The 288358-nt window shown below is 45.2% G+C and overlaps 1 protein-coding gene across 1 annotated transcript; it reads right to left on the bottom strand.

Annotated features, from left to right (window-relative positions):
- Positions 1–70437: 70437 nt before the first annotated feature.
- On the bottom strand, positions 70438–279014 carry PSME3IP1 (proteasome activator subunit 3 interacting protein 1). The gene is made up of 7 exons (XM_086947739.1): positions 278885–279014; positions 251889–252022; positions 197641–197739; positions 158105–158226; positions 116021–116154; positions 114947–115011; positions 70438–70740 (listed from the first exon to the last, which is right to left on the bottom strand). The coding sequence occupies exons 2-7, from the start codon at positions 252010–252012 to the stop codon at positions 70523–70525; spliced, it is 762 nt and encodes a 253-aa protein (XP_086803865.1). The 5' UTR covers positions 252013–252022; positions 278885–279014; the 3' UTR covers positions 70438–70522.
- Positions 279015–288358: the final 9344 nt, after the last annotated feature.

Genomic DNA, 288358 nt, shown 5'->3' with positions numbered 1-288358 from the left:
GATTTAATCTGAATCCTTGATTTATATGCACCACCACCTATATTTTGTTCACCTTTTGATTTTGGGTGATGAATCCATATCAAGGCTAAGTCCTGATTTCAATTCATCTTATTGATTTCAAATCATTTCTTGCAATCAAGGATTCTTCGCCTGATTTCACTCGAATCCTTGATTTATAAATACAACCATTTATAATTTGTTCATCTCTTCATGTTAGATGATGAATCCATATCATGGATGAAGAGTGCTGATTTCTTGATTTCAATTCATCTTACTGATTTCAAATCAATTCTTACAATCAAGGATTCATTGCCTGATTTAATCTGAATCCTTGATTTATATGCACCACCACCTATATTTTGTTCACCTTTTGATTTTGGGTGATGAATCCATATCATGGCTGAGTCCTGATTTCAATTCATCTTATTGATTTCAAATCAGTTCTTGCAATCAAGGATTCTTCGCCTGATTTCACTCGAATCCTTGATTTATAATTACAACCACTTATATTTTGTTCACCTCTTCATGTTAGATGATGAATCCATATCATGGATGAAGAGTGCTGATTTCTTGATTTCAATTCATTTTACTGATTTCAAAACAATTCTTACAATCAAGGATTCAATGCCTGATTTAATCTGAATCCTTGACTTATATTCACCACCACCTATATTTTGTTCACCTTTTGATTTTGGGTGATGAATCCATATCATGGCTGAGTCCTGATTTCAATTCATCTTATTGATTTCAAATCAGTTCTTGCAATCAAGGATTCTTCGCCTGATTTCACTTGAATCCTTGATTTATAAATACAACCATTTATATTTTGTTCAGCTCTTCATGTTAGATGATGAATCCATATCATGGATGAAGAGTGCTGATTTCTTGATTTCAATTCATCTTACTGATTTCAAATCAATTCTTACAATCAAGGATTCATTGCCTGATTTAATCTGAATCCTTGATTTATATGCACCACCACCTATATTTTGTTCACCTTTTGATTTTGGGTGATGAATCCATATCATGGCTGAGTCCTGATTTCAATTCATCTTATTGATTTCAAATCAGTTCTTGCAATCAAGGATTCTTCGCCCGATTTCACTTGAATCCTTGATTTATAAATACAACCATTTATATTTTGTTCACCTCTTCATGTTAGATGATGAATCCATATCATGGATGAAGAGTGCTGATTTCTTGATTTCAATTCATCTTACTGATTTTTAATCAATTCTTACAATCAAGGATTCATTGCCTGATTTAATCTGAATCCTTGATTTATATGCACCACCACCTATATTTTGTTCACCTTTTGATTTTGGGTGATGAATCCATATCATGGCTAAGTCCTGATTTCAATTCATCTTATTGATTTCAAATCATTTCTTGCAATCAAGGATTCTTCGCCTGATTTCACTCGAATCCTTGATTTATAAATACAACCATTTATAATTTGTTCATCTCTTCATGTTAGATGATGAATCCATATCATGGATGAAGAGTGCTGATTTCTTGATTTCAATTCATCTTACTGATTTCAAATCAATTCTTACAATCAAGGATTCATTGCCTGATTTAATCTGAATCCTTGATTTATATGCACCACCACCTATATTTTGTTCACCTTTTGATTTTGGGTGATGAATCCATATCATGGCTGAGTCCTGATTTCAATTCATCTTATTGATTTCAAATCAGTTCTTGCAATCAAGGATTCTTCGCCTGATTTCACTTGAATCCTTGATTTATAAATACAACCCTTTATATTTTGTTCATCTCTTAATGTTAGATGATTAATCCATATCATGGGATGGTGAGTCCTGATTTCAATTCATCTTACTGATTTCAAATCAATTCTTACAATCAAGGATTCATTGCCTGATTTAATCTGAATCCTTGATTTATATACACCACCACCTATATTTTGTTCACCTTTTGATTTTGGGTGATGAATCCATATCATGGCTAAGTCCTGATTTCAATTCATCTTATTGATTTCAAATCAGTTCTTGCAATCAAGGATTCTTCGCCTGATTTCACTCGAATCCTTGATTTATAAATACAACCATTTATAATTTGTTCAGCTCTTCATGTTAGATGATGAATCCATATCATGGATGAAGAGTGCTGATTTCTTGATTTCAATTCATCTTACTGATTTCAAATCAATTCTTACAATCAAGGATTCATTGCCTGATTTAATCTGAATCCTTGATTTATATGCACCACCACCTATATTTTGTTCACCTTTTGATTTTGGGTGATGAATCCATATCATGGCTGAGTCCTGATTTCAATTCATCTTATTGATTTCAAATCAGTTCTTGCAATCAAGGATTCTTCGCCTGATTTCACTTGAATCCTTGATTTATAAATACAACCATTTATATTTTGTTCACCTCTTCATGTTAGATGATGAATCCATATCATGGATGAAGAGTGCTGATTTCTTGATTTCAATTCATCTTACTGATTTCAAATCAATTCTTACAATCAAGGATTCATTGCCTGATTTAATCTGAATCCTTGATTTATATGCACCACCACCTATATTTTGTTCACCTTTTGATTTTGGGTGATGAATCCATATCATGGCTAAGTCCTGATTTCAATTCATCTTATTGATTTCAAATCATTTCTTGCAATCAAGGATTCTTCGCCTGATTTCACTCGAATCCTTGATTTATAAATACAACCATTTATAATTTGTTCATCTCTTCATGTTAGATGATGAATCCATATCATGGATGAAGAGTGCTGATTTCTTGATTTCAATTCATCTTACTGATTTCAAATCAATTCTTACAATCAAGGATTCATTGCCTGATTTAATCTGAATCCTTGATTTATATGCACCACCACCTATATTTTGTTCACCTTTTGATTTTGGGTGATGAATCCATATCATGGCTGAGTCCTGATTTCAATTCATCTTATTGATTTCAAATCAGTTCTTGCAATCAAGGATTCTTCGCCTGATTTCACTTGAATCCTTGATTTATAAATACAACCCTTTATATTTTGTTCATCTCTTAATGTTAGATGATTAATCCATATCATGGGATGGTGAGTCCTGATTTCAATTCATCTTACTGATTTCAAATCAATTCTTACAATCAAGGATTCATTGCCTGATTTAATCTGAATCCTTGATTTATATGCACCACCACCTATATTTTGTTCACCTTTTGATTTTGGGTGATGAATCCATATCATGGCTAAGTCCTGATTTCAATTCATCTTATTGATTTCAAATCAGTTCTTGCAATCAAGGATTCTTCGCCTGATTTCACTCGAATCCTTGATTTATAAATACAACCATTTATAATTTGTTCAGCTCTTCATGTTAGATGATGAATCCATATCATGGATGAAGAGTGCTGATTTCTTGATTTCAATTCATCTTACTGATTTCAAATCAATTCTTACAATCAAGGATTCATTGCCTGATTTAATCTGAATCCTTGATTTATATGCACCACCACCTATATTTTGTTCACCTTTTGATTTTGGGTGATGAATCCATATCATGGCTGAGTCCTGATTTCAATTCATCTTATTGATTTCAAATCAGTTCTTGCAATCAAGGATTCTTCGCCTGATTTCACTTGAATCCTTGATTTATAAATACAACCATTTATATTTTGTTCACCTCTTCATGTTAGATGATGAATCCATATCATGGATGAAGAGTGCTGATTTCTTGATTTCAATTCATCTTACTGATTTCAAATCAATTCTTACAATCAAGGATTCATTGCCTGATTTAATCTGAATCCTTGATTTATATGCACCACCACCTATATTTTGTTCACCTTTTGATTTTGGGTGATGAATCCATATCATGGCTAAGTCCTGATTTCAATTCATCTTATTGATTTCAAATCATTTCTTGCAATCAAGGATTCTTCGCCTGATTTCACTCGAATCCTTGATTTATAAATACAACCATTTATAATTTGTTCATCTCTTCATGTTAGATGATGAATCCATATCATGGATGAAGAGTGCTGATTTCTTGATTTCAATTCATCTTACTGATTTCAAATCAATTCTTACAATCAAGGATTCATTGCCTGATTTAATCTGAATCCTTGATTTATATGCACCACCACCTATATTTTGTTCACCTTTTGATTTTGGGTGATGAATCCATATCATGGCTGAGTCCTGATTTCAATTCATCTTATTGATTTCAAATCAGTTCTTGCAATCAAGGATTCTTCGCCTGATTTCACTTGAATCCTTGATTTATAAATACAACCCTTTATATTTTGTTCATCTCTTAATGTTAGATGATTAATCCATATCATGGGATGGTGAGTCCTGATTTCAATTCATCTTACTGATTTCAAATCAATTCTTACAATCAAGGATTCATTGCCTGATTTAATCTGAATCCTTGATTTATATGCACCACCACCTATATTTTGTTCACCTTTTGATTTTGGGTGATGAATCCATATCATGGCTAAGTCCTGATTTCAATTCATCTTATTGATTTCAAATCAGTTCTTGCAATCAAGGATTCTTCGCCTGATTTCACTCGAATCCTTGATTTATAAATACAACCATTTATAATTTGTTCATCTCTTCATGTTAGATGATGAATCCATATCATGGATGAAGAGTGCTGATTTCTTGATTTCAATTCATCTTACTGATTTCAAATCAATTCTTACAATCAAGGATTCATTGCCTGATTTAATCTGAATCCTTGATTTATATGCACCACCACCTATATTTTGTTCACCTTTTGATTTTGGGTGATGAATCCATATCATGGCTGAGTCCTGATTTCAATTCATCTTATTGATTTCAAATCAGTTCTTGCAATCAAGGATTCTTCGCCTGATTTCACTTGAATCCTTGATTTATAAATACAACCCTTTATATTTTGTTCATCTCTTAATGTTAGATGATTAATCCATATCATGGGATGGTGAGTCCTGATTTCAATTCATCTTACTGATTTCAAATCAATTCTTACAATCAAGGATTCATTGCCTGATTTAATCTGAATCCTTGATTTATATGCACCACCACCTATATTTTGTTCACCTTTTGATTTTGGGTGATGAATCCATATCATGGCTAAGTCCTGATTTCAATTCATCTTATTGATTTCAAATCAGTTCTTGCAATCAAGGATTCTTCGCCTGATTTCACTCGAATCCTTGATTTATAAATACAACCATTTATAATTTGTTCAGCTCTTCATGTTAGATGATGAATCCATATCATGGATGAAGAGTGCTGATTTCTTGATTTCAATTCATCTTACTGATTTCAAATCAATTCTTACAATCAAGGATTCATTGCCTGATTTAATCTGAATCCTTGATTTATATGCACCACCACCTATATTTTGTTCACCTTTTGATTTTGGGTGATGAATCCATATCATGGCTGAGTCCTGATTTCAATTCATCTTATTGATTTCAAATCAGTTCTTGCAATCAAGGATTCTTCGCCTGATTTCACTTGAATCCTTGATTTATAAATACAACCATTTATATTTTGTTCACCTCTTCATGTTAGATGATGAATCCATATCATGGATGAAGAGTGCTGATTTCTTGATTTCAATTCATCTTACTGATTTCAAATCAATTCTTACAATCAAGGATTCATTGCCTGATTTAATCTGAATCCTTGATTTATATGCACCACCACCTATATTTTGTTCACCTTTTGATTTTGGGTGATGAATCCATATCATGGCTAAGTCCTGATTTCAATTCATCTTATTGATTTCAAATCATTTCTTGCAATCAAGGATTCTTCGCCTGATTTCACTCGAATCCTTGATTTATAAATACAACCATTTATAATTTGTTCATCTCTTCATGTTAGATGATGAATCCATATCATGGATGAAGAGTGCTGATTTCTTGATTTCAATTCATCTTACTGATTTCAAATCAATTCTTACAATCAAGGATTCATTGCCTGATTTAATCTGAATCCTTGATTTATATGCACCACCACCTATATTTTGTTCACCTTTTGATTTTGGGTGATGAATCCATATCATGGCTGAGTCCTGATTTCAATTCATCTTATTGATTTCAAATCAGTTCTTGCAATCAAGGATTCTTCGCCTGATTTCACTTGAATCCTTGATTTATAAATACAACCCTTTATATTTTGTTCATCTCTTAATGTTAGATGATTAATCCATATCATGGGATGGTGAGTCCTGATTTCAATTCATCTTACTGATTTCAAATCAATTCTTACAATCAAGGATTCATTGCCTGATTTAATCTGAATCCTTGATTTATATGCACCACCACCTATATTTTGTTCACCTTTTGATTTTGGGTGATGAATCCATATCATGGCTAAGTCCTGATTTCAATTCATCTTATTGATTTCAAATCAGTTCTTGCAATCAAGGATTCTTCGCCTGATTTCACTCGAATCCTTGATTTATAAATACAACCATTTATAATTTGTTCAGCTCTTCATGTTAGATGATGAATCCATATCATGGATGAAGAGTGCTGATTTCTTGATTTCAATTCATCTTACTGATTTCAAATCAATTCTTACAATCAAGGATTCATTGCCTGATTTAATCTGAATCCTTGATTTATATGCACCACCACCTATATTTTGTTCACCTTTTGATTTTGGGTGATGAATCCATATCATGGCTGAGTCCTGATTTCAATTCATCTTATTGATTTCAAATCAGTTCTTGCAATCAAGGATTCTTCGCCTGATTTCACTTGAATCCTTGATTTATAAATACAACCATTTATATTTTGTTCACCTCTTCATGTTAGATGATGAATCCATATCATGGATGAAGAGTGCTGATTTCTTGATTTCAATTCATCTTACTGATTTCAAATCAATTCTTACAATCAAGGATTCATTGCCTGATTTAATCTGAATCCTTGATTTATATGCACCACCACCTATATTTTGTTCACCTTTTGATTTTGGGTGATGAATCCATATCATGGCTAAGTCCTGATTTCAATTCATCTTATTGATTTCAAATCATTTCTTGCAATCAAGGATTCTTCGCCTGATTTCACTCGAATCCTTGATTTATAAATACAACCATTTATAATTTGTTCATCTCTTCATGTTAGATGATGAATCCATATCATGGATGAAGAGTGCTGATTTCTTGATTTCAATTCATCTTACTGATTTCAAATCAATTCTTACAATCAAGGATTCATTGCCTGATTTAATCTGAATCCTTGATTTATATGCACCACCACCTATATTTTGTTCACCTTTTGATTTTGGGTGATGAATCCATATCATGGCTGAGTCCTGATTTCAATTCATCTTATTGATTTCAAATCAGTTCTTGCAATCAAGGATTCTTCGCCTGATTTCACTCGAATCCTTGATTTATAATTACAACCATTTATATTTTGTTCACCTCTTCATGTTAGATGATGAATCCATATCATGGATGAAGAGTGCTGATTTCTTGATTTCAATTCATTTTACTGATTTCAAAACAATTCTTACAATCAAGGATTCAATGCCTGATTTAATCTGAATCCTTGACTTATATTCACCACCACCTATATTTTGTTCACCTTTTGATTTTGGGTGATGAATCCATATCATGGCTGAGTCCTGATTTCAATTCATCTTATTGATTTCAAATCAGTTCTTGCAATCAAGGATTCTTCGCCTGATTTCACTTGAATCCTTGATTTATAAATACAACCATTTATATTTTGTTCACCTCTTCATGTTAGATGATGAATCCATATCATGGATGAAGAGTGCTGATTTCTTGATTTCAATTCATCTTACTGATTTCAAATCAATTCTTACAATCAAGGATTCTTTGCCTGATCTTTCCCGAAGCCTTGATTTATAATCACCACCCTTTATATTTTGTTCATCTCTTAATGTTAGATGATGAAACCATATCATGGATGAAGAGTGCTGATTTCAATTCATCTTACTGATTTCAAATCAATTCTTACAATCAAGGATTCATTGCCTGATTTAATCTGAATCCTTGATTTATATGCACCACCACCTATATTTTGTTCACCTTTTGATTTTGGGTGATGAATCCATATCATGGCTGAGTCCTGATTTCAATTCATCTTATTGATTTCAAATCAGTTCTTGCAATCAAGGATTCTTTGCCTGATTTCACTTGAATCCTTGATTTATAAATACAACCATTTATATTTTGTTCACCTCTTCATGTTAGATGATGAATCCATATCATGGATGAAGAGTGCTGATTTCAATTCATCTTACTGATTTCAAATCAATTCTTACAATCAAGGATTCATTGCCTGATTTAATCTGAATCCTTGATTTATATGCACCACCACCTATATTTTGTTCACCTTTTGATTTTGGGTGATAAATCCATATCATGGCTGAGTCCTGATTTCAATTCATCTTATTGATTTCAAATCAATTCTTACAATCAAGGATTCTTTGCCTGATCTTTCCTGAAGCCTTGATTTATAATCACCACCCTTTATATTTTGTTCATCTCTTAATGTTAGATGATGAATCCATATCATGGGATGGTGAGTCCTGATTTCAATTCATCTTACTGATTTCAAATCAATTCTTACAATCAAGGATTCATTGCCTGATTTAATCTGAATCCTTGATTTATATGCACCACCACCTATATTTTGTTCACCTTTTGATTTTGGGTGATGAATCCATATCATGGCTAAGTCCTGATTTCAATTCATCTTATTGATTTCAAATCAGTTCTTGCAATCAAGGATTCTTCGCCTGATTTCACTCGAATCCTTGATTTATAAATACAACCATTTATAATTTGTTCACCTCTTCATGTTAGATGATGAATCCATATCATGGATGAAGAGTGCTGATTTCTTGATTTCAATTCATCTTACTGATTTCAAATCAATTCTTACAATCAAGGATTCATTGCCTGATTTAATCTGAATCCTTGATTTATATGCACCACCACCTATATTTTGTTCACCTTTTGATTTTGGGTGATGAATCCATATCATGGCTGAGTCCTGATTTCAATTCATCTTATTGATTTCAAATCAGTTCTTGCAATCAAGGATTCTTCGCCTGATTTCACTTGAATCCTTGATTTATAAATACAACCATTTATATTTTGTTCACCTCTTCATGTTGGATGATGAATCCATATCATGGATGAAGAGTGCTGATTTCTTGATTTCAATTCATCTTATTGATTTCAAATCAGTTCTTGCAATCAAGGATTCTTCGCCTGATTTCACTCGAATCAATGTGGAAAGAAATAACCACCTTGGGAAGAAAGAAAGGTCTATTAGGATGACCTTGTATGGATGGACAGCCAGAAAGGGAGGCTTAGAAGACAGAGCTTGCAGCTCACTCACTTTGCTTGCAGAGGTGATGGCCACCAGAAAGGCAGTTTTCAAAGTGAGAAGTCTGAGATGACAGTTATGTAGTCGCTCAAAGGGAGCGCACATAAGGTATGTCAGAACCAAATTCAAGTTCCACTGGGGCATTATGAAGGCAACAGGAGGAAAAAGATTAGTAATGCCCTTCAGAAATCTCTTTACAACAGGGGACTTGAAAAGAGAAGGCTGATCAGGTAGCCTGAGAAGGGCCGAAATGACCGAGAGGTAGCCCTTAAGAGTGCCCAGAGCAGAGCCCTGCTGGGCCAAAGAAAGGAGGAACAGGAACAACTCAGAAAGAGGGGCAGAGAGGGGTTCCACAGCCTTTGCTGTGCACCATGCCACAAATGTATTCCATCAGCAGGGGCATACAGTCTTATTGGACGGACTCCTGGTTGCTAAGATTACATCGCAGACTTCGGGAGGCAGGTCAAACAATGTCAACTGCCGCCGCTCAATCTCCACGCAAGGAGGTGGAGGCTGAACAGGTTCGGGTGGAGGACCGTCCCCTGCTGCTGTGACAGAAGATCCTCCCGAAGAGGCAGTCAGATGGGAGGATCAATGGCTATGTTAATCAGCTCGGGATACCAGGCTCTTAGTGCCCAATCCGGAGCCACATGAATGACTTGGGTCCGGTCATGCTTGATCTTCTTCTGCACTCTGGGCAGAAGTGGTTTAGGCGGAAAGGAGTATAGAAGAGCGTAACTCCACTTGCGACGAAAACCGTCGCCTAGCCAGTGCCGCCTTGGAAATTCCAAAGCGCAGGATTGCTGACATTACGTGTTCTCGTTGGTGGAGAATAGATCTAACCAAGGATCTCCCCACTGCTGACAGAGACCTTGCACCACCTCTGAGTGAAGATGCCATTCATGATCCACCATGCACCTGCGGCTGAGTGAATCTGCCAGGTGTTGATCCACCAGAGATATACCCTGATGTTCCAGCCATGTCCAGAGGTGCAGGGCCTCTTGACATGGGGTTCATGACCCCACCCCGCCCTGTTTTTTGCAGTACCACATGGCGGTGGTGTTGTCCATGAACACCTGCACTACTCTGCCCCGGACAGAGGGAAGGAATGCTTTGAGTGTAGGATGGATCGCTTGAAGCTCCAGAAGGTTGATGTGGAGCTCGGACTCTGCCGGAGACCAGAGGCCTCTGATCGCCGCCTCTCCCATGTGGCAGCCCCATCCCAGAGGGATGCATCTCTCACCAGTGTGTGTTCTGGTTGGGGAAGGGAGAGGGATCTGCCTTTGACCCAAACCTGGTACATGAGCCACCACTGCAATTGCAGTGCAGTGGCCTCCGAGATCTGGATGCAATCGGACAGATTCTCCTGCAGAGCCCGCTTATGTCACCTGGCATGATCGACCAACAGGATGCAGGAGGCTATGAGCCCCAGCAGCCTCAGGGTCATCCTGACCGAAACCCAGGATAGGGGCTGAAAGATCGGAATCATAGCCCGAACATCCCCGAATCACCATTCGGGAGGAGAAACCAAAACTGTGTCGAGTCCATAACCGCTCTGATGAAGAGGAGCTTCTGAGAGGAGGTCAGGTGAGACTTTGGCACATTGATGGAGAACCCCAGCGCATGCAGGAGGTTGGCCGTAGTCTGGAGGTGGAAGATGACAGCCTTGGACGAGCCCACCTTCAACAGCCAGTCATTGAGATAGGGGAAGACTTTAACCCCTGATCTGCACAGATGAGCTGCGGCCACCGCTATCACATTCGTGAAAACCAGAGCGGTGCTGGTATGAACCGCAGGTAACACCAGTGGACCGGCAGGATGGGAATGTGAAGGTTAGGGTCCTGCAAGTCCAACGCTACCATCCAGTTTCCATGGTCGAGGGCAGACAAGACCTGAACGAGCGTCAACATTTTTAACTTCTCCTTTCAGAGGTCGCGGTTGATGTTCCTGAGATCCAAGAAAGGATGCAGGCCTTTGTCCTTCTAGGGTACCAGGAAGTAGAGGGAATAGCTACCACGTCCCACTTCTGGGGCAGAAACGCGCTCAATGGCATTCTTGGCAAAGAGTGACGAAACTTCCTGTTGGAGACGGGCCAGGTGATCCTCTGACATACAATGGTACTGAGGTGGCAGGGAGGGAGGGGTAGTCTCGAAGGGTAGGGAGTAGCCCCTACGGACTATTTGCAAAACCCACCTGTCCGACGTGATGGTGCGTCAGTGGGAGAGGTGATGGCGGATCCTGCCACCCACTGGCATTTGCTGGCCCTGAAGGTTCGGGCTAGGATCTACACGACCGTATTATACAGCAACCCAAGTTCACTCGCAATAAACAGGTATACAGTTCTTTCCCACACTCCAAGAACTCTAGTCGCACCCAACATCTACTTGCAAGCTCCCAGGCTCAGGGGGTCTCCACGTTGGAGCACAGTTCCACACCCTAATGCCATATCCCGCCCTATCAGGATGATAAACCCTCTATCTGCTATAGAATTAGGGGCCCTCCTTCGCTCTTACGAGCTTTCTCACCCTCCACATAACGCTGGGCTTCCAGTTATCTCACATACAGACTCCTGAATACAATCTATCCCGATCAACACATACAGAGCCACCAGACACAACTCCAGAGGTATAGTTGAAAATAACTTCACTATAATCCCCCTCACAATCGAACCCACCACAGTATCCAACAAGACGCTGCTAAATTGTATTCTCCTAAACTGCAGATCTGCATCTAGACATGTAGCCGATATAGCTGACCTACTACTCACTAACGAACCAGACATTCTGATCCTGACTGAAACTTGGTTAAAGGAAGCATCTACTCCCATCATGGACATCTTGCTACCCCCTAACTATGATATCGCCAGACTAGATAGAATGGACAGGTCAGGCAGTGGGATAGCCTGCATACACCAGACCAGCCTAACAGTGACCAACTCCAATGCCGCGCTTTATCCTCATGTGAATACCTCTGCGTAAACATCGCCAATAATAACAAACAAATATGCTCTTTACACACTTTCTACCACTCTCCTGGAGATAACCTCACATTCATAGAACACTTCATGAATATTCTAGCATCAAATGACAGCCAACAAAATAAGCAAATATTCCTGGGGGACTTCAACCTTTACTGGGACGACCAGAACAACCCAGGGGTAAACAGCCTCAAAGCTTTCCTCGCTGACCTGAATCTTAACCAAATATGCAGCAACCCTACACACGACAAAGGCGCAATTTGCGACCAAGTAATCTCCAAAGTGGACTCCACACAGCTCGACTCAATCCTCCACTGCGACTGGTCTGACCATCATGTCATTACATTCCAAGTCTTGGAAACTGTTAAACGACTCCAAACACAACCCCTGAGAACTAAGATCTGGAAGAGAAACCTGAAAAACGTCGGCTCTGACCTTATAGCATCAGCTAATTCAAACCTTCTATGTCCCCGGGAAGACCTAGCCGATGTCCAGGGGCTGACCAATCACTACTTTCACTCCATGAACAACTTACTAGACAAAATAGCCCGCTTAAACTGAAAAGAACTTCCACAAAAGACTCAAAACATTGGTATGATGGGAGGCTAAATAAAGACAGACGCTCTCTTAGAGTAATTGTAGGATGTTGGAGAGCTGCCCCCTCAGCTGACCACCTCAAGCTTCTAAGAATCTCTAGGAACGCTTATTTTAGAAAGACCAGAAAATCTAAAACCGACTTCTTCAGGACTCAACTAGACCTAGCCAAGAACCACCCCAAAAAGCTATTCGATCTTATCAAAGCCCAAACCAAGAGCGTACCCAGTCTATCTAACGCTTTCCCACTTACTCTACCCAATTGTGTTGAATTTGCCTCCTTCTTCGCTTCTAAAACAGAATCCATAAAATCAGATCTACTCAAGGACCTCTTATCCTTCTCAGACATGAAAAAGAATTCATCACTGTTCCCGGTTGGTGTCCAAGCTAACGACCTCCCAAAAATTCAAACTCAAAAACAACGCAACTTGGTCCCACTTCAACACCTACAGGGAAGATACCATATTAAAGACGCTAACCGCTCTGAAACCCTCCAATCATTTCACAGACCCGCTCCCAGCTATTTACTTAAAAGTCTTCATTGCTCTGTTACTACCCCTCTGCTCCAAGATCAGAAATACGTCCCTCCTTCAAGGATCCCCTCCAGATATCCTGAAAACAGGTCAGGTTTCGCCTATCCTAAAGAAACCAACAGCTGACCCCTCGGCCCGAAAGAACTATAATCCGATTTCTAACATACCTATGCTAGCCAAACTCCTGGAAAAATGCGTTAACATGCAGCTGAACAGTCACATTGATCAATTCAACCTGCTTAACCAATTTCAAATCAGGCTTCCAAGCAGGTCACAGTACCGAATCAGCCATGACACATGTAATAGACAACGCTTTAAAAATCCTGGACAAAACCGAAGTCTGTTTACAAATCCTACTCGACCTATCATCAGCATTTTCACCGTCAAACACAGCAACCTGCTAGAACACCTGAAACACAGAATGGGAATGTCTGGAACTGTATTTAACTATTTTGCCTCTTTCCTCCCAGAGATTCAAGGTCAACCAACCCCTGTCCAACCCCATGCCAGTCACATTTGGAGTTCCGCAAGGCTCCTCCCTCTCACCCACCCTTTTCAACCTTTTTATGGAACCTCTTACCGATCTTCTCAGCCTCACCAAGATTCACTTCCACATGTATGCAGACGACACCCAAATCTACATCAAGATCCACTCACTTGATGACATCAAATCGCTCAACACCACACTACAAAAAACCCAAACATGGCTGGCCGAAAACCATTTGAAACTAAACTCCCTCAAAACGGAATTCCTCTTAATCGCTCCCCCTAAAAAAACTCCCACTATCCTGGATTGGCTGAAGCACTTAACAGCTCTCAAAGGATACCCTCTCATTGTTGACTCATCGAAATCGCTAGCTGTAACGCTTGACAGTAACTTAAAGATGCAGAAGCATATCAGCGCCTCCACAAAGGAGCTAACTTCCACTTGAAGACCCTGCGAAAACTGAAACCCTTTCTGCCTGCCTACGATTTCAAACAAGCAGTTCAAGCCCTAGTAATCCCTCGAGCAGAATATGCACTGGTAACCTTATGCGGCCTCCCAATGTCATCGACAGCCTCGCTAAGAGCCACTATCAACTCAGCTGCGAGACTAATCATGGGTTCAAAGAGAAACTCTCACATATCCTCAGACCTGAGAGCCCTCAACTGGCTACCGTTTGAAGCTAGAAGTCATCTGAAAATCGCTTGTATGACGCAGAAGGCCCCACACCATAACTCCCCGCACTACCTAGCTCAGAAACTGGTGCTCTCTGCGGGCATCAGAGCCTCCAGGAGTGCCAAGACTCTTCTTCTAAAACCACAATGATCTGCCAAGAGAAAAATCTATAACCAATCCTTCTCTGGTATGGCTCCTAGGATCTGGAACGCTTTGCCCATTGAAATAAGAATGAACCCTTCCACTGCCTCCTTCAAAAAAGAAGTGAAAGCAATCTTCATGGCTAAATTCACATGAACTCTCGGACTGTTTACTGTATTTGATTACTAGTTCTGTTTTTGTGCTCCATAGTCATCCTTTTGTTTTTGTGCTAGCTTAGTTTTACAATTATGAGCTTTGCATACCTGTTTCACCTATATCTTTGTATGCTATATCTTGCTTTCTACATATGACTTGTAAAGCGCTCTGATACTCGCAAGGGTCTTTTTCGCGCTATACAAAACCTTCAAATTAAAAAAATAAATAGGAGGGTTTAGAGGCTGCTGCAAAGGGGGCTGTGGTGGACTGACCCACTTGCGGGCCCCCAGAACCTCGGTGGTGGTTCCCACATCCCCGGCCGCGCTGTGGCTGAACCGCCTGTGCCGGCCGGTGGCTCTGGGCGGGACGTAGTGGGGGCACCCATTCTGTAGCTATGAAAGGGGCGAGAAGCAGACTGCACAGGGAGGGTGGAGGATAGGCCCAAGGACCTGGCCATAGCCGGAGAGTCCTTAAAGCGCTCCTGCACATTGTCTGCCTTGTCACCGAAAAGGCTACGACCATCAAAGAGCAATTACCACCCCCTGAGCACACAAAAACAGTAACCAATATTAATCTCAACTGAATTATAGTTGCACAAAAATTATAATTAGCTGGCAGTCCACTTTGTATCGTAATTAATTCAAGTCCATTCTTCAAACGTTGTAGTCACTATAAATCTTCAAAAGTTTATTCCAATGGGATTTGACTGTAAATTGTGTACATCAGTCTCTGTGTATAGATGGTACATCAGCCAACACGTGTCTCGTCGTGTATTTATACAACACATAGATTTCCTCAGGGCTGCAACCAAATAAACATTGCCCATGATTAAAATAATTCTTCTGTATATCAAAGAAGGAAGAGAAGTAATAGTACCCTTCACCCAAAGAGGATATCATACAAGGACTTATTATCGTGTAGGCACTTGCCATGAGAAAGAAAAGAGAATTAATAACCCAAACAGAGTAAAATGTTCACACTCAAAGTATCTGTGAATACCTTATGTCCCAGTAACATTCAGCTTAGAGTTAAACAAGGTATATTCACTTCGAAATAATTAGTGTTTCCTGGATGTTTAACTTCCTCGTCTTGATACCAGGTAAAGCGTCTAAATAACAACAAGCATTGGAAATGCAATAGGTCTCGCACCATTAGAGTTAGTGCTTTTAGAATTGTTTATGGGTTTTTTTTGTAAATGTTTAGCATTTTTGTTTCCTGTAGCCAATGCTAAAGAATTACAAATAAAAAAAGCCATAAACATTTCTAAAATCTCTAACTGAAATGGTCTGAGACCTATTGCACTGTGTGAGGGTGAGGGGTTGAGGGTGAGTGAGGGTGAGGGTGGGTGAGGGTGAGTGAGGGTGAGGGGTTGAGGGTGAGTGAGGGTGAGTGAGGGTGAGGGGTTGAGGGTGAGTGAGAGTGAGGGTGAGTGAGGGTGGGTGAGGGTGAGTGAGGGTGAGGGGTTGAGGTTGAGGTGTTGAGGGTGAGTGAGGGTGAGGGCGAGTGAGGTGTTGAGGGTGAGTGAGGGTGAGGGTGAGGGTAGGTGAGGGGTTGAGGGTGAGTGAGGGTGAGTGAGGGTGATGCTGAGGGGTTGAGGGTGAGTGAGGGTGAGTGAGAGTGAGGGTGAGGGTGAGTGAGGGGTTGAGGGTGAAGGGTTGAGGGTAAGTGAGGGTGAGGGTGAGTGAGGGTGAGTGAGGGTGAGGGGTTGAGGGTGAGTGAGGGTGAGGGGTTGAGGGTGAGTGAGGGTGAGGCGTTGAGGGTGAGTGAGGGTGAGTGTGGGTGAGGGTGAGTGAGGGTGAGGGGTTGAGGGTGAGTGAGGGTGAGTGAGGGTGAGTGTGGGTGAGGGTGAGGGTGAGTGAGGGTGAGGGGTTGAGGGTGAGTGAGGGTGAGGGTGAGTGAGGGTGTGTGAGGATGAGGGGGTGAGGATGTGAAGGCGCGTTTGGCAGTGTATGTTTTAACGCTCGGAATATCATAATGAACCCAGACATGACAGTCTCCAGCCAACAGCTGTAAATAGTTAGTCAAGTAAGCTAATGTTTGAGAGAGGCAGGCCCAAACCAAACTCCATGTATATTGCTAGAGCAATGCTTGACAGTTCTGCTGTTTAAAACCCAGCACAGTTCTAAAACAGTTCTGAAAAAGCTAAGAAGTCTGGCCTTTTTGCTTTGCCAATGCTGGTTTACATTGCTTTGGTAAAACGCCATTGTTGAAAGATGTGCCCAGCCACTCGTCATTATGTAAAAATTAAATTACCTTAATGCAAAAATATATTTTCTGGGCACAAAAAAAAAACAAACTCCGCCATTGAAGCCTCAAGCCTAAAACGGAACTACTTTGTGTGCGCATGCGCTCCTTGTGAGAGGGTGGACTGCTGAAACTCCGTGAACATATCCAGTCTCGATCTGCTCGATCCACCGCCCCCTGCTGTAGTGAGCAGTGAATGACAACAGCAGACCAATGGAGAGGGGTGGCTGACTGAAGACCCTTGTAAGTATGTTATATACAATTTTACTAAAAATGAAATAAGTCTTGGCTAATGCCACACCTAAAATCACCCATTCATTTGGGGGGAAAGTCTCAGATCATGTAAAGACAGCTTGTCAGGCAGAAGGATTAAAACAACTGCAAGTTATTGATGCATCTTTAAAACTGCATAGGAATAATTCAGCTAAACAGACATTAAGATGACAACAAAAAGCAAAATGTGTGCATCAGACACATGGGCGCAAAAGAGAGGAAGAAAAGACAATCTGTGCAGAGGCAAGTGGGAAACAGACTGGGTGGGCGTCAGCTTCCGAGACAGAAAGGGGGAGACACAGGGGCGGAGACGGCATCCGAAAGAGGACTAACACAAAAGAATTGGGCATGCACACATCACAGGAGGCAGGAGGAGAAAGGAGACACGGGGCTAGTTCATCAGAGACCAGAGGAGAAACAGAGCTGCGCGTCACAAAGGCGAAGAGAGAGGCCTTTGCCTGCAAAAAAACATTAATTGGAGAACAAAACAAACGCACACGGCAGGTTAACGAGGCAGAGAAGAAAAAAAATAAACAAACAAGACGGAGGGAAGAGAGGGGAGGGGGGAGGAGAAATGCGACACGGCGGGAAGGGGAGGGGGCGGAGCGGGTTAAATTAAACAAACGAGACGGAGGGAAGAGAGGGGAGGGGGGAGGAGAAATGCGACACGGCGGGAAGGGGAGGGAGCGGAGCGGGTTAAATTAAACAAACAAGACGGACGGAGGGAGGAGAGGGGAGGGGGGAGGAGAAATGCGACACGACTGGAAGGGGAGGGGGCGGAGCGGGTAAAACAAGACGGACGTGCACGCGCTTTTAAGCTCAATGCGCATGCGCATTGAGCCTAAAAGTCACGGGCACTGCAAGGAATCGCCACGATTCCTTGCAGTGGATAAAGAGTGGATAAGCCCCCATAGTCTCACTTGCTCGATGCGCATGCGCATCGACAGGCGAGACCTAAAAATGAGCGAAAACAATAATCACCAAACAAAGCTTCTATGTGTCCAACATCTCCCTATCACAATAGTCACCAGAGTTCTAATCAGAAGTCTTACAACTGTAGTAACACCCATTCGATCATTATATTTTCATAAAAAACATATCCTGTGCCTATTATCGGCTCATGTCGACAATATCTAAATTCTCATTATATAAATAGAAACCCTCGTTTCAGCCCAACCAAGTTGGTACGCACACTAATATCCATATTATAGTGTATGAAGTGACACTCACCAAAGTTATCAAAGCGCGAATTCAATATTTTCACAAATAATCCAATCACTTGATGGTATCTCCTAAAAAGACAAAGCACCTCATATATCCTAATCTATTCTATACGCTATATTCCTTATAACCACTGATTATAGTACTATCTCACCTCGTTCAAATGATCTCATGAAGTAAAGTTTTATTCAGTGTAATAGGTGCTTTATTCCTGTAATTTCTAAAGCGTAGTATATATGTTAACATCTTATCTCATATATACAGATGTATTGTAAAAACGATGCGTGCCATAACTCACCACAATAACTGTCTTTGAGTACAATTTGAGGACATGCGCTGTAAAATAAGAAATTATCTGAGTCATCATCTAAACGTTAAATTATATATTCGACTATTTGTTAAATCGTCCTATGTCTTACCCAGTCTGTATATTATTCCCCTTCGTCCTCAATCAACACGTCCGCTCTCAATAAATTATAATGCGTCCATATGTATTCGCAATAGATCCGGAGGACTAGATCACCAAAAAGTCACTGTAACACTAGAGCATACCTCGATAATGGCAGCAACTATCCTCGCTGCTCGTCGGCGTTCCGCGTAAGCGCCATATTGTAATGTCTTTTTATCCCAATCCGAAGCAGGCGCCATATTGTAATGGTTAATTCCTCCAAAATATTATTAAAGGAATTCAAAAAAGTAGACCAGTTATTATTGACTTCAGTGTGATCGTCGCTTGAGGGAATGGACCGAATAGAATATAATATACTAAGGTTAATAATATGCAAAAGTTAGTTAGAATAACTGGTCTACTTTTTTGAGCGAGGATAGTTGCTGCCATTATCGAGGTATGCTGTAGTGGATATCATTTCATCCCCAACCGTATTTATTGTTATTTTTATAGAATACACAGGACCTTACAGCGTCTCCTCTCTTTAACAGGAGGAGGTCGGAGGACTCAACTTTTTGATACGGACATTGGGTAAGTCGATGTAGAAATTTAGTTTTTAGGATCTCGGATATAGAGACATGACAGTGATTTAATGTTTTGTGTTACAGTGACTTTTTGGTGATCTAGTCCTCCGGATCTATTGCGAATACATATGGACGCATTATAACTTATTGAGAGCGGACGTGTTGATTGAGGACGAAGGGGAATAATATACAGACTGGGTAAGACATAGGACGATTTAACAAATAGTCGAATATATAATTTAACGTTTAGATGATGGCTCAGATAATTTCTTATTTTACAGCGCATGTCCTCAAATTGTACTCAAAGACAGTTATTGTGGTGAGTTATGGCACGCATCGTTTTTACAATACATCTGTATATATGAGATAAGATGTTAACATATATACTACGCTTTAGAAATTACAGGAATAAAGCACCTATTACACTGAATGAAACTTTACTTCATGAGATCATTTGAACGAGGTGAGATAGTACTATAATCAGTGGTTATAAGGAATATAGCGTATAGAATAGGATATATGAGGTGCTTTGTCTTTTTAGGAGATACCATCAAGTGATTGGATTATTTGTGCAGAATATTAAATTTGCGCTTTGATAACTTTGGTGAGTGTCACTTCATACACTACAATATGGATATTAGCGTGCGTACCAACTTGGTTGGGCTGAAACGAGGGTTTCTATTTATATAATGAGAATTTAGATATTGTCCACATGAGCCGATAATAGGCACAGGATATTTTTTTATGAAAATATAATGATCGAATGGGTGTTACTACAGTTGTAAGACTTCTGAGTAGAACTCTGGTGACTATTGTGATAGGGAGATGTTGGACACATAGAAGCTTTGTTTGGTGATTATTGTTTTCGCTCATTTTTGTTATTTAGACGCTTTACCTGGTAACAAGACGAGGAAGTTAAACATCCAGGAAACACTAATTATTTCGAGGTGAATATACCTTGTTTAACTCTAAGCTGAATGTTACTGGGATATAAGGTATTCACAGATACTTTGAGTGTGAACCTTTTACCCTGTTTGGGTTATTAATTCTCTTTTCTTTCTCATGGCAAGTGCCTACACGATAATAAGTCCTTGTATGATATCCTCTTCGGGTGAAGGGTACTATTACTTCTCTTCCTTCCTTGATATACAGAAGAATTATTTTAATCATGGGCAATGTTTATTTGGTTGCAGCCCTGAGGAAGTCTATGTGTTGTATAAATACACGACGAAACACGTGTTGGCTGATGTACCATCTATACACAGAGACTGATGTACAGAATTTATAGTCAAATCCCATTGGAATAAACGTTTGAAGATTTTTAGTGACTACAACGTTTGAAGAATGGACTTGAATTAATTACGATACAAAGTGGACTGCCAGCTAATTATAATTTTTGTGCAACTATAATTCAGTTGAAAGTAATATTGGTTACTGTTTTTGTGTGCTCAGGGGGTGGTAATTTATCTTGGTTTCTGTAATCACAGGAGTTCTGGGTGTTGGATGCGCGTCCTCCCTCTAGATGCACCATTTTTTGACTGTTACTGTAAACATACTTTTCCCTGATAATTAATGTGGAGCGCCCATTAGGCTGTTAGTATCCAATTTTCTGTTGCCATCAAAGAGCATGTCCATAAGTGTGGATTGGACATCCCCTGAGAAACTAGTCAAATGTAACCAGGCGTAGAACCAAAGGGCTACTGTTGTGGCAATCGTTCTGCCAAGTGTGTCGGCAGCATCCAGCCCACAGTAGATGATAAACTTCTCTGCATCTCTCCCTTCAGCAACCGCTCAAGAGAGCACGGCCTTGGCACTGAGGCAGCACTTGCGCAACCGCGTCCCACACAGAGTGGGTATAATGGCCCAATTGACATGCAGTGTTTACCGACCGCAGTCCCAAGCTGGAGGAAGAAAACATCTTCTTCCCAAGATGATCCAGCTTTTTGGATTCCCTTTTCCAGGGGTGCGGTAGGGAATGCACCCCTGAGAGCTTGGAATATCAAGCTCTCAGGGGTGGGTGTTGGGAAAGAAAAGTGGTGTTGCCCGGGGCCGGGCGGTGGCATTGGGCAATCATCCTATCCACAGGAGCCCCTGTGTTGGGCCTGGACCAAGTCCACGAAAGGATGTGCGTCAGGGCTTCATTAAACGGCAGCAGGGGTTCGAAGAGATCGCTGCCGGTTGAAGCACCTCTGTCAGGAGGATAGTCCTGACTGCCACCATAGGTAGCTCAAAGTGAAGAGCCTCGGCTGCCCTACACAACACCACTGCGATTGACGCTCCCTCCTCCATAGCCACGGTAGGAGGAGAAAACATGCCAAAGTCTGGTGAGATATCCAAATCACTGGCATCCCCCAGCTCCTCTCTCCAGACTTGCTCATACTCCATCTGGTCTGTCAAAGGGTCTCCAGACCCCTTCCAGTCCTCCTCACCCTCTTCTGGATGCCAATATTGTCCCAAAGAGCCAGGGTATAACAGGGGCAAAAAAGTACCCGTCGGCGCCGGATCTGGCTTCGGTCGATGCCGGTCCGGCTCTGTGTCTACCTCGAGGTGGAGGCCGGGGTCGACGTGGGCTGGGGACACAGAAAACGCCAGTGGCGGATGTGGTGCCAGTAGAATCGGTGTCGGGGAGGCGTAACGAGGTCGACTGGCGCCGATGCGGATCCAGGCCTGGATCCAAGGGGACCCTGTGCCGAAGACGCCGACACCGAAGACCCACGGTCCCCAGCCGAGTCTGCGAGGCCCGAAGGCACGCCGGTGGAGTCGGGCTGCCCAAAGATGGCATGCATTGCTTTGTAGAAACTCCAGAGCTGGGCAGGGGTCACACCGGGTCCCAGGAAGGGAGGGAAACATGGAGTCGACCCAGCGGGAGGGCACCCGCTGCATCCCTCGTGGCATCGGCCAACGGACAGGGAGAAGTCGAAGAGCGACGATGCTTCTTCGACTTCTTTTTGTGCTTTGACTTACCTGACCCAGAGTGCGAAGACTTCGACAAAGAGTGGTCCTTCGACCTCCTCCGCGACTGGGAACTCGAGCGGCGCGGAGCCCACTGCCGGGCCTCGAGTAGCTTTTAAGACCGCTCCTGCAAAGACTTTGGGGCCATGGTCTGGCAGTCGGAGCACGACTTGGGGTCGTGTTCACGCTCCAGGCAGTAAAGGCACACGCAGTGCGGATCCGTCACCGACATGAGTCGGTTACAGGAACCACAAATCTTAAAGCTGGGCACCCCTCATGCACCAGGAATCGAAGGACTCTAAAATGAAGTCGACAAAAGTCGAGAAAAAAGTTCAGTCAAAAATTGACTGGGGAGCAAAAACACTGTATGAGGCACATGGTTGTCCCAAGAAATATCGTAGGGTATGTGGAAGTGGTTGGGGGGATTGGTTTAGATTTACAGGAAATGTCTACTTATATTATTTTTTGTACCCTACCAGATCCACATTTTGGGAAAGTCTAGCCTTTGAAAATATTCATGCCTTTTCAATGTATTGCGATGAGTGGCTGAAATTATGTTTGAAAACAATAACAAAAGATTGACTGGGGTACTGCTCTCTCCGGATCTGCGCTTGTTGGCGCGAAAAAAGAAAGAACTGACATCAGTGCGCGAGGGCGGCATCTCTGTAGCTACTGCAAGGTCATCCCAGGGACCACGACGCCGACGAACGCGGAGTCGACCAACACCACCTTCCGACGCACAAGGGTACTACTGACGAAAAACTTCCGGATCCAGTCTGACACCTGGGGGTAATTCTAAGGTAAAGAATCTATAAGTAACTGTTTCTTTCAGATCAAAAATACTAAAACCTGCACCCAAATGAATTTCCCCAAACTAAATTACTTTCCAACTCAGGCCCCTGCCCCCTTGGTTTCCACCCCCTAAAACCGAAAAACTAAATAAATTAATAACCCCTGTGCCCCTAAATTCAGTTACCCAAAGTATTAATAATTAAGGACTGCCAAAATTAATATCCCTAAAATAAAGTACTCCCAATCCCATTAATCCATATTCCTAATGTACAACTCTTAATACCTTAGAGTGCAGAAAATCCTCACCAAATCTTTTCCTTACTTTCTTGTAAGGGATAAACTTCCCTTACTACCCCTTTAATCCTACCCATCCCTAAACCCTAAACACATTTTCCATTGTAAGTAAACTCCCACATCCCTTACTATCTCTGTCACTCTACCCCTCTCTAAATGCTAAAAACCATATTGCCTTTTTGGGGGGGAAGCCCGCCCCTTTACTGCCCTTTTAACCTAAACATCCCTATACCAAATATATCCATTTTGGGGTTAACCCTCTTACTACCCCTTTAAGCCCGACATCAGTAAACCAATACATGCTTTTTGAGGGTTACTATCCCTTTATTCCGATCCACCACATACCAAATGGATTATTTTTAAATACATTTGTTATGTTATATACTCTTTTATAGCGCTTGAATCACCCTGGGGCATCTCGGAGCTGCCTGGAGAAACATCACTGGTAGCGGGGGTTGAGCTATAGTAATCTAATACAGGAAAGCTTTTAGATGTTTCCTGAAGGTTCCATATGACGGGATATCCCTCAGGGCCTTAGGCAGGCTGTTCCAGTACTTGGGCGCCAGATAGGAAAAGGCCTTGTCTCCTGTACGTTTAAGACGGATGCGAGGGATATGGAGAAACTGCAGGAAGCCCGATCTTAGATAACGGCCTTGAATGTATTTTTTCAATTTGTTTTGTAAAATAAAGCTGGCCTCGGCCATTTAAAGCGTTGAATGACAGACAGCAAATTTTGAAAATGGGTCTTTTGATTACCGGTAACCAATGCAGGTCTTTTATCAGCGGTAGAGAAGGGGAGCCAGCAGGCATATTTAGGATCATTCTTGCAGCGGTATTTTGGATGACCTGTTACTTATTTAGTAAAGTCACACCCACCTCAGCCAATAAGGTATTTCCGTAGTCCAAACGGCTGATCACCATCGCTTGGACGAGCGTTCTACGATGGACAGTCGGTATATAGGGGAGGATTTTGCGAAGTAATCGAAGACTATGATAGCAAGAGCTTGTGATGTCTGCTACATGGTCCTGCATTGACAGTGATTGATCCAGCTTTACGCCCAGGTTTTTAACACTCTGCTTGGGGACAGGGGCGACACCCAGCTGTGGAGGCCACCACTCATCAGACCAGACTGCCGAGGCATTTCCCAGTAACATGACTTCCGTTTTACCAGGGTTCAATTGGAGGCAGTTGTTAGTCATCCAGTTGGATATCGCCAATATACCCTTGGAAAAACTGAGCTTGTCAGATTCTGGATTAGGGCCGATGGTGAACAACAGCTGGGTGTCATCTGCATATGAGATTGTTTCAAAACCCAAGGCTTCTACTGCCCTAGCCAGAAGAGCCATATAAATGTTAAAAAGGGTTGGGCTAAGTCAGGAGTCCTGAGAAACACCCTTGTCCAGTAATATTTTATCAGAATGAAAAGGGCCCAAGATGACTGTTTGAGATCTATCCGCCAGAAAGTTCTGAAGCCATTTAAGGGCTACTCCCTGGATGCCGAGAGGTCAAGAAGAATCAGTATAGCTGATCCCCCTGCATCAATAGTCATCCTCAGGGAGTCCGTCACGGCAAATAAGGCAGCCTCCGTACTGAAACCTGGGTGGAACCCTGATTGCGAGGGGTCCAAGATGGTATTGGTTTCAAGATAGCTACTCAATTGCCTATTTATAATACTTTCTAGCGGTTTGTCCAGTAATGGAAGCAGGGAAATAGGGCGATAATTGCCAAGGTCTTGTGGGTTTGCCACAGATTTTTTTAGAATAGGACTACGAACGCTTCCTTCCAGGCTGTGGGTATAATACCAGATTGAATAGATTGATTGAACATTTTTTTGAATGGCCGGGGCACAACTGTGTGTCAGGAGAGCCATAATTTTGGGAGAGCAAGGATCCATGGGAGAACCCGATTTAGCCGAACATAATGCTTTAATTATCTCTTCAAGTGAGGCGGGTGAAAAACAATCAAGAGAGCAGTCTGCCATGTTTATGGGTCTTTCAGGGCAGGCCAGGGGTCGCAGATGTATCATGGCTGATGATGGAAAATTAGAATAGATGGGTGTAATTTTCTCCTGAAAGTAGACAGCTAGGGAGTTACAGAATTCTTGGGATTCCACGGGACTTTGCTTACAAACTTGGGGTGATACCAAGTCTCTGACAATGTCAAAGAGGGCTTTAGAGGAATTACTAGAACGCTCAATTTGACTTAGAATATACAAGCGTCTCGCTGACTTTAGGTTACGATGGAAGCCAGTCAGGGCTTGCTTGTATACCAATCTGTTGTGGGAGGTCTTGCTCACTCGCCAGCGTCTCTCTAGTTGTTTGCAGGAAGATTTTTCCTGCCTTAGTTCTGTGGAGTACCATTGTGCTGAGATTCGGTTTGGGGCAGAGCCACAATTGTTTTTTATTGGGATTGTCAAGTCTAAGGCTTTCACAAATGCCTTGTTAAAAGAGGCCAGCATTTTTTAAACATCTTGTTCATTTGTTTGTGGTTCCACAAGGAACACTTTATCAAAGGCCTCGGACGAGAGATTACGCCAGGGTCTACGGGCTAATTGTTTCCTGCCCCCAGTCTGATATATGGATTTTGAGCAAAGGCTAGGGATAGAAAACTTTATCATAGAGTAGTCGGTCCGAGTAAGGGGCCACAGAAAATCACAGGTCAGATGGTCAACATTGGAGAAGATTAGGTCTAAAGTGTGGCCCGCCAAATGTGTTGGGCCGTTAACTCTTTGGGTAAGGCCAATCTGCTCCAGACCAGAGAGGAGTTTGTTTATCTCCTGTGTTGTGTGTGATTCGCAGTAAAAATTAAAATCGCCCAGCATCAAAAATGTTGCCGCAAGGACGTGAATGGCTATGTAGTCTACAAGTTTTTTCGTAAAATCGGCTCTAGGGCCAGGGGGCCGGTAAACTAGGGCGCCATTCCAACTTTCCGTGGGTGATAGAATAACTTTAAAAATGCCTATTTCTAGGCTCTCATCTATTTGCGTGGATAGCCAAGATATACTAAGATGGTGTTTAAAGGCGATAGCTATTCCACCTCCTGTTTTCCCCACACGATCTAGATGAAGGAACTTATAGTTCTCTGGGATGGCTATGTTAATAATGGGATGGTTAGAGGGGTTCAGCCAAGTTTCTGTAAGGAAACAGATCTCAGGGGAATGTGAGGTAATCATATCCCAGATTTCGAAAGGGTGTTTTGCTAGAGAGCGCACATTGCATAGAATGTAGGGTAGGCCCTCTGTTGGGTAAATTGTTCGAGGCCGAGCTGGCAGCGTGTAAGATATATGCAGGTCGCTCTGAAAAGCGCAATGTCTGCATGCTACCGGGCCTTTGAGTGTACTAGGGAACTTCTTTGAGCAGCTTATGATTGAGCGTTGTTTGGCTAGTTCTGCAGCTCTAATGTTGTATAATGTATAAAAAGAATATGATAAATGAGTAGGGTGAGTAGGTTCTACCTGTTCGAGCAGGGTCCGTGGCCTCTGGGCTCGTGTGGTCTCGAGTTGCATTTGGCGCGCCTTCGGCGTGCCATGGTTGCGCCCGCTGCGCAGAAGCATACCCGTCTTCTTTTATCAGAGCGCGGCAAAAGACTAGCCCGCCACCCTGCGTGACTACCATGATGGCCGCTCGATTTTCCCGGCAGCCTCCGTGGTCATGCAGCAACTCAGCGCCTAATCGGCTGAGTGGTAGAGGGTGATTGCGGCCAAGATAGACGGCAGTATTTTAAAAGGTGAGCAAATTGCAAAAACAATATTGAGTTAAAAATACAAGGTACAGAGTACAACAGCTCCCAGCTTCCGCCTCAGGAGTATTTCCTTTAATCTTATTCATAACCAATAAGCTTAATACATTGTATTGACTAGTGTTTCAACTGTATTCACGCTGTGGTAAAGATAGCATGATGTAATGACCGTGTTTAATGGCAATATACCCTTTCAGCTCATTGATGGTCCAGAGTAATGCTGTTTTAATGTTGATCAAGGACATACGTCATTCACAGGCAATTGTTAGCTTGTGGTGATTTCTGATGAGCTGTTGCTCTGTGTGTTTCTGTAAGATTCCCTTAAAGAAGAGATGACTCTGTGAGGTTGAATCTTCATAAGTTTATTCCTTAAAAATCCCATCCAAGATCAGTCAGCATACATCAACAGCTTATCTTTATACTGTCCTTGTTTTCTTATGAATCTCCCACTTAGAATCTCTTGACATCACACATTACATATCCAGTGCTCTGTCCATGACACTAATACATTCTACAAGTACCTAGGCCATTAAAGAAGTAGAAGGAATATACTACACACCTCCCTTCCTTAACTAAAATAAAATAATCATATAAGATAAACATAAACAAAAGCACAATATAAAGAGCGCAAGGGCACCTCACTTCACATAATCAGTCAGATACGATGGACGTTTACAAACTCTTGATGACAACCTTTTCTTGTTCTCCCCATTACCACTTACATCTTGCAAAGGGGAAGTACCATGCAATGTTTCCTCTGAAATCCTTCCTTTCACCACTACAACTCTATTCATGTTCCATATACGATGGTCATGCATCTTCACAGCGTTTTTAAACACCTTGATTACCTTAGTAGGTTTCATACATTTAGACATAGAACTTCCCATCAAACCAGGATGTTTAATCCTCACTACATCTCCCACCTTTACAACTGTTTTTTTACCTTTCTCTCTGCATCAAAATATTGTTTTCTTCGTTTAGCCATTTTATTCTCTCTTTCTAGTATATGTTCACTCATACATTTTCTTTCCTTTCCTTTGCCCAATTCATATTTATTGACCCATGTTGGCTCAACCATCGTATTAAGAATTCTACCCCTGAATAATAAGAAAGGAGTTTTCCCTGTTGTACAATGTGGAGTTAACCTGTACTCCACTATTTTCTTCAAAACTACACCTTTCCAATTCAAGGACTGACCTTTGGCCACAGAGATGGTATCCTTGATCACCCTGTTAAACCTCTCTATCATTCCATTGGCCTTGGGATGATAGAGAGCACATGTCTTGTGTACAATCCCTTTTGAAGAAAGAAATTTTTCCATTTCAGCAGAAACAAGTTGCACACCATTATCTGTCAATATCAATCAATCAATCAATCAATCATGGAATTTGTAGAGCGCGCTACTCACCCGCTAGGGTCTCAAGGCGCTGGGGGGAGGGGGAGTCGCTACTGCTCGAACAGCCAGGTCTTGAGTTGTTTCCTGAAGGAGAGAGGGTCCTGGGTCAGTCGTAGGTGGGTGGGGAGGGAGTTCCATGTCTTGGCCGCCAGGTAGGAGAAGGATCTTCCTCCGGCGGTGGATCTGCGAATACGTGGGACGGTGGCGAGGGCGAGGCTGGCGGATCGGAGCTGGCGAGTGGGTGTGTAGAAAGCGAGGCGGCTGTTGAGATACTTGGGGCCCATGTCGTGGAAAGCCTTGTGTGTGTTGGTGAGGAGTCTGAACGTGATCCTCTTGCTGACGGGGAGCCAGTGCAGGTCTTTCAGATGGGCAGAGATGTGGCTGTGATGGGGGATGTCCAAGATGAGTCGTGCAGAAGCGTTCTGCATGCGCTGGAGTCTTTTCTGGAGTTTGGCTGTGGTTCTGGCGTAGAGGGTGTTCCCGTAGTTCAGCCGGCTGGTGACGAGGGCCTGGGTGACCGTCTTCCTGGTTTCGGTGGGGATCCACCGGAAGATCTTTCGGAGCATGCGCAGGGTGTTAAAGCAGGACAAAGAGACGGAGTTGACTTGCTTGGACATCTTGAGGGAGGAGTCCAGGATGAAGCCCAGGTTGCGAGCATGGTCCGTTGGCTTGGGGGCGGTGCCCAGGGCAGGGGGCCACCAGGAGTCGTCCCAGGCAGAGGGAGAAGGACCCAGGATGAGGACTTTCATTTTGTCTGAGTTCAGTTTCAGACGGCTGAGCTTCATCCATTCCGCGACGTCTTTCATTCCTTCCTGGAGGCTGGCTCTGGCGGTGATGGGGTCTTGGTAAGGGAGAGGATCAGCTGGGTATCGTCAGCGTAGGAGATGATGTTTAGGTTGTGTTGGCGTGCAATATCTGCGAGGGGGCTCATGTAGACGTTGAAGAGGGTGGGGCTGAGCGAGGATCCTTGCGGAACACCGCAGATCAATCAATCAATCAATCAATCAAGCATTTGTATAGCGCACTACTCACCTGGAGGGTTTCAAGGCGATTGGGGGGGAGGGGGGGGGGGGGGGGGGCGCTACTGCTCGAACAGCCAGGTCTTGAGTTGCTTCCTGAAGGAGAGGTGGTCTTGGCTCAGGCGGAGGTGGATGGGGAGGGAGTTCCACGTTTTGGCAGCCAGGTAGGAGAAGGATCTTCCTCCCGCGGTGGCTCTTCGGATGCGTGGAACGGCGGCGAGGGCGTGGCTGGTCGATCGCAGCTGGCGAGTGGGAATGTAGAAGGTAAGTCGGTCGTTGAGGTATCCGGGGCCTTGTTTGTGGAGAGCTTTGTGTGCGTGGGTGAGGAGTCGGAACATGATTCTCTTGCTGACGGGGAGCCAGTGCAGGTCTCTCAGGTGTCCGGAGATGTGGCTGTTTCGGGAGATGTCCAGGATGAGTCGTGCTGAATGGTTCTGAATGCGCTGGAGGCTTTTCTGAAGTTTGGCTGTGGTTCCGGCGTAGAGGGCGTTACCATAGTCCAGTCGGCTGGTGACGAGCGCCTGGGTGACCGTCTTCCTGGTTCCGGTGGGGATCCACCAGAAGATCTTCCGTAGCATGCGTAGGATGTTGAAGCATGACGAGGAGACGGCGTTGACTTGTTTGGTCATCGAGAGGGAGGAGTCCAGGATGAAGCCCAGGTTGCGTGCGTGGTCCGTCGGTTTGGGTGCGCTGCCCAGGGCAGGTGGCCGCCAGGAGTCATCCCAGGCGGAGGGTGATGATCCCAGGAAGAGGACTTCCGTCTTATCTGAGTTCAGTTTCAGGCGGCTGTTCTTCATCCACTCAGCTACGTCTTTCATCCCTTCGTGTAGGTTGGTTCTGGCGGTGACGGGGTCGTTGGTGAGGGAGAGGATCAGCTGGGTGTCGTTGGCGTAGGAGATGATGTTGAGGTTGTGTTGGCGTGCGATGGCCGTGAGGGGGCTCATGTAGATGTTGAACAGCGTGGGGCTGAGCGATGATCCTTGTGGTACGCCGCAGATGACTTCGGTGGCCTCTGAACTTAACGGGGGAGGCGGACTCTCTGTGTTCTTCCCGCGGGGAAGGAGATGGTCCACTCCAGAGCCTTCTCTTGGATTCCGACGTTGCTGAGGCGCTGCACTAGGGTGCGTTGGCAGACGCTGCGGAGAGGTCCAGGAGGATGAGGGCCGCTGTTTCCCCGTTGTCGAGCAGGGCTCGGATGTCGTCGGTGGCTGCGATGAGGGCGGTCTCGGTGCTGTGGTTGGCTCTGAAACCGGACTGCGAGTGGTCGAGGGATCCGTTAGTTTCGAGGAAGGCGGACAGCTGTCTGTTGACGGTCTTCTCGATGACTTTGGCAGGAAAAGGAAGAAGCGAGATGAAGCGGTAGTTTTTGAGTTCGGTGGGATCCGCTGAAGGTTTCTTCAGTAGGGCGCTGAGTTCGGCGTGCTTCCAGCTCTCTGGGAAGGTGGCGGTGTCGAAGGAGGCATTGATGATGTCCCGGAGATGGGGTGCGATGATGGAGTCGGCCTTGTTGAAGACGTGGTGCGGGCAGGGGTCGGTTGGTGATCCGGAGTTGATGGAGTTCATCATGCGGATGGTGTCTTCGGTGTTGATCGGGCTCCAGGCGCGGAGGGTGGCTTGTGGGGGGCGTTGGTGCGGTCGTGGGGTGTGTTGGCTGTGTGCTGAAACTGTTGTGTATATCTGCGATCTTGTTGTGGAAGAACGAGGCGAGCGAGTTGCAGAGGTCTTGTGACGGGGTGATGTCGTTGTTTCCGGCGCTAGGGTTCAAGAGCTCTTTGATGATGTTGAAGAGTTCCTTGGTGTTGTGGGCGTTGTTGTCTAGTCGTTCCTTAAATGCGGTTTTCTTGGTGGTGTGGATCAGCTGGTGGTGTTTTCGGGTGGCGTGTTTGAGGGCGGTCATGTTGTCTGTTGTCGGGTCTCTGCGCCAGGCAGATGACTTCGGTGGCCGCGGAACGGAATGGGGGGAGGCGGACTCTCTGGGTTCTTCCGGTGAGGAACGAGATGATCCACTCCAAGGCCGTTCCTTGGATTCTGGTGTTGCTGAGGCGTTGTATCAGGGTGCGGTGACATACGGTGTCGAAGGCGGCTGAGAGGTCCAGGAGGATGAGTGCCGCTGTTTCCCCGTTGTCGAGCAGGGACCTGATGTCGTCAGTAGCTGCGATGAGGGCAGTCTCGGTGCTGTGGTTGGTCGGAAACCGGACTGCGAGGGGTTGAGGGATCCGTTTGTCTAGAGGAAGGCGGAGAGTTGTTTGTTGACGGTCTTCCTATTGACTTTGGCAGGAAAAGGGAGGAGTGAGATGGGGCAGAAGTTCTTGAGGTCCGTGGGGTCCGCAGTGGGTTTCTTCAAGAGGGCGCTGAGCTCGGTATGTTTCCAGCTCTCCGGGAAGGTGGGGGATGCGAAGGAGCTGGTAATGATGTCCCGGAGTTGGGGTGTGATGATGGAGTCTGCTTTGTTGAAGATGTGGTGTGGACAGGGGTCAGTGGGGGATCCGGAGTGGACGGTGTTCATCGTGCCCGTGGTGTCTTCGGTGCTGACCGGGGTCCAGTTGCAGAGGGTGGTGGTGGGGGGCGCTAGTTCGGTGGTTGGGAGCGTGGTCTGTGCGCTGAAGCTGTTGTGTAAGTCGTCGATCTTGCGGTGAAAGAACAAGACGAGTGAGTCGCAGAGGTCTTGCGAGGGTGTGATGTCGTTGTTGCAGGCGCTGGGGTTGGAGAGCTCTTTGACGATGCTGAAGAGTTCTTTGCTGTTGTGGGTGTTGTTGTCCAGACGTTCTTTGAATGTTGTCCTTTTGGTGGTGCGGATCAGTTGGTGGTGTTTGTGGGTGGCGTTCTTGAGGGCTGTCATGTTCTCCATTGTCTGGTCGTGGCTCCAGGCTTTCTCGAGGGTGCGGCAGGTTTTCTTGGAGTTTTTGAGGTTGTTGGTGAACCTTGAGGTTTTCTTGCTGCCGGGTCTGCTGGGGGGGTTCTTCAGAGGCGCGAGGTTGAAGAACCGGGTTTTAGAACCAGCGGCGCCAGGGGCACGCACAAAGTCTTCGGGTTCACCTGTCTTAGAATACAGAGACATGGGATACTTCTCGGTGGCGTCAAAGATCAAATTTATTGGCTGCAACCAGGAACAGAAGTCTACGAAGCACGACATGGGTGGTTCGCTAGAGACTGCACAATTTTTGTATTGCGAGACATCATCTTTTATGCTAAAAATCACATTCCTGACTAGCACCAATTATTTATAAACTATCCAATCACAGATGAAATTGAAAAAAGGTATCACATAACGACAAGCCCACTTTTCAGTCGTCCAGCCTACCATCAATTACACGGGAAGGCCCAACATTCTTGCTCGGACAGGCCGGACGAACCCATAATAAAAGGACCACAACCCAAACCATAAATAGGCCATAAAACAAGGAACAGAAACAGATGAGAAGCAAGATAGAAGGGTGTGTGCGTGTACCATAAACTCAGCAATGTCCTGCTCTTTGATCTCTATCTTGACCAGCTTCCGGACCAGGAACTGGCTCAGCAAGTTAGCTTCGGGCAACGGAGTCAGCTCACTCAGGTCACACAGAAGTCAGCTAAAGGTGTACGTGTCCCAAGAACTCGTTCGGCCGTAGTCATCAGCCTATGTGAGGGCAACCACAAAATGGCTGCCGTACACAAAATGGAACCCGAAGGTTTAGAACGAAATCCCTAATTTCATAGTGAATCCATCACTCGAACATGACGAAAACACTCGTACATGCCGCACTCGTCATTGGCGGTTCGCTATTACCAAAATCGTCACGATACGACGATCTTTATGAAACGGATTCAGAATCACAGAACCTCAAGGTCATCGGCGCAGTTGGTGAGCCACTGTGTGAGGTTGCGGGCTGCTTCATTGGGGTCCCTCGTGTTGGTGGGAGGGTTCTGGCTGAGGGAGGTGGTGAGTTGGTCGGCTGAGATCTTGTTCCAGCTTCTGCAGGGAACTTGTTGCGGGTGGTGGTGGGTCGTGGTTCTCCTGAAGTTGAAGTGGACACAGCTGTGGTCTGTCCAGTGTAGTCCGGTGGAGTGGCTGAAGGAGATGTACTTGCTGAAGGAGAAGATGGGGTCTAGCGTGTGACCGGCATAGTGGGGGGGGCGGGGGTGTTCACCAGTTGCTTGAGTCAGAGGTTGGCGAGGTTGTCCAGGAGGGCGACGGTGTTGCTGTCATTGTTGTTCTCCAGGTGGAAGTTGAGGTCTCCTAGGAGGATGTAGTCAGAGGAGGTAAGGGCATGCTGGCTGATTAAGTCTGCGATAGCTTCGCTGAATTGTGTGCGTGGTCCCGGGGGTCTGTAGACGAGAGTGCCTCTGAGGGTGGTCTTGGGGTCGGTGTGTATCTGAAAGTGGAGGTGCTCGGCAGCGGTGAGGGTGTCATCGGAGTTGGTCGTGCTTCAGATGGTGTTTTTGTGGACGATGGCGATGCTTCCTCTGGTTTGATTGACGCGGTCCCTCCGGGTGATCTTGTAGCCCTCCGGATGGCTATGGCCATGTCGGGGGCTGAGGAGGCGTTTATCCAGGTTTCTGTGAGGAATGCGACGTCTGGTGATGTTGTGTCGAGGAGGTTCCAGAGTTCGACGCAACATGTCTGTGGATGGATCGGGTGTTGAGGTTCCGTGAGAATCGTAATGACGTTTTTGACTTGTTCGAATATGGACGAGTTTGGTATCTATGAACCGCAAATGACGAGTTCGATGGGTGTACGCGTTTTCGCTATGCTGCCTTGAACCATTCGTCTTATTCGTGGGTTTCTTCATCTGAACCCACGGGTTCCATTTTAGATACGGCATCCATTTTGTTTCTTGCCCTCAAGTAGCCTGCGAACGGACACTGTCCGCTTCGCGACCCTGGGATTCCTAAGCTCTTGCGGAAGACACATGTTCCTTTGAGGGTGTCTTTATGACAAGGGGTATGACACTGCAAGGGCAGATGGCCCCGCTCGAGGCTCATCTTGCCGTGCCGGTCTATTGTTTCAGCCGTGCATGCATTAGGCACGACTCCTTTGATCCTGCAATCACGCTTCCTATATTACCCCCTCACTCTTTTCAAACTGTTGTTTCTGCCTTCCCAGCACCTGTTTCTGTCCCTTCCTTTAACTCGTTTACAGTCAGAATGGAATTCGCCTAATGGTGAGATAATGTGCTTATACAGTTGGGAACCGGCGATGTTACTGTAATTATGTTCCGGGTTTCTGAAACATGAAAGCGACCCTTTTTAAGTTTACTGTGGGAACTGAGTTGTAACCTTTTGTTTGACATACCGTGCAATGACGAAAATGTGTATAAAAGGAGCGATCCACATTTGCAATTTGAAGCAGTCTCTCAGAACCTACACGTTATGTACTTCTCGAGACCTCTGTATCCCTGCAGTAAATAAACGCTGATCTTTGACGCCGAAGGAAGTGTCCCGTGTCTCTGTGATTTGTACGCCGGAACAGGTAACCCACGAAGGTTTCAGGTGTTGTCCCTGGCACCGCTGGGCCTTAGAATAGCCCAGTCCTTCAGTTGGCGCCCAAGGTGGGGCGACATCAGCGGTACCGGTCCAAAGCCCGACGATCGTGAGGAACTTCGTGTGAAATCTCCAAGGGAAGGTGCACCCCGCTTCATCGATCCTGTTGTCGAAATAAGTGGTCCGAAGACTTTTCCCGCGAAGATTCCCGCCTCCTGACGGCTGCGACGGACTGATGCCCTGACTGTCGACCTGTTTTGGACCCTGGCGTAGTCTTTTGTATGGCGAGACGATAGACGGGCCTTCCTGGTGACGCCATTGTTCTTTCAGTTAAGTATTCGTGGGTCGCTCCCAGTCCTTAGTATAAATCCTTTGGTCACTTTTTGTGCCATTTGTTGAAACTTGGTTGTTTGCATGGTTCCATTGCATTTGTGGTTCTTAGTTGTTGGTTCTTAGTTGTTGGGTTTTATTTGACGATTGCAATTGCCAAAAACCGAGGGTCTTGCATTTTTGCGAGGACATCGTAATCTGATAACCCTTGAAGTTTGTAAACTCGGTTAGTGTGCACGATGCCTGGCCGTAGTACTTTGTTTGGTTTTCTGAAATGTTGCGGTGCGGATTCCCGATTGGAGGACTCATGTCCGATACCTCCAGTTGGAACTCCGATCTATGAGCTCTATAGTCGCCATGGAGTGGGTCCTATCGTCTACAATGATTATTGGATCCGCTACACTAAAGATGATGGTGTCCTTAGTTAGCCACCCCATGGTAGTTTCGAAACTACAATATTAGATAATCTTGAAGCAAAATTGTTTAAAAAGAAAGCTAGGCCGGCCATGTTTGATTCCTTTCGGTTATGGCGTAAAGAAGCCAAACAGAAAGAAATCAAACTGAATAAGAAAAATAAGAGAGAAGGTATCATTACGGTGATGCAAAATGCAGAACAATATCAGCGAGATAAAGACGAGAAGGAAAAGGAAGTTTTTGCTAGACTACATCATATGGCGGTGGATAAATGTTATCCGGTTTTACCGTCCAGTTCTGATAAAAGGGAGAGGAACCGGTAGAGGATCCTTTGTTATCCTATCTACTGAAATCACCCCCTCCTTATGCGCAGGATACTATTGTTCCTGTGGTTCCTCCTGTCCCTCAACCTGTTGTTTCGGCAGCTGCTGGTCAGCCTGTCGTTGGTCCTGTTCCTCCGAATCCTCTTGCTCCTCAAGTTGTTCCTGTTCCTTTACCTACCATTCTTCCTACTGCTCTATTGCCTATACTTTCTCAATCTATTGTTCCCGCTACTTCTTCTGTCTCGACTAATCCTACTGCTCCTACGTTCAGTCCTCATGTTGTTGCCCCTGTACTACTCTCCTCTTCTCCTTCTGTCCGTAGTCGCATACCTAATGCTGTGGCTACTCTTTACTCTCCGTTTGGACCGATCCTTGGGTCCGATGTTTCTGACGTCTCTCAGAGACGAAGTCAAATTCCTGGTGGTAGGGAGAGTGAGACGTTAGTGAAGATGACACGTAAATGGATTAGGCATCCTGCTAAGTATACCCCGCGTATAGTTTTCGACACGTTTTCTCAGTTTAATGAGCCCACACAAAGATTCGTGTTTGAGGAAATGTGTAAATCCTTAAGAGAGGAGTGGGATGATGGTGAGGTAGACAATGTACCGCCCGAAATGACTGAACTTCAGAATCAGTTTTCGAACGGTATGATTGTGGGTAGTAATGTCCGACGTGCTCTAGAGCACCTCCTATCTTTTCGATCTACTGCACTACCTCGAGCATTGTTTAAGGACGAAACTGAGGAGTGGATGACAACACCTGGTCAGTATCCCATGCGAGAAGCCCCCCCAGTGTGGATGCCAGGTAATCCCGGTGCTAATCCCCCTATTTTGCCACATTTCCAGAGAGTTTGGATACACCTCCCATGGAAGCGGTCGGAAGTGTTGCAAGTGAAGCAAACTTTGCCTGACCCCCGCAAAAATCCGGCAGGTTACTATAAGGAATTGTCCCAATTAGTGGATGCTACTGTCATGAACCTTGCCGATATCGATATGTTGTTCGGTAATGTAGTACCTCAACCAATTTGGGCAAAAATCCGTCAGGAGAATCACGCAACTGAGTTAGGTGGTGATTGGGCTGCTCTTGTGGCGGCTGATGGACGACAAGTTGGCGGGGCTAAGCCTGAACAGCTCATTACGGATCTGCCCCAGAGGGTCATTACGCTTATGAAGACATTTATGCCAGCAATGAGAGTTAATTGGGATAAATTGTCTGCGTGCAAGCAAAAGAAAGACGAAAGTGTCTCCGATTTCTTTACCAGATTTGAGGAGGCATTTATCGATCATAGTGGTCAGGATATGAGTACTGAGGGAGGTCAGCGATTGTTTGTCGATAAATTTGTGTCAAATTTGTTGCCTGAATTAAGCAACAAATTGAAGAATTCCGAAAGTTCATGGGCTGTTTCTACCACTGCTCAAATTTTAGCTACGGCTCAATATTATGAAAATAGGGAAAAAGAAGAAAGTGATCGTGTAGATAAGAAAACGAAGGAGCTTAAAACTAAGGTTTTGTTGCAACAAGCGTATCCTCCGCGTTCGAATCAAAATGATTCACAACAGCCAAATCGATCGCAATCACAGTCTTCTAGGATGCAGTCACGTACTGACTCCTCTACACCAAGATCCATGTTGGGGTATAATCAATGTGCGTATTGTAGGGGTGAGGGCCATTTAAAGTTTAATTGTCCGGTTTTACGTGACCGAAATAATGGTGTTTCGGCCCGAGGCGGTCGTAGTGGTCCTCAACAGGCATCTCGTGGTAGAGGTCGCGGTACCTCTCAAAATCAGAATGAGCGTCCTACTACTTCATCAGACTCGAACAATTGCTTTGATCAGCGTGGTTCATCGTCTGGTAGATCTGCGCAGTATCATGTGGACGACTATTACGTCGAGCATGACATTGATGTTGATGGTAACTACTAGGACAGCCACAGACAAAGAGAGGGAGTAGTATCAGTTCCGGTTGATCAGAGTGGGCCTTACATCGCAGTTGCCACATCGGGTGTAGTTGAGCCTTTTCTGTTGGACACTGGTGCAGCGAAAAGTTCCATCATGCATTCAAAACTCCCTGGCGCACCTTTGTCTGGCTTAACGAATGTTTCCGTTGGATTCTCTGGCGCCCCCGTTAGCAATCCGGTTTCTAGCCCATTGCCCCTTACAATTGGGCCTCGTGAGCTAGAGGCTCCTTTGATTTTAACTACTGGTTGTGGTGAGAATCTTTTGGGCCTGGATTTGTTGAAACGGTTATATGCGACCCTGTATTGTTCTCCTGCGGGAGTGGAGCTTACATTGGGTCAGAGAGTGATCTCTCCTATGTACTTGTCAACTGATAAGCTCCCACCGGAATTGAGTTCTCTTCCTGAGTCTTTGTGGGCAACGGGTCCAAATGATGTGGGTCTGCTGGACATATCACCTTATGTAGTACAATTGAAATCGAATGTGCGATTACCACGTATTCCCCAGTATCGTATCTCTCTTGATGGTGAACGAGCGCTATTAGCGATCATTTATGATTTGATCAACAAGGATGTTATTGAGGAAACACGGGGAAATGTGTGCAATAGTCCTGTGCTACCTATTCTGAAACGAACTGATCCATCCAAGCCTCCTGTGTACCGTTTCGTTATTGATTTACAAGAAGTGAATAAAATTGTGATTCCACAATTTCCTGTGGTGCCTGACATTACGGCTTTACTGACTCGGATTCCAGCCTCTGCCTCTTGGTTCTCGGTAATCAATCTGAAGAATGCCTTCTTTAGCATTCCGATTGCTGAGGAAAGCAGACATCTATTCGGTTTCTCATTAGGTGGTCGCAGCTTCAGGTTTAAACGCGCACCTCAGGGCTACTGTGAGAGTCCATCGATCTACAGTCAAGCCCTTAAGAGCCAACTTGATGCGTTTGTGTTACCGGCTGGTGCGGCTTTGATCCAGTACGTTGATGATTTACTGGTGGCTGCTGACACTGAGCAGATTTGCAAAACTGCTACAGTATCGTTGTTACAGCATTTATGTGACTTACATCACAAGGTGTCACCTTCTAAGCTTCAATATTGTTGTCAAGAAGTAACCTATCTAGGTCACTTATTGTCAAAGGAGGGAAGAAGGTTGACCCCAGAGAGAATTGCAGCGATTGCTCGAATGACTGTGCCAACAACTCAGAGAGATGTGCGTGCCTTTCTAGGTATCACGTCATACTGCAGGCAATGGATTCCAAATTTTTCATTGCTAGCGAAGCCATTGGTAGCCCTCACGTGCAAGGATGTTCCGACTCCTTTGCCATGGACTGAAGAGTGTCAGAAAAGTTTTTCTGAATTACGTGATGCGTTGTGTTTCTGCTCCTGTGTTAGGTACTCCTGACTACAGCAAACCGTTTACATTATACGTTCACGAGAGAGAAGGTTGTGCGTTAAGTGTCTTGACGTAACAATTTGGCGACAAGCAGCGTCCATGTGCATATTTTTCCTCGACCTTAGACCCAGTAGCTAGAGCATTGCCGAGTTGTCTGAGAGCGACAGCGGCAGCTGCGGTCTCCATTTGACAGTCTGCAGGTCTGGTCATGGATAATATGTTTACGGTGATGGTTCCGCATGCAGTTGACACTCTCTTGAATCGTACAAAAACACAACATTTGACGAGCGCAAGGTTGTCCGGTTATGAGTTGACGCTTTTGGCAAGTCATATACAAATAAAGCGCTGTAATGTACTAAACCCAGCGACATTGTTGCCAACTAATATGGAATCAGATTATGTACCACCACATGATTGCTATTTACGAACGGAGGAAGAAACGAAGGGTCGTGTTGATCTAAAAAACACTCCATTGGCAGAACCCGATGGTACTTTGTATGTTGACGGTTCGTGTTTTAAGTTGCCGAATGGTGATGTGATGACTGCGCATGCTGTAGTGGCGTTGAGTACGGTTGTGGAAACTGCGAGATTGAGCCAGAATTACGCACAGGCGGCAGAGTTGATTGCGTTGATGAGAGCGTGTGTTTTGTCTAAAGGAAAGCGAGTGAATGTGTTTACTGATAGCCAATATGCGTTTGGCGTTGCACATAGTTTTGGTCGTTTGTGGAGAGAAAGAGGATTTATGACATCGCATGGTACGAAAATCCAACACGGACAGCTCGTGAACGATCTTTGGGATGCACTTACATTGCCTAAGCAGGTGGCAATCATTAAATGCAGTGCGCATCGAAAGGTTACGGATGATGTTGGTCGTGGTAATGCGTTTGCGGATGAGATTGCTAAGGAAACAGCTAAGAATCTTGCAACTCGAATGTACGTTACGAGTTCAGTGAGGTGGCCGGTGGAGACTGGTATGTGTGAGGACACCGTTGAGAGTGTGAAAGTGATTCAGAATGAGGCCACCGAAACTGAAAAGACTAAGTGGAAAGAAAGCACGGGAAAGTTAGACGTGAATGGATGTTGGATTGATTTGTCGGAATGTCAGAGGTGGATGTTACCAGATGCATATGTGCTAGCCGTTGTGACTATGGCAAACGGTTTGTCACATATTAGTGCGAAAGGTATATGTAAGTTGTTGTCCCCTGTATGGAAGAATGATGGTATTGCTAAGTGTGCTGAGAGAGTGGTTAAGAATTGTATGGTATGTTTGATGTATAATCCTGGCAAGGGCACCCCCACTCCACCTGGCTATTTAGCTCCTCCTACATGTCCCTTTGAGGTTATCCAATTGGACTTCATCCATATGGAGAGATGCAATAATCTGAAGTACGTTTTAGTTGTGGTTTGCACGTTCTCTAGATGGATTGAGGCCTATCCTCTTAAAGATAATACTGCCTTGTCCACAGCGAAAGTCCTACTGAAGGAATACTTTCCTCGGTATGGAATGCCACGGATCGTATGGTCGGATAACGGAAGTGAGTTTGTGGGGAGTGTGATGAAGAGTGTGTGTAAGGGCCTTGGAATTAGACAAAAATTCCATAGTGCCAATCATCCCCAGTCAGCAGGTTTAGTTGAAGGGTACAATGGTACTCTGAAACTGAAACTTGCTAAGATTCAAGCTACGACTGGTCTGTCATGGCCTGATGCCTTGCCTCTAGCTCTCTTGTCGACCAGGGCGACTGTGCACTCTCGAGTAGGGCTTAGCCCATATGAGATTGTGTTCGGCCGTCCTGCGAACATTTGGGGAGTCCCGAGGCCTAGGGCCCTTGATAGTCTTGAGTACCCAATGTTAATTGATTATCTTCATGATCTGACTGCTAAACTGAGGTTAATTCATCAACAGGTTTTTGAAGCTCTACAGGCACAGACTGAGGGTCCTGGACATCGGCTCCAACCGGGTGACTGGGTTGTCACCCGCAATTTTGGCAGACAGCGCAATTTGGAGCTGAGATTTGTGGGTCCGTTCCAGGTCCTTTTAGCCACAAGGACTGCAGTTCGTTTGTAAGGCAGGAAAAATTGGGTGCATGCCACCCACACCAAGAAAGTGCCTATCCCTTTGCCAGCAGATTCTTGGGTAAGGACTGGAATTGCCGAAACGGAAACGGGGACCCCAACAAGATTTGTGCCGTTTAGTGATGCTCAACCAGTAGAAGACACTTCATCGCAGCCAGATACATTTGTCGAATCATCAGCGTTGGAGAATTCGAGACCTGAACTGACATCTGATCAATTGAGCACTGGTTCGTAACCTGACCAATTATTTGAAGAGCAGACTCGACCTGGAAGAAGTCGATATTTTCTTCGTTCACATGACAAAGACTAATAAAAGAGATTTTTATTATTTTCTTTTGAATCCATTTTACCCCCTTATGGTTGTCACGAACATTATGAACAATTGCATCCTCTATTAACTTTTGAGTTCTTTTTACGTGTGTTCCTTTTTTCCACAACTAGGAGATTTGTATTAAAATCTGAATGTTTATTTGATCAAAACCTATCATCCGGGTTGACCGTAGGGCCGTGCGGGTACTTCCTTCTGTTTAGCAGGTTCCTGACATTAGGTCGGTTACTTTTGTCGATTCCTGGGAATTCCTGGGGATTGATAATCGCTACTCAGAACGAAGTGCGTCAAGAACGTTACGGACGGTTTTTAGAGGATGGATTTTTCTAAGTTGTTGGAAATAGAGAGGATGTTGGCTCAAAGGTTGAATTTGCATAGGGTTGTACGAACAAAATGCTTTCTGTTTCAGGTATTCCTGTTGTTCCTGACTGTTTCTATGTTATTGGTGGGTGGAGTGTATTTTGGAATACAGTCGTTATTGCCTTCCGTTTCACCTACCTCTCCTTCTGACTTGAATTCTATTCCCACTGTTTCTCCACATTCCTTCCATCCTTTGCCCCAACATGAACAGGTTAGACGCGCGGAATTCATGAACAACTCCTTTGTCCAGCTCCTACATCAGCATCAGTTGGTGATGAATACTACTAACTGTTGGGTGTGTGGTTTGATGCCACATACCATGGATAGGGGTATTCCGTATTTGGTTCTTCCGTATAGCTCCCAAGGGTCAGCTCGAGCATTCCAAACTATGTTCCGTAGTGCACTAGATTCTTACCCCCATCGAGAGCCACGCTCTGCAGACCTTGGTCCCAGCCCGTACCACAAGCCTTTGGCAAGAGCGATTGCTGACTTAGATAGAGATATTTTTGACGCATCTCTTATCCCAGAAGAAGAGGTGTGAGCATACAAGGACTTGGGTGAGGCGGAGTATAGCATGTCAGTGGGTGATAGACAGCTTAAGAGCTCGTCACCGATTTGGATCGTACCCCACCTCGGTAATTTCTGCTTGCAAGGCCTTAGCCGAAATCCGCGAGCCCAGCTTGGAAAGAGCGCTTGTACTGAAACGTATGTTTTGCCGACGCTCTCTTCCCCTGTCTTCCTGACTGCCAAGGGTACCTATTTTGTATGCTACGACCGCGCATATAAATGGTTGCCTCGTGACTTCTCGGGCACATGTTATATTGCGAATCTTTTGCCACCGACTTTTACAGTTGCCTCGGACTATCACAAGACTAGAGTTGTGAGAGGTGTTATTAGCAAAGAGGACACTGCCGGTCAAGAAGCAGGAGACTTCTTTAAGGGCTTCCTGCCGTTTTGGGGACCTATGGTAAATAGTAGGAACCTGAGACAATTGACTTGTGTGGTAGAATCGACTGCTAATATAACTGCAAGTGCTCTTGGTAATTAACAGCAGAGCTTCAGGCAGATAGGCTTATGACGTTGCAGAACCGTATGGTTCTAGACGTTGTTCTTGCAGATAGAGGTGGTGTGTGCAAGGTCATCCATTCGAGTTGTTGTATTTTCATCCCTGATAACGCTCCAACTGTATATCAAGCCATCTCGAAGTTGCATAAGATCTCCGAGTCCATACACGTGGACGTAGGTGATTGGAAGCTACTAGGATGGTTTTGGGGCCTGATGTCGACGTGGGGTTGGAAGATTCTGATGATCATTGGGGTTGTTGTAGCGTTTCTGTTCACGTGTTGTCTTTGTGTGCAGTGTGGTCCTGCCTTATGTGGCCTCTGTGCTACAACGTGTATAAGACGGCCATCTGTTACTAAAGAAGCCTTGATGGATAGAATAATGTTGCAGCAACATCTGAATGATCTGATGAATATCGAGATTGATTCTGATTTCGACTAGTGCTTGCCTACATGAGGGCAAAAGGAGCGTCTGAGGTTCCGTGAGAATCGTAATGACGTTTTTGACTTGTTCGAATATGGACGAGTTTGGTATCTATGAACCGCAAATGACGAGTTCGATGGGTGTACGCGTTTTCGCTATGCTGCCTTGAACCATTCGTCTTATTCGTGGGTTTCTTCATCTGAACCCACGGGTTCCATTTTAGATACGGCATCCATTTTGTTTCTTGCCCTCAAGTAGCCTGCGAACGGACACTGTCCGCTTCGCGACCCTGGGATTTCTAAGCTCTTGCGGAAGACACATGTTCCTTTGAGGGTGTCTTTATGACGAGGGGTATGACACTGCAAGGGCAGATGGCCCCGCTCGAGGCTCATCTTGCTGTGCCGGTCTATTGTTTTAGACGTGCATGCATTAGGCACGACTCCTTTGATCCTGCAATCACGCTTCCTATATTACCCTCTCACTCTTTTCAAACTGTTGTTTCTGCCTTCCCAGCACCTGTTTCTGTCCCTTCCTTTAGCTCGTTTACAGTCAGAATGGAATTCGCCTAATGGTGAGATAATGTGCTTATACAGTTGGGAACCGGCGATGTTACTGTAATTATGTTCCGGGTTTCTGAAACATGAAAGCGACCCTTTTTAAGTTTACTGTGGGAACTGAGTTGTAACCTTTTGTTTGACATACCGTGCAATGACGAAAATGTGTGTAAAAGGAGCGATCCACATTTGCAATTTGAAGCAGTCTCTCAGAACCTACACGTTATGTACTTCTCGAGACCTCTGTATCCCTGCAGTAAATAAACGCTGATCTTTGACGCCGAAGGAAGTGTCCCGTGTCTCTGTGATTTGTACGCCGGAACAGGTAACCCACGAAGGTTTCAGGTGCTGTCCCTGGCACCGCTGGGCCTTAGAATAGCCCAGTCCTTCAGTGTTGAGCAGGATGCACTTGAGGTGAATGTTGCTCATGCCTGGCCTTGCGGGCATGGTACAGGTCTGGAGGCAGGTGAATTCGCAGGCTTGGCAGGTGAAAGGTCAGTGGGTGCGTTTCGGGTTGGCACGGTAGCAGGCAGGGTTCCGGCCGGCGTTGAGTGCGTTGAGGGTGGCGGCGTCGTAAGTTCGTCTCATGGGCTGGCATAGTCGGGGGCCAGGGGTCCTGGCGCTGGGCTCGGTCCAGGCGCGGATGGGCGCAGACGGCTTGCCTTAGGCGCACCAGCGGCGCACCAGCGGCGCGCCCGCTGCGTGCGTCCGCTGCGCGGTCGCTGCGTGGTCTACATAAGAGTGCTGACGGGAGGAAGGAGCAGCTGGGTGGCGGGAGCAGGGCGGCGAATGGGGATGCAGGGGGGTCCGGGGGGCAGGGCCGCAGGGAGCAGCGGCAGGAAAAGAACGAGCGGCAGGAGGCAGCGTAGATCAGGGAGAGCAGGCGGCAGCGACGTGGGGGCGACCTAACCTGAAGACAGGGTCAGAGGTTGCTCCCTGCGCTGCTGCGAGGCCTCCTTAAGAGCGCTGACGAGAGGGAGGAGCAGCTGGGTGGCGGGAGCGGGGACGAATGGGGATGCAGGGGGGTCCGGGGGGCGGGGCCGCAGGGAGCATCAGCGGGAAAAGAACGAGCGGCAGGAGGCAGCGGAGACCAGGGAGAGCAGGCAGCAGCGGCGTGGGGGCGACCTAACCTGAAGACAGGGTCAGAGGTTACTCCCTGTGCTGCTGCGAGGCCTCCTTAAGAGCGCTGACGGGAGGGAGGAGCAGCTGGGTGGCGGGAGTGGGGCGGCGAATGGGGATGCAGGGAGGTCCGGGGGCGGGGCCGCAGGGAGCAGCGGCGGGAAAAGAGCGAGCGGCAGGAGGCAGCGGAGACTAGGGAGGGCAGCGGCGTGGGGGCGACCTAATCTGAAGACAGAGTCAGAGGTCTGGAATGCCTTCTCTAGAGAATAACTCCTCCAAACAAGCTATGATATTCTTTGAGCCAATGCCCGTACGAAAGAATATCTCCGGCCACCTTGAGAACATATCAATCACCACCAATACAAAAATTTGTGATCTATCATGATGCACAGGACCAAGAATATCCAATGCTATTTGTTGCCAAGGACCTGAAGTGCGTTTCCTCAGCACCATGGGTTGAGTGCGTGCACATTTTGGCTTATCACTCAAATTGCAAGGGATGCAGTCACGTATAGACCTCTCAACCTCTTTGTCCATTCTTGGCCACCAATATGAAGATCGAAGTCTTTCTTTACATTTGGAAATTCCAGAATGGCCGGAATGAACCAGGTCTATTAACACCTTCGTTAGTTTGGTGGGAGGAACCAATCTAGTTCCACGGAACAACAACCCATTAACAGATGAAAATTAATTTCTTATAGCCCAATACTTCTTCGAATCATCAGACCCCATTTCATTGCTATTCCAGCCTTTCTTGATCAAATCAATGACCTCCATCAATCCAGAATCATTAATCATTTCATCATTCCACTGTTTTTCAGATATCATTACCTCATCAATCACACATACCCATTCCTCAGAGTCATCTTCATCGTTATCAATCATAGAAGATTTAGGAGTGAATCTAGACAATGCATCAGCCACTGTATTTTCAATGCCTGGAATATACCTAACCGAAAAATTATATTCCTGCAACCCTATTACCCATTTAGTAATTCTGCTGGAAATCGAATCTAAGCCTTTCTTTGTGAAAATCTCAACCGAAGGCTTATGATCAGTTCTTATTTCAAAATCAACTCCCCAAAGGAATGTCTTCAACTTCTTCACTGCCCAAAACACAGCTAAGGACTCTCTTTCTACCACGGAGTACCTGGTCTCGGGTTCCTTGAGACTCAGGGACAGAAACATTATAGTTTGCAAACCCTCTCGCCCTTGTTTTGCAACACCGCTCCCAACCCTTTTTCACTTGAATCAGTGATTAAAATGGGTTTTAACTTCGGATTAAAACTCTTCAAGGACGGAGCAGACTTCAATTTTTCTTTGATCTCTGCAAATTCTCTCTCGCAAACATCAGACCAGACAAAATCTGCACCCTTCTTTAGTAGATACCTCATATTCACTGCACCTTCCACAAAATTCTTTACAAACTTTGCATAGTATTCTACTACCCCCAAAAACTTCATCACCTCTGATTTATTTGAAGGAGAGCTCATCTCTTGGATGGTATTAATTAATTCAGCCTTAGGTTTTACACCATTACACGTGATATTATGACCTAAATAATCTATTGAATTAGTCTTGAACTTGCATTTTTCTGCTTTGATTGTCAGATTACGACCTGACAATCTTTTAAGTCCTAGATTCAAACGTGCATCATGCTGACTATTATTTTCACCAAAAATCAGTATTTCGTCCTGATACACATACGTTCCCACCAAACCTTCCAGAACGTCCTCCATGACCTTTTGAAATACAGAGGATGCCGAAACTAAGCCAAAAGGCATGCGTACAAACCTATACCTTCCAAACAGGATAATAAAAGATGTCAAGTCTCTGCAAGAATCTTCCAACTCAATTTGATGATACACAGAGGTAAGGTCAACTGTACTAAAGACCTTAGCCCCATTGAGCAGCACTAGAAGTTCATTAATGTTCGGCAACGGATATTTATCTATGACCACACACTTGTTAAGTTGCCTTAAATCTATGTAGAGCCTCAGGTCACCATTCGGCTTGCGTGCTGCCACTACTGGCGCCAGCCACTCAGTGCCTTCAACTTTTTCAGTTTCTCAATTTCCTTCTTCATATCCTCGCTCACTGACAACGGAACGTTCCTCACTTTTGAACACACAGGAATTGAATCTTCTTTCAAAACAATTTTATGCTTGTAACCCTTTAAACAACCTAGTTGTTCCTTAAAAACATTAGGATGATTATTCATGAGATCCAAGATACATTCACTCGTGTTAGACTCAACCATATTCACTATGCTTCTTAACTGAATTGGTGGATCTGCATTGGGATCTAAGAAAATTCCCAATTCCCCTTGATGGATCCAACTAATAATGCGGTCTCCCTTTTTAGAGACATAAATTTTACCTGACATGAATCTGCCTTTATACTCCACCAATCCCAAGAAATATCCATGAAGATTTATGGGTTCCCCCCCCCATAAGCTAAAGGTCTGATATTAGGCTTCAATAGCTTCACCTTACCTTTCAAATTATTCATGTAAAACTCACTCAATACGATAGAAATCTTTGCGCCAGAATCAAATAGAAATTTCGTATTTGCACCTTCAACAAGAATGCAGTCCCAAGGGCAATTTTTCTTTTTAATTCCATCTACAGCTTGCACCACTATCTGACCACACTCACAGTCATCATCACCCGACTCACCATCATCACCATCAAACACTTCCACCTCTTTTACTTTGGACATCGGCTTACTCTTACACAAACTAGTCAAATGTCCTTTCTTTTTGCACTTGGTGCAGGTTTGATTAAGAGCTGGGCAATTTTTTTGAGTTAGCCAAATGTCCAGTTTTACCGCACCTGAAACACTTGACCTCTTCCCTCCTTCCACTGGTTTTTTCCTGGTTATATGTTTGATTCTTACCATTCTTATCTCTTAAGTTCAGTATATTTTTACTTTTAACCTCTTGTATTTTACTCTCCTTAGAGGAGTCTTTCTTTAAAACAGCGACGCATTTTACAGAATGCTCAATTCTTTTCGCCACATGAAGAACCTCCTCTAAAGTTGGATCATCAAGTCACCATAACTCATCTCTCACCTTCTCAATGCCACAGCCAAACATGAACTAATCTCTAATGCGTTCATCTGTCAATGTGCCGAATTTGCATGATGATGCTAACTTCCTCAAACAAGTTACATAACTCTCCACTGTTTCAGCATCACCCTGCATCCTTTTTGCAAAATAATACCTTTTCAGTATAGTGCTAACCTTGGGAAGATAATGATTATCAAGTTTCTTAATGCAAATCTCATAATCATTGATGATAGCATCCGCCCCAGATAACTCAGGTAAATTGTCGAAAACATCCTGTCCCTCAGACCCAAGACAATGTAATAATAACGAAGATTTTCTTTCGGCACTTAAAGATGGTCCGCACACCCTTGCATATCTTTCAAAAACCACCTTCCATTTTTTCCATTGGATTGGAGGATCCCCAGGACATGAAAGGAAAAACGGGGCAGCTGTGACATTCTGCATTGTAAATGAAGAAATATTGAATGAAAGAAATATATAGTATAAGATTGCCCACTGAAGCACAAACAAAAACAAACCGATTAAGTGTATGTACAGCTTGAAAGCACATACACTTAACCACAGAATACATACAAAACGTTCATATAATATAAAACGTTCAGTAAAGCTGTGCAGCGTTTATAAGAAGAACAACAACGGTGTGCACTAATACAAATGCAAATAATGCCTCGCACACTAAAGTGACAAACAAAGCTCACCAACTGATGTACCCCAAAAGTTCCTTGCTGCTTGTATCAAAGTTCATATTCCAATCATCGCTGTGCGCATCAGCGTGCGCATGTTAATTAAAGTTTAAATCACAATCATTGCTGTGCGCATCAGAGTGAAATTTGTAATCAATGCTGTGCGCTTCAGCATAACTGACGATGCTCACTTCCGTAAGTAACACAAAATGGCCGCTACGTAATGCGACGTCAAACTCAAGGTCACGCTGCGTGACCTTACGCAGTGACGACTTCAAAGACGCTGGAAGGAATGAAGAATGGCAGCGCTGAAGAGATCCGTCAGCGATGACGCTGGAAGAAGCAGAACGAAGAGGGCGTTACAGGAATCGAAGACCACAAGCTACAAGACTCGTTAAGGCAAGTCCAAAGATGCCTTTTTCAAAAGACGCCTTCGATATTTTCTGTTAAGTTGCTTTACATTTCTTTAACATCATCAATCACATTATTGCCTTCACAATTCGACAAGTTCCTTATGCTCCTTTGTAACAATAGATCTGTAAAGCCTCTACAATGGAGGGATGTTGCCAAATATTCTTCCAAAATAGCGTGGAGTTTAGGACTAAAGAACAGTCAATCTCAATAAAATTAACATCAGTCAATTAGCGCTATGATCCGGGTTTAAATATCAGACAGTTACCGCAATGATCAACTTTTTAAGGTAAATTATATACGCAGATATCAATTCTCTTTTTCTTTTCCTTCTTTAAATAACATTTCTCTCTCTCTTCTTTTTTAAAAGAAAATATATCAGAAGTGCAGGATGCCAACTGTTTTCCTTTGCTGCCAGGTAGACAACTGTTTTAAGCTCCAATAAGTTATCACCATGTCAAAGTCATGCAGCATCAAGGTCATATAGCAAACTTAACTCAGCATAAATTAAAAGGATGAGCCCGCATCGAGAAATATTACCATAAATATGTCCATTGTGCGGCGACGCTCCCAATCCCAATATGTTTGCTTGATAGATGAATAAATCCCAATTTGATTCAAATTAAATTTCTCACCAATTCCAAGTTGTTAGGATTCTTAAGGACTGACGACTACGCCAATGTAAGATTCCCTTAAAGAAGAGATGACTCTGAGGTTGAATCTTCATAAGTTTATTCCTTAAAAATCCCATCCAAGATCAGTCAGCATACATCAACAGCTTATCTTCATACTGTCCTTGTTTTCCTATGAATCTCCCACTTAGAATCTCTTGACTTCACACGTTACATATACAGTATTCTGTCCATGACACTAATACATTCTACAAGTACCTAAGCCATTAAAGAAGTAGAAGGAATATACTACACACTCAATTTCCCCAATGCTCTTATTCTCTGCATGTATCTTCCCAAAGGTGTGCGCTAAGTGTCAGTTCAGGGTGGTAATATCTGGGATGGGTGCCTTAAGTATACGCATTCCATCAAGTCAGACACGGAGTTAAATGTTGATATTAACCCTTGAAGCTCTGGCACGTTTACTGCAGGGCTGTCTCACCCAGAGAATAGGTGCATGCAGGATACCATCAAACTCAGCAGCATCTTGGAGACCCTCGCAGTCAGAGGCGTAAATATCTTGAACCGAGGGATCACTTTCACTATGCCGACTGAGGCCAACTTTAGGAATGTGATAATCCATTTTTAAAATTAACACAAAGCATGTTCACAGAAATTATGTGTTTTAGTGCTCTTGCCTACAATCACATTTCTCTTTCATGCTGTCTTGCAAACCAAGACATTCAGCTAAGTACACCTTTCCCCATACATACAGAATAGGAAAAATCCTATGACACATCAGGCCCCATGTCTCCCGCTTGTATCAACAATACGCATCTGCTGACATTTGCGACTACCAAATGGTAGGTAGTGTTTTGGTCTTGCCTTCTCCCTGTTGTGGGAATTGTGTCATTCATCACCCACTCACCTTTTAGCGTCAGGAAATAGAGTACACCAGCCTGCTCATTGCAGAACTCCCCTTACAGGAGTTATACATATTCTGATGTATACTTCTCTTAAGTGAAATGGGTTAATCACCACCATCTAAATATCAAGGACTGTTTGGTCTGCATTGATTGCATTCCATAACTGCAGAAACCAATATTATTCTGCACACATTGGATACAATGGTTGGGGTACTTCTCGTACTGTAGCTAGACTTACCTCTGTGACTTCTGGTTGGTAAGAAGTCTAAAAAGGGACATCAAGTGAAGAGAAAACAACACTCTCTTTACCCAGTCCTTCACCTCTAGCAATCACCAACAATAGGGAATCCAGAATGTTCCTTTGTTTGATGATATCTGTTTGGAGTTTGAGACATATTGTAACATCATTGACTGGAAGGTCCACCCCTTTTCGGAAAAAGTGATATCATTTGCAGAGCTCCCCTATCCAGAGTTATCTTAGTATCCATATAGATCTTCTGTAAATCACCATCAATTTATATATTGAATAAGCTGCTTCCATTGAACACTCCAGGTCAAAAACATTAATAGTCAGAGCCTAGCATGTTACCCAAGTCCGAGGCTTGCAATGATTTATCACATAGAGCAATTGTCTTCCAGGTACACAGAAATGTCAAGAGAGTTACGTTTGTCTAATTGGACCCTGTAGTACTAAGAGATATAGCATATTCCATTGGTCGCCTATAGAAATCTATAGCCTAGGATGCAAACCTTTCTCACCAAGACTTTTACCTTGTTACTTTCTGTACCTGGAGCCATTTGTGCCAGTACCCTATTATGAATGGCCTCGCGTGAGCTGTGTGCATAAATGAACCAAAAGTAAGTGGGGCTCTGCCAATTTATTTTTACATTCTGGTTTGAATGCCACCAGCTTCTATACTGCTTGCATATCGAACAGCCTTTTTAGATGTTCAGTGAAAACGTTCCAAATTGGCAGAAGGGAGGACTTCTGCACACCAGGCTGGCAATATTGTGTCATATTAGTGACTCTTATACTCCTGGATGGCCCTTCCTACAGAGCTGTGGCTATGGCTATGGGATGCCCTGCTGCAGGTCAGGGAACTTTGACAGCACAGCTCCATCTCTCCACCATCTATAGAAGTTTGCTAAGTCCCCATAACTCAGTTGGTGGTCTCCGTCTATTCTTAAGTATTGCAGAGTATTACAGGGAGAAAGGATTTTGGGCATGTTATTTGGAGCAAGGATGACTAAGAACTGGATGTGCAAGTCTCACTAAAATGAGTAAGTTAATTTCCGCTTACCTCCAGACCACCTTCTCCACACTTCTGATTATGTTTTAAAATGCTGAATGGGGGAAGCAGATACTAGGTATCCAGATTTATCAAGGTTTGGTGTCACCCTTGCACCATCTCCTAGAATGAGATTTGCCATGCTATGCAGAGGCACCCTTGCTCAGATTGGTAAATCTAGTGCATTGCCAGGCAGGGCAAGTCGCAGCATTGCCTTACCCTGGAGGGCGTTACATGGGTGGCATGTGGGTGTTTGTAGTATCAGCAGGTTTTGACATTATGTTTCTTTTCACCTTGTACCTAGATGTTCAGCCAGTGTGAGTGTTCTGTGTCAAATGTTGGGGTGCTTGTCATGAGTGGAATGCTTGGGTGCCTGGTGTGAGTGTTGTCAGTTGCAAGATGGACTGAGCAGCTAGGAGGCTGCTCCTGGTGGGGCTCGCTGTAAGGCTAAGTAACTACTCTTCTTATGGACTTAATAAACTACTTGAAACACAGCTCGGCTACATTCACTATGTCATCTCAACACGTGGTACCAGTCCACTACATTTTGGCAACGATCTGGAACTTATCTCACCCACTACCAGTGGTTTTATGGCAGCTAAGGATCAAGATTACGCCAGGACCGTGTTGGAAAGGAACTGCTACAATTACAAGCGGAGACAGCAGACAAGAAAATCACAGCAGTACTTGGTCAAAAAGGTCAAACAGACACCACCAGTAGACTTCCACGTGGAAGTGTGGAGAGTAAGGAATTTAAAAAAGAAACTAGAGAAGCACGTCTCGCAGCCCCACCAGTGTCCACCACACCGGACAGGCCCTGCACCGGCATGCTGTTCATAAAGTCACCACATTTTATCAACTGAAAAGAAACAAGGATTCCAGGTACATCTTGCTTATGAAAAACACAGTAACATTTACAGTTTACGAAGTCTTTTCAAGGACACTGGATTTGGATAGGTGATGCTTTGCTCATCAAGTTTGTCAGAGTACACTTGCAAGTGTTACAAAGATAAGTCTTTAGGTACAAACTCTACGTGTCAGCGTAAGAAACCCTACTTGTGTCACTCGTCTGGGACATTGGCACATCATCATCGGATGTACTCTATTTACGGTGAGAGTCCACGATTTTGAAGAAAATTTTGTTAGGCCTCACATGTTTGTTGTAGGTTTAACCGTCTTGTTGCAAGTTTGAAAAGCAAGCATGTGTCACTTTCTGTACGAGCAGTCCTACCTGCAAGGACTGGAGTTCGTCTCGTCATTTTCTGCCTTGTCTGCCTTGTCTACGTCATTCTGCTGCTGATGGAAGTTAGACATCACCAACGCACCATGAGCCACCCGGCACGGCGTGTTCAGCGTGCCACCATCTTAGGGTTGGATGCTGCATGCTTACAATGTTGGATCTTACAGACCGTGATGTGTTATACCTCCAGTTCTCTGCCAACCACGTTCTTTTCTAAACAAAAAAGTTTATCTAATGTTGAAGCTGACCATCAACGCCGAAGGGCGAAGAATGGCTTAACTTCATGGCTTCTTGCTTGTTCCATTAATGTTTTGAAGATCTTGTACCACAGGTACTCTGTTCCTTCTGTGTAAGCACAGTGTTTTTTTAAGAATGTCAGTCTTCTTGCAATGTAGTTGCCTTCGGCAAAATTTGTGCAGCTCTAGGAGTGGAGGATGAATTCCATATAGAAAAAAATACAAAAATAAAAAGAACTTGTTTGCAGCAGCTTATGGCAGTTAAACGTTTTTTTTTTTAAAGCAGGAGTATATTTTTCTTCTCAAAACTATGACTGGACTTTCGTTGTGATACTGCCTACCTGTCATGAGTTCTGCCAGAGTAAGATGGGCTGAGCAGCTAGGAGGCTGCTCCTGGTGGGGCTCGCTGTAAGGCTCAGTAACTACTCTTCTTATGGACTTAATAAACTACTTGAAACACAGCTCGGCTATGTTCACGATGTCATCTCAACACGTGGTACCAGCCCACAACAGTGTTCCTATGCATCCACCCATGTATTCTAACGCATTCCCAGATTCACCAATACTGGTAAACTTCGTAATGCACATGAATTGTACATCTTCCTCATACAGGCGCAACAAGGAGAAATATCTGTCTCTCTCCTAGTGGTTTCCTCTTTCTATGTGTGCTGCCTTCTGCAGTACACTTAGAAAGAGGAAAACGCCTTTAAGGATTCTTTCCGAGCATACAAACGATCCAGCCTGTAACGCAGGCTCCCTTGCACCACAATGCAAGGGTGCCTGCGTTGGCGCTAGGCTACACTGAGTGCACCAACGCAAGGACAGGAAAGCACCATATCTTGATAGATGTGGCACATTCCTGCCCTCTCCCTGCCACATAATACAGCACAGCAAGTTGTCTTGATGTGTTGTGTTGTGTTAAATAATGATTACTCTTGGTCCTAATTTGTTTGAAGATGATCTTTAAAAGAGCAGAGTCAACATAATTCTCTCTCCTAAAGTGGACATCCAAAACTTAGCAGGATTATATCCACAGCTACTTTGAAACAATTTTAAAGTTACATGACTCTGAAATGCTTCTTCGCTGGTGGCTGGAGATTCATACTGATCATATAGAAATGAACGCAATCCCTGCGGGCTAATTTAAAGAATCATTACCTCTCTGCTACATCAGACAAGACTTCGCTACAGGAACGTTAAGGGTCCACCCTATCTTCTACATGAAAAGCGCCTAAGAACAGTGAAACTAGAAGGTAGTGTGTGAGCTACAACATGGTAATGTTCATAAATTGATCAGGATGCATATCAGAAATAAGTCTGGTTTCATCATGTACAGCTTCTGCTGTTTGTGTAGTAGTACTAGTTTTCCAGTGAAGACAATAATACTGGAGCAGATGAGGGCAATTCGAAATCTGCTAGCCAGTGGCAAGAATATCTTCCGAGTTCAATGTCAGATACCGGGATTTACTGCAGCATTAAAACACATGGCATACAATAAAAGAGAAGCAAAGGAAGAGAAAAGGTATTAAACTGTTTTCATCAAATGATGCCTCAAATAAATACTATACAGCAGAATATGGTTCAAAGGGCACAGAATGGGATGAGTAAGTCAATGGCCTCAGCCCTACCAACACCCGTCCAGAATACGCAGAATACAAGGCAGTTCAGTGGAACTATGCCTTCAGCTCCAGCTCTACAACCTCAGGCGTAGAATACCACACCAGAATTTCTACAGAATTTACGAAATATTTACACGTTAATGAAATACAGCTGAGCCCCAGATAAGACCATCAGTGATTAGGGATTCATTTCCATAGTCTGTGGCTACTCTGGGAGTTCCACAAAGATGGAGTCGTATGCCTGACTCGAAGTGATGACAGTGCCGAGGGGTGAGGAGGAGCAGGAGTGTGTGCTTGGTGCAGTTCTGGATGTGGACAAGAATGGCCAATTTATAGGAGGAGAAGTAACTGGCCATCCCGTATCATTTTTGGTTGATATTGTTGCTCTTTATGCCACAGTTGTACCAGTGGAAATATCTAACCTACTCCTGTCAGGCTGTAGGCATGTCTCACAGAAGAGAGCATACCTCTAGATTTAAGGCACATAGTAAAAAGAAAAGTTTAGAATTTTACTGGAAAAGATGCTGGTATAATTAAAAGTGCAAATTACAGTGAAACCAGATTGCGTTTCCACGCATTCCACATTGACTTTCTTGAGAAGCTGAGGAAAGGATTACGCAGCAAGGTAATGAGAACTGGAGGGTAGGTCAAGACATTTGAAAAACAAGCATTTGCAATGCAATAGGTCTCGCAGTTACACGAGTTTAAGCTATTGGCATTGTAAACGACAATGCCTTTTATTTATGTTTTTAAAACAAAAACAAAAATAAAAGGCATTTAGCTCAAGCTCGCTTAAATGCGAGACCTATTGCATTGCAAATGCTTGTCTTCTGTAATGCAACTGTTGCTCATGTAAATCGTTCCAATACCTTTGGGTCAAATTTGCGTTATCTAAACCTCCAAGAAAAGAAAAAAAAAGGTAACAAGCCAGTGGCTGACACATGCTGTGGTGCATTGGAGAAAAATGTAAATGACAGCTGCAGAGTTATTTGGTGGGTGGGGTGGTCTGTGTGTGTTTAATCTAGACATAAAAAGGTGATTGGTAAAAACCTTGAAATAAACCTCAACCAACAAGGACTACTCTGAATGCAGTGGTTCCACCATTTTTGCAGACCATGCCACTGTAGACAAAGATGGACACAGGTAAATCTGTCTTGGGGTTGCTGTAACAGGAACTGTCGAGCCTGCCCCGGTAGTCCAGGTAAGACAAGCAACAGAACTCGGCTTTCGGTCTTTGCGCGCACCGCGTGCCCTCGCAGCTTGACCCCTACCTCTGCTTCACAGACCGATAGTCGCCTTACAGGGCTTAAAATGCGGCGGCACATTGACTCGAGCGTTGTATGACAAGTGTGCAGCTGCGTGTTCACGAACTGTCTCCCTGTCTCGAGAGTGCACGAATAGAGAGTGCGCTTTGAATGACAATATGATGGAAATGCAGGGACTGCGTTAACCATAAAGCAATGGGGGAATGGTTAAAGGCAATGCTTAGTTTCAGCCGTTGGTTGAGGTAGGCGGGCTCTCTCACTCGTTTTTGGGGTCCAGCATTTAACTTTCATCTTTAGATTTTGACCCTGAGCACAAGAAATAAATGCACCAGGAGGAGAGAGAAAAATATGGGAAAAGAAACACAGGGAGAAAACGGGGGTGAAAAAGAATCTGCAAGGATAAGATAAGCCAGCCAAAGTGTAGGGTGGTGGAAGACAAGGGTGGGAATCAAAGTGAGGCAGCCTTGGTATTGGGCAAACGTTGGGGTCCATGCACTTCTGATTTTACAGACTAGTCTTAGCTTCAAGGATGCCGCTGCCGCCCCACCTGCCCCGCCCTACAGAAGGCACACGAGTGTGTACATTACACGCTGGTGTGTCTGAGAAAGACAAACTCTGGGTGCCACGATCAACTTCCAGCTCGAACCAGTCCTACAAGGCGCCGCAGCGGGTTAGAAAAGAATAGAAGAAAAACATCCTCATCACAGCTTTTTTGTGTTCATTGGAAGTGGCTGGAAACCTCCCCAAAATGCTGGGCTGGTTTTTAAAATGTATCACTGTTCTTCATACTGCCCCTACCTAAACTCCATCATACTGCTTGCAAAAAAGGGCAAGATAAGTGCTCACCTCACGACGCTATTGTGGCACAGGGAGGAGTGCAAATGGCGATTAAACCGGAAGTCAGGCAGCCTTCGTTGGTAAGTGGGCGGGGCCTGCCAAACAAACAGGAAACAACCGCTGGAGAGGACGTCCAGAACCCTGCAGGCTCTATGCTGAAGTCCCGGCCCCATCAGAGGAACCCGAAGAAGAGCGAGGCAGACAGCATAGATGACACCAGAGGCAAGACTGGGCTCCCCAGTGGTGAGGAGAGCCCCACGGTGTGCCAGGAGACGGCCAGGGAACCTGCACACAACGGTGAGTCTGTAATGCCCACGCTGAAGGAGAGGCCGTGAGCGTGCACATCGGCTGTCTGAAAGAGATGCCGTGAGCGTGCGCATGGCATGTCCGGGCGCCGTGAGCTGTGCACGCGTATGGTGCGAGAAGGCGTTGTGATAACGCCGTGAGCCGAGCCGTACGTGCGCACAGCTGATGTCTCACGCGCGTGCACCTATCCTGTCCCGCATCGCTTAGCAAAGCCGCGACAATAGATCTCACTTAGTGCATGGCGCTGCATCGCTAGGCGAGACCTAATGAATGAGAGTAGCTCCATGTTACCCTATGGTACCGCATCCAGCAGTGATTCTGTGATGGGTCACCGGTTAAATGTGTTAGTGGCAAATTATGAGGAGCATATGCAGTTTGCACACTGACATACAATGTTGAGGCATCATACTTGTGCAATGTAACCTTGGCATAAGTGGCTGAATTGATTGTCTTTATAACAGCTTGCTACGTAGCCAATGAACTGAGTGTTACAATCTACACTGCTACGCAATATTGTTTTCTTGTTGTTCACAGCTTCGGTTAGTTGTGTTCAAATCGTGGTTTCTTGACCTCATCTTGTACCCCTGTTCGCAACTTTTTGACTGATTATCTGCTTTGAAATTTCCATTGAGAATTGCAGTGGTTAAATATGTAGAACATGGGCATGGTGGTGACATGGTAACTTTGGACAATAATTTTGCTGACAGAGTTCCACAACTGTTTATTTTTCAATGTCCATGTAGACAAATGAGCAATCAGACAACAAAGATGAACATGTTTTTACTTGTATGGCAATACACACATTGGAGGAGCTAACAAATGTACAAAATAAAATGTCAGATGAGGAAAAGAAAAAGTGGCAAAATGCAGGATATAAGCAAGATCAAGCTGAGCTTTGGAAATATGATAATTAGAGGTAGGTCTTGTCAAATTAATTGCTATCGCAAAAGGTGAGGCTTTCCATGGACCGCCTCACGTGGAACATGATGGGATGGTGAGAAATACATTTTAAAACTCATTTGTTTAATGATCATATCAGAAGAGTTGAAGAAGGTTTCTGTCAGAGATGTATAATGTGTCAGCAAAACAATGTGGGAAAGAAAGTTGTCAAAATAAGTCTTGAAGGGATTTAAACTGGTCCCTTCACAAGACTGCAGATTGATTTTGCAGAGATGCCACCCTTTAAAAATCTAAGATATATGTTAGTCATGTATTTGCTTGTTTTCAAAGTGGAATGAGGCAGACGCAACAAGTAATTGTGATGCACTAACAGTTGTACAATTGCTACCGGGGGCATTGATCCTTAGATTTGGAATGCCAACGCGACCCAGAAGGTGAGAGTTACTTCGCCTCCAGGGTCTTATTCATTACTTGAGCTTACCGGCGCAGCCGAATTGAGGTGCTGACGCCGGTAGTCGCGGAATAACCGCCGCCATATTGGGGAAGGCAAGGTAGCGGCCCAGCTCCTGGACGATTCCCACCCTCCTCGTCATGTATAAAAACAAACGGTCTACCCGTCCGCGCAGCGGGCGGGCGCAGCGGGCGCGCCTAAGGCAAGCCCGTCTGCGCCCGTCCGCGCCTGGCCCGGGCCTAGGGCCAGTCCCCCTGCCCATTTGACTAATAAGGACTGTGTAAGCTGGACCAGAGAACAGCTTATACAATTAGGATCTGGCTCTTGTGCAGCATCTGTTCGCTGCCCTCCAAGTAACCTAGACGGCCACCCCTTTCATTGTATACACTGTAACCTGACTCTCCCTCCCTGGAGTGAACGTACCTCACCACTCACTACCTCCTTGAGTACTCCACGAATATTAAAGGCAGGTTTGGTTAACTGCAGATCTCTTCCCCGCCATGCGAGTGAAATCTGGGCTACACTGACCACATACGACTGGGACATATTATTCCTTACTGAATCCTGGATAAAGGATACTTCAAACCCGGATATCTATTTAGCCACCCCCCCTGACTATCGCTTCATGGGTATCAACCGAGAAGGCAAAACAGGGGGTGGACTGGCCATTATTTTTTTCAAAACTCACCTCAAAATTACCATTAAAAAACTTACAAATATTGGGCTGATTGAAGCCATGTATTTTTCGACTGCTGATTCCGCTGCGGTCTACTTAACTGGCATTCTAGTCTATAACCCACCGAAAGCGTCACCCTCTTCTTTAACGCAGTTGGTCCATCTTATAGCGGATTTATCACTCAAGCACCTGCACTTCATAGTACTAGGTGATTTCAACCTGCATGCCGAAGATCCTACTTGCACTCAGGCCACCCGATTTTTAGATTCTCTACAGAGCCTGAGTCTGACGCAATTAATCCAAGGCCCGACGCACGTTGCGGGCCATACATTGGACCTAATTTTCTCTAATCTCCCGGGTACTATATCCCACCCTCCCCTTCCTCTCACTTGGTACGACCATTATCTTCTCTCAGTCGACATCCTGTTGCCTCCAGCACCGAACCCGGCGGAACTAGGAACGGACCATAGGAGAAAATGGCATAAAGTTACTTGCACTGCCCTAGAGCCTGCCTTTCGGTGCTCCCTGGAACCTCACATAGAAGACATTGATATCTGCGTTACTAAGTTTAAAGCGACCTTACTGTCTGCCATCGACGGTATTGCCCCATCCCTACCAGTCTCGTCTGCGAGATCCCGTCCCTCAGCTCCTTGGTTCTCCGCAGCCCTGCGTGAAGAAAAAAGCCGCTGTAAAAAATTAGAACGCAGCTGGAGACTAGCCTATGATCCAGAGGCAAAAAGCATTTATAGAACGGCCTTAAAGAAATTTATTAAACTAAAAAAGTCTGCAATGAGAGAATTTTTTGCCTCCCAAATCAAAAACGCAGACAACTCGGCTAAAACTTTGTTTAATATTGTTAAAGATTTTGTCAAACCTCCCGCCATGACACCTAATAATCTCTCCAGTCAGTCTCTTTGTAATGGGCTATCAGATTTTTTTCAGGAAAAAAATCGAGAAAATGTCCTCCTCTTTTCCATCAGTCTCTGCACCTGAACAATCCCTTTCCCCTGTCTCAAACAGGAATGACATTGTACCATCCCTAGTAGCGTTCAAGGACCTTACCTCAGACCTTGCACTTAAACTACTTGTACAGTGCAAATCAGGTTCTCCTCTAGATCCGGCCCCCCCTAAGGTTATGAGTGATCTTGCTACTCTCTTGATAGAGCCACTTACCTCTATATGGAATGCCTCACTACATCTAGGCCAATTTCCTATTGCTTGGAAAGAAGCCATGTTAGTACCTATCTTGAAGAAGACAGACGCGGACCCCATGCAATTTTGCAATTACAGTCCCATTTCCCTCCTTCCGAAACCAGCGAAGGTCTTGGAAAAGGCCGTTCAACTACAACTCGCGGAATATCTGGAGACCAATTCCTTACTCCATGATTCCCAATCTGGTTTCCACACTGGTTTCAGTACGGAAACAGCGCTGTTGGAAGTCTCGGAGACCATTCGAGAATGTGTGGATAGGGGAGAGGAGGCCATGTTGGTCCTCCTCGACCTATCCGCCGCTTTCGATACGTTGTCCCACAAGAGACTTTTAGATCGATTGGAGCAGATTGGACTGGGCGGCTCCGCCCTGTCGTGGATTAGCTCCTTTCTCCAAGGACGAACACAGAGGGTCCTTCTTAGACCGTTCCAATCTGAGTGCAAACCACTTGTCTGTGGAGTCCCACAGGGCTCTGCTTTGAGTCCATTGTTTTTTAATGTTTATCTGGCCCCTCTGGCCAAGGTAGTTGAATCATGTGGGGTCAGAGTGATCTCTTATGCTGATGACACACAGCTGATGTTTTCTTTTAGAGATCACTCTGACTCCAGCCTCGCCAGCTTTCGTCACTGTCTGGGCGAAATATGCTCTTGGATGGCTTCTAACCATCTCCGACTCAACACTGACAAGACGGAGGTCTTGTTTTTTAATCAAAAAATGACTATACCCTCCACCTTGTGGTGGCCGACGGTACTCAATCCCCCCCCCCATCCCTGAGTTTCCAGTTTGACGATGCTCTCTCCTGTGGCCCTCCAATTAACAAGGTTACTGCAGCCTGTTTTGGGAAACTATGGATGATGAGAAAGATCTTTCCATTTCTGCCTTTGGATGCTCGCAGAACGGTCACACAGGCCTTAATTACCTCCCACTTGGATTATGCCAACAGCCTCTACGCAGGGGCCCCCCTGTACCAAATTGAACGCCTACAAATAGTTCAGAACGCGGCGGCGAGGCTGATTGGCAACATCCCCTTCCGGCACCCGGTTTCAGCTTATCGCAAAGAGCTTAACTGGCTCCCAATAGCCAGTCGCATCAAGTTCAAGATGCTAACTCTTGCTTTTCGGGCTCTGAATGGAACAGGACCGGAATATTTAAGAAAGAGATTAGTACTATCTCACTCAGTCAGATCCTTACGATCCAACAATCTACGTCTCATTATTGTCCCGCGGTTCCGCCGCTCCAGAATGGGCGGCAAAGCCTTTGCAGTCCTCACGGCCAAACTTCGGAACAGCCTACCTTTAGATCTCAGATTTGCTCCCTCTGAAGCACTCTTTCGTAGCCGTCTTAAGACGTGCCTATTCTCATCTGCATAGGTAGACCTCTTTTTCCTGCTTACAGTCTTAGCGCCGGGACACCCCCGTCGGGGGTAGCCGTGCGCTCTACAAGCTTCATAAATAAATAAATAAACTTAGTCAGAGAAGGGAACACACTTCAAGAATGAAAGTCTTGTGTTATGCTCTAAACATTGATCAGAAGTTCTATAGTACTGATCATCCAGAGGAATCAAGAGTCATCTAAAGGTACAATGATATTTTGAAAAACAAACTAGCAAAATAATGTATGTTGACTTCTCTGAAATTAATAAATGCACTTCCTTTGGTGTTGCTAAGCACGAGATGTACCTCTCAAAAGTGTACTGGAATACATCCTCATGGGAAGGAGCTATGAGACTTCCAGGAGTGCCACCAGTTGCTTTGATAAACATCACTGATGAATTGATCTTGGATAACTGCAAAGGTCTGGCTGCTACAGTATGCTCTAACTCCCAGGAGGTGCAACTTGCAACACCTTCTGCAGTTTCTGAAAAGTCCCATTATCTGGAGGCAGGAGACTCGGTCGTTGTGAAGAAGAATGTAAGGAGGTTTTGCCTTAGGTCAAGGTGGCTAGGGCCTCATCAAGCTATATTTGAGGCAAATGTAGCTGTGAAGTATGGAGCTGTGCCTACTGAAACCACGCATCTCACATGAAGAGAGCGTGTGCTCGAAATGAAGAATAGTGAAACAAGCTGGTGGCCCACTAAGAAAAAAATCAGGTTTGATACATGGATCCAGAGGAAGTAGAAAAACAATCAAAAAGAAAAACAGAATCAAGACTTTCAAACTAGATTTTTTTTTTTTTTCATTTTCAAGCAATTGAAGATCAAGCAAATCAGACTTCCACATTCTATGGGAATGTCCTAAAATCGTACAATTTTGGTGGAGGGTCACAGCTATTATGGTCAGAGTGGTGGGTACTGAAGTGCCGCTTCACGCAAAGTGGTGCTTACTTATCATTAAGGGAGAGACAGTTTGGCCCAAGTATGTCACCATTTGGCTTACCATGGCGGTCGGGGTCGCGAAACACAATATTGCCAGGAGATGGGGTGCGGCACTACCCCCTTCAGTAACTAACTGAGAAAAAGACTTGGATTGGTGCCAAAGAGCAGAGGGAACAGTCAATAAAAGTAGAGGGTCCATAAAGAAAAGGAAAATGGGCGCCATGGAGGGAGTACAGGAGGCTATTGGAAGACTCTGAAGAAGCCAGAGATTTTCTGATTGCCTAGGGCGCGTGGTTGGTCTGATGTGGATTCCTTCTGGTTTGTATGGCAATTCCTACTACACCCTGTCACTTGCACTTCTGACCAATGTAAATGATTACCCGATGTGAATGCGATGGTAATTATTATACTGTCTATTGAGCTGTTCAATAAAGAAATTTAAAAAAAAGGAAAATCAGACTTGAGTAAACAAAGAAGGAGTTGGATTTCATCTAACTTGTGCAGAAAAAGAAACTGAAGAAGATGGAAGCTTAGATAAAGTGTGCCTACTTGAAACTGTGAGAGGATGAAGCAGAGTGTAACAAAGAAGACCCAAACACGGCAGTGAGAAAATCAGCTAAAGCAGTAGGTGGAGAAGATGCCGATTTAATAATTTGAAATAAATGCTTAAGACTCACTAGAGGGAGATACAACAGCAAGTTTTGGTAAAAGAAGGTAGACAAGAAAGAAGTTCAGAGCACGAAGTACATAGCTCGTGAATGGGCACATCTGACAATAATTGAACCTGATGAAAAAACATTGATTTGAGAAGTATTCAATTTTTGCTTGGAGATTTTCAAGAACTACTGTAAAGTGAAATAATAACATTATAAAATGATTAAATGTATAAACGTTTCACAATAAAAAAGTGAAATGTTGCTCTGAATTTTCTCCTTTTAGAATTTTTGCTTTTGATAGTACTTTACTATTTCAGACTACTTTTGATTCATTTTGGATTAAAAGAAAGACTTTGCATGGCTTTCCAATTAATTTTGTATAGTTTTTATTTTGGTTGCCCTTATTGGGATTTTAATTTATACATATCCTCCTAATGAGTATCATTCAAACACTACGAGTAGTTGAAATCTTTTACTGACACTAAGAATCATATATTATAATGCATAAATGGTTTTGATGAAAGATTTGGAGAGGATTGTTGGAAATGGCATTTTCTGATTGGTTCAGGCAATGTCCCTAACCAGGCCGAACCTACCACTCCCGGCAGGGGTGGGTGATTACACTCACCTGCGCTCACCCTTGGGTAGCTTGGCACTGAGCAGTCAGGCTTGTCACAAAGGCAATGTCTAAAGCAATGGCTCAGCACTCACAATAAATAAAATGATTGTCACAAAAGAGACTCCAAATGTGATGTATGTAAATAACGTTTGTATTCGTCACACAACACGAACATCAGGTATTTCTGGGCATAAATCACACTTAGTAATATCCCAAACTTTACACTAGTAAGCATTAGGTCTCTCTTTGAGAACACTGGCCTCCGACTTCTTTTCAATTGCCAGGACACTGATGGAAATATTCATGTGTTTATGTCTAAGATATACATGAAGCTCAGGAGATCTCTCTCATAGGCATTAGCAATGCAACCGTGAGGTACACCCAAGTGTGTGACACAAGAAAAAGGTGTAGATACTCAGATCAGAAACCTTGCAGTATACTGCAAAGTGTGGTGCACACCTGCATGTCAGGAGTTTATAATCATGCACAAAGTGAAAGTGCGATGATTTGTAATCCCCGGTGAGATGCTAGTGGGTGCACACTGTTCAATCAATCTATAGGTACCACAAGTCAACTACATTTTGCTCAACTCAATTTATCCTCCATCTTTAGAAGGTTCAAAACATGTGTTATAGAGGTGACCTTTCCTGTGCACACTGTATAATTTTGAAATAAATAGGTTCCGAAAGAGACAAGAGGTAGCACCAGATCTGCGTCTGATTATGTGGAAATAAAGGAACTGAAGCTAGCATGCAAGAATGGCACCTACATTGGCTCTGCATGTAATTTCCGGAGCCGAACAGCATAAGTGCGGCGTCGCACAAAGCCACCTCATAGCATACAGCAATGTTGCTGAAAAGCTTCTGGATCTAGTTTGACAGCTGGAGAAATATTCAAAAGGTGAGGAATCTGTGGTCACAGGTGTTTATCAAAAAATGACAATGGCTATCTGTTTAAAAAAGAAAAAAAATCACAATGCAATCGTTCTCGCATTTGTAAAAGTTACAGCTATTGGTGTTGTAAATGACAATATTTTTTACTTTTTAACATAATTGTTGTAAAAGGTCAGGGATAATGCATGACAGGAGAGAGAGAGTAATACTGAAGCAGGATATGTGCATGAGAGACAGAGCTAAAAACGGTTTAGAGAGAAGTGTGCGTGAGTGGCATGGAGAAAGAGAGATGTTTAGAAAAGAATGGGACAGGAAAAAAGGAATATGAGAGGGGGTGGGAAACAGGAGGGAATTTGTGAGGAAGAGACTAGAGCAGAGTGGTCGAAAGAGAGATCTGGGGGAGTCGGTGCACAGAGAGAGAAGGAGTGAGGTGTTGTTTGGGAGTGGTCAGCATTCATACATCAACTGAAAGCTCTGAATATATGGGTACATTATTACTGGTATGGGACTGTGTCCCAAAAATTTCAGAGGTACTCAAAAGGGCAGGAGTGTTATGAACTATACTCCAGGTTTTATTAAGAAATATATTTTTTAAACGAGAGCTTAGGATAAAACTTCGCAAACGTGGTATGTTGAAAACATTGCCCGAGTTTGCATTCACAAGGTATGCAATGTGATTCAAAAAAAACAAGACCATTGTTAATCGCTGCACCATAATAAAAATAAAAGACATTCCCCGGTCCCAAGTGTGATACTGTAAGAAAAGATAACAAATTTTGCCAGATTCTTGAATAAATCCTGTGCTGTTGGGTATCTTTAATATGGTAATATTTAAAAGTGCACTGGATTTGACGCATCCTATCGCAAAGTTACTGCGGAACTGATGCAGGACATGTAATGAACTAAATCCCCCATTCTAAAATGGCCACAACTCTAGTCTGTCCTTGCTGTGCATGTTACCGGAGTCTTGCACGTTCTCTCCAGTCTGAGCTTGTGACTCACTTGCAATTGTTTGCTATTTCTATGAATGTGGGTCGAGCAGCCCTAGAGAGCGAGCAAACCACATTGCCACCATCACCCATTGCCCCTACCTTTCCTCGTGTGCAGCCAATGATGGACGGTGCAAATGAAACACGGACGGGCATGGAGGGTGACTATGTGAGGAGGGAGCAGTGGTTGGATGTGGTGCAACTGCCAGAGCAGACGACCTTGAAACTGAGGAACCTGGTTAGAGTCTCGATATCGGACCTGCCTGAAAATGTTATTTGTCTATGTAATGCAAATGGTAGTCCTGTAATCGCTCCGATACATTTGGGTCAAGTTTGCGCTATATAACACAGCAACAAAATAAAACAACCAAAAAAAGTGTGTTGTGGGAAGGGGGAGTAGCTTTGTGGGACGTGGCACAGGCACATTAAGTAGCGGCAAAGCTGAAGCACCGAATACGGGTGCAAACCAAACCAAAAAAAACAGGGGTGTGGGTTGATGTGAGCTCAGCACGGGGAGATTAAGTGACAGCAAAGCTTAGTAAACACTGAAGACTGGCGAACAGCAGGGCACAGGAAGTGGCGGCTGCAAGCGTTTCATGAAGCCTGTGCACAAAGTATACAGAACCCTTAACAGAAGCAGAGGCAGGACAACAACAAAAAAAAGAGTCCTCTCCAAGTTTCCTAAATAACCTGAAGAGTAAGAGCAGATGTAACAGGGGCAGGGAGGATTCAAAAGTCCAAAATGAGGGACTGCTAAGCCTATACACCAATCAAAAGCCTGCATTTACAAAGGACAGTATGGGGATCCAATTGAAAAGATGGATGGTGCTTAAAGCACATATTGTAGGAACATCAGGTCTCGAAGAGACAGCGCATGCGCTGCCTAAGCAAGACCTAAATATGAGAAGTTCTGGCTCTACACTCATGGGTGTGGAAAAAAGGGTTTATGTTGGCGTCTTGTAGGGCTGTGTGACATTATATCTAAGGGAAGGTCCTGAACTGTGGATGAAGCCACTAGATGTCACCTGACAGCACGAGAGAACCACTGCAAGTTTTTCATATCTGGCATTAGAGAGGATTTACAAGGTGAGGTGTCTGCAGGTAGGAGGAGCCATCAGAAAACTAGAAATTGGACATTGACAACAATTGAAAAGGAGCTTGTTAGCCTGTAAATAGTGGAATAATCTGAGAACATCGGATGTGTGTGGGTATTCTACTAGCGTGTAGCCAGTTAGGGAGCAAAGGAGTGTAGTACAAAGCAGGGGAGTTGGTAACCACATTGGATCATGACCTATAACAACAAGGTTTCTTTTGATGGGCTTTTTTGCTTGAGGAAGTTGAAGGTCTTATTGATGACTGAACATACACTCCCATAAAAAGACGATTCTTCACTTCCTTTTTGAATTTCAGAAGTGATAGAGAAAGTCTGTTATACAGAGGAATGTTGTTCCAGAACCTGGACGCTAATGGTTTTTTGATCTAACATTGTTGTTTCTAAAAATCACAGAAGAATCATAACTGCTGCAGTGAAGTCATCAGTCACGAATTAGGATTAGACAAGTATTAGCTCATCAAAAATATACAGCCACATGTAAAGATACCGAAGAAAGCACACCTAGTTACACAAGAAAAATGTACTGAGAAACCTCCTTGAGGAATGCCTACCAAAAGAAAACTGAAATGTTACCACTGCAGTTTGAAACTACTGAATCCGGACAACAGCCCCACAAATACAGGGATGAGATTTCCTTTACAGTTCATAAAGATACTAGTGATACCTACAATTTAGGTAAGGAACTTTACCGCTGAACAATATTAGAACCAGATGGACAAGGGCCACTGTAACTAGGACATGCCCAGCATGTACTCTTAGCCCTGAATCATTAGATCATTATATGTTTTTTTTATCCCTACTATGCACAGATTAGGAAAAAGTGGCTTTTACCTTCGGATTCTATTGTGTAGGCGACCTGAACTCCGAGTCTTTAGATCAGATTTAACAAAATGGCTAGTATTTCCCATATCACGATATCTGCTTTTTACCTGGCACATCAGGTCTAAGTTACTAACTGTAAAGTAAATTAGAGGACAAAATAGACTAAGGTATAGTTGGGCAACAACATATTAACTCTTTGAATAATATTTCTTTGTTTATTTTAAAATGTTAATTGATCACAAGTTTTTATTGACCTTTTATCTTTTTTAATTTTTTTAACTTTGTATGTCATGATTATTTATATTCCATTGTATTTTGTATATTACAAAAAAGATTGTTGTTTATGAGCCTGTGAATGATCTACATATTTGATCGAATAAACTTACTTACTTACGAGTGGTATATTCTAAAATAACATGTATACTGTAACATTCACTATGAAGTTTAATTTTCAACGTTGTGTTCAAGTTCCAATATCTTTTAGCCACAACTACTTATAAACACAACGAAATTTCGATTCAGCAAGGCAGCAGGCATTCAGCGCCTGGCATGAACACTGAAACCAAACCGTACATAGAATAATGATTTTCTGAAATGTAAAATCAGCCCCTAATAATTAACTATATGTTGGCTTTTTTAGGATGGCTGCTGACAGAGACAGCAAAGATTAGAATGCCTAGGAATTGCATCGAAAACATACAGATAAATATCGGATTTTGATCTAAAACACAAGTGATCTAATGACAACCAAATCTCCGATGCATACGATTTTGTTTTTGATGCATTTGGGATATCTAATTTACTGGCAAATGTATGTGTTGCTTTCACAAGCAATACAGTGTGACATGCTTCTGCCATCTTGTGGTTTAAGCCGGAAATTCTCATCTGTTTTGGCTGAGTAAATAACATTTACTTGCAATTTTATTTTTGGTCTGACCTAGAGAAAGCTTTACCTGTTCAAAGGCCTCATGTAATAACACTAACACAAAAACACACACACTTTGAGTCACTCCTCTTTATCCATTGGTCTGTTCAGCTATCATTCACATTTTAATTCATTCAGCCTACAACATGAGACAATGAGTCAACCCACTTCACCCATGATCTCTTGCACTACTGAGTGACTAACTGATCGCATGCCTAAATCCATCTATAGAAAAGGGCACTTCAGTGTCAGAGCAGGGGGGCAATACCGCACTTTGCCAATTTTTGTTTCATATTTATTGTAATCATCTGGAATCACATTTGGTTGGCTGCATGATTTCGACTTTTCATTTTTGTAGCATATGCTCACAAAAAAAAGAATAATCATCGTACCAGCTTGACTAATTGGCCTTGCCAATTTTCTTTTACCTTTGGGCCACTGACTGAGGCTTGGAGTCATTTATTGTACATTGTTATACAGGCTTTGATTACTTTCATCAATACACTTTCTAAGCTTGTCAGAGTAATTAGTAATTAACTGGATTCCAATTTCATTTCAAATATTTTTAACTCGCTTTCTTAGATTGTGAACAATAATTTCAAGTTTTTTTCTCTATTGTCTTTATACATAATACAAGACTCACTGAATAGTGTAATTTTTGACACCACTTAGTAATAAAAAAAATAGGCTTGAGGTTTCGTTTTCATTAAGTAAACACACTCTGCCGTTCACCATTTACTTCTAGCAAAAGACAGCACTCGTGGTGAAAATTAAAATAGAAGCCTTTATTTTTTAATAACAGCAATACAGGATTAGCAGGGTCCTCCTTAACGGAGCAAATATTTTAATTTAGGGAGCTTCAAGGAAAGTGCTGGGACGAAATATAGAAGAGACAATCTTTCCCGTAGAGTTTATTGTGCCTTCGCCGTCTGAGCTGGATTCAGAGTCGCTGCTCCCAGAGTAGGCCCCGAGGCCGGGCAGGATACCGATACACACGGAGGCGGAAGGGCAGTGCACTATCGAACCGCGGAGGGAGCTGCTCCCGAGGAGATTGCCAGAGGGGCTTCCTACAGATGCAAAATACAGAAAAGCATGTTACTACTTACATACAAAGCCATCCATATGGATCGTACTTATAGGATCAGGCTGGGCATTCAGCACCACAACTAGTGTTGCTCTTATGCACATGTTTTTTGATGTATTACCTGGTACACCTGGTCAATTTCGACATACTGTGAATCCTTTTTTCACATATCCGTCTTTATTAATAAACTTTGTGATATATTTGATTTGCTGCTAATACCTTATGTCTCTGAAAAGCAATGTAGTTATGTTAGATTATCTTTAACCACGTACTAGCTAGTTTGATCAGTTTGTGGTCCCTTAAACCTCAAATTACAACTCAAAACTCATTTTTCCAAGACAACTATTTTCCGGAGTAGGGTGCTACTCGCTGAAAAGCGCTTCAATACCTCATCAGGGGTAGCAAGCGCTGTATACATGCAAGCCTTTTCCCTCTACTATCCCTCCACTATCCTTCTCAATCCAAATAACAGACTAACATAGCCACCGCTAAAATTAATTTTATATTTCACTATACTAATTCACCACTAATCCTTTATGGGTTCCGGAGTAGCACGCTACTCACCGAAAAAGCACATCGACGCCTCATCAGGGGTAGTAAGCGCTATATAAATGCATTTACAATACAATACTTTTGTCACTGAACACATTTGTGCCCAGTAAGTACTATACTGTGTCACTAACTTTGACCTGGCCCATTTTAGGGACATTTCACAGATTTATGTAATAATTTGTTCCTCACCATAACATGCCTACTCTTCATTCTAATAGTCCTTCAATGACATTTTCCCTGAAATATGAACTAAAGCGCTTAAACAACACGAAGACTACATCTGTCAGGCCTGCATTGACTGCCCTGGACCAGGCCATGGTCTTTTTCTTCTCACCTGCCTCATTGCACCAGGACAGAGCAGAATACACTTGCATATGTACTGCATGTATTTTGATAGAGTAAACAAATGTCAGGACTGAACCTAGCTTCTATGTACAATTCAAATATAAAATACATAACAGACATCATATAAATTGACATAACATTTCAAAACGCCATAGGACTTAATAACCATTTAAAAACGCATGGACATACAATTTACAAAAGGTAACTAATTCCAAGTTGAAGTTGTGTATTTTCAGTTTCTTTCTAAAGTTAGAAATAAAATGTAGCTAAACAGACAGCGGATTCCTAACATGGTTCTGGCTACAACCTTTATGGCAAGCGCAGAAGTCTTCGTGGTTTACGTAGGGTCACACACCGTGACAGTCAATGGTCAGTGCATGTATGGCTATTCATTCATTACAGGGTGCCCCTATATTTGAGCGGCCTAGTCACAAGGGAGACCAAGCTCGTGTTGCAGGCTCGACATAATATTTTTTACTTCAGTCAAACAAGACTCAAATAGATCTCTCGTGAACAGCTTGCAAAATTGCCACAAAAAGTTATGAAATCTGAAGATTATAAGCTGAGAGAGGGGGAGCTTTGATATACAACGGCTTCGAGAGGGCAATTCTATGTCTAACTTGCACTAAGGAGCAGATGTTTGACAAGTTGTACGGATGAAGGTGAGCCACTCTAACAACAGCTAAAACTTAGGGGTCAAAATAAATCTCTAAAGCTAAATACCCTCAGACCTGTGCCTTGTTGTTACGGGCTCAGGTGTCGGGACTAAACACAACCGAGGATGACTGGTTGTGTAGGATCGAGATAAGAAGTTCAGAAGCCGAATCCCCGTGCCTTCCAAGCTCTGTTATCACTGGACGAATAAATTAATCTCCAAGGTACAACAGAACTCAGGGGAAAGGGGAAATGGAGAAAAGAAAAAACAACATATAACAAATAGTCTCTTAACTGGATACCAGCCTGATATCTGAGGGAGTAATAGAACCTCCTCCTTATCAATAAGTTCCAGAATTCACTCTTTCCCCACTGGCAAACCTAGTACATTTAAGACTATTTATCCATGTGAGGATCTTTGCACAGGGGAATCACTTCATTCCTGAACACCAATAAACAAACAACTACAAAATAAAATTACTAATTTACAAATTGAGAAGCACATACCCCACCAGTGGTAAAAGAATGGGAAACTGGCCTGGACTGGCGCGGTCAAGCAGAACACACGCTATATGACAGCAGAGGTTGCCCTAAGAAATGCCCTAAGAAATGGGAGAGGATATGGGGTTCATAGCAAGAACAAAGGGGTTTGTAACATTACTAACGGTGGATTGGTGTACTTCTGCCTTATCCTGTAAATTGTAGATAAGATTCTCATAGGTGGTCTTGTACATTACTGAGGTAAGTAATCACCAGGGATATCAGGAGAGTCCAAGGCATTGCTCCCTCTGCCTTCTAGAGACACATGGACACAATTGCGTATATATTTCCCCTGCTGGGTCGATGGTGAGTGGAATTCTTCACAGAACATCTTGAAGGATTTGGGATACTCTTGCATTATGATCTGGTGCAAGGATAGAATTCGTGCTGAGCGCCACAGGTCACAGTTGAGAGTGTCACCCCCTATGTATATTTTGGCACTATGCCACAGCGGCGTCCACCAAAATGAGCCTTTGAGCTTGTGCCCAATTTCTGATCATGGCCTGAATAATTCGCACTAGAAAACAGCACAGTGGCAATGTGGACTCTAAACGGCGCTCTGGTGTGTAAGTAATACAAATTATGTTTACTCCAACGCTCTACTTTTGTGACCCCATTGCCATGTGGCCACCCCAACACATTGTCAAGAAATAAATAATGAAAATGAGCGTTCAGTTCTATACAGGATTATCTGTTAAAAAATCAACAGTTGGTCAGACTTTTCTCCAGCAATAAATCAAGTAGTCATGATGTGACGAATAAAAGCTATTCAGGAGTATTGAGAGTTGCTTTGAGTCCAATTGTATTGAAAAAATGCCAATTTGACAGAAGCAATCCATTAGGCCCAGCCTACACGTCTCATCCCAGTGGGACTTCATCAGGGCTTGATCAGTATCCCAATGTAGTCATCCACCCAGTGTTTGCTCCTGTTATTATTTCATATATCCTCACAGATACAATTTTGTGCCACTTGATGGCGTGTTGTGCTCCCATCTTATCTTCATCCTCTCCGCTTTCTGGTTCGAATATCCTTTGAGTACACTCTCTCTCCGGCACTCTCCGGTGGTAAAGGACACTGTCTATTTGAGCAATGGAACAGGCTACCAGTAGGTCTTACGGGACGTTGTAACCTGATCAAAATGGTGATTCTCCCTAAATTATTGTATTTATTTAGAGCTGTTCCTTTATATTTAACCGCTGCTTTCTTCTCTCGGGTGGAAAGTTCTTGGATCAAGTTCATTTGGCAATACAAACGTTCTCACTGCTCAATATGGATCTTACAACTATCCTAGTTTAAAGTAGTATTATTGGGCTGCTATCTTGGAGCACGTCTCAAGTAATGATCGATCACGAGTCCTGGTACTTGTGGTCTTTGTATTTTGAGGTTGGCCCAAGGGTACAGTTTCAGGATCTCTATTACTTTAAGCATACCCCATTTAAGACCCTCAGGGTGTTTTACAAGGTGTGGCGAGGCTTAAGGGCTAAATTTTGAATTTACCCTCTCACTTGTGATACGACTATGGTTTAACCCAGATATTCCTTCTTTTTCTAATGATTTATAAGCGGTAGACTGATCTAGGTCACGCCTTCAATCGATTGGCCAGCTGTTCATAGGGCATCCAGTATCTTTTTCGGATTTAGTTACATAAACACAGGATTTTTTAAGTATATGCAGATTAGGAATTGTTTTTAACAAACAAAGACTCAGGGCAGTTGAATCGTGTTTAGTGTATTGAACTGTTGTATAGAACCCATGGAAGAGAGAGGATTAGTCTATTTTATAAATCACTAGTTTCGGACCAATGCGGGGTCCCGCTCGCAGCAGACTCTGCCCATTACCTTGATCGCTGCCTTCATCTGACCCTTGGCGAATCCTACTGCACTGCCCGCAGCACCTGTTGGACTTTCGGCGTGCTTAGGACCCTGATTGGAGGGACGCCTATTGCAGGAGGACGGGACTGCGAGGACCAGCATTCTTTGTAAGACCCACAGCTGGTGCCTCTTCCCGTGCTCTCCCCGCCTTCTTTTGTGTAATTAATCATGCCACCATCACGCATCGCGGGACACGCGCGGGACCAGCCGGGCTAAGCCCGGGCAAAGGGCGGGCTGTCTGAGGCTGTCTGAGGCCGTCCGAGGACGATCGTGGCCAGGCTAGGCCACTCCATTTGATTCCAGGTTTCCTTCCTACACTGTGTTATTATATTTTATATATATTTAGAGTTTCTGCCCATTATAAGTGTTCATTGATAACTGTTGACCTGTTATTATGGCCTTACGTTCAGGGAAAAGCAGATTGGTTACTCTGAATACAAATGCTGGAATGGTTACGGGCACATAGGATCAGTTTTTTAAACGGGTTACAGGAATTTTAGAGAAGGAAATAGCTCTTACAGAAAAGCGTTTGTCGATTGGCATTCTAACGGGCAAGCAGTCTTCTCTGGGTGTGATCGGGTATGCTGTAACACCGGCCCATTGTAATGACCCGGTCCTTCTCGTAGCCACTAGCCCAATCCCTTGTTCTCTGGAGGAGGGGCCAGGTAGTTCAGTTACTGGCTCTATGTTGAGTTCAACCTCACTTAGTTCTCTTTCCAGTGGCTTGAGCCGCAGAACCTCCACACCAACGCCACCACCTCCTGCCCCCCGGACAGAACAAGATCAGGTGACGAGGGGAGTAAATAAGAATTGTATTGTAACTTCTAAGCTTGAAAAAAAGAAGAGAGGGGGAGGCCAGCGGAAGGGCGGTGGCAAGAGACTGACAAAAACTCAAAACCCTAGCGATGCTCCACAGGTTGTAGTCCAGTCTCCTATCTCAAATGATGTATTAACTAATACTGTTCTACCTCTGATTCAACAAAATCCTAATGAGGATCTTCTTGCTAAAATGGAAATACTAGTAAGGTCACTAATATTGCCCCTGACCAATCAAACGAAATTAATTAAAGAAAAATTAGATCAGTTAGAGATAATGGCAAAAGGGAACACTTCAAAACTCGATGCGCTAATTCAGAGTATAAACAGCAAATATGTCAGAGCATCTTCCACTACATCCTCAGGAAATGTTAAGCCTCCTAAAGCTGCTCATTCTGTGACAAATGCAACTCCTGTAGCTCAGAATACTCAATCAGCCACAGGGGAAAAAGGTGTAGTAATTAGAAAGGCCCAAGGAACTGAGGTAGACATTTCGGTTGCCTCTAAACAGATTTCAAATCCAAAACAATTGGTCAAACAGCCTTTGAGTAATGCACCCCAGGGCAAAGAAGTGCCAAGAAAGAGGCTCCCATGTGTAAATCTCCCCCCGGAATCTATGCCCTTCACTATTATCTTAACAGGGGTACCAGAAATTAGGTCAGAATCCCAAGAATCAGATAGGGAACTTAAGAACAAAGTTATTCTTTGGCTCAGTAAGACTAGGAGATTTCCCCTGGGTTCCAATTCGGAGATCTTAGGTGTGAGGAGAGTGGCCTGGTTGGGCCATAGTACTAAGGATCTCGAGGGAGATTGTATATTTGTTAACCTTAGAGACCCAGGGGTTGTAGACTATATACGTAGGGAACCAAGGTTTGGCAGATCAGGTGACATTCAATCGCTAGGCCTAGATTATTTCTACCCCTATGTGAATCCTGGTTTGCCACGTCTATCACAGAACTTTGGCAGGGGTAGACCTTTTGGTGATAACAGATTGGATTGGGTAGCACAGTATCTACCACTAAGAAATAGGTTTGACCCACTCATGGGACTGGAGGGGGTGGATTGACTCCGGAACGCCTGCATCTCTAATAGCGGGGTTGAAGATACGGATAGGGATAGGGCTGTCAGCCCAATGAAGCAAAACCCAGATGAAGCAGTTGGAATTTGGGTAGAGACGGTAAGTAATATAAATGTATGTTCTAATCCGTTGATTGTTCCCATAGTAGCGGCCAAGGGAGGGAGAGATGAGGCCGAACAAATAGCAATGGTACCTTTGGGCCCAGAAAATACTCATATAGCAGTAAATCATGGTGGGAGAGATAACACCAGACAGGTAGAATTGGCATCCTTGGATGCAGAAATTAGTCCTGTAGTAGCAATTCAGGGTGAGAGTTATGTGACCCAGCCAAAAGTAACAATATTCCTGGGGGAAGTAGATAGTCTGGCTGAGGGTTGCCCTTTCCGCCTGATCTCATGGAACATAGCTGTTTTTTCTCGGAGGCTAGAGGATCCGGTGTGGTTAAAATTCATTGAATCCTTTGATATAATTTGCCTCCAACAAACCTGGAGTAGAGGGGACCATAGCTTGGACGGATATCAAAGTTTAATGTTCACGCTGAGCCCTCATATGCTGGAAGAGCTAAGGGTGGTCTTATGACAGCTATCTCTGTGAAGTATAACATGATAAAAACTGTCACATTGGTGGAATCTCCCTGGTACCAAATGCTTATAATCAAGGACTTCGTTCCAGTGCCTTTGCTTCTAATTAATTGGTACTACAATATATTTGATGCCCATGCCACATCGGTCATTGAAAAATTACAGGATGAGATTGTTAAAGTGACTAATATTGTGTTTCCTCTTTTTATCATGTGGGTAGGTGATTTTAATTGTGCCTTGTGCAAATTTAGCGGAACTAGAGTCTGTGGCTTGGTAGACTTAAGTGACCAGCCATTGGCACATTTTAAGCACTCAAAACAAGGGGATGCTTTGAATAATATCATTATGATTAACGAACTCTGTGTCCTGGACATGCCTAGTTTCTCTAGACCATTGGGTATACCCACCTTTCAAGGTACAGGGGGCCAGATGAGCGCAATTGATTTCGCTATGGTCTCTAGCAGGTACACTCATCTTGTTAATGATTTTCAGATTGAAGTGAACTCTGCTAGCGACCATAACCCCTTAATCTTAAGTTTGAGCCCTGTTCTTGAAAGAGTTCAGACCCCGGAACAGCCAATAAAATATAGCCAGAATCAAGGGGTCACCTTAAAGTGGGATAATGTAGACGCGAGGCAATTGGAGGTGGAGATGCTTGCTTAACCCCCACCACTGAGCCAGATGTAATAATTAAGAACTTTGAGGCTCTTCTAGGCAATGTGGCATCCCACCTTTTAAAAACTGTGTGTGTGTGTGGGGGGGGGGGGGGGGGGAAATGGATGCAAATGTTTGATGCTGAATGTTCCGCAGCACAAACTAGATTAACGAAGGCACTACATCAAGTACCACGGGATAGGGAGCTGGTTAGAAAGTCAAGGAAAACGTATAGAGATGTTATCAATAGGCGAAAATCAGACTTAAGGAAAAAGGCATGGGATGATTTAGGAAAAGCGTCAGAACTGAGGGATAGCAGGCTTTTTTGGGAGGTAATAAACCGCCCATTCCTAAAGAGTGAAGAAAAGGGCAACATGTTGGTGCATATACCAGGGGATATCTGGAAAGCACATTATGGAAGAATTTTTAATCCAAAAGGGGTGATGCTGTCAACTGCTAATGAGGGGGCTAGTGATTTTCATTTGGAGTCAGCCCTAACGCTTAGCCTTTCACTCACTCTCCCAGTGGTAGAGGCCGCTTTAAGGAAGGGCACCACACTAAAGGCCTCAGGGCCTGATGCAGTCCCTTTAAATCTTTTTAAATACAACGTTGAGGTGTGGGCACCACTCTTATTAAATCTATTTAGAGCAGTTGTGGTAGGGCGTATTCAGACTTCCTGGCAAGAGGCGGTAGTGGTACCGATATTTAAAAAGGGTGATAAAGGTGATCCGTGCTGTTACAGGCCGATATCGTTAATAGATGCGTCTTGTAAGTTGATGGGAAGGGTGATACTGGCACGTCTGGAAACATGGGCCGAGTCATCAGGTATTATCGTGGATTCCCAGTATGGGTTTAGGAGAGGTAAAGGAACCACAGAGCAGTGTCTTAATTTGGCTTTAATTATGGGTAAGTACATGAGGGCCAAGCATGGTTGTATTCACTTGGCCTTCATGGACTTATCCAGTGCCTTTGACACTGTTTGTAGAGGCAAATTGTGGCAAATGATGGAGACCATGGGGTTTGAAGAACAGTTGGTCACCCTGCTCCGCAGGCTGCATGCCGCCACAACAGTGAGGATTAGATTTGGCCCAGGTGGGGAGAAGACAAAACCCATCCCATCTACTGAAGGTGTTCGCCAGGGATGTATCCTGGCTCCTTTTTTGTTTCTGGTGTATACCAACGGTTTGGAAAGTTTTCTGTTGGATAGCTGTGCAGACCTCCCCCAGGTTAATGGTAAACGGATACCGATGTTATCTTATGCAGATGACACGGTGTTAATGACCCTAACTGCTAACAGCATGCAAACCTGTTTGAATGCTTTAGACACTTATGCAAGGATTAGATCTAAGGGTCAACTTCACAAAGTCTTTTGCCATGGTCTGTGGTCCCAAAGGGGTAAAATCTCGCAGGTTTATGGTGAAAGACTCAATTATTGCGAAAGTCGATAATTTGAATTATCTGGGGAATTTATTCAACAAAACTTTGAGTTGGGATCTTTTAATATCAGCTCGCGTTCAAAAGGCTACGCAATCCATAGAGGCCCTTTTCCGTTTTTCTAGTAAATTGGGTCAAAAGCTGATTGAAGAACTAAAAACTTTATATAAAGCAAAATACCTCCCTGTTGCAACATATGGTGCGGGAGTGTGGGGGATACAAAATTGTAAAAAGATCCAAGTCATGGAAAATAAATTTATAAAGCGCCTTTTATCTATCCCATCTGGTACTTCAAATAGTTTCTGTCATACCGAGGTGGGTCTTGAATTCGCGAGTGATATTATCCATGTCTCTCCTTTGCTGCTATGGAGCAAGGTTTGGCGGTCTGAAGAACTGAAACTCACAAAGGAAATTTTGCAAGACTGCCGTAAGCTTGATTATTTTATGGAGATCCCATGGCTGCTATATGTAAGGGAAACCTTTCACAAGATTGGGTTGGGACATATATATCTAAACCCCGAAATGGTTGGTAAGGAGTCTAAGTTAACAATTAAAAACGCTTATCGTACGAGGTTAGGTATGTTAAGAAATAGTGAGCATGCAATATATAATAGAGGTAAGCTACAGCAGCAGCTTTACCTATCATATATTATGCATACCCAACGGCGTTTTTACTTGACAAGGTTTCGTCTTAGTACATTGCACTTTCTTTTTGCTTTTCCAAAGCAAGGGGGGTGGTGTGAGAGACTACCCCCTTGCCCTTGTAATATTAAGGTTTCACAAAATACTGTGCATCTCATTCTTTTTTGTACCTTGTATAAAGACCCAAGAAATCGGTTCATTAAGCCTGTCTTGTTAACTCTTGGATCCCGTTATTATAAAGAGGGCTATGAGTATTTATTGTCCTTATCAACTTCAGCTATATGTAGTGCCGTGCTTAGCTTTATTAGACTGGCACTCACTATTAGAAATCGATACTGAACAGCATTATTGGAAACCTTCTGTTACTATTTGACATACATGTAGTAGATTATTGGATAGATTGGTATCTGCATGGAACGCACAAGCACTTTATAATATTTTTTGTTCATATATGTGACCCTTTTATTCTAAATGTATTGCAAATGTAATCTGGATATAGAATATGTACTATGGATGTCAATATAATTGTATGGTCTTTTTAATTATTTGTGTAATGTTCTCTTTTAATCTGTTTATACTTTTATGATTCTATGTATGAATCGAAATAAAGTTCATTGAATTGAATCGACCAATGCAACAATATATCAACCTTAGCCTCAAATGGACTCGTAAATTAATCACTACAAGGGCCTGCTTATGCTGAATCAATCCAGCTAATAATCGGTTCGTGAATGTATCTAGGCTGAAAATACATCATTTCAAAATTCTTCAAGATACAGATTGCACTCCAAACCGATTATTCAACTGGGAATGCCAGTCTAGTTCGAAATGATTTAGGTGTGGCACTGTTAGTGGAGACACTGTGCATATTTTCTACTCATGTGGTGTATTACAGCAATATTGGTAGGGGGTCTGTGAGGAAATCTCTAGGGTTACTCTAAGTAGCATTTACCCTGCAAGGAAATATTTAAAACATTTAAGCCAAATGCGGGCAAGGGCCGATTTAGATGCTGTGATTGGTAGGGTTGGGAGTCCAAAGATTTTCTATAAACTGGCACCTTTTCTGATCTTTCCTCACTCATTAAGGTTGCTCACGTATCTTCTGTTATACTTTTAATATATTTGGATATTGCTGCTTTGGTTCTCTGATTTGTGTGTGTTATGGTGTCACCACTCTGTTGCATCACTGTTGTAAAAGAGCGGATACATCAATAAAATCCTTAAAAAAAAAAAGCAAATGCAAGATTGTAAAGTGTAGGTCTGTAGATAAAAACAAATGAAGATGTTAAGAATGGGGTAGAAGAACATTAGACCAGTAAGGATATGGATTTTGAAGCCAAATAATATTCAAAAAATTTCGTAGATAGAAATGTTTGTGGATGATAACTAGAACTCCTGCAGACTTTTGTGTAGGTGATTTCTGTAATCATTTTTTTAATGTCAAACCTATGTTTATTGGCATTTGGCATATACTTTGTAACGGTACAGCATAATTGGTATCAAGGCAAGTATACAAACAAATAGTTTCTTACCTGACTGTGTAGTTTTGCAGCTTGAAAATCGTTTTGGATTCACTATGCTGTGCATTAGTCCGCGGTCTAGTGGTTGGGTCCGGAATCGTAGTCTTTTCTTTTTTTTTTTCGTAGCCCAGGTGGGCGTCGAAGTCCCACCTTTTGGTGTAGTTCCTGTGACGTCTGCAGGCTTCCTGAGGAAGATCCCACCTTTGGGCGCCATCTTTGGATTCTTTTTTCTTGTTTTGTGTTCTGTTTGCGAATCCTTTGGCAATGTTCTGTATTTCTTTTCAAGTAAGTGATTTATCCGCTTTGTCCTTTAAGGTGTCTGCTTCTGTATTGTCCTTGTATTACCACCTGCTTCTCCAGCCTCATCTTTCTGGTGGAGGTGGGTGGGTTCGCTAGTGAATCCAGAAAGATCTTCAAGCTGCAAAACTATACCGACAGGTAAGAAACTATTCGTTTTGCAGAGTGAATCTTTCTGGATTCACTATGCTGTGCATAGACTTTGTAGCGGCTTGTTAAGTTTGTGGCGGCTGGGTGGAAGATGAGCGTTGGTTGTTGAATATATGTTGAAGCACCTTCTGTCCTACTTGCGCTTCCCTGTTCATTTGTATATCCTCACAGTAGTGCTTGGTGAAGGTGTGCACTGAAGCCCATGTTGCCACCAGGCATATGTCTCGAATGGGTGTGTTAGCCAGGAAGGCTATTGTTGCCCCTTTTTTCCTGTTAGAGTGGGCCCGTTCCCCTTCTGCTAGTTCTTGGTCTGCCTGTCTGTGGCAGAATTGTACAGTTTGTGCGATCCATCGTGCGATGGTTCCCTTTGTTACTGGTCTACCCAGGAAACTGCTTGCGAAGGACACAAAGAACTGTTTTGTCTTCCTGTGTTCCTTCGATGTAGTGCATTACTGCCCTTCTAGCGTCCAGAGTGTGCAGTGCCCTCTCTGCGCTTGTGGTCGGTTTCTGAAAGAAGCTTGGTATTTGTACCGTCTGGTTGATGTGGAACCTTGACAACACTTTTGGCATAAAGTGTGGGTCAGTTATCATCACCACCCTATCATTGTGTATTTGGATGTAGGGTTCTTGTAGCGTTAGTGCCTGTAGTTCGCTCACCCTGCGCAGCAAGGTGATTGCCACCAAGAAGGCTGTTTTCATTGTTAGCATTTGTGGGAGGCCATATGAATGGGTTCAAAGGACGCTTTCATGAGCTTTGTTAGGACTAAATTGAGGTTTAATGCCGGTGGCGGCATCCTCTTTGGTGGTGCGATCCTCTTTGCCCCTTCCAGGAATCTCTTTTATTATCTGTGATGTAAAGAAAATCTCCCCTGTTTCTCCTTGTGTGGGCTACTATCGCAGCTAGGTGTACTCTTAGTGAGGATGAACTTCGTTTTGCATTCAGCAGGTGCGTGAGATATCTTAGCACCGTTCATTCCTTGTCATCTTCTTGTGCAGCTTTTTCTTGCTGCACCATTGTGTAAACCTCTTCCATTTTGCCACATAGCACCTTCGTGTGCTAGGCCTCCTTGCTTCTCGTAGTACCCGCAGGGTGCTCTCAGGTAACTTCAGGTGTGCAAACTCTATGTATTCAGGAGCCATGCTGCTAGGCTGAGGCTCTCTGGCTCTGGGTGTAGTACTTCTCGGTTTTGCATGGAGAGTAAGTCTTTCCTTTTCCCGAACTTGTGGGGTGCACCCTGTGCCATTTCCATTATCTGTGAGTACCAGGTCTGCCTGGCCACTGGGGTGCTACCAGGAGAGTCATGTTGCTGGTTCGGCACTTGTTGAGTACTCTGTGTATCAGTGGTATCAGGGGAAAAGCGTAAGCAAATGTTTTCGATCAGCTTATCCATAGGGCATTCCCCATGGATCCTTCCCCTGGTTGCCTGGATGCGACGTTTCGGCATTTTGCATTCTGGCGTGTTGTGAATAGGTCTATTGTCTGTGTTCCCTTCCTTCTGAATAGCTTCTGCGTTTCCTGTGTATTGAGCTCACACTCGTGGGATGCCGATGTCTGTCTGCTGAGCCAGTCTGCTTCCACATTGTCCTTCCCTGGTAGGTGTATGGCTAGCAGGTCTATTTTTAGTGGGATGGCCCATCTCCATATCTCCTGTGCTAGGTTCGATAGCAGGGCTGATTGTGTTCCTCCCTGCTTGTTGATGTCGAACACTCTCTGGTTGTACAGTTTTGTCTGGAAGGCTTTCAGGGCGGGGAACACTGTCTTTAGTTCCAGGTAGTTGATGTGTTTGACCGCATCCGCTGGAGTCCACAGACCCCTCACCCTGAGCTTGCTCATGTGTGCTCCCCATCCCTTCTGGGATGCGTCTGTGGTGATGGTCACCGTTGGGGTCGGTGGTGTTAAAGGCTTTCCTTCTGTTATGTTCTCCTTGTTCCACCATGACATCTCCTCCTGTACTGCGTGCGTTACAACCACTAGATCTTCCCAACTTCCTGTAGCTTGTGACCATTGTTCATGCAGCCATTCCTGGAATGGTCTCATGTGGAGCCGTACACTTGGGACCAGATGTATGCAGGAGGCCATCATGTCCATGATCTTGCTCGCTGTCCTCACGGTCAGAGCTTGCCCCTTCTGGTAGAGGCGCATCTCCTTCAGCAGGGCCAGTGTTCTCTTGTCGCTGGGGAACACCCTGCTCTGTATGGTGTCGATCTATGCTCCAAGGAAGATTTTTTCTTGCTCTGGTTCCATTGAGGATTTCCCCCAGTGAATGGAGAATCCCAGGTCCACCAGTGTACTTGTCATGCGCTGTGCGTGTTCTTTGCATGTCCTGTGTGAACTTGGCTTTATTAGCCAGTCGTCCAGGTAAGGGTATACATGTATCCCTTCCCTCCTTAGGTGCATTGCCACTGCAGCGAGGCACTTTGTGAAGAATCTTGGTGCGGATTTTAGTCCGAATGCTAGGGCTGTGAACTGGTAGTGATCTTTGTTGATGGTAAATCTCAGTAGATGCTTGTGCTGCCTGTTCATTGGGATGTGCAGGTAGGCATCTTTGAGGTGTATGGTGGCCATGAACTCTCCATCCCTTATCTGAGGAATGACCTCTTGTAGGGACGTCATCTTGAACTTTTGTCTTTTTATGTACTTGTTTAGGAACCTTAGGTCCGGGATGGTTCTCAGTGTTACGTCCACCTTTGGTACCAGGAAGTAGGTTGAGTACACTCTCTTGTTCCTTTCTCTGTATGGTACTGGTTCGATGGCCTCCTTTTGGAGGAGTTCCTTCGCTTCCTTTTGAAGTAGCTCTAGCTCCTTCCTTGACTGCGCCTTTCTTTTTGGTTTCCTGTTTGGCGGTGCCTTTTCAGTATCCGAACTGTATGATGTTGAGTATCCATTTGTCTGTGGTTATTTTCTTCCACTCATGGAAGAAAGGACTTAGCCTGCCTCCTACTGTTGTTACATGTTCGTTGATATTTTGTCTGTGTAACCCTGTGTTGGTCTTGTTGTGCTCCACCCTGGGAGGAGTTGCGTGGGTGGGCACATATTGCTTTATGGAGTCACTTAGAGGTGGGTTGTTGGCCACCTCTTATTTTGTCCACATCCGTTCGCCCTCCCGCGAAAGGACTGGCCCCTTTGCTGGTAGTGCAAGGTTTGTTTTGATATCCTTGTTGTGTTTGGCGGTCGCCCTGGTGGGACTGTTGGAAAGTCTGATGTGACGTTCCTGGCTGGTTTCCCCCTCTTCCGTTCGGTCTCCGCAACGGAGTACCCCTTTTCGCCCCCTGAATTGTAAGGCCCCCATGGACCTTGCAGTTTGGTTTTCTTTTTTGAGCTGGGTGCGCTTTTCATCGACCGGCGCTCCAAACAGTGTCTCCCCATTGAACGGGGTGCTTAGAAGGTTGTGCTGCACCTCTGGTTTGAAGCCTGAGATCCTGAGCCAGGCCTGCCTTGTCTCCGTGATTCCCAACATCATCAGCCAGCTCCATCCAAGGCCATTTTGAGGCAAGAATTTGCCACATTTTTCCCTTCTTCCACAAGGTGTGAAGCTCTATGTTTGTACTCGTCTGGGAGGTGCTTGATCAGCTGTCCGAACTCGTCCAGAATTTGGTACTGGTGCCTGTTCAGCAGGGCGTTTGAGTTTGCCATGCACCAGGGCATCGCTGCATTTCTTTCTATCTTCCTTCCGGTTAGGTCCATCCTCCTGCTTTCCTTGTCTGGTGGTGGCCCTGATGTTGTTGACACATTTGCCCTTTTCCTAGCGGTCGCCGCAATAATGGAGTCCGCTGTAACTGATCCTCGGATGTAGGGAGGATCCTTACAGGAGTGTTTATATTTCTTCTCCGTCCTAGGCGTAACTAACCTACATGTTGCCGGTTCCTTGAACGCCTCCTTCCCCTGGGCCATGACACTCTCAAGCATGTGGAGGTACTGGTTCCTAGTTTGTGTGGGGAGCAGGGTCTCCAAGAGGAAGTCTTCTTTCGGTTTTTCCTCATCTACCTTGACTCCAAAAGCTGTTGCCGCCTTCTTGATGACCATATTGCGACCCCAATGTCATCTGGCGGCGAAGGCCTCGAAGGGTACGTGTCCACGGCCTCTTCTGGGCTTTCGGTGTCGAGGTCCTGCCACTACAGGTCCTGTGTCCCAGAGGATGCCGAGCCGAAGATCGTCCGCTGATCGTCGTCGCCCTCCTCCTCGTAGTAGAAGGCTTCTTCCTCTGGATGGTCCTGGTCTCGGGACTTTTTGGCGGCTCTTCGGCATCAAAGTCCTCCTCCTCTTCTACTTCAACGATCACCGTCTTTGTCTTCGACGGAATCGCAAACCTCTTCATCTTTTTGTCGAACTCCTTCTTTCTTTGCAGGGTGTTATTCATTTTGGCCTCAAGCCGTCTTTTTTTTCTGTCCAGTTCGGCGGCCTGCCTGGCGTCGAACGGTTCGGCTGATCTCTTCGACGTATACGTCGACGTCTAAATGGGCTTCGGGTCCTTAGTCGGACCCGAAGCGACCTTCGGGTCCTTTTCTTTCGAAGTTGAACGCTCCTTTTTGGGGATGTGCTTCGACGACCTTGGCTTTTCGCTGGTCTTCGCCGCCTGGGAGTGCTTTTCGAAGGATCCGCTGGGCTGTTTGTCCTTGGATGCAGCTGCAGACGTCAAGATGGACTTAGACTCTGTTTTTCGAGAGTCTGACTCAGACTTTCGAGGGTCTGTCGTGGGCTTAGGGGTCGTCGACTCTCCTACCTCTTTAGAAGTCTTGTGTAGTCGTCGTCTTCTCCGGCGACGTTGTCCTCCTCACGCTCGAGAGCCCCAGGTCTCGAAGGGACGGTGGTTGTCCCTTGCCATGCATGTTGTAGTTGGCTCTTCTCTGTTGCTCTCTAACACGAAGAGTCTTCAGTGTGAAGGCGGAGCAGGCGTTGCAGTCCTTGCTCTCGTGGTCGACCGGTAGGCAGAGGTTACAAATCGGGTGCTGGTCCTTCTGCGCGTATTTGTAGTGGCAGTTACGGTAGAATTTAAAAGGAACTTGTCCATTTCTTGCACTCAGGGGGCCCCCTGTGTGCGCATTCTCCGTTGGACATCTAAGTTCTCGAAGTTCTCCTTCTCCTTCGTCGTCCCGGCTCGATGGGGTTGTTCCTCGTCGTCTTCTCAGTCTTTTACGTGCAAAATTCGACTTTTCTGCGCCTTCTTTCCTCCAAAACTCTGGAGCCCCTCGGGAACGATCCAGACCCAACGGCGGAAAAAAGAATCTGAAGATGCCACCCAAAGGTGGGAGCTTCCGAAGGAAGCCTGCAGACATCACAGGAAGAACACCAAAAGGTGGGACGTCGACGCCAACCTGGGCTACAAAAAAAAAAGAAAGGACTACGATTCCGGACCCAACCACTAGACCCCGGAATAATGCACAGCGTAGTAAATCCGGGAAGATCCACGCTGCAAAAGTATAGCATCTATAGTTACACAAAGGTTGAGCCACTACATGCAGTGTTAGCCCAAGCCCTCCCTTGTGAAGTACATATAGTAACAGGTACAGTTTCAAGTAATGTAAAGGCACTGGGCTTTCCATAAAAAAAAACTTACACATTCAACTCATCTTTTGCGACAGGTTTTAAATCAAACCCTTCCAAGCGGGAAGGTTCCCGGAAAGAAAAACCCCACCCACTTCCAACAAAAAATTAAAGTGGTGGCAGAGACAAGTCTCTAGTGTTATCTGTGGTCTAGTCGTGTGCAGGGTGTTAGAACTGAAAAAGGTGCATATCACTAACAGAGGACGGAAATGCTGCCAATGGTAGTCACTGTGTGAGGTAAGCAACCAGCGGTCCCCATTTATATTCAAAACTTTTATAACCGTCCTGGCAAAATGTCCGTCAATTGCTCGAGACAGAGTAGTTTCCAGAGCCGAGAGTGCCATATGGAGAGGGTGGGAGCTGCTCTTTTCTTCCATGCCGCAGTGATCGTAACTTTCACAGCCCCTATCCATGTCCACATAATGGCCTTATCCGCTCTGGTTCGATACTCAAGGGACGAATCCCTAATACCCAGTAGGAACCCCTCTATAGACGTCGGTATAGGATAACCCAGTATGCTTTTAATCTGTGCGAGGATTTCTTCCCAATAGGGCCTTATCGTGGGGCAGTCCCACCAAATGTGTTGGAAATTGCCAAGCAGACCACACCCTCTCCAGCATTTATTTGATGTGTTCGAGAAGATCCGTTTAAGTTTAGTGGGGTACAGGTATCAATCCATCAGTGTCTTTAAATGTGCATCCCTTAATTCTAGGGAGTGGTTAAACTTGGCGATGTCTGACCAGAGTCTGACCCATTCCTTGTCAGTTATGTCTCTTTGTACTACCCCCTCTCACATGGCCATATACCTGGATCTCGGAGAGTGCATGGAGGCAAGCAGGGAACTGGTTAAGAGACAAAATCACCCCCCTCAAAGATCCCACTTTTTGTACAAATGTTTCAAAACCTGTTTTTTCTCTTGTGGCCGCGTCATGAATGTGATGGGTAAGAGCCCAGTTTTTGAGTTGAAGAGAATGAAAGTGTTCATCAGGCTCTAAGAAACTCCCTTTTACAGCTGTCGAAAGTTAAGATATCGTAGTTATGAAACAGATCGGACAACATGAGGCTGCCACCCTCCCTCCAGGGGTTAAACGGGCCCTCATAAAGGGCCGGGGCAAAGGCTGGGTTGAAATGTATTGGTGATTAAGGTGGGGGGAACCCGGTCTATTGCTCGTTCCCGGATAGAGTGTCCCATACTTTCAGGGTGGTGTGTTTGGGGGTGCTAATGTAGGCATTCATGAGTCGCTCCTTTTTAGGTTACCATATAAGGTCCCAAATTGCCCTCCCCGCTATGGCACGGCCCATATGGAGCCAGTGTTTCTCCGATTCCCTTTTAGACCATTCCGCCACTATCTGTAATTGGGCCGCTGTATAACAGAGGCCGAAGTCCGGTAAGCCCACTCCTCCCTTTGCTCATGGTCGTCTCAGTATAGAAAAGGATAGTCTTGCCCTACCTCCCTGCCATATAATACGAGTGAGTAGTAACCTGACCTTGGGAAGAAACTATTTATCAAGCTCATTGGTAAAGCTTGAAAGAGATACAAACATTTTGTCAGTACCATCATTTTAACCGCATGTATGCAGCCAAGCCAAGAGATGAAAAGGTGCTTCCAGCGCTTAAGTTCGTTTTGAAGCTGGAGAAGAGCGGCTAGAAAGTTGGCTTTATAAAGCCATTTCAGGCAGGGTGTCAGCTGGATTCCAAAGTACTGTAGAGAACGTTTAGCCCATTGGAGTGGTGTATGTGTCTGTAGTTCGCCAGCCTCAACCTCTGGAATCGTCAGATTAAGTATATATAAGATTTATCGAAGTTAACTTTGAAACCCGCCGCTGCTTCAATCTAGCCAGCTCGATCTGCAGAGCCAGGAGGGAGAGCTACGGTTCTGTGAGGGATAAGAGCACATCATCTGCAAAGAGCAAGATTTTATGGGTGTCTCTTCCAAAGACGATCCCTTTAATTGAGGGGGCCTCCTGAATACACAACGCTAATGGTTCGATGCTAAGAGCAAACAATAGCGGTGACAAAGGGCACCCCTGTCTAGTCCCTCTTATAAGGGGGAAGGGGGCAGATAAGGTCCCATTCAGCTGTACCCTAGAGCGGGATTGTGTGTAGTTAGCCCTGACCATGTTAGTACATTTATCTGCGAAGCCGTAGTGTTTAAACGTGTTAAAAAGGAATGACCAATCTACACTGTCAAAAGCCTTCTCGGCATCTAACCGAACGAGCACAGCCATAATCTTTCGCTTCGTTACTTTCTCAATAAGGTGTACTATTCGCCTAATGTTATCATGTGTCTGGCTAGGATGGGCGAGTAGAGCTTCAGATCCAGATTTAAGAGGGCAATGGAACGGTAGGAGGCGTACAGTTGTGTATTTTCCCCCGGTTTAGGAATTACCGCAAGTACCGCCTCAGCCATCGAGGAGGTCACCCCTCCATCTTCAGCCATTTTGTTAAAAAGACAAGTGAGGTGCGGTATTAGATCGGGTGCAAAGGTCTTATAAAAGTGAGCCGTCAGGCCATCCAGTCCCGGAGCCTTGTGAAGCTTGAGGGATGTAATGGTTGTGCCCAACTCCTCTTGTGTTATGGGGGCCGCACGTTTTTCGTTCCAGACCTGTGAGAACCGTAGTGTCTAGAGGTATCTGTTCTGCATATCTTTATCATGTGTCTCCCCAGCTGTAAAAAATGTTAAGATATATAAAGGGGTCCCTGACCAAACACACAACACTTAGAAATATTACTTAATTATTTGAGTAGAAACAAGACATAAATGATGGTGAACAGTGTTTTTATTATCACTGTACCAAAAAACCATGTATTGATTTTACGATTGCTAGTATAGTATACAAAATTCAAATGCGCCCACAAAGGAAGGGGGAGGGAGTGCAAGGGAAGGGGTGTGTTTCAATTAGTTAACATCACTAATCAAAAAAATCATTAAGCACCAATCCACAACTGAAAACATTATCATTGATCCATATGTTGAAGATCAAGAAAAAACACATGTTGAGCAGCAGAACATATCACATAAAACAGAAACTCCCGTGATGATTATTATTATCAATCTTGGGTTAAGGAGTTCTTGTAGGTAGATGGTGGTCTACGTTTCGACCCAAAGGTGTAGGATACTTGATCCTTACTCGCGGGTCTTCATCAGGACGTTGGGGGGGGTGAAGGAAGGAGTGGGGCTGTGTCCTAGGTGAGGAAAAGAAAATGCGCTAAATTATTTCAAACGGTCTCAGAAGAGTCCCGACATAATTGGATTACAAAAGGCCAAAGGGCCAGTAGAAACAAGACATTAAAAAAATTTTCAAAAGGAAATTAAAAAGGACTTTAGAAGGAGGTTAAATGGGGTAACACTTCCTGGTTCCAGGCTGACACGCGCTGACGCTGGCTCTTTTTCTGACCGACCATGGGTAAGTCCGTTTGTTGGAACCGCCGTTCAACCTCTGAGGCTAATCGCCCTTGGTACCCCTAACTCTCTGAAATCTGTTCTTCCAGACGGCGGTCTGCGGTGCGCGATCCACGTTTTGGACGAGTTACTAAGCTTTCATTTACTGCGAAGGTGACGTGCTGTGACTGCTCCTTCTGAGTGTTTGGTGCACAATCCCCCTCGGGTGAGTCTTTGCACTAGAACAATGCGTGTGATACATCTTGTCTGATTTTATCCTGCAATTCTTGATGTTCCGTTTTTCACTCGATGTTTTGCAGATGAACGCCCGTGTCCGAATAATGCGGACATAATCCATATATCCTGCCCTGGCATCAAGACCAGGTGATTAATACCCCAATTTCATTAAGGTTACGTTTCTAATGTCACCCTACCTCAGCCCAAGCATAGGCCAGTGTTTTTTCGGTGGTCGGTGCTACGGTACCACCTTTATTCCATTATGCCTTTTATTGACATGTTTTCTCATACGTCACGTTTAGTATCTGGGACTGGCCTCCTTAACATGCCCAGCAGGGCGGCTGCCCGGGCTACCCATTTGTCGGGTCACTTAATCATGCAGTATTCTGTCCTCAGTGTCATTTAACCTCCTTCTAAAGTCCTTTTTAATTTCCTTTTGAAAAATGTTTTAATGTCTTGTTTCTACTGGCCCTTTGGCCTTTTGTAATCCAATTATGTCGGGACTCTTCTGAGACCGTTTGAAATAATTTAGCGCATTTTCTTTTCCTCACCTAGGACACAGCCCCACTCCTTCCTTCACCCCCCCCAACGTCCTGATGAAGACCCGCGAGTAAGGATCAAGTATCCTACACCTTTGGGTCGAAACGTAGACCACCATCTACCTACAAGAACTCCTTAACCCAAGATTGATAATAATAATCATCACGGGAGTTTCTGTTTTATGTGATATGTTCTGCTGCTCAACATGTGTTTTTTCTTGATCTTCAACATATGGATCAATGATAATGTTTTCAGTTGTGGATTGGTGCTTAATGATTTTTTTGATTAGTGATGTTAACTAATTGAAACACACCCCTTCCCTTGCACTCCCTCCCCCTTCCTTTGTGGGCGCATTTGAATTTTGTATACTACACTAGCAATCGTAAAATCAATACATGGTTTTTTGGTACAGTGATAATAAAAACACTGTTCACCATCATTTATGTCTTGTTTCTATTCAAATAATTAAGTAATATTTCTAAGTGTTGTGTGTTTGGTCAGGGACCCCTTTATATATCTTAACGTATTACCCAGGTCCCATTGACCACATGGGTCGAACCCCTTTATTCATAACGTAAAAAATGTTAAGCCTGCAGTAGGGCTTGAATTATGTTGAGAGCGGTATTAATGCTTAATCTAGATTCAGTGATAAAGAAGAGGTCAGGGTCAGAAATCTAACGATAAATGTTTAAGTCCAAAAAATCTTTTTCATGGATCCTGCATTTAGAAGGATACAGGAAAGTCTGTTGTCGTCTCTGGTAATAAGATGGGTTCTGTAGGAAGAATCTGAGAGGAAGAAGAGGTGGAATTGTGTTCATTTCAATCAAGCTGGCTAAGCAGAAAAAAATACATGTAAATTATGAGGGAGGAAGCAAAGGTACAGGAGGCATGGCACAAGTTAGTGAGGCTGATGTTTGACGAATGGGGTATGTCGAAGGAAGAGCTGAAGGTTCAGATGTTGAGAGAGCAATAACAGCTGAGGTGTACAGCAGACTGAGTGTGTAACAGAAATGGAGGGTAAAGTTGAAGGTGAGGCGGAAATGGATTTGATTTGAGGAAATAAGAGTAGTAGAATTGTGGGTAAGAGGAGATGGAAGGTGGAAATGAGATAAGCGAAGGGAGGATTTATATTGAAAATGGAATATATGACAGACGAATGGAATGAGGATGAGTGGGATGGGAAAGAGGGGTGAAGAAGTTAAAGAGAATGTGATCCTGTAATAGATGGCAGCAGGAGATGGAGATGTTAGAGGTGTGAGGCAGGTGGGGAATATAAAAAAAAAGTGAGGGAAAAGATTGAGCTGAGAAATTCAGGTGAAGGATAAGATAGATTGTGGGAATAAATATCAACCAGAGAAAGGGTAGGATTAGAGGTTGGAGAGAAAGCGTGATGATGCAGATGAAGGTATGGGAAGAGAGATGAGAAGTAAATTATTCTCATTGGCGCACAGCAGGAAATGAAAATGTAAGGATTATTTATGCATTTTCTTCGGCTGAATGGTGAAATAATAGAGGGTTATAGTGTACAGTTCCACTTCTTGTACTGTAGTGATTAGCAAAATATACTGAACTCTGCTAGACTGAAATAGCACAGTTAATTTAGTAACAAGAACTATAGCTCATTTTTCTGCATGGACTATCATTTTTAATGCTGGTGCAAGTGTTAAGTGCTATATTCATTTACATATCTTTTTCTACAAGACTTTAGGTCAACCAAGACACACTTACTAAAAGAAAAAAAGATGGAAATCAACTTGGACCCATGTAAATGTTTCCATGCCAGGAACCTGACACAAAGGTGCTTCCCCAACTCATTGCGGTGCCCAATTTTACTAAATTTCTGCTAAATTTAGTAATTTTAAAAGGGAACTCCTGAGGATCCTAACGGAAATAAATTTGGAGCAGCAGATCAGTGGAAACGAAGGGGTGAGCTTTGTGTTTATTCTGACCCCCTGCTTTGAGTGACACCAATCAAGATGGCTGCTGAGACGCATAGAGAAGAAGTGAAAAGAGTGGGATGGATGTGGGTGGAGTGTAATTTTAAAAGCAAGCTGTGCCCCCTTGATCTAAAGTGAGAGGAGAAACAGAGGGAGGTTGCTGGACATAGGAGAGAGATAAAGAGTGGTGGATGCGGAGGAGAGATGCTGTGCCTCGCTGCCACATATTTACAGCCGAAGGAGGATTGGGCCTATTTGAGTGGAAGCCTTCAGAGAATATGCTCTGAGACTTAAGTGAGGGGATTAGATGCGTCCCCCAAAGAGTGTCTCATATTAAAAGGAAATTTAAAAAAACATCGCACAGCAGCAGCAAGCATAGGGTCGAGAGATCCCAAAAGGTTTGGCAACGGCAGAAATTAAGGTGAAAGGTTATTTGAGGCAATTTCCCTCTCTGACCCTGTGAAGGAGAGATCTACAACACTGAAAAGCGCATAGTATGCCAATATAAAACTGGGCTTTAAATAGCTGGAAAAAGAGGACAATAACTGGGCTTGTACACATTTAGGAAGTAAACCCCTCTAACTGTAGGCCTAATGAGTGTCTTAACTGCATTCACCCAAAACGAAAACCCCAAAGGTGTTCACAATTAAAGAAATGCTTCACTCCCAGGGGAACTAACCAAAGGGGTCTCTCTTCTATGGGATAATGCCACATCGAGTACGCAGGAGGCCACCAACCTGACAGCCAAGGGAGCTCCAGATGCCCTGGAGACAAGAAGTGACATTCTCCAGCTGCTGGGCAGGGCAAATGTAAAATTGGAACATTAAGATGAGACCTCATCAAGCCATCTCGGGATAGATCACACTTTGCAAAAAGTCGAACTCAGGGTAGGTCAACTGGGGGTTGCACTGGGAGAGGGCTGCTCACGAACAAGACAAAGTGGACATTTCAGTAGAAGAATTAGACAGACGCAATAAAACTATCTAGGAAAAAGTGAATGACAGAAAATTGATCCCGACAGAACAAGCTAGGCATCCTGGAGAGAGTGGCAGATCTAGAATTGGAGTAATATACACAGGAACTATTTTGGCATCTGCTGAATGCACCCAATGATCATTCAGTTGAGTGGGACAGGTCACAAATTATTCACTACACCTACCACATCCAACACAAATTAAAACAAAAAAAAAGAATATATAATGAGGAGCAAGGAGGACAGAGCCCATAGTATTCAGGGGCTCCATGATTTCTTTGTCTCATGGCATGCCTAATATGACACTGATGAAAAGGAAATCCCTGAAAACCATTACTGATTTGACGGACAAAAGCATTCTCTATAGGGAGAGCTTCCCATTTAATATGCTTTGTAAGCACAACTACAAGGTTGTTTCAATTTGAAAAAAACAAGAAGCGACCAAGATGCTAAATCCGGTCACGGACACTAACCCCAGATGGACTTTGTAAAGACAGTGACCAGAATAGCATCACGAACAATTAAGAACAACAAAATGTTAAAAAAATAAAAAGACAGCATGAGGCTTAGAAGCAGTGTGAAGCGGCCCTGCCATTCCTAAGATATCTATGCCAATATCTCATATTTTACGACCCAGCAAATTAACGTGTTCATGGCCAATACTTTTCCCATGGGGTTAAAAAGAGGGAGAAAATGGAAAATGTGTCGTTGATTACATGAATAACTGAAAACCTTAGAATACTACACAAAAAATCCCAGTGTTGAAAACCTTTTGGGGAATTTATGACTTAGACTTGCTAAGTGACATATTGCATCTGGGGACCCTATCACTTGTGGAAATGGAGAGGCTGGTCTTTCAAACAAATATAGAAAATTCCTCTTTATTCAGAGGAGATGTAGTCTCCCCCGAGGACTAACCTTTTACAAAGAGTTTTAGTTTTAGTGAATTCCAATAGATGAAAGTATGTTCAAATGTTTATGTTAAGACACGTTATGTTTTTTTTTTTAAATGTTCTTGGCCGGATGGTGGGCAGAGTAAGCTGATTTTTTTAAATAGTAGGCAGAGAGGCAGACACAGAAAAGGGACATTTATTAGCGACTGACAGACACTTTTTCAAAGTTGATTATAGCCCGAAGAAATAGATGGGAGAGAATGAAATTTCAAACGAAGCAAAGGAGGGAATAAGAGCACCCCTCCCGATATAAATGAGCCAGTTGGCAAGACCCTACCTCACACTTTTGATACACAGTGTTGAAGGGTTGAATTCTCCTGTGAAATGTAAAGCTCTTTTGCTCTGGTTGTTCATTAATGATACTGATGTAGATCTTTTGCATGAAACACATCTATTAAAGGAAGATGTTGAGAGACTTCAATTGTAGCGAAAAATTGTGGGATTTCAATCACTCAAAAGTTAGAGGGCTGGTAATTCTAGATATGGCTTCTATCCCAGTTCCGTTGGGAACAGTGCACAATGACAGTGAAGGGACAATGGCTGGAATAACAGCAACCATTTATAATAGGCAGTGTAAAGTGGTTTCAGTTTATGGACCCACAGACACTAGGGAATCTTTTTATGACCATTTCATTCCAACCATACTACAGTTCGAGTTGGATGACCTGGCGGTAGGTGGGGATTCAACTCTTGCATTCAATCTTAGTTTGAATGGGTTGGACATTCCTGGCATAATACAGAAATCTCCCCTTGTATGGATTTATGACCTGAACCTTATTGATATGTGGTGCTACCTATGCTCTGGGGACAAAGACTACATGTATTCATTAAACGTGCATAGTGCCCACTCTAGAATTGACTATCTTCTCCTTTCCCAGTCTTTGGTTAAGGTGGTTCGGTCAGCTAACATAGGGACCCAAGATAATGTACCAATAATTTTGGTGTTGGACATGACTGTTCGAACAACTTTACCACCTCATGTGCGGAAATGAATGAATTAGCATTTACAGACCCTGTATTGAGAGCAAACCTAAAGGAGGTACTGTTTGAGAGAACTATTTGAGAGAAAATGTGACAAATGGCATGCCTTGATCGACAATTTGTGATGCAGCCAAAGCAGTTTTGAGGGGGGAAATCAAGCGAACACACAGCAAACTTCACTAAATAGGACATAAACAGAAGGTTAGAAGTGATGGCTGAAATACTAAAACTAGAAGAACAAAAAAGTAAAGGGCCATGCAAAGCTTAGAATGAGATACGAAAAGATGGGGTAACTTGTGGAGATGTTGATAGAGAAAGCAGACCATAAACTATTAGATACAAAACAACTACATTATGAGAAAGGGGAATGGAAAAAAAGCCTATTAAATTAGTTGACAGAGCCTTGAATGCAACACAGGCTATATGGGCTAAGGAGGGAAGGAAGTTATTTAGAAAACAGATCAAGGTATCAAGTATATCTTGACAGAATTTTACTATAAATTAGACATGCGACCAACTTTTCAGGCTGACTACTTAAAAGAGATTGCTTTTCCAAACATAGATCCCAACAGGTTTAATACATTGGAAGAGTGAATGGTATATTACAAATGAGTTATCAAACTCAGTTCATAAAGTCTTTCAAGCAATACTTAGCTTGGTTCTGACCAAGGTTTTCAAATACTTTGCAGAAACACACACAGTCACTTCCAGCACGATGAGGTCCACGTTCACTTAAAGTTTGAAGCCTAATAAAATCCAGAGTCTTATGGCTTATATAGGCCAACTGCCCTCCTAGCTTGTGATGTAAAGCTTTATACATAGATTCTGGCTTAGAGAATTAAAATTCTTTAGCCGATCTTTATCTCACCCTTTCACGCAAGTTTTTATCAAGGATAGGTAGGCCAGAGACAATATTAGATTGACCCTTACTGTCAGCGATAAAGCCTCAATGGATATGGTACAGTTACTCCTTCTGTCGCTGGATGTGGAGATGACTTTAGACAAGGTACACTGGTCATATCTGAAGAGACTCTTGGTCAGACATGTTTATAAGTGGGAGAGAGGTTTTAAGACCCAATGGTTTTGTGAAGGGGTAGGAGCATAGGTGCCCTTTATCACCTTCAATTTTTCTTTTGACCATGGAATCCTTTTTTTTAAATTTTACTTTTACAAAAGTTGAAGGCTAATCAAGATATAACAAAACTGCAGATCTACTCCAAGATCATTTGGAAGCTCCAGGAGGTAACAGTTTTAATTATTTTAACTCTAAGGGGATATGTGTGGACACAGATTTGAGGGACAGTAGGAGAGAGACAGTTGACAATGGGTTGTAACTTTTTCTCGAAGTCTATCCGGAGCGCTTCGATCCTCATCCGAACCCAATGGTGGAAAAAAACAATCTAAGGATGGAGCCGATGCCCATGCGCACTATCACCCAAGGGAGGAGTCACCAGCCTCGTGACTACAAAAGACTTCTCCAAGAGAAAAACAAGTGCAATGATCCGAGCCCAACACCAGATGGCGATCTATTCATAATGTACCATCTGCAGCCCATATGCTTCGAACATAAAGGTTCAATTTCCTTTTGGTGATCTATTGGGATTATGTACTTGCACCATAAACTCATTGGGCGCCCAATGGTTATGAAAGCATTTCTGCATAGCGTGTAGTGCTGTAGATTCATATGTTTAACATTATCCTGCCATCTAGTGTTGGACTCGGACTATTACAAGTTGCTTTTCTTCAAAGAAGTCTTCTAGTCAAGAGGTATAGTGACTCCTCCTCCATTGTGTATTGCACTTGTTCCCCAGCTCTTTTGTTAGATTGTTTTGGCTCATTGGGTGAGCATTAGGAAAGGAGCAATATAGTGACAGAATAGAGAAACATACGTAGACGTGTGTGCTAAATATAAGAGTAAATACTGCAACCAAATGCGTCCGGGGAGGAGGGTGATTGCTTATGAATCTTAGGCACTACACGCTACAATTAAATGTTTACACGGTAAGTAACATAGTCCATTCGTAGCATGTGTCTGCTATAGATGCATATACTTAGCATTGAATGAAAAGCAGTGCTCACCTTTGCGGTGGCTAACGGGCTAGCGACTTGTTGAAGTACTGGTTTTAAATAGTATTTTAAGTACAGCTTGACTCATTCTTGCTTGTTGTTTTGTATAGACATCAAAACAGTAGAATTTTGTGAATGTTTGTGGGTTATTCCATGTTGCTGCTGTGTCAATATCCTCTATAGGGATAGGTCTTAGAAAAGTCATAGTGACTCCCTGTTTACATGTGGAATGAGCCCGTGGTGGTACTGGAAACACCATTTTGGCTTTCTGGTAACAGGTTTGAATGCATCTAACTATCCTTCAAACAATTCCTGCCTTGGATGTGGGTGCACCCTGGTGAGGCTTGGTAAAGGCGAAAAATATTTCTTGTGTTTTCCTAAAGGATTTTTTTATATCAATACAGAACATGATAGCCCTTTTGACATCTAATGTATGTAGGGCTTTCTCTGCTACTTTGTCTGGGTTAGGAAGACCACTGGTAATTGTATGTGTGAGTGGCTGAAACCACCTTGGGTAGGAATTTTGGATTAGTTCATAGAAATAACTCTGATGGGAACATTTTAAAGAGATAACCTATAATGTGTTGCACTGTGGGTGTTAAAGGCTGGATTTGCCTTTTTGTACAGTAATGTACAAAGCGTTTCCATTTTAGAGAATAAAATGCTCTAGCTCTAGGTCTACGGTTGGTCGGTTTAAGGATGTCCATACATTCTTGTAGAAGTTTGAAATCCCTAAATTCTGGGATTTCAGGAGCGAAATCGCTAGATTTAGCTGATTGGGATGCATTACTTTCCCATGATTTTGAATTAGTATATTTGGCCAAAGTGGTAGTTTCTTGTGTGGCATTGTAGACCGTTGCAGTACAGTTGTGAACCATGCTTGTTGTGCACATGTTGGGGTATTAGGATTAGTGTAGAGACATTTGTGTTAGCTTCTATACCACATATGAAATGAGTGGGAGAGGAGAGAAAGCGCAGGCAAATACTTCTGACCAATTAATCCATAGGGCATTGCCCTTGGGTTGAGGGTGAGGGAACTTAGAAGCGAAGCTTTGACATTTGGTGTTGAGGTGAGTGGCAAACTCGTCTACGTCCGATGTCCACCATCTTTTGAAGTAAGAGTGGAATAGTGGTAGGTTGATCTCCCACTTGGGTACCTGCTGATGTGTTCTGCTGAGCATATCTGGGAAGTTGCTGTCCACCACAGGTAGGCATTCTGCTAGGAGGTGGATTTTGTGAGAGATTGCCAACTGCCAGATGCACTCTGATAGGAGGGATAGCTGTGAGGTGTGTTCCCCGCTGTTTTTGGATATAATGTATTGTAGTCCTATTGTCTGCGTATTAGCACTATCTTCTGGTGTAGGTGACTTCAAAAAACTTTTAGGGCTAGTTGAATTGCTAGAAGTTCTAGATGAATGATACGTAGATGTCTCCGATATACTGTCCATAGACCGTGAACCGTGAGATCCTGCATGTGTGCTCCCCATCCCTGAAGGGATGTGTCTATGGTAATAGTAACCTGTGGAATTGGGGCTTTGAAGGGGGAACCCTGCAACAAGTTGTTGCAGCTCACCAGTGCAGGGAGCAATGGGTCCCAGGCCCTACCAACACTAGATCTCGCTGATGCCCCTCCGCTTGAGACCATTGAGATTGCAGAGTTTCCTGAAGGGGATGCATATGGTTCTGGCGCGTAGAACTAAGGCAATGCTTGAAGACCTCATACCTAAAAAAAACATTACTTATTTTACTGCAAGTTGAACTTGTGGTTGAAAAAAGAGGCAATTTGTGTCTGAACTTTTGAATTTGAACTCTTTCTGGATTGTCGACACATGTTTCGCCCCCTTTGGCTATTGAGCCTGGGGCCTTTCAAAGTCTGCGAAAATGAGACGGACAAACTGTCCCCTTCATTTCTACAGGATGACAAGACAGACACTACTTTTCTCCAACAGCTAAAGAGCTTTTACACCTCCAAGAACTCTCCATCTGCAAACTGGGCACATCCAAAACCAAAGAACTTGCAATAAATGGTCACTCCTACACAAAATTATTTGTTTTAAACTGTGACAGCACTAACATGATCTACTTAATAACCTGTAACACCACATCAGACCTCTAAAAATGAGAATTCAAGAGCATTTCTGAAACAGGCACAAAGACAACCACAAGTGCCACTAGTGGAGCACTTTACGAATCATCACTCTCATCAGCGTACTTTCTCTTTCTGTGATTTATTCAAACTGAAACAAAACCAACAAGGGGGTGATGTAGAACTGAAACTATATCAACAGGAAAGCTCCTTGATCATCCGCTTTGATACAGTCCAGAATGCCCTAAATAAAAACGTAGAATGGCATTACTGGCTGTACGATTCGGGCCTCGAATGTAAACTGAGGTCACGTGTTACGTCTATTTTTAGTTGCCGGGGCAGAACTCACTTAGACACTGTGATTTCATCCCAACCTAGAGCAGACAACCATCTTCCCTGCGGAGACGCGCTCATTGTTCAGCTGGCCGTCCACAAACATAGTATGTCTGCACTTGGGCAGCAGTTTAGGTGAACCAAGGCCTTGGTTCCAGTAGGGTTACCAGTAGGGTAAGTGTGAATTCCCCTTTTTTTCCAACTATTTCATGCATGCTATTAAGTGATCCAGTTTAGACCTTTCCTTTTTATCGTGCTTTATAGTTTTTTTTTAATCGATTGTCATCCTTTTTCATATCCCCGTTTAGATGGTCTCTGTCCTTGACCAAAAAACATGGACCAGACATCAATCTGTAGCATATAAATACTATACCAGCATTTTTAAATACCAGGTGAATCCTAAGGATTCTTGGTGACAGGTTCTCTTTATGCCCTCATTTTCAGACATTTAGTCACAATTGGATAGATTTTTTTAACAATATCTTTATTGTTTTCTTGGGCAATTACAGCTTCTCTATATTAATTTCTTGTTTATTTCGTATTTCTTCATCTTCAATTTGGTTTCATGAGCACTAGCGTGGGCTATAAGATGACACTTTTAGGACTGGACATACAAACTAATATTTAGTCAATTTTTAAATAATTTTAGAAGGACCCTGACATATTTTCTTGTCGTACTTTACATGACTTTTTTCCTAAGTACATTGCTTCCAGGTGTAAATTCGACGAAATGCACATAGTGGACCACATAGCCATAATAAATAATAAATGAATGTCCTTACAATTTCAATACTGTTTATTGCAGAACGAAGTCAATATCATATACAAGAAATTTCCTGATATTCTGATATCAGTTTTTCAAGTTTTGAACACTATTGAAAATATAAAGCATGTCATCACTAGACAAGTATATTGAGATAATTTATTGTGATTTCTCATTATGTAATAAAGAGGAATGAATGAGTATGTATGACTGTATGATTGAGATCTATAGGAGTGTTGGTATAGTTGGTTTGTTTTAGAAGAAACAGTATATATTTTGTATATGCATTGAATGTATATATTTATTAACTGTTTTTTCATACAATAAATGTACAACATTTGATTATATTTTGGGTCTTCTGGATCATGCATTAGGAGTCCCCTAATTTAGTATTGACTTGTGTCAATGATAATAACATTTATAGTGGACTAGGAGTATTTTAGTACAATTTATTTATTTGTCCCTGACTTAGGAACTTCATTCCTCACCAGGGGAACCCCAATCTATTTTAAGTTAATTACTGGGTATAATGCATTGATGGGCTGTCAAATGATGAGCCTACAAAAAAAGACTATACTGAGATAAGCTGGCTGCAAGAACATTGACCTGTAACAAACCACCAACATAATCTTGGTATGAGGAACTGCAGGACTTATTTGCATTGTGCAAATTTACTGTTTTCTATGGTACATGTCTACCAAAGTGTACCTACCACTTATTCGATCTCCCATTGCACATTGAGCTTTTTGTTTTCTTACTAACCTCCCCCATTCACCGAAGACCTAGACACTTAATGAGCAGTTCTGTGGTCGATCCAGGGGTCCTAATACGCATGGACCTGCCAAAAGGTTTTAATAGCAACGAATAACACCTTTACCATTTGCAATTTACCTGTGCAAAGATGGCCGCCTCTACCAGCCAACCCATACTCTTGTTATATGTAGAATCTACCCATATATCCCACCTCCCTCGCAAAACTTTACACTACACGCATCGTGGCGGTTTATCCACACAAATTAAATATTGTGACACTCATGACGGACCGAAAGTGGATAGCCCTAACAGCTACAAGTTACACATTTACCGTCCGCAATTTACCTGCTTAAAGACGGCAGCCGCTACCAGCCGACCTATTCTTCCATGATACGTAGATCCTACCTCCATGTTAAACGCCCCACATTACACACATTGTGACAGTCGGTCCACATTTTAAATAATAAAATATTAGGATATCCTTTCCTATTAGAGTTCTAGTTGCCGTACCTTTAAGTCTATGACAGCAGACTATAGCCTCAAATAAATACAACCTTACTTGGTAAACCATTTATCCACTTCACTCTCAAAGATGGTGTTTCCCCTACGGGATGCCGATCCAACAGTCCCACTAGCGGCACGGGCACCAACAAGGTATCCAAATACATCTTAAAACATGGTGCTATAGAACCACGCCAGTACCACAACCAGTGGACGAGCTACTGATGCGGATCCCATCCAGGACTAGGTAAGAAAAATACAGAGACAAGGTACCAATGAATTCTTTTAGACTTTATTGTAGCACACCATGGCTCAAGGAACCACAGGCCTTTTAGCATATTAACTAACTAGCATAATTTATCGGGCCCAACTATATTCTGTGCACTCCAGTCTAAGAATAAGCTCAACACTGGCCACCTAGGCTTGCCATTTCATTACAGAGTAAACTGCTCAGGAGTACCGGAGCCTTCTCTTTTCTTTAATCTTGTCTATGTTGATGTACTAGGAACTCACCTCTGTTTCACTATAATGTGTTTATTCGGTCAAAAACACATTGTACAGAGAGCCGCATTATGATTAACCTTTAATGTCTAGTACTTTTGGCTGCACACTGAGAAGTATGCATGACATGTTCATAATGCCGCCATAGTCTTTAGTATGTAATGACTGGCCTATGACGGCTAATGCTAATGTGGTACTCCAAAGACATGACCTCCTTATTTCTGAAGCTGTATGGATGCTTTGTTGGTGTTCTTTGATGAAATGCTTCAAAAACGCACATTGCGCAGGACCACAGTATGTTTAATATTTGAAGCTTAATATTCAAAGTTTTTTTCCTCAGCAAAACTGGAGATGTACTTGTGACATATAACCGACTAGCAGACTTGGGGGGAAATGTTGATGATTCATTGTTGGTGGTTAGCAGTAATGTGGCACTCTGAAAATATGAGTTCCTCGCTTCTGAAGCCTTTTATATGCATAAATTGAATTCTATTTAGATGCAATAGGCCAGGACAATATCTTATTGACGAGATTTTAAAAACAACAAATTATATAAATGAGGTATTGTGATTGGTTAGGTCTATGTAATGTATATAAGGTATAACAGCCTTTGCCACTAAGCATGCCTTAAAGTACTAACAAAGGTAATTCTGCTTAAAGTACTAATCTACCCCATAAGACAATGGTCACCCACCATCAATAAACCTTCCCCCCCTTTCCTCTTTTTCCACCTCTTACCCCCGGCACCCCCTCTTCTGCCGCTCCTTCTTGATTTCTTCAGTCAGCCCGCTTACACTTTCTCCTGCTTTTCTTTTCCCTCGTTCCCCATTGCTCAAGTTCATGCTCTCGACCCATCTGCTTATCAATCTAACTTTCAACATGTTGTTTGCTAGCAGCTACTAACAGGATAAATACCTAGCACCCCCCCTTTCCTTTTATATAACGAATGACCGCTGCATGGATCTGGGTAGCACTACTGTCACATAATGGATATAAAACTTTTGGACACTATAAGACACTTTGAATACAGGAAGTCTTTGTAAAAAAAATTTTTTTAGTGACCATAAAACAAGCTTCAGCTCAATATCAATTAAAAAATTACATATTAGGAGAGACATACGTTACAGGTTTCACAATGCTCGATATGCCCCCAGCATAAGCACCTACTATTAGATAACCTCATTCTCTTGTCGTAAACCATAGCATCATTTCTCCCACGTCACTACACACCCTCCCGACGGCCTTTATCAAAGGCCTCCATACTAGGCCCAGGCACCCCATATCTTTTCACCTTTACGTGGGCAACCCCAGCTCTGATATATCACCCGTTCTGCCCCATAGCACCAGTCTAGGTCTTTCTTCCAGGTTGAGAGTGTGTGGGCTGCCCCTGCTCCCCATGCTCGGGCGATGTTTCTTTTGGCCCCTCCTACAGCCAGGGCCAGCCTTGGCCCATTGCGGCCACGTCGTTTCACCAGTCACTCCTAAGATGAGCCATCTTGGTTCAAGAGGGACACTCTCACCCACCACTTTCATCATTACTCAGGTTATACCTTCGCAGTATGTTTGAATCCAAGGGCCTGACCACAGTATATGAAAGAAAGACCCTGTCTTGCCACAACCCCGTACACATTTGTCAGTCTCACAGGTGCCCATTCGGACGTAAGTTATTTGAGAAGCATAGGATCTGTGGAGAATACGGAGCTGACTCAGTCCGAACCTTGCTCTTATAGCTATTTCCTGGGGGTCTGTAGCGCCTCAGCCCAATCATCATTCTCTAATAGGCCCACATCGGACTCCCAGGCCTCCTCAGTGGGCTCAAACAGTCTGGGGTGTTGTTAATCAGTTTCCTATAAGTCAGAGAGATGGGATTATCAATCATGGGATCTAGGAGTAGACGGTCCTAAGTGGCGAGTATTCTGGTTAAGTGGGTTCCCTTTTGCAGATGACAATGAAGCGCATGGCGCATCTGTCGGTATCGTAGATACTTCCCCCTACCCATTTGGAACTGTCCCTGCAATGTGTCAAAGTCCAACATTTTCCCATCCTTCCAGACAGCCCCCTAATGGACAACCCCTATAAGACTCTTTTTCCCGAAAGCCCGTTAGTCGTGTCAGCTCTCCCAATTGCCCACCCTCCTGCAGCATTGTATTTTCAACTTTCATTATCTATAGGGGGCACATATCCTGTGCCCTGCAAATTTGCCTTTTTTCAAGGCTGTGTGTACAATTAATAAATCTAATGTAACTTGGCCTTTAATATATTAAGGGTCCACTTTTTTCAATTATAACGGTGACAACCATAGATGTAACTGGCTGCTTAAATATGTCCTGTGTAAAGGACAAAATGCCTTTAAAAATAGGGAGTGATTGAGCTGCCTTTTGCGAAGTGTTTCTTCCAGAAAACCTCCTCCTGCTGCATAGTGTGTAGGGCTACTTTTTGGTATGAAGTTGCTCTGCTAATAATATCAAGATGGAAAATGCTACTTACCAGTATGCATCTGTTCTTGGCATGTAGAGCTGCAGAGTTGCACACTGTGCATAGATCGCCACCTAGTGTTGGGCCCGGATGTTTGCAGTTTGTAGTTGTCCTGAAAAGTTCTTTGGAAGTCACGAGATAGGCAACTCCTCCTTAGGACTACATTGCGCATGGGCATCGGCTCCATCCCCAGATTGTTTTTCGCCATTAGGGAAATGATGGAGCTTTGCAAGAAAAGGAAGGATGCCCATGCAATTTTTATCTAAATAAGATAATACTGGAACAGATAAGGGTAGCCGGGGAGGCGGGTGGCCGTGTGCAACTCTGCAGCTCTACATGCCGAGAACAGATGCATACTGGTAAGTAGCATTTTCCGTTCAAGGCATATGAGCTGCTGATTGCACACTGTGCATGGATTGTATAGCAGTACCCACTCTTAGCGGCGACCACCCCTATCTGTTGCAGTAGATTGGAATAATGTTTTGAGAACAGCCTGGCCCACATTAGCTAGTTGTTTTGTTTGCAAACTACACAATAGTGTTTTGTGAATGTGTGCGGTGTAGATCATGTAGCTGCTCTGCAGATGTCATCCAGGGGAATGTTCTCTAAAAATGCCATTGAAGCCCCTAATTTTCTTGTAGAGTGGGCTTTAGGAGGAACAGATAACGTACGTTTAGCTTTGTGGTAGCAAACCTGTATGCATTTGACAATCCATCTAGAGGTACTATGTGAGGAATTATTCTTTTAAGGCCTTCCATAAAGGCTTTAATGGCAGGCACTCTGAACAGAGATAGATGATGTCTGTTTTGCAGATATGCTGCTATTGCAGCAAGATGTAGTCTAATAGACGTATAGGCTAAATTACATCTTTGGAGATGCAGTAAGTATCCTATGATGTGTTGAATAGACACATTTAGGGGATCAATAATTTTGTTGTGACAATATATCACAAATCGTTTCCACTTGACCGCGTAACATGCCCTAGTGGTTGGACGTCTAGCTTCTTTAATGACATTCATGCAGTCTGGAGGAAGGTTCAGATATCCAAATTCTAGGACTTCAGGAGCCAGATCGCAAGGTTGAGCTGAGCTGGGTGTCTGATCTCTTCACGGTTCTGTGTTAAGAGGTGTGGAGATAGGTGCAGTTTTTTGGTGCGGTACTACAGACAGTTGTAGCAGTGTGGTGTACTACGGTTGTCAGACCCACGTTGGAGCAACTAAGATGAGGGTTAGAGAATGCTGCTGTAGTTTGCGTACTACTGGTGGCATGAGTGGTAGAGGTGGAAAAGCATACGTAAATCTGTTTGACCAATTCATCCATATCGCATTGCCTTTTGACAGTGGGTGTGGATATCTGGTGGCGAAGCTTGGGCATTTTGCGTTTTTGTGGGTGGCAAATAGGTCTATTTGAGGTTGTCCCCACATCTGAAAGAATGGTTGAAGAACTTGCATATGAAGTTCCCACTCGTGGGTCTGTTGCGTTTGACGACTTAACAGATCCGCTATAGTATTTTGTACTCCCAGAACATGCTGGGCTAGGAGGAATATGTTTTGAGGTATAGCCCACCTCCATATGTCCTGTGCTAGTTGAGAGAGTTGCAGGGAGTGCGTGCCTCGCTGCTTCTGTATGTAGTAGATTGCTGCCATGTTGTCTGTGAGGACTAACACAGCTTTGTTTGCTACTTGCTTCTGGAAAGCTGTTAGTGCTAGGAATATTGCTAGTAACTCCAGATGATTGATGTGGAGTAATTTTTGTTGCGGTGTCCACCTGCCTTGCATGGTGTGTTGCAGTAGATGGGCTGCCCAGCTGGAGAGCGATGCGTCCGCAGTCAAGATTATCTGAGGAACTGGCTCTAGGAACGGTCGTCCCTTGGAAAGGTTTTTGGTGTTCCACCACTGCAGAGAGCGATGAGTCCGACCGTCCACCAACACTAGGTCTGGTAAGTGACCTTGAGCCTGGTTTAATTGACGTGATAAGCACTCTTGTAGCGGAAGCATCTGAAGTCTTGCATGGGGTACTATGAAGATGCAAGAGGCCATCATCCCTATGAGTTGCATGAACACTCGTGCTGGGAGGGAGTGTTGTAGCTGAAACTTTGTTAGAAGAGATTACATGCTGGCTATCCTTGCTGGAGTGAGATAAGCTAGCGCTGTTGAGGTGTTTATTGTGGCACCGAGGTACTGTTGTACTTTGGATGGCTGTAGATGAGACTTGGTGTGGTTTATTGTGAACCGCAAGTTGTGGAGCAGTTGGATGGTGGCATGAGTGTGTTCCACGCATTGATTGTATGAGCTGGCTTTTATGAGCCAGTCGTCGAGGTACGGGAAGACATGGATGTGCTGTCTTCGTAGATGCGCTGCAACTACTGCTAAGCACTTGGTGAATACTCTTGGTGCTGTTGTGACTCCGAATGGGAGTACTTTGAATTGATAGTGCTGCCCGTCTATTACAAATATGAGATACTTTCTGTGAGCATTGTGAATGGGAATGTGGAAGTATGCGTCCTTGAGATCTAGAGTAGCCAGGAAGTCGTTTTGCAGCAGGAGCGGAAGGACATGTTGGAGTGTGACCATGTGAAAATGGTCTGACTGTATGTATATGTTTATTGGTCTGAGGTCTAAAATAGGCCTTAGAGAGCCGTCCTTCTTTGGAATCAGAAAATATAGAGAGTAAACCCCCTTGTTTTGTTGGTGTAGAGGAACTGGTTCTATTGTACCAGGGATACTACTTCTTGCTTTAACAGTGATAGATGTTCTTGTGACAGGGGACGCTGTTTGGGTGGTATGTTTGAGGGGGTAGATGTTAGTTCTAGACAGTAACCTGACTGAATGATTTGTCGCACCCACCTGTCTGATGTGATGTTGATCCAGGCAGACAGGAATGGTTGAAGTCTTCCCCTCACAGGAGTGGAATGTTGGGGGGTAAGGGGAGGAAAGTCATTGGTTAGGGGTAGAGGCAGAGCGGGAGTTGTTGTTTTGCCTCTGCCTTTGTTGTTGTTACCCCTGTAACCCCCTCTCTGGTACCCCTTAGTGAATGGTTTTGTATGAAGTGGAGGGACTTTCTGAGGAGTAGTCTCTTGTGTTGCCTCTGTATGATGAGCGATGAAAGGAACGTCTGGGAGCTTGCTGCTGCAAGGCTCCCATAGATTTTGCTGCATCAGTGTCTTTTTCAATTTCTCTAAAGACACGTCAACATTTGGACCAAATAAATGTGTGTAATCAAATGGCTGATTAAGGATTGAGTTTTGTACCTCAGGTTTAAAACCTGAAATACATAGCCAGGCATGTCTACGTAGTAGGGTGCTGGTATTGATTGCCCCTGAGGCAGTATCTGCAGCGTCTACGGCACAACGAATGGAAGTATTAGTGATATTTTTACCTTCCTGTATAAGTTCATTAGCCCTGTTTTTGTATTTGTCTGGTAGGTGCTGCATTATGGACTCTAGTTCATCGTAATGTGCCCGGTCGTATCTTGCCAGCAACGCTTGGGTGTTGGCAATGCACCAGATGTTAGCTGCTTGTGCTGCTGTTCGCTTGCCGGAGGCATCAAGGAGCTTAGATTCTTGATCTGGTGGTGAGGCCTCACCTGATGTCTGGGAATTAGCACGTTTACAAGCATTAGACACTACTAGAGAATCTAATTGTGCTGGACCTTTAATATAAACGGGGTCTGCAGAGGCAGCTTTATATTTTTTCTCAATGCGAGGATGGAGGACCCTTGCCCAGACAGGATCCTTAAAAATCTCTGAGTGCTTGATGACACCCTTAAGCATTGGTAAAATGGCAGTAGACCTTTGTGTGTTATCAAAAGTGTCTAGTAGGAAATCATCCTCCACTGCATCGGTGTGCAAGTCCACCCCATGATATTGTACAGCCCTTTGGACTAGTAGGTGAAACCCTATAGTGTCCTCTGGTGGGGAAGTTCTGGAAGGGTATAAATCATCTTGTGGGACGTAAGGTCCATCAGGGGTGTTGTAATCATCCCATGGATTAGGTGGCTGAGGGGGACTATTGGTGCCAGCTGGGTCGTGTGCACCCCCACCTATGTCGTCAGAATCTGTGTCTACATCATCATCTAGATTAGTATATGGTGTAGGTGAATGATGTGGTGGAGGAGGTGTAGGAGGAGGAACAATATGGGGAGGTGGTGGAGAAGGGACCCTTAATGAAAAGGTTGCAATGTCCTTCCTTGGAGGGGGAGGAGGTGCTGGCGCCTCAAGTGGTCTCTTCTTGGAGCGGAGAGTCAATTGTTCGGTTTTAGGATCCTTTACAAGAGTTTTCTGATTGCGATCCGGTGTAAAAAGTTCTTGTGAGTGGGGCAAATCCTTCGGCGTCGAAGTTTTCGGCTCCGTAGGTTTTTTCGGCACCGAGTCGGTAGCTGGTGTCGAGTCTTTTGGCTTAGGAGTGTGCCCTTTTGCAATGTCTTTCACCGGAACCAGTTTTTTCAGTCCTGGGTGTTTTTTCGGCTCCGACGCTTGTGAATCTGGCGCTTTCTGCAGTTTTTTACTCCGCTCCAAATGCGGTTTCGGCATCGATGAGCCGCTGCCAGTCTTCGGCGCCGTGTGGTTAGGTGTCGGAGCAACGGTCGGTGTAGTAAAGGAAGATGGCTTCTTCTTTGGTGTCGGTATAGGATTGGCACCGGGAATAGGCTGGCTCGAGGCTTCGTGGGCTTCTTTGCCGGGCCCGAAGGCGGGGCATGGGATGCAGTGTCTCGGTGTGCACCCGGGCCCGAAGGTGAGGGTGTGACCGAAGCCTTTTTTGAGGGTGCCGAGGAAGGGTTTGGGGCGACGGTCTTACTTACGACCCGTTGAGCTGGAATGATGTCCTCGACGTCGGAGTCTTCGACATCTGAGGATCCGATACTCTCTTCGGCGTGCTGGTGTTCTGGCACGTCGACGCCCTCTTCGAAGATGTCGTCGGGGATCGAAGCGGACGAGCGAGCCATAGTTCTCCGGGCTTGTCGGTCCCGAATGGTTTTCTTGGAGCGGAATGAGGCACACGCCGAACAGTCTTTAGCCTCGTGCTCCGGTGAAAAGCAAAGGTTGCACACCTCATGTAGGTCGGTGTGGGGAAACTTCGACCCACATTGAGGACACTTCTTGAATGGCGTTCTTTCCATAAGCCAGAAAGCAAGGACTAGGTAGGCCAGAAGGCCTTCGTCGACGACCGGAGTGTGCCCTTTTGCAATGTCTTTCACCGGAACCAGTTTTTTCAGTCCTGGGTGTTTTTTCGGCTCCGACGCTTGTGAATCTGGCGCTTTCTGCAGTTTTTTACTCCGCTCCAAATGCGGTTTCGGCATCGATGAGCCGCTGCCAGTCTTCGGCGCCGTGTGGTTAGGTGTCGGAGCAACGGTCGGTGTAGTAAAGGAAGATGGCTTCTTCTTTGGTGTCGGTATAGGATTGGCACCGGGAATAGGCTGGCTCGAGGCTTCGTGGGCTTCTTTGCCGGGCCCGAAGGCGGGGCGTGGGATGCAGTGTCTCGGTGTGCACCCGGGCCCGAAGGTGAGGGTGTGACCGAAGACTTCGAAGTGTTAGAGAATCGCGTCGATGTAGCGCGATCAAAACAATACCGTCGAACTGGGTGAGGATTGCGCGCCGAAGGAAAATCGGTTCCAAACTGGAGCGCAGGAAACACATCCGAGCCCGATGGCGGAAAAAAACAATCTGGGGATGGAGCCGATGCCCATGCCCAATGTGGTCCTAAGATGGAGTCACCTATCTCGTGACTTCCAAAGAACTTTTCAGGACAACAACAAACTGCAAACATCCGGGCCTAACAGTAGGTGGCGATCTATGCACAGTGTGTAATCTGCAGCTCATATGCTTCGAACATGGTGTTTCATTTGGAGGGGATGGTTTAGCTGTAAGGATCGGAATCTTTCACAGGATCCACATATTAAATATCCAATGGTTCAGGGTCGGTTTCAAAAAATCCCCCTGTGGATCTGTGAAATAGGGGATATTGTATTCCTCTGGTTGGTCGTCACCAATGGGCGACTGATCCGGTGAAAAATGTGGTTGCTCTGAGGATAGGTGTTCAGGAAAGGGTAAATGCCCTGGCCTTGGTGGTCGTGAATTATGACAAATAGCAAACCCAGGCAAAACCAAAGTTCAACAATACAAGGAGGACCAGCAAACTAAAAATAACACTAAACTAGAAGGAATTTTTGTATAAATTAAACAAGATTTTCAATAATTTTCAAATGCACATTGATAAAAAATTGTAAAAAACATAAGTATGTTTTGATAACAAATTACATTACGATCAAAATACATAAAATACTATTTAAAAAGATGGTAAAGTTGAGGTAGTGACGGTTTCTTCAACGCGTTTCGACACAATGTGTCTTCGTCAGGAAAGTACCATCATATTTTTAATCTGGGAAAAATTTGGAATATAACACAGCAACAATCAGGTATTATAATGTTCTGAACACCTTAGTGTAGTGGAGCGTGTGAATCACAGCAACACCGCTAACTAGTGTTATTTTTAGTTTGCTGGTCCTGATTGTATTGTTGAACTTTGGTTTTGCCTGGGTTTGCTATTTGTCATTATATCTTTTGCCCTGACACAGGAAATTGATCCTTATTCACGGGGTCCTTGTTGTTTACACTTGGTGGTCGTGAAGGCACAGTAGGCGAGGATGGAAGCAGAGAAGGAGGTGAAGGAGTAGGACAAGGAGGAGAAGGAGAGAAAAGATAGGGCTTCTGCCTCTGTTGTTGTTCTGCTTTGGTGGTTTAGCTGTTTGAGGCCCAGCAATGTCCTCCTCAAATGTGTTCTTCCTTTTGGGATGTGTAAGGAAAACAGGTGGTGGTGCCTATGTTTCCCAGTATCGGGGTAAGAGTCTTTGTCCCAAGTCAAGCTTTTCTTGCAAGGGCTCTAGATTGGGCTGCACTGGTCATTGCTGTGGCAATCTTTTTTGATTTTCATTGGTGGATGCCGAAGAGGGTTTTGATCCTGATACGGATTTGATCGTATTGGTTTTCAACACCAATGTCTTAGGTGCCGGCGTTGGCACCTATGGCTTTGGTGTTGAAACATCTTTCGATTTCAAGGTTCTTCGAATCCAATGTGTGTGGCTTTGGCTCAGAGTCTTTGCCTGACTTGGATAGTGCTTATGAGGCCTTTTTCAGTACGTGCACCGAAGCACATTTTAAGGCTTTATATTTTCCAACGCTAGTCTGAGGCTTTCCAAGCAAAGTGGATTTATCTTTGTGCGTCTGATGTTGGAGACCACCATGTCTAGAGGCCCTTGGGGCTCCAAGAGCCAGTTTGGGTGGTTAGGCAGGGGGCTGGGCAGAGTTCGCAGAGGTACTCACATGCTCTTGCCTAGAATCAGAGTCAGAGTCCAAGTTAACCCCACTGCTAGCTAGCAGTTTTGGTACATACGGAGGCGCTGCCTGTGCCTCTGTATCCTCCAGTTCCTGTTCGTCGAATGGTGACTGCTCCTCAAAGATGTCTGGTGCGTCTTCAGTGCGTCGCTGCATGGTGGTGAGGGCCAAACAATGCTCGCTTCGCTGCCAAAGTGTTTTCTTTGACCGGAACGCCAAGCACACCTCGCAGGAAGTTTCCTTGTGTTCCAGTGATAAACAAAGATTGCAAACTTTGTGTTGGTCTTGATTAGATTTATTCACGTGGCACTTGGGACAAAAACCGAAAGCTGTGCTTTTCCATCCCTTGTGGACATTGGCATGGAGGCAAAGAAGTTTTGAAAGGCCGAGCCAGCGCTAGGAAATGTTCAATAACACCAGCCGGTGTTGCTCGGTCTTGAATGCTGTTCGATTGGAGAGAAATTACAGGGCGCTGCCAAGGTCTCGGTGAGGAGTTGAGTTTAGTCCTGGAGCTGCGATGTTGGCATCCGAACCTGATGGCGGAAAAATACAAACTAACAAAGGAGACGAGGTATATGTGTAATACATAGCGGAGGAGGAGTCACTATACCTTGTGACTTGAAGACTTCTTTGAATAAAAACAGCTTGTAATTGTCCATGCCCAACACTAGATGGAAGGATAATGCGAAGCATAATTATCTACGGTAAACAAATGCTTTGAATATTTGTTTTCTGGACTGTGTGAATTACTTTATCATAAAAGAAACAAAGGCAACCAAAGATAATGCAAAAGGGAAGATGGGCAATGTTTATATGGATAGAAAGGAAAATGGTTATCTTGGAAAAATTATTTTTGAGTAGTAATTTGAGGTTTAAGAAACCAAACACTGGTCAAACTAGCTAGTAAGTGGTTCGAAAAAAATCTCAACATAAATACAATGCTTTTCAGAGAGACATAAGTTATTAGCAGCAATAGAAATATATCACAAAGTTTAAAAAAGACGAATATGTGAAAAAGAATGATTTACAGTATGTCAAAATTGACATGGTGTACCAGGCAATACATGTAAAAACACGTGCATAAGAGCAACACTAGTGGGCCATCTGCTTAGAAATGTTACTAAATAATCCAATTTTTAGACGTTTAGTTAATATGTATAAATGTCGATAGCATGTCATCCCTAGCTCACTTTGAGGGTCATCGTCGCAACAGATGAATATGGGAAGATATCAAGAATATGGCAACATTTTAACATAGTCTGTATTTATTGGTTACTGAAGCCATGGTTCTAAAAAGAAGTATTCAAGGAAATACTCAGAAGATGCACATGCAGTGCAATTTAGCTTAGGTTTAAGAGAGTCTAAAAAAAGAGTCTCTATTGGAACGCTGGCAGCCTGAAGTCATGAATTGCAAGATGCTCCATTGTTTTTTGCTCAGGACTGTAAATGAATTGAGGGCTACCAACAAAGAATGCTCTGCACATCTAAAGACGTCCACAGTGCCGCGCTCCAGAGGTCACAATCTGAATGCGCACGTACATGAAGAAGGAAGCAATGATATTTTTTTGAGAAAAAAAATACGCGTGCATGCAAAGATGCTGATGTTTACACGTGTGAAGAATGACAATTTTACTGCCAGAAATAAGGAACTCTTCTGATCATAGATAACCAATTTGCATTGATTAGATTGTCTACATACCTTTTTGCTTTCGATCGGGTTCGTGGTCTAACTTTAGCTTCTTTGGACTACTTGAGCTCTCTGTACTATAAAACAAGCAAGAAAATGTTATTTTAGGGTTGAAAAAGTACAAAACTAAAATGATATCTTACATGTACTTATTTTCCAAGACCTGAACTGAGAATTATGGATAAGGAGTGTCCATATTTGTTGATTGGTAAGGACAAACAGGCAGAGACTATACTAATGACATAGCAACCTCCGTTCATTATCTAGCAATAAACTGATCACCATTCAAAGGCTATATGCTGTGAATCTTTAAAAGAGAAATTAATGTTCGTTAAAGATGTGCTGTTTCCTCAGCTATTTTGTAAAACAGACAATTATTCTTTGAAAAATTGTCTGCGGCAAACAGGGCTACCTATTGAAAACCACCCATTACTAAGAACTTTTTCTCTCCTGCTATTAACAGTCTTTGGGTGGTACAAAACCTTCAAACACTAGATTTAAAAGCTTTGGTCTACCAGATATCTGGTTTCAATACCCTCAATGTAATTCCAAGTGTTTTCCCATATGCATTGGTAAAGGGCATTTAAATTAATCCACAGACAAAATGCATCAATGTTTAATTTTCACACCGTCAGATATTCATAATGTCATCTCCATAATGACTACATCTATATAATTATAAATACCTAAAAAGAACATGGATGCTGGTGTTCTTGTTCCACTGTACAATTTCTTAAGTGACATGTTCCAGGGGGGATTTTGTGACCTTGTCCGAGGCAACACTGAAGTCCAAGCAGTAAGTAAGGAACAAGAGCAGGACTGGTAAATTTGTGTCTATTAACAAGTTATGCCAGGCATTCAAGACAGAAATATTTGCTTAAATTGTAGGATGAGCAAACAAATCATGGTAAAGTTCTTAAAGAGGATAGCTGCTTCAGTTTGCCATAGTAAAAGAGGTGTGTCAAAGAGGAATCCATTGGAACCTGCTTCTGTTGTTCCAATGGACTTACTCTGCTTTCCACTAGCAGTAGTACTCCACAATCAGAGGCTAAAGTATGCAAACGTATGGGAAAGAAACAAACTAACGTTCTGTGCTTGACTGCTCCAGCAAGAAGCTTAGCTTGAGAAAATTTGTTCTTGTTTTCAGCTACTTTTACAGATGGTTTCTTCTCTACTTCCTTCTTCGAATCTACATTTTCACCGGCTTTTGCAACAGCACTGTGAAACAATAATTAAGGATAAAACGCAATATGGTATACAAAAGCCACAGTATAACTAGAATAAACAACCTAACATCAAAGTAATAATAACAAATAACATTTTTACATAATGATTGTGGTTGTATGTCACAATAATCAGGGTCAACAATGAAGACCTGCACATATACGGACTCAAAAATATGGACTATCAACTTATTGTCAAGGTAAACATTCAAAGGGAAGTATAGATCTACCTACATTAACAATACGTTGGTAGTCTATATTGTTGGCTCAATGCAAGTGCAGATTGATATTTTAATTTTACTATTAAGCTAGAACACCAATGTTTTCTCAAAGGTTTTGCAGCTTCCTACAGCAGAACATGTTTTTACATTTGTACCAAACAATAGATGCAGCTTCAGAAAATTAAGTTATACACCATCAAAATCAACTGCGAACATGTTATCAACTCTGCATGGATGACTGGTTTACAAAATACATTTTGCACAAGGAATTCTATTGTGGATGTATTGTCTCCGGACTGGTTAAAGATTGAAAATGTCCAATGAACCAAGCTTGAACCAGTACAGAAATAGTATCCTATGTTAAATTATACTTATTTATGTTCTATAGCCAAGTTGTTGAAAACAGTCAATTATTGCACCTGCGATGAGGTGGTATGAACAATCACTGATGTGCTGAATGAAGTGTAGATGACTGGCCAAGAAAACAACACCTATATGGACACTGAGTTGTAACCTTCCTATAACCGAAAGCTTATTAATAGGAACACAAGATGCAGCTCGACATTATTATTTAGGACATTCCCACCTATCTGATTCCCTTTATTTACACTTGTTATATTTTGATTATGCTTGCATTTCAATCTCCTTTGCACATCATTTGCTGCCTTTTCTCTGCAACAGAAGTATTTTGCCTATTACCTCCTCGTTAGTCTTCCTCGCCACATGACTTACATAGTGAGCTTCAGCTCCACACCAGAACCCTCCAAAGCAAAAAGTTAGCATCCCATGCCTCCCATCCCTTCCCAAGATGGCCGACCCATTACCACCTGACCTCTATAAGAGGCGGGCCGGCCCAACCCATCAGCCTGTTTTTTTAGTTCTGCGCTGCAGATTCTCCAGAGCGTTCAGGTAAGTGGTGCCTGCTGTAGCAGGTACTTGGGTCCTTGGTTGGTGGTCCTGCTCTGGCGGGCTCTGGGCTCTTGGACCCCTCCCCCCTTCCCCCGGGTTCCTGTGGGGACCGGGTAGGCTCTGCCCTAGCATGCAAAGGTTTTGCAGGGGGGAGGGCCGGGGTGGTCTGGGACTCTGCTTTGCGGCCCCTTCTGTCCTCCCGGCTGTGTAGGCGTTATGGCGTTTGCTCTTTTGGCCTGGGGTTACATTTTTCCCTTGTTTCCCGCTCCCGGTCTCGGGCTGGGTGGACGGGGCGTGGTGGCTTCGGCTGTCCCAACCCGCCCCCTATCGCTGACTTGTGCGGCCGCGGAGCGTTGCCAGTTGCTGGGCCTCATTTCGGGTTTCCCTCACCTGCTGTCTGCTTGGGGGGTCCCCGTGGGCCGTTCTTTGGTTCACGCCCGCGGGCCCCGTGGGTTTTTTTGCGTTTCCCTCGGGTCCCGCGCAGTGTGGTGCACATGGGGCTGGCTCTCGGCGCGGGTTGAGGCTGGGCTCCGCTTCTGTTATTGTGTCGGAGCGTGCTCTTCGGCGCTGCTGGGCTTACCGGCTTGTCGTCCGGGGCAGGAGCAGTCCCCGGCGCAGGCTTGTTCTTTCCACTCCTGGGGGGGGCTTCGTGTCTTTCCCGGCTCCGATTGTGGGCGGCTGCATTGGCCTCTATCAGCCCCGTGTTGTGGTTGGGGGTGTCTTGCGTACGCGCATGCGCTCCTCCTTGCTCTCCCACTGCGGTCCGGTCTCCCTGGCTTGCAGTTGTTGCTGGCTGTGGACGGGTGCTGTTGTGTGCTCTGGGGGCGACTCTTCTCCTTTTCCTGGCATTGTGACCGGGTGTTTGTAGGTGGGTGCGCATTCATGGGCGTTTTTTTTCCTCAGTCTATGTTGTGCTTTGCTTATTCCTGCTGTTGCTCGGAGTTTGGACTAGTCAGGGGAGCTTTGCCTTGCTTGCCTGCCCCCTTTGTCATTTGTCTGACGTTATTCCCGGCACTGGTGCTGTGGACGTCTGTCTCCCTCTCGATCCTGCGGTCCAGAGGGGTGCTGCGTGTTCTGTGTGACTTCTATGTTTTAGGGGGGCGTATATTGCCGTCTTCGGTCAGTGGCATGGTGTTCTTATGTCGGCATGCTGATCTGGCCGTTGCAGGGTTGCTTTTATTCTGGCTTGTTGTTGTTGCCTCTCGGTCCTTGGGCTCCTGGTCTCGGTGCGGGCGCTGGGTCTGCGTGCACGCCCCCACAGTTTGCCTTCCCGGTGTCGCGGGTTGTCTCAGTGGGGCCTGTTTTTTTGTTTTCCCTTGGGGCGGTCTCCTGTTGCCAGCCCCTCTTCTGCGGGTGTTCGTTCGCTCTTCTTTTTCTGTCTGCCAGGGCTCCTTTGGGGGGGTCCTTCTCGCATGCTGTTGGGGCTGTGTGCTGGTCGCTCAGTGGTCTACTGCTTCCTCTGTAGGGGTCTGTATTCGGCCTCGTGGTCACGGGCTCTGCTCCTGGCGGGTTCTCTCTGCCTTTCTTCCTTCTGAGGTCGATGTTGTGTGTCCCTTTGGATTTGGTTCCACTGTTCGTCTGTTTTTCAGCGCTTTGCTGATGCACTGGCCTGGGTTCGGGTCCCGCTTGTGCTGTGCCCATGTCCCCTGGCGTTTGATTTTCGGACGGTGTTTTCGCCTGCTCCTTTGCCAGGCCCCCCTTGCGTCCTCTTCCTCATGTGTGGTTTGCATACTCGGCTCCCTGGGTATTTTGTCATGGCTCGGGCTCATCTTCAACCTGCCCTTCTGTTCTTCGTGCTTTTGGTGTGTTGCTGCCGCTCTCCTGTGCCTGTCGGTTCTTCTTTGTCTAGCTGGGCTGGGCCTGGTTGTGGGCTGACTGTTTGCCCGCCTGGGTGCTCTCTTCTGCGGCTCGCTCCCTTCTTGTGTTTCTTCCTGGGCCGGTTGCTTGGTCCCTGTGCGGGGTGTTCCCGTACCTGGCCGGTTGGCTACTTTCTGCCTCTTCTTCTCCCTTCTGGCCGGGGGTGGGCCTGTGGGTTTTCAGTTTTTCGCCTTTGCCCGGTTGGTTCTCCTCCGGGTCTCTTCGGTGTCGTTTCCGGCTCCTTCCTGGGGTCGTTTTCCCTGGTGCCTGCCTGGGTTCTCTCCTTGGAGTCGCGGTCCCTTCCGGGGGTCCTTGTGTGGCGGGGGTTGTTCCCCTTCTTTTTCTTTTCGGCACCCTTTTCCATTCTTCCGGCTCTTGCCAGTCTGTTGGTTGGCTCTGGTGCCGCTTCCCGGTCTTTCTGGTTTGGCTCTCTCGCGGGTTGTGGTCGCCCTTGCGGTGTTGCTGTGTTGGACGTGCTGGTTTCCTCTTTCCACTGTTGATTTTTTGTTGGGTCACTGTGGTAGGGTTGTCCTCTGTTCGTTCGGTTCCTCTCTTGGACTTTTGCTCCCCTCTCACTTTTTGCTGCCTGTTGGGCGGCCCTGTTCTGGCCCTGGTTGCTGTTGCCTTTTTTTGGCTCCGTGCGGTCCGGTCCGGTGCCTTTCTCTGCCTTCCTTCGGTTGGGGCGGTTTTCCTGGCGACTCTTGGTGTCTCTGGGGTCCGGTTTGGTTTTTCGGCCTTCCCGGTGTCTTCGGTCCCGGGTTGGTTCTCCTGCTCGTGGTTGCCTCTCTCCGGGGTGGTCCTTCCGCTCGTGCTGGTCTGTTGGGTTTGACCTCTTTCGTGGGCTTCCCCTTCTGGTCTGTTGTTTTCTTGTGAGTTTCCATGAAGCCGCTTGGCTTTGGTATGTGCTCACTATGTAAGTCATGTGGCGAGGAAGACTAACGAGGAGGTAATGCCCCGGTTACTTACCGGTAATCTTCATTACTCCGAGTATAGTCTTCCTCGCCACATGAGTTCCCGTCCCTCTCTCCCTGTCTGGCTATCGGCTTCATGTTTGTGCTTGGTGGTTTCAGGCTGATGGGTTGGGCCGGCCCGCCTCTTATAGAGGTCAGGTGGTAATGGGTCGGCCATCTTGGGAAGGGATGGGAGGCATGGGAGGCTAACGTTTTGCTTTGGAGGGTTCTGGTGTGGAGCTGAAGCTCACTATGTAAGTCATGTGGCGAGGAAGACTATACTCGGAGTAATGAAGATTACCAGTAAGTAACCGGGGCATGCTTCCTCACCAATTAAAATCTCCAAGCATATATTTTATTGGAACCCCACAGGCTTTTGTGGTGCAAAGCAAGCTCAAACACGTGCAGTCTTTCTAGCCAGTACATCATGTATACAATTGTGTCCTTCTGCTTCTGTATACAACTATTGGAAGAATGCAACTGGTAAGCAGATCATCTATTTATGACAGCTTGTTGTACTGCCGGCCACCCTCTTGAAGCATGGCCAGATTAAGACTAATTCCACAGCTATACTCTACAAAGTGGTTTTAGGTCTCGCCTGTCGATGCGCATGCGCATCGAGCTTGCGAGACTATGGGGGCTTAAACAGTCTTTAACTAACTTGCAAGGAATCGTGGCGATTCCTTGCAGTGCCCGTGAAATTCAAGCTCAATGCGCATGCGCATTGAGCTTGAAAGCGCGTGCACATGCCCCCAGCCGCCTGCCTTGCATGTATTTTCGGCGCACTCCTCCCACACCCCCGCTCCGCCCCCTCCCCTGCCTGCCGTGTCGCATTTCGTCACTTCCCTCAGCCGCACTCCAGGCCCCTGCTGCTTTCACACCCTCTCCGCCCCCTCCCCTGCCCGCCGTGTCGCGTCGCATTTCTCCTCCCCCCTCCCCTTCTCTGCCTTCCCTCCGTCTAGGCCGTGCCTCCCCTACTCTCCTCCCCCCTCCTCCTCCTACTCTCCTCCCCCCTCCTCCTCCTACTCTCCTCCCCACTCTCTCTCCCAGCACAACCTTGTTGCTACCTAATGTTCAATCAATAAGTAAAGAAGCCAAAGCACTTTTTTATTAATTCATATGCTGGCCACGTGACTCATTCCTCAATTCCCCTTTGTGAAATGATCTTGTCTCCTTATTTTACTGGATGTAAACGGGAGTACTTCGATAATGTGCAGACGCAGACTTTTTTTTGTTGAGAGCGGAGTATTTGCAGAATGTGAAAAGCACTATGCATACGTGAACCCACTATTGTTGCAAAGTCCCATCTCCATGTTTGGTTTTGCCCAGTGCTCATCTGAAGCCAGCTTGTATGATCCAGGGTTGTTTTCACGCGAACAGTGTTCCCAGATCTATCAGACCGTGGTTCATCCCCGGGCCCTTGAACGTGTTACTGTGTATTGTAACATAAGTGAAACTTCCGGGCGGATGCGTTCTTACACTGTGGCGCTAAAATAGCACGTCTGGACCTCATGCCAGGCGGCAGACAGGACACCCAGAGGGGCGAGAGCACAGTTAAACTGTCTCATCTTTTAAACAGTATCCATTTTGTCACTTGGAGCTCTGTCTACGAGCCCTTTTTTTTTGTATCACAGTATTTCTGGCAGGTGGGTTGTTTTTTTACCCTAACGAAAGAGCTGCGTTTGAACATGTTTGTGTAACGCCTGGGCTAACATTTGATTTTCTTTTGGCTCGGCCTTTTTTATTGTTAAAAAGGCGACAGCAGCTGGTGACTTTATTTTCTGGAAGGAAGAGTACAGTGAGTTGTGGCACAACTTTACCAGTTTTTTTTACAAAATGTTAAATGACCTGACCGGAAACTGTGGCAGATTTTGCTAATGACCCCCTAAATGGGGCACGTGCATAATGCATCGTTCTCAGCGGATTTCACCCAAGGGAGAACTGTCGCCATTATGTGAATGTTGAAAATTGCGAAACTTTCAAATATGATGCACGGCACATTCTACACATTTAGCCCTGGGTGAAAGCCCAGTTGGGTATCTTCAGGGAGTATTGCAAGCTCTCTTAGTGCAGAAGAGTACATGCCAGCCATTCATCACAGGACGTCTTCAAACGACACCTCCTGGTAGGAGTTTGCATTTGTCCCCAATTAACGCTCTCAGCATGAACCTAAATGGTTTTCTAAATGACCACTTTAACATTTATTTTCTCTTCCACATACCCTTTCATGTTAGAATTGTTGGCAGAGAAGGGCTGCTTTATACACTTTGAACATCCGTTTTTTCGAGCACAACTCTACTGCAGTTTTGTAAGCTTAATAGCTGTGTATGCTTATTTTAATTATATATAAATGTTTCCAAAATTACAGTTGTGTGCATGTATGGTTATAGTTTTCTACCACATCCTATATTTGAATCAGTGCTGCTGTATTCTTTTTGGCGAAAACAGTGCTGGCGGTTTCTCTGCATTGGTGTGTACTGAACCCTCTCTGCGGACAGCTCTGCTGTGCCGCCCGACTCTCTACAAACCAGAAGTGTTGCTGGAGTAATACGGCTTACGATTTTGCTTGATGTCGCCGTTATTCCATTTTACGTACAGGGATGGGCGGACACCATGGTGAGCGAGCCCAAACCGAGGTTTTGCTCATGTGCTCTGTTGCAGAGCCACAGTGTTGAAATTGCATGTATTCCTCTCTGGGAATTTCCTGATGGCCACTGATTTATAAAATCTTCCTGGGACAGGGTGATGCTCTCTCTTGTTTGAACCCTTGACAGAATAACTATTTGTTTCTGTGTTACTTTGTATTTCTGAGCCCCATATTTTAGCTCCTCTTCCGAGCACCCTATTGCACCATAACCAGGATTCAAAACCTTTCCTATTTGATAATACGGCCTGATCCATTTCTGTTAATTTTGCATAATGCAGCTGACAGGGCTTTGTCCGATTTGTGTGAGATTGCTTTGACCCGTTTGTGTGAGACTGCGTAGATGTGAGACAGAAACAGTGCTTTGAAGCACAAAGCTAGTTTTTTGTCTGCATAATTATTCTGTGAGCTGGAGCACAGCATGCAGTCAACATATGCACTATTCTTCGTTCATCTACACTTGTTTTTCATACAGGCATACAGCCAAAGGGACCTAGATGTTGCTTCACACAGTACCAAGGCCATTTCACCCCCTCACCCACTCATCCTCACACACCCTCACTCATCCTCACACCCTCAACCCCCCTCACAACCCTCTCACCCTCACTCACCCTCACACACCCACACCCTCACCCCCTCACCCTGACACACCCTGTCACCCTCACACCCTCACCCCCTCACGCTCACACCCCTCACTCACTCTCACACCCCCTCACTCACCCTCACACACCTTCACACCCCCTCACACACCCACTCACCCTCACACACCCTTACCCTCACCCCCTCACCCTCACACACCCCCAGTCACCCTCACACTCACAGTCACCCTCACACTCACACTTCCTCACCATCACACACCCTCACATCCTCTCACCCTCACAAACCCTCACACCCTCACCCACCCTCAGCCTAACACCCTCACTCACCCTCACACCCTCACCCCCCCTCACAACGCTCACACCCTCACACACCCTCACCCACCCTCACACACCCTCACCCTCGCACCCTCTCACCATCACCCCCCTCACCCTCACACACCCTTACCCTCATCCCCTCACCCTCACACACCCTCAGTCACCCTCACACCCCCTAACCCTCACCCCCTCACCCTCACACCCCCTCACTCACCCTCACACCCCCTCACTCACCCTCACCCTCACACCCTCACACCCTCACACACCCACTCACCTTCACCCTCCCTCACCCTCACACCCAACACCCTCACACCACTCAGTGCTACAACACATATTGTGTTACAATAGGTGTCACATTTGCGAAAGATAAAACTATTGGCATTGTAAATAACAAAGCTATTAATTTCGCTATTTTCAAAACAAGCACATAAATAAAAAAAGTGTCCTTTACAATACCAATAGCTCAAACTTTCCTAATGCGAGACCTATTGCATTGCTGTGCTTCTCTCCCCTGCTGCACTCTCCTGCTCTCTAGAGATGTGGCCTAACGACCAGAGCTGCCATCTAAGTCACGTAAATACAAAACATGTTGCATTCCAAATGCTATAGGTGTCACATTCGCAAAAGTTATAACTATTGGCAATGTAAATGACAAAGCTATCAATTTAGCTATTTTAAAAAGCAACAAATAAATAAAATATTTGTCATTTACAAGACCAATTGCTCCAACTTTTCTAATGCGAGACCTATTGCATTTCCAATGCTTGTTTAACCTGTTGTTCGGGGAGTCTGGGGGTCCGTGAGGCTTCTTCAGGGGGTCTGCAGATATTTTACAGAATTAAATAGTATTCAAATTAGTAAATCTAAATAAAAAAAGTATAGACAAATAAAGAAGAGAAATTGAAATTTCAAAATTTGATTGTGCATTAAACTAAATCTTCTAATATTTGGTCATTTGTTTGGTGTATGCATGGGTTGTATTTTTGTGCATTGTGTTGAGGTACAAATCATAGCAACTGCTAAGGGTAGTGATCGCCGGCTTACATTAATGACTCATTGGGGGCCCCTGGATACCAGTACTTATTCAATGGGTGTCCACAGCTCTGAAAAGGTTAAGAACCACTGCTCCACACTATCCATGAAAAATGATATATATACTCTCATAGAGCCACTATTGTAAATTTTCAAGCACTGCACGTTGGCCCATTACTAGTAGGAATGCAGCACTGTATGCGGTTTAAGTAGTATTTTGAACGGCATTCTGATTCTATTCTTACCATAAAGCTAATTTTTGGTGAACTGAAGAGCATGATGGAGAACTGCAAAAGTAGGAGTAACTCCACTCCACTCCACTCCACTCCACTCCACTCCACTCCACTCCACTCCACTCCACTCCAATGCATTTTTATTTCTACCTCTCTCTTCCATTTACCACAGAAACCCTACAAGACTGAGAAATAGAAGATACCAGATAAGGAGACAATAACAACGCCCTTATCGGCAAGATCAATTTTATTTCTAAGAATTTCAACGGTTTGGAGAGGGGACAGCAGAGCTTTTTAATGGAGATGGCCACTTCCGAGTCATTCTGATAAAATACCAGTACTTTGGCATGGACCCCTATATGCTGACCATCTCTAAGCAGCATTTTTTCCTTCAGAACCTAAACAGCTGGGTAATGGCACAGCCCATTAATATATTGAGGAGAGGCTGAAAATATGGACAATGTTGATGTCCCGTTGGTGAAGCCAGACACAGCCTCATCTCACAGATTCCAAAACGAGCAGTACCTCCCATCCCTTGCCTTCATTTGAACTCTTCTGGAACTGCTTCCCTTCAGTAATTCCTGCCCTGCTAGATTAAAACAGAACTGTTGTTGTTGACCAAGTGGGAAAATTCAATCAAAAAAACAAACTCAGAAAAGTCATTGAAAAATAAAGTTAAGAACAGCTTTTGGGGGATTGGAGGTCACATCTTCAGTCATTGCACAAGTGGAGCTCTTTTCCATGAGTGGGCATAGAAGACACAGTCCTCTCTGCAGCTCACTTGGTTGCTGCAGTTGCAGCCCAGTCTTTGGTGAAGCCTTTCTTTGCTGGGTCCAGGGACAGTAGGTCAGTCCTTCTGGACTGCGAAGAAGACAGAAGGAATTATCTGGGTGCCTGGGATGCCTCTTTTATGCCCTGCTCACATTTGTGGGATAGGAGGGCTCATTAGCCAATGAGGAAATAGTTCCCAAAAGGCAACCCATCCCAGTTACATCACTTCCTGGTACGTTGGCCAGCAACTATTCCAGAGTACCCTTCTCTACCTCAAACCAAGATGGTGCAAGCCTTCTTCCTCTGAAGAGCCTGCACAATCCCCCTAGGATGTACCCAGCATAATGAGCCACTCCCCATGGAAAACTGGTTCAGCAAAAGGGTTTGCCCCTCTGCAGGAGATGCCAGCCTGTCTACCTACACAAAGGGGCAGACCTGAAGAGGTGTTACTCGCTTTTGCTTCCCCGAGGTGGTAGCCTTTTTAAAGCTAGCCATCTACAACCATCGCCCAGTAGTCATCCTACTGGAGGAGCCACACCTCTGCCCCACAGTTTTTCCTTTGTTCCCTGTTCCTGGGGGCACTTCACACTTCCTAACAGGGAGCGAAAGGCAGGTCTTCTAGGAGGAGTTGATGGACACTTCTTGGCGTACAGATAAGGCAGATTATTACCAGAGGTAGGAGAGGACACCGAAGGGCAAATAAAGATCAGAGACTGCTCCAAAAAACAATGCAGCCAGAAGGGAAAAACTGGAATCCAGAAAAAACTTCAAGCTGATCCAGGAAGGTGTCAGAATTCAGGAAATAACAGCAAAGAGAAGACACGAAGGCCAAGAAAGAGCAACAAAGAAACATTGTGATGCAACAGGCCTCTAGACCCAGTCTGCTTTTATTGTGAATAAGAGGAATTGACCTTTATGGAGAAACAAGGCAGCCTTCTTAGATTGTGAAGCAAACAAAAAAAGCTTAGCAACCATCCTTGGAGGGACTAAGTGGGGCTTTTGAGGCCTGTATGGCCTTAGGCCACATGGCAAAGAAGGCACATGTCACACCCTGGGCGACAGAAACTGCAGAGACCTGTGCAGTCCCGAAGAGGAGAGCCAGCTGCTAGCTGTGCAGCAAAGGACAATGCAGCCACACTGCAGCTCAGGTATAGAGTTAATCCTTACACAGGGGAACAGCCTGTTGACTCGGGTGACAATCTGCTGCAGATAGACAGGTAAGGCTACCACAGGTTTGGGCAACAAGGTGGTGACTTTCTATGAAAAGTTACTTTAAATCCAGTCGTATCAATGAGTCGGGTTTATTGTGACAATTAATTTGATACCTAGTAGTAATATCTTTGGTGGTCCTAAATGGGAGTTAGCACTTAGCAGAGTGGCTGGTGGAACTCTATGTTCGCCATAGGATTAGCAATCTTAATACAGCGAAGTCAACAAATTCAAGTTTCCACTGTCACAACATGTAAACATTAAATCAGACAGGTCTTTCTTTTTAACACCAGGCACCCTGCCTTCTGGGCTACTAAGGTGTGCCTTAGGGGTGACAAAAGATGTATTCTGAGCAGATTTATTAAGACCAGAATTTAACCGCTGTTTGGGTGGAACAAAGCGATACCAAAGAGGATGATGGACGGAGCACTTGAGCAAATCAAACACTCAACCCCAGTCAACTGATCTGGGTTTAAGCCATTATCATTGTTTAGCTCACTTCACCACCCCAGTTCAGACATAGCCATATGCAAATCAGTCTGACCCCAGGGCATGCCCAGACGTGGGTCCCTTGCGCACTTTGCCACTGGATTCAAGATAGCCTGGCTGATGAGGGTTATGAACCAGAAACCGGTCCCAAGATGCTTGTTTCCGGTCCAGGAAAGACCTGGCTTTGCAGTTCGGGCTGAACTGTTTCCATGAGGCACAGGGTCAGACTGATTTGCATATGGCCATGTCTGAACTGGGGTGGTGGAGTGAGCTAAAGAATGATAATGGATTAAACCCAGATCAGTTGACTGGGGGTGAGTGTTTGATTTGCTCAAGCGCTCCGTCCATCATCCTCTTTGGTATTGCTTTGTTCCACCCAAACAGCGTTAAATTCACTGTACTTACTTACTAGTTGAATCACATAAAATATTTCTCAGCTATCAAATAATAATAATAATAATAATAAAGGAGTTTATAAAGCGCCTGGTGACGCCATCCCGGCGTGTCCCCGCGCTGTGGAGAGAGCAGCAGGAGAAAGTGAGAGACCTATAGGGCAAAAAGGTGGGTTTTTAAAAGTTTTCTAAATATTGTCTCTGTCTCTGCAAGTCTGATGTTCAGTGGGAGAGAGTTCCAGTTTTTGGACGCCAGCGCACGAAAGGAGCGCCCTCCCATTCTGGCCTTGTTTATCCGGGGGGCTTTCAGAAGACCAGTTCCCTTGGAGCGCAGTGCTCTGTTGGGCACGTAGGGGATAGCAAGATCCTTCAGGTATTCAGGGGCTTTCTGAGAGGTAATCCTGTAACAAATTAGGAGCGCTTTGAACAGGATCCTCTTTTTTATAGGGAGCCAGTGAAGGGCAGCCAGGGTGGGCTTAGAGGCAACTCTTTTGGGTAGCCTGAGGACTAGCCGCGCTGCCGTGTTCTGGAGAACCTGCAGCTTTCTGATGTTCTTCTCGGTGGTCCCTAAGAGTAGAACATTACCGTAATCAATACGGGAGGTGACTAGAGCCTGGGTCATCGTGCGTCTGGCCTCTAAAGGAAGAAGGTCCAGAGTACGGTTTAGGGTCTTCAACACCCCAAAGCATTTCCCTACTAGCTTCTGGACGTGGCTATCAAAAGAGAGTCTGGGATCGACCCATACACCCAAGTTCTTTGCTTCCTTGCAAGGAGAAGGTAAAGGGCCTAAACAAGGAGGCCACCAGTCCTGAGTCCAACTAGCCGTGTTTCCCCCTATCACAAGAACCTCTGTTTTAGAGCCATTGAGCTTCAGGCAGTGTTGATTCATCCAGCCTGCAAGCTCCTGCATGCAAGTTTTAAAATTTGCGGCAGCTAAGGTGGGTGCCTGGGATAGGGAGATGAGGAGTTGGGTATCGTCGGCATAGGATACTAATTTTATGCCGTACGATTGGACCACATCCGCCAGCGGGGCCATATAAAGGTTAAACAGGGTGGGGCTCAGGGCAGAGCCCTGAGGCACCCCCTGTTCTAGGGCAATGCTGTCTGAGAGGGAATTTCCTCTCTGAACTTGGAAGCTGCGATCTATGAGGAAAGCTTTGAGCCATCCCAGTGCAGCCTTGGTGACCCCAGCCTGGTTTAGACACTGTAGCAAGATGGAGTGAGCTACAGTGTCAAACGCAGCACTGAGGTCCAGCATTATGAGTGCCATCGTATGACCCTCGTCAGCTCCTGCCCGTAGCGTTTCAGTCGCTCTCAGGAGGGCTGTCTCAGTGGAGTAGTTAGTCCGGAAACCAGACTGAGAGCTATGCAGGGATTTATTAGCTTCTAAGTGAGCCATGAGTTGTTTATTGGCAATTTTTTCGGTCACTTTTGCAAGGTATGGCAGGAGAGAGATCGGTCTCAAGTTTTCCAAGATATCCTGACTTACATTAGGTTTCTTTTTGATTGGCAGTACAATTGCCTTCTTCCAATCTAGCGGTAGGCAAGCTGAAGAGAAAGATAGTTGGATTATGTGCCTAAAGTAAGGTTCTAGTACCTGTAAGCTCTCTCTAAGTACTTTCAGGGGGGCAGGGTCACGAGGGGAACCCGATTTGACGCTCTTACAGATGTTTATAAGTATTTCAGGAGGGGGAGCCGAGAAGCATTGAAGGCAGGACTCAGTAGAACTAACAACTAAAATCATGGCCAGATGTCAGGTTGTCAGAGAAGCTGGCATAGATGTTGGTGATTTTTTCTGAGAAATAATGTGCAATTTTATTGCAAGTTTCCACTGAGTTGTTGCATGACACATTATCATTTGTGAGCACAGAAATTTCTTTAAAAATTTTAAAAAGCTCTTTAGAGGAGTTCTCTGCCTCTCCAATGCGCGTCTTGTAATGCAGGGCTTTGGAAGTGCGGATTTTTTTATTATATTCCTTTTGCGCTTTTTTATATTGTAATTTGATGGCTGGGCAGAAGTTGATACGCCATTCGCGTTCTAATTTTTTGCAAGCGGATTTGATTGCCTGGAGTTCGGGAGTGTACCAAGGAGTGGATTTTCTGGCGTTTTTGAAATTATTCATACTGCGAATAGGAGCAGTTTTGTCTAGGGCCATTAAGATTCGATTCTGCAGCTGACGGTAAGCTGTTTCACAGTCAGTGCCTTCTAGAGAGCCTCCTGTTACGAGCAGTTTGTTGAAGATATCCTGGGAGAAGCTTTTCCATTTCCGGCGCTGGTACCGGTGGTCCGTGTCATTTTTAGGGTCAGACTCAGATCTCTGCAAATAGAATGGAATAATGGAGTGATCCGACCAGGGTACCGGAAAAGGAGGAGAAGCTTGCACTCTGGAAACGTTCCCAAAGATAGGGTCAAGGAGGTGACCAAGTCTGTGAGTAGGATCAAGGTTTATAAGGTCTAGCTGCAGAGACTGGAGAGCAGACCTGATGTCCTTAGCCTCGAAGTCGAGGGGGTCGTCAAAATGGGCATTCATATCACCGAGCACAAGGAAGCTGTTTTTCCTTATTGCTAGGTGAGCGGTGGTTTCTAACAGGCTAGATGTGAAATCGTACAGTCTCCCAGGAGGTCTGTACACAAGAATGCCTGAGATGGAGAGTTGGGGGTTTATGATGATAGTAAAAGTTCCTGCTTCACTGTGATCAATGGTAAGAGGCGATAGGGAGCATTGAATGGGAGTTTTAGTGGCAATAGCAATTCCTCCTCCCCTGCCATCCTTCCTATCCAGTCTGGACAGGGAGTAGCCAGGAGGCATGGCTTCAATGATGTCGGGGTCTGAAAATTCCCCTAGCCAGGTCTCCGTAAAAAACATAATATCAAAGCCATCATCCTCCAGTAGTTGATGTATTTGTATACTATGTTTGCTAAGAGAACGGCAGTTAATCAATCCCGCCTTAATCTGCATATTGGAGCCTGCCTTAGTGGATGGCTCGTCAGGCGTGAAAGAGCATATGGGGCAACTATGCAAAGACAGCGCCTCCATAGTATGAGTACATGATAGGGTGACAGCGGGACAGAGATCTAACAGCTCCTGTCTAGCGTACCGGATTTTGTGGGATGTTAAATGGCCAGGAGTCGTGGCCCCGCGCCCCGTCCGGCCGCGGACGGGCGCAGACGGGCTGGACTTTGGCTCGACTTCGGCTTGCATCCGGCGCGCCCGCTGCACGCGTCCGCTGCGCGGTCGCGGTCCTCTGCACATTTATGGGAGGGGTAGGGGCGACTAGAGCGCTGAGCATGCAGTCCTGAGCCCGGATGTGTTGGGCTCCTCCTCCACCCTCCGCAAACAAACGCCCAAGATGGACGCGGCGGACCGGGGCGGGAGTTCGAAGTCAAAGTGCCCAAACAACTAATGTCAGATCAAATCAGTTTTTATTAGTGCCAACCATTTAAATCTCAAATTCTAGCACAGGCATATTTATTCTTTCCACCAAACCTCCCACAACTAAGATAATATCAATAAGTGGGTATTCTGTCATAATAATCAGGACTTTGCATTTATGCAGCGTGTGCTAATCATATGCAAATGTGGGGTCTCGTATTCTTGCTTGCTGTAGTGACTGTCATGGAAATTGATGTTTAAAATCCATCATGAAATATACTAGACATGTGTTTGTTGCTATTTATTATGCCATGTTGATTGGTCGCTTTTCAAGAAAACACATTGAAATACCTAGTCCTAAGGTGCATATTTGGTGTTGGATGTAGAAAGTGTAAACTCAATACTTGTCCAAAATGCAATGTAGAAAAAATGTGTGATGTTCATCTTGTCCCGTAATCAGAACTATAACAACTAGTTTTATGTTCTGCATCCTTAATGGTTCATAACTCAGTTGATGTACATAAATGACCATAAAATGAAATGGCCAATAAGGGGATATGTGGGTAGAGAGAACTTTTTTACTGAGGTACAAGCTGGTTTTAGATCAAGGGTTGGAACCTTAGACCAAGCAGTACACCTATACTTGATCACTTATAAGTACGCAATAAAAAGAAAGTTCTTGTTATATTTAATCTTTGCTGACTTGAAGGCAGAATTGGATCTTGTGCAACAGGTGAAGTGATGGAGATCCTTGGTAGAGCAAAGTGTAGACAACATCTTGTGCAAGCAATAGTGGCGCTTCGCACCAATAACACAGCCAGAGTTAGATATGGGCCGGGAGGTGAATGTAGCGAAACTTTCTCTATTAGAAAGGCTGTATTTCAAGGATGCATATTATCCCCTCCTATTTATTGTCTGTTTTTCTTTCTTTTTTTATGATGTAACAGATAATTTATTAGAAGAACGCATTGATGCCCATATAATAGTGGGACGAAAGGTCCCAATCCTGCTGTTGGCTGACATTTCAGTTTTGTTGGCCTAAACAGAAAATGCAATACATAGATTACTAAAAGAATTGTAGATTACGGTCATAGAAGGAATTGACAATTAACAGGAGCAAGACAGTGTATGGTGCGGAGACCGTCCCCCAGGTTTAATAGGAGGTTAATGGTAAATGGTGAAGCACAGTGTGTGTTAAGCAGTATTATTATCTGGAGATACAGTTAAGTGAGCAATTACATTGAAAAACATCACTGACTGAAGGCAACTACACTTTTATACCAGACCTCGGATGGTTTTAAAATGTAGGCACAAGGCAGGTGCCTAGAGCATCAGCACCATCCTCCAAATTAATAAGCAAAAGGAAGTAGCAACAACACTTTATGGGGCGGAGCTTTGGAGGTACGGGAACTTATATCAACTGCAACAACTTTCTCAAGGCGACATTAAGATTGGACCCTGGCTGGCACTTTATGCAGAGCTCAGCCTCATCAATCGTTGAAGTAGCAGCCCTAAAACCAGTGTGAAACTCGATAAGAGTGGTAAGAAACCCAAAGGCAACAATCTACCTAAAATTCCTGGAAGCCTCTGATAAAGCCGGCAGTCCGAGTAGGAGAACTTGACTGGCTCATTTGAAAAGCACATTGAATGAGCTACAGCTGAGGTTCCTATGTACTGACCCAAGTAGGGTAAAAAAAGGAGTGTTATTATGTGTGAGGTGAGAGGGGAAAAAAGTTCCATGATAAAACTAGGGACTGTACTGGGGGAATACATCAATAGTGGGCATAGCCCAGGCAGTATGTTTTACCTAGACGGGTTTCATCCAGAACAAAATCTTACACTATATGTCAAGTTCAGATTGAGTATTCTGCCAGCTAGGATATATCTTGTAGGATGCTCAAGGCTCACCATGGGAATCTAATACTGAGATTGTAAGTTGTTTTATGTGTTGGATTGAGGCCCTAACATAGGTGTGCCGTTTCAGAGGCACAAATTCTTCGTGCCACAAAGACAGGCAGGCCCTTTCACCCACTTAAGGATCTTTCACCTACATTAGCCCTCCCTTCACAATAACCAGCAACAGAGGCTGTCCCTTATCGGACGTGTGATCTTGGCACAGAAGACGGTCCATCCTAAATACTTCATCTCCATGTCCAACAGTGACTAACCTACGTCACAACAAATTCTTAGAAACAGACCCTTAAGCTCTTGGGATTTTCCCTAGCACAGGATTATTGATTTCTCCAAGAACTCATTAAATATGCATTAACCGCTATTCCCTAAGGGTTCATTCCTGACGTCTTCCTCTGACCGGCTTTACGTCAATACTAACATACCAAGGCACGTATCAGGTATAAATATACCTCCCTTTGCCCAAGTAAACCGGAGGAGACCAAGACTTCCATGCCTACACTCTGACCTGAGACGCTGCAACCTGCATCAAGCCACAGCTCCAGCTGGCCGAAGTCCATCCACCCATCCTGGAGGGTCCAGCTCGAGATCAGGATGAAGTCCCACGAAGGTAATGGGGTTAGACTAAATCCTAGGGGATTCTTGGCTCTCCAAGACCTACACACATGCTAGGTACACATAGGTACATCTAGTTAGGCATCATAGGGGTATAGGCTTTATCTTAATGCATTCTGTATTTCATGTAGGTGTTCATTACTATTGCAAAATGGTAGAACTATACAATGCCTTTTTATTTAACTGCACTGCTGGCCATATTTCTCTGCTACTGTCCAACAGTTGTCGCAGCAGATATAACCAGTACTAGAATAACAACTGTGCAATAAATTTTATTGTAAACACACCCAACTGTTTCTTCTATGTACTTCTCGGAGATGAGTGACTGAATGAAAAGTAGTTTGTTTCCACGATCCTGAGGGATCTATGTTATGTGGTTGCCAGAAGCTATTCCCTTCTTGTCTTCAAGAAGTTTCTAGTGGCCTATGAGCTAGCTGGTACACAGTAATTAAGTGTAATATACAAGATAGGGGCATACTGACCTCAGTCCTATGCCAAGCCTATCGTGTATGTTATTCCAATGCGCAGAACCTATCAGGGAACTAGGACCTACACTACAGTTTGTGGGGAAAGATTAATGTATTACACTTGTTTTTTTGCACAAAATATGACCTAGCACACAAAATATGGCTTCTGCCCCTATTTAGTACAAGACCAAATCTATTTGATCAGTACTATCATTTTGTATTAGGACAGACGATGAACATATTTTTAAGTCAATAGCCTCGTATTTATGGGCAGCATGGCCAAGTATGAAGGAATTGCCAGCTGCTGGGAGAAAGTGATCAGGTACCGGAAGGAATACACACTGCTGGCGGAAATATGCTGTAAAATGCTGTAAATTATATTACTTTTAAATGTCAATTCATGGTGTAATCATTTTAGCTATAATTAAACTATTGTTATACACTTGCAATTTGTTAGGATGTTAGTAGGCAGCTGCAGGTCAAACAGACAGACATCTCTTTTCATCACTCTACAGGCTAGATGTGCTAGACACAAGACTGTGGTTTTATCCGGTTTAAGGTATTTATTGAATGTTTTTATTTATTATTGTATAGATGAAAAGTGAAATAATAAATACATTTTACTTGGACAGAAAGGGCCAATACAGGTCAACTTTAAACCACCTCAACTTTGTAAATTCCAATTTACTATCTCCATCAGTCTGTTCTTGAAAACCTTTCTTACAAAGTACACAATATGACAATGAAAACAAATAATTTACACAAATTAAGACAGAAATAAAAGCATTCAATGACGCAAGAACGAGGCTTCATATAATGTCGTACAAGAAAAGAGAGGAAACAAAGGTGCGTATAACAGAGGTTTTGAGGGCGGGTAGGTAGGAAAGAAGGAATAGCCTGCTTGGGGCATATAACGAGTGAGTTACCCACAGTGATGCATAAACAGTGTGGGTTCATGGGCAAGCTTTGATTTCCTTTAAAAAGATTCAATATGTAAACACTGTCAGACCATGCCCCGGTATGTTTTGTCTTTGGCCAATATTCAACAGCTGACTATGGCAGAAAGAGATATTATAAGACTGGAGGTAGACTACGCAGTGACAGTAGATACCACAATATTGGCGGAAATCAGACAAAATACAGATAAATACCACAAATTTGCTGATGACAAAATAAAATACATATCACGTAGATACATGGCTAGAAAATAAGGGGAAGGAGGGCGACCATGTTGCGTGTTATCGCACAAAACAAAACCCGCACATACGACGTACATAACACAGCTCATTGATGAGCACAATCAACCACTTTATGACACCCCAGCTATACTTGACTGTTTCACCAGATACTATACCCATCTGTACACCACCAAATCGACAGTCTCTACCTCTGAAATAAATCAATTTCTAGATGACATAGCACTGGCATGGTTGTCCGACGATCATCGCGAGTATTTTTGCCAACATATTACAGAAGAGGAGATCAAGGACGCGATACATTTCCTCCCAAACAATAAAGCTCCTGGCCTTGATGGCCTCCCAGGAGAATTTCATAAAGAACTTAGGGACCTACTGAGTACACATTTGGCAGAAATGTACGAAGAAGCCTACGAAGAAGGTAAACTCCCGGCTTCATTACAAGAAGCACTCTTGAGAACACTCCCCAAACCAGACAAGGACCTAACTAAATTTGACTCCTATCGTCCGTTATCCCTAATAAATATAGACGCTAAAATATTAGCAAAAATTATTGAAACAAGAATACAACCGCTCCTATGTAACCTAATATTGCCGGACCAAGCAGGCTTTATACCAACCAGGTCTACAGCACAAAACATACGTACAATCTTTGCACTGTATCATCATATTGACCGTCCTGGCGCTTTCAGAAGCGGTCGCTCCCTGCCTCCCTGCTCCAGTGGTATCGTTGGCTGCTCTGTGCTACTCGTGTGTGATAGCTGCTGCCTGCGCGCTTAAACTGCTTGAAGCATATTCGAGTGTTTAGTATAATTAATAGACAACTTCGAGTGTTTTAACACCTTAGCTGCTTCGCAAATATCCCTCCCCAGTGCTGCGCTGTCCATTGGAACTAGTGCTGAATGGACGTCCAATGGTCGTGCGCAGCACTGGGGAGGTAGCGCTCGTGACGACCGTTGGCCGTCAGCAGCGCTTAAGAGGTTAACAGAATTAATTGCGCCGTCGAGATAATCGCACTGTTCAGATTGTTAGGCGCAAGCCCAGTTGTTGTGTCTGCTAGCTGCTGACTGTGCTAGCGCTGAAGAGCTTGAAGCATTATCGAGTGTTTATTTGTGTGCCCCATCTTGTTGCCAGTTTCACTTTACCGGCCATTTTGTTGTTGTTTGTGCCTCGGAGCCCGTCCCCTCCGCCACAATCCCGCCTCCCAGCTGATCCTACCTCGCCCCTCCCCCCTCCACCATCCGCATATGAGAGATGCATATCCGCGCAGCGTTCACGCGCAGCGGTCGCGCCCCATGCGCGCCGAAGGTGCGCCAAAGGTAAGCCCGTCTACGCCCGTCCGCGCCTGGACCGCGCCCAGCGCCAGACCCCTGGTCCACGCAAACCGCTCTCATCCCGCATAACGTACAACACCGCCACCCTCCTAGCCCTTAACCCCGGACGCATATCACATTGCTACGAAGCTGCCCCAGGACGTACCCATGGCTCCTTCGCCTGCCACTCCTGCAAGTTCACCTGCATCAAGACCCCCACCAAATCCACTAACTCCAAACACAGCTCCGACCCTAATCACATTAAGTGCATCCTGCTAAACACCCGCTCCATCCACAGACACGCCACAGAACTCTGGGACCTACTCGACACTACTTCACCGGACATTGCCTTCCTTACAGAAACCTGGATGAACGCCTCTTCAGCACCCAACATCGCCATAGCCATCCCGGATGCTTACAAGATCATCCGAAAAGACCGCACCAACCAAACAGGAGGAGGCATCGCCATCGTCCATAAGAACACCATCCGAGTCACGACCAGCTCCGACGATACCCTCGCGACCGCCGAACACCTTCATTTCCAGATCCACACCGACCCCAGGACCACGCTCAGAGGCACCCTCCTCTACAGACCACCAGGAACCCGCAAACAATTCAACGAAGACATCACCGACTTCATCAGTCCACATGCCCTCGCCTCCGAGAACTACATTCTACTGGGAGACCTCAACTTCCACCTGGAAAAGAAAAATGACAGCAACTCCTCCACCCTTCTAGACAACCTGGCCAATCTTGGTCTCAAACAACTTATTGACACCCCCACCCATATAGCCGGACATACGCTCGACCCAATCTTCACCACCAGTAAGCACATCTCCTTCGATCACACCACAGCTCTCCACTGGACGGACCACAGCTGTGTTCACTTCAACTACAAAACCACCTCGACCCACAACCCCCCACAACCTATTCCTCGAAGAAACTGGAACAAATTCACCACCGAGCAACTCCTCACATCGCTCAATCAAAACCCACCCGCCCTCTCATCGGACCCAAACCAAGCGGCCACCAAACTCAAACAATGGATCACTCACAGCGCTGACGAACTAGCACCCTTGAAAAAAACACCAAACCAAACAGGGTAGCAAAAAAGCCCCCTGGTTCAACGAGGACCTTAAGAAATCCAAGAAACTATGCCGTACTCTCGAGAAAACATGGAGAAAAAACCCAACCTCTGACAACGTAACCACCTTCAAGACAGCCACCCGCAAACACCACCAACTGATCAGATCCACCAAGAAATCAGCATTCAAGGATCGACTCGACAACAACGCCCAAAACAGCAAGGAACTATTCAAAATTGTCAAAGAATTTACCAACCCCACCGCAGCCTCAAACGACATCACTCCCTCCCAAGAACTTTGCGACTCCTTATCCTCTTTCTTCTATAACAAAATAGCCGACATACATAACAGCTTTGAGAACATTTCCAAAGAACAGTCCACTCCAACCACCTCCGAACCTAAACCGTCCCCTAACATCCTTAATGCCTGGAACCCAATCACCACTGAAGACACCACCCGCCTAATGAACTCCATCCACTCAGGCTCGCCAACCGACCCCTGTCCCCACCACATCTTCAACAAAGCAGATTCCATCATCGCACCCCATCTCCATGATGTCATCAACTGCTCCTTCAACTCCGCTACCTTCCCAGAAAGCTGGAAACACGCCGAACTCAACGCCCTCTTGAAGAAACCCACAGCAGACACCTCTGAACTCAAGAACTACCGCCCCATCTCCCTCCTCCCATTCCCTGCCAAAGTCATTGAGAAAGCCGTCAATAAACAGCTCGCCGCCTTCCTTGAATCCAACTACTCCCTCGACTCCTCACAGTCCGGATTTCGAGCCAAACACAGCACCGAAACCGCCCTTATTGCAGCGACAGACGACATCCGAACACTATTGGACAACGGAGAAACAGTTGCCCTCATCCTACTCGACCTCTCCGCCGCCTTCGACACGGTCAGTCATAGCACCCTCATACAACGCCACAGCAACATCGGCATACAAGGAAAAGCTTTAGACTGGATCATCTCGTTCCTCGCCGGAAGAACCCAGAGAGTCCGACTCCCTCCATTCAAATCAGAAGCCACCGAAGTCATCTGCGGAGTACCACAAGGATCATCACTCAGTCCCACCCTCTTCAACGTCTACATGAGCCCCCTCGCATCCATCGCGCGACAACACAACCTCAACATCATCTCTTACGCCGACGACACCCAGCTGATCCTCTCCCTTACCAAAGACCCTAACACCGCCAAAACCAATCTTCATGAAGGCATGAAAGAAGTAGCCGAATGGATGAAACACAGCCGCCTAAAACTTAACTCAGACAAAACGGAAGTCCTCATCCTAGGATCATCCCCATCTGCCTGGGACGACTCATGGTGGCCATCGGCCCTGGGCACAGCACCCATACCCACAGACCACGCACGTAACCTAGGCTTCATCCTAGACTCCTCCCTCTCGATGACCAGACAAGTCAACGCCGTCTCATCCTCTTGCTTTAACGTACTTCGTATGCCCAAAAAAATCTTTCGCTGGATCCCCACCGAAACAAGAAAAACTGTCTCCCACGCTCTGGTCACTAGCCGACTGGACTATGGAAACACCCTCTACGCCGGAACCACTTCCAAATTACAGAAAAAACTCCAACGCATCCAAAACGCATCAGCCAGACTCATATTGGACATCCCAAGCCAAGCTCACATTACCGGTCACCTGAAAGACCTCCACTGGCTTCCCGTCAACAAGAGAATAACGTTACGTCTCCTCACCCACGCACACAAGGCCCTTTACAAACTAGGACCCGAATGCCTCAACACACGAATGTCCTTCTACACACCGACCCGCCAACTAAGATCCTCCAATCAAGCCCTCGCTGCAGTTCCAAGCATCCAAAGATCCACCATGGGAGGAAGATCCTTCTCCTACTTGGCGGCCAAGACCTGGAATTCTCTCCCCACTCACCTCCGCTTTACCCATAACCACATTTCCTTCAGGAAGGGACTTAAAACCTGGCTATTCGATAAATAATGCACCCCCCTCCCGCAAGCGCCTTGAGACCCTCTGGGTGAGTAGTGCGCTATACAAATTCCTAAACTTAAACTTAAACTTATACCCAGTCATAACAGCAGCCACTGCCCTACTGGACGCGGCGAAGGCCTTTGATTCAGTGGAGTGGGTCTTCATGCTCACAATACTGCGCAGAATTAGCTCACCTGAGCCATTCTGGAGATGGATCACACTGCTCTATACCGAACCTAGGCGTCGAATTGTATAAATGGGAGCACATCAGATTTAATTGACATAAGCCGCGGCAAGAGACAGGGTTGTCCGCTGTCACCAATGCTATTTGCGCTAACTTTAGAACCCTTAGCCTGCAAAGTTCGGCAAAAACGTTCAGAATCAGTGCTACAATTGAACCTTTGCCCTATTGGTATATCATTATATGCGGATGGCATGGTCCTTTATACACGCCACCCTGACATTCATTTAAATCCACTCATTAGAGAATATATTAGATTTGAACATAATTCCGACCTCCAATTTAATTGGGATAAATCAGTAGTTATCCCCCTCACAATTGCAACACAACAACCAAATTTGGACTAGCCTTTAAAATGGCAATCAGACCCGGTGAAATATCTAGACATGGATACACCGTGATCCAGGCACAGTAGTAAGGGAAAACTATAACAGAGCAGTGATAGAACTTGAAGAACAAGTAGATAAGTGGATTAAAATGCCACTATTACTAGAAGATAGAATAGCCTTGCAAAAAATTATTGTGCTTCCTAGATTTTTGTATTTATTTTGGAATATACCGATTTGGCTAACACAAGCAATATTCGTCCAAATAAGATCCGTCCTACAACGCTTAACATGGGCAGGGAAACAGGCCAGAGTAAGCTGGAAAATCCTCACACAACAATTTCACCAAGAGGGCTTTGGGGCTCCAGATCTCCAATTATATTTCTATTGTGCGCAAGCACAACACGCACATTATTGGGTGCAACCTCATGCACATTTTCCACACATCGCAGTGGAACACAATAGTGTGCACCCGCTTCCATGGACTACATTAATAACTGACCCGAATAGGTTTATGCCACCCGAAAAGATACATACAGTTTACTGCACCTCTCGAGCATGGCACATTACCATATAGTGCAAACAAGCTCCCAATATACGCTAAGGCGCTTCCAATGGCTCAACATCACAAACTTACAGTTACTCAGGAAAAGAAAATGTTCACGCTACTAGAAGAGATGGGGCTGTCTAACATGGGTAATGTTTTCCCACATAATACATTTATTTCACTGGAGGATCCATCACTCTGCGTGCATCAATCGCCATTAAAGAAGTTTGCATACTTGAGACTACGTATGGCAATTAGGGAGCTGTATCCGTCGATCCCAGACGAACTTACACAATTAAATGCACTGCAAATACTATTAACGGCACCTAAACGCCAAAACCTGGTCACACGCCAAAACAATGCAGCACAAGATGAACAGAGAAGAGGTCCAAACATAGCAATTCAAAGGTGGGAAATAACAATTGGCGAGCCTATAGATGAATATGACTGGAAATATAGTTGCACACAGCTACAGCTACTTACGCCAAACTGCAATTTACGTATTATCCACTTAAAGTTCCTACATCAAATATATTACACCCCGGTCAAATTGCACAAATATGGACTTCGAGAGGACGATAAATGTCAGGGATGCAATACTCCAAACAACGACTTCCTGCATATGTCATGGCATTGCCCGCAACTCCATAAATACTGGCAAGCTATCACTGACACTTACTAATATGTTATCAGAGCAGATACCAAACACACCACTGGTTTGCATCTTAGGAGTGCACAAAATCAAGTTAGCTACACGACGGAAATTTCTGGCTGTTGCATTATTACTCGCAAAAAGGCGAATAGCTATACTTTGGGGGAGCAAAAGGCCCCCAAGACTCAAAAACTGGCTCACTGACATGACCTACTGCAGAGCGACATTAGAGGTCTACGCAGAGGAACTACCACGAGCTTCACGGCCTAGGGATTTCTGGGAGCCATTAGTACAATACCTGCAACAAACACACGAGGAAACTGACACACTACGGAACTCACACGGTACGGAATGATATCAAGAGAGACCAAGCAATTAGTTAGTTATGAATGCAGTACATGCAATGCACCAGGTGATGGGGAAAAATCATTTTCATGATAGTAACACAGAGGTCACATGGTCGTTATAGCTGGATATATTGTGTAGCTGTGGTATGTACTAGAATATCAAAAGTGCTATGTTGCAATATCTCAATCATATGTAAGTTGTGATTTGTTTTTAATTATTTGTTGCTGGTCGGACAAATAATTAAAACAAATAATTAAAAAAGATTCAATATGTTACAATGAAAATGCCTGCTAAGTTTTTTATACGGAGCATAATATTGATATCTGGTCTTTCTCCTGGCACTCCCAGTTTTGCCTAAGGGTAATGAGACTAAAGAATATGTGGGGACTTGCTCAACACTACATCGGAACCGATAGTGTGCTCTGAATCTGGTCTGGTGGGTCCAAAATCAAAATATTAACCAGTACCACACATAGCCTTTAACTGTATTAAAAACATGTTTAAAAACAAAATTCACACAAAATGGCTCCTGCAATTTGGTTATGTTATGTGAGAGACAATTTGTTCAAAATCTCCTTTTTTAGGTCTCGTAGCGATACAGCGCGTCAGCGCTGTACTCGCTTTTTTAGGTCTCGTAGCGATACAGCGCGTCAGCGCTGTACTCGCCGAGATCTTTTGTCACGGACCATGCTTCCCAGGAGACAGCCTCGGCCACGCGCTTTGCCTCTTCAAGGAGGCGATTTCAGTTGGCCACGCGCACAAGAACGCGCGCTGTGGCCAGTGTCTGTCTCCTGGGAAGCGCGAAAACACCATACACGCATGCGCATACACAAACACAAACACACACACACGAACGCCCATGCACGCACGCACATACATACAGAGACACACACCCCGCACACATACACGCGCACGAGTGCACCCAGCCCCCCCCTCGCACATATGCATTCACACACAAGCACTCACACACGAGTTCACCGACCCCCCCCTCTCCCCCCTCCCTTTTCAACTTACCGGGCCAATCAAGCATACGGAAGTGCCGGGGAGGAAGTCGCTCGGTGCTGAAGGGCGGGGCAAGTTTTCCGGGCGGTGATACCTCTGTAGAACGGAAACGGTGCATGACGCAGACCCTACGAGAATCCCACGGCAAGATACACGAGCATACGGAAGTGCCAGGGAGGAAGTCGCTCGGTGCTGAAGGGCGGGGCAAGCTTTCCGAGCGGTGATACAGCTAAAGCCCCTCCTCCCCCCGTTTCGTGTTGTGGGAGCAGAATAAAACTTATTGTAAGTACCTGCGTGTATTTTTACTGCTCCGCATGTAGAAGAAAAACATTTTAAACAACGCATGTGCATGCAACCCAGGGGTTAAAGTAGCTCCTTCTGCGCCGTGATTGGCTACCGTCCTACAAAACGTATGGAGTGAGCTTCTATAGGCCCGGTCACACGCACCAAGCTCTGTACACCGCGACGAGTCGTTCCGAGCAACACTTCGAGCCTGTAGCCTCGTGCCTTGTGTGTTTAACCTATATATTTAATAACTCGAACATTTTATGTAGGGCAACTGCCCTTCAGAGGCAATAGTATTTTTTGGGTTTTTACGATGATGAGTTGTAACACATTTTAGACTTGGAATACACAGGCATAAACTCTAGAGAAAGGACCACTGGAATTATGCGGAAGACCAAATAATATGGCAGGGTTGACTTAATTTTGCACCAAGAAAAGACAAATTATGTAGAGTTATGCAGTACATTTTATGATAGTTTACACATAGTTATTACACTTATCTGTGCAAGGATGTTACCTCGTTGGTAGTAGTTTAACAACATAATTCAGCAACAAGCAGCTGAAAGTGAAGCCTTTGTGAAGGGCCTTCCGAACACTTGTTGCCACATTTTTTGTCAAATTTGATCCGTTTGAGCAAAAAAAAAAGAAAAACACAATAGTTTTGTTAAAATCTGCAGATTATGTAGCAGATGATGTATTACTTGGCAAATTCCTAATCGCATAGTCTGCAGGGGAAGTCATACCGGGGAGTTCGGGGTGTTATGAGTGTACACGGTAAATCTCGCACGCAGCGTGCAATGAGCACCACTGTCGGTATCACACGAGCTCGGGGCACAGTGAGTTCTGGCCAGTAACACGGACCCAGCGTGCAAGGTGCACAAGTCTGTTGGGGAAGGCTTTCCCACAAGAGCTTTGGGTGTTCGAGTGTGGAAGGCCTGCCACACGAGCTCACAGCTGGGAGTGTCCGGGGCCAGGGACACAGCGTTGCGCACGGCGCACCACTAACTTTGCAGCGCACAAGAGTTCGGAGCACTATAGGTGTGTGGGCCAGTCACAAGGACTCACGGTGCACTTCTGTGCGTCTGTAGTGGAAATCCTACCCATCGGAGATTGAGGCACTCAGTATGCAGGGCCAGTCAGCGGAACATAGCCCGGGGGCCCGAGAGCCCGCTGGCCGTGCCACGCACACAGCACGGTGCACCACTGCGCGCCCAGTCACGCGCACAGCGGGGAGGATAAATACAGGTGTCGTCTATCTTGAATGCAGTGTCTGTAAGCTGCCTTTACTTGCACGTCAGTGCCTGTAAGCCGCATGTCTTCATGTCAGTCAGGTTTTGCTTCCGACGCCCCTGCCTGTGGCTCGCCCCCTCACAGGAGGCTTCCCTGTGGACGTCCTCGTGCCCTGATGCTCCCGCCCTGCCTCTCTCCCCCAGTGCACGCCACTCCCGGCTCCTCCTCAGCCTGATCTATGGCCGCGGCCGCCGGAAGCCTCGGCCCCGGCAAAGAGAGGCGTCCAGGGCGCGCAAAGAGCCCCATCCATCTCCAGGCCGTGCGGCCTCGGGCCTAAGTGCCTGGAGACAAGCCCTGATTTACACGAGGCCCGGGGACTCCCGCATCAGCAAGCCCGGCCACGGAGGGTCAGGGGACCTGCCCGTCCGGGGGGCCTGGACATCCGGGGACCTCTCTCCACTGTCTCCACCCGGGGCAGTGCCAGGTATGGACGCCATGCAGCACAGGACACTCCCAGGAGAATCACAGCTGTTCCTGCTAGCGAGCGAGTGACAGAGTATCACGTTAATGCGCCTGCTGCAGCGAGAGGTGGCAGAGATATCGCTTATTACACTTAGCGGGCAGTGGAGCTGACCAGGTTTATGCACCTGCTGCAGTGATGTGGAATGCCCTCACAGGGTTTAGTCCCTAGAACTCCTAGTTTGCCTTTCCTTTAACAACAGCTGAAACGAGATGCAAACGTACAGGTAGGTAGTTGCGCCTAGAAGGGTCGTGACCTAAGAAGCGCCTGGAAGAACCCACAGGAGTGAGGTTCCGTGACGATTTGAACCCGTGTTTTCAATATTGTCGGAAATACATAATATTGGTATCAGCGAACCGCAAATGATCCATTTAGCATATCCCGGTGTTTTCGCTACGCTACGAGCAAGAGCACTCCTTTTATAAACACATTTCTGATCTACCCACGGCATCCATCTTAGATCATGGCCGCCATTTTGTGTTTCTTGCCCTCACATACGCAATAACCTCTGATCACTTCATTTCGATTAAGGACACGTAGCCTTAGCCGGAGATTCACCTCTGTCATGACACGTGCACCTTAAACCAGATCACGCTGTAGCTGCATGACTCGACAAAGGCTGCCTCCTCTGCCCGAGGCCAGTCCTGCTAAACTGGTCTTCGTGTCCATTGTCCTGATCACGATTAGGCGGCCGAAGCCGGTAGCCTTGCCCATTTACAACCCACAAACATCCCATATCCCACTTTTCTATCTTCCACACCTGGCTCCGTTTCTTTCTTTCTGAATCTTTATTAGGGGGAGGTAACGAAATTTACGATGAGGCGGTCCGACTCTTGAATGCAATATTGACAAGGGATTGTGATGAACTAGTGGGAACCCCTCTTCGCAATGTTTGGCATCAGATATTATCGACGGTTCCTGTGTAACGCCAAATATTTATTGTTTTAGACACAAAGGTTTTGGGAATGTATTATATGTAAAGAATTTGCCCCCAGCTTAAAATTCATTATATAAAGAGCAACCCTCTTTGTACAATTTGAACAGGCTCCTAGAATCTGCCCATGTGTGGTTTCTGTGACTTCTGTGTCCCTGCAGTAATAAACCTTTGGTCTTTGACGCCACCATCGAGAAGCCCGTGTTTCTGTTCATTTACGCACCAAGGCAGGTGGAACTCCGGGGTCTTTGGGTGTTGTTCTCTGACACCTCTGGACGGAACCAAAAAGTCCAGAACTCCAATTGGCTCCCAACGTGGGGCGACGTCATTCGGTACCGGTCCAAAAGCCTGAAGAGTTCGAGAAGCTTCGTGTGAAGATTCCTGAGGGAGGCGACCCACTTCATCGATCCTGGCATATCGCAAAAGTGGCCCGACGTTCTCTTCCACGAGGGTTCCCGTTCAGGACGGCTGCAGTGGGCCGTTGCCTTGACCGTCGCCCTGTCTTGGACCCGAGGTGCAGTCCTTAGTACAGCGAAACGTGACAGGTTTCTCCTTGGTGACGTCTTCAGTGCCTCAGTTAAGTATTTAGTGATAGCTAGCTGGTTACTTCGTGAGGGTTGTTAAAATCCTTTTGGTTCTTGGTTTGGTTTGGTTTCGTAAGATTATCACTGGTTGTTCTGGTTACGATAATCTATTTGGTTTAGTTTGGGTATCGATACATCAGTTCGTTTTGGTAGGCCTAAGTTCTTGGTTCAGGTGCACATATCTGTTTCTTGTTTTGTTTGTTTTGTGTTCCGGATTGCAAAATGGTAAGTCGGAGAAATTGTATGTTGTCTTGTTTTGGTTGCAACAGTGACTCACGATTGGAGGACTCATGTCTGGTTCCTCCGATTGGGACTCCCCTATATGACTTATATTGTAAACATGGTGTGGGTCCTATATCTTATAATGAGGTGTGGGTCCGATATACTGAGAAAGATGGTGTCCTTAGTTGGCCACTGCATGGTAGTTTTGAACCCGAAATCCTTGATAACTTAGAAGCGAAATTGTTTAGGAAGAAAGCCCGGCCGGCAATGTTTGATTCTTTCCGCTACTGGCGAAAAGAGTCTAAACAGAGAGAAATGAAGAGGTTAAAGAAAGAACAAAAAGAGCAAGAAGAGTTGACTCTGGAACAAGCGGCTAAGCAGCTGCAAGTTAACGAGTCAGAGAAGGCCATAGAGGTGGCCATTAGAGAGCATAATTTAGCGATTGACAAGTGCTATCCTGCCTTGCCATCGAAAACAGCTAAGATACTAGAGGACTCTGAAAACGATCCTCTGTTGTCTTATTTGTTACGGTCACCTCCACCGTATGCACAAGGTGCTACGGCTCCACCTTTACCGAATGTACAATTGCCGGTTGCTGGACAACTTGGTGTTCCTGCTCCTGCCCCTCAGAATCAAGCTCCTGTACCTCCTGTGGTCAATGTGAATGTTCCTACGGCTCCTCCTCCTCCTGGATTGCCGACTTCTATACCTGTATCCGACTCGCTTACACCTACTGTTCCACAAACTATCTTTCACGATACTTCTACTGTCCCGCTATCTGTTCCTACCTCTACTGTGTTCTCTGCGTCTGCGAGTGTGTTGACTCCACTTTCTGTTCGTCGAAGAATCACTGATTCTGTATCTAACATTCTGTCTCCTTTATATAAAACTTTAATCAAGACTCCTACTTCTGACTCTGTTCAGAGACGTAGTCAGCTTCCGAGTACTGAGGAACGAGGAATTTTAGATTCCACGGCTCTCAGATGGATTTCGAAGAGTAGGAGATATAGTACGAGAGATGTGCTAGACACCTTTATGCAGTGGAAAGAACCAACGCAGCGGTATGTCTTTGACGAGATGTGCTCGCTGTTACGTGAGGAAATAGAAGAAGATGATGTTGAATCAAATTTAGAAGACTTAATTAAGGTTCAGAAAGAGTTTGCTGCAGGAATGATAGTAGGTGAAAATATAGAAGAAGCGATGGAACTGATTTTAAGTTATAGGAGTGATCCATCACTTCGTTCACCGAGAGATTTAGAGAAAAGCAAGACAAAGCTAAGTCGCCAATATCCAATGAGGGAGGTTCCTCCAATTTGGCGCGAAGCTGTGCAAGCTGACGCACCGAATGGTATTGCAGCCGCTCCGGCCCAATTCCAAAGAGTGTGGATACACATTCCATGGAAACGAGCTGAAGTGCTAGCGGTGAAGCAGGCCTTACCAGACCCGCGTAAGAATCCTGCTGGATACTATAAGGAATTAACACAGACAGTTGAGGCTTGTATAATGAACTTAGCAGACATCGATATGTTATTTGGGAACGTAGTTCCGCAACCAATTTGGGCTAAAATTCGTAGAGAGAATCATCCAGTTGCCCTAGGTGGTGATTGGGCAGCTATTGTTGCAGCGGATGGTCAACAAGTAGGTGGTGCAAAACCCGAACCCCTGATTGCTAACCTTCCAGGTAGAATAATAGACTTAATGAAGACTCTGATGCCCGCATTGCGTGTTAATTGGGACAAGTTGTCCGCATGCAGGCAAAAGAAAGACGAAAGTGTTTCCGACTTCTTCACGAGGTTCGAAGAGACTTTTGTGGATCACAGTGGTCAGGATATGAGCACAGAAGGAGGACAAAGACTGTTTGTCGATAAATTTGTGCATAATTTGTTACCTGAGTTATGCAACAAATTAAAAGATTCCGAGAGTGCGTGGGCTGTTTCTACAACTGCGCAAATACTTGCGACTGCACAGTACTATGAAAATAGAGATAAAGAGGAAAAAGAAAAATCAGATAAGAAAACGAAGGATTTAAAAACTAAAGTTCTTTTGCAGCAGGCGTATCCGCCTCGCACGAATCAGACTAATATGCAACAGGGTTCATATCAAAGAACAGATTATAGTTCACCGAGGCCTCAATATCAGTGGAACCAGTGTGCGTACTGTAAGAAAGAGGGTCACTACAAGAATGAGTGTCCGATCTTAGCGCAAAACAATGCAGCAGCAGCTCAAAGAGGTCGTGGTGGTTTTGTGCAAAATTCTAGAGGTCGAGGGCGAGGTGCTATGCCTCCACAAACGAACGATCGTCCTTCCAATCACTTTGATCAACGAAATGGACAGTCTGCCCAGCAAAATAGATCTCAACAGTATCTTGTTGAAGACTATTGTGAAGTAGATGAGGGATTTCAGCAAAATGGGTACTAGGACAGCCATGGACAGAGAGAGGGAGTAGTATCAGTTCCAGTGGATCAGAGTGGGCCTTATGTCGCAGTAGCAACATCAGGTGTAGTCGAACCGTTTCATTTGGATACTGGTGCAGCAAAAAGTTCTATCATTCATGCGAAACTCCCTGGCGCACCTTTGTCCGGCTCAACAAATGTCTCTGTAGGTTTTTCAGGCGCCCCTGTTTACAACCCGATATCTGGTCCTTTGTCTATTTCTGTTGGACCGTGTCAATTGAAAGCACCCCTGATTTTGACGACAGGTTGTAATGAAAATCTGCTTGGTTTAGACTTGTTAAAACGACTATATGCGACATTGTATTGTTCTCCGGAAGGAGTACAGCTTACATTGGGTAAAAGAATCACCTCTCCGATGTACTTGTCAATGGATGCACTCCCGCCAGAGCTGCGTTCACTCCCTGATACTCTTTGGGCGACTGGTCCTAACGATGTAGGCCTTTTGGAAATACCACCATATGTAGTCACTTTGAAAGCAAATGTAAAATTTCCACGAATTCCTCAATATAATATATCTAGTGAAGGTGAACGTGCACTTTTATTGATTGTACAAGATTTGATTAAGAAAGGTGTGGTTGAAAAAACTAGAGGAAATGTCTGTAACAGTCCTGTATTACCGATCTTGAAACGAACTGATCCCACAAAGCCTCCAGTGTATAGGTTTGTTATCGACCTCAGAGAAGTTAATAAGATTGTAGTTCCGCAGTTTCCTGTAGTTCCAGACATTACTGCCTTGCTAACACTGATTCCTGCTACAGCTACTTGGTTTTCAGTCATTGACTTGAAGAATGCCTTTTTCAGCATTCCGATAGCCGAGGAAAGCAGAGATATTTTTGGTTTCTGTCTAGGAGGTCGAAGTTTCAGATTTAAACGCGCTCCACAAGGCTATTGTGAGAGCCCATCTATTTACAGTCAGGCATTAAAAAGTCAGTTAGATTCCTTTGTCCTTCCTCCAGGTTCTGCTCTAGTACAGTATGTAGACGATCTTCTAGTGGCTGCCGATGACAAGGAAACTTGCAAAGCAGCTACAATTTCTTTATTGCATCATTTGTCTAATTTGAATCACAAGGTGTCACCTTCGAAAATGCAATACTGCTGCCAAGAAGTGACCTACCTAGGTCATCTCTTGTCAAAGGAGGGAAGGAAGTTGACCCCAGAGAGAATAAAAGCAATTACGCAGATGAGTGTTCCTCGCACAAGAAAGAGAAGTGCGTGCCTTTTTAGGTATCACCTCTTACTGTAGGCAGTGGATCCCAAATTTTTCTCTTTTAGCAAAACCTTTGGTAGCTTTGACTGGGAAAAATGTTCCGAGTCCGGTGCCATGGTCCGATGAATGTCAGGAGAGTTTTACTGAATTACGAAAAGCACTGTGTTCAGCTCCTGTATTGGGTACACCTGATTACAGTAAGCCATTCACGCTCTACGTTCACGAGAGAGAAGGTTGCGCGTTGAGTGTTCTGACACAGACATTTGGTGATAAACAACGCCCTTGTGCGTATTTTTCATCAACATTAGATCCGGTAGCTAGAGCGTTACCTAGTTGTTTGAGAGCTACAGCGGCAGCTGCGGCTTCCATTCGACAATCTTCTGGTTTGGTGATGAACAACATGCTAGTGGTCATGGTTCCTCATGCAGTGGATACACTCATGAACCGAACTAAGACACAACACCTTACCAGTGCGAGACTATCTGGTTACGAGCTGACATTACTAGCGAGTCATATTCAGATCAAAAGATGTAATGTATTGAATCCAGCAACGTTGTTGCCGGCTAATCAAGAGTCGAGTGATTCCGAGCCACATGATTGCTGTTTTAAAACGGAGGAAGAGACAAAAGGACGTATTGACTTAAAGGATACTCCATTGTCAGATCCAGATGGTACGCTGTATGTGGATGGGTCATGCTTTAAATTGGAGAATGGTGATGTGACTGCTGCTTACGCAGTAACGACTTTGAAGACGATTGTGGAGACTGCAAGAGTGAGTCAGAATTCTGCCCAAGCTGCAGAATTAATAGCTCTAACAAGAGCGTGCGTCTTAGCTAAGGGAAAGAGAGTGAATGTGTTCACAGATAGTCAGTACGCGTTCGGCGTGGCCCATAGTTTTGGCCGTTTGTGGAAAGAAAGAGGTTTCATTACGTCCCATGGGACTAAGATTTAACATGGTCAGCTAGTTAACGACTTGTTGGAATCTCTAACCTTGCCGACTGAAGTTGCGATTGTGAAGTGCAGTGCTCATAAAGCAATCACGGATGATGTTGGTCGTGGGAATGCTTTTGCTGATGAGACTGCTAAACAGACAGCTAGAGACATGATGAGCAGAATGTATGTTGCTACGTCTGCAAGATGGATTGCTGAGTCTGGAATGTGTGAGGATACTATGGAAAGCGTGAAAGAGATTCAGAAAGAGGCAACTGAGGAAGAAAAACGTGTATGGAGAGAAAGTACGGGCAGGTTGGATTCGAATGGGTGTTGGATTGATCTGACGGAACAGCAGCGTTGGATGTTGCCTGACACGTATGTGCTTGCAGTGGTGACAATGGCGCATGGAGTAGCGCATATAAGTTCTAAAGGAATCTGTAAGATGTTGGCTCCAGTCTGGAAGAATGATGGGATCAGTAAGTGTGCAGAGAGAGTGGTGAACAATTGTATGGTATGCCTGATGCATAATCCTGGCAAGGGAACTCCAACTCCTGCTGGTCACTTCGCTCCTCCTTCCTGCCCCTTTGAAGTGATTCAGTTAGACTTCATTCACATGGATCGCTGTAATAATCTGAAATACGTCCTTGTGGTAGTCTGTGCTTTTTCCAGGTGGATCGAAGCATATCCACTAAAGGACAATACTGCCCTATCAACTGCCAAAATTCTTCTCAAAGAATATTTCCCTAGATTTGGAATGCCACGGATTGTATGGTCAGATAACGGAAGTGAGTTTATAGGGAAAGTTATGCAGAGTGTATGTACCGGCCTAGGCATAAGACAGAAGTTCCACAGTGCGAACCATCCCCAGTCTGCTGGTTTAGTGGAGGGTTACAATGGCACCCTCAAGTTGAAACTAGCTAAAATACAAGCATCCACAGGTTTACCCTGGCCAGACGCACTTCCTTTGGCTTTGCTATCAACGAGAGCAACTGTACATTCTAGAGTGGGGCTTAGCCCCTATGAAATAGTTTTTGGCCGCCCGGCAAATATTTGGGGTGTGCCAAGGCCTAAGGAATTTTGTTCTCTAGAATATCCTATGTTGATAGACTACCTTTACGACTTGACTGCTAAATTGAGTCTTATTCACCAACAGGTTTTCAATGCTTTACCAAAGCCTCCGGAGAGTCCAGGGCATCAGCTGAAACCAGGAGATCTTGTGGTTATCAGGAACTTCGCGAGGACAAAGAACCTTCAGCCCAGATACGTCGGCCCCTACCAGGTCCTACTTGCAACAAGAACAGCAGTTCGTGTAGCTGGTCGCAAGCATTGGGTGCACGCATCCCATGTTAAGCGTGTACCTTTGCCACTTCCTTACGACGACTGGGTGAAGAAGGGAATTGGTGCCTCCGAATTTGAACGTACGCCAAAGTTCATCCCTTTCAGCGATGCCGAATTGATTACCGACACTTCAAACTCTGACTCTCCTCCTGAAAAGACTCCTTTGAACTCTGAACATTTGTCCTCTGCATCAGAAAAAACTCTGTCATCTGCGAACCTGAACACTGCAACAGCTACCAGTGATACACTATTTGCCGACCAAACAGTTCCTGCAAAGCAAAGATACAATCTACGATCTCGTAATATGGACAAATAAAGCAGGCAACTGCCCATTGTGATATTTTGAACTTTTGCCTTCAGCCAGGAAGTTTGCTATTGTTTTATTGTTTTTAAAAATTGCCTTGCCGTCTGGGTAGCCGTAGGGTCGTGGCTGTGTGCCTAGTTGAATCTGCGGGGGTCTGACACAAGGTCGATCTTTCTGTTGGTTCTGGGAACTCCCAGGGCTGATAGAGGCATTTTCATCTACGTACACATCATCAGTGGTCGCGAGCGGATTGTAGAAGATGGAGCTTCCTGCGCTGCAACGAGATAATGTGATTTATGTTCGCAGAAACAGACTTTACAGAATTCTTCACAGCAAATGCTTTTTAATACAATGTGCCATTACATTTTTGATTGTTTTGATAACATTGGTGGGTGGAATCGTTTTCGGTATGAGTTTAATTTTTGTGCCAGTAACTACAGTACCCCCCCTTGATCCCACTACTTCTACTGTTTCTTCTATACACTCTTTTCACTCGTTTCCTGAACATGAGCAAGCTCGACGCTCAGAATTCATCAATAACACTTTTGTACAGCTCTTGCATCAACACCAACTGGTAGTTAACACTACAGACTGCTGGGTGTGTGGCTTGATACCCCACACTATGGATAAAGGTATTCCTTATCTGGTTTTGCCTTTCAGCTACAATGGATCATTTCAGGCCCTTCAAACCATCTTTGCTTATGCCCTTGAAACCTATCCTCCACGTCCACCACGCTCCACTAAATATAACTCTGCCAACAAAGCTTTAGTCCAGGGAATTATTGACATGATCAAGGACGTTAATAATACTCCATCTTACCCTAGAGACGAATTGCGAGTATATTTAAGTTGGAATTCTTCAGAGTATCGCCTTAGTTTGGGAGAAAGCAAGCGTAAAAGCTCAACTCCAATCTGGGTCGTACCTCACCGAGGTCAGGTCTGTTTGCAAGGTCATGACGTTGCAGAACCGTATGGTTCTAGACGTTATACTTGCAGATCGAGGTGGGGTATGCAGAATGATCCAATCGAGCTGCTGTGTCTTTATTCCTAATAATGCTCCAACAGTCTATGAGGCGATCTCGAAGCTACACAAGATTTCCGATTCTATTCACGTAGACAAGGGAAACTGGTCCTTCATTGAGTGGTTTTGGACTCTGATATCAGCATGGGGATGGAAGGTTCTAATGGTCATTGGTGTCATCTTAGTATTCCTATTCTCATGCTGCCTGATTATCCAGTGTGGTCCTGCTCTGTGTAGTCTGTGTGCTGCAACCTGTTTTAGGAAACCACCTGCGTTTGGAGAAAAGGCACGAGAAAGGATGATGATACAACAGCATGTCACTGACCTGATGAGCATAGAATTAGACTCTGACATAGACTGAGTAATTGCCTATGTAAGGGCAAAAGGAGGGTCTGAGGTTCCGTGACGATTTGAACCCGTGTTTTCAATATTGTCGGAAATACATAATATTGGTATCAGCGAACCGCAAATGATCCATTTAGCATATCCTGGTGTTTTCGCTACGCTACGAGCAAGAGCACTCCTTTTATAAACACATTTCTGATCTACCCACGGCATCCATCTTAGATCATGGCCGCCATTTTGTGTTTCTTGCCCTCACATACGCAATAACCTCTGATCACTTCATTTCGATTAAGGACACGTAGCCTTAGCCGGAGATTCACCTCTGTCATGACACGTGCACCTTAAACCAGATCACGCTGTAGCTGCATGACTCGACAAAGGCTGCCTCCTCTGCCCCGTCCATTGTCCTGATCACGATTAGGCGGCCGAAGCCGGTAGCCTTGCCCATTTACAACCCACAAACATCCCATATCCCACTTTTCTATCTTCCACACCTGGCTCCGTTTCTTTCTTTCTGAATCTTTATTAGGGGGAGGTAACGACATTTACGATGAGGCGGTCCGACTCTTGAATGCAATATTGACAAGGGATTGTGATGAACTAGTGGGAACCCCTCTTCGCAATGTTTGGCATCAGATATTATCGACGGTTCCTGTGTAACGCCAAATATTTATTGTTTTAGACACAAAGGTTTTGGGAATGTATTATATGTAAAGAATTTGCCCCCAGCTTAAAATTCAGTATATAAAGAGCAACCCTCTTTGTACAATTTGAACAGGCTCCTAGAATCTGCCCATGTGTGGTTTCTGTGACTTCTGTGTCCCTGCAGTAATAAACCTTTGGTCTTTGACGCCACCATCGAGAAGCCCGTGTTTCTGTTCATTTACGCACCAAGGCAGGTGGAACTCCGGGGTCTTTGGGTGTTGTTCCCTGACACCTCTTGACGGAACCAAAAAGTCCAGAACTCCAGGAGAGGCATAGTCAAATTAGCCGAGGATCGGCAGTTTATTCATCCCAGTTGTTTTTTTTAGCTCGCACCAATTGCATTCTGGTACTTGTAGTCCTGACTGTGGCACTAACTGCAGGTTCCAGAATGCAGATGGGTGTGAACCGTGCGCACATTGGGACCTTCCTAGTGTAAGGTAAGGGGGTCGCAGTTCTTCCTTAAGGTAGAACCCCCCCCCCCCCCCCACCACACCCATACCCCGTCGCCAGGCCTGGTGCCCTGTCAGCCGTTCAACGCTGCCATTCTGGGCAGCACGTACAGTCAGACTGGCCTTGTACCCGAGCTAGGCCGCCGGGCCCCGGCCGTCCCCGGGAACAGCTTGCCGCCATATCACTTCTCACCCCAGAAAAACGCCACAGACAGCTCATTCCACAGCCCCCCGCTAATTTGTGGTGCCTTAAACGTCTTTATTTACGGGTCGATAATCGTTTCCTCCGCTGGCGATGCCCCTTTAAGGCAGATTAACTCTGCGTGCCCGGGAATGTGACTGGGGCAGCGGGAGGGGGCTGCGAGGACAGATGGTCTGAGAACCCGCCTGGGCTGGAGGTCTGGAGCGGGCCAAGGCGCGGGGGTCCGGGGGGCGGCCGTGCACCTGCCCTCAGCCCTTCCACAGGACAGAGCTCACCCCACGAGCAGGGTCATCTGCGGCTCCGGGGGCTCCTCGGCTGCAGGAGAGCAACCTCGGAGGCAGGGAGCTCTCCACCGTTCATGGAGCTCACCTCACATGGGGTCACGAGGAGCCCAGAGGGAGCTCTCCTCACAGAACTCACTCTCAAGGAGGGTCATCTGCGGCTCTGAGAGCTCCTCGGCTGCAGGAGAGCTTACCTGGGAGAGCAGGGAGCTCTGCACTCCACCCTTCATAAAGCTCTCCTGATATAGTCTGTCACGAGGAGCTCTGAGGGAAATCTACTCACGGAACTCACTCTTAAACATGGTCATCTGCGGCTCCCAGAGACAAGATCCCAGCTCCAGGGAAGCTTACCTCAGAGGCAGGGAGCTCTCCGCCGTTCACGGAGCTCACCTCACACACTGGGTCACGAGGAGCTCTGAGGGAGCTCTCCCTTTATTTTTCAAATGTCCAGAGGAAACACACGAGCACCCACAGTGCTGTCACGGTCTGCAGTTACAATCCGATGCCATCAAACCCGCACACCGACACCCACGCTGTCTTTAAAACCATGCCACCCTTCACACAGACACTCCTACACAACTCTCAACGATAACCTCGACCTACACGGAAGTACCTTTCCCCCTTCCACTCAGGCACCGCAACCTGCACGCTGGCGCCCCCTGACTACATCCTACACACAGAGTAGCACTGACAGACTCTGATGCACTGACTGGCCACACTTCTACACCATTGCCATAGTATCCCTCACCCAACCAGCACTAACAGCCCAGGCAACACACTTCCCCCTCGCACTCTCCACACACTGAGCCACTAGACCCTGTCACTGCACACCGACAAACCCCACCTTCACACCTCCCTATCACTGACAGACTCCCCAGACTACCACCCTGTCACCTGTGACCCTGCCACCCATCAGTATGCTCGCCGGATGACAGCCTCACCATGCCTCCCTACTTCATGAAACACGAAAAAACGAGCATGGCACAAGAGTGAAAAAATAAACCCAGCAGCCATGTCTCAAGTTTTCAACAGCCAAGTTATTCTAAAGTGTCTTTCTTTATTACTGCAAAAAAGCAACACCACAGGGCAATATTGTACACGTGTTTACAGCAGCATCCCTAACCTGTGCAACAAACTCACACAGCCCCCTCCTCCCCCCAGTATTTCCCAGTGGCCCCATCTTCTTTATGCAAGCCTCAATAGTAGCACAGCTGCGCTCAGCCCCCCCTCCCCCGCACAACGTCACACTTTACGGCTGATTCGACAGAACGCAGACATGTACCAAACAATACATTCAGTGCACGCACTTTCAAACAGCAACCTTCCAGTTCGCACTTACTGAAACAGTGTGCACTGCTGCCCCTCGCAGACTGCGACGGAGATCAGTGTGGAGTGACTGTTCGTAACATGCATATGTGGAGTGGCGGGCCGATATATCCATGATTGATAAACTCGATAAGATGCCGAAAGCGGTGACGTACGAGTCATTTGGGGCCCTTTGTTAGTAGAGCAGGAGAGGTGTATTTCAACTCTGTACAAAGGGACAGTGCGCCGTGAGGTGCATCATCAGAGCTGTGTGAATAATAACTGCGTCAGTCCCGTGCGTGAGGTACATCATCAGAGCTGTATGAATATTAACAGCTGTGAGCCCGTGCCTGAGGTGCATCATCAGAGCTGTGTGAATAATAACTGCGTCAGCCCAGTGTCAGAGCTGTGTGAATAATAACAGCTGTGAGCCCGTGCGTTAGGTGCATCATTAGAGCGGTGTGAATAATAACTGTGTCAGCCCTGTGCTGTGGTGCATCATCAGAGCTGTGTGAATAATAACAGCTGTGAGCCCGAGGCTGAGGTGCATCATCAGAGCTGTGTGAATAAGAACTGCGTCAGCCCCGTGCGTGAGGTGCATCATCAGAGCTGTGTGAATAATAACAGCTGTGAGCCTGTGCCTGAGGTGCATCATCAGAGCTGTGTGAATAATAAGTGCGTCAGCCCAGTGCGTGAGGTGCATCATCAGAGCTGTGTGAATAATAACGGCTGTGAGCAATAGCATACTCTTGCACACACTCTCACTGCTCATCAATTCAAAGTTTGCTAAAAACTTTATGCAACGCATTGTCATACACAATGCCAATGTCTCAAACTTTAATGCTGCGAGACCTATTGCATTGCAAATGCTTGTTTTTTTTTTAAAGATGAAATTAAGACAAATGGGCCAATAGTGAGTCACATATCTAACGTACACTACTTTGACATTTCAATACAAAGGATATTCTGTATTCATTTAACTCCTTCATATCTTCGTCCCTTCTATGTTTTTCGATTAGTTCTTGTTTTCTGGAAATCTCATCCAGGAAATTGGTCTCTTCTTCATCCAAGCCTCTTACCATATTTTCTAAACAAAAATTGAAGAACAAAAAATTTACAATGCAAATATTTTTATAACTTTACACAATTATGGTAAACAAAGTATGACATTTCACACATCCTGCAGTTTTATAGTGATAAACATTTATTCCTGCACTTATTCAAGATGCAATAAAAAGAAGAAAAAAAAAAGACGTGAATGGCTAGAGACAGAAGTGAGAAAAATAGACTCAAGAAAATAGAAAAACCATAATAAAAATACATACACAACAAAGGGAGCATGACACAGCCGAGCTCACAAAAGAGGTAAAGTAATGCTTGAGCCCGTCCACATGCCACACGCGGAGAGGGAGCCATGAGGGAAAGGCTGCTGCCGCCGGTCACTGCTTGTTGGGACTGAATTGAGCTGAGCTGACGGAGCCAACAAAGCTGACGGAGCCAACAGAGCTCTGGAGCTACCTATTTCAGAGCGTGTTGCTGCTTTCTTACAGCCCCCCACAACCCTGACCTGGTGCAAAGTTGGTCTCCATACCACGACAGCCTTCAACACTGACTGCAGCACTGTTGCAGCATTGTTGCTGCTCCCAACGGCCACCACGGTACCTTGCCCGCTAGTGGAAACAGTGGGGTGAAAGGCAGGGCGATGGCAGCAGTGGCTGCAGGTGGTGCTGTTGAGTTTGGCTGCGGTACTGTACCTCTGGGCCTACCATGGCAGTCTCCTCAGCTGTGGTACTCTTTCCAGCTGTAGGAGAGGGCCCTCCTAGCCTAACAGGGATATTGGCTGACAATTAAGCTCTGGGCGGACAACTGAGCACCCAGCCTGGGCCGAGTCCAGCCATTTCCAATAAGCGAGCGGGCCAACATTAGATCGTCAGCTTTGAGGACACCATCTTCTGCAATCCGCTACGGCCTTGCCTTGTGTGGGTGGAGGCGGCGGCTCCACAGGACCAGGGGGAGGAGGTACATGGACAATTACTGTTATGCTTCTGGTTATTCCTGTTGGTTCTGCTGTACCTTGCCTGACCTGTTAGCCTTGTCACTATTGGTATGACCTGACATTCTTTTTGGGGACAAGACCCTTCCTGCTTCTCTGTTTCAGTTGGCTTTTTTTCCCACTAGGGAGACCTGAGTGCCCGACACTCTCCAGGGGGTTGTGACATTCTGGGGATAGTCGCTGCAGGAGTGCTCAAAATCCCAGGATTCCCTGGCCCTATTTCAATTATGACCATGGGCAAGCGTAAACTGGCACCAGCAAAGGATAGTATTCTGAACAATCCTCCAGCTGGTACACCTTTAGACTCCTTTTTGGTACGGGTAGTTGGCATCGTCAACAAGAAAACTGAGCAGGCTTAGAGGTGCCTGTTGCTCGACATGGGGAAAAGCACTACTTTTGTTAAGCTCTGCCTGGAGCAACCCCTATCCATTACTCAGCCTTTATCAACCGATGCCCTTGATGTCCCTTCTACAAGCCATGCACATAGTGTTATTCCTGTAGAGGATTTAAGCTATGTTTCGCCAACGACCTTAGGTAGAGAGTTCTCTTTGAGTGCTCTTGATTTGCCTTTACCCACTAGCCCCTCTGTACCTTCCGCAAGGAAGAGGAGGAAAACTAAAGCAGGAGTCACTACTTGAATTTCCAAAAAGTTGGGATTCTGCACTCGCCTCTTCACCAGCCCCCTGAAACCTGTAAACTTGTGTCCTTCCCACGTAGAGCTGGCGCCGACCAAAAGTTCTGAAGCAAAAAGGGATGGCTCTAGATTAACGTGAAAAGCAGTCTGGGACCAAGTAAAATCTTTAGTAACATCCGCAACTGCCCCCCTTGCAGACAGGATAAGCTCATTGGCAGGGGTCATACTGGATTTATCCCATAAGCTGAACCATCCCTTGACACAAGTAGTTCCCTCTCACTCATCTACTCGGGCACCAACTTGCGATGGTCCCAGCGCCAATACTGACAACTGCAACACTGTCCAGATGCCTTTGCCTTCGGCAGACCCACCTTCCCCCTTGACTCTCCTACCACCTGCAACAATAGGTCCAGGGGAGCTCCTCCACCTAGAAAACAACAGCTGAAACCGGGGACAAGAGGCTTGCTGGGGCCTTCTCAGGTAGCAGAACTCCATCTATGCCCCAGTCTGTCCGAATCCAGCAGTCCCTGGACTTGCCACCCCAATGCTGCCCCTAGGTCGGGGTTCTGCTAGGAGTGCCATCTCCATCAGCCGATAAAGAGGAATGATACCCAGAATTGAATAATTGAAACAGAGCAGATGCTACCCAGGCTGCAGCATGCACCCACACCCTCCACACACACACACACACACAATGTGATCAGCAGGGGCAGCAATGAGATCTTCCTTTTTACCCCACATTAGTACATGCCCGTCTCAACCAGAAAAGCAGCAGCAAATCAGCAGCAATGAATGTATATTTTTCATATGAAACTACCAGAGCAGAAAAGTGTAGGAGAATTTCAGTTAAATGCAGCAAAAGGTTCCACCGATGTAAATCTAGTTCTCAGTTATCAACTTTTCCTTTGAATGTATGAAAACAATATCTCCAACTATCTGCAGGATATCTGAACAAGACTTTATCTGTGTTTGTTTCAAAATAATTTCTCAAACGAAAGTGTGTTTACAAAGGATTAATGTTATGCCTTTATGATTACATTTTGGCTTAAAATCTGCTCACGATACATCTGTTGACTTTTTAATGACATTCAGTAACACTGGATTCTATCTAGCCGTGGAATAATCAGAGAAGTCTAAACCAGTGCTGATAGACCCATAGTTTACAAAAATGTGATAGGATCAATGATTTAAGGCCCTTGACTGCAAAAGTATGCAAAATAACTTCCGGTGGAGATGTTGGCTCATAGCAGGCCGATAGCAATGAAATGCTCAGATGCATCTAAAACCACTACTGCAACTATGCAGAGAGTTCTTGAGGACCTGCCATTGGGGTGAAACCTAAGCAAGGTCTGTGGGTGCACAGAGCTTGAATCCAACTCACCCTTTGGGCCAATGTAATGGCTATTACTAAAGCGAATTTCAGTTGGGTCATAATCCTACATTCCTTTGAGGGTTAAGTATTAATCTGATGAGGACTTAATTGAACCCTTTTGGAACTGAATAATTTCTGAGGGGAGGGAAAGCTTTCAGAGACCCTGAAGGGAGTCTTCAATAATCAGATGACGAAAAAATCAAATCAAAACAGATATCTGAAAAATGCAGGAATGGTAGTCAAAGAACATTTTAAAAGAGGAAGGAAGCCAGCATAAATCTTTTTTTATATACTTTTATTTATCAATTTTCAAACATGTAAAGGACAGTTCAGAGAGGCAGCCAGAAGTAGTATATGTGTGCATATCAAATATACAAGACAGTACAGCATGGGCATATAATCATTCAGTATATATCCCCTACATTCCACTATCCTGTTAATATCAGTGCAGTAAGACAAATATAACAACCAGGTGATGACAAACAGGACAACAAATAGGCTGTAAGCAGGCCCCAACTGTCGGATTGTGATGGTGAAGCTAACTCCTCAGCAAAGATTTCCAGCTTCTCTTTCCAATATACCATGTATTTAATCCAGTGCTTACACTTGGGTGTGCATCTTTGTCCCCAGTTCATAGCTGCCGTTTGCTTTGGAAGTAACAATGCTACTGCCACAAACGGTCGATGACCTAGAAGACACAGTTGTGGGGTACGCGGGATCAACTCCGACACCATTGTTGTTAGGACATTCGTTTTCTCAATCCAAACATGGTTAGCTTGGCGGCATGACCAGGCTAGACTAATAAATTCAGCTTGCTCTGCTCTGCACCCGGAGCAATTTGCATCATATTTGAGCAGCTTAGCAGACTCAGTGGTACTCATAGTACGGCCCGGCAGGCGTTCCTTGGCGGACCGCGGACCTTGCAGGTAAGGTACCCATGGCCCTCTAGAAGAGAGAGAGAGAGGGGGAGCGAAAGACAGGAGAGAGTGGGGAGAGAGAATGGGGAGAGAGAATGGAGAGAGAGAGTGGAGAGACAGAGAGATTGGAGAGAGAGAGTGAGAGTGGAGAGAGAGAGAGAGAGGGAAGAGAAAGACAGGGGAGAGAGTGGAGCGCGAGTTAAGAGAAAAAGACAGTAGAGAGAGCGGAGAGAGAGTTAAGAGAGAAAGACAATGGAGAGAGAGTGAGTGGAGAGAGCGAGAGTGGGGAGAGGAAGACAGTGGAGAGAGAGTGGGGAGAGGAAGACAGTGGAGAGAGAGTGAGAGAGAGAAAGACAGTGGAGAGAGTAGAGAGAGAGACTGACTAGGAGACTGACAGAGACTGCCTGAGAGAGAGAGAGAGAGAGAGAGAGAGAGAGAGAGAGAGAGAGAGAGAGAGGGGAGAGCGAGAGAGAGTTAAGAGAGAGACAGGGGAGAGAGTGGGGTGAGAGAGAGTGGAGTGAGAGAGAGTGGAGGGAGAGAGAGAGTGGAGAGAGAGTTAAGAGAGAAAGACAGTGGAGAGAGAGAGAGAGAGTGGCAAGAGGAAGACAGTGGAGAGGGAGAGAGGAAGACATAGGAGAGAGAGTGAGAGAGAGAAAGACAGTGGAGGGAGTAGAGAGAGAGAGACGGACTAGGAGACTGACTGAGAGACTGCCTGACAAAGAGACTGCCTGAGAGAGAGACTGACAGAGATAGAGAGAGAGACTAACAGAGAGACTGACTGACAGAGAGAGAGAGACTGACCGAGAGAGAGACTGACCGAGAGAGAGAGAGACTGACCGAGAGAGAGAGAGACGGACAGAGAGAGAGAGACGGACAGAGAGAGAGAGACTGACTGACAGAGAGACTGACTAACTGACAGAGAGACTGACTGACTGACAGAGAGAGAGACAGAGAGAGAGAGAGAGACTGACAGAGACAGAGAGAGATGGACTGTGAGAGACCGAGAGAGAGACACTGACTGACTGACTGACAGAGAGACTGACTAACAGAGAGAGAGACAGAGAGAGAGACTGACTGACAGAGAGAGAGAGAGAGAGACTGACAGACAGAGAGAGAGAGACTGACAGACAGAGAGAGACTGACAGACAGAGAGAGAGAGACTGACAGACAGAGAGAGAGAGACAGACTGACAGAGAGACAGACTGACAGAGAGACAGACTGACAGAGAGACAGACTGACAGAGAGACAGACTGACAGAGAGACAGACTGACAGAGAGACAGAGAGATAGACTGACTGAGAAAGAGACAGACTGACACAGAGAGAGAGATAGACTGACTGAGAAAGAGACTGACTGACAGACAGAGAGAGATGGACTGTGAGAGACAGAGAGAGAGAGAGAGAGAGACTGACTGACAGAGAGAGAGAGACTGATTGACAGAGAGAGACTGACAGAGAGAGAGATAAGGATTGACAAGAGAGGGACGGACAGAGAGAGAGACTGACAGAGACTGACTGACAGAGAGAGCGAGACAGAGAGAGAGTGACTGACTAAGAGAGAGACTGACTGACTAAGGGAGGGAGAGAATTATTGACAGAGAGGGACGGACAGAGAGAGAATGACAGACTGACTGACTAAGAGAGACTGACAGAGAGAGACAGAGAGACAGTGACTGACTAAGAGAGACTGACAGAGAGAGAGAAACTGACAGAACACTGACAGAGAGAGAGTGACGGAGAGAGACATACAGAGAGAGACTGACAAAGAGAGACTGACTGACAGAGACTGACAGAGAGAGACAGACTGAGGGAGAGAGAGACTGACTGACAGAGAGAGAGAGACTGACAGACAGACAGACAGACAGAGAGAGACTGACAGACAGAGAGAGAGAGAGAGACTGACAGACAGAGAGAGAGAGAGAGACTGACAGACAGAGAGAGAGAGAGACTGACAGGCAGAGAGAGACAGACTGACAGAGAGACAGACTGACAGAGAGAGAGAGAGAGATAGACTGACTGAGAAAGAGACAGACTGACAGAGAGAGAGAGAGATAGACTGACTGAGAAAGAGACTGACTGACAGACAGAGAGAGATGGACTGTGAGAGACAGAGAGAGAGAGAGACTGACTGACAGAGAGAGAGAGACTGACTGACAGAGAGAGAGAGACTGATTGACAGAGAGAGACTGACAGAGAGAGAGAGAAGGATTGACAAGAGAGGGACGGACAGAGAGAGAGACTGACTGACAGAGAGAGCGAGACAGAGAGAGAGTGACTGACTAAGAGAGAGACAGACTGACTAAGGGAGGGAGAGAATAATTGACAGAGAGGGACGGACAGAGAGAGACTGACAGAGAGACAGACTGACAGAGAGACAGACTGACAGAGAGACAGACTGAGGGACAGACTGACTGAGGAACAGACTGACAGAGAAAGAGAGACTGACTGACAGAGAGAGAGATGGACTGTGAGAGACAGAGAGAGACTGATTGACAGAGAGAGACTGATAGAGAGAGAAACTGACGAGACGGACAGAGAGACACTGACAGAAAGAGAGAGTGACTGACGGAGAGAAATATAGAGACTGACTAAGAGAGAGAGAGACTGACAGAGAGAGACTGACAGAGAAAGAGGGAGGTTGACAGAGGGAGAAAGGCTGAGAGAGAGAAAGAGAGAGCGCGAGGCTGACAGAGAGAGAGACTGACAAGTAGAGAGAGAGCGATTGACAGGTAGAGAGAGAGACTGACAGGTAGAGAGAGAGACTGACAGGGAGAGAGAGAGACTGACAGGGAGAGAGAGAGACTGACAGGGAGAGAGAGAGACTGACAGAGAGAGAGAGACTGACAGGGAGAGAGAGAGAGACTGACAGGGAGAGAGACTGACTGACAGAGAGAGAGAGAGATAGACTGACTGAGAAAGAGACAGACTGACACAGAGAGAGAGATAGACTGACTGAGAAAGAGACTGACTGACAGACAGAGATTGACCGACTGAGAGACTGACTGACAGAGACTGACTGACTTACAGAGAGAGAGACTGACTGACAGAGAGACTGACTGACTGACAGAGAGACTGACTGACTGACAGAGAGACTGACTGACTGACAGAGAGAGAGACAGAGAGACAGAGAGAGACTGACAGAGACAGAGAGAGATGGACTGTGAGAGACCGAGAGAGAGACACTGACTGACTGACTGACAGAGAGACTGACTGACTAACAGAGAGAGAGACAGAGAGAGAGAGAGACTGACTAACAGAGAGAGAGACAGAGAGAGAGAGAGACTGACTGACAGAGAGAGAGAGAGAGAGACTGAGAGACAGACTGACAGAGAGACAGACTGACAGAGAGACAGACTGACAGAGAGACAGACTGACAGAGAGACAGACTGACAGAGAGAGAGAGATAGACTGACTGAGAAAGAGACAGACTGACGCAGAGAGAGAGATAGACTGACTGAGAAAGAGACTGACTGACAGACAGAGAGAGATGGACTGTGAGAGACAGAGAGAGAGAGAGAGACTGACTGACAGAGAGAGAGAGACTGACAGACAGAGAGAGAGAGACTGACAGACAGAGAGAGAGAGACTGACAGACAGAGAGAGAGAGACTGACAGACAGAGAGAGAGAGACAGACTGACAGAGAGACAGACTGACAGAGAGACAGACTGACAGAGAGACAGACTGACAGAGAGACAGAGAGATAGACTGACTGAGAAAGAGACAGACTGACACAGAGAGAGAGAGAGATAGACTGACTGAGAAAGAGACTGACTGACAGACAGAGAGAGATGGACTGTGAGAGACAGAGAGAGAGAGAGAGAGACTGACTGACAGAGAGAGAGAGACTGACTGACAGAGAGAGAGATGGACTGTGAGAGACAGAGAGAGACTGATTGACAGAGAGAGACTGATAGAGAGAGAAACTGACGAGACGGACAGAGAGACACTGACAGAAAGAGAGAGTGACTGACAGAGAGAGTGACTGACAGAGAGAAATATAGAGACTGACTAAGAGAGAGAGAGACTGACAGAGAGAGAGATAAGGATTGACAAGAGAGGGACGGACAGAGAGAGAGACTGACAGAGACTGACTGACAGAAAGAGCGAGACAGAGAGAGAGTGACTGACTAAGAGAGAGACTGACTGACTAAGGGAGGGAGAGAATGATTGACAGAGAGGGACGGACAGAAGGAGAATGACAGACTGACTGACTAAGAGAGACTGACAGAGAGAGACAGAGAGACAGTGACTGACTAAGAGAGACTGACAGAGAGAGAGAAACTGACAGAACACTGACAGAGAGAGAGTGACGGAGAGAGACATACAGAGAGAGACTGACAAAGAGAGACTGACTGACAGAGACTGACAGAGAGAGACAGAGAGAGACTGACTGAGGGAGAGAGAGACTGACTGACAGAGAGAGAGAGACTGACTGACAGAGAGAGAGAGACTGACAGACAGAGAGAGAGAGAGAGACTGAGACAGAGAGAGACTGACAGACAGAGAGAGAGAGAGACTGACAGACAGAGAGAGAGAGAGACTGACAGACAGAGAGAGAGAGAGACAGACTGACAGAGAGAGAGACAGACTGACAGAGAGACAGACTGACAGAGAGACAGACTGACAGAGAGACAGACTGACAGAGAGACAGACTGACAGAGAGACAGACTGACAGAGAGACAGACTGACAGAGAGACAGACTGACAGAGAGACAGAGAGATAGACTGACTGAGAAAGAGACAGACTGACACAGAGAGAGAGAGATAGACTGACTGAGAAAGAGACTGACTGACAGAGAGAGAGAGACTGATTGACAGAGAGAGACTGACAGAGAGAGAGAGAAGGATTGACAAGAGAGGGACGGACAGAGAGAGAGACTGACTGACAGAGAGAGCGAGACAGAGAGAGAGTGACTGACTAAGAGAGAGACTGACTGACTAAGGGAGGGAGAGAATAATTGACAGAGAGGGACGGACAGAGAGAGACTGACAGAGAGACAGACTGACAGAGAGACAGACTGACAGAGAGACAGACTGACAGAGAGACAGACTGACAGAGAGACAGACTGACAGAGAGACAGACTGACAGAGAGACAGACTGACAGAGAGACAGACTGAGGGACAGACTGACTGAGGAACAGACTGACAGAGAAAGAGAGACTGACTGACAGAGAGAGAGATGGACTGTGAGAGACAGAGAGAGACTGATTGACAGAGAGAGACTGATAGAGAGAGAAACTGACGAGACGGACAGAGAGACACTGACAGAAAGAGAGAGTGACTGACAGAGAGAGTGACTGACAGAGAGAAATATAGAGACTGACTAAGAGAGAGAGAGACTGACAGAGAGAGAGACTGACAGAGAAAGAGGGAGGTTGACAGAGGGAGAAAGGCTGAGAGAGAGAAAGAGAGAGCGCGAGGCTGACAGAGAGAGAGACTGACAAGTAGAGAGAGATCGATTGACAGGTAGAGAGAGAGACTGACAGGTAGTGAGAGAGACTGACAGGTAGAGAGAGAGACTGACAGGGAGAGAGAGAGACTGACAGGGAGAGAGAGAGACTGACAGGGAGAGAGAGAGACTGACAGAGAGAGAGAGACTGACAGGGAGAGAGAGAGAGACTGACAGGGAGAGAGACTGACTGACTGAGACTGACAGAAAGAGATTGACCGACTGAGAGACTGACTGACAGAGACTGACTGACTTACAGAGAGAGAGAGAGACTGACTGACAATGAGAGACTGATTCAGAGAGAGAGAGAGACAGGCTGAGAGAGACAGACTCATTGAGAGAGACAAAGAGAGAGAGAGTCTGACAGAGAGAGAGAAAGACACTATGATAGAATTGGTGTCACAGTATGTATGAAGCTATGCAATGTCTCTTAAGATTGCTATTGTCTGCTAATAAAAGTGTATTATCAAAATGTGCTCTTTGTAGTTACATCTGCTTTTGAAATACAGCATTATCGCATTGTCTAATAGTTTGAAATGGCTTTGATTTTTTTTTACTGTAAAAAGCAGTGACCTTTTGGCCTAGGTAAAGAGTTTGCCATGCCGACTTTGTGCATTTTACAGGGTTAATCTATGAGCGAGGGATAACCATCCTTTTTTGTGTTAAAATGGCCATGAGCGGAAGGCGGTGTGCATCATCCGATTCGACTGCCAAATGTGGAACATATTCATGGGATGGTACCAGTAGTATGCAAAGTGTGCTTGGGTAGAGAGGTAATACAGATATAGATCTGGGGCCCCAAATCCACCATGTGCATATGAAAGGGCTAATGCCGCCCATTTAATCCTGGGTTGTTTGCCCTCCCTTTTAAGATCATCATATGAGATCTTATTGTAATAAACAAATGAAGAGGCGGCGTGATTGGAATATTAACAAAAGGTACAGGAACATCGGGAGGACAATCATTTTTGAAGCGTAATTCTGCCAGTAAGAGTATAATCCATTGGCAAATTGTTTCTCCAATTGAGAAATCGCTCTCCATTAATTCTGTAGTATGGCAAAATCCAGATCTCTATGGACCCAAATTCCCAGATATTTAATGGAGTCATCGCTCAAGTACAGTGGAAAGTCAAATGGGAATTGTGTGTGTGGAGTTTATGGCAAGATAACGGATTTTGACCAATTTATACTTATTCCCGCGTAGTGTTCGAATCAAATGTATTCTCTAATTATTGGAGCAAATGCTTTGTGGGGTTTCGGACATATAGTACCTTATCATACACATACAGTGATATGCTGATAGGTAGTAGTCAGAACCGATGTGCCGAGTCTGTGTGTTGCTGTTGTATTTTGCATACCGAGTTTTCGAGGGTCAGAGTGAATAGTTGTGGAGACAATAGGCAGCCCTGTTGCGTGCCTCTTCCGAAACGCAGTGGTGTCGTTATGTTACCATTTATTAGGTCTCGCCTGTCGATGCGCATGCGCATCGAGCAAGCGAGACTATGGGGGCTTATCCACTCTTTATCCAACTTGCAAGGAATCGTGGCGATTCCTTGCAGTGCCCGTGACTTTTAAGCTCAATGCACATGCGCATTGAGCATAAAAGCGCGTGCACATGCCCCCAGCCGCCTGCCTTGCCTACTCTCCCGCCCCCTCACTTCTTGATTGCACGGCCGCTAGGCCGTGCCTCCCCTACTCTCCTCCTCCTACTCTCCTCCCCTCGCCGTCTGTTCCCGCACTCCTCCCACACCCCCGCTCCGCCCCCTCCCCTGCCTGCCATGTCGCGTCGCATTTCTCCTCCCCCCTCCCCACAGCTCCCCTACTCTCCTCCTCCTACTCTCCTCCCCTCGCCGTCTGTTCCCGCACTCCTCCCACACCCCCGCTCCGCCCCTCCCCTGCCTGCCATGTCGCGTCGCATTTCTCCTCCCCCCTCCCCACAACTGTGATAACTTATACACCAGTGCCTTCCCCTGAGGTGGCTTATGCGGCTCCAGTATAAACCTATGTACAATCTGCAGGGTATAGGTTTGAATCCATGACTCAGCCTTTCATCTGTCCTAGGTCGATAAAATTTGCACAACTGGGTAGTATAAGGATCTATTATTTCATTTAATTGGCTATGAGGTAATTCAATTTATAATCTATAATAAAAGGACAATCATCAAGCTAAAGGTGCCCGCTGATGGAACAGGTAAACTGTCGCCCAAAAAAATAGGCCTGTCCCTCGAGTGATGAATACGTGGGCATTAAGTAGCTCAACTAATAGCCCCCCCCACTCATCGATCTTGGCGGGGGCGGTGACGGCAGTGGTCCTACGTGAGTTTGGTATCTGCTGTCCAGGCCTGCGGTCATGTTTGCTCAGCATTTTATCAGCCTCCGGCCATGTTTGGTTTGTGAAGCAAAGGAAAGGGCAGCTAATGGCTGATAACGGGTTGGGGAGCTGCCATGTCGCGTCGCATTTCTCCTCCCCCCTCCCCACAGCTCCCCTACTCTCCTCCTCCTACTCTCCTCCCCTCGCCGTCTGTTCCCGCACTCCTCCCACACCCGCGCTCCGCCCCCTCCCCTGCCTGCCATGTCGCGTCGCATTTCTCCTCCCCCCTCCCCACAACTGTGATAACTTATACACCAGTGCCTTCCCCTGAGGTGGCTTATGCGGCTCCAGTATAAACCTATGTACAATCTGCAGGGTATAGGTTTGAATCCATGACTCAGCCTTTCATCTGTCCTAGGTCGATAAAATTTGTACAACTGGGTAGTATAAGGATCTAATATTTCATTTAATTGGCTATGAGGTAATTCAATTTATAATCTATAATAAAAGGACAATCATCAAGCTAAAGGTGCCCGCTGATGGAACAGGTAAACTGTCGCCCAAAAAAATAGGCCTGTCCCTCGAGTGATGAATACGTGGGCATTAAGTAGCTCAACTAATAGCCCCCCCCACTCATCGATCTTGGCGGGGGCGGTGACGGCAGAGGTCCTACGTGAGTTTGGTATCTGCTGTCCAGGCCTGCGGTCATGTTTGCTCAGCATTTTATCAGCCTCCGGCCAGGTTTGGTTTGTGAAGCAAAGGAAAGGGTAGCTAATGGCTGATAAGGGGTTGGGGAGCTGCCGGACTTTTACAGGTATGATAGCAAAACTGGTCAATGTGCCGGGTGTAACCATCTTTTATTAAATGCTTGTAAGTAAGATTCCATTCTTAATTAAATAGTTCAGAAGGTTAACGCGCCTGCTTGAGAGGTCTGTGTAAAACAGTTTAATTCCTAATTGGCAGTTTCCCAGATGTATCTGTCTTCTGAAATGACCGACATGTAACCAGCTGACTGCAGAGCTGAATCCGAACTGCGACTGCCGACCCACGATTTACATTTCTGTAATCAATAGAATGGGTATCGTTAAGTGTAGCATAACACTTGCCCAATAAAGAAAATTCAGAAAGAAATTCCGATCCAAATTTTTTTTTAATAAACAGTAGGAGACGTGGTCTAGTGATAAATTGGTTGTCTATAAAACCCGGAAAATAGGATTCCAGTCCCCACTCCCCTAAATTGTTTGACCCTGGGTAAATATTATTTCCACGAATCTCTGTACTTTTATTTGTTGGGAGCTGCATGAAAGAGGCGCCCCCCCAGAATCGCTTTGTTAAAACATCTGCGGATAGGTGATGTTTCCATTGCAGATCTGTGTGGCAGTAACTTGGCTTCAAATCAGTAATGGTGCAAAGTTCAGCCATCAGTGGCCTGGGCAGCACCCCCTACACCAGCATCCGTTCCCTATTATCTGATTTCACTTGTCATTGACAGCTGGGCAGTGGGCATCTACTTTTTTCTTTTGTTTCAAACCTATTTTTATTGATTTTCGTCTCATCACATAAGCAGGTTCCAAGCATACTGATCTCTGTAACATACCCATGTTTAGTAACCCCACCATGGTCTCTGTGCATGCATGACAACATATCTAGTCCAACTGGAGTAATTTGTCCAAAGTATGAGCAAGTAAACAAAAATAACTTTAGGCCATTACAGTTGCATATTCAGGTTCTAGATGCTTAAAAGCAATACATTGCAAGGAATCGTGGCGATTCCTTGCAGTGCCCGTGACTTTTAAGCTCAATGCGCATGCGCATTGAGCTTAAAAGCGCGTGCACATGCCCCCAGCCGCCTGCCTTGCCTACTCTCCCGCCCCCTCACTTCTTGATTGCACGGCCGCTAGGCCGTGCCTCCCCTACTCTCCTCCTCCTACTCTCCTCCCCTCGCCGTCTGTTCCCGCACTCCTCCCACACCCCCGCTCCGCCCCCTCCCCTGCCTGCCATGTTGCGTTTCTCCTCCCCCCTCCCCACAGCTCCCCTACTCTCCTCCTCCTACTCTCCTCCCCTCGCCATCTGTTCCCGCACTCCTCCCACACCCCCGCTCCGCCCCCTCCCCTGCCTGCCATGTCGCGTCGCATTTCTCCTCCCCCCTCCCCACAGCAATGATGACCCTCTGTCCTGAAATGTGACCCTTTTTTTGTTTTGCTGTAGCCCGACTCAACCGTATATGAGCCTACACATGAGCACCAGTTGCATCACACCTGGACAAATTCATTTTTGTGGTACTCACGGGGAGATTAAATAATTTGCCCAGGATCATAGCATGTTGAGCCACGCTGAGATTCGATCCTTATTCTCCCAATCCAAAATTGGCAGCCCGAGCATAAGGGCCACCTCCCTTCCCCCTTAGTCTCTGCTATTGTCTACTGTTTTCTTCTGTAACATTGTGCTCCTGAGCCCAATTACCTTGGCTGCTTCGTAACTCCTAAACTGAGCATCCGACCATCCGAGAAACTGCCCCTCATGAGCGGTATCCCTGCACCCCAGCCTTCATGTGCCCCGCGTATGCATTATTTTACTATTATTCACCCCTCTCCCCCAAAATTGTACCCGGACCTGCCTACGCCCCACGTGCTGTCCGTGCGCATTTAAACTTCACTGGACTGGTCCCTTCTACCTGCACCTCAAAGCTCTCGGGTCGTGGCATGTGTGTGGCCTGAACCTGCACACTTTCAAACGCCCCTGGAGGGCACTTGAATCCCCGCTGTGCTATCTCTGGTATTTGGGAGCTCCGCCCCCTGCATTACACTGATACCGCCAACCCTACCACACGTTAAAGCAACCCGATCATTCTCACCCCCCCCCCCCCCCCCAACCATCCCTACTGATCCGGTGACTATTACATAAAGGTAATTGCGAGAACTGCATGCTGTGTTTGTCCACTTGGCTCCATTGGTTGCCGCTGAACCACACCACCGGTGTATGAAATCGCATTGTTGCATCTTTTAGACTACTCAGCAGGCCCTCTCGATTATTCTGACCGAATTGCCCCCTAGAGTGCATCTTTTGCTTATGTTAAATGAGGATTAAGATGAGGAATGTGATTTTGTGGATAGCATATATCTCCCTTGAAGAACTGTTTTTCCAGATCCGTGAGGAGTTCCTCTCCTCAGTCTACAATATACAATCCTATATCATTTATCTGGAGCCACATCCACCACCACTTTCACCACATCCACCACCACTTCCATCACCACATCCACCACCACTACATCCACCACCACATCCACCACAACCACCACCCCATCCACCACCGCATCCACCACCACCACCGCATCCACCACCACCGCATCCACCACCACCGCATCCACCACCACATCCACCATCACCACCACATCCACCACCACATCCACCATCACCTCCACATCCACCATGACATCCACCGCCACATCCACCACCACCGCATCCACCACCACCACCGCATCCACCACCACCACCACACCCACCACCACTACATCCACCACCACATCCACCACAACCACCACCCCATCCACCACCACCACCACATCCACCATCACCTCCACCACCACATCCACCACATCCACCACCATCACATCCACCACCGCCACATCCACCACCACCACCACATCCACCACCGCATCCACCACCACCACTGCATCCACCACCACCACCACTACATCCACCACCACATCCACCACCCCATCCACCACCACCACCGCATCCACCACCACCACCGCATCCACCACCACATCCACTGCATCCACCACCACCGCATCCACCACTACATCCACCACATCCACCATCACATCCACCACCACCACCACATCCACCATCACCTCCACCACCACTACCACCACCACATCTACCATCACCTCCACATCCACCATGAAATCCACCACCACCGCACCCACCACCACTACATCCACCACCACATCCACTACAACTACCACCCCATCCACCACTACCACGACCACCGCATCCACCACCGCATCCACCACCACATCCACCACCGCATCCACCACCGCATCCACCATCACATCCACCATCACATCCACCACCACCACCACCACATCCACCATGACATCCACCACCACATCCACCACCACCACCACCACATCCACCACCGCCACATCCACCACCGCCACATCCACCACCACCACATCCACCACCACTTCCACCACCACCACTTCCACCACCACCGCATCCACCACCACCACATCCACCACCACCGCATCCACCACCACCACATCCACCACATCCACCGCATCCACCACAACATCCACTGCATCCACCACATCCACCGTATCCACCACTTCCACAGCACCCACCACTTCCACCGCATCCACCACCACCACATCCACCGCATCCACCACCACCACATCCACCACCACCACCGCATCCACCACCACCACCACCACCACATCCACCACCACATCCACCACCTCATCCACCACCTCATCCACCACCGCATCCACCACCGCATCCACCACCGCATCCACCACCGCATCCACCACCACCACATCCACCATACCCACCGCCATCACTTCCACCACCACATCCACCACCACTTTCACCACATCCACCACCACTTTCACCACATCCACAACCACCACATCCACCACCACCACATCCACCACCACCACATCCACCACCACCACATCCACCACATCACCACCACATCCACCACCTCCACCACATCCACATCCACCACCACATCCACCCCCACATCCAAGACCATCACCACCACATCCACCATCACCACCACCACCACATCCACCACCACCACCATATTCCCCAGATCCACCACCACCACATCTATATGTGTGTGGCTGTGTGGGTGTGTAGGTGCAAATGCAATGTTCTTGGATTTTCGTCACAATAAAATACACTGAACATAATCTTCACAAAAGTTATTTACAAACGTTTAAGCTATTGCCATTATAAATTACAATAACTTTTATTTAAGTATTAATTATTTACAAAATTAAAAGCCATTGTTATTTGCAATATCAATACATCTAAGTCACGTAAATACAACACACATTGCATTACAAATGCTATAGGTGTCACATTTGCAAAAGTTAAAACTATTGACATTGCAACTGACAAAGCTATTAATTTTGCTACTTTCAAAACCAACACATAAATAAAAAAAGTGTCATTTACAATACCAATAGCTCAAACTTTCCTAATGCGAGACCTATTGCATTTCCAATGCTTGTTTTTATCCTGGCACTTGGTTCAATATATAGCAGTTTTATCCACGTAACAAAGGTTTGGGGCATACCCTTTCACTGCAGCACAGGGAAAGGAAATGGCCATTTTGTAGCATCAACAGCTTTGGCAGCATCTAGTAACACTGTCGCTGCTTCCATGGAGGGGTATAATTGGTTGAAGAGAGCGAAAATGGTGTGTAGGTTTTGTGTTGTGGAATGGGTTGGTGTGAAGCCTGACTGGCCAGGCAGCACCAATGTTTATAAAAGTGGTTGGATTCTGGAAGCAAAGACCTTAGCCAGGATTTTGGCATCTGTATTAATTAATGAGAGTGGCCTTTAAGATCAGCACGGTACTCACGGCTAGTCCGGTTTAAGAAGTGTAATCCGCATGGCTTCATTTAGTGAGGAGGGTAACATACCTTTTTCGAACGCCTCAGTGTACATATTGTGTAGATGTGGCACCAGGAGGTTGCTAAAAGCTTCATAAAATTCCCCAGTTAGGCCATCTGTCCCCAGCGCTTTGCCATCAGGCAATAGACAAATTGCCTCCTGGATCTCTTCCACAGCGATGGGTTGAGACAAATATTCCCGTTGACCCAATGACAACCACACCAAGGTAATATCTCCCAATTAGTCTACGATTTTGGTTTCTGTCGCTGAGGAACGTGTGTTAGAGTTTTGTATACAAGGCGTAGAATGTTTGTATAATGGTTGATGTGTCATGACATTCTTGCCCTTGGTTGTCTGTAATTTTTATTGTGTGAGGGAGTCCAGGGTGTTTGAACTTATTATCAAAGCTACGTCCTGGTCTGTCACCATCTCCATATGCGCGCGGCACAATAGGTATTTTACCTCATGACTTGCCATTTCGTGGTAAAAGGTCATTTTCTCTCCAATAGCCACTAGAATCTCCTGGGCAGTAGCTTCCTCATATCATCTCTCTAGACCCTGCATATAGTGTTCAAGCATGTGTAATTGTCTTTTAAAATTCCGGCTTGCTAAGAAAGGTCCATTGTATAGTAACTTTGAACACTTCTCATACAATATCTGCACCCTCCACAGTGCCAGCGTTAATTTAAAATAAAATTCCACAATGGCAGTTTGTATTTCTACACTAAACACCAGAAACAACAGTGCATGGCTGGAAATCTCCATCCAAAACATGTTGGTTTGCTTGTGGGGACTGACAGAAACAGTTTAACAGGGGCATCATCTGAGAGTGGTTATATGGCACACCTCCTCTGTCTAGCCATTGACCTCGTGGGTGGCCAGTCAGTAGTCCAAACGGGACCGAGAGCCATGCACGGACGAAGTGAATAGCCGCTCTCTTCTGGTGGGGTGTGCACCTTTCAAAGGTCTAAGAGCCCGCTCTCTGCGATGCCATTCTGGACTACGTGGGCCACCTGTTTTTAGACCTTTTGAGCTGCCCTGATCTGTCTAATGTCGGGTCTAGGTAAATATTCAGGTCTCCTCCCCATATAATGGCTGATGGCGGTAGAGTATAGTTTGGTCCATATCGGAGTGTAAAAGTCAGGATAGTCTATATTGGGTCCATATGTGTTCACTAATGTTATCGTGGTGCCAAATAATTTGCCCTGTACAATAATGATTCTACCATGCGTATCAATCTCGGAATGGATGAGCACAAAGAGAGTGCCTTTTTTAATCAATAGTAGCACCCCTCTTGCGTATGAGGAATAGAAAGAGGCTAGAAGTGTTGATGCCCAAACAGTGCCCACCGTGAGTTGTGTTGGTCTCCTGCAATAGCACAATACGGACCTAGTGACGGTCTATATATGCCAGGACTTGGCATGTTTTACTGGGGTTATTTAGACTTATCACATTCTGCGTAAGTAGGGCTAGCCATTGTGATGTCATGCCCTTACCTGCCGGGTAGTGTATTCCAGAGGCTAGGGAATTAGCTCATGGACGTGTTGTGCAGGCACATGAAGGTAACATGCACTGCATCTGCAAAAACAGTTTTTAACCCTTCAGAGTAACCCCACACCCACGTCAGCATCCCAATTATGCTAAAGACACACCACATTTTAAACAGTCCCATTAACAAGTAGCGAACCAGGTTAAGATAAATCCAGTCTATATTGGTATAGAAAAATTAGGGTTTACTTGGGGATCTCTCACTGCAGCGCGACCAGAGTCCCTGATAACCTCCAGGCGAATCAGTAGGTGGCTAGGAAAACCAGTGTATTGGTCAGTGTAATCTGCAGCAGGGAGGAGTGTGGGAACAACATTATAACAGTTTACCAAGTGATAGAGTCCCCCAGATTTTTATCCTACAGAAGTTCGAAAATGGAATCACTGGGCTGTTGTCAGCTTCTCATGCCTTACCACAGAGTTCAAGCGCTTGCTGCGTGAAAGGTGTAGAACTGTTGTACCTTCAACCACCATCTCACCACACCGTGCAGCCTGTCAGTTCACAGCACAGTTGTAATTAGGACAGCAGTGGTATTCTCATAGATGAAAAACACAAAAGCGTGTTATAGATGGTGTGTGTTCATCGAGAGTCATTCCCCAGTGTGCTCATCATCAGAATCTGTATGTGACCGTTGTCGAGGCGTAAGCTTTTTGACTTATTCCATTGCTGCATTGGGAGATGAGAAGATCTTGGGTTTGCCACAGGGATCCATGCTCAGCCAAGCTAAATGTAACATTGCATAAGGGATCTACGCTTGTTGGAGCTTTTTCTTTACTGGAAGGAACTCCTTATGCGCTGCCTGGAGGCTGGTCGTAAAATCAGGGAAGAATTCTATAGTGTTTCCATGGTGGGTTATAGTCTGCTTATCTCTGGCCATCCGCAACACCACATCGCAAGCTCTATAATTTAGTACGTTTGCCACTATTGGGCAAGGGGGAGCTCCGGGCTGCAATCTGGCCACAAGTGATCTGTGCGCTCGTTCAACAGCTAGCAGGGATTAGAAGTGTTTAGCTCCAAAGACCTCTTTCAACAGAGTCTCAAACTAGATCTCCATTATTCCTGTGTTTGTTAACTCCGGAATGCCAGTAATGCGCATGTTATTTTGCCATGAGCGAGCTTCTAAGTCTTCGTTCTTTGCTTGGATAACTGCTAGTACTTTTTGCATGTGGAGACAGTGCTCGTGGTGTGCATTTCATCTTCTGTTGTCAAGAGTCGCTGTTCTGCTTCATTGAGGTGCATTGTGTGTTCTTACAGTTAGGCGGGGAGATGGTCCATCCGTAGATTTAGGGTGTTGATTTTCCCACCAATTTGTCGTAGGCTTTCTTGCAACCTGCAGCATCTCTTCTAGCGTTGTCGCATGGGGGGGGGGGGGGTCCACAATGGACTCTCTATCATCAGACAGGGCACATCTACTTTCCAGGGTTTTTCTCACTTTAAAGGTCAGCCGGGGCAGAGTTCTGTCTGCTTTCCCCATGGCCGTCTGTGTTTCTGCCACAGTCAAATCATACGCCAAGCAGTACCTCACAATCCTGAACGTGTGATCAGAGCAGTAATCACAACTGGGTGGTATGAGATGTGCCTGATGTTTCTGTGGTATATGTGCCATGTAGTTGCTTGATAGCCATATAACCGGTAGGCCTCACAGGGCTCAGTGGCCAGGTAACATACTGCGTTTCATGCTAGCAGGTGGATGCCTTATCCAGTCAGTCGGGGCCCGATAGCCCAGTTAAGGGCGACCTATGGTAGTATTGTACCAGCCCCCACAGCACGCAATACGGTGGTCACTGCCCCCCAAGGGCGCCTCCCCACACCCCAGTCCCTCCACAGCCGCCGGTTCAGATGTGTGGATGGGGGGGATGCACATGTGGGGCTCGCCTTGATCTGGATCCCCACTGTGTAGTATGCAAAGTCTTTCTTTCCCTATGAGGGTATAAGGCAGTGTGGGCAAACAGGCAGTCCGGGTGTCATGCAGTTGTATGTTACAGCTAGTCACAGTGTCTTGATCGGTATGGGCAGTTAGCGCCAGCACACAGTGGGGGTAGCCCACACCCTCGAGGGATGTTATATAGATCTTTTATCTGTGAGGAGAGGGTCAGCTTACTGCTTCACTTAGATTTTTTCCAGTCCAGGCACCTTCGGCACTCCCACGCTGCACGCAATCAAATGAAGCCCCAGCAGCAGGTATTTTCTTCGGCCGCAGCAGGCCCCAGCTCGAATATTAATTGAGGCTCTGACTCCACCGGCAGAGGGGTTCACGGGCATAAAGGTGGGGGTCCACAACAGCCGTATGGGCTGTTATCAGTTTTTAATGCGCCCTTACCGGTAGCACGCAGGCCATCATGCCCTGCTCCAGTTCTCTCGATATCTTGGGGATTACAAGCACGCCAGGTGTCGGTCGCCTAGTAGGCCTAACCGTTGTCCGCAGCCCTTCAGCAGGGTCTTGGGTTTGCTGTCCCGGCCCCGCGTGGCAGCACCAGGGTCACCCACTTCTTAGCCCGCTCACGTTATTGTTAGAGGTGGTCTTCACGGTGTCTCTGCGAGTGTCTGGGGGAGTCACAGGCCCGCATCAGGTTGTCAGCTCCGCCAGTATCCGATAACTGTCCAGCCTTCAGTATGCCTAAAGCCTGACCCCTGCCACCACTTTATTTCATCGCTGCAGTCTAGGGTGTCAACATCAATGCCACCCCGGCAGCCACAGCTCTCTGTCCACCATGCCGCAGCTTTGTGTCCAGCAGCTCCCTACACAAGGCGCAATTATTTCACAGCAGTTATGTGGGATGACCGGTAAGGTTTTGGGTCAATTGGCAACTAGCACAGTCTGTAGGGGTCTCCCAACACTCCCTGTTGTTTAATGGGACATGATATGCTACGATGTATTGGATTAGAGCAGGATTTTCTTCCCTGGCTGGCAGAGCTGCACTAAGGTGCGGCCATGTTGCTGTGGGCTCTCTTGCACCCCCCAGCATAAACCTTGAGTTAGTAATATTTTTTCATGGCATGTTCTTGTGTCAAACTGATTTTAAAACCACCTAATGCACAGTCTTTTCCACTTGAAGACGTTTAGTCCTTTTGAAGAATGCTTAACATTATTCAAGAGGTTCATGCAATTGAATTTAAGATTTAGAAGTGTGTACTGCAGGTACTTAGGCTGTTAATGACATGGATGGAAGGCCATCATACATCTTGCCTGACATCTTGGCCAAGATATCTGACTTACATGGAATCCTCTTTGCTGGGCTCTCAGTTGGAGCTGAAGATGTCGTGAGAGGAAGTACAAAACCTTTTGTATATGGCTGACACGATTGAGGAGTCTGCAGGAGAATATTCCCTTAAAAATTGAGATCCATGAAACTGTTATAAATGTCAAAAACATTCCTGGATAGTGTACCTTTTATAAATATCAAAATTATTTCAATGACAGAGAAGTTCTTCAGCATGAGCAACAGTAGTGCAGGCCTTATTGTCACAAAGGACAAGTACAGCACAAATAACAGATGCATAACCTTCACTCACAATACATTACTTACAGCACCAATATACACTTTATTCATATGAAGAAAGGGTACATCAAGTGCTGCATCTGTAGTGTAAAGTTCCTTCACACACAGAACAAGTGCTGTGAAGGCAGTAGCTGTACAGGTTGCCTTCACCCATATGGCCAGTGCTGCACGTTTCAGATTTCTCACAAACATAGCAAGTGCACAGCAGGAGTTGCAGCAGTGCAAATACACACCAAGGACAAACACAAATGCCCTCCCATGCACTCACAAAGAAAGACAAAAAGGCAGCACTCAAATACAGAACAGTCACACCATGAGAATGAGCAATACAAGCGTCCCTTACACACTGAGCATTTATAGCAGGATATCAGGTCTAGTTTTTAAATCATGGACAATGGAACCAGGAGACCAATGTTACATCTTCTTGACACCAGAATTCTGCAATTATTGACAATTCCATGCCTCTCTAAGTAGCCGTATAAAAAAAAGGGAGCTTAGGGGAAAAGGGTGAATGATGTAATCAGGTGCTGATGTTTTACGCAATTCTGACTTTACGTTTTGCAGGAAAACCCTCTACTCCAATAACTTCTCTGCTACATATTAGTACAGTGAAAGCCTTTCGAAAAGAACCCAGGGGATGGAGCTCAAATTGAGGAACAATCTGCCGTAATCGATGCCCAAATACCAATTCCTGCATTTAGCCCCAAATTCGGACAAACCCCCACCCCAAAAAAAGAAAAAAAACTGGTAATGATTTGTTAACAGCATACAAAGGAAAATCCAAACCTCAGGGTAATAGTAATCCCATGTGTGGTAGTTCTGTTTAATTTTTACCTGCCAACTCGTAACAAAGCCAAACTGAGAGAAAGGTCTTTCCCTTTTCATTAAACTGGAGATTGATCATGAAAGTAATAGAGGCTAGGGAGAGAAAAACCAGTAAGTTGACGAGTAAGAAGGGAGTGTGTGTGAAATGACAATCAAGAAGAGTTGAGAGGAGTTGTTTTACGGGCTAAAGAAGGTGGCCGAGAAGGTGAGCTGCAATGGAGAGCTGAAGGAGAGGCTGACATCAAGGTTGAGGAAGGAGAGTATGAACTGTAGGTGTAGGTTGATGCAGTACTTGAAGAATAAGCTCACTTGAGGGAGAGGAGGAAGTTGATCAGACTTCATCTTCAAGCCCTGCCAGTGAAATTATGTTGAAGTACAGGGCTAATATGTCTCATACCTTTGCAGATGTGTAGCTCTGTCTTTCAGATACCAAGGCAGCTCAAACCCATGAGGATGGCAGTAGGAGATGAGGAAGAAAGGCGGCACTAATCGGATGCAGCCGGCCAACACGTTAAATGAGGTAAACTAAAAGAAAAGGGGATGGGCTGACGGAGAAGTCAGAGAAATTTCATTGAAATGGAGTGTGTTGCTGAGGACGCATGCAACTTGTCCCAGTGGTTTGAAAGAGTGAAGGAGCTCAGGCAGCCTTGGCCGCCAGTGGCAACTAGCAAGCACCCCGGATAACAGTTAGTTTTGCCCTGCATAATTGCACTTCAGTCTTCTGTTGCAATCTTTTAAGAGCGCTGGGGTAGCGGTTATAGGCTGCTCCAAGAGAGCATATTGACCTGCCTGCCAGCACAAGGAGCAGGACTCTGCCTGCTAGAAGAAGAGACACAGTCCCAAAGGAAGAAAGATCAAGAGCCAGCCCTATGTAAGGACTATTGTGATAACATCTGAAGGAACATAGTCTGTCAACAAGCTGCAGCGTTACCTCAGCCCAGCTGGAAAAGCAAGAGAGAATCTACGCCATTGTCTTTACAAGTTTAGAAAGGTGAGTCTGAATCAGTCAAAACTTTCCTCATTCACTCCAGTGGGACATAGAAAGGGATGTTCTTCATCCTCATACTATGACTTGCCATAAGTGCAATGGTAAAACTCTACAGCAACTTTTTAGGTTTTGACTAGCGATGCATGCGTACGAAGTACGCATGCGCTAGGAAAAAATCTTATGAGCTGTGTTTGTAGTCGGGTAACAGCCCCCTCCTCCCATTGGCTAGCTCCATAAATGGAGGCTAGCCATTGGGAGAAGGCTGTGCCCGTCAATCTCGGACCAGATTCGGGGGCGTTCCCGAGAATTTTTGGCTTTTGGCTACGTCACGCGACGTCAGCCAAAAGTCGGGAACGCCCCCGAATCTGGTCCGGCATTGAGCCGGCACCCGACTTCCTGCTTGCGTGAGTGCATTTTGAGTGAGTTTATAACAATGGAGTAAGGAAAGTTAAATGAGCTGTCTATGGGGTGGCTACGCGTGCGTTTTCGTCATTGTACATGTTCCTGTAAGGGGGGGGGGGGGGCTTTCTACCTACAGAGACACAGACCCTGTAAAATAGCGATCTGCTGTAAAAACATCTCTGATGCTAATTCCTCCGTTTTATGCGCACCGATAACAGCATTTTTTTGTTGCTTGTCATTATATCACCCGATGCAGTAGAAAAAGAGAAAGTAAAGTGGTTTCTTGCCGCTATTATTCCCCACGCGAGGTACTAGGATTTCACGTAAAGGTATCGGGCCTGTTTGTTAACACAGCACGTGCGCAAAATACCCCCCCCAACACCTTTTCAGATCCACACGCCATCTCGGTGGTAAAGGTCAGGTTTTACATTCTCCCCGGGGTGTTTGCATTGTCTGCTGTGAAAATTCGCGTTTTATTATAATTTATAAATTAAAATATTGGCTTTATCGGTAGCATAACAGGACAGCTCCATTTGCTGCCTTCAACCCACTGGAATGACAAAACCTAGCGCTCATGCAAAAATGAGCACGCCTGATATTAGGCGCTATATTTAAAGAAAAAAAGGCTCAGGCTTTTAAAGCCGGCAGAGAGTAAACCCATTCCAATCATTAAAATATAGCCCCCCCCTCCCCCTCCCACAAAAAAATAGTAGTTAGTGCTACTGTGTAAATAAACGCGAACAGCAGAAATTTGGTGGGTTCGAACCAAACTCGAGAGAGAGAGAGCATGAAGGCCTTCCACTGCACGTTGAAATGCCAACTTCGGCTCCTACCAGAGACGGGAGGGAGAAGAGGGCAAGCGGTGAGACAGTCTTTTAAAGAGGCACCGCTTTAACTGCATGTCTCCAGGTACACTTTGAACCCTCGTGAGAACCCTGCAGCCTGCGCATACTTTGAAAGGAGGGCTCTTTAACTTGTATACATTCCCACGTAACCCCGACAGGGCAAGATCTCCTGAGGTGGATCTTTCCAGCGGCGAAAGTCTACGCTCGACAGCTCAGAGGGTAGGGCGCGCGCCTACTTACAAGCCCTCCCGGGGTAATCTGAGGGTCGCAGCCAGCTTGAAATGATAAATGGGATTATATTTCACCCAAAAAATGAGAACCAATAACCAGTGTTCCTTAAGGGTTGGGAACGAGAGACCCAGAGCTTCTCCTGGTAACTAAAGTCAGCACCACAAAGTGACGTCACAGTCAAGGAGATAGCTCAGTTGGGGAATGCATCTGCTGTAGAAAACTGTTAGGACTTCATGAGTACCATGGAAATGGGAACAAAGTAACAACTGTTATTCACAGGAACGCAAGACCAAGCGTAGACAAAAAAAACGTTTATTATTATGAATTAGTATCCAGAAAAGCAGCAGTAGCGTTGTAAGCTGCAGTTGAAAAGCAAAGATCTCTGATTGTTATAAAAGTATTACAGTTTGCAGCTTCTGCTCGAAATATGAGCAACATCCGATCATTAAAGTGCTTCTACCCTGCCGTGGCGCCGAACGGAATGCCGACTTGAGCTGTGGACCCAGATCACTCTAGTTCCAATCTCGGGGTTCCTACCTAAAGGGAATTATCTTTGCCAAAAACCTCCCGTCTTCCTTCTCCCCTGTTCTCTTCGCTGCCAAAAGGCAATCAATGTGTGTGTCCAAACACCACATGAGGGAGCGGAGGGGGTAGGAGGGGGGTGTTGGGTGCTGGCGGGCGCGTGGCGTTTTATAGCACATTGTACATGCTCCTGTAAAGGGGGGGGGGGGAGGGGGGCTTTCTACCTACAGAGGCACAGACCCTGTAAAATAGCGATCTGCTGTAAAAACGTCTCGGATGCTAATTCCTCCGTTTTATGCGCACCGATAATAGCATTTTTTTGTTGCTTGTCATTATATCACCCGATGCGGTAGAAAAAGAGAAAGTAAAGTGGTTTCTTGCCGCTATTATTCCCCATGCGAGGTACTAGGATTTCACGTAAAGGTATCGGGCCTGTTTGAAAACACAGCACGTGCGCAAAATACCCCCCCAACACCTTTTCAGAGCCACGCGCCATCTCGGTGGTAAAGGTCAGGTTTTACATTCTCCCCGGGGTGTTTGCGTTGTCTGCTGTGAAAATTTGCGTTTTATTAGAATTTATAAATTAAAATATTGGCTTTATCGGTAGCATAACAGGACAGCTCCATTTGCTGCCTTCAACCCACTGGAATGACAAAACCTAGCGCTCATGCAAAAATGAGCACGCCTGATATTAGGCGCTATATTTAAAGAAAAAAAGGCTCAGGCTTTTAAAGCCGGCAGAGAGTAAACCCATTCCAATCATTAAAACATAGCTCCCCCCCCCCCCTTCCCACAAAAAAATAGTAGTTAGTGCTACTGTGTAAATAAACGCGAACAGCAGCAATTTGGTGGGTTCGAACCAAACTCGAGAGAGAGCGTGAAGGCCTTCCACTGCACGTTGAAATGCCAACTTCGGCTCCTACCAGAGACGGGAGGGAGAAGAGGGCAAGCGGTAAGACAGTCTTTTAAAGAGGCACCGCTTTAACTGCATGTCTCCAGGTACACTTTGAACCCTTGTGAGAACCCTGCAGCCTGCGCATACTTTGAAAGGAGGGCTCTTTAACTTGTATACATTCCCACGTAACCCCGACAGCTGGTCTGCTCTACATTCCACTGGCAGCATGGGAGTGAAGAGCCTGGAAGTGGCTCTTATGGACACGGCTTTCCCTGGGCTTGCACCCCCACCCTCCGTCACATGTGTGTGAACCTTGCCTCTGCATAACAAGCTGCCATGGAAACAAAACAAGGATCCCTCCTTGCCTATTGCTGCACATATATAGGGCGTATGGACCCCGTGCAATATTCTCTCTCGGGTGTGCCTTCCCCGTAGCCGATGTCCCACCTAAACTGTTTTCCATCCCATGCACAACATCACGGAGTGGTGCCTCTCTTACCACCTCCCACACAGGCGGATTCCAGGTCAGTGGCGTAATGCAGGCCCCCTGTAGTCCCTGCAGTGCAGAGAGGCCTTCAACCGTTGAGGGGGGCCCTAATCCTTCAGAGGGTCACCATTCAGCCCAAAGAAAATGAATATATGTGAGACATGGGAGATGCAGGGCCTCCCATCACATTTTGCAGGAGAGGCCTCATCTTTTTACCCTTACACCACTGTTCCAGGTCAATGCATGCGCAGCTCTTCAAATCAAATGTTCTTTTGCATCTTTGGATTTATGAGGTTACTTTTATAACAGGATCAACAGGATCACAAGTCCCAGGATGCAATTAAAAGAACTGGGCTGGATGAACTACTCACGCATGGAATTAAGAAACTTACAGTCGGCCCCTCAGAACAGATGTGCAACACATTTATCAACTCGACTTCGCTAGCCCGCTACAATACAGTCTGCCTCATACATGTTCAAGTTTTCACCAATAGGGTTGAAATTCAGGCTTCCGGACTCAGAGATTTCAAGTTTCCCAGGCCCATGCATAAGTAGATCATTCAGTCTAGGGTTTCTCTTTGCCATCGGGAACCACAGTCCTTGATAGCTCTTTGTAAAATAGGCACTGCAAGTCCCAGAATGCAAAGAAAAATACTTGGCAGAGTGAGCTATTCAAGCATGGACTTGGCAATCTTGAGAGGTCTGTGTGGCCGAACTGTTTGATTCTGACCAATTTACCCAATTTTACTTTGCATCTGGTCTAAACTCTTCTAAAAGAAATGGCTTTGCTATGTGGGCAAAAACAACTAGACGGTTCCAGAGTAACTACAGAATAATCACACACCACTGCTAAATTTTTAAACAATTGCATCTACCTCCACACAGTGCCGAAAATCTAAGATTCCCTAGTTAGTCAGGGAAGACATAGGCTTCCTTGTATTTTGCGATTCATCTTATTTTTTATGGAAAATGTATGCTGATGAATGCCCAAGTAGTTCACCTCATCCTGATTTTGATTCTAGCAAGAAGACATGTGCCTCAATAGCATCATGTATTAAAAAAAATAACAGGAAAAAAAAAACTTGCTTTGGGTCAGCCCTCTTCATCCACTGTCTGTTCAACTGCCATTCACATTTTGATTCCACCCACTGCCGCACAGTGGGTCAGCCCATTTGAGCCACTGGCTCTCTCACACTATGCGTGATGGTGTATTATTATCCCAGTCACATCTGCCTAAAAAAAGTGTGCCTCAGTGCCAGGGCCTGTAGACCAAAATGTTTGACTTGGCAAATGTTGTTTTCTTTACTTTTCTTTTCCATATATTTTTCCATCATTCTGGTATGTTTGAACTATGCTTTTAAGTTACAGTATTTCAAAGCCATTACTATATTTTCTTTGAGCCAATAAGAACTGTATTTTCCTGTGATGTGCACTAAAGCTACAAAGGATTTCTACACCTGTACTAAGAACATCGGCCTCTGTCGCCACTTCCTATTTCACACTTGCACACAGCAGCACTTGTGAGGGTGGCTCAGGCCACTAGGGTGTGTGTGTTGGTGCTCTGTGTGTCCCGGCACCTTGTACCGCGTCCCGTTCGGTTGTTTAGCGGTTGTGCTGAAGCTTTCTTAACATTTGAAGAGCTTTTGTATTTTGTTGGCTCACGATTGTCATTTGTGCTTCATTTAATGTAACGTTTGCTTTTATATTTTGTTCACTTGTAATGTTCTCATGTATCAGTTCTGTTCCTATTGTGAAGCGCTTGACACCTTCGGGTAAAGTCCGCGCTATATAAAAACGCACAAATAAAAATAAAAAAATAAAACGGATCTTTCCATCCCACGTAGCAGTACTATGTCGATAGGAATCCTTCATGGGGGTGGTGTGTGTGAGGGGGGAGGGCGGGGGCTGGAAGCGCTGCTTGCCAGAGGTTTCAACCTCAGCCGCTGACCTTGAGCGGTGTCTTTTCTTCCTGGGCCTCGGCTACACGGGACCAGTAACATGCAGAGACCCTGGGGCTGCCCCGGAGCAAGCACGGGAGCCCTTTTCATGGACTGGGAAGGAGCGGAATATGAATATATATATATATATATATATATATATATATATATATATATATATATATATACACCCTTATTACTTATAATGTGATTATTATTTACACATCTGTGTACATAGGCTGGCGTCATACCATCATATATGTGCTGGGGTCTGGCACAAGCGAGCTGCACTGCCTCGCAAAGCGTCAAGATATTGCAATGGGGGAGGGGCAGAAGTTAAGCCCATCAGTGCTGAAGCGGAGTCCACAGCTCGAATGATTGACTGGTCAGGTGTGGTTGTCAGTGAGATGATTAGAGGGGGAGGCAGATGTCTAGATATGCAGAGAGAGGACTTTGAATTCTTATTTCAGAAGATGTGGCTCTGCAACCCAGGGGGAAACGCGTGCTTTCTCACTAAAGTCGCCCCCTTTCATCATTTTTCTTACTATGTGAATCCTGTAGCATGGTGAACATGAGGTGTAGGCTTTTAATTGGCCAACAGGGAGTGCAGATAGACGTGGAAAAAGAAACCAATTTAAAACAGGATGCACTTAGCATAGTGACTGTTACATCAAACGGGGCCTGTGGTTGAAAACGGAAGTATCCTTGGGGTAGCCGTGTTTCATGGTCTTATAATGACATCGAGGTTTCCCGAAGTCCGACTGATTTCACAAGAAAACCGAAATGCCGTTTCCCAGCCTGTCCACTTCCAGCCTGCCCTTTCCCAGCCTGTCCCCTCCATGCCCTTTCCCAGCCTTTCCTCTCCCAGCCTGTCCACTTCCAGCCTGCCCTCTCCTAACCTGCCCTCTCCCAGCCTGTCCCCTCCCTGCCCTCTCCCAGCCTGCCCTCTCCCAGCCTGTCCCCTCCCTGCCCTCTCCCAGCCTGCCCTCTCCCAGCCTGTCCCCTCCCTGCCCTCTCCCAGCTTGTCCTCTCCCAGCCTGTTGTCGTGTCTCGGCGGCAGCAGGCAGGAGCGTGCACTGCGTCCCCGAAGTAACAGCCCTAAAGCAAGCAAGAAGTACGCCCCCTCCCACCAATCCCTGTTAGGTAGTGGAAACTGTCCAAACTGGGGTGCAGACAGCCCCTCTCACCTTTCGGCCTGGTACCACTGCACCAGCCGCACTACTTCCCTACTGACCGTTCTACACTTAAGCCCCGTCTAAATTACAATTCCTGCTTGTGACCCTTTTGCCTGCTTGTACTTGTTTTCATGACCCTGTTGCCTGCTTGTGCCTCCGTGTGCCCCTGTTGCCTGCTTGTGCCTCCGTGTGCCCCTGTTGCCTGCTTGTGCCTCCGTTTTCGTGCCCCTGTCGCCTGCTTGTGCCTCAGTTTTCGTGCCCCTGTCGCCTGCTTGTGCCTCAGTTTTCGTGACCCTGTTGCCTGCTTGTGCCTCCGTAAGTGCCCCTGTTGCCTGCTTGTGCCTCCGTGTGCCCCTGTTGCCTGCTTGTGCCTCCGTGTGTCCCTGTTGCCTGCTTGTGCCCCTGTTGTCTGCTTGTGCCTCCGTGTGCCCCTGTTGCCTGCTTGTGCCTCCGTGTGCCCCTGTTGCCTGCTTGTGCCCCTGTTGCCTGCTTGTGCTGTGTGGGTGTGTGTGGAAGGCTCTGTGTGGGTGTGTGTGGAGGGCTCTGTGTGGCTGTGTGTGTGGGAAGCTTTGTGTGGCTGTGTGTGTGGGAAGCTTTGTGTGGCTGTGTGTGTGGGAAGCTCTGTGTGGCTGTGTGTGGGGGGGGGGGCTCTGTGTGGCTGTGTGTGTGGGGCTCTGTGTGGGTGTGTGTGTGGGGCTCTGTGTGGGTGTGTGTGGGGGGGGCTCTGTGTGTGTTTGTGTGTGTCATTTCCGAGAGATAAAGCTAGTGGCATTGTAAATGACAATGCCATTCATTTATGCTAAAAAAACATAAATAAAAATAATGTCAAGAGCAATGCCCATAGCTCTAACTTTAACAAAGGCAAAACCATTGCATTGTAAATGCTTGTTAACTATGAGATACAGGCCACTGCTTAAAAACTATTAGTGGAAAATGTCCTATTGTTTTTCCTTCAATCTCTTTAAGGATCCATTGGGCCCATAACTAATAACAAGACTCCAGTGATCTAGATTGTGTTTACTAGTAGACACTAATGGGCAGCCACGTAGACACAGCAAGGAAGTGCTAAGGATTCTTAAGGACAGGAATCCTAATGTTTGTGTGGTGGGGTTGGAATCGTTGTAACAATTTGTCCCTTCATTCAAGAGAATCTGTGATACCACAGGCAGCTAGATAGAAGTATAGCCAGGGTATCTGTATCCCTGCCATTAGTCCAAACCTTCCCCCATTAGTTGACACTCCTTCCCCCATTAGTTGACACTGGTCATAGCGTTCAATGTAAAAAAAAATCTAGAGTAAGGGTGCTAGAATAATGTTTGTGTAGGATTTTCTAAGATCCTTTTCTGCACATTATATTTTTAAGCATACTATTTCACTGCCCGGTTAATAAAGTCCTTTCCTTTTCATCAAATAAAGTATAGACTGGACACTGAAGTGAAGTGTTAGATACACTGTATAGCCCTTAAGCTCCTCGAATAAGGGTAGGTTCTTCACTGATGCTGCTTTGAGAGAGAGTCAAGTAACTGAAAAAAAGGTTATGCAATGTGGAGTGAACCGTTAAAGTGCCTGTATGGCAACTGTGTTGAACAACATTATGCTCTTACATGGTAATGCCCACTGAAGTCTGACTGCCGCAGGACCACGAAAAAGGACTCACTTTGGTTGGTAAGCAGGGGAACACGTACATTCCAGTCACAAGGCCACTAATAAAAGCTCAGTTGTAAGAGATATGCTATACTTAAAAATGAGGCTAAGGTTTGGAAGGAGTTAAAAACGCAGGAAATGACAGCGACATATCTGTAAGGCCTTGCAAGGCATTCAAACCCCATTGTAGAAGTGAAGATTAGTGCATTGCTCCTCATCACAGCCACTAAATCAAGCAAGGTGAAAATCTACTGGGGTGGGGTCTCCAATTGTATAGTGGCCACACCAGAGAAGAATACATTAGCGGCCGTGCTATGCAAAATTAGAACTACTGCTCACCTCTGTGCATCAGGCAGGCAGTAATGAGTAAAGAATTTGTCACTTTGGAACGCCTTTACATGGGTAATACAAGTCATACTGCAATATCCCTGGCAACAAGGTAATACTAGCAGTAATACATCTCCCTAATGCAGATACAATTAGACATCAATATAGTCTTTAAAACCTACTAAACAACTCTACTCACCTACCCCACTACCCACCCTGTCTAGTATAACAGAGTTCCCTGCTGATCTCTCCTACCACAGATCACAGAGGAGCAGGGGGAAGCCTTGGTGATACCCCTTATCGAGCAGGAAATAAAATAGGTCCTATGTTGGCTGACCAAAGGCAAGAGTCCGGGTTCCGATTGCCTACCCATAGAGTTCTACGCCACATTTGAGACCCTCCTGGCACCCAAGTTACTTACAATATATACATCCGCAAAAGAAGCAGGTAGACTAGTAGGGAGGCATTGGTCACTTCGATTTTTAAACCAGAGTGTGACCCTATGATGCTGTACTCTTCTAGATCATTGTCCATATTGAATATACATTATAAAGTACTGAGTAAACTACTCACTGAAAGATTGATACCACTGTTACCGTTGCTACTTCATACAGGCCAAAATGAGTTTATCCCTGCTAGAAACACTTCTCTGAACTGGAGACGACTACCAAATAATGGACCATGCTCCCAATCTTATGCCCTACTCCGCTGGTATAGATATAGAGCAAGCCTTTGACACCATACCGTGGGATTATGTTTATGCAGTCTGAAATCACTTTGGACTTGGTCCTGAACTCATTAGTTGGATTAAACAACTATACTAGTAAGAGCCACGAAAGGGAAACATGTCTCCGAGGCATATGGTATTGCCAGAGGGACCAGACATAGTCGTCCTCTATCCCATTCTGTTTGCTTTGGCCCTCGAACCTATTGCAAGCAAACAGAGCCTTAGGCGAAAAGTAAGGAATTACTATAAGTGGAAAGGTTCATATTGGGTCCTTACACGCCAACGATATGCTGCTTAATATATGCAATATCTGATCCAGCCTGACACAAATTGATGCTCTTCTTAAACCCACTTACTGACGCCTGAAGTCTAGCAATTATTACCGGGAAGTCCTGTGTCTTCCCACTGCACAAATCCAATCCCCCAACTCCACCTGACCATAGGGGGGTAACACACTTAAGTGGGAATACCACACCTTTAAATACCTGGGAATCAATACTTGAAGAACTAGATACAATAGAGGGCAACGGGCCATACAATCACTGCACTAACAGGTCTCGTTCTGGACCAAGTTACACCCGTCTGTGATGAGATGCATAGCACTGTCCAAAATGGTGATGGTTCCTAGACTCCAGTCTACTTTGCCAATCTCCCCTTTATGTTACCTGCCCAACTATTCAGAGACTTAGATGTATTATTGGAACACCTGAGTTGGGCCAGTGGCAGATGTAGGGTAGTGCTTAACAGGCTGAGATTACCAAAGGAGAGATAGGTGGGCGTTAGGCGCACCTGCTTTTAAAATTACTACCTAGAAGCACAGTTCCAATGAGAGGCATGCTGGCTAGCCGAGAGACACTTAGATGAGACAGGCCTAACTCCCTAGGTGATTAATGAGGATACCCTACTGACTTGTGGTCCACATCCCCCTTCAAAGCTACTGTCTTCCACTGCTCTGGGCTGCTGGAAGCAGGCGCTAACGCGTGTTTGTGCTCTGGCCCCCTATGCTCCTGTGATCCCACTCCTGGGAATAACGGTGGGTGCAACTGCGCTAACCAGCAGTGAACTACATCATCGGGACACAGCTGGTATCGCCACTGTCGGCGACTTATTCTCAGAATCCACACTGTTGCCCTTACCCATATTAGTGGAACAGAGGGACCTCACCCGGGGAAATTTCACTGTAGAGTAGGATTCGCTGGACGCTGCATTTACAATGGCAAATAGAGGTCTTTGAGCCGTTAACACACACCCTAGTAAACACTTTGCACATAATTGGGCCACAGCACCGCACGATAACATGGCTTTATCAAGCCCTGTTAGAACATACAGGAGCAAATCTACAACCCCTCAGAGACAAGTGGGATACAATACTAGGTCGTAGTTTGCATGTTAAAGAATGGCAGACAGCCCTGGCATATCCCTACAAGGTCTTGTGAAATGCCGGGGTAAAATGTATACAGTTTAGTTTCCTCCATAGGGGCTATCTCACTTCTCAAGCACTAAACCACACCTTCCAAAGCACTAATGCATGGTGCCCCTGGTGCCTTACACCAAATGAGGACGTCGTACATATAGCATGGTCATACCCTAAATTTCAATCTTATCGGACAGCAATTTTAAGTGAAGTGCCACGGGTAACAGTTCATGAGAATTTCTATACCATCGAAAGCTGCTTGCTGGGTGTATTTCCTAGACCCAGAACAGCCAAGATTCACTCCAGGTTAATATACATATCACTGCTACTAGCAAAAAAGGTGATTGCAATGAGATGGAAGTCGGCCAGTTCCCCTACTGTGGAGAAATGGAGGAGAGATGTGGCATACTGGGCTAACGTAAAATACAAATCACTGCGTCAGGAAGAATATAGAGGCTGGGGCAAACTTGCCGTTTCAGAGGGATGGGAAACAATGTTGAAGGCTCTCAATGAACCAGTAAAGGATGACACTATGCCACCATAGTTAAGTCTACACTTCTTGTCATTCTATATTCCTCCTTCCAATGACACAGTACCCTGTTCTCCCAAACTCCCCCTGCTCCCACCCGCCTTACTCCCAAGATTATACTTCCCCAACAGAGATCCTATGATATTATGTATACAACCTGTAACTTACACTAGAACTCTAGCCCATGGTCTCACGAAGATAGAGCTGGTGTGTGCCGTCCCCCCCAATCCCAGTGTGACCAACACCATCAAAGCAAAATTCACCAGCTGGTAATGAACACTTACTTGCTGAATGGAACGGAGAACCGGCGCTGGGAGAATATACCCACTAGCGATCATAATACATTAGGAATATAACTATGACTCCTGAGAATATCCCTCTGTAAGAGATGTGTTAACTTCTAAAGTTGATTCATTTTCTGGTTATACTGTGCAGTTGTAATGAGTTGAATAATATCACTATAGCTTGCCTCTCCTCTGAGATGTGAAATATGCAAAAGACAAATGTAGGTTATGCTGTCAACTGTACTGAAAAGATGTGCACTGCCTTTTTTAGTATAACCCAATAAAAAAACATCCACTAAGATTTCTGAAAATACATATGTTTTTGTCTAAAATTAGCACTTTTTAATTTCGGTAGCTATACAGGACACAGGAGAACCATTTACAGATAGCTGGAGAGTTACCAGTGGCACATGAGCTACTCGTTGGCGAACTGGTCATAGGGGACCTCTCCCCTTTGACGATCTACAGATCGAGAAATTTGAGTTCCCCATCTAGGAGAAAAAGGATAAAAGGATGCCTGGTTGAGAGAAACTGAGCTAGTGAAATTTGGGTGGGATCGTAAGGAGAAGTAGGGAGAAAAGAAGGAACAAAGGTGGAGAGGCAGAGGGCAGTCTGAGGAAAGCGGAGTGCTGATATGGAAAAAGAGGGGGAGTGGAAGAAGGTTAGTCAGCATCATTAAGATTAATTTGTTGCAGATACATACTGCCATGGTAGGGTCCAACCTCTCCTGATGTGACCAGAGGTCTGGGACTACCTTGATGACTTGATTGAACTTGATCCCAGGTAGCTGGCTGTGGCTGCAGAAAAGTGGGTCGGCAACAGTGTAGGACAGAATGGGCCTATTCAGCACAGATCTAAGCCTAAGGGGTGGACAGCGACAAATCGAGAATCTAGGCCCTCCAACAGGATAGAAGTCTAAGAGCAATGCGTCCTGTTGACAAGGCCAGAAAGGAATGGGCAAAGGGTTCTGCCTTCTCCCCCATACCCCACTCGCTACCACTCCCTATAAAAGAGGGAAGGAGGGAGGCAGATCCCATGCTTCAAATATGGCAAAGAAGGGTTTGTAAAGAAAAACTGTACATTTAAGGACACAGCCTGCATCCCGCCAGATTGCCAGGCTCTTCACTACCACTAAATGCTCCAGGGAAGGAACAGAAGAGCCATCCAGGCTGCTTAAAACGTCTAGAAAGATAATCTTGAGGGATTACAAATGTAACCCTCACGGTTTCCTCCAGACATTTCCTCTGGAATGCCGTTGTGCATCTCTGCCAGGTTACTGACCTCCAGGACAATGAAAGAGAAGGAGGTAGTTGACCTCAGGAAATTCAACTATAATGGCAAAGGCATCCAGTGGCTCAGTGCTTAACTTCTGCCTGGCCAAGGCAGATTTACAGGTAGATTGAAATGTGGAAGCAAGTTATGAAGGGGTCAGTAATAACAAAGTTACATGGTGCCTGCTGGGCTACGATCTCACTGCTCCAGGGCGGCAGGAGCAACTTAACTAAGTCACAATATGGCAACTTTCCCTCAAACACTCTGATCTACCTCCTGAAGAGGCAAGTCATCAAATTATAAGGCAGGACAGTAAACCCAAGGCAGGCAAAAAAAAACAAAGATTCAGGATCTAGTACTTCCTACTCTGGAGGAGTTGGAGCTGAGCCTTCTGAGGGAGGCCAGGTGTTGTAGTCTTGGTCCCTACCAGAGCCATAAAGTTCTTAGCTGCTAGATGATATTCCAAGGTAGATATCTGGTGAGACCAGCCAGTACCTTCCATGCTGGTTGGCTTCAGGAAGCATGCAGAGGACCAGTCCACTAGTGAAGTAGCTGCTCAGCTCAAATTGACCTGGAAAGAAGGTCTCTATCATTGCAAGCCACGGGAATCTGCACTGGGAGCAGGCAGGAGGCATGTATTCCCTTGAGCACACAGAAATTTCCTGAAGCACCATGCCCATTTGCTCCCTTAGCTAGGCATAAAGAACTCTAAGAAGACAGATCTAATTTCTTCTACAGACCATAGTAAGGCACAGGATGTAGGGAGGTTCTGCAGGAGTTGCAGAATTTTCCAGAGACAAATCTGGTGGTCAGATAAGGACAGGCCTGTTACCATTATACCACTGGTGAACACCTCTTTAAGAGGATGGGCATAGCCACTGTTAGTCCCCAAGAACTTTCTTTGCCAACCTCTTATGAATGACCCTCTGGTTTAACACTAGTCTAAGTCCATTTACAGAAATATGGGGACAGTGAGAGAAATATACCATCAGAAGACACCACTAGACTAAGTCCAGGAGCACACTATGGTGGATATTTATAAATTAATGTTCTAACTGAAACTTTACTTTTTTTAATTGGTGTTTAAACTGGTCTACCTTATACCATTTAACCTGCAAACAGTGGCCTCCCTGAAAAGGAAGAGATTAGATATCCTATCTGGGGTGCACAAATAGTTTGGTAAACAAGATAACCACGTAGACCCTTATTACGAGGGTCCCTCCTTTCACAGATGGGGTCTGTAACGCAGCTCCCAGCCCGACTGGCAGTTAAGAGGTATATGGTGTTAATGCAGACCTCTATGTTTGACTCAGAGATTTAGGCTAATTAAAATCCCTAAGTGAAACTGTGGAGAGAAGATAGAATTCCCAGGGAATCTAACCGGGAATTACTAACTGCTCCATTTCATTTCTCATTACTTTGGGTATTCTCAGGGTTTAAACAGCAATCCTGGTTAATGGGACCACCGGTATACTGGAGTGTGGAATAAACATTGCTCAAGGAGACTCCCAAAAGGTAAATCCCAGTACCTTCTGATTTCCACATGAAAAGGTCTCACAAAAACAGAACTGAAGAATTCATTCACTGAGACGGTTACGGAAAAAAGTGCTAAAATGAGTATCAGGGTTTGTCGGATATGTGCAGGAGGACAGCACAGTGTTCGTAAAAATGTGTCTTATTAATACGTACTAATAAAGTCAAAGATACAGCCTTCCCTGCTAAGCTGCACCAGGTTCTGAATCCGATATGCGGGCTATTTTTTGTAATCAACTCAAACATTTATTGCAAAGTAGTTACTGGAAAAAAACTATTTATTTTCTTCCAAAAAAAGTCCTGACAAATACTTTAGCCAGGTTTTGTTTCCCACTTGCTGGCACACAAATGCAAAACCATTTTATATAATCCAACTATCATTTCACTACATCCACAGAAGTAAAATTAGGATTCTCAAGATCATATACATCTTTCTAATAAACACAGAAATAGATATCAAAGCCTCTGGAGCAGATGCTTCCATTTGGGTAAACAACCTCATTGCACCCAAGACATTAAAACAAAGAAATTGAAAATCTTGAGACCGTTTTAACACAAGATTTTTAAGAAGTGCAAAGACATTTTCATGGTTCCTCAAAGCACGTATTAATTTATTTAAAGAAAACTGGCAATGCATCAACATACACTTACCTCATGTTCTCAGGTATCACACATCACTCACTTTAAGACTAGATGACAAGCAGAAGTGTAATACAAGGGCCAGCAAATCACTATTTATTTTTATGGGAATTTATCACTGCTAGCGGTCAGGAACTCACACCTTTGGCTCTGAAGGTAAAACATGTTGAAACCAACCACACCATTATTGGAAATGCTTGGTAATAAGCAGAAATGTGATTAGGTATTGCACAGTAAATTTAAAGTTAGGACTTATTTTCCTCAAACAAGCATCCGTAAACAACACCCAATGATCTTTCACACTGTAAAATGAGACAAAGATATAAGTTCACTATGTAGCAAAGTATGGGAGTGTGTTGAAAGAGGTGTAGATTTCCTTCTTCTGAGTAACAATGGAGATAATTTAAAGTAATAGGCTTACTAAATTTAAATTGTTCTTCATAGTCCTGTTGCTTTTTATCTTTCTGCTCTTGTAGCTTTTCAAATAGTGACCGTGGATCATATACTTCTTCCGGGCAATCTGTTTGTGGGGAAAAAAAAAGAGAAGGACATGGATGTTAAGGGTTTGGATTCTTTTGTAGGACTTTTTTTTCACTCCTCCAGTAATAATTGCAAATGTTCAAAGCCATCAATGTTTATGGAATCCACACCCAAGAGTGAAAAAACATGTTCAATTGCAGGTTTTCAAATATACTACTAGTTCCCCAACTATTATTTAGCCTCACACTGTACAAGTTACCATATAGCAGCTTTCAATCAATTTGTTTATAAGTCTTTTCCATTAAGGACGTGATTGTACAAGTACACAGTTAGCACATTACCATAGCTTGAGTGGGGAACCAAAAGAATAATATATGAATGAGGGCATGGAAATTCTTTTCCAGATTTCAAAGTCCATGGCAATGTCTGTTCACTGGCTCAGAGTTGGATTAAAGCATACAGTGTTTTCATTGTGTCCCAAGGCTTCATATCCCGAACAGTATAACGATTTTCAGTTTAGGCTCAGGTTTCACAGACGGATTGGAAGATCACGAATGCAAACACATATACTAAATAGCATTTGAGAATGTTGCTAAGTTTCAGGAGCTTCAACTTTAAACCAGGTTGGTCATAAGAAAGCAGCTATGAAATAATTTTGTTTTTACTCAGCATCATGTTGTATTGTACAACTAGTTCTACTTTCTGATTAGAAGTATGCACTTTTTTGCATTACAGCTTTACATTATTTGCAGAAGAAGTAGAAAATGTCAAGAAGCTTTCCTCACAACAAGGATCCCTTTTGAAAGGTCACCAACACAGATGCAGAATCTGTCATATTTAATGTTTGCCTCATTAAGGCAAATAACACTGGGTTTTGTCAGTCATGTGTCAAGACTACTGACTGAAAGGAAGTAGCCAAATGTTTTTGTCTTATGATATTGCATACTAAAATATCATTAAAATACCCATGTATCATAAGTCCTAAATACAGTTCAGGTGGTCTTAAAAAGAAGAAAAGCAGTTGGAATGGAAAATTGATGGCGAGACGAACTTCATTCGTTAATCGATATGTGGGACAAGTAGGGATTTGCTTCTTTTTTTAGATCTGGGATTAAACATTGTAATCAAAAGTTTTAATATTTGTTTGCATGCAAATGGCAAAACATTGTATTTACTCTATTTTGATGCAAATAAATGAATGACTCCCAGTTAGGTGAAGACAAACCTTGCAACTTTAGTACATATTTACCGTTTAACATTATTCTAAGTAAACTCAATTTTAGGCGTTTTAAAACTGGCAAGCGGTGAGATTCAGAATAATTTGTGAAGAAAGCGTTAAATTATAAAGATCATGAAGCAGCTATCTACAAAGCACTTTAAATTTCCATTCGAACAGTGAATTTGGATTCCTAATTTACTAGATAGACATGCACTCTATAAGGACCCTACAAGGCAGTTAGACAAAATTTTAGCTTTTTTGGCGTCATACAATTTTCTTTTAATTTTGTCTATATGAGGATCTAAATCAAGGATAAAGGTTACTCACCTTCATTAGTTTACAAAATGTTAATATTCTAATTACATTGTTATATGATCACTTAACAATGGCACTATGGGTAATCCTGGCTCAATTACTTGAGAATACAGAAAAGGAAATGTTACGTGTAACCATCTTCTTGTGGCTCGTTATATTACAGATTCAAATGCAGGCTATTGCTGGTTTTCAAATATTACAACTTTTGTTTTTGGCTTCATTTGTGATTGGAATCAGTTAAGACCAGTGATAAAAAATAGAAACAAATGCCAGTCTACTTACAAATTTGTTTTAAACAACTAAGCCCCAAAGATAAATCGGTAACAATGACAAATGTGGTCCTAAATCTATTGTGGCTTTCTGGCTTAATTAATTGGTCATGAATAGACTAAAATTTAAATAGCTTATGAGCTAAGACACCTGATGCAGAGATCTTTGTTTGCCCACAATTTCCAAGATATAAGGACAGTAAGGGTACTCTAGTATTAAGGTAATTGCTGGAAAGATGTATGTGTACTCTAGCCACAGGTTTGACATCATAAAACAGTGTGCCTGCTGCAAAGCACAACATATAATATGCAGGTCACAGATTTGTATTTTGTGCAGATAGCTTGCTTGATTATGCCTTTTGCTGAAGAGATCCTTATGTTACATATAATGATCTGTGCAACGGCTGTATGACATTACAACACTGCCAATTACAACGCATGCCTTTACCACACATTTATTACAACGCAGGCCTTACCCAAGCAGGTAAGTGATATACAAACACACTGTGGCTCACTGGTTGGAGGAGGCAGACCTGGAAGCAGAGGTCAGCCCAGGACCAGGGTTCAATTCCCGGCTCGGCGGGGTCTTGAGTCTTAAAATGTCCATAGACTCGACAATTCTTGCTCCGGTGCCTACTCGATTCACGGGTTCACACTCTGCGACTCTGGGCAATAGCTTGCTTAATCACCACAACGGCCCCTCGCGGCGGGATGCCTGGCTTTCACCTTGCGGATACCCTGCCAGGGTTATCTCACAGGGGAATACCAGGACGGGTTCCCTGAGCAAGCGCTTAGAAACCGGTTGGTGATTTGCGCTATACAAATCCCTGTACATTTACATTTACACACAAAGATTTAAAACTTATTATAGGGTCAAATTATATATAAGTTCAGCAGTTATCCCCACAAAGGGAAGAGGCCTTTACTCAATAGGTTTACTGGTTTATTAAAACAGTATAGAAAAAGTAATCAGATCTCCAGATGGGCATCAAAAAGTGAAAATTTCATCCGTTAGCACTTCATCAAATGTTCCCTTCCCGGATTAGAGGAAAGGGGACTGAATATGTGTCCTAGATCTGCAACTGGTACTATGTAAAGCGCTCTGATACTCCATTCGGGTCAAGTTCGCGCTATATAAAACTATGTAAAATAAAAATAAAATAAAAACTATAACATACGCCCCGGCAATCCACTGCTTATGACCTCAGATATTACATCAGTGATAACATGGTCACTGAGATCACTGATGACATCTCAAATGACATCAATGATGACTTCATCAAGTCTTTTTAACAGTTTGGGGGTGTTAAAAATATATAATAACCTACTACAAAAGTTAGATTAGAATGCTAGGAGCATTACTACTGAGGGTTACTACTCCTAACATATATTATGTCAGTGAGTGTTTGGTTAAGTGAGTTGGTGTGCGAGTGGCTGTAGTAGAGAGTAAGTGTCTGTGAATGGCTGTATGGGGGAGTGAGTGTGTAACGAAATGGGGATGTCCAGTAATGCGGAATGTGATCAACATGCAAGGACAATACGGACAAACTCTGCCTTTAACCAATTGTACCCTCTGCAGAACACCAACACAAACGTAGACTCACAATCGGAACCCTGGCCCTTTAACGAAGACTGGGATTATCAATGGGCGGAGTCGCGTCAAGACACAGAGACGTCATATACGGCACAGGACCTATCAGGGGTGTGCTTGTTCACCGAGGAGGAAGAGACGGAGACGCGGAGCGGAGTTGAAGGAGACAGCGAAGCGGAGCAGAGTGAAGAAGGACGAGACGAGAATCGAGCCGGAGGAGCGAGAGAGACGAGTGAGGAGGAGAAGCCAGGAGGCCACCGTTACTACGAGTCGCCCAGCCATACACCCGCGGGAGGTGTATGGCTACGCCAGGTACGTGACAAAGTACGGGGCTGGGTCACGGGCAGGAATACACGTACCGACGTTCCCTAAAGTCACATCCTAACTGGTCCCGGTGCCCCCTCCCTGAACACAGATTCCGCCCTCCCCTCACTACGGCGTTTGCAGTGAACTGGTGCACAGTTAGGGTTATCCTCACTCCCTTTTCCCTGTAGGTAAAAACGCCATTGGGACAGTACATTGATACTCCCTATCTTTCTTTCCCCCCCCTGGGTATTGATTCCAACGGCACGACGGAGGTTGACGAGCCTGTCCCGCGACGGAGACTCGACCGGGACCATCGCGCCTCAGCTGCGGAGTCTAGGATCAGAAAGGCAGCCAGAAGTCGATCTCCAAGGGGGAAAACAACCACCAAGAAGAAGAGTTCGGACTCTTTGTACTTAAAAATAAAGCCCTTGAAAACTAGGATCAGTGTATTGCCTATTCCTCCTGCTGCCTTAACAGTGGTGGAGAATGCGGGCATAGGCACCATCTGCGGAGAGAAGATGGAAACAGTAGTACAGCAACTAGTGAAAGGACAAGAACGGATCGAGTGGGTGTTAGAGCAACACTTGGCTTCAGCACAAGCTGACAGAGAAGCCATAAAAAAAGCGTTTGAGGAAAAACCTGAGCAAGCCTGGGTCGACACTAGTAATAGAGGAGGAGCCACGGAGAGAACAATAACACACGGAACCCCCTCAGTTTCCCTGCAGAAATACCGCTTAGGTGAAGATCCGGATTCATTCTTGTTAAATTTTGAAAGGGCCGCCAGAGCTTCGGGATGGCCCGTAGCAAAATGGCCATTCTTTTTGGCGCCTCTTCTAGGGGGAGAAGCACAGGCAGCTTACCAAGTGGCCAATCCCAATGGGAACACACCCTACAATGAGGTAAAAAGAATAATTCTCGACCATCTGGGGCTAGATCCTGAAGCCTATCGGATAAGGTTTCGAAGAGAAAGAGGTTCAGTAGGGGAAAACCCCAAGACTTTGTTTGTAAGGCTCAAAATGGCAGCAGACAAATGGCTCACACCCACGACGAGTAGCAAGGAAGAAATACTCGACCGTATTTATTTAGAACAGTTCCTAGAGGCACTCCCCTATGCCACACAAAAGTGGCTGAGGCAGCACCATAATTTAACTACTACTCAAGCGGTAGAAATGGCTTCATCTTTTTCACGGGCTCAACCGAAAGGTTTTCCATTTGAACCGGATAGGGAGAGAAAAGCTGTGATAAGACCTGAAAAACCGATTGCAAGAGGAAAAGAAATGACACGGCCTAGAACATGGAGAACGGAAAACACCCTCCCTTCTGGCCCACAATGTTTTGACTGTGGACAATGGGGGCACATTGCAAGAATGTGCCCAAGAAAGAGAAATGAAGAGGAATCGATGGAGGTTGGTTACCTCCCCAAGGCAGTCATGTTTTCAGCGGAGATGGGCGGAACATTTAGAGTAAGTGTCACAGCAAATGGATACCCTCTGTTAGCTCTATTAGATTCAGGGTGTCGCCAATCTGTAATTAAAACATCTTACGTCCATCCAAAACAGTACGTCCAAAACGGGGTGGTGAACATAAAGTGCGTCCATGGGGACATAAAACCCTATCCAGTGGCTAACATTGTTATAAAATCCACTTTAGGGACTACTCCTGAAGTTAGAGTAGGGGTAATGGAAAGTCTACCTGAAGATTTGATAATAGGAACGGACAATCCGGCGTTCCTAAATATGTTTAGAGATAAACTAGCAGACACAACGGGGCTTCCCTTGAAAACTAATACAGGAACAAAAGAAAAACACACCCTTGACTGCCTACGCTTTGTAAAAATGTCTAAAAATGCATACTCTCCCTCGAAAGGTTCGGTCAAGGCAGCCGGGTACGATCTATATAGCGCATATGACTATATAGTGCCCAGTAAAGAAAAAACTTTAGTTAAAACAGACTTACAGATTGCAGTTCCCCCGGGGTCCTACGGCCGAATCGCTCCTAGGTCGGGTTTAGCCGCCAAATATTTTATTGACGTAGGAGCAGGGGTTATAGATGAAGACTATAGAGGTAATGTGAATATCCTCCTCTTTAATTTTGGAAATGAGAACTTTAAAGTCAATAAAGGTGACCGGGTGGCTCAACTAATTTGCGAAAGCATAGCGTCTACCACATTGTCCGAAGTAAACAGCCTGGAAGACACGGATAGGGGGGCAGGAGCCTTCGGGTCCACTGGGATGCGAGGTGAACCCGTACATACTATACTCCCTCATGATCCGTGGGTTTTAGACAAAAGCTTTAAGTTTGCTCAAATAAGTGATCCAACTCTGATGAATGCATGGGAACAGGCACATCAGACCGACATAGGCTCTAAAAATTTTCCCCGCTTTGTCATACAGGGTGACCTGCTGTACAGAATTGGGAAAGAGGGGGACCCGGCTCAGCTTCTTGTACCGGTGTCATTCAGGGAGCAGGTTCTTTTCTTTGCTCATAGCCACCTGGTCGCCGGACACACTGGTGCTGAGAAGACGACCCAAAATGTACTCAGACAGTTTTTTTGGCCTGGGATATATAGAGATACTGAATCCTATTGCCGTAAGTGTGACATTTGTCAACGAATGAATATGGTAAGGCCCCCTGCCGTCCCTTTGCAGCCATTACCGATTATTGGGAAGCCTTTTGAGAGGGTCGGGATGGATCTGATAGGCCCATTACCCAAAACTAAAAAGGGGTTTCAACATATTCTGGTCGTAGTCGACTATGCTACCAGGTTTCCGGAGGCATTTCCCTTGTCAGCTGCCAACTCTAAACAAGTAGGGGATAAAATGATTGAACTGTTTAGTAGGGTGGGGTTCCCGAAGGAAATCCTTACTGACCAGGGCACGCCATTCGTCTCTAAGCTGATGCAGGAAATTTGTGGTACCTTAAACATCCACCAGCTCCGTACCTCTGTTTACCATCCTCAGACGGACGGACTGGTGGAACGATACAACCGTACCCTTAAATCAACTCTCCGGAAAATGATGGAAGTTAGTGGGTCTGACTGGGACAAGATGCTGCCGTTGGCTTTATACGCAATAAGGGCCCAGAAACAGAGTAGTATGGGGTACCTCTGCGTTTGAACTCCTTTACGGCCGTCAACCCAGCTCGTTGCTGGAAATGACAAGGGATGCATGGGTCAATGAACAATCTGAAGAGGTCGCCACTACACTGGATTACGCCACGGCCTTGAAGTCCAAGCTTGCTAAATTGAGGGAACTAGCGGTGGTCCATCTGGCGGCCAGCCAGACAGCCCAGAAAAAAGCGTATGACAAAGGGAAAAAGTGGAGACAACTACAGGTAGATGACTGGGCCTTGGTTCTCCTACCTTCTTCCTCCAATAAGTTTAGGGCGGAGTGGATGGGCCCATATAGGGTTTCGGCCATTATAGGGCGTACTAGCTATAAACTGCAGGTCGCTCCAAACAAACACCAATCATATCATATCAACCTTTTAAAAAAATGGCTGGGGCCGCCCCCTGCCGCTGTTCACTTGACTGACAAATCGGAATCTGAGAGCGCCGCCATTGACATGCTGGTTCACAATGATGAACTACCTGGACCGCAACGAAAGGAACTGAAAGATACTCTGAATAAATTTGCAGACGTTTTCTCCAGCCGGCCAGGGAGAACTTCTCTGGCTGAACATTGTATCGATACCCCACCAGAAAAAAAAGTGAGGATCAAACCGTACAGAGTCCCCGAGGCCAGAAGAGCGGCTATCAAGGCTGAGGTGGAGGAGATGCTCAGGCTGGGAGTAATCCAGCCTTCAAAAAGTGATTGGTCTAGCCCCATCGTCATGGTCCCTAAACCAGACGGCAGTCGCCGTTTTTGCATGGACTTTCGGGCACTGAACGATATATCTCTGTTCGATGCATACCCCATTCCAAGAGTGGACGAATTAATTGAAAGGTTGGGCAATGCTAAGTACATCTCGACCCTGGATTTGACAAAAGGGTATTGGCAGGTGCCCCTGCGTCGGGAGGATATGAAAAAAACGGCATTTTCGACTGAAGATGGTCATTTTGAATTTACAGTCTTGCCGTTTGGCCTCCACGGGGCGCCAGCGACATTCCAGCGTTTAATGAACAGAGTCTTAACCGGGTTGAGTGACTATGCATCCGCTTACCTAGACGACATTGTCATCTACAGTCCAGATTGGCGCTCGCATATGAATCATCTGGCCTCTGTCTTGGAAACATTAAGGAATGCGGGATTAACAGTGAACGCCAAGAAATGTAAATTGGCCTTTCAAAAGGTTAAATATCTTGGCTATGTGTTGGGACATGGAATGATTGAGCCACAAATTGAGAAGGTTAGGGCTATTTCGGACACCCCTTTCCCGGCAACTAGGAGGGAAATGAGATCTTTTCTGGGGCTTGTCGGATATTATAGGAGGTTCATCCCACAGTTTGCCGACATAGCCGCGCCTCTTACAGATGCACTGAAAGATAAGGGGAAACCGTCTACTCCAATACATCCTACAGAGCGGATGCAGGAGGCCTTCTTCACGTTGAAGTCCATCATTACGTCAACACCTGTATTATCTTCTCCGGATTTTTCTCGCCCGTTTTCGTTGCACACAGATGCATCGGATTACGGGATTGGAGCTGTGCTTTCACAAATAGGACCTGATGGGCTTGATCACCCAATTCTGTACGTGAGCAGAAAACTCTTCCCCAGGGAATTAAAGTACGCTACCATTGAAAAAGAATGTCTGGCGATCAAGTGGGCCATCGAGAAACTCGCTTATTACCTAGAAGGGAGACATTTTGATCTATTTACAGACCATGCTCCACTGATGTGGATGGCCCGCAATAAATCAAATAATGCGAGGGTACTCCGGTGGTTTTTGTCCCTCCAACCATTCTCATTTGCTGTCCATCATCGGAAAGGGGTCGAAAATGTAGGGGCTGATTTCTTGTCACGTCATCCACTCACCGATCGTGAGTGTCCGGAGGGGGAGGTATGTAACGAAATGGGGATGTCCAGTAATGCGGAATGTGATCAACATGCAAGGACAATACGGACAAACTCTGCCTTTAACCAATTGTACCCTCTGCAGAACACCAACACAAACGTAGACTCACAATCGGAACCCTGGCCCTTTAACGAAGACTGGGATTATCAATGGGCGGAGTCGCGTCAAGACACAGAGACGTCATATACGGCACAGGACCTATCAGGGGTGTGCTTGTTCACCGAGGAGGAAGAGACGGAGACGCGGAGCGGAGTTGAAGGAGACAGCGAAGCGGAGCAGAGTGAAGAAGGACGAGACGAGAATCGAGCCGGAGGAGCGAGAGAGACGAGTGAGGAGGAGAAGCCAGGAGGCCACCGTTACTACGAGTCGCCCAGCCATACACCCGCGGGAGGTGTATGGCTACGCCAGGTACGTGACAAAGTACGGGGCTGGGTCACGGGCAGGAATACACGTACCGACGTTCCCTAAAGTCACATCCTAACTGGTCCCGGTGCCCCCTCCCTGAACACAGATTCCGCCCTCCCCTCACTACGGCGTTTGCAGTGAACTGGTGCACAGTTAGGGTTATCCTCACTCCCTTTTCCCTGTAGGTAAAAACGCCATTGGGACAGTACATTGATACTCCCTATCTTTCTTTCCCCCCCCTGGGTATTGATTCCAACGGCACGACGGAGGTTGACGAGCCTGTCCCGCGACGGAGACTCGACCGGGACCATCGCGCCTCAGCTGCGGAGTCTAGGATCAGAAAGGCAGCCAGAAGTCGATCTCCAAGGGGGAAAACAACCACCAAGAAGAAGAGTTCGGACTCTTTGTACTTAAAAATAAAGCCCTTGAAAACTAGGATCAGTGTATTACCTATTCCTCCTGCTGCCTTAACAGAGTGGATGTGTGAATGCTTGTGTGAATGGGTATGTAAGTGGTTGTGTGAGTGTGGAACCGCTTGTTTGGGTGAGTGAGTGGCTGTGTTCAGAGGAAATATGAGCAACTTAGTTGGTGTGTGAGTGACTGTAGGTAAATAAGTGGGTTTATGAGTCACTGTATGGGTGAGCTTGTGGCTATGTGAATACCTGCATGGGTGAGTGACTGGTTGTATGAATGGCAAAATGAGTGAGTGAATGATTGTGTGAGTGACTGTACAAGTGAGTGAGTGAGTGGGCGAGCTTGTGGGAGTGGCTCTATCAAGGAGTGAGCGGTTGTGCGAGTACTGGCATGGGTCTATCAATGGGTATGTGAGTGGGTGTGTGCATGGGCTTACAAGAGGTTGTATGGGGTGTGAGTGGTTCTGTGGATGATGTCATCAGTGATGACACATATCATGTCATGAGTGATGTAATATGTGAGATTATAAGCAGTGCATTGCGGAGGCGTAAGCGATAGTTAAGTCATAGTTATTTGGTAGAAAAGAAGCATTTGCTGTGGATTGGAGAGAGCGGTATATCCCCCGCCAAGCCACAGCAAACAGCTGTGTCCTGTGGGTGGGCATCCAGGGACATAGCAGGAGCCAGCCTGGTGTCCGGGGGGCAGCGTTCCCCAGGGCCATTATTGGTCCAGGAGGGGGGTTGTGTGGCCCCCGTCCGTGCTTGCTCCAGGGCCTGACCCGGAAGGTGGGGGTCCCCCTCCTATTTTTTCTAATGTACTAGTACCCAAGGAGGTAGTGGTCCCTGGGGCACGGGAGGTGTCCAAAAGCCCCTCCCACAGGATTTCTTATTGGCATGTGGCCCCAGGGAGGTTGTGGTCCCCAGGGCATTAATAATCCCTGTGCGCCCCACCCCTTCTTTATTAGCAACATGGCCCACCTGGGGGCCGATTACTAACGAAGCGCGAGAGCCCGCACTTCTTTTTTTTGTGTTTTTTCCAGAGGGAGGCGCAGATCCAATGTGACTCCCAGCTATTTTTTTTTTTAAAAAAAAGCTTTATTAGCCCTGTGTGCCCACCCACCCCCCTTCAAAAGGCCTGAGGGAGGGGGGGCAGGGTATTTCTACCCTGCCCCCTTTTCTTTTTTAAAGTCCCAAGATGTATGCCAACGCTTCCTGGTTTGAAGTGTTGACAGCCAATCAGATTTCAGCATGAGGACTGTCAGGTCTTTGGAAGATCAGAGTCCCTATATATACAAATTTGGATTTCGGCTAATAACTCTGCAACTACTGAACGAATTTACACTACATCACAAAAAGGCACTTCCCTCGACCAACATCTACCTTCCTGCCAAATTTGGTGACCTTCGTTCATAAGTTCGGGCTGTACCTGTGCCTAAAGGTCCTATGGGCAGTAACATGGGAAACAAGTTTTTTTACCTCCCGCCGCTTTAATGATCACCCTGAAACTTTCAATGCACCACTAGTATCACCGGGGCACTTTTTTGGGAAGGTTTTCCGAAGATTCATCAAGTGGTGCCAAAGATGGAGGCAAATCAAAAAACGGTTTTCCTATGGAAACTAGGTCCTAACTATAACTATCTACTGGGGAGGGAGGGAGGGAGGGAGGGAGGGAGATATATATATATATATATATATATATACATATATATGTAAGGGTTTTTTTCACTGTATCTCATGCCGTGCATGCCATTTTGGCATCAATACTAGATCTTACGTCACCCCCTTTGATCCAAAACCTGTCACCATCAAAGCCCATTATACTTGCAGAACAGCGTTAGCAGTATATGTTTTAACTTGCACATGCAAACTGAGATACGTTGGTAGCACAAAGTTACCAGTGTACCAACGTATCCTCCAGCATCTCAGGGCTATTGTTAATTGTGACCAAAGCTACCCGGTGGCACGACACTTTGATCAATATCACAACAGAAATCTAGCTCACTTAAGTTACTTTGTGATAGATGCTGTGAGAACATCGAAAAAGGGAGGCGACTATGAGAAAAAACTTAGACAGATGGAGTCTATGTATATCGTCAGACTCAACAGCAAAACCCCCGGAGGTTTAAACATGGGGGAAGACCTTAGTAATTTTCTCTGAATGCACTCTAGGCAGCCAAAACCCATACTGTGTATAGAAGATGTCAGCTAGAGGATGCCCAATATGCAACTCCAGATAAAAGAGGAAAGGAGATGAAAAACGTCATTTAACCAATGTGGTAATGTTACAAACACTTTGCGATACTGGAATGCAAATAGGATGTGCTGTAGCATTCTAGTAATCTGATTTTAAAACACTATGCATTTTTCAAAGAAAGATTAATTTCTAATTTGATAGTTGTTATATTATCGGTTTGTTATTATTATTGTTTGTTCATCCCGTCACTATCTAGGTGGCCCAAACAGCATTGGTCATAAACACTTAGTCACTCCCTCACCATTAGGTTATTATTAGTTGAATTATTGTTTTTTTCCCCGTTAACAACTATGGATTATGACTGGACTTAGTTGATTTTGTGTTGCATGGGAATATCTTGTATACAATCATTAGGACAAATCCAGCATTGGTGCACATTGAAATCTCAAGTGATTACAGATACCAAAATCGGGTTGAGATACATTATCTGAAAAGTATTGGTAAGCCCATTGAGTGTCCACTCTCGCTTGGTGTATGGACCATAATTGGAAAGACTATTTCGTATTTGTACAAGCAACATAATGGGGTAGAAGACTAAAGTATTTCAGTCCGCCTTAATTGCATATTTGCACAAGAAATATTATGGCATATTTGCACAAACAATATATCTGTTTACACTGCGTATTTGTACAGTTAGTAATGTCATGACGTATTTGCACAGAGAAAATGTAATTGGCGAATTTGCACATAATGAACAATATGCACGGAGTCACTTTATTATTATTGTGTACGTCCAACATGCTTAGAACATGCATTTGCACTTTAAAATATTAAGGGGTATGAATTACAACTCCCATGCATATTTGTCCATAACCAAGCAGCTGCTATTTTGTATGCTATTTATATGCCACTGAATTGTTATTTCATATGTATAATGTAATATGTGAAAATCCAATACTCAGTAATAGCCTGACCAGGCTAAGATGGCGATCACAGATATATGTGTTAAAACGTTGCAATACAAATTGAGTCCTACCTTTTTGTTTATGAATCGCATTTGGGCGTGGTTCCATTCAAACTTGTGATGTATCAATTAAAAGCCAGTCAATCCTTGTTACCGCTAACAGTGAGCAAGGGCGTTCACGCCCGAAACGCGTCTGTTCGGCGTTTCCTTTACCCCCTGCACTTTAATTTGATGGAATAAATTGGAAATATCGCAAAGACTGGCTTCGACTGTGATTTGTGTGTCTGCGCACTGGGGAAAGTGCCTGAGGTGTTCCATGGCACGAGAACCGGTTGGGGGAATATATATATATATATATCTATATATATATATATTCACAGAAAAAACCATAGGTTTTAGGCCATATATAGTTAGGAATTTGCATTTACAAAACCTTGAAAATTCACTGAAAAAACCATTGGTTATAGACCATATATAGTTAGGGATTAGCCTTTTCAAAACCTTATTTTACTCACACAAAACCATTGAAATTTCATATATAGTTAGTTGCACTAACTATATATCGCGCACCCGCAATCCACTGCTGATGATGTCACATATTACATCATTCATGACATGGTTAGTGACATCACTGATGACATCACTGATGACATCTCAAATGACATCACTGATGACATCACTGATGACATCACTGATGACATCACTGATGACATCTCAAATGACATCACTGATGACATCACGGATGACAACATCCAGTGACTGTATGTTTCTGTAAAGTTAAAATATGTCTTACATATTGAAGAATGAGTGGATGTATAAGTGTCTGGAAGAAGGATTTAGTAGGTGCATGACTGACTGTATGAGAGAATGATTAAATGTGTCTTACTGAGTGCATGGGTTAGTGACTAAACTGTCTTAATTTGTGCATCATTATATCTGTTGTTCTACAAACTGCTGCATGTGTTAATCAGTAGCTATATGAGTAACTGTATGGGTTATTCATTGGTTGTCCAAGTATTTGTATGGGAAACTGAGTGTGTGTGTATGGGTGGCTGGGAGGAGTGTGACTCTGTACATAGATGTGTGAGTAGTTGATTCACTATATGTATGGGTTCAAAAGTGCATGTGGAAACAGCTGTATGGGCGGTTGACTGTGCATGAGTGTATTGGTGAGTGAATGGATATCTCAGTGCTACATGTCAAAGTAAGTACATATGTAAAACACAGTACATGTGAGAGTTGACATATATAAATAACTGTGCATAAGAGCCAGTGAATGTGTGAGTGGCTGTATGGATCATTGTGAACATGTATCAGGGATTGTATAAGAGAGTAAATATGTGTTAGTATATGTTTGAATAAGTAAGGTGTGTATAACTGTATAGTTGAGAAAATGGAGGTGTGATTGATTTTTTGCATAACTGACTAGGTGTGTGAGTAACTCCATGGATGAGTGACAGTCTGTGACTGTCTGTTTACACTGATTGTATCTAAGGTTATATTAGAGTCTGAAGAGGTTGATGGTATTATCACATAAATGATATCATCAGTGATGTAATCAGTAATGTCAAATGAGATGTTATCAGTGATTTTATCAGTGATGTCATTTGAGATGTCATCAGTGATGTCATCAGTGATGTCATTTGAGATGTCATCAGTGATGTCATTTGAGATGTCATCAGTGATGTCACTAACCATGTCATGAATGATGTAATATGTGACATCATCAGCAGTGGATTGCGGGTGCGCGATATATAGTTAGTGCAACTAACTATATATGAAATTTCAATGGTTTTGTGTGAGTAAAATAAGGTTTTGAAAAGGCTAATCCCTAACTATATATGGTCTATAACCAATGGTTTTTTCAGTGAATTTTCAAGGTTTTGTAAATGCAAATTCCTAACTATATATGGCCTAAAACCTATGGTTTTTTCTGTGAATTTCAATGGTTTTTTAATAGCAAATATCAAAAGCTGTCAAATGTCAAGTACGTGATAGGTAAAAACTTTTTCGTGTTTATGCACGCTGATGTGCTTTGAACGCTGCCCCCCCCCCTCCCCTCTTTTCTCTTAGTAGTACTCTCTCTTTGCAGATAGTGAAGGGTAGTTAACGCTGGCCTTTACCCCCGTTGTAATCCGTCGTGCCTGCTTGTCTCTCCATTTGATTGATTGTTATCCAAGCATTTACTGTTTTACAATTGATTCTCTTTGGTTCATTCTCTATTTACAAACAAGCACAAAGTCGCAATACTCTGTTTAGTCTTAGCAGATAGTGAAAAATCGTGAAAAATTGTGTAAAAAAATAAAAGTAATCGAGCAAAATCAGTAGGCCACTAATTGGATCTCTTTTTGACCTCGCTAAAATAGAAACATTAGGAACAACCCTTCATGAGAAATACGAAAATAGTGAGATGAACTGAGCTCCACACCATGAGGGCTGCAAGACAGCTCGGCTCCGTCACCCACCCCGCCCAAAATAACGACAAACCCTATGCAAATATTAAAAATATATACAACACACCAGCAAAGTAACAGGGTAAAACATTTTATTAAATAACTATTTACATAACTATTTTATACTTTTTGTTGCCCGATCCGGCTAGCTCAATCGATCGAGCATGAAACTCATGCACTCTGATAGCAAGCGTTGCTGCTGATGCTATGCAGACCAAAACTGGTTTTCAGTTTGTACATTCTTCTAGATTTTTCCATCCAAGGTTGGTTGAGTTTGTAGAACGATGGCTTCAGATTTTCAACATACGGTGTGGTGGCGCGGACTGGGAGGGGGCGCTTGGCTCCTGCCCCCTCCCCAAGTAAGATTTTCATACGTGAAAGTACGTTAATGGTTTTGGTCCCTGAGTTGCTTCGATGTCACTGCCATTCTCAAATGGCATAAGTTCTGGATGTTGGGTGCCATAGTTCAGAGTTCTGAGCAGCGCTTGTAACACTGTCTGAAGCTTATTTGCACCTACTGCAGCTTCACTATTCTCAAAGTAAGTGAGGGCCGTTTGTGGACCTGACTGCATTGGAAAACAATGTGATATGGTACCTCCCTAAACCGCTTGACGGAGGCCCCCGAGGGGCGGTGTGATGGCACGGACTCGGAGAAGACGCTTGGCTCCGACCCCCTCCCCAAGTCTTATAGCACTGGTGTAGCCTGAGATCGCCCCCGACATAGGCGGCCGGCTCCCGGGGTCCGGCGGAACTTTTTGCCTTTTGATGACTCTTCTATTCTGGACCTTGTCCCACAATCCGTTTGACCTGAAGACACGCTGTAGTGGGGCGCCCCTTTACCGTTTTAGTTGCCATTCCGCCCGCTTTTGCTACACTGTGCCTCTTCCGCCATTCAGCTGTTTACCGCCCGCTCTTGCGACTACAGCGTCTCGCTCACCATGTAGTTGAGTTGCTCCCGCTCTTGCGATGCAACGATAGGCGACTGCCACAGGACTCTCAAAATGGCGGCCGGCTCTTCAGATTTGGGCGTGGTCCACTAAAATGGCCCTGGGACACCTTGGAACTCGGACGCTTGCCTGATAGGGCTTGGGTCCCATTCTCGAAAGCGTCCCCTCAGCCGTGAAGATTCTACAAAAGTCTTGGGGGCCCCCGACTCCCGCAGGCTTCTGGTGGGGAGCGGCTGCCATGATTGCTCGTGGAATGGCCACGACGGAGCTACGAGATGGTGGTGCTCTCATGCTGACGCCAGCTTCAGTCTGAAACATCCAGAAACACTGCAGACTACCAATTCGATCAGTTCCGGTAGCGCCCCAACATGACCCGGTAGAGAAGAACTTGCCCTCCCCTCTTTGACTGATGGTTCTTGTTGCCTGTCCCCTCTGTTGTCATTTAACAGAACTTTTTCGACTGCTGAAAGGGGTTGTGTTCCGAACGCTGGTTGGTGGAGACATTTTGACTATATTCTTGACCTACGTTGTGCGTAATGCGTTATATGACACGCCACGTTAGCGCACCCGGAAGTGCTCCGGTGCGGGAAGCGCAGCTTCCCGGAAGCGATCCGGGGCGCGGCGCGCAGCACGTAACGTAAGCATAACAGGTCATGTGACTTGTTAATAAAACTTTTCATTGGTTCATTTTACTTTTGTTATTTTAATGATGAAAAGCTTGGTCATATGACCTAAAAATTACGCTTTTTATTGGTTTCGAACATTATTTTTTTTTAAACATATATGTTATAATGTTCCAGGCTAATGTACTTTCCCGGAAAATTTACAACTGTCCTGCAAGTAAAATATATTCCTTTTTCGAGAAAAAGGGCGTTTCTTCGTCCCATGACGGAGCCGTTGAGTAAAAGAGGCTCGGCCTGCTGTCTTAGTCGCCGATACGCCTGATTATCAGATTCTTATCGATCACTTTATGTTGCAGGAGTGGAAAACACAACTGCCCTTGACCATTTATCTTTACTGCGTTCCTACGTATTATACCTTTTATCCGTCATGTAATTGGACTGCTTTATTTCACTTGCCTTTTACTGATTCGAAAACAGTGACTAAAAGTAAAAACTTTACCAATGTAAATACTACTACCATGTTTTGTTTTAAAAACCTTTATTGTGAAAATGTCAGTATACAAATACGGGCCTATAACCACGTGGGCCGGCCACGGAGCAAACTGAAATCGTATATGATGAGGAGACATTTACATTGTAGAGGAACGTAACGAGCGAGCCATTAGGTTGCAAGAACTAAGGTGTCTAACAGTTGCGGAATCGGTGGACGTACATTTTGTAATTAAAATACGACAGGGCCACTTACAAAAAAATTATCTAGATATACATTTGCGGGCAAGTACCATGGGTGACGTTAATTCGAACTTTCAATAGTACAGTAATCAATAACACATCAGAACTTAATATCAATAGGGATGTCGAAATATTCAATCAATTCTCGTCCCCGCCCGCCATGAGCATCAAAACTGCATTCATATCTCGTGATATCAAGGTTGTCAACCAGTACACAACAAGGAGTTACGAGTCCCATTTATACCGGCGCCATTTTGGGCGAGGCCGGGCAGGTCCAAGATATAGTCAAAATGTCTCCACCAACCATCGGCCAGACCAGAACCCCTTTCGGCCCTTTATGCTACAAGATGGTGTCTTCCATTCAGAAAATATTGTTGGCAGCATTTTGAAAGGAAAGATAAACAGCCGTTCTCCTAGTGAGTCTCACATTGTTACATTTAGGAAGAATGTTGAAGAGTAGTATGTTGAAAATCTGAAGCCATTGTTCTACAAACTCTCAATCAGCCTTGGATGGAAAAAAAAATCCTGAAGAATGTACAAACTGAAAACCAATTTTTGTCTGTATAGCATCAACAGCAACGCTTGAGTCAGCTTTGTGTGAAGCCGCCATTTTGATTCAATCAATAACGTCCCCCTGCACACATTCAGGGACCTGGTCGTGTCTTCAGGTCAAACGGATTGTGGGACAAGATGCAGAAAGGAAAAGGAAAAAACTTCCGCCGGACCTCGGGAGCCGGCCGCCTATGTCATGGGCGATATTTGGCCACACCAGGGCAATAGTGAAGCTGCAGCAGGTGCAAATAAGCTTCAGACAGTGTTACAAACACTGCTCAGAACTCTCAACTATGGCACTCAACATCCAGGACTTGCCATCCGGATCTTGGCGCCTTGTGCTGGTTCCGACCTATTCACACATCGGTCCACTACTGACATCACCTCATAAGCCAACGGGGCACCCCACGCCGACTTTCGGCGCAGCATAGTAGGATGGCCACACCAGTGCGGCAACTTGCTGGACACCACCTCGGTGCCATCCGGATCTCGGCGCGTTCGAGTCCCTGTACCGCAAGAGCGGGAGAAACTCAGCTGGACACGCCGTCTTTCGGCGCAGCATTGTAGGATGGCCACACCAGTGCGGCAACTTGCTGGACACCACCTCGGTGCCATCCAGATCTCGGCGCGCTGTGCTGCCTTCGGCCTACTGTAGCCGCAAGTGCGGACGCAACTCAGTTGGACGGCGAGTGAAACGATAAGGGGCGCCCCACTGCAGCCGAGGAGCCTCCATCTTGGGGGAGACGCACAGCCCCCACTGACTGACGCGACCTCACAGGCCAACGGGGCGCCCCACGCCGACTTTCGGCGCAGCATTGTAGGATAGCCACACCAGTGCAGCAACTTGCTGGACACCAACTCGGAGCCATCCGGATCTCGGCGCGTTGTGCTGCCTTCGGCCTATTCGCACATCGGTCCGCTACTGACGCCGCCTCACGTGCCAACGGATTTTCTACGCTTTTTGTAGCCCTATGCCGCATAACAGGTCATGTGACTTGTTTATAAAACTTTTCATTGGTTCATTTTACTTTTGGTTTCCTAATGATGGAAGGCTTGGTCATATGACCTAAAAATAACACTTTTCATTGGTTTAGAACATTTTTTTTTCCCAAACGATGAAAGCCCCACCTTGTTTCTGGATGTTTCAGACTGAAGCTGGCGTCAGCATGAAAGCACCACCATCTCGTGGCTCCGTCGTGGTCATTCCGTGAGCAATCATGGCAGCCGCTCCCCACCGGAAGCCTGCAGGAGTCTAGGGCCCCCAAGACTTTTGTAGAATCTTCACGGCTGAGGGGACGCTTTCGAGAATGGAGCCCAAGCCCTAGCAGGCCAGCGTCCGAGTTCCAAGGTGTCCCAGGGCCATTTTAGTGGACCAGGCCCAAATCCGAAGAGCCGTCCGCCATTTTAAGAGTCCTATGGCAGCCGCCTATCGCTGCACCGCAAGAGTGGGCGCAACTCAACTACATGGTGAGCGAGATGCTGTAGCCGCAAGAGCGGGCGATAAACAGCTGAATGGAGGATGAGGCAAAGTGTAGCAAAAGCGGGCGGAATGGCAACTGAAACGGTAAAGGGGCGCCCCAGTACAGCAGACGAGCCTCCACCTGGGGAGGCCCGTTCACGCCGCCTCCCCCACGCCCCCCCGGGGCGCCCCACGCCGTTTTTCGGAGCAGCATTGTAGGATACCAAAACCAGTGCGGCAACTTACTGGACATCACCTGGGTGCCATCCACATCTCAACGCGTTCTGCTGCCTTGGGACTATTCGCACAACAGACCGCTACTGACGAGGCCTCCCCGCGCACCCCCCGGGGCGCCCCACGCTGTTTTTCTGAGCTGCATTGTAGGATACCAAAAACCAGTGCGGCACCCAGGTAACATCACCTGGGTGCCGTCCAGAACTCAGCACGTTGTGCTGCCTTGGGACTATTCGCACAAAAGACAGCTACTGACCATTGTTGCTTCTTTTTTCCAAAAAATGTTTAAATGTATTTACAGTTTTTGTTGCGTTCTATATATTTATAAGTTAATAAAGTTTTATAATCCTACTACTTTGTTGGAGTGCTATATATTTTTAAAAAATCGGGTGAATGGGGCCTTGAATCGGGTTATTGTCATGTGTGGGCTTTGGAAGTGTGATGCTACAGGATCGGACATTTCAAACTCAAATGCACGTTCTTTTTCTTACCTTTCCGAAGCATGGAGCGCAATAGCAGGCAGAGAAAGGGTGATGCAAGTGTTCAACACTGCCTGGCCTGGCAAGTTGCTGGCAGTGCCCCCCCCCCCGCCCGCTCCTGAAAGAGGGCACACACACACCGCCGCCCCGAGTACTTCACAGATCTTTAAAAGACCATGCGCTTGTTAATGAGGCTTAAATGGTTTATCACCCCTTCTAGAGCCCCTGCATCGGCCCTCTGACGTTTCCTGGAAGAATTAGCACGTAACACAATACCAAGCCCTGTCAGCTGAAACCCCCGAGGAATCGGGTTTTTGCTTGCAGGAATCGGGAGGCGGGAGGCGGGAGACTAGCACTGAAATCGGTAGTCTCACGCCTGAATCGGGAGGGTTGGCATGTCTGGATTCTCTACAGCTGGGGCCATAAACTACAGGCTAGGTGATAGCCTGGGACCGGCCTGGACAATCGGACACAGAGGAAGAGGAGTGTCAGAGGGTGCGGTAGTGAATAGGGTGAAAGGGAGGTGTCGGGCGGGCACAGGGTGTGGTTCTCAGGGAAGAGCAGCGCAGATGGGGGGGAAGTTTATGGCCCATGCATGAGAGAGAGAGCGGGGGTGACCAGTGCGTGGGGGAGATGCTTGCGAGGGTGGGGAGCCGTGCTGAGAATCGACGGCGTGCAGAGAGTGGGTCTGGTCAAGGCATCTAAAATGGCTGCCGTGCACGACAAAATTGTGGCATTGGAAAAAAGGCAAGATGGCGCAGACAATGTTTATCAATAAGGATTCATTTATAACAAAATATTTTATCGCAGTGACAAATTGGCGGTCAACACTTCCTGATTTCCATCGAATCGAACGTTAACAGACGTCACGCAGCAAAAAAAAAAAAAAACGCTCACGCACAGCCGCTGGAAGACATGTATCAACCTATATGAGCCTCCTCAGCCACCCTCAGAAAACATAAGGGATCAGGATACGTCTCCCGCACCCCCTTATACCTAGTAATTTAATTAAAACAAAACACAAAATGGCGAATTCCCGTTTCGCTACCAGTTTGCGGCCCAGTTCGCGGCCCGGGAAGCGCTTCTACCGTGAAAAATCAATTTTTTTTTATTTTCCCCACGGGACCCTTTAATAACCCCAACATCATTCCTAGGGGGTCAAGAGGGGTCTACCTTGCCCCCTTTCATTAAATTCCCCCTTCGTTTTTCACCTCTTCTTCTCTCTCGATCCTACCAAGAGATAAGATGGCGGCCGCTCCGGACTATTTAGAATGTTGACAGACACCGGAAAGCCAATCAGCTTCGCATCGCAAAGTTCCGTTTCGCGAAAAGTACGCGAACCGGAGCGCAGCCCGGAGCGCTGTTACAGATATATATCTTTTTTGGAACGTTAATTTCTCAAAATCCACTGAAGCACATATATTGAGACCTAGCAAAGGCACATCGGGCTAACAGTCCCTACAATTTTGCCAAGTTTCGTGCAAATCCATTCAGCCGTTCGAGCTAAAAGTGAGGCCAACCGCCCTATGGAAATTAACATGGGAAAAACGTGTTTTGGGACCCCCCCTTTTTTCTCGGCCCCCCCCTTGACGAAACCCCCCCAAATTTTCAAGGGCTGCTCAGAAACAAAATGTGCCATTTTCCTGAAAATTTACTTATATCATTGATGACATCTTGCAGAATTGTACTCAAATAAATAAATAAATAAAGGAATAAATAATTATTAGACACCGATTTTTGTCATAAAAATACAGTCTAAACCAATTTTTTTTAAATTATATTCAATGAATATTGGTACTGCTCTGTCCCATCTGTTGTATTTAGTGTTGCACTGCTAGGTCTGGGTGTGTGTTCCTGACTCTGAATGATGTTGTGTACCTGTGTCTCTTGTCCATGCCGGTTTAACACGGTGTAAATCCAAACTGGTACACAATCTGGATAAAAAGTGCTAGTGCAATAACATATACTTAATCAGCAAAGGCCTTTGTCAAAAGTAGCGTGAAACAAAATGGTATTTAAAACAAGTTAAAAGCCTTTATATTGTTCCGGACTTTTTTAACCGTGAGGTAAAGATGTACTTCATTGTCGAAAGTCTGTAGCCCCATCATTTGCATTTTTAATACTGTTTTCTTTATGACATTTAAAATTTAAAATAGAGAAGCCAAAGTGTAATGTAAACAAAAACAGACTTGAAAATAGCTAGTGCAATATTACAGACATGTGTACAGGTCTTCAGTTACGTTAAGACCAATGGGGCTCTTGGAATCCAGTTCCGGAATATATCTAGTTTCCAATTTGCGTAGAGCTTTCTCTCTATTGCCCCCTCTTCTATTATAAAGGTACACAATCAATAATATAATACTTCAAATGTTTGGGGTCTGCTTGATGGTGGTCTTTGAAATGTCGGGCCACTAGGTATACTGGATTTTGGCTATTTATTGCTCTGATGTGCTGTAAAATCCTCTTGTGCCCCTGTAGCTTGGTACTTCCCACATACCGAAGCCCACAGGGGCATTAGAGGATGTATACCACAAATTCAGTTTTGCACGACAGAGCTTTATTGATCTCTAGTTCTTCCACCCTAAATGCAGTTTTGAAGGTTGTGGTGTTAATGTAAAACCTGTAAAGCCTGTCAGTTTGGCATCTGTAAAAACCTTCCCTTTGGCTTAAACAATTTCCGTTTTGTTGATCTACTGGGTTATTTACAACCAACCTATCTTTCATATTAGGTGCATGTCTGTTGGTAATTGACAGTCTAGTGGGTAATGTATGTCCCAGCACCGGATCATTCTTAACCAGAGGCCAGTTTCTTTGAATGATGCGATTTATTTCTTTGTATGGTTTGCTGTATCCCACAATCATTCTAAATTCATCACTGGATTGTTTTTTAGTAGTTACTGGTGGTACAGACGCATCAATTTTAATGTCTAGTTTTACACCTTGTTTCTCTAGTTTTAAAAGAATGTCTCTGTTGGCTGCATTGCTTTTAGAGATGGCAGCATCTATGCATTTAGCTGTGTAACCCTGCTCAAGAAACCTGCATAGACTATCTTCTTGGGCTTTTTGCAGTTCACTGTCGGTGCTACAGAATCATTTTAGTCTAATCATTTCTCCGTATGGGATACTCTTGGACAAGACGGAGGTCCTCATCCTCGGCTCCAACCCTTCAGCCTGGGACGACTCCTGGTGGCTAACGGCACTGGGGGCAGCTCCGACACCCACCGACCACGCACGCAACCTGGGAATCATCCTCAACTCAACGCTCTCAATGACCAAGCAAGTCAACGCTGTCTCCTCCTCCTGCTTCAACACCCTCAGCATGCTTCGCAAGATCTACAGATGGATCCCAACAGATACAAGAAAGACAGTCACCCAGGCCCTCGTCAGCAGCAGACTCGACTACGGAAACGCCCTCTATGCGGGAGCCCCAACAAAGCTCATCAAATGACTACAACGCATCCAAAACGCCTCGGCCCGACTGATTCTCGACGTACCACGCCACGGCCACATCACCCCCACCTGAGAAACCTGCACTGGCTCCCCGACAACAAGAGGATATCCTTCAAGTTCCTCACCCACGCACACAAGGCACTCCACAAGATCGGCCCAGCCTGCCTCAACAGACAGCTTTCCTTCTACATCCCCAACCACCAGCTACGCTCCGAAGACCTCTCACTTGCCACTGTCCCACGCATCCGAAGAACAACCACCGGTGGGAGATCCTTCTCCCACCTCCCCGCCAAGACATGGGACACCCTCCCACTGAGACTACGACGGACCCAAGACCTGCTGACCTTCAGGAGGATACTCAAGATCTGGCTGTTCGATCAGTAACCCCCCACCCCCAGCGCCTTGAGACCCTCGCGGGTATGAAGTGCGCTTTACAAATGATTGATTGAATGAGGTGTCTTGGATGTAGACTAGTGGCATGTAGGACTGAATTCACAGCGGTTAGTTTCCTGTGTATCTTAGTTTCAATCTTGCTCCTCTCAATGTACACCTCAACGTCTAAAAAGATAACCCTGTCTGCACTGATCTCTGCAGTGAATTGCAAATTAATATTTTGATTTAGTTCATCAATAAATGATATTGCTTCACTTTCAGAACCCTGCCATATTAAAAACAAATCATCGATATATCTCCACCAACATTTCACATTCTGTTTAAGCGTGTTTGCATATTTCCTATGTAGGACCAGTTCCTCCCACCAGCCCATGTGGAGACAAGCGTAGCTGGGGGAGAAACTGGCCCCCCATAGCAACACCCCGTAACTGTTGGTACAGGACATGCTGAAATAAGAAGATGGTATTATGGAGGCAAAAGTCAATCATATCAATGATCATTTTGCTATGATTTTCATGTACAGTAGGTCTTTGTCCCAGATAATACTGTGTTTGTGGCTAATGCTCGTATAAAGAGCAGTTATGTCCATTGTTCTTAGTAGATAATCATTATGCCATTCAAAGTTGTGTATCGTTGCCAGAAAATCACTGGTGTCTTTTAAATGTGAGGGTAGCTTCTGGACAAAATCCTGCAGGAAATGGTCTAAGTATTGTGATGTGTTTTCAGTAAAGCTGTTGTTGGCGGAGATAATGGGGAGTCCTGGTGGCTTGATTGGGTTTTTATGCAACTTAGGTATAAAATATAGAACTGGGATTGTAGGTGAATTGTTACTCGGAAATGAATATTCATCCTTGCTTATTAAGCCCAAACTCCTCCAGGCCATCAATTTGCTGTAGTATGTCACTTTGAGCACCGATTGATCACTTCTGCAGTAACATTGATTGTCTGTTAGTTGATTTAAAGCCTCTTTGATGTAATCAGCCTTGCCCCAAATTACCAAATTGCCGCCTTTATCAACATTCCTTATGATGATTTCTTTGTTACTTGATAGTTTGCTCATAAGTTAATGGTACTTTATTTCCTGTTTATTCTTTTTGCTTCCAATAGTTTTGTTGATTTCATAATTCAATTGTTTTAGTCCTGAGATGACCTGTTCATGGTATACATCAATGGCATCTCTTGGCAAAGGTTGAACGGGGTTTGAATGTCTTATTTTGAGCTGCACCCTCTGTGTTGGTGTCCGATAATATTTCCTGTTCCACAGATTGCGTTCTTGTTTGTGCCAATGACTGAAGATCTCTGAGGAGTGGCATATCTTCGTTTGACAGACCGAACATAGGTGGAGAACATGTGAGAGGAGGGGAGTTCACAACTTGTGCACGGACAGGTTTGCCTGACGCGTTTTTGAGAAGATGGTACTTTTTTAGTTTTAATTTTCTGATGCCCTCAAATACATCCATTCTTGTGGCAGCATAATCAAAGGCACTTTCAGGACAAAATGATACGCCCAATGAGAGTAACTCTAACTACGCTTGATTTAAGGTTACCGTTGATAGATTTGTCACTGTGATGTTACTCAAGTTGGGTTCTTCAATATTTATTTGTGGTTCCATCGGCGTGTTTGATATCGCCTGGTAGTTTCTCCTTTGTTTTGCCCTTCTCCTTTCTCGACATTTGTGAGTGTTGGTTTTGTTGGTTGTCTTTTGGGTCGCAATGTTTCTTTTCGCTCCGCTACCAAAAAATCCAATTATTCCACAAGTGAGATTGCAATTGGAACTCTTTTGTCACGGATGTCACCTTCTGTTTCGCTTTCTACTGCTGAACTTAGTTCCGAAGTGGATGATTTCACTTGATTTGACCCTTTGTTGCCCCTCGATAGGGTTTTGGGGGCACCATTGTATTTTGATATCTTCATGCTTTCATATTTTTTCGCGAAAGTGAAGATTCGCCCACATTCGTAGTCAGCCTTGTCACGGGTATATTTGTATGTTTTCCGTTCCAGTAGTTTATCTTCCTCCTTTTTCAAACGTTGTGTCATGTCTGTTCTCAGTTTTTTATCTTCGTCACTCTGTCCCATTGCAATTATTTCCTCATTCAGGGCATCTATTTGCTCCTGTAATTTCAGGCAGTCTGATTCAGCGTATTTAACCAGCAAAATTACCAGTCTCCTGGACGATTCAAGGTTAGTTTCCGCCCATTCTTTCATCATTTGTGGGTCTGGTGTCTCATAGCTGGGCACGATTAGTATTCGTAAGCCTCTTGGAATTCGGCCCACATCCAAATATCGTTGGAGGGAGCGTCCCTCCCACCATCTACTTTGCTCGCTTTTCATACGTTTTCCAGGCTTCGGTATTTGTCTCGGAGCGTTGTGTTCTAAGCTCCGGTTATATATATCCTGCTGGCTGTCGCAGGTAGATAGTTAGGACCCAGATTCCATAGGAAAACCATTTTTATTTATATGGGGTAAGACCGGATAAGTGGCTGCTGCAGCTAGCAGTCAGTGACTGCACGGGGACGCAGGATCACGGTATCTCCGTGTCACGGCCCGGTTTGGTGCTGGACTTGTGATTGAGGCGTTGGGGACTCAAGGCGGCCACCAACAACTGTATTGCAGGATCCACTCAGCAACCATTAGCCCTCTCTGCCCTTTGTTATGCACAGCAGCACTCACATGAGCACAACATAGCTCCGCTATTGGGACTTACTTGAATGATGCACGCTGGAAATTGGAGTCCTTGATGAGCCGGACTACAGCTGGAAGCAATCAAGACGGAGCCTGCTTCACTCCAGCCAATGGGATTGCTTTGTGACTTTCAAATGAGGGAGCGAGTGCATCTTAGTGCAACCAGGCATCCGATGAAGGCCAACGCCGAAATACATTATGCCAGGTCTTGCTATGGTGAATAAATGAACGCTGAGATACTCCAAGCTGTGTCCTCTGCTTCTTTCTTTGAAGTGAGTTCCTTGTGCGTATATATATATATATCACGCTCCAACACCTCCTCACAATCGAGAAAGATGACAGCACTCGGGGGTTACTTATCGAAACAGTGCAGGTTTATTTATTTCTTGCAGGCACCCTCCACAAACGCGTTTCGGCGTGCTGCCTTCGTCAGTGTGGTAACAATGTTGTGCATTACTTGGTGGATTAAATAAGACATTTTCACTCTCTAATTGCGATAATTGAAATTGACAGAGGACAACCCCACTGTGGTGACTGTAGGCACCATCTTAGAGTGTCAGTGTGCGCAACCTAAAGATGTTATACAGGTTATGCAATGTAGCCCACAGATGGGCAGATCCAAACAGGCCGTGGGTACACACAAAATTACACCGTTTAAAACATAAACAGAATAAAAATAAAGCCGTGGATCGGCTAGGGTCCTCTATCTAATAAATCAAATAACAGTCCACCAATTTACTGCAGGAGAAAGACATCTTGGGTTACCGAAAGAAAATCCCAAGATCACTATACTGTGCAATTACAATTACAATTACATATCTCAGGTTGTATTCGTATACAATGTTGTGTAAATGCATTCATGCGAGTCATGAGACACAGCATTGTTCAAACCTATGCATTAGATAAAATCTAGACACAGGAAATACCTTAGCGTACAGACAGTGCAGAAATGATGTAATAAATCATACATCTTCACAGGGTAATAAGTCTTACAGTGTGAAACAAACAGACAAACAGATAAGCGCGTCGGCATGCCTCATGTTCAACAACTTATTCCAGCGACAGTGGAGGCCCAGTATATGTTCTATGATCACCTAGAGTGTCTATTCCAATCTTCCTAAGACGTTCTGTTCTGTCAGGGGGATGTTCTATACTGTGCATAACCTACACCCACTGTGTACGGTTCTATTTTCCTAGATGGAACGCCATCTCTTCCCCCGCATTCAAACCTTGGGGTACTTCGTGGAGAGGTCTATAATGAATCTAGATTCCAGTCTGCGGAGTCGTCTCAGACGATCTCCGCCCCTCACATTAGGGGGTATGGAATCCAGACCGTAGTACTGTAGTAACTTGCGGTCACGTCCATGTACCTCCGCGAAGTGGCGGGCCACTGGATATATATATATATCCCACAAAACCCTCTTGAACCAAGAAGGATAGGGCACATGGGGGAATTCCTCTGGATGCACATTATTGGACCTTTTGCTGGGCATAATGCATTTCGGCTTTAAATAGTCTTCCTCAGATGCCGCTATTTTCCGGATATTGTCACATCAACGTTTAAATTAGTACCGTAGCACTCTAATTGGTGCAAGCACTGTTCACCCTGGGTCACCTGATCGCCCATCAGAAGTAGCCTGGTGCTGACTACAACTCCCAGAATTTCCCTTGGGAAGATGTTGTGCGGGGAACCTATGTTAGAATATTCATCGCAGTGGACTGGTGCTGTGTGGGACTCGACGTGATGTGCCCGATAGAAGGGGTCCGGTCAGGTAAGTGTCCTAAGGGCTTCCTCGAGTCTCTGCATACGTTCCAGCCCCTAGAACAAGAGTCCGTCGGGCCGTGAGCTGGAAATAAGTAAGACCAACTCCTCGTACAGTGACGATCTGCACCTGGCAGCAGCCCTTACTTTACTTGCTCGCTGAGGTGGGCCGGAGCTCATCCAATACCTTGGCAAAAGAAGACGACTGCAGATGCAGATTCCAGTAAGACTCCAGCCTGCTTGTGGAACGGGGCCTCTTAACACGCCTCTGGCTGGCGTGAAAATATCCCACAAAGCCCTCCTGAACCAAGAAGGAAGAGGCCACACTGAGGAATTCCTATGTTAGCACTTTATTGGACCTTTTGCTGGGCATAATGCATTTCGGCTTTAAATAGCCTTCCTCGGATGCCGCTATTGTCCGGATACTGTCACATCAACGTTTAAATTAGTCCTGTAGCACTCCAATTGGTGCAAGTAATGTTCACCCCGGGTCACGTGATCGACCATCAGAAGTAGCCTGGTGCTGACTACAACTCCCAGATCGTGAAGCAGCAATCAACTCCAGTGCCTTGAGACGCTCACGGGTGATTTGCAGCACTTTAAAAATTCTTACTGATACTTAGATCTTACATTTTTTTAGGGGGGGGTTGGGCGGGAGGAGAGGGATACTTCCCTACACCCTTTTTTTTTTTTTAATTACCTTTACCACCCAATACCCTTACTGTTAGACCTGTCTGCCCTTTGGGTAGTCCCTCCTAATTATTATTTATTTTTGTCCACTTTTTGCCCCTCAAAACCTTTAATTTTTGTGTCCACTGGATTTTCGAGATGTTGACCTGGGGGTTAGATGCTCTTTGCCCTCATAGTCCTTTTTCCTGAGGCGTAGGTGCCTTTCTGACTAGAAAGTATGGGTCACGCAAAATGGTGGTCAGCAACTGCCATAACTGACACTTCAAGAGAAGGGACCATAGGATTACATTAAGAAGGTACTAGAACCTTCCGGAGGGTTCTGGTAGCCAGAGCCAGCCTATATAAGGCCAGAACCAGGGCGGCCATTTTAGCTGTTGGTGAGGAGTGACCAGAGAGCCAGGGAGAGCCTAGCGAGGAGTAAAGCGTTAGTGTGGGGAGGCAAGCGCACTGTTAGGAGATAGACTGTCCTTTGGGTCAGCTGCCCTACCTTGCTGACGTAGCGCCCTGCCTACTGACTGAGCCCTTGCAGCTCTACTTCATTTATAGACTCTTGAAGCCATTAACCTTCCCTCATGAAAACGTAGTTAATTGGCTGGGGAAGACAGTGGGAGAAGGTCCTAATTCAGTAGGAGATTGTTCCGCCTTCGCCCCCCTTTCCTTTAGGTGACCCCGCCTGAACTGTCCGCTTGGAGGTAGTGGGGTTAAACCCTTCCTCGTCCCTTTCATGAGAAGACTTCTTGGCCAAAGGAACTTAAACCTACCCGGAAGCGATTGGCGTGTGGCGACGCCGTCACCGGATTACTGCCGCTGATTTCCTGGGCCCCCTGTGGTGGGAAGTTAGCTGGGCGGACCTGTCCGGGGTCAGCGGGGCAGTAAGCTGAGAAGCCAGCGTTGCGAAGGACAGTGAGCGCAGGCGAGCGAGTTCCCGTAAGGAGGGTGACGAGAGCCTGAAGGATGCCGGCCTGCATAGTTCCCTCCCCCTCTGACAGACGAGAGGAGGGCGGGACACAGAGCTGAGAGGAACGCTGAGGAAGTCGCGGCGGATTTCCGGTCCCGCAAGCTGCTTTGCCTCTTGCAGCGCGGCGGTTGGAATCATCCCAGAGCCGGGATTTCCGTGTATCGAGGATCCAGCATGAGCGTGAGTGGAGGAAGGACGAGTCCCACACAACGCGGTAAGACCGTGAGAGGGGAAAGAGGAGCCCCTGAGTCTGTGAGGGCTTTGGTGTGAAAGGCGTAAAGGAGGGAGGGGAGAGCCCACCGAACCAGTCTTCAAAGACTGCCGGGCAGGCTGTCAGTAGACGAAAAAGGGGCCAGACAGACAGCAACAGGTTTTGGGGCAACTCCCCTTCAAACTTTGTTGGCGATTAGACTATCCAGACGCCACGAGTGAGTGACATCTTAAATAACCTGTCGTTCCCACTAGGGGAGGCTTCCTGGAGGAGAACAAGAAAATAATCTGCTTGTGGGGTGTCAGTGCTCCAATCCCATAAACCTTGGTATTACTGTGCTACTAGGGGAGCTGATGCCTGTGACTTCAGGGTCATTATCGCAGTAAGATCATGTGGTAAATGAACAGGCCGACGTGATTGTAAGGAATATTTATGCTGGCTGAATTTTAAATCTAGGTGGCATATTTTGTTTAACGAAGGTGCAGGAGTTGATGAAGAATTCTCCTTTCAGAGAGAGGGGGAAGAAAAATGTCAGTAATGTTTTTATGAAACTGTCCTGCTGCTAATTTCATGTGAAGTTATTTGATGTTCTGGATCTAAAGCTTATAGTAACAAAGAGGAAACAGAGAATTTTTATAAAGCAATCCGTATTTTCCTAAATTGGTGTAGCGTTGTTTTTTTGAGTGGATGGACGCTGAGTTGCTGCAGGGTGTGACGCAAACTTAACGCATGTGCCTTTGAATTAAGCCTTCCCATTTAGTGCCAAGCTACCCTATGTGACTTGGAGATCCCAGGTCCAACACTTACCCACCCTCAATCCCTAAAAATATCCTTGCCACCCAATACCCTTATCCACCCCTAAACCCTAAAAACACCCTTATCACCCACTACCCGTATCCACCCCATAAACCTAACAATACCCTTACCACCCAATAACCTCACCCACCCCTAAAAACACCCCTAAACTATCAATACCACAACTCACCCCTAAAAATACTCTTTACCACTCAATAACCTAACCAAACCTTTACCCTAAAGCACCCAATACCTGTACCCACGCCTAATCATACCCCTACCACCCAATACCCTTGAAAACACCCTTAACGCCCAATACCCATACCAACCCCTTAACCCTAAAACACACTTACCACTCTATACCCATCCCTAAAAACACCCTTAACGCCCAATACCCATACCAACCCCTTAACCCTAAAACACCCTTACCACTCTGGGAGAAACGGAAGAAACCCATCTCATCATTAGGTGGAGCAGGCAGTGGAAGTAGTACAAGACTGCTGGAATGCCCCTATAGTGAATGATGCAAGTGTGGAAACAGTGAGAAAACGTCATGCCTGACTTGAAAATAGCGACTGCATATGCCACAGAGTACCGCCCATAGAATTCTCATCTGCACGTGGAGAGTCATTAGAAACAGAAAATAGGACCTCAATAACATGCATCAAATCTAGTGAATAACTGAAACAGAAAGACGAACCATTGCAGGAAGACAAGGAAATAATATAAGGCATAACGAAACGTTGGACAGAGCTAACACCCTAAGCCTATTTCCGATAGGAGAAAGCTGAGACCTCATAAGAAAATTACAAGAGAGGTCTACATTAATTAACTATCCTATAACGTCAATAGAGGAAGATTTTACGATACACAAAGAGTGGAGACCCAACATATATCCTACAACTTGGCGCAACATGGATGAAAGATTCCCTGTGGCTTCTGGCACCAACGCCTTGAGCTTAAAATAGCCATCCAACCTATCCAAAAACGCAGCGAAAAAGTTTAAACATGATACCCTGAAGAAACACCCTGACACATTGTTCTCTGACCCATACTTTAACATAGACAAAGGAATTATAGTGAACGACTTAATATTCTTCTCATATAAAACGGCTAAATGGCGTGATGCCCTCACAAATACGCTTAACATAAAGACTATAAAGAACATCCCATATGGCACTAAAATAACGACCTCGCCTTCAATTAGAGGTGGAGCCGAAATATATATTACCATATATAAAACAGGGATAGTGCTGATTCAAGCAGCTAACAGCGAACTAGATAAATTCGACAAGATGTTCCCATCCATAAAAGAGCGGCTTGAGGGACCAAGACACCAACCACATCTGAGCACTCATGAAGTCGCCCCCGGAAACACCAGCTCTACCACCAGAGACGCCTATCAAAATGGAGACCACCAGGCACAGGGTCTGGTGATTAACACGAGGTATAGAAATGAAACAGACCTGACAGTATCGAATGAGGAGGCTGAAGAGACAGGAAGGTCGACTAGTCACGAGAACAACGAACAAGACCTACTCCTTAGGGAGGAGCCGACGCTAATCTCTAGTGATGGGACTTCCGAAGCTGGATGCACACCTAGCTTGAAAGAACCACATAATGAGAATTGGGAAATAAATATGATCGAAGATAACAAGCTCCCGTTACCTCCGTCCAATATCATAAATGACTCAGAGAGAGCTCCGTCAACAAAAAACCGACTAGCATCTACAAACGCAGATATTATACACAACATATCAAAAAGAAGCGGAACAAACAATCAAACAGTGAACATCATGGAAAAGACTCTGACATTTAGACCAGACCAAAAACAGAGAAGAGAAAAAGGCAGAACAAGGACAGGCAGACTAACCATTTCTAAGAAGTCCCCTCAATATCGGAAAGATATCAAAGATCTTCAGAAACTAGTTGGCTACATGGCTCAAGACACAATCAGTTCTCGACTAGCGATTGAAAAAATACTGGAAATAACGGCAAGCACACACTCCAAAGTCACGCATTTACAAAACCTTGTACACTACTCGCAAAGAAGGAGCAACGAGATGGCCATGCCAGCAACAAATAGACACAACAGACCAAACAGAACTAAGCCCTTGTCAAAGGAGGAATCGCTGACCTTACTCAGAACGTATGAACCCGCGATGCATACGAAGGAGGAAAGAATCAAAATAGTTCCAATCGACCCCAATAGAATATCCAGAAAGAACGATAGAAAACCGGACCTCGATAACCTACATCAAATCCAGATAATAACCGAAACTGAAAGGACGAACCTTAGCAGCTCTGAGACTGCATTGAACTGCCTCCTACTCAACTGTAGATCGGCAACCAAACATGCGTCCGATATAGCAGACCTCATCATCAATAATGGAATTGATCTGGCGATCCTCACAGAAACATGGCTCAAAGAATCATCATCGCCAACTCTAGATCTACTGGTACCTCCACAATATAACATTATGAGACGAGCTAGGCCGGAATAAAAAAACCGGAGGAGGGATAGCCTGCATTCATAGATCTGATATAGAGGTCAACCTAATACAATCTGACCCACTCGAATCCTGCGAATACCTAGGTCTCAATGTAAGATCTGCAACCAATCAAAGATGTAACCTGCATGCGTTCTATCACCCACCGGGAGAGAACACAAAGTTCACGGAACAGTTAATGGAGATCATTACGGCCAACTCCAACATCGACTCCAATAATATATACCTAGGCGACTTCAACCTTCATTGGGAGGATTCCAATGACAAAACTGTCAACGCGCTTAAAGACTTCCTCGTCGAGCTAAACCTAAATCAAGCATGCACACAACCTACTCACTCGAAAGGAGCAACTCTTGACTGGATTATCTCAGGAGCCAAAGACACATCAATCCTCTCCATAGACCCGTGTGATTGGTCTGATCACCATGCCATATCTTTCTTGATACCGGTAGTGAAAAAAAGTAAGACTGTTCAACCCTTCACACACAGAAAATGGAGTCGAGCTACAAAAGAGGCTAATATGGAGCAACTTGTAGACAGGTGTGAGAGAGACCTGAAGGTACCCAGCAATCTGCAGAATGTAAATGAGATGACAGAACACTACATAACCACAATCGGGAACATCGTCAACGACGCCATGCCACTAAAATTGAAAAGAGTCACCGAAAAGGAAAAAAAAACCATGGTTCAATGGATCACTCAATGAAGAGAGGCGCAAATTGAGAATGGCCGAAGGAAAATGGAGACAACACCCGACATCCCCGGAGCTGACAGCACTCCGAAAAATCAGAAAGCAATATAATAAAAAGGTCATCAACTCCAAAAGGGAATATATAAGATCCGAACTGGACAATGCCAAAAACAGACCACGGAAACTCTTCGAGATCCTAAAGCAACAATAAAATAAGTTAGCCAAAACCGCTCATGAGAACTCAAAATCTACTCTAAGCTGCGAGGATATCTCGACATTTTTCACGGAGAAGGCCAAAGCACTGGAATTGGAGCTCACAAGCGCAGCGGCTACCTTGCCAACCCAACCATTGACGGCGAACGAACACGACAGGGCTATAGAGCGCAGTGAATCAAAAAACAAAGCATATTGGGATACATTCAAACTATTTGACCAGGAGAAGGTCGCCAAAACGTTCTCGGAAATAAAGCCTAACAACCACTATCATGACCCTCTACCCGCGAAGTGCGTTAAGGAAATCAACTATATCGTGGTCCCAATTTGGACGAAAATAATAAATGCATCACTATCACAAGGGATCCTCCCTGACTGCCTAAAAACAGGACAAGTTGTACCCATAATCAAAAAACCTACAGCGGATGCATCGGATCCGAACAACTTTCGTCCAGTTACCAACATTCCTTTACTGGCCAAAGTAATTGAGAAATGTGTGCAGTGCTAACTGAGCAAACACATCAGCAAGTTCTCCCTTCTAGATGAATGTCAATCAGGATTCCGATCAGGGCATAGTACGGAAACTGCGATCCTCCATATCGCTGATGATGCGCTACAGGCCCTTGACCAAAACCAAGCTTGCCTACTAATTCTCCTAGACCTGTCCTCGGCGTTTGACACAGTAAACCATGAAGCATTACTGACCAGGCTGCGGAACAGGATGGGACTGGAGGGTAAGGTTCTGAAATGGTTCGAGTCTTTCTTACAAAACAGAACACAACGATTCCTGGTTAACCAATCAATCTCTCCTACATGCCCTAACTCAATCGGAGTTCCACAAGGATCGTCGCTATCACCTGACCTGTTCAACCTCTATGTTGAACCCCTCACAGAAATCCTCCGAAATTCAAAGATATCCTATCACATGTATGCGGACGACACGCAGATATATATGAAGATTGCCTCCCTTGAAGACATTAAACTAATGAACGAGACCTTAAATATGGCATTGCAATGGTTAAAGGCCAATCATCTGAAACTCAATGCTAATAAAACAGAGTTCCTATTAATCTCACCAACAAGGAGCCAAGCAGAAATAAAGGAATGGATCAAGCTAGTGACGGCGCTAAACTGCACCCCCACCCTAGTCAACTCAGCTAAATCACTAGGAATCACTCTAGATGAAAATCTTGACATGAAAACACATATCAACTCAATGGCTAAAAGTGCCCGCTTCCATTTGAATTACCTAAGGAAACTGAAACCATTCATCTCAGAAGCCGATCTTAAACTGGCTACCCAATCCCTAGTCATCTCTCGGATTGAATATGGATGCACCACCTTAGCCGGTTTACCAAACACGTCGACAGCACCACTAAAAGCTTGCCTGCACGCGGCGGCAAGACTCATCACGGGATCAAGAAAATTCGACCACATATCCCCACACTTGAAAGCATTAAACTGGCTACCCTTTGAAGCCAGAATCCAACTAAAGATAGCATGCATCACTCATAAAGCGCTCCATTACAACACGCCGAGATACCTAGCCAACAAAATTGAGCTGTCTGGAGGTAACAGACCAGCTAGGAGTGCTAAGGAGCTACTATTAAGACCTGCCTTCTTCCGAAAGAAGAAAACCTATGACAGAGCGTTTTCGGGAGCTGCCCCCAGAATTTGGAACTCACTCCCTCCACGAATTAGGAAGATCCAAAATACCTCAACTTTTAAACGGGAAGTGAAGAGTTTCATGATGGAAAAATTCTCCACATAGACTTGTTCGACTACAATCAAGTGCAGTCCGATTACTGAACTCTGCTGAGACGATATGAGACTGGTGACTCCACCGAGTCTAAACTGTAAACGAAAAGCTACCTCAAGTAAAGACAATCGTATATATTCACTTCACTTTATATTTTAGCACACTGAGTAAATCCAGATAATCCTTACCTTTATATGTTAGCGTAATAGAACTTGATATAAGTTTCAGCCTTAACCTACCTCTTATCACATATTGCACATTTGGAATGGATATAGTTCTATATGCACCTAAACCTTATAACGTTATACCTCATACTAATATGTTGTTTTTATTGTACATACACCGTTAACATGTAACCTGCCTATGTGAAGCGCTCAGATACCTTTGGGTCTTGTTCGCGCTATACAAAACTTTATAATAAATAAATAAATAAATAAATACCCATCCCTAAACAAGAGAAAGAGAGAGGTATAGAGATAGATATATAAATAAAAATGCAACATTAATGAAATCAAGGTGTTTCATCCTAAATGGAAGGCATAAGTGTGAAACTTTTCCGTATTTTCCCCCTCTCTTTCATTATTTTAAAGTTGCTAAAAGGACTCCTTTGGGTAGTAAGAGGCTATATAAAGTATTCCTTTTATAAATGCTAATTAATTGAATTAAACGCACAAAAAAGAATTAAAGGAAGGCTAGCAATTTGCCCAAACACTGACGAGAGCTGTGGGTAGTATTCCAGCACATTGTTATTTTGCCCTCTATGCCACTTCAGTTTGGACCCAGCCATATGCACATCATTCTTGACCCTGCTCCAATCGGAACAGTCCAGAGAGAACTGTCAGGTCAGGTCCTCCCTGTACTGAAGCACAAGCAACCAAAGACCGTTTTTACACTGATTGGGACTCGGTCAGGTGTAGTTTGGTTCCAGTGGCACAGTGAGCACAGGGCCCATGTCTGGGCATACACTTGTCACTATTGTTCGTACTGGAAACCCAGTTGTGGACTAGGTCTTTTTTTCTGCATTTTCCAGCCTCTTGGCTACCTTCTTTCTTCTTATCCTACTTTTCCTGTGTGTCTTATTTGTTGTACGCTATGAGCTTGTTACAAGTTGCAAATTACTCCAATGTTGTCAATATGAGGGCCAGAATATTTTATTTCATGACTGCTTCAGCATGTATATGTCTGTGTTATGGTCATTTTGATACGTTCAGATTAAAGCATACCAGGGGGATAAGATCACAGGAAACAATGTCACTTTTTTGGGGGTTTCGCTGGCATACATCTTAAAACACTTTTTGAAAGCTTAGTAAATACTAGTTCCTATAATAAAAAAAATTCCCTCAGAAATTATGTATTTGCTGTCTTCATGCGAGGAATGGCCTACTTAATGACTAAAAGTAAGGATTCTGATCCAAAATGCAGATGGCAGGCTCATTTTACTTAAAGTTTTAACAGCTTTAAATGCAATGGACTGTTCTGAACATCTAGAATAAGGGACTAAAATTTGGTTTCATGACATTCACCAGATTTGATGGGTCTTCATACTCCTACAAAAATCTCACAATATTGCACTGAGCTAGTGCCTCACTTGGAATACCAAAACCTCATCTGCTCAGGACCTCTAACTGAGATTTTAATAAACCATGTAGTCACTGGCAGTTGCAGATTGTGGCCATGGAAGGGGGTAGGGTCCATGGAGCATTTCCATCACAGTTATGGTGTCATTTTTCGAATTGCTGCAGCTTATTGCCTATTCATATAATGATGTTACTCTTGTTATTATATTTTCAGATGTTGCTATCCCACAGTCTTTTTCGGTTATATTGAAGTTCTTTAGACCCCAGTTTGGACCAATGGCTCAAACACGCACCTGCTTTTTCACCTTGATAGTTTTTTAAAATCTAAGTTTACACCAGCAGTGTGCAGACTGACACTGCATTGTCAATTGGCATAGTTTTGTGCCGCACAACTAAACGTATCCCCCCTCGACTTGTTCTCTGCTATCCTTAAACAACTCCGTAAGTTATTTGGCTACCAAAGTGAGGTGCAAAAAGATAGCGGCAAAACGCCAGTGGTAAACAGTGCATGGCAGAGCAGGGGGCGTATTTAGGCTTGAAAGTTACCAGGCCGTTGTTGCAGCCTGCACCCAACAGCTTACCCTCTCTGGCCCCACTCCCCTGTGGCCCCCTACACTCTACGGCCTCCCCTGGTCCTCGACACATTGTAGGGTTTTGGAGGGCGGGGGCAGTCCGAGAACGGCAGAGCAGCAGTCAGAGGCAAGGAGCAAGACCCCGGGCACATATATGGTTTCTTGTCCACATAGATTCTGCCTTCTGTGCAATTTCTTCCAGCTTTTTGTGAAGCTGCACATTCAGTTAAAAATGTGGCATAAATTCCATGAAATAGCTAAACCTCTAGTGTGTTAATGTTCGTCAAAAGTCTGAGTTAAAGTTTTCTTTGTGTTCTTACCTAATTTGAGTTGGGCAAAAGAACCAAAAGCATGAATGGTTTCCTGAAACTGAATTTGCATTAGTAAAGTTACCTTACTGAACTGGGGTTGCGGGGAATTCAAACACTACAGATTTCCTGTAGGTGTAAAGAAACACAATGCTCAGATGCCTGGGGACAGCAAATCTAAAGGAGGCAAGCAGCAAAGACAGACAAAGGAATAAGTGAAGCCCCTATCTAACAAGCATATGTAGAAAAACCCGTAGCGGAAATAAACGAGACCTCCAACATTGTATGAATAAAAAGGTAAGATGATTATTAAAATGAAAGATATGCAGGAGATTAAAGTAGAGATGTTAATAAACAGGAGGACTATTAAAAAGGCTTCAGTTTACCGTATGGTTAGAAGAACAGCTCTATAGTTAATTCATAAGCATACTTCCAGCCACAGAGCACAGAATCGAATTAGATTACATGCCTGAGCCCTCCTCCTGAGTTTGGAGAAAAATCTGCATTAGTATTTGTGCACCCAAAATTACTATTCCATTTCTGGAGAAATATTTTGGATTCTAGAGTCCATTCTACAAGAAGGAGATACACCAGAGAACAAGACAACAACAGTCACAACTTTCAAGGAAGAAAAGAAAGACATTCCAAGATACTTCACAAACATCCCTACTGAGCTGAAAGTTTGCTTCGATAAGTTGACTTTCAAATAGCAAAACTCAAGGGAAAGTCATCAAGCCGGGGGAGAGGATAAAGTAGTATTCATCATTCAAAAATGGAGAATCTGATACAGCTGAAGAAGGAATCTTGAAATGTGTTGCAGTGATAAGGTCCCTTTTTAAATGGGAGCGAGTCAATGTAAATAGATCTTTTGAGTTATTTAAGCTCCATCTGTTCTGCGCCCCAGAGAAATATAATTTTGAGATAAGAAGTTCTACTACCAGTTTTGGATTGCCACTTTGCTCATTCATTGCTTTAGCAATTGGATGTGGTTTCAGTAACTAGTGTTACATAAATGTGAAGAAATGGTGTATTTTAGGGTATTTTATGCTTTCATAGCATTCTGGGCATGAAATTGCTATGCCTCACGGGAATTCCATGGGTCTCTAATCTTTGAAACTATCTAGCATTGGTTGTGTTCCATGAATGCCAGCCAAGCCAGAGGCCAAAAATTGCTAATATCTCCTATGGTAAAAATCTTCGGACACAACCCTTGAAAAACATACTTTTTTTTATTTTTTATTAAAGACCTTTATTCTTATGAAACACAGCTTGCATTGTACCACATGTATGATCACGTACACAGAGTCAATAGTGCCGCTGGATCGCGGAGTTCTGCAATGGTTTACACAGCCATTTAGCCGGCATCCCGGGGGCCCGGCGGCGTACAAAGCAGCACTTTATCAAAGCCAACATTATTTGGACAAGGCTCGTCAGGAGTGTGTAAAGAACCATGGGTACCCGCAGGCATCTGAGGTTTGCGTGTGTCTAAGGTCTTGGGGAAATAAAGAGAGACAAAAAACAAACTAACTAACCCAACTACCCCCCACCCCGCCCCGTGTGCTCGCAATGGTATCCCTGGTAGCCAACTCCAAGCATCTGTGTCGGTGCGCCAATGTGTATTAAATCTACAGACGACACTCCAAGTGCCCCTCCTCCCAATTCAAACCCCCCCGACAGGGCCCTTTTGGCGCTCTTCGCTTTCCCTGCCTCCCCTCCCCCACAAACTCCCCGTGTGGACACTGTATCAGCCGTGCCACCTAGTCCTCCGTGGAATCCAGGAGGTCCAAGGCCTCGGCCCCCTCCGGGTCCTCCTCCTCCCCCCGCTTCACGTACTCCTGGTAAAGACCCCAGAAGTTTTGGGGCCTACTTCTAGGGGGGAGCAGTTCACTATAGAGTTCTGATTGAGTGCAGAAGTGGAGTAGATCCCTCGTCCATCTTTTCTTGGTGGGTAGAGGCCCCCTCATCCAGCACTGGGCCACCACCCTCCTAGCCGTCAGTAAGGCCATATCGACTAGTTTACGCTGGGACGCCGGGAGCGGTTCAGAGTATCCCAGCAGCGCCAGCTCTGGGCCAATAGACAGCTCCGAACCTATGACCTCAGTAATCTCCAAGCACACCTCTGCCCAGAATTTCTGAATACCCGGACAGTACCATGCCATGTGGATAGAGTCCGCCACCGGAGCGTGGCATCGCTCACACTCCGCCGACTGTCGTAGTCCAAACCGGTGGAGTCTTTCCGGAGTATGATATACCCGCTGGAGGAACTTAAAATGCACCAGTCTATGTCTTCCATTAAGGGAGAGTCTGCGCGTGTTGGAGCAACAATACTTCCACATACCATCGTCAATCGGTGTGTGCAGATCACTCTGCCATGCCTCTCTGGCCTTGGAGAACTGGGGGTGCTGGTGTGCAGCACCCAGCTTATATAAGTTAGAGATTAGTTTACTAGAAGATTTGTTTTTAAGGACGTAGGTTAGCTCTGGGATCTCTGGGAGTTCCTCCATTTCGGGGCCCAATACTTCTTTACATGCCGACCGCAGTCTATGGAACTGGAACCTTTGCAACAGCGTGGTTCCTGAAGGGGTGGGGGGGAGCTGGTCCCATGTCCGTAAGACCCCCGCCGTAAACAGATCCTCCATTTTCTGGATCCCCAGCGCACGCAGGGCCTCCATGACCCCCTTTTCCCCGAGGGGATCCAGCCACAGCGCCCAGTCGACCTGCATAATCGGCGAGTACAAGAGTAGATAGCCATGCGCACGTGTGAGCATATGCCAGGCATGGTTGGTAGACTTAAGGGAGTCCAACTGGCCAACGGTGCGGTCGTCCGGGAGACAGACGTTGGCCGGGAGGGGAAGAGGCTCCGCAAATAGGCGTTCCAGGGTCACATGTGGAATGCGTGGATCCCCATGTATCCACGAGTGCAGATGGGATGCCTGTGCGATGCGGTAGTACCTTTCCAGGTCAGGGTCTCCCAGTCCCCCCATTTCACATGGGAGCATCAGTGTCGACCATTGGACTCTGGGTTGCTTGCCTCCCCACGCCAGTCTGATAAGCACTTGCGTGAGCTGTTTGAAGAAGGCCTTCGACAAGACCACCGGGATGTTGTTAAAGAGGAAGAGGAACCTTGGCAGCACTATTATTTTCATGATGGCTATTCTGCCTACAAGGGATAGGGGAAGTTTACACCATGCATCAACATCGTCTACCAATTTGGTGTACGCCACGCCGTAATTGTCCCTGACTAAGACTTCCGGGTCAGTATGCAATTGAATGCCTAGATATCTGACTGAGTCCGAGGACCACTTCAGGGTGTATTCCATGTCGAAGGGCTGCGTCACCGGCGTCAGAGGGAAGGCGATGGATTTGTCCCAGTTCACTTGCAGCCCAGAGAGAGCACCAAAGCGGACGACCTCGCGTAGAACAGTTGAGAGGTTCGTCTCCGGCTGGCGAACATAGAGAAGGGTATCATCAGCATACGTCGAGATGCCTATTTTGTATGTAGGGAAGCTTATACCTTCCAGGCTGTGATACTCCCTAATAGCACAAGCCAGCGGCTCCGCAACAAGAGCATTCCTTGAAAAACATATTTGACATGGATGCAATTTTGAGCTGCTTCTGTACCAAGTAATATGCCACACACATGTGGGGGTAACCTTAGTACTGGTAAAAATGAAATATAAAACTATAGAACATCTGCCACTAGCCACAAAGTCCAATGCTTTCCAGAAGAAATGTGAGGAGGTTGTGTTTGCTTTAGCCGTAGTTTGTTACCAACCATGCCTTGTAAATGCCAAAGTGGTGTGACCTGGGCAAGCCACACTCCAACGGAATGTCTCAGAGAGTCTCGTTTGAAAGAAATGCATGGATTTTGTATGGTTCCCACGACCATTCTGTGCACTCATCACCTTGGCAAATTGATAATCATTTTGGTCCTCGTAATACAGTTGACATGGTTGCAGTTTTGTTCCATCTTGTCAGATACAAAATACCAACCTGCACCTATTGTAAGTTGGTGTCCATAAAAATCACTTTTTGAAAAATCTCACTAATGGATAAAGCAAAATTCTGAATGGCACCTATCCTTAATTCAAATTCTTGGGCACAATACATTTAAAAAAAATACAGACATCACCTTGATGCTTATTCATTTAATTTTTTCCTGGTCAAGTGATGCATTGTCAGTATTTGCACTAGCAAAGTCAATAGGTATTATTTTTGAAAAGGTGTTTTCAACCTTTTAATTTTGCCAATATTGGCGCTGATGCAGTACAGCATTAGCAAAAAAAAAAAAAAAAAAAAAAAAAAAAAAGAAAACCAACAAAAAAAAAATGAGCTGTGCCTTGCATTTTTACGTATGAGTGCACACGCCTCACCACACATGCGCATGTTTGCATCAAGTTGGTATCTTTTTTTTAATTGCGATTTACCATTCCTTGATGAGGGGCACTCATCTTGGAGCTGTAACTTGTACAACAAAAGTGAGCAAAATAGCCTTTTCGAGAAACCAGGGGTTCAGTGGAAAACTGCAGCTGCTGAAACCCCCAAAAGAAAAAAAAACAAGTGTGAACAAAATAATTGACTGCATCAAGCAAGGAGGAGCGGGGGAGCCGTGGACAAATGGAGCATCACGGGGCGAGTTACTGCCACTGAGAAGCAGGATCACGAGCAAAGAGGGTGAGCAAGTGAGGAGCTGAAGGGGTTTATGTGCTGCAATGGACAGTTGGGGCTGGGGACATATGGGGAAAGTGGGTGGAGTAAGAAAACACGTTGTTTACTGCGTGCTAAAATAAAAAAGTAGCTCCATAAATGTAAACAATTAAATTATACGGGTCACCCAATCAAAACAGTTGTAAAGAAGATATACTTCAGAGGAAGGAAACATGCAAGAAGAGGAAGGAAAGGAATATGCCTCTTATTTCTGCTGCCAATCACCCCGCATGTTGTTACAACAAGGTTGTTACAACGACTGCATTGTAACAACACATGCTATTAACCCGCAAGTCACAACAATGACTTGCGGAGGGGGGCGCTGGATGTTGGAATAGTAAAATTTACCATTCAGACCCAAGTTCGTGCGGATAGTAGGGAAGGTGTTGTATTTTAAATCCAACACCTGCTCTCCCCTCCGCAAGTCGTCGTTACGATATGCGGGGTAATGGTATACATTGTTACAACGCGTCGTTGTAATGACCGTGTTGTAACAACATGCGGGATGACGGTTTCCTGGTTAGGGTTATTTACCGAAGGAAAGCCATTGAATAAGCAAGTAATCCAACTTATTTTGCACAATGTGCTAACCCAAAATCTACTGTCTGTTTTGGGATGGGCCATGAGATGTTTCAACAACAGACAGCTGAAAGCGGTCTATTGGTGAAATCTCAGAATCACAGTAAGCCACAGTAGTTGGCTCAGGGCATTGCATTAAAAAGATGTATATGGAAAAGCAATGGAGCGGTGCACTACCGAGTAAGGTAACGTTCAATCATGAAGCAAAATCAGTTCCTTCAAAAATGCAAGAGTCTGCATTTCTTGGACTTAATTGGCGAGACGCTTACATTTTCGCTCCAGGCACTTCTTCATTGGCCCTTATCATGGAGGCCAACGCCGCATATCTAGGACCTTATCGACCTGGGAGGCTATTGGACCCCCTTCGGGCCATTAATGTTGCTTTTCAACTTACACCTTTAGCCCTGACGAAGTTCATTCCCTGAACGAAACGCGTTGGCTGATGCTTTGCTCTTGTGCATTGGGATAAATTCAAATAAAGGATGATATTAACGAAGGAACTGATTTTGCTTCATGATGGAACGTTACCTTACTCTGGTAGTGCACCGCTCCATTGCTTTTCCAGTTTTGTTTCCCAGGCAGGCGGGTTGCATCCCTCAATGGCGGATGCAGGAGTAGTCTGTGCACACTATTCATCCAATTGATATTCTGACAATACTTTGGGTTAACATATTGAGGCTTGTGCGGCATCTGGAGTCCGCCGTTGGATTTTGTTTGCCTAAAAAAGATGTATATATTTGCAACTGATGAAAGAGTCCGAGTGAAGAATGTAGTTATATCACTTACAGAGACCAGCTTTTAAAAACAAAAAGCTAAAGTAAACCTGAATATCAATTTACACACACACACACACACACCAATTTATACTCACTACTTTGTGAACATATTGACCAATCTAAACAATCAGTCAATACTAAATTCAAAAATATGTCTAGATTTCTATTGGAAATGAATTCTCAGCTCTCAGTAGAAGATTTTCATGTAGTTTTATTCAATAGCACATCAAGAGGACTGGACAGCAGGATGGTCCAGTGCAACTGTCCTCCTGGGCTGACCAACCAGTCCAAATTCCAGCATGGAATGAGAACACACAATAAAACATGCACATCTGAGTGACCTAATAAAGAATGCTGGGTGGCTGTCGCACTGAGGAGCATGCAAGGACGTTACATAATGCCTCCCTTACATATAAAAGAAAAGAACATTAAATGTAAAAGAGGTTCAAGGTGAAGGGAAAATAACGCAAACTTAGATTACAAAATCTGGCAATCTTCTAGGGTGTTGTCTTGCACAACATGAATCTTTGACTCTAGAAGCAACAGTACCCTTGCTACAGTTGTTAGTTTCTGAAAGTGCACTGGTGGCTATTTCGTAGTCATACCTGTGAACAGAATCTCCAAACCTTATTAAAGAGTATTCTGTAACCTCATCATCAACATTGAAAGTGCTGAACAATAACAAACACTACCCCTCTTTGGGATACGGATATTTTTGGCAACCTCAGGAAAACCAAGGTCTTTAACCAATGGGACTTAATTGGCATCTCTAAAGTTGGGGCTCTATGGAAGGCGGTAGAAATAGTCCCTTTTTCTCAATTGCAAATAGTACGAACTTGCCAACACAGAATACTTCACATATATACAGATCAAACACGCACTACAGACTGTGATCGTTAAGGGGGAAACGCCACCGGAATCAGCCCCACTGGAAGATAGACTCCTAAACGGGTACATGCCAGGGAAATCCTTAACCTTGACCTATAGGAAATGCATTAATAATCTGTCTACCCCCCTCCTCCGGCTTCGATCAAAATGGGAGCATGATGTTGGGGAATTGGAGGACGAGGAATGGCTCGAAGCGCTGGCTTCCCCCAGGGAGGTAGCTATTTCATCTAGTTTGAGATTGATACAACTGAAGGTGCCCCACATAATCTATTTTGCAGGCCCTGCAATGGTAAAGCTGGGCTATAGATTGGAACCAGGATGCATGAGAAGGTGGGAACAGGAGGAACTTTCATACATATACTCTGGGAGTACGAGCATATACAGATGTATTAGTCCGAGGTTACGAAATGTATGGCGGAGGTGATGGGATGTGAGATTTATTATAGCATTAAATTGTGCCTCCATAATTTAAGGGGTCCCACTGACCTGAACACCAAGGAGAGAATATGGGTGACCTTGGGTATGATAATCGTAAAATGGAACATTGCACGATTGTGGAGAGTGCAAGAGCCACCATCTCTGGCGGTGTGGGAGAGATACATGGATTGGTGCATATTGACAGAGATGACAGTGTATGATTCTAGAGGGTGTCTCCGCAAATGGTCACAGATCTGGTAGGTGAAACAACTACAGGGGAGGTATATGCGATCCCCCACAGCAGAACAATGGAAGTGATCCAGAGTAGAATAAAAGAAAACGTATGGAATGTACTGCTCTCATGATACTGCCGGGTGATCCATAGGGTAATTCAAAAAGTTGATGCACTCCTAGTCACTAATGTCTGCAGAGTGTGCGTCCTATGTGAACATGTCATGCAGATTCCGTTTGGGCTCTTGCATCATGTTTAACATTCCACACTCTGCCATCTTGTGTGATAACACTATTGGCAAACACTTTTGTGATTTTCATAGCTTCACTAAATCTTTCTGATCACTTATTTATTAAATCTGGTTCCTGGTTTTCTGATTTTCACCCAGTCACTCACTTTGAAATCATGTGTTTTAGTTTTCCACTTGTTGTCATACTACACTTTGGTCTTAAACTGTTTATTTCTCACCTCCCCTGCTGCTTCATTCACCACGCTCTCATTCTCTCTTCCCCTTCTCCTTGAACCACCAAGGACACAGTTTGGATGCAGGATCTCTCCCTTAGAGAAGTCTGAAAGGACTGACCTCAGTAATTGTGTGTGGTGTAATGCGATACAATTACAACCATTCTATCAATAGGTTTTTCCAATCACTTCCCAACTTTATGATATTGGAAACATATCCCTTTAACTACGGTTAAAACGCTCGACTTGACCATTCTCATGTGGTTCATACAACAAAGTGGTAACATGTTTAATATCAAAACACTTAAGAATTTCTTCCATCTCTGTTGAAGTGAGCTGCACACCATTATCTGTAACCAGGATGCACAGACAACCCTCTCTAGCAAAAACTTCCATGAAGAATTTCACCACAATATTGGTTGTAGTGTGTGGCACAAATGTTTCTTCCGGCCACTTACTTAGAGTGGTAGTCCACAAGAACCCACAGATACTTCAAATCATAAGGTAAACACATGAACGGACCTGAAATGTCAAATGCAAATTTTTTCCATGGTTCATCAGGCCATTCAGCACTTTTCAAGGGAGGAATATTAACCCTCAACATCTTCTCACTTGACTTGCATAGATAACATTCTCGGACCGTGCAATCAACCATGCAGTCCATACCCGGCCATCAGAAAAATATTCTCACCAACTGTTTCATGGAAGATATGCCCGGATGGGATTGATGTGCAAGTTTCAAGATCAATTCTTGCACCCCGGTGGGTGGCACACACTTACCACTTTTGTACATAAGCTCTCCATCTAGCTTCAACTCATCTACGACCTTGAACATGGGCATTACCCTCGCACTTAACTCCTTTTTCCTGGGGCCAACCACTCATAATGTACTGTTTGATAGTCTGGCATAACAAATCTTCTTTTTCACATAATCTCCACCTTCCCTCTGAAATCTCTTCAAAATCACCAGAAACAACATCTTGAATACTGGTAACCACATCAGACTCATCCAAGACCTCACACATTTTGCTGACAAGGATGGTGTGAAATAAAATCAGCCATCACATTGTTCATGCCAGGCACAAACTCAATTTTGAAACAGTACTCTTGTAGTTTGGATACAAGTCTTGCAATTGGCGCAGTGGAGTTACACCCTCCACCTGGGGATAGAATAGTTACCAGGGGTTTGTGGTCTGTTCTAAAGATGAATTTGCTCCCCGACACATAATTTTGATTATGTTCGATTGCGCAGACACAGGCTAACAACTCTTTTTCAATTACCGCATACCTGCGTTCAGACTCATTTTCAATGCATGTATAGCTTTTCTGATTCATACCAGGGGGTCACGCCTGTTTTCCCCAAGAATTTGCAAGAACGAAAATACTGCAAACCAGGAACATTAGTCCATGACGGACAAAACTGCTAAAATAGCAGCCAGAAAAATGTTTTCTTCCTCTCGGTTTGAGAAACTAGGAAAAGGGCGAGTTTGGCACTTCAAACCCTTTGTTAGTGCAGTTCTAGGTTTGAATCATTTTGTAAACGGAACTAAAACTATGAGACCCACCCAAACACCAATGCAATAACTCCGGAAACAGAGAGTTCTGCATCAGCATAAGCCTGACGAACAAGGCTGAAGCACCCTCAAGGAAAGACAGGAAAGAAGAAACAGAGGAAGGAGAATAAGGGAAAGACATGAGGGAAAACTTGGTTGGGGGACGGCATGTTCAAATGAGAGTAGACCTACAGCATTAACTGGTCCCCTAATCCTAACCCTCAAATCAAAACATCCACCCATCTCATAATGGCAAATGAGACCATTCAGGCAGTATTTATACACGGTTATCAGCTTAGCATCACAACTCCTCTCATTTGGAAATCAAATGTGGTCCTATGCTACTTCAATTGGAGACCTACGCGGTGAGTCCACGTCACCTTGAGCCAGACTAGGTAAGACACAAAAAGCAGGCACCCCAAGTCTGTCCATGTTTGCAGTGTCTTCTGAAGTTCCTTTCGTTTGGACTACATTGCAGAACAACTCTCTCTAAAGAGGAATATTCAGTTGCCTCCACTGGTAATCCTGCTTTTAAAGGCTTTACCTTCCTATAATTGATTCTCATAGGTCTGGATGGTAAACAACCTCATAGCTCCACCTCCGTTGGTAGCTACTATGTTCATATTTCTAGAAGAGAGCCAGGACACTTTTTCTTTTTAATCAGCCTACATCTCCAGATGTACGTAGGCTAAGAGATTCCAGAAAACAACTCAATCAACAGTATAAATGAATCCTCTGTGTCCAGCCAGAAGAGGGTAATCCACAATCCTATTATATGCACTCCGCTTCATGTTTTCATGAATCGCTATCCTGCAGTACAACACCCCCGTTGCTCCAGAGATAACAATTGCAGCCTGCCGGAGTCTTCTTCAATATGACCCACACAGCTCACCAGTGTTAATATTTTCAAGATCATTTTCTTAACTGTAAACCACATATCTGAGACTTTATTTTCCACACTAAGAATTCTTGTATCCACAACCAATGATGCCTGCTCAACCTTGTAGGGCGTTTTTGAACGCCAATGCCGCCGTCATGCTACTTTGCCTTTCAGCAAGGCTTCCCCCCGCCGCCTAATCACTTTTATTGCCAGCCACTCCAGTCATTTTCTGCACTTGCAGGTGGATAAAACAAAATTCTTGTGTCCCACCTTGAATTTTTGTCTGCCTTAGTGAATGCCACTTTGAATTAGTCAGCCTCAAAAGCAGCTGGACTCTATTCCGGCCAGTAACATCTGTATTCCACCAGGAGAAACTTGCTGCATGTCTCCTACAGTCTCGACATCCCAGCCCAGAGGTGACAAAATCATCGATTAAGGTACAATCAGTGCCCACCCTTGGGTGCCATAATCTCCTTCCGTTAAGATCTAGTAATGAGCCACGTTCAGGACTCTCCTCCAAAACACACATCATGGACTAACCTCAGTGGCAGCCCTCTTCCACCGGTAGTATCTCTCCTTCAATGTCACCACACAGGAGCACGGTCCTATCTCTGTATATTCTCCTGCTCAAGCTCTCTGGTTCAACAGCATATCAATCAGTCTCTATGATGGTATCCTGTGCCCATCCCACTAACCTAAATGGGACTAGAGACGTGAACTCAGAGGTAGGATTTCTGAGCCCCACACGGAGCCTGAGAAACCGCGATCACTGTCTGACTCTGTCCGAAATACGCAATTTTTAAACAACCATCAGAAAAGACAATAGAACAGTCCTTGGCCTGGTTTCAATTTTTTTTGTACAAACAAAATGGCAGAAATACAGCCCAGGTACACCAACTCTTGTGCCACCTTATCAAGTGCCTATGAACATGTGATCAGACAATATGCTGTCAATCACAATGCAAGATAGTCAATGGATGAAGTGAACTGACCCAAGCTTTATGCTGTAGTGGACAAAAGCAAAATGAAAACGACACCTGAACAGACTAAGGGATGAAGAGGAGGGATTAAAAAGTCCTTTATGTGTGTAAATATGTATGTATTTTATTATGAAACTTCTTGAAAACGGGAGACTGGAAAGCCAGCTAAAGCTGTCTAAAAGAGAGCCTTAAGGTAGAACTACACAATTATGCACGTTCTTCTGTGAGAAAAAAAAAGTTTTGCCATACTTCGGTAACTTTCTCAGACACGTTGAGTAACTCACACACTCTACTTATCTTTGCAGTCTCCGTTATGTGAGGAAAACGAGCAGCACCAATGTGGCTTAGACTTCACTTCTAGAGACTAATATTAAAGGCTTGAGTCAACCACACCAAATCTCAAAGAAGTATTGGCATAGCCAATAGGTCTCGCCTTTGGGACCTTACAAGTGTTTAGTTATCCAACACAATATCCTTGGTGCAACAACATCAACTGTTGCATGGCTAAACACTTATAAGGTCCCAAAGGCGAGACCTATTGGCTATGCCAATGCTTGTTTTAAGAGAGCTATAAGCGCACAGTAAACAAAATGACATTGCTATGTCAGATTATTTTTGCAATCAAGTCAATATTACATACATATTTTAAGAGAAAGAGGAGCAATTGAAGTACACAATCATAAAAGGTTTATATAGACCTATTCACAATTAACGTGGATAAATGCTAGCTCAATTCCTTAAGCGGTAACAGCCAACATCTGTTTCCCAGTCATATATTTCCGCTTCCGCTGGATTTGCAAAATAGATGAGAGAGAAAACAATCAACTACAGCATCAATCATATGGCATAAGTTGATTATAATTAATGCACCAGAACAGAAGCTGAAAACAAAACAAAAGTTTCATAAGAACCCTAATAAAACAAAATAAATATTGACAAACCCAAAAGGTTGGCAGCCAATGCCAGAGCAGTTGGCTTTTCCAATGCTTAGGTCTCCTGTCCAAGATCTCAGAGGTCAAATCTAACAGTAAAACATACAGAGAGCGACATTGCTTTGACCGCTGGCACAATCATTTAGCAGTGTTGTTCAACGGGGATTACAGTTTACAAAAGACGCATATATATGCTGCGTGCGAAATGGAGGACGCGGTTAACAATTACAAACCAGGGACACTTGCTAAACGGGAAGGAGGATCCTCAAATTGTGAGAGAACAATATTAAAGTGGCTCCCTCCGTTTCCGATAACCTTCGGACAGGACTCCTGGCGCGGAAGAGCCAGGAAGATACCGCAGCCAGGATTTTGTGATGAGCAACAGGTGCCAGGGCAAAATGACAACTGGTGACTTTAGATGCAAAAGTTAGTGATGAAGTAATCTTTGCAATTATTTCTACATTTCAGAAATTCAATGAGATCCCGGGACATCATCTGCCTGCCACCTATCAATTATGTACTCAAAATAGGCAAATAAACAGACCAGGCAGTGCGAAAGCAATAAACAGAGCGCAGTCTAAAGTGTTAAGTACTGAACGGCCGATTCCGACACCTTACATCTGCAGGAACTAGAGTTCACTAATCTGTAGGTGCTTCGGTATTAAAGGGCCAATGCAAACCATCTATGCGCCGTGAAAGCGCCATGAAAGCGATGCGGCAGCGCATCCGTGAAAGTGAAAGAAATCGCGCTATGGACACGTATGTCTGGCGTTTACCTTGCGGGAGCGAGCAGCAGCTGGCCCGATAATTGCTAACAGATGGCGCCGCTGCTCGCTCCCGCAAGGGAAACGTCAAACGTGCCGAGTGCCAATAGGAACCAATGCAAAACATGCACAAGTATCAAGCAAAGTCCTGAGCGATTCCAAAAGGTCCAAAAGTGGAGAAGTGTGGCTCACTGGTTAGAGGAGGCATACCCTGAAGCAGAGGTCAGACCCGGGACCAGGGTTCAATTCCCGACGCGGCAGGGTCTTGAGCCCAATTGTCCACGGACTCAATAATTCTTGCTTCGGTGCCCACTCTAATCACGGGTTCACGCTCTGCAACTCTGGGCATTAGCTTGCTTAATCTCCACAACGGCCCCCCGCGGCGGGATGCCTGGCTTTCACCTTGGGGATGCCCAGTACGGGTTATCTTACAGGGAAAAGCTAGGACGGGTTCCCAAGGCAAGCGCCGAGATGCCCTAGGGTAAGTCGAGCGCTATACAAGAACACACATACATACATACATACATACACTCCTAAGCAGCGCTTGCACGCTGTGTAGGCGAGACCTAAAAAGGAAAAAACAGCCTATGTGGAAAAGGTTCACAGCAAGTGAGTAAATAGCCAATTTCAAGTAATCTGGACAGTTTCAAGAAAGGGAGTAAACCATTACTACAACAAAGCAAGAATAAAGCAACATTCATAAAGACTTGAGATGAACACTCTGAATTGGACAGTGATCAGTACACATTTGTCCAAGAGACTCCAAAAGCAAAAACATCAGATTTTTAAAAAAAATAAATAGTGCTATTAAAGAAAAAAGGTTTTACAATAAAGTAAAATATGCAATTTCTGAACTAGTGGCATCCCTGCTAACTACTACTATGCAACAAAGAGGCAGCAATGTAGAGTGTAATCTGTTCCTTCTCAGACTGATCCAGACACGAGCTATAAAATAGTTCTCAGCAATCTAATATGGCTTAATAAATAGCAAAAGGGAACATCAACAACAAAAAGAACCATGAGGATTTCATAGAGAGCCCTTCTGTTCAAACTCCACAACTAGCTGCAGTCAAGTGACTACTGTAGTTTAACCGAACAAAAGGCAACCTAGTTTGCAGTGTGTGCGCTTGGTTTAATGCGCAAGCATTTCATATTATTTTACAGGGGTTTTGTTTTCAATCATTTAAACTGGGCATAACTGGGGCTAAGTGTTTAGTAATGTCAGGATGCACTTTTTGTTAATGCTTTTCATAGGTTTTAACAGTGCATGACAAAAAAAATACAATTGTCCAGGACTTGTCTGCAGAGTCAGCATATGGAAATGCAAGAGTACTCCTAAATTGGCAGAGAAGTTAATCCATTTAATCTCTTTCTTCATCACCCAGTCTCAGATCAAAGATATCAGTGTGGCCCGGTACGTATGTACATAAGTGAGTCTTATCCTAGACATGTAGGAACATTTTAATGGAATTTCCTTGTGGCAACCATCCAACATAATGGCTCTACCTATAAGAAGAGTTGTTGAGCCACATACCGACAAGCTGGAGCTTTACTGATAGATATTAACATTAGAAGTCTGGTAGGTCTATACGCTCCAGGCACTAGGTAACTTCAGTGTACACTTATTTTTCCACTGCCACTCTGCCCTGGCAGTCGAACTTGCCATCTTGCATCATAAATTTCAGAGCAGTGGGGTTTGCATCAACTCGCCTCTAAGAGCTTTGACGGTGATCGATAAACAGTACAGTGCCACCAGTGCCTCTCTTTTGCTTTCATGCCATAGGAGTGCAAATGATGCACCCAGTTCCGGAAAAAGGCAGAATCATTGATAGGTGCCTTCAGAGCGGACAAGTGTCCCATCTATTCACCCATCTTGCCGGCCATTCCCCCATAATAATGCACTTTCAGCCTTTTTTCCAACTCCATTCTCAATGACTTAAATGTAAATTCATATTTCATTTGATGTTGACAGCTTGTAAAACATTTATTCTTGTTGATCGCACCCCGTTTTGTTTACTGAATTTAATTGATTAGTTCTCTATTGGGGAAACATTATATAAAGATGTTTGCAACGCTACACATACAGTTTGAATCAAAGTGATCCATTTGGTAGTATTTTTGTTGTATGTACACATTTATCAAAGATAAAGTTGTTGAAAAGAAACACAGGCATTACAATTATATCATTAAAGCTGAAAACTAATAAGAACAACAAATACAAAATAATAATCAATTATTAAAACCCCAAACTCACTAGTGAATATCAAGTACAGGTCTACCTTCTGGGTCCTCTGGTTTTCTCACTTTCTCCCATTCTTCTTGCCTTCGCTTTCGAATTTCTTCCACCTCTGCCTCTGTTACAAACCTTTTGTTGATGATACTACTGCCTGGGTCTCCTTCCATCGTGAGATTCCTGGTAAAATGGTTAGAAATACAGGTAAAGGTATACATTAAGCCCAATTTAACGGTTTGAGATTACTCCGATACTTTGTGATCTAGATTGCTAAACCGCATTTTGGTTATTTAAAATACCAACAATGAATGCCTCTCAAATTTAATAATAAGTGATACAGATGCAAATATAACCATTAAAATCGCTTCTTTGTTTATCTTGGTTTCAAAGCATCAGAGCTGCAATGATTAAACTATATCTAGTTTTCACTTGTCAATGCTACCCAAACCTCTACAACCTATTGTGGAGACCTTTACAATTTTACAGTGTTAAAGCCATCATTAACAGTAATGGACAATTTTCAAAAGAAGTGATCCTGGAAAAGGGAAGGAAACAGTGGTCTTATATCTCCCATGTCATTAAACCATGCCATAGTATTTATAGTCAGCGAAACTAGATTTGTTTTAAAAAGAAAAAAAGCTATTATTGTACATTCAGCCGACTATAACGCATTACATTTTTATGAAGACATACTGGTAACTATTTCAGAACTGGGAACATTCATTTCAGCTCTCTACCAACACGTGGAAAATTTGGTTCCATTTCAAGGTAAGCCAAAGTAGTGAAACCAAGCTTAATGCCATCTCAAAAAAGATTAGCCAGGCACCCTTTGAACATTTCCAGTTTTGCAGAGAATCAAGAGAAACAATATCTGAAAATAAAATTCACAAGAAACTCTAGACAGCTTTTTGTGTTAAACAAGGAAGACTGAAACAGCTCAATAAAGAAAGCTCAACAAAGTGAAAATGAACCTTAAACCATGAATTATTAATGTATTTGATTGCTTGTGTAAGTTATTTATATATTTAGTAACTTGCAACAACTTACTTTAAGAGATGTGGGAGCAATTTCCTATATTTTGTGCGGGGCATTAAACGCAAACAACTACTTTCCACCCAAAACTCTAAATTCCAACCTTCAAAAGGACTATTATGGTTTCAAGAACACAAAATATATTATAGGACTTGTATCAATCCAGATTTTGGTTAAATGCCAATGATCCTGAATTTCCCACATGTCCACAACTGAATAGGAAGCCTCATCAGGACATAACCTACAATCAGAATTAACAGTTGACGTATATAGTGTACACCCAAGCCTATTTACTACATTTAAGAAACCACGGTCTTCGTTTGTGTACGTATGTATACACATAAATGTAAACTACCTGTCAATCGTGTTATGTAAATTTAAGGAAAAGAAATATTATTTTGCAGGCAAAAATGTAAATTGGCAAGCATGCATTCAGAGACACCCTCACCGTGCATCAAATATTAATCCGTAGACCTTTTGTACCTTTCAGTGATTTACAAAGGTTCTGTTTTCTCCTCAAAAGTGAAATATGGGGGGGGCGTGGCCAAGATGGCGACCGGGACGGAGGCATAGTTGCGGAGCTCCTTGCCCTGAATCCCCGGAACCCCCACAATCGCCCTTGAAATTACCTAATTTGGCTCCCCTGCACACCCCACGGCGTGGAGAAACCCACGGCCCCGCAGTGTGAGTCGCTGGTGGTGTATTCGCCCTGATCCACCGCCGCCGCCTGCCGCGGCGGGAGAGCGCCTGAGTCCGGGTCTGGCGCTGCTCGGCCCCGCCGCGAAGAGGGGGCGAGCGGGCTCAAAGATTTTGACTGTACCTGCGACCGGGGTGGCCCCCCGAGGTTGACAGCCCCCTCCGAGCCGTGGAGCGGCCGCCTGGTGAGAGCCGGACCCATATGCCCGCAGCGCCTTGCAACCCGGCCGATCCCCAAATTGAGCTCCCGGCTTCGGCCTGATTGGCTGCGGAGGACACTCGCGGCGGCTCGGCCCGCCCCGCCTGCGCTGCCTACCGGCGCGGGGACACCTGCGGAGCAAGTGGGTGGCTGCCTGCCTCCTCCACAACACGGCACTTTAGTGCGGGCACACGAGCGGCCTGGGCGGACTGCGGCCCGGGTGCGCTCTACGCTGGTCCCCGGCTTGGGCCTACGCTGTGGTGCGGCCTAGACAGCGGCCTCGCTCGGCCGGAGCCCGACGACTCTGGGGGCGAGTCCACATTGCCCCTTCATCTAGGCGGACCCCCACTGTCTTGTGCCGCCCTGCAACCTGAAGCCTCTGAGGGACCCCTGCCGAGCCACGTGCGGCGTGGCCACGAGTAGCGCTGCGGCCTGAAGCAGTTTAACAACAAGGGGTGGTGATGGACATAGTTTCTGAATTAAGCAGAATACCCTCACCCAGTCAAGAGATCAGGGCTAGATCCAACACCGGCCTGAAGCAGAACACTCCACCTCCAGTGAGCACCCGAGACTTGCTCTGATCTGCGGAGTCGGGGCTCTTACCAGACTGTGAGCGGACCCCTTGGCAGTGCCTGCGTGGCTCCTGGCATCTGGAACCGCCGACGAACCACATCAAAACAGCCTTGAGGTGAGGAGCGGGGGGTGTTCGGGGGGCCTGGTGGTCGCACCCCCGGCGGGAGGAGAGCTGACGCCTGCCCACTGGTGGGCCCCCCTCCAAACCCACTGAGGACTGCATAGTAGGACCAAGTGGGTGCGGACTGGACTCAGATAACACCCTGAGCAGACGCTGTGAACCTAGTGGCTGACCCGGGCAGCAGAGCCTTACCCTCATCTACAATCGGGGGGCGCAAATCGGGCCCCCGGAGCAGTTCGGATTCGCTCACGACCCCTCTGCGCCACGAACCGCTACACCAGTGTGGGCCACGGTCTGTGACTGTCTCTGGGACCCCCCGGGATTGTGTTTTGGTGTACCAACTCTGTCGGTGCACCCCTAACCCTTAGGGCTCAGGACTGGTCCTCACCTCACACCACGATGACCACCACCAATCGCAGAGGAGGCCGACCGATTAACGAACTACTCATGAAGACGTCCTCTAAACCCGAGAAATCCCACACACCCAAATCACCGTCAACATTGGCGGCCGCCCCTAACAAGGAAGCTGAGGACGCCCCTATAACAAAATTGTTTCTGGAAACCCTCTTCAACACGCTACGCACCGACTTCCAGACTCTGAAACACGAACTGGTCAGTGAGCAGAGAGAATTGCGCAGGGATCTAGACAGGCTGGGGGAAAGAGTGGTGGCGGTGGAGGAATCTAATCATACACGTTGTGAAGACCTGGTGCACCTCCAGCAAGAAGTTCTCCGCCTTCAGGAACAGCAGGTGGCCCTTCAGGCTCACGCGGAAGACCTTGAAAACCGTTCCCAACTAAATAACATACGGGTCAGAGGCGTGCCATCGAAAGCGGAGGGGAACAGCGTCACGGAATACCTCTAAGACCTCTTCCGAGAGATCCTCAACGAATCTGCTGACTTTCCCATCGGTATTGACCGAGCGCACCGAGTAGGTCTGCCCCGCCGAGCCCCTGCGCCTCCCCCGGACATCCTGGCATTCCTCCCTGACTTTGCCCTGAAGGAAAGGATATTGAGAGAAGCACGCCGGGCGCAACAAATCCGCTTCCGGGACAACCCTATTGAGCTCTTCCAAGACCTTTCCGCTATCACCCTTCAGAAGCGCAAGGACTTCAAGGTGGTCACCATGATCCTGAGGGAAAAGGGAGTGCCCTATTCCTGGGGGCACCCGTTCCGCCTGATCTTTAAGTGGGAAGGCACCCTACATCAACTCCACTCGCTACAGTGAGGAAATATAAATTTTATGGTCAAGAAATGTTCCCTAACGTGTACCCCACCGTCTCCATGTACCAGCTTAAAGTGCATGTAACTTCCCTCCTGTGCTAGCTATGAAGACGCAAATACATTTGCGTCCAACGTTAACATGTCCTCTTTCAGATCCACCCTGAATGGGTTGAATATTTTGTTCCTAAGTATGCCATGCCAACGTCTTTTTGTGGTGTACTTTACACGTTTTTCAGCTCTGGCGAAGCAGGCCCTGAATTCTGCCATCGAGCTTTTTCCTGCCTTCTGACTCTGAAAGCCTCAGCCCAGGCTGTCTCTGTACCCGTGACCTCTGCCTTACTCCCTGTGCGGCTAACGGCGCTTAGCTCAGCCTGCTGCCTGCCAAGACTGAATTCAACCTTCGAATTATCTGTTCCGCTCCTCGAAAATGCATTCCTACCTACTAGTTCAAGTAAACATCTCCCCAGCTGCAGAGCAAAGGGCCCGGCCTCACTGTCTCCGTGCAAGTAATTCATAGCTCTGTTACCATGGTAGGCCCATGCCCCCCTCGTATCTCATGCAGACACATAGACGCTTATACACGCACGCACAGTCAGTATAGAATAGCTTCTGCCCCAGAGACCTTTCCTTCTAGATAATATGGTTCCCAAACATCAGATATCAGATATGATATAGGTACGAGTTGATCTGACATGCCAGACTTCTGTCTCTTTCCGCCAGTGTAAATGTCAAGTCCCCTGCACCCTCCGGTTTCACGTCAATCACACGTCATGCAGCTGCGCGCGCATCCAGGCCTCAGATTTCTGCTGACATTGCAAGATTCTGCTAAGTACCCACCTACTTGTGACACCTACCTGTGACGTTTCTAGCACACACCTCTATGTTCACGCCTAGTTCACGCCTTCTGATTACGTATTACTAACACGTGGATGCTGTTATCTTGTTTCTCTCAGCTGTTACGCCTACTGTATTGGTTTCTATAATGTGACTTAAGTATATAAGCTATGTATTGTCAATAAAATATGGCTCTATCCCTTCCTGCACCCCAGTGGTGGCAGGAACAAGATATCCGATCTGGTACCATGACCATTCCTTTTTAAGGAATAAAACCCCTAAGAACTCTAACACCACGGACTCTGCCTCCTTCTTTCCGATTGAGTTATTATTGATTAAGTACTTACCTGCATAGAAATTAGGACGGTAAATCAAATATTTACCACATTATTTTGGCGCCCGAATAGGGACCCCTCCCCCACCCCACGCGCCGGTTGGTGCGTTGCAAGCTCTGTCCCCTGCCATCAGTTAGACGGAACTACGCGTACTGGCAGGATTTCCTGTATCTCCCTCTGACCCACGGAGGTGACGAAGACTGCGATCAGCACCCAGACGAGGCGGTGAGGAGTGCGGAGGATCCCGACCAGAGCCCAGCCGAAAGAAGCAAGGTCCGAGGTGTCAAGAGGCCCACCAGTTTCCGAAGTATCCACGTGTCGAGTCGAGTTGAGTCCAGTCCGGTCCAGCCCAGTCGAGTTTTCCGAGGCCTTCCGATTCCGTGCTTCCCGGTGAGTACCATTGCTGGGACGTATCTAGACGGGTGCATTATTATGTATCCGGTAAAGACGTGTTTGGGTACACAAACGCGGTCTGCACTGTTTTAGACAGTGTATCTGTACTGTTTAGCAGTATATCAGTTATTCAAGTTCTTGCACTGTCGTCGACAGTGTATCTGTGCTGTTTAGCAGTACATCCAGTATCTAGAGTAGAGATCTATGTTCCAAATGTTTTTCATGTGATTAATATCGTGGTATGAGTGACTGTTTGATGTACATTATTGTGTTTTTGTGTAACTAATTGTATTCAGAAGTAAGTAACAAGTACCGAGTATCCAGTACTAAGTAAACAAGATGCCGTTTTTCAATAAGTTAAAGCAGATAGGAACTAGGAAAGGGATACTAGAGGAAGAAATTCCTATCCCTCCTAGGGACACTCCTGGAAATTTCATGTATCATGTATCATAAGCATATTGTATCTAGATTTATGGGCCGATTATACCAAGCATCTAGACGAGAGACACAGATGGCCTGTTACCGGAACATGGGATGCTGAGTGCATCATGAAGGTAGAAGAAGCACTATGGAAAAAGAAAGCCAGACAATCTCAGAAAGACGCCATAGAATTTTGGTGTAAAGAATCACATAAACGTGCTGAAAAAGCACTCCGTAGAGAAGAGAGACATAGATTAGAGTCAGATAAAGCCCGAGAAAACGAATTAGTTACTGAAGGGATCCGAGTAAAATCAGAACAAGTAGACCGCGCGCGAAACAATCTTGTAAATGGCATGTATGTTGTGGCCGAGGGTTCGCCTGAAACCACTTCAGAAATACCGAAAAATCTGCCGCCACCATTGGCTCCAACTAAAGTAAATCACAGGACTACTAAAGACATCTTTCTGAATTCCTATCTAAACGATGTAGCACCCGCTTACACCAATCCACGTGCCCACGTCCCGCCTACTGACGGTGACGGAGATGGCAACACGCCTACAGACCATATCCCACCATTACCGCAACAAAGTTCCCCCGTCCGACAGCCTGTCGTTCCTCCACCTCCACCACTTCCCTCACCTAAGGTTAAGATACCAAATCCGTTTTTGCCTGATCCTATTAGGAGACAAGTTCAAGTACACATACAGACTCCACAGAGGGATAATGCCCAAGCCTCCGCCTCAGGAGGTGCAACCGGGGGTTACCAGACCCCGCCAGCAACACACAGATTACATCTTAGAGACATGCAGAAGCACCCTACACTCCAGTCACCCCGTCTCGACATACTCAAAGAACAACTTCCAGTTTGCAGATACGATCCAGTACCAGGCAAAGACGATAGAATGTTGATAGCATCACTACGTTTGCGACAAGCTACAGATTACCTAGTGTTATTCTCAGGGATGACTGATCACCTAGATAGAATATATCATTTTGTCCAGACTGGGGAAAATCCTGAAAGTATTAAGGAGGCCCTGGCACATCAGAAAGTAGACACTCAAGCATATATATTACGTTTTTTCATAAATTGCTTAATAAGAGAACGAGACAGGCCTGGGACAGACCAGGATGAAATGGACGCACTAAACAAGTGGGGTCAAAATATAGCCGATGGAAAGCATGATAAAATGACTTGTATATCGAGCATGTACAAGAAAATCAGAAAAGCAGTAATAGAAATACACGAAAAAGAAAATGCTTCCTCCGAAGAGGAGGAAGTACCTGAAGAACAAGAAATAACTACCGATACGATAGCATATGTAGGTAAGGGAACTTACCTTAGGAAAGGCATTCGTCCAGAAAGCAAGAGAGTTTTTCTCTCTGGCATATCAAAACCGAATTCTCCTGAACATCAGTTCCAAGACACTGATAAAATGCTTCGAGAACGAATGGGGTACTATGTACTCAATTCTATGGATGAACAAGAACTAGCCCGATCAGCAGTACTATGGGCTGACAATCCTAATATATACAATGATGACACAGTAGCGCAGACATTTCTGAACCTATCCCGAGACGAGCAGAAATTAGCAGGTACCTACATGATTCAGCACCTCCTCAGGTTATACAGAAATCAACATTCTGATCCAGGTCCCTTACACGATACATTAGAAGCACTACTTATGGATAGATGGAGAGGTCTAAGTACCAAGTTGATACAAATAATTCTAGAGCAACGGCATAGATTCAACACTTTCTTAGGCCCACAATATGTTCCCGCTCCGCCCCCAGAAAGAAAGATGTATCATATGGAACGTTTAGAAAGACAGAACCCTTTACGAGAAGTACATCCAGTTATGGGTACCGATAATACCTTGAAACGTGTGTATGTACACACACCTCTGACCAAGTTAGAATTATTGGAAATGAAAAAGCTAGTACCCTGTCACGATAAAGACCCTGCAGGTTTTCACAGAGAACTTAAAGACATGTTACTGATGGGAGATTACACATATGCAGATATCATGAAAATGTTAAAGGTACTGCTGCCCACCGGCATCTACGAGAAACTCAAGGAAAGAGAATGGGAGGTGGGAGACAAAAAGATTATATGGACAGAAATAGAAGACGAGGAGAAACTTCGTACCCCAGGGCTAGGCCTTGGGGAGAAAACTAAAGCATTACCAGGTTTAATAGTACAGGTTCTGCCAAGATTACTGACAACTAGAAAGGAAGACTGGGACGCAATTTCGGCCTGTAAACAGAAACACGATGAAGATACCAGTGACTTCTATTCAAGATTCGAGAAATGTTTCATTATTAATAGTGGCCTTAAACCAAGTAGCGAGTCGTACCCGCATCTTTTTGTATCAAAATTAGTCGAGAATTCCCTGACAGCAGTTAAAAACCGTGTATATAAAGTTGAAAGTACATGGCAAGCAAATACGCCATCACAAATGTTACAAATGTTACAATACCACCAGAACAGAATTAGAGAAGAACAGGATCACGAACAGAGACGTATGAAAGACACGAAAATGAAAATGTTAGTAGCCCAGTCGGTTCCAGCCGACGGCCAGAGAAAGGGTACGACCCAGACAGGTAATGCCGCAGCTCCCGTTAAAGGGACATGCAATTATTGCAAGCAGCCAGGTCACTACGTACATGAATGCCCAGTCCTGAAACACAATATAGCAACAGGTAAAACTAAAGAAAGACCGCATCCGCCTAGACAAGATCAGGGTCAGCAACAGACTTCACAGAATTCACAACCTATGCATGCTCCACCACATACAGCACAGACAGCAGCGGTATCACAGCCACAGTCACAGCCCATAGCCGCAACGCAGCAAGTTTCACGGCAGATGTGCCAGTATGCCCAATCTGATTATCCCGATTATCAACGATACACATGAAACAGCCTAGAGAGGGAGGTTGGCTTGCCTCTTATTGAGATTCCTGTAGATCAAGAGGGTCCTTACGTACACAGTCGAGTATTGGGAAAAGATAGAAAGTTTTTAATTGACACAGGGGCAAGCCGCACAACAATCAGCCATAATGAAGTCCCAGGGGCACCCCTCTCAGGCTCACAGAATGTTTCCCTTGGTTTTTCAAGACAGCCTATTATAAATGAGGTATCGAAACCCGTCCCCCTGGCTGTGGGCCCATTATCACGTGTTACAGACTTGTTACTTACGAAATCGTGTCCCGAAAATCTGTTAGGTATCAAAACATTGAAGGCTCTAGGAGCTGTGATATGTTGTTCTCCGGAAGGAGTTAGACTTTTCCTACGTGACTTTAAGGGTCACTATGTATTACGAGAGTTTGATGTCAGATTAAAAAATGTACCGAAGCACCTGTGGGCACAAGGCCCGACTGATGTAGGCTGCATGCACATTACACCATACCGTGTTACACTGAAGCCAGGTGTTGTTTTGCCCCGAATCAGACAATACAAGTTACCACCTGATGCTGTAGTGGCTTTACTGGAAATCGTTGAAGAACTCATTGCCCAAGGAGTGGTCGTAGAGACCGACTCCAATATCTGTAATTCCCCTATCATTCCGATTCTTAAACGTACTGATCCCAATGCACCGCCAGTATATCGGTTGGTGATTGATTTACGAGAACTGAATAAATGCATTGTTCCACAGTACCCTGTGGTTCCCGACATCTCTTCCCTATTGACTGCTATTGATTCAGAAGCAACGTTCTTTACTGTAATTGACCTCAAGAACGCCTTCTTCAGTGTGCCCATTGATCCAGAGAGCCAATACCTCTTCGGATTCAGTTTAAATGGACGAAGTTTCAAATTTTCACGCGCACCTCAAGGATTCACGGAAAGCCCCAGCATCTATAGTCAAGCACTGAAAAGACAACTCGATTGTATTCAAATGCCACTTAACACCGCTGTACTGCAATACGTCGATGATCTGTTGATCACCGCACGAAGTGAACCCGAATGTGAACAAGCATCACTGACAGTTTTACATTTTCTGGCCGACAAGGGACACAAGGTGTCTCCTTCGAAGCTACAATTCTGTGTTCAGCAAGTTGTGTACTTGGGTCACTTGCTGTCCAAAGTGGGGAGACAGCTCACTCCTGACCGTATCCAGTTAATTGTAAATATGCCACAACCCCAGACACAAAAGGAAGTGCGGGCCTTTATAGGCCTCACCTCGTACTGCAGACAATGGATTCCCCAGTATGCATTTCTAGCTAAACCACTCATTCAGTTGACAACACAGGAGGCAGTGACTTCGACTGCCCTTCCTTGGACTCAGGAACATACACAGGCCTTTGAGGAATTAAAGAAAGCTTTATGTCAAGCACCAGTTTTAGCGACACCATGTTACAGCAAACCTTTTACACTTTTTGTTACAGAACGTGATGGTACAGCGTTGTCTGTCCTCACTCAAGATCAAGCAGGTTCACATAAGCCTTGCGCTTATTTTTCAAGTACATTGGATTCAGTAGCCCAGGCACTCCCTGCGTGCTTAAAGTCAGTAGCAGCAACAGCTCTAGCAATCAGACAGAGCGACTCAATTGTTTTAGGACATCAATTAACGGTACAAGTTCCACATTCCGTAGAGGTTCTTTTAAATCGAACCCAGACTCAACACTTGACTATAGCACGACTGACAGGTTATGAACTGACACTATTCCAGCCACACATAGAAATCAGACGCTGTAACATCCTGAATCCCGCAACATTGTTACCTTCAATTATGACAAATTCAGCCCCGCATGATTGTATAGAGATCATTAATGCAGTAACAAAGCCCCGACGAGACTTAACTGATGTTCCACTGACAAATCCAGACCTGACACTTTATGTGGATGGTTCATGTATGAGAACAAACACAGGAGAATTAGTGGCCGCCTATGCAGTGACCACGGAAACTGAAGTTAAAGAAACATATCGTATTGATACACTGTCCGCTCAAGCAGCAGAGCTCATCGCTCTGACCCGAGCCTGTATACTAGCCAAGAACAGAAATGTTAACATATACACAGATTCACGTTATGCTTTCGGAGTTGTACACGACTTCGGAGTGTTATGGCAAGAACGAGGTTTTTTGACCTCTCACGGTGCCAAGATCCAACACGGTCCCCTCATTCAAGCACTGTTAGACGCAATACATCTGCCTTCAGGTATATCCATCATGAAGTGCAAAGCACATACTAAAGTTACAGATTCCGTTTCCCAGGGTAACGACCTGGCAGACCATACAGCATTGACTCACACCCAGACAACTGATGTGACAAAGACAATAGTGCCGACACAATGTATGACAGTTAGGGATCCCACACTAGATGTAATCGATATTCAGACACATGCTACTCCAGATGAAATCAAGAAATGGACTGAACTAGGAGGGATCCAGACAGATCAAGGTTGGATGACGAAGGGAAAATCTACATGGTTTCTCCCCGACTCTATGGTTCAAGTCATAATAAATACAGCACATAGTCCAGCACATCTAGGAGAGAAAGCGATGTTAGACAGTTTACAGAATCTCTGGTACAACAAACACTTACGAGCGGCAGCAAAACAGAAAGTGCGTACTTGCATGATCTGTTGTCAGTTCAATCCAGGTAAAAGCGTCCCTGTAGAGCAAGGTGGATTTCATCCTCCCGATCACCCTTTTGAAGTCCTCCAGATGGATTATATCCAGATGGACCGTTGTCGAGGATTCAAGTATGTCCTCGTAGTTGTTTGTGCACTTTCCCGTTGGACCGAAGCATATCCAGTCTCAGATTACACTGCTCCGACCACTGCCAGGCAGCTGGTTCGAGAATTCTTCCCACGGTACGGCTTGCCTCGTGTCGTGTACCAGATAACGGACAGCCATTCTCATCCGAGCTCATGAAACAGGTTTCCCTGCTGCTAGGATATCAGTGGAAGTTCCACTGCGTCCGACATCCCGAAGCCGCTGGCCTTGTAGAAAGGCATAACCAGACACTGAAAACACGCCTCGCTAAAATATGTAAGGAGAAAGGGGTCGACTGGATAGTCGCCCTGCCAGTTGCACTGTTCTACATGAGAATGGTCCCCCATTCGAGATCAGGACTATCCCCGTATGAAGTGGTCTTTGGCAGACCACCGAATATGTGGGGGATGCCCATGCCTAAAAAAATACTCGATGTTGACTGTAATATGCTGACAGATTACCTTGCCTCCTTGATGTCTGCACTCCAATCATGTCGTTCACAGGTTGCCGCAGCCTTTCCTGACAACACTGATGTAAAGCCACATGATGTCCGTCCCGGTGATACAGTACTAATTAGGAACTTCGACAGGAAAAGTCCGCTGGAGCCCCGCTGGAAAGAACCGAAGATCGTCCTTCTTACCACGAGGACCGCCATCAAAGTGGAAGGCCGAAAGGGGTGGATCCACACGAGTCATATTAAAAAATGTAATGAACTGTTGCCAGAAACTGACTCGTCCACCCCCTCCAAGGACTGCCTCGATACTAAAGACTTCAAAGTTCCAAAAAGAGAGAAAACTCCCCAAGAGGAGTACCGAACCAAACTTCGATCTAGCAAGTCAGACAGTTTAATTGTTTAAGTCCTCCCCTAGGTGAATCGGTTAAATAGTTTCTGACATGTATCCCCTAGATCGAGATAGAGAGAGAGAGAGACAACTCAAGAAACGTACATATTGTAAATCACTCCGCAGTCACTGTATAGTGACATTATTGATTATGTTTTTTCTAAGTCTTCTGATTATTGTTGCCAGTATATTGCTTCCCATATATTACCCTATCTTCAAACGTGAACAATCTGCTTACAATGTCACTGCTGAACATTCTTTTAGTGAATTACCTCCCCACGAACTATCTTACAGACTCGCGCTGCGCAACAACACATTCATTAGTATGTTACATCACTCCCATCAGACTAACAATGCTACAAACTGTTGGATATGTGGCCGACTCCCTCCCTATCAGAAATACAAGGGAGTTCTGCCCCTCTTTCCGTACCCGTTCACTCACAATGGCTCCTGTGGAGCATGGTTTAGAATAATTAATTCTTTAGATCCTGATATTGCTGTTTTCAAAGGAAACTGGGTTTGGGGAAACTTGAACTTAGTTCTGCTTAACGCCTGTTATCCTGACAAAAAGGGACTTCCCATTAGAATAGGAACTGATCTAGAAAATGAAGTATATGGATTAGGTAATTATACAATTAACCTCATGATTCTTACTGTCGAATCCGAAGCTGCACCAGTTCTCCCTGCTATGTCAGTATTACCAGTTACTGGTGATTTATGTGTCAGAAAGAAGGGTTCAGTACACTTAGGTCATAGCACATGTACTACTGTGGTCGAATTCAGTGATCAAGGCAAGTCTTCTTTTAGAGCTACTCGACATTCCTACTTTGTTTGTGGCCATACCGCATACATACGCTTACCTCCAGATTGGGATGGTACCTGTTACATTGCATTCCTTCTGCCACCTGTTTTTCTAGCCCCTCCTGATTATCACAGAAATACAAATCTAGTAAAGAATAGACTCCGAAGAGATCTCCCGATTGTCGATTATACTGAAACGGCATGGGAGCAATACACAGATTTCAATAAAGGATTCTTTTTTTTCACAGGCCCCGTTCAAAATAGTAAACTAATACGCAGATTAACTAGAACACTCGAAGCAGTAGTGAATGAAACTGCCTCCGCCCTAGGTAACTTAACAGAGGAGCAGTCCGCCATGCGGGTTGTTGTTCTTCAGAATCGTCTTGTTATTGACGTCATCCTGGCAGATAGAGGCGGAGCTTGTAAGGTCATCGGGTCAAGTTGCTGTGTTTTCATTCCAGAAAACGCGCCAACGGTATACCAAGCTATTACACGTCTTCATAAAATTGCAAGTCTGATACATCAGAATCCAGGCACCTGGACTTGGTCCGGTTGGTTCTGGACAACGTTGACCGCTTGGGGATGGAAGATCCTGTCCTTCCTAGGCATTGCCCTTGTCATAATATTCAGTTGCTGCCTATGCCTACAGTGTGGGCCAGCGATTTGTGGTCTGTGCGCCACTTCATGTATTGCACATTCCAGTTTTCACTTAAAACGCGAAACGAAGAAAGAAGAGCAAATAATGTTACAAGAACAGACTGATCGGTTCATGAGAATCGATATATCATGAAGGGTCCGTAGGGAACAAGGAGGGAATGAGGAAATATAAATTTTATGGTCAAGAAATGTTCCCTAACGTGTACCCCACCGTCTCCATGTACCAGCTTAAAGTGCATGTAACTTCCCTCCTGTGCTAGCTATGAAGACGCAAATACATTTGCGTCCAACGTTAACATGTCCTCTTTCAGATCCACCCTGAATGGGTTGAATATTTTGTTCCTAAGTATGCCATGCCAACGTCTTTTTGTGGTGTACTTTACACGTTTTTCAGCTCTGGCGAAGCAGGCCCTGAATTCTGCCATCGAGCTTTTTCCTGCCTTCTGACTCTGAAAGCCTCAGCCCAGGCTGTCTCTGTACCCGTGACCTCTGCCTTACTCCCTGTGCGGCTAACGGCGCTTAGCTCAGCCTGCTGCCTGCCAAGACTGAATTCAACCTTCGAATTATCTGTTCCGCTCCTCGAAAATGCATTCCTACCTACTAGTTCAAGTAAACATCTCCCCAGCTGCAGAGCAAAGGGCCCGGCCTCACTGTCTCCGTGCAAGTAATTCATAGCTCTGTTACCATGGTAGGCCCATGCCCCCCTCGTATCTCATGCAGACACATAGACGCTTATACACGCACTCACAGTCAGTATAGAATAGCTTCTGCCCCAGAGACCTTTCCTTCTAGATAATATGGTTCCCAAACATCAGATATCAGATATGATATAGGTACGAGTTGATCTGACATGCCAGACTTCTGTCTCTTTCCGCCAGTGTAAATGTCAAGTCCCCTGCACCCTCCGGTTTCACGTCAATCACACGTCATGCAGCTGCGCGCGCATCCAGGCCTCAGATTTCTGCTGACATTGCAAGATTCTGCTAAGTACCCACCTACTTGTGACACCTACCTGTGACGTTTCTAGCACACACCTCTATGTTCACGCCTAGTTCACGCCTTCTGATTACGTATTACTAACACGTGGATGCTGTTATCTTGTTTCTCTCAGCTGTTACGCCTACTGTATTGGTTTCTATAATGTGACTTAAGTATATAAGCTATGTATTGTCAATAAAATATGGCTCTATCCCTTCCTGCACCCCAGTGGTGGCAGGAACAAGATATCCGATCTGGTACCATGACCATTCCTTTTTAAGGAATAAAACCCCTAAGAACTCTAACACCACGGACTCTGCCTCTTTCTTTCCGATTGAGTTATTATTGATTAAGTACTTACCTGCATAGAAATTAGGACGGTAAATCAAATATTTACCACAACAGGACACATGTGCCCTGCTGGGCCTGGAACTGCCAGACGACGCATGTGACGGAGACTGCACCCTGGGATCTTCCCAAGCTAACCGGCCGCAAACCCCTGGCAACGGCTGGCAACAAGTACGAAGGCGCCGCACACCTAAAAATCGCCTCTGTCCGGATCTGGGGACAATTGCCAAAGACAAAGCTGCAGCCATTGAGGAAGTTGTTAAGGATACCGCCGCTCATTCCTAAGCCTGACTCAGCCGGGGAGCCATAGCTATCGCATTCTTTCTGAGTGGGGGGGGGGGGGGAGAAGGGCGGGGGGCCACATGGGTCGCCACTGCCACAGCCTCTTCTATTTTTTCACCTCACGGGCCTGAACTGACTCTGGATAGGCCCGGGACTATGACTGCTGGTTGGATGTTAAAAGTTGGAGTTAGGGTGGGACGGGGAGGGCACAGTTGCTGGGTGGGGGTGCGGGCACTGTTCTGAGTTGGTGGGAATGCGGACAATGGGCCATTCCGGGCGATGTTTGGGGTCCGGATGGAGCTCGTTCTGGTGGGGGGGCAGGGGTGGGATTGGGGGAGGGGACCAGTATGCCAAGGGACATAGACAAGCTTCGTACACTGCACACTGTTGGCCGTACACATGGATGGGACTGTCATCGCACTACGCCACACCCATAACACCCCAAGATGCCCGATACACTTAAGATATTATCTCTCAATGTAAAAGGCCTCAACAATCCAATTAAGAGACGAGCTGTGATTTCGTATCTGGAACACTCAGGGGCAGACATCTGCTTATTGCAGGAGACTCACCTCCTAGCTAAGGGTTGGCACAGGATGTGCTCCAGGGCCTTCCCTCAACAATTTTTTTCATCACTCACAACTAAAAAGGCGGGGGTGGCGATGCTTGTGTCCCGACGCTTTCGGGGCCGGGTAGGGGTCAAGGTGGGAGAAATTAAAGGCCGCCTCCTGACATACACCCTTCTTGTGGGAGCCAGCACGATGGCAATTGGTTCCGTATACGCCCCAAACACTGGCCAAGAAGCTTTTCTCAAGAATGCACTTTCAGAAGCACTACAACCCCCTAGCACACACCTACTCATTGGGGGGGGACCTCAACCTTGTTATGGACACACACAAAGACAGGTCCAGACACCGCTATGGGGACACTGGAGCATTATCTGAGGCGGGCGGGCTGTGGCTGAAAGAAAGGGGCCTGTTAGATCCATGGAGGGCGATGCACCCCAACACGACACATTTCACATTCTACTCCCATGTACACCGCACGTATGCACGCTTAGATCACTTCCTGGGCTCCTCAGACCTAAAAACTCACATCACCGACATCTCCATAGTCCCAGCAGCCCTCTCCGACCACGACGCGATAGAATTGACACTCACCGTACCCACTACCGCGCGCACTCCGGGCTCATGGCGGCTTAACGAAACCATGCTGAAAAGACCGGCCGTCACCACGCAAATCCATGAATGCATTTCGGACTACCTTGCCACCAACGATGGCTCCGTCACCTCCATTTCGGCTCTGTGGGGTGCTTTGAAAGCTGTAGTGAGGGGGGAACTGATTGCTATAGCGGCGGCAGACACCAAACTACGAAAGGAAAAAAGAGATGATCTCACAGCTCAAGTGGCCGAGCTTGAACGGGTTCACAGCCGCACTGGAGCCCCAAGGATTTGGAGACAGTTAAAAGCTACCAGGGCCCAATTAGCCAGCCTTGATATTGACAGAGCTGAGTTTGCTGCCCTCCGACTCCGCCATTCCTACTATGTGGGGGGCAACCGCACCGGGCGCCTCCGAGCTAGCGCCCTAAAAGCCAAGACCCAGCGCTCTAAAATCACCACCCTCCTGAATGACTCTGGGGAGACCCTCACTGAAGAAGCACAGGTTGCAGATGCCTTCCGCTCGTTTTACGCTTCCCTATACAGGGAAGACCGAATACCGCCCGCGGATATAGATGCATATTTGCAGTCAGCGAATATTACACCACTGTCCAAAACTAATTCAGACGCCTTAGACGCTCCTATTCGATTGGACGAAGTCCTGGCCGCAATCTCCCGCTTACGGCCGCTCAAATCCCCAGGCCCTAATGGCTTCTCATCAGGCTTCTATAAACTATTTGGCCAACTTCTGGCGCCGATACTCACAAGGCTATTCAACTCATTTGAAGGCCCGAGTTCCATACCCCCAGATATGCTTGCAGCAGACATAGTGGTGTTGCCCAAACCAGGCAAGAGCCCTACACATTGCTCGGCATTCCGCCCCATCTTGTTACTTAATCTGGACTTAAAGTTGTTCACTGGGGTGCTGGCAGCACGCCTAGGGCCCTGTCTCCCGGGAATCCTCGAGCCAGATCAATCGGGATCCGTCCCGAATCGCCAATGCAGCGACAACACTAAAAGGCTCCTGCACTTGGTGGACAAAACACATTTCCAGGACTCGGATTCAGCACTGTTAGCCATAGACGCAGAGAAAGCGTTTGATCGTGTCGACTAGACTTACCTGCAGAAAGTCCTGCAACGATATCAGCTGGGCGACCGATTTCAATCCTGGATAGCGAGCTGCTACCATCCCCCTCAGGCTAAGGTCCGCTTAGGTAGTCTTAAATCAAACCCCTTCGAGATACAGCGGGGTACACGTCAGGGATGCCCTCTCTCACCCCTCCTGTTCGCCCTTTATGTGGAACCGCTGGCGCAGAAACTCAGAGATAATCCTAACATCCATGGTATTACTTTTGGCCATGAACCTCACGTGGTGGGACTCTACGCCGATGATATAATTGCTACCATAAACAATCCATCCCGCTCTATACCTGCCTTCCTAGAGGAATTGGAGGCATTTGGAGCAATATCTGGCTTCAAGATCAACCGGGGGAAATCTCTGATTCTGCCTCTGGGCAGTAATGCCCACCCGCGCACTCCTACACCCAACTTTGGGTGCGACCTCCAAACATCCTCACAGCTCCCATACTTAGGGGTCACCCTCACCTCCAACACCGCCGCGACAGCATCCCTTAACTATAAAACGCTCACCTCCCAGATCCAAGCTGATCTTGCACGCTGGTCGAAACAACCCCTTTCTCTGTTGGGCCGCATAGCGGCGGTGAAAATGTCGGCCTTGCTTAAGATTTTGTATATCTTTCAGACTCTCCCAATCCCACCGCCGACTGGCGCATTGCCGGACTTACAAGCCGCCCTCCACCAGTTCATCTGGGGAAAGAAACGCGCGCGCCTGCACAAACAAGTTGCACACAGAGCTGTGGACGAGGGTGGTCTTGGGGTTCCCAACCTCCTGCAATACTTCTAGGCCTCGCAACTCCGCTATTTGGTAGAATGGTACAGACCAGAATCCGAAAAAAGGTGGCTGTTCCAGGACAGGGCGATGGCCCAAACCTCCCTATAGAAGATACCATTTCTCGCCCGCCAACATAGGCCGCGATATCTCCTTAACTCCCCCATCATGCGCACCATCATAAGGGCCTGGGATGCAGTGGCGGTCAAAAGAGGATTAACAACTTTCCCCTCCCCGCTCACCCCGATTCTAGATAATCCGGAATTCCCACCAGGCAACGACCCCCGCGCCTTTCCGCAATGGCACGGTACGGAGTGCCGCTCGGCTGGCTACTTCTTTGAATCGGAGAGCTTTCTTTCCCTTAACGACATTGTGCAGGACTATGGGGTGACCAACCCTCGCCTGTTCCAGTACTTCCAACTGCGTCATTGGCTGTCGAGCCCAGATCGCGCTCCCTTGGTGAGTTGGCTGCTAACGCCGTTCGAAAAGTGGCTGATCACAAAACATTCCGACCGACACCTTATCTCAGACCTTTACAAGATGCTTTCTCCTGCGATTGGCCCAGGCAAAACGGCGGGACAGAAACGCTGGGAATCGGAACTCGGCAGGGCATTGTCACCCAAGGAATGGGGGTTTATCTATTACAGAGCGGTGCACACCACCCGTAACACCACTGCCAGGGAGGCAGCGATGAAATTGGCCATATACTGGCATCTTACCCCAGTCAGACTCAACCGTGGCAACCCCCTACGGAGCGCGCTGTGTTGGAGAGGCTGCGGCGAGCAGGGCACTTTGACCCATCTGCTGTGGGACTGCCACGTTGTTTGGGACTACTGGAAAGCGGTCCTAGATGATATTGACTCCACCTTCCAGACCGAAATCTCACGCTTCCCCGCGTATGCCATTTTAGGACTGCCCAACGCGCTCACATTTCCCCTGAGGTCCATGCGCGGCAAACAGATGGGCATTGCCATGCAAGCAGCGTCACAGCATATCCTATCACTCTGGGGTTCGCCCACTGCCCCTACCCACACAGGCTGGTTACACAAATTATGGTTCACGCTAGGCATGGAACGTATCCAGGCCACACTGACGCACTCCACAGACTCCTTTCAGAAAACTTGGCAGCCGCTTCTATCCTTGCTGTCCAAAGAATTTAATGAAATCACTTGCCCCAAGTATCTTCGCATCCTGCGACTCACGGGGCCACCGCAGAATCCTCTGTGAGCCCAAACACCCAACAGCACACGGCTTTCACAGTGTCACAACACAGGCCCCTTGTGAACGGCATACTGGTCGGGGTGGGAGGGAGGGAAGGGAAGTTGGGAAGGGGGAGGGGGGTTTGGTTCCTCTTGTTTTGGTCGATTGACCCTTTTGCACGGCACCTTAGTTACAGCATTGGCTCTACATCACTACGTTGGTGTATTGTTTTCGCTTCCTTGCTGATATTTAGAGAAGACGTGCCTGTCTGTCCCGCTCGCTATTCATTTATTTATTTTATTCGATTTATATAGCGCGTTATAACCCAGGGGTCTCTAAGCGCTTGTCAGGTAAGCACAGCAGAAATTCCTAAAAAAGCCCTACCAGGAATTATAGCCCAACCCAGGCCTTCTGGAAAAGCACAGTTTTCAGCTTCTTCCGGAAGGACATCAAATTAGATTCCTTCCGCAGATCCGCCGATAGATTATTCCAGACTGCTGGGAGAGTATTGGAGATGGCGCGGCCACCCACTGTAGCCAATCTGAAGCGTGGTTGGGTAAGAAAAGTTGCTTCAGCAGATCTTAACAACCTACCCGGTTTATATGGAGTCAGGCGGGTCTTAATATATCTTGGCGCCTTTCCATAGAGCGATTTATGTGCGATGCAGAGCCCTTTAAAGAGCACCCTCTGCCTTACTGGCAGCCAGTGTAGCTCGCGCATAAGTGGGGACGCATGCGAGCTCCTTGGTTTCTTAAAAATGAGCCTGGCGGCATCATTCATCACCACTTGAAGTTTGTCCAAGAGTTTTTGGGGCAGTCCAAGATAAAGCGAATTGCCATAATCCAACCTTGATAATATCATTGCGGACACCGCCCGTCTCAAGGTGGAGAAGGACAATAATGGCGCAATTTTTCTAAGTTGTCGGAGAAGGCCGACACAGGTTCCTACCACCGTGGTGACTTGCTTCCGCATGGATAGTTCATCATCCACATGGATGCCTAGGCTTTTTACCTCCACTGCAGGTTCTGGGGGTGGCCCAAGTTCCCTTGGCCAAAACCCGTCGTGCCATGGATTACCAGCGATGGTGATAGGTAGAACCTCCGTCTTGTCATATATGCCTATGTCTATATATGCCTGCTATTCACTTGCGGTATTGAAATGCCTTTTTTCGCTTTTGATTCCAATAAAACAGATTTGAAATTAAAAGTGAAATATGGAAATTCCAGAATCTCCCCAGGGAGAGAGAGGCTTAAGGTTTCAGCCCAAGTGTGACTCCTGCAATCCGGTGCGTTCAATCAGACAAACAGGATGCAAGTAGCGATAAGAGAGGTTGCCAGTACTCTCCTCACCCTTTCAAAGTTACAGTTGGGAAACTGATAATCAAGATAAAGAAACAGGTGTGGCCCCCTCCACTAACACAGAGACAGAATCACTCTATAGGGTGAGGACCTCAGAGTCCCACCGCTGTTATACCATAGGCCAGGAGATCTGTAGTTAAAATACAGGCTGAGAATACTGCACAGAGGAGGGCACTGAGTGTTGAGACACAGTCTAACGAAAGCCATACGCAAACAAATACCCTGAGGAAGAAAGTCACTACAACTATTACATCAATAACGCTTGTGGAATCCCACAAGGCCTTTAATTCAACGGGACAGGAAAAGGTTGGACGTGGTTGCAGAGGAACCAAGAAAAGGCATGTGACTGACCCCTCGCCGTCCTTTTCACCAGAAAAACGCAAACTCTAAACTGAAATCTCCAGGACTATATGTAAATCTGGTTGGAGATGGGCTGCACACATGGGAAGACAACCGAGACGTCGGATATTAGTAGCTCACACCAAAGCAGTACTGGTGCTCACTCTGCTGCGCAAACGGAGGACTGCATACCACCCACCAACATGGACTCACAACCTGATAAGCTTGATATTATACTGCAGGATATTCGTGACTCAAGGAAAGTGATCGAACAACAACTAGGGACACTGACATCGGACCTTGTGCTCCTCAAAGCAGATCATACCAAACTTGTGAATACAGTCAAAAACAACAAAACTATACTAACAGACTTTGCCCCACACCACCAACAACACTCCGACCAAATAAAGCATCTGCAGCGCCAAGTAACAATGCTACAAGACCGAGTGGAAGATGTGGAGGGCCGCTCACAAAGAAACAACAATCAGATTGTAGGCCTACCCGAAAATAGTGAAGGCTCCAACACAACGCAATTTGTGGAGAAATGGCTGCGAGAGGTAGTGGCACCGGAGGGCCCGACGGATTTCTTCTGTGTGGAGAGGGCGCACAGGGTACCAACGCGGAAGCCTATCTCAGGAGCCCCAACACGCCATGTGATAGCACGCACTCTGTACTACAAAGACCGCAATATCTTGCTCCTCAATGCCAGGGAAAAGACCCCAATAATGTGCGACAATAAATGGATCTCCCGGTTCCTAGACTACCCAATGCTATTACAGCGACCAAGAAATAAAAGGAACTCTCAGGACACTGAATCTCGTATATGCCCTCCTATTTCCAGCCCGAATAATGTATGAGCAAAAAGGGCACTTTTTTGAAAACCCAGAAGAGGCATGCGCCTGGATGGAAGGAAATTTCCCAAGGTAAAATACGGCCGAAACTCGACAGAACACTCCTCATAACACACGAAAAGTGCACAGGGGTAATAGGAAGCGGAACACAACTTCTCGAGAAGGAACAGATGTGACCCCATCGCCAGAACAAGCTCCGGAAGGTAGAAGAATGGTGCTCTGAATGGCTGAGGTTCTTAAGAATATAGATCCACCATCAACTGAAGTGTCCTCCGAAGAAAACATGTTACACTCGGACAATAGTACGACTCCATTTCCGTCCATCACACCACAGCTAGCGAACGACTTACAAGGGGTAACACCCATGCTTTGCATTAGCAGACAAACAGGACATGGGGTGGTAAAGTATAAAGTAAATGATTTGCTGTTTTCATAAGTGATTTAAAGTAATGGATTACCTTTGAGTATAAATTGAATTTTGGTTCCCAGGTAAATAGCCTTACTTAATCTTGAGAAAAATGTTTCCATTCATCTCCCAAGAGCTACAAATGACAGTGATGGTAGCTCTTTTTCTATCCAAACTGGACTACTGTAATGCTCTATTCTTGGGAAACGATAAATTCCAATTGCAACAAGCATTTGCAATGCAATAGGTCTCGCAGTTGTGAGAGCCTGAGCGATTGGCATTGTAAATGACAATGCCTTCTATTTATGTTTTGGGATTTAAAACATAAATACAAGGCATTGTTATTTACAATACTAATAGCTTACAAAATGCAATAAACCTCACCATTAACACCAACAAAAAGGGCACTTCAGATATATCAGGTCAAAGAGCAAACACTCCGACTGACGCAGATGAAAGCACCCTCGAATACTGAACGGACAGCAACTTCACCTCACAACAGACATGGTTAGTCACAAATTGAAGGGGCCCGTGCACTGGCGGTATTTCATCTCAATGGAAAAAAAAAACAGGAGTTGTTAACCAAACACACAAACAGCAGCTGCTCTTCACACAGTAGTGCAGTGCTTTTATTGGCAGCGCTGGCAAGGGCAATTGGTGGTGCAATCTGCAGTGACCTCCTGCCGAGGGCCCTGATACTTATTGTTTATACAAAGTAAGCAGTGTCCGACTGCGATATTGAACAAGCTGCCCCCTACAGTCAAACTGCATTTTCTAAGCTCTACTGCACAACAGACGCGCTGCTGCCCTCGGCTCTGCAGTAAGACTGGAAACCACTACCCTGCTCATAGCCATTCCATCGGAGGGGGGACCTGACAAACTTCGACTATCCCATTAATCCTGTGTGCCGTTCCTGTCCTTCCAACAGGTTGTAAAGAGGGGATGGCGGCTGTCAACAGCTAAGCAAAACCTAAAACAAAAGGAAAAAGACGCGCACAGAAAATACACACGACCAGTAACACAGGACACACAGTAACACAGGACACACAGTAACAAAGCACAGAGAAACTTACAGAAACCGACCAGCGCAGCGACAGCATCACATGCGCGTGCGAACATACAAACACACACAAAACACAGACAAACAGAAACATAGTACACACATGCACATACAGGCATTTCTATAGGGAAACTCACAGAAACCAGCTTGCACCGCAACAGGCTCACTTGCGCGCACACCACACACACAGGCACTCACAGAAAAGCACATGCAGGCATTCAAAGTTACACGCACACATATATGCAGATATTCTCACTTAGATACACATGGACACACATACAGAAGAGAACACACAGTTACAATACTAAGGTGAAAAGCTAAGAAACTGCGAAACTCCAACATCTTTATCACAAGACAGAATAGTGACAAACATTTATCACAAGTACAGTAGCCTAACAACAGACGTTATAAAGTGTTCCTGACTGTGCCCAGCCCACCTGACATCTCCCAACACCAGCCCACATGAAAATCTTACAGAATCTGATTGAAATCCCCTGCATAGAAGGTGCCTCCGCACCAAACATTGGCCAGCCACCACCGCGCTTTGAACCTTTGAAAGATCCGTGGTTGAAGAGAATCAAATTCGCCATATTTTAAATGTATACCCAACCTCTTTAGTCGTGTAGCCCTTTGCCAATAAGGCGGCACAGGCAGATGGTAATGCATACGCAATTATTCACAGAGGGGCCGCCCACTTTTTGCTTCACTGGCTCCAATGAAAAGCAAACAGGCAATAATGTACAACACCTAAGAGAAAATTACGTGTCGCTCGGCCGGTGTGTGATGGAGGGGGACGGCGGCTGGGTGGTGGCGAAGGAGGTGGCATGCAGATTTACTTCTGACGTTAATCTGGACCCATCCCCGCACGCTTGATTTACAGTTCAGGGGGCACTCTATTGTGGCGAATGATCCCCGCCTAATTTGGCAGCAATAAGGTGGGCTAGTAGCTCTAAAAGGCTGATCAATTTATAATTGCTGCTGTTTTAAATAATGAATATTAAGGGACGCTGGGGTTCATAAAACTGTAAATAATTACGCATCTTTCCTCTTCATTTCCCCCTTTTCATGTTAATAAAAATCTTGACGCTGTGTACTTCAAGGTCATTCCTGGGTAGTACGTGAATCGTGCTTGAACATGCTTAGCCAAATTTGTTCTGTACCTTTAACAGAGTAACAACTGTTGAGATTCAGTGCATAGAAGATGAATTAGGGGGATGCATGTAAGCTATGCGAGAATCTGAAGTTGCTATACATCTTAAGTGCGTACTGTCCTACTTGTCTAAAGTTGCCGTATGTGACCAATTCTGACTGGTTACTGGTTCGATCATTCAGGCACAGGCATTGACAAGACATTATCACCTCTACCCCTTCTGCTCTGTTCATTTTTCCAGTCTTATATCTCATCCTAGCCTCCAATTAGGTGGCAAATCTCTTTCCATTGCCACACGAGTATGGCCTTTCAGTGTACTCAGCAGGTTTCTTGACTTTACCCTCCGTGTTAACTGTGGACAGCACCATTTGGAGGCATCCTCGTCCCACCCAACCTCTATGTGCACTACCTGTGGGCCACCCAAGCAGCCTGCAGCAGACAAGTTATTGACAACATCAACCAACTTTATCTAGAAATCCTCATGCAGCAGTCACCACTTTCCGTGCACATTAGCCTCCTGCCCGGAGTCCGCACATCTCCTGCCCGTAGTCCGCGCTCCTCCTGCCCTGTCCCCCTTAAAGAGCCCCGCTGCGTCTCAGACAAGTTACACTAGTGCAAACAAGGGTGTTCCGGGTTGCAAGGTTTTTATTTTATATTTATTATTTATTTTATTTTTTTAATTTGTAAGGCGCTACAGCTACCAAAAAAGGGTTTCCCGGCGCCGAGACACAGCATAAGGATGTCAGGAGAATTTACTGGCTATTCATGTTATTGTTCGAATAGCCAGGTCTTAACGTGCCTTCTGAACCTGACATGGTTTTCCTCCTTTCGAATGAAGGGAGGGAGTGCGTTCCAGAGGGATGGTCCAAGGTGGGCGAAAGATCTGCCTCCCATTCTTGCCAATTTAAATCTTGGTACACAGAAGTTGGCAGCTGATTGCGAGCGAAGATTACGCTTGGGAGTATAGGGGTGCGATAAAAATAAGTGAGGGTCCTTGAAACGGGCAAGGCCTATATAACTAAGGGCGTGGCTTAAACATGTACACTAGAATTCTCAGAGTGTCACCGTACCCACACATTTGCATAGAATCACAACTGCGACTGGCATACGAGATCATAACTCTGTGCGCTTTCTAAAGAGGCCCTGGATTGGATGAGCACGTATTCTGAGCACCTTTTTGCCCCTAACAGACACTGAGAGAAACGGGCACTGCCTTCAGCCAAAACTCACATGCACCCTGTTGTATAAACCTGGATGGCACTCCGTTCGAGCTATGCACCAGACAAGAGTAAGGCAGGGTCAGAAAAAAAAATACTTTACACAGCATCCTGGAAAAGCAAACATTTATAACGAATGCCAGTTTAAGTAAAGGCTGTGAAATATAAGCAGGGGCGACATGGAATACTTAAACGTTTTTTACCCCCATTCTTTAGAAATAGATCAGTGCCTTATGCTTGCAGAGGTAAAAACAGTAATAGAGGGCCCGATAGAGGCCAGTTTCAATTTCGTTTTAAAATGCTACGGGGTCTGAAACCCAGAGCGACCCGGCCCACTTAAAGCCCTGTGTGTCCAATGTTTTGTTACTTGTGCAACGGGATAGAAGAGGCGAGGATTGCTCCACTTTATAATACAGAAAAGATGATGGCACAAGGGCAGAAATGTAAAACGCCGACTGTGAATCCTCTTTACATACCCACAGATCGTTCATCGCTTACACAGCTTCTCACCCACGAGCAATAACCACTAAAGAAAGACGTTCCAGTCCCGTGAATATAGATCCATCCTGGGTTTGCATTCTTTTGCTGCATAACTGATTTTGCATCCGAGCCCCTCTTTCCATAATCGTCGAAAACAAATTAAATACTATCACACCAGTGGGTATGTGCAAAAAAATTAATCAACGCACACTGCCGTTTAGCGAGGCTCACACGCATAATCGAAGAAAGGTGGAGGATGCACACCTGTAAAGTAAATGACCTCTTCGGTTAACTTAAAGACAGGGTACGGTACCATGCACCATAAAACCACCGTACCATAATAGAACGTTCAGTATTCTTCACAGCAAAGGTCTAAGCCAGCGGCATCACACAACAACAACAATACGTAGTTTTACTTCATATTGCTAAATTTCCCCGTGCTATTCGATAAGGTGTCAACTACTTACACAGAGCTTCCGTGAATTCAGCCTTATACTCTTTTTCCTTGCTTTGATGTTTTAACAGATGTTATTTGTCCGCAATGTCAGCACTTCCGGGTCAAATAAAAATAGTCCCTAGGCTGTGCTATTGCCGCGCGCATTCATTTTGTAGGTTGCCTCTGTTTTCGTACTGTTTCCTGGGAAAATTGGGCTTCTTTTCTTATTGGACTTTTATGCTAGCTTCGCCTTGGGAGGTGCCTGGCAATGTTGCTGCTAAACACTGGACGTCAATGGGCAGCTGGCATTGCTGCAGGACTAGCGTACACCTTTCAGTGACTCTGAGGCCGAAATGACTGCCAAGAGAGGGAGAAAGCGGGTTTGGACAAATCTCTCCTGCGAACCCTGAGAGATCCTCAAGCCACCCTACCGGCCAACAGCTCCGTAACTTTTTCCCCACATATTGTATCCACGGGAAATTTGCGCCCTGGTTTTTACAACATCCTCGGATTCTAGATAGCCAGGGGTTGTGGATTCCCCTGGAGGGAACCCAGAAAATTGTCAAAAAATAGCTACATTTTGAATTTTGGGTAAAAGATAGGAAAAAAGTAATCTGGATAAAAGTGTCCATTTTTTGCCTAAAAGTGGCATCGCCGAAAGGTTTGCTGTGCTAAGGTCACCACCTTCCAGGAACATGCAGAGCGGAATAAACAAAATAAATTGTTACCACAATTTTGGCATTTTTTTTAACAAGGTATGTAAGCCTGGGCGTAGTAGGCGTAGTGGGCTACGCGAAGCTACGCGAAGTGGGACATAAACTACGTCCACCCACCCACGCACTTCGCGTAGCCCCACTACGCGCCACCTGCCTCCCTCCCGCCCTCACTAAATACTACCCGCACTCCCTCCCGCCCTCCCTAAATACTTAAATAATGTTTTGAAAAGGAATAAACAGCACTTACCTTGTCGGCTGCGTCTCCGGGGCTCCCTCTGGTAACCGCACCGCCATCTTGGATACTAATGCGCATGCGCGGCCGCCCACGCATGCTCATTTCTCGTGAGAAATGCGCATTAGTATCCAAGATGGCGGCGCGGTTACCAGAGGGAGCCCCGGAGACGCAGCCGACAAGGTATGTGCTGTTCATTCTGTAGGAAGACAGAAAGAACACTGGAAACAGAAAGGTGAGTGACGAAGTTTATTAGTCACATCTTCTCATGTAGAGGTCCAGTCAGGGAATTACCAAATAACATAACAACATTCCAACCGCAAACCTCCATCATTTTAATAGGTAACATTCTTACAATAACACAAGACCGTCATGAGCTGTGACAGGCAATCACCACGCTCGTGACAGCTCGTGTGCAGAACAGTACCCAACGCACCTTCCCCCCATAAAATGAAAAGAAAAAAAAAAACCTATCATCGTAAAATCAATTCATAACGAAATTTCTAAACCTAGAAGGCAGACGATGTGAGCGAACACACCTAGAGTTACCATCACTGCCGTCAGCTCTAGTATTGTCAGTCTGTTCAGAATGTTCCCCAACATCCAAAAACACATTACTGTCACAATCATCTTGAACCGAGATAGGCCCAGAGAAAACTGAAACCCTATTGAAATTCCAAACGGAACCACCTTCAACCCTAACGGCACTCTTGAAGACTTCAATCACTTTTTTAGGGTTTGACCACACAGGAAAGCCTTTACTAACACCTTCTTTTTTTTTAATCCGGACGTAATCACCCACTATTATCGAACAATTGGATGCAGAGCCAATTTTCTTTCCCATGGAAAGTTTCATTTTATTTTTATATAACTCAACTCTACGGTGAACAGCCTCAAAATCAACCTTCAAAAACTCATCGGATCCACTCATATTCTTTTTCAACCACCAAGGCGCTAACCTGGTACTAGGCTTACGTCCTCTTAAAAGCTCAAAAGGGCTAACTAAAGTTACAGAGTTAGGAGAAGTCCTATATGCCAAAAGCATGGACTGTAATGCATTCTTCCAATTCAACCCCCCTTTGATGGAGAGTTGGATGGCTTCTTTGATGACACGGTTGAAGCGTTCAACCTGACCATTGGCTTCAGGATGGAAAACTGCAATCCTCCTATGAGTAATACCACACTTAACCATAAAGCTTTCCATTTCTTTACTTACAAATTGAGGACCATTGTCAGTTACGACCTCTTGGGGAATCCCTTCTCTGCAAAAAACCTCATCCAGGAATTCAATCACTTTCTGAGAAGTAACGTTCTTAACCATTTTGACCTCCGGCCATTTAGAATAGTAATCAATCAGGACAATTCCAAAAGACTCTTGCTTAGACAAACAACTAAAAGGACCAATGATGTCTAAGCCCAGTTTACGCCAAGGGCCACTAGGAAAATCAACAGGTTGTGGTTCAGAACGTAAAGCTACAGCAGTTTTGTCACTGTTTGAACAGTAAACACACAAACGTACAAAACGATCTACACAAGCATCAATACCTGGCCACCAAAATGTTTCTTTCACTCGTCTCCTGGTAAAAGAAATACCCAAATGCCCTTCATGAGCAATCTTAAGAATAATGTTTCTAAAAGAAAAAGGAAGAACTATCTTGTCTCCCCTTAAAACTAAACCATTCTCCTCTGCGAGCTCCTCTTGAATTTTAAAAAAACCCATCATATCACCCGACAATTTCCTCGGTTCAGGCCAACCTTGTACTAGATATCTCTTGACACTACATAGCTCCACATCTCTACTCATTTCCGTTAACCAACTTTTTTCCTGCAAAAATGAGCGATCCAAATCGACGTCATCAAAAGTGAAAGCCACTTCACAATCATCCTCTAGAACCCCACCAGAAACCTCACAAGGAGAAACAAGCCTGGACATACAATCTGCATGTACATTTGCTTTACCCTGAACATACTCAATTTGATATTGAAAAGACTGTAATCTAGACGCAAGTCTCGCAAGACGCGCCGACATTGTCCTACCACCACCAGGATACATGAGGAAAATCAAAGGTTTGTGGTCAGTTTTTATGATAAACCTTGTACCCCACAAAAATGGTCTAAAGTGTTCCGCACCCCACACACACGCCAATAACTCCCTCTCTATGACAGAATAATTTCTTTCTGCATCCCTCAAGGCTCTTGATGCGCAAGCAACAATCCACTCCTTCTCATTATCTCTCTGTAACAGAACACCACCCAATCCAGAGCTACTAGCATCCACCATGACAATGCACTTGGCTCCACACACAAAAGGTCTGAGACAAGGCGCATTCACAATGAACTTTTTCAAATTCCCAAAAACTTCACTCATCTCCTCAGTCCAAATAAACTTAGCATTCTTCTTCAACAAACACCTGAAAGGATCAACTTTGGTTGCAAAATTTGGTATGAATTTTGCATAAAATTTAATGAGTCCCAAAAACGCCACAAGTTGTTCTTTGGAAGAAGGTACAGGAGCTTTAACAATGCTTTCGACATGATTACGTTTAGGTTTAATTCCGACGCCACTAATGGTATGCCCTAAATACTCAACCTCTTTTTGCCCAAACTTGCACTTATCAAGACGTAAGGTAAGTCCTTTTCTTGACAAAGCAGCAATCACTCCTTCAACATTTTTATCATGCTCCTCATTGTCCTTGCCAAAAACAAGAATATCATCCTGAAATGCCACAGCGCAGTTTAACCCTTCCAAAGTGTCCCTCATGAGCCTTTGCAAGACTGAGGCGGCACTCGCCAAACCGAATGGCATGCGACAAAATCTGTAAAGACCCTCTGGCGTAATGAAAGCGGTAATGTTTTTTGATTCCTCAGCCAAAACTACTTGATGGTACATGCTGGCCAAATCAATACACGAAAAAACTTGTGCCCCCGCTAGAGTGGAAACCATCTCATGAAGGTTGGGTAGGGGATGAGAATCAACCCAAATCGCCTCATTGACACTACGAAGGTCCACACATAGCCTAAGTTCACCAGAAGATTTGATGGAAATTACAATGGGAGAAACCCAAGGGGATGATTCAATTGGTTCGATGATGTTCTTTTGGCATAAATCTTTAAGCATATCCTTCAATTTGCTTCTAAAGGATAGAGGCACATTCCTCACTCTTATGTCGAGCAGGAATAACATTATCATGTAGCTTGATAACATGCTCAAAACCTTGATACCGTCCCAAAGTACCACTGAAAACATTAGGAAATGATTTCCTCAAACTATCCACTAATTTGGAATTAACCACCGAAATACTAGATACACTGTGTGGTTCTTCAACAAAAACGGGGGGATTGGCTCTGGGATCAATTTTCATTCCCAATTGATATTGGTGGGGCCACCCCAAAAGTGACAAACCAGATTTTGCTACATAAATTTTCCCATCAGTGTGATGGCCAGAAATTGTAAATTTGCTTCAAAATAACCAATTAAATCAATTTTGTGACCTGTATACCCACCAGGTGATACGTCAGGAGCAATCAAGGTTTTGTCCGGCAATTTTTTATGAAAAACATCCAATGAAATAATGGTATACCAGGCACATGAATCCACAAAAAATTCCATATCAACACTGTCAACCCTTACTATACAGGAGGGAAATTTAGTGCACTCACCCTCCCCACATACATTAATGACAGTGTTGACTTCAAATTCTCCTTCATCATCAAAAGTATCACTGTCACAATAATCATGTACACAGTTTACTTTCCTTGGTAAAGATTTACATAACTTAGAGAAATGGCCTTTTTTTCCGCATTTAGAACAGGTTTTCCCCAAAGCTGGACAATTTCTACAATCAGCTAAATGATTATCACTTCCACATCTGAAACAAAGTAGTCTTGTGAATTTTTTTTCTTGCTTTTGATTCTTGAACCTGCCATCTATTCTAGGTGGAAAATCATTCCTTTGTGAATAATTTTTAAAAATTTTTTCAGACTCTTTAGGAACATTAAAAACACCATTCTTATCATTGCCTCTAATCTCCTTCACAAATTTTTCAGAATGTTCAATAGATTTGGCAATATCTATAGCATTGTCTAAGGACAAATCAGATGTGGTCCAGAGACGTTCTTGTACTTTTTTGTTATTAGTTCTCATCAGAATTTGGTCTCTTAACACTTGCTCATAGGAAATGTGTTCAAAATCACAAGTAAGTGCTAATGACCGTAGAGCTGAAACAAAATCTTCAACAGGTTCGTCAGCACGTTGTTTTCGTGAATAAAAAATAAACCTCTCCATTACAACATTTTTCTTTTTACCATAACGCAAATTCAATTGTGACGCAGCATACTCATAAACATTTAAATTCCCTGGGTTGATTAAAGGTGGTAGAGTTTTAAATTCCTTCAAGGCAATACCACCCAAACAATGCTTTAATAAGGATAACTTCCTCTCAGCCTCACATTCTCCCTCCTCTAGTACGTCTACATATGCTAGAAAAACAGGCTCCCATATCTCCCAAGCCATAGGTGGTTCACCTGGGGAGGAAAGGAAAGCAGGAGGAGGAACAATGCCAGACATTTCTTAAATTAAAATAGAATAAACAAAACACTTTTTTTTTTTTTTAAATCACTGCAATATCAGACAAGAAATGTTACTTGGTTGCCTTGGAAACCGAAAAAAAATAAAGGTATCTGCCATAAAATAACATCCAACGTTGAAGTTCCATAGAACTGTGACCATAGTAAACCTGGAAAACGAAATCAACAAAAGTTAATACTTTCCTGTGTCCACTTAAGATAAGGTACTTCACAAGAAAGTCAGTCTTAAAACAACTCGATAATATTTACTTTTAAATGGCCGCTGCGTCGTTTGTACGCTTTTTCTAAAAGAAGTTGACCTTGTTGTGGAAACGCACCAAACGTGGTTTGCGTGATGTTATCTACAGGAGATCGAGCACAGCAGCAGCGTGTAAGCTCGAGATCTCCCTACGCAACGGTGACTTGCTTGTGCTTGTGCTGGATTCCGACAAGAAAAGCCAGTTTTTTCACGAACTTCAACATCTTAAACGGGTCACGTTAATTCCAGAACAAAGCTCCTCCATAATGAAAGTTGCTCCCAGCGATGAAATCTTCCTTAAAATCCTTAATTTCCTTATTTCTTTTAAACACGGTAATCGAAGATCCCATCCTCGTCGCCAGTGTAGGAAGACAGAAAGAACACTGGAAACAGAAAGGTGAGTGACAAAGTTTATTAGTCATATCTTCTCATGTAGAGGTCCAGTCAGGGAATGACCAAATAACATAACAGCATTCCAACCGCAAACCTCCATCATTTTAAAAGGTAACATTCTTACAATAACACAAGACCGTCACAAGCTGTGACAGGCAATCACCACGCTCGTGACAGCTCGTGTGCAGAACAGTACCCAACACATTCCTTTTAAAAACATTATTTAAGTATTGAGGGAGGCGGGTGGCGGGCAACTTGGGAGTAGTGTTGCCTGCTACGCCTACTTCGCAAATGGCGAAGTAGGCAACACTACGTCCACTCCGTGGGCGTAGCGAAGTACTACCCCCAGGGTTAAAGGTATCCCATTTTTAGGTCTCACCTACCCAGCACGCATGCGCTGCATAGGAGACCTTTAGCCGTCGTTCTGCTGTTTTTTGAAGCACACACTCGTGCTTGTGGTGGCATACTCCTTGCGGGAGCGCCCAGGGGCGCGTCACAAGCACAAGTATGTGCTTAAAAAAACAGCAGACATCTCTCACCACTCGCGGGCTCTCCTCCTGCTCCCTCTCTCACAATTAACTTTCGCGGCCGCGTGGCCGTGCTTGTATTTCAGTGCTTGTTTCCATAGCACGTAAATAAAGAGCGCGCTGACATTAACAGTCCATTACACAGCTTCATGCGATGAAACAAATTAACTCGTACAGACAGTGTCTTGCTGGGTCTGGTGCATCCGCGAACTATTAATTGGACAACACATGTACTGTATTGAGCACTGTTACTATACTGCAAGGCGCCTTTGCCGGCCCGTGGCAGCTGAACCCCATCTACGCTTGAACGGCAGGCCCACCACAATGCCAGTGGCGCATCTACTACTTCGCCTCCAGCCTTACCACCAACTGCACTATGGAAACGCATAGGACAAAGAGAGCTCCCAACTGAAGTCACTTGTATTCTAAAAACAACCCGCAGTTCAAAAGCAGGTGTTGCTTCTTTTCCTGGTCTAATCTACACTGCCTTCCTTTTCAGGGCACGGGGCAACCGGCCTATTGCCACAGTTTTCATTGAATATGTTCTTAGAAGCTGCTATGCAGCATGTTCACCGAATAAATCAGCCTTAAACACGGAGAAATAGATGTGACCTTCCCGCAGGCCTCTCCATTTGCACCCATATTTCTACATAATTATCTTTTTATTATTTTACTGATAATCATCTACATTTATAGAGTGAGTGCACTGTAGCCAAGTATCAGTGTCCATATTAGGTAGGATGCTTGTGGTAACTTTCTTGTTTCACCCATTTATAAACAGAAAAACGTCTTTGTCTGTACTCCACCACTGAAGCAAACAAGCATAGGCAATGCCAATATGTCTGGCTTTAAAAATGTTCCTCAGTAAGGTGATTCTACAAAGACTAATTTTATCTTCAGAAGTTGCAAGAAAAGGACTCAACACCTTTGCTACCTCATTCCATACAAATACACTGTCATGAACGTCTGCGACAACCAAGTGCACAATACTATCCTAAAGAACCAACCAACCTGCACTCCTTAAAGTCTTATGCTCTGCACAGCCCACATATCATATCAGTCTCGCATTTGGGACCTTATAAGTATTTAGCTATGCAGCACAATATCCTTACTGCAACAACATTAACTGTTGCCTGGCTAAACACTTATAAGGTCCCAAAGGCGAGACCTATTGGCTATGCCAATGCTTGTTCCATTTTATTGTGCTAGCAACCTACTTCCAGTTTGTGGTGGAAACCAGTGTGAAAGCTATGGGTGATCAAGGAAAGCTGTATATTTCAGAAAAGTAGACAACATTCAATAAGGGGTCATGCGTAGATCCCTCAAGGTATTCCCAGAGAAACAAACTTTTAAAAGAAAAACATATTGATAATGAGTAGGAAAAAACGGCCATTTGTGACGTTTTCAGCTGTAATTTATATGTCACAATGGCCAATTTGCAAAAGCAATATACCATTACGTCCACTTGCCATTTCTGGTTGCGGGTATATATATATGGTTTGTAGGTTTTCCAAGAACCCAAGGTACCCAGAGCCAACAACTGAGCTGCACAGTACAATGTTTTTTCATTGCGTTCTGAGTGTAGACCAATTCATATGGTGAAGTATGTAGAGTGAATTATGGTTATTATGGAAACATGTATTTCTGAAATGGGCACAAGATATGGAGTTTAGAAGCAATAGTTATTTGTAAATTTCTGAATTTGTGGGTACTGTTGCTAGCATATGATCTAGAGGGTATTTTTCAACATTATTATTACACACTTGCTTACCTTTGGAAGGCACAAATGCAGCGAAATCCAATTGGTAATGACAAATATTCTACTAGTCTATACACCCACATGTCTTCCGATAAAAATGGTACCTCACTTGTGTGTGGAGGTCTAGTGCTCGCAAAAAAGAAATGGTCCAAAACCAAACATGGACGCCTCAAATGTTTCCACTGAAAACTGACCCTCTTTAGGTCTTGCTTAGCTGCATGCGCAGTCTCTTCTACACATTTTGTTTACAGTTAGTGGGCTTACAGTCTGCCTATTGCTTCTTATTTGAGAATTGTTTGCTCCTTATTTGTTGTGCTGAATCCCAATGCATAGGGATTGAGTGCTGATGGAAACTGGCATCTTTCAGTGGAAACACATGTTTTAATCAGGTAGTATGATGCAGGGCAGAAGTCGGGGGTACACTCGGGCAGATGGCGTCCCCCCCACTATTTCAACAGGTTGAACAGCGTCCTCCCGTCAAGATGTTTGTGTCCCAGTGAAATTTCCCACACCAGGACACATTCAGCAGTGTCTGACCATTAACTGCTTTCTGTTCTGACAACAAGGTGCAGGCATGTGGAGGCTTTATTATATTCACTCCCAGGTGGGCCAAAGGTAAGGCCTGGTTTACAGGGCCATCAGACCTCCCTTTGTTCCAGTATGAAGCCTCACAATTAGATTCCAATGCAATTGAGGGAAACAAAGGCACACAGCATGTTATCACTTTACAAGAACGTAAGAGAAAGCACAATTTGAAAGCAGGTTTTACACTTTGTTCAATTCCCTTTTTATAAGAGATGTGCATGCACTCACTGTAAGAATGTCAGATGTGATGGTCTATACGAGTATTTACGCAATTAACAATTAAAGTACCACTGATTTTTTTTAAAATGTATTTTCTAGCACTATTCATCGCAATCTACGGTGTTAGAACGCTTTACATCACTTTCACACATCATTGTCAATAAATCATGCAAGTGTGTAAATCAATGTACAGGATTATTATCAAAGACAATGACAGTTACAAGGTGTAGGAGTCACAATTTATGAACT

The sequence above is a fragment of the Lissotriton vulgaris genome, chromosome 12 (genome assembly GCF_964263255.1).
Source record: "Lissotriton vulgaris chromosome 12, aLisVul1.2, whole genome shotgun sequence".
Classification (NCBI taxonomy): domain Eukaryota; kingdom Metazoa; phylum Chordata; class Amphibia; order Caudata; family Salamandridae; genus Lissotriton; species Lissotriton vulgaris.
Note: the sequence above shows the minus strand (reverse complement) of the source record. Positions and strands in the feature narration are given on the sequence as shown.

Bases quoted from the DNA above. Each gene is read 5' to 3' on its own strand.
- PSME3IP1 (XM_086947739.1), bottom strand. From the start codon at position 252,012: ATGGAAGGAGACCCAGGCAGTAGTATCATCAACAAAAGGTTTGTAACA. The intron at 158,227-197,640 runs GTAAGCCTATTA...ATTTTTGTTTAG, and splicing joins TGAAGAACAATTTAAATTTA to AAAATATGGTAAGAGGCTTG. The intron at 116,155-158,104 runs ATATCCTTTGTA...TTATTGTTTCAC, and splicing joins AGGAGTTAAATGAATACAGA to AGTGCTGTTGCAAAAGCCGG.